Source organism: Pleurodeles waltl, chromosome 7 (genome assembly GCF_031143425.1).
Source record: "Pleurodeles waltl isolate 20211129_DDA chromosome 7, aPleWal1.hap1.20221129, whole genome shotgun sequence".
Classification (NCBI taxonomy): domain Eukaryota; kingdom Metazoa; phylum Chordata; class Amphibia; order Caudata; family Salamandridae; genus Pleurodeles; species Pleurodeles waltl.
The window spans coordinates 1488961513-1489249870 of NC_090446.1; the positions used below are offsets into that span (position 1 = coordinate 1488961513).

The 288358-nt window shown below is 46.2% G+C and overlaps 3 protein-coding genes across 5 annotated transcripts in view; 1 reads left to right on the forward strand and 2 right to left on the reverse strand.

The window, feature by feature from the left end:
- Nucleotides 1-18715: 18715 nt before the first annotated feature.
- LOC138246555 (sialic acid-binding Ig-like lectin 13) lies at nt 18716-188720 on the reverse strand. Of its 2 annotated transcripts, XM_069201228.1 has the most exons (9): nt 188634-188720; nt 117962-118069; nt 99256-99327; nt 97919-98308; nt 89489-89794; nt 67147-67194; nt 31947-32072; nt 24308-24351; nt 18716-19572 (listed from the first exon to the last, which is right to left on the reverse strand). In XM_069201228.1, exons 2-9 carry the CDS (start codon nt 118002-118004, stop codon nt 19483-19485), a joined length of 1119 nt encoding a protein of 372 aa, XP_069057329.1. In that variant the 5' UTR covers nt 118005-118069; nt 188634-188720; the 3' UTR covers nt 18716-19482. The 2 variants fall into 2 exon arrangements, with proteins under 2 accessions (XP_069057329.1, XP_069057330.1); XM_069201229.1 differs by lacking the exon at nt 99256-99327 and having other exon boundaries at nt 18718-19572.
- An 86010-nt stretch (nt 188721-274730) lies between these two features.
- On the reverse strand, nt 274731-277694 carry LOC138246557 (histone-lysine N-methyltransferase SMYD3-like). Its single transcript, XM_069201233.1, has one exon. It carries the CDS (start codon nt 277285-277287, stop codon nt 275998-276000), a length of 1290 nt encoding a protein of 429 aa, XP_069057334.1. The 5' UTR covers nt 277288-277694; the 3' UTR covers nt 274731-275997.
- A 110-nt stretch (nt 277695-277804) lies between these two features.
- The window catches only part of LOC138246556 (serine/threonine-protein phosphatase 2A 65 kDa regulatory subunit A alpha isoform), a 73805-nt gene continuing 63251 nt past the window's right edge, over nt 277805-288358 (forward strand). Inside the window, exons 1-3 of one of the 2 annotated variants that reach the window (XM_069201230.1) lie at nt 277805-277995; nt 285752-285842; nt 287655-287755. In XM_069201230.1, coding sequence (XP_069057331.1) covers nt 277918-277995; nt 285752-285842; nt 287655-287755 — 270 coding nt within the window. In that variant the 5' untranslated portion in view covers nt 277805-277917. The remainder of the gene's footprint in view (nt 277996-285751; nt 285843-287654; nt 287756-288358) is intronic. The other variant, XM_069201232.1, reaches the window with a different exon arrangement.

A 288358-nucleotide genomic window follows, 5' to 3' on the forward strand; every position in this document is an offset into this window, starting at 1 on the left:
CATGGCCAACATTATGAGGGAGGCAGTGTCACACCAGCGGGCCCCTGCCACTAGCCAGACTACTGAACAGCCCTCCACCTCCGCTGTGCTAGTGGACAGGAGGCCCTGCCACTGGGGCAACAGGCCACCAGCACCCCTCCCCCTGCAGAAGGAGAACCACCCCGCAAACGTTCCCTGCGATCCAGGCAGAAGCCAGAGACTATTGCCAAGACCCCGCCAGGAAATAAGACTCTCCTGATTGTCACCCTTGTGTCCCACTCTGTCACCCTGTCCACCTTGAACTGCCATTGCTCCCCTTCCTATGCCCCCATGGACAATGTGTTGCGTAGGCTCTCATTATCCTAATGAGACTACTGGATTTTGGGGCGGCAAGATCGTTCACAGTGTGGGAGACTAAGTCTTACCCACGGTGAAGGACCCTTGTCACCCCAAATCCGGGTTTTTCTCCGGCTAAGTAGCAGTGCCTCATCTCTCCCGAAGGGAAGAGACAATTGGGCAGTGGAGCGCATGACATCTTAGTACTTCCCAGGGAAGTCGTGGTCACTCAGGTCACAACCGGTTCTCTCATACACAGTGTGGTCTCATATAGAAATGACAGAGGCAGTTTAAGTTTTAAAGATTGGTTTAATAAAATGACTGCATTTTAGATAGCAAAGCGTGAGCTGCAATAACCAGAACTACACAACACAGTAGGATTAAAATTGTAACAATGAGAGTGAAGCACAAGAATAAGGCTATCATAGTGCAACTAGATTAGGTTCTCTCTAAGTTATATTTTGAGCACAGCATGTGAAGCTCTAAGCCTGCCTTTCAGGTTCCCCCGGGAGGACATCAACCCTCATACCTGAGCAAAGGCCTGTAATCTGCATCTGCATCAGCATCTGCAATGGGGCAGTCAGCATCTAGTTGTAGGTTCCTGGTCAGAATCTCCCTCTGACGTGTACTAGGACTAGAAAGTGTTTTTACAACTAACACTCAGATGTTCTAAGAAATGTCCCTACGTAAGGATGTGTACTTTCTACGAACACTAGAGACTAAACTTCTACCACATTTATCGGCGCAGAGCAAGCACAATGCTGAAGTAAGCTAAACAGTGTGATAGAATGAAATAAAAACAAGACCTTGAAACTGGTTATTGTAAAATAACAGTGCAAGATATAATAAAATGTATCTAGGGCAAAGTGCACAGAGGCCTAATACGTTAAGCTAACGCGCATAAAGCTACATTAAAAATGGCTACACTACAAATGCGCCTGTGCTACCATTAGACTGGACTCTACCCTGGACTTTCCTCCATCATCAACCCACCAAGCCCATTGCACTTCCCACTTTTCTTCAGAGCACTGCAATAAACACACTTTGAAAAAATACAAGTATGGAGTATGTCATATGATTTAAGTATGTATTCGTTTAAAAAGGTTTAAACCTTGCAATTCAAATGTACAGTAATGTATACATAGGAAAGACCTGTAGTTGGCTGCAGTGAACACACCAGGAGTGATAGTGGGGCACCAATATCTGCAAAAAGAGTTGTCAAAGGGTACAGTGAGTGGGCATAGAAGTGGGAATTCACAGCCTGCCAGTGACAATGTCAAACACAAAACTGTTAGTGAAATGTGGTTACACTGTCCCACCTGTGTGTTATTGGAAGTATTGTCTAACCACTGCAGTTCTGTTGTCCTCCTCCTCATCCTCTGCCTCCACATCTTCACTGTTCACAGAGTCCACAGCTGCCACACCACCATCTCCAGCCTCCTCCTCCTCCTTCAGAAAAGGCACCTGGCGTCTCAAGGCAAGGTTGTGCAACATGCAGCATGCCACGATTATCTGGCAGACCTTCTTGGGTGAGTACCACAAAGATCCATCTGTTAGATGGAGGCACCGAAAGTTTAAAGTCACCTGCAAATATCGAGGGACAACTGTTAGCCACACACTATGCTATATTGCCCACACCATACCCATACACCAAGATACACTGGGTGGGAACCAGGGCTCACCTATTAACCACACCCTGTGCCTCTGTAGTTGGGCCATCACATTTGGGATGCTTCTATTCCTCAGGATAAATGCAAAAACAACAGATGATGGGCGGAATGCAGAGCAAATCAAACATTCACCCCCAATCACAGATCTGGGCTTCATCCGTCAGTTTTTTCGCTTGCCATGCCATTTCAGTTTAGACCCAGCCATATGCAAATCAGTCTTGACCCTGTTCCTCATGGGAACAGTCCAGCCCGAACTGCCAGGTCTTCCCTTAACCAGAAACAAGCATCCTGGGACCACTTTCATCAGCCAGGCCAGGTCCTCCCTGAACCAGAAACAATCATCCTGGGACCCGTTTCAGGGCATCACCCTTCATCAGCCAGGCTACCTTGAATCTGGTGGCATAACAAGCACGGACCCACGTCTGGACATACCCTTCCCACTTGGGGTGACAAATGAAAAACAACAAATGAAGGACAGAATTCAGAGCAAATCAAACATTCACCCCCAGTCACAGATCTGGGCTTAATCCATCCGTTTTTTTGCTTGTCATGCCATTTCAGTTTTGACACAGCCATATGCAAATCAGTCTTGACGCTGTTCCCCATGGGAACAGTCCAGCCCGAACTGTCAGCCCAGGCCTTCCCTTAACCAGAAACATGCATTCTGGGACCGCTTTCAGGGTATCACCCTTCATCAGCCAGGCTGGCTTGAATCTGGTGGCAAAACAAGCACGGGACCCATGTCTGGGCATACCCTTCCCACTTGGGGCAACAACCTGCTTATTTCCGGTCCTAGGAGGACCTGGCTTGGCAGTTCGGGCTGGACTGTTCCCATGAGGAACAGGGTCAAGACTGATTTGCATATGGTTGGGTTCAAACTGGTGTGGCATGGTGAGCAAAAAAACAATGGATTAAACCCAGATGTTTGTGACTGGGGGTGAATGTTTGATTTGCTCTGCATTCCGTCCATCATCTGTTCTTTTTGCATTTGTCGCCCCAAGTGGGAAGGGTATGTCCAGACGTGGGTCCAATGCTTACTGCGCCACTGGAGACTTTCTGAAGACCGGTTCATTTTGCTAGCCTAGCAGATGAAGGATGATACTCTGAAACCGGTCCTGGGATGCTTGTTTCCGGTCCAGGAAGGACCTGGTTTGGCAGTTCGGGCTGGACTGTTCCCATGAGGAACAGGGTCAAGATTGATTTGCATATGGCTGGGTCCAAACTGGGGTGGCCTGGTGAGCAAAAAAATGATGGATGAAACCCAGATCTTTGTGACTGGGGGTGAATGTTTGATTTGCTCTGCATTCTGTCCATCATCTGTTCTTTTTGCATTTGTCGCCCCAATTGGGAAGGGTATGCCAAGACGTGGGTCCCATGCTCACTGCACCATTGGATTCAAGCTAGCCTAGCTGATGAAGGGTGATACCCTGAAACCGGTCCTAAGTTGCTTGTTTCCGGTCCAGGGAGGATGTGGCTTGGCAGTTTGGGATGGTCTGTTCCCATGAGGAAATGGGTGAAGACTGATTTGCATATGGCTGGGTCCAAACTGGGGTGGTGTGGTGAGCAAAAAAACCGATAGATTAAACCCAGATCTTTGTGACTGGGGGTGAATGTTCGATTTGCTCTGCATTCCGTCCATCATCTGTTCTTTTTGCATTCATCTCCCCAAGTGGGAAGGGTATGCCCAGACATGGGTCCCATGCTCACTGCACCATTGGATTCAAGCTAGCCTAGCTGATGAAGGGTAATACGCTGAAACCGGTCCTAGGATGCTTGTTTCCTGTCCAGGAAGGACCTGGCTTGGCAGTTCAGGCTGGACTGTTCCCATAAGGAACAGGGTCAAGACTGATTTGCATATGGCTGGGTCCAAACTGGGGTAGCCTGGTGAGCAAAAAAACAATGGATTAAACCCAGATCTTTGTGACTGGGGGTGAGTGTTTAATGTGCTCTGCATTCCGTCCATCATCCATTCTTTTTGCATTTGTCACCCCGAGTGGGAAGGGTATGCCCAGACGTGGGTCCCATGCTCCCTGCGCCACTGGATTCAAACTAGCCTAGCTGATGAAGGGTGATACCCTCAAACTGGTCCTAGGATGCTTTTTTCCAGTCCAGGGAGGATGTGGCTTGGCAGTTCGGGATGGACTGTTCCCATGAGGAACAGGGTCAAGACTGATTTGCATATAGCTGAGTCCAAACTGGGGTGGCATGGTGAGCAAAAAACGATAGATTAAACCCAGATTTTTGTGACTGGGGGTGAATGTTTGATTTGCTGTGCATTCCATGCATCATGCAACGAGCCTGGATACTTAGCATTGACACGGGAGATGTACTGGTCCGCCAAGTACACCATCTGGACATTCATTGACTGAAAACTTTTTCGATTTCTGGTCCGTCAAGTACACCATCTGGACATTCATTGAGTGAAAACTTTTTCGATTTCTGAAGACCTGTTCATTTTGCTGGGGGGGACGGGGACAAATGCAATATGTTTTCCATCAATCGCCCCAGTTATGTTGGGGATATGTCCCCTTGCATAGAGGTCAGGCCTTCACTGTGGCCAAATCCTCCACTTAGGGGAAAACAAAGTAGCTGCATATGTGTTTAATCATGGCAGACAACACTCTGGTCAGCACTATTGAGAACTTTGGCTGTGACATTCCTGCTGCCAAGCCCACTGTCACTTGGAAAGAACCAGTTGCCAAGAAATGAGCACTGATAGCACTTGCATAAGAGGGTGGATCCCAGTGGGGTGACAGACAGCAGATACCAGCTCAGGCTCCAATTGGGCACACAGCTCCGTGATTGTGGCCCTGTCGTGTCTGTAGGAGAAGAAAATGTGCCTGTCCTCCATTGCTGCCAAGTCCACCAGGGGTCTGTACACAGGCGATGTCTCCATCTCCTATTCATCTGCAGCGGTTGCAATCTAGGGGGCAAAAGAGTGATGAGACGGTCATAATCTGTACATTGTAGTCATTATAGTTCAATGCATGATGTGATTTTTTAATATATTAGTGGCATATGTCTTGAATGTACAATTGTTATCTGTGACGCAGTAATGATCCATGGGCTACCCCCCTGAAATGGCGTCCGCCTGTCCTGTATGGGGGGGGGGGCAGGTGGAAGTGAGGTAATTCCGCTGACATTGTGCACTGTTGCGGGAGGTGGTCAGGAACCACCGTGCAACTCCTCATTGGTTATTATTGGGCCCTATGGGGTACAGTGGCCAATGGTGATGTACCCCAGCGGTGACGGTATGCACCGCCGTGGACGTCATTGCCATTTTCTGTCTGTTCACTCACTTGCTACCTGACCTTCAACAGGAGAGGTCCTACACTGCAAGTGCTGCTGTGACCTGTGTCTGGAAGCTACCATGGCCCATGTGACTGGGGAAAGGGCCCCTGCCTTTACCTCAGCGGAGTTAGAGAGACAAGTGGATGGGGTCTTACCCCAGTACAGACTGCTGTATGGGCCTCCAGACCAACAGGTGAGTACACTGTGAGCACAATGTATGGGGTATGAATGCATGGAGTGGTGTGTGTGAAGGCCTCGTGTAGGGGGGATTGGCGGATGGGCCCTGGCCAGCGTGCAGCATGTATTTTGGGCCATGTCTGCATAAGGGGGTGGGAGGGCTACGGTGGGCCATGAGTGTAATAGGCAGGACGGTCTAAATAATACCTTTCCTTCTGTATATCTCCTCTGCAGGTCAGCGCCCATCAAAAGAAGGGATTATGGTGTGCCATCGCCAAGGACATGCGGACCCTGGGGATCTTCAGAAGGCAGAGCACCCACTGTCAGAAACAGTGGGAGGACATGAGACACTGGGCATGGAAGGCGTCGGAGGCCCAGCTGGGGATGGCCTCCCAAAAAGGAAGGGGTTCCCATCGAACCCTGACCCCCCTGATGCCCCGCATACTGGCAGTGGCCTATTCGGAGCTGGATGGGTGTTTGGGGTCATCACAGCAGCAACAAGGGGGTGAGTACAGTGCCCATCATTACTACTTATACCTGGTGGGGTGGTATCTGGGTGGGGGAAGTTAGTCTGTGGGTGCCCCTAGGCCAGGGCTGACATTGCAGTGTAGGCCCCATGTTGGGCAGGGTTCTGATATTTTTCCAACCTAGCTAGTAGGCATCCACTACTGGGTAGGGGTGTGTGGGTCCCAGATATGCTGCAGTGTGCGGTATGTGTCCCTCCCCACGCCCTGGTGATTAGCATTGTTACTGGTAGTGCATTGCATAGTGCGTAGGGCTGTTCCATGTGTGTGAGGGTGCAGTGTGCGCAAACGGTGGTGTTGGTGCTGCCATTGACCAAGTGTATCCTTTGTCTCTTCCCCGATGTTCTGTTTTGTCATCCTGTCCTTTGTGTGCATTAGCATCATCTGGTGGAGGAGCAGAGGCACTGGCCACGGAGGGAGCTGCATCCCACAGGACCCAGGAGGCAGAGTCCACCAACACTGAGGGTGCCAGTGTGATGGAGGATGAGGGGAGCACCACGGCAGAGACTGGAGGTGACAGTTCAGACATGGATACCTCCTCCGATAGAAGCTCCCTGGTGGTGGCGGACACGTCTGTGACCCCCCCAGCTATAGGTACAGCCACCACACCCGTACTAGCACCGACCTCCCAGCAGCCCCTTATTGAGTTGCCTGTGCCCGCTCATGCAGGAGGGTGGGCATCTCCTTCGTCCCAGGCACCTTGGGCCCTGCCCCAGTTAGTCCTGCTTCCCTGAGTGAGGAGGCTATTGACCTCCTGCGATCCATCTCTGTTGGGCAGTCAACCACTGTGAATGCCATCCAGGGACTGGCAGCCCAAATGCAACAGTTCGATGCATTTCTGGAGGGCATTCACACTGGCTTGGTGGCCCAACAAATATCAATCCAGGCTCTGGCCCCCTCTCTGATGGCAGCCATTGTCCCAGTTTCCACCCTCCCCCCTCCAACCTCCTGTACCCAATCCCATTCCCCTCAACCCCAACCTATCCCAAACACACAGGCAGACGAGCATGCACACAAGACAACATACAAGAGGCACTCACACAAACACCATCCAGATGCAGACATACCAACATCCACTGCCTCCACTGTTGCCCCCTCCTCCACCCACTCCCGTTGCATAGACACTCACACCTGGATGCACTAAATCCTCATCCACTACCTCCATCACCAGCACACCTATCGGAACACACACCTCATTGGCAGTCACCACCCCAACAGCCATGCCCATGTCCCCTGTGTCCTCTCCCACTGTGTCTGTGCCCCTCCTCCCAAAGTACACAAATGCAAGCGCTCAGACACCCAACAGCCATTCACCTCACAATAGCATCCAGCCCATGCACCTGCACCCAAACACAGCAGAGAGACACTTCCTACAACCACTTCCTCTTCCTACACTCCCAGACTTTCTCCCTCTTCCCGCCCCAATGTCCCTAGGCAGCTTTTCTTCTCCGCCATTGACCTCTTCCTTACCCCAACACCCCCCTGTCGTTCAAGTCTGGCCAGGGTGTGTAAGACCCAGGCAAGCACCTCAGCCACTCAGTCCACGGGTCCAGTAGTATCCCCAGCAACTCCTGGTGGGAAGGGATCCCATGCACCAGGCAGCCACACATAAAGAGTGCCTGCCCCAAGTGCTGCCAGGAAGGTCAAGGTGCCACCCCAGCTGCTACCATGAAGGTAAAAGTGCCACCCCCATCTGCTACCGTGAAGGTAAAGGTGCTACCCCCAGCTGCTGCCAAGAGGAGCTTCCCCCCACAACCACCACCAGCAGCACCACCACCAGCAGTGGGCAGCCATCCGAAGCTTCAGGGGATGAGCAGGAGCTCCCCCCCACAACCACCAGCAGCAGCAGCACCACCTCCACCAGCAGCAGTGGGCAACCATCCAAGGCTGCAGGGGATGGGCAGGAACTTCCCCCCACAACCACTACCAGCAGCAGCAGCACCACCACCAGCAGTGGGCAGCCGTCCAAGGCTGCAGGGGATGGGCAGGTGCTTCCTCCCACAACCACCAGCAGCAGTGGGCAGCCGTTCGAGGCTGCAGGGGATGGGCAGGAGCTTCCCCCCACCACCAACGGCAACATCACCATCACCACCATTGAGCAGCCATCACCATGAGCAGACAGTGTGTAGTCCTGCATCCATGGGCTGTTGTGCGTGCTGCCCCTGCAAATCCTGTGGGATTGACACTCAGCTGAGAGACTGTGATCTTGCACTCCCCAAGACCTGCATCACAGGGCATGATGCTACCTCCAGAACCAGTGGAGAAGCCACCCACTCACCCCATCCTCCCCAGGATGTAGATCACAGGGCACAATGCCCCCTCCAGAACCAGTGGAGATGCCACCCACTCATCCCATCCTCCCCAGGATGAAGATCACAGGGCGCGATGCCCCCTCCAGAACCAGTGGAGAAGCCATCCACTCACCCCATCCTCCCCAGGATGAAGATCACAGGGCACGATCCCCCATCCAGAACCAATGGAGAAGCCATCCACCGGAGAGACTGTGGACTTGCACTCCCCAGGACAGCACACAGGGCATGTTGCCCCCTGCAGAGCATGTGGGCAAGTCACCCACTTGAGAGACTGTGGCCTTGCACTCCCCAGGACCAAGCACAGGTCATGTTGCCCCCTCCAGGACCAGTGGTGTTGTTCCACCTGCCGGCTGAGGTACGGGGCGTTCCCCATCCCCCTATGGTGCCAGCCTATTTTCCAACTGATGTCTCTGCAGTGTTCCCACCTGGTTTATTGCAGGAGTCAAGTGTGGCCTTGGACTTTGTGATGTGGCCCTGTGGCCCATGAACATTGAGGACTGGGCAGTGTCCCTTGATTTGTAAATATGTATATAGTTTTAGATTGGATGCACGTATTACTACTTTATTTATCTTATTACACTCACTTTTATCTATTCGTGTTGTCCTTGCATTTTTCCTGAGGGATATGGTGTGTATATGTTTTATTACTGCATCTGCTTGTGTGTATGGTGTGTGTGTGGGGTGTGTGTTGTGCGTGTGTGTGTCACTCTCTTTTTCCTCCCCCTCTCCCTTGTGTGCTAGGCGGCTGTACTCACTGTGGTCATCTTCGCCGTCGTTGGTGTTCGTGGTAGAACAGCATTGGGAATATCTGCAGTTCATGCTCCATGGCGGCGTGGTTCTTCCCAGAGTCTCCACAGGTGAGTAGTTTCCCTTCTGTGCAGTGTTTCCGCCACCCCGGAAAAGGTGGCAGATTGATGTGTCTTAATATGGTGGGCAGAACATTGACTTCTGCCTGGCTGTAGGCAGCTACCGCAGTGATGCCTGTTGTTTCTGCCTGGGCTTTCAGTGTGGTAAAGTGGCTGTCTGTCTGAGCTCTTTCCACCATTGTCATAATTTGGCGGTATTTACCACCAGCCTGTTGGCGGTATTGCCGCCACTTTATCACCAACCGCCAGGGTTGTAATGAAGGCCTAAATCTTCTCCCAGAGGCACATTGACGCTGTGCTGCCCTGTCATCTCAATCTTTGTAAATAATACAGACAGTACAGTCCATTCTCCCTTCTGACTAAATGCCAGGGGCTCATTCATTTCAGCACTTCTAAGCATTGCCGCACTGGTCCTGATTGCATCAAAGCACAGTGCAGTTGCCTTTTAGATTCTGAATGGAAAAATGTCCCGCCCCAAATGCAAATCCGGAGGATGTCATCAAGTAAGACACAACAGGGGTTATTCCAACTTTGGAGGAGGTGTTAATCCGTCCCAAAAGTGACGGTAAAGTGACAGATATACCACCAGCCGTATTACGACTTCCATAGGATATAATGGACTCGTAATACGGCTGGTGGTAAATCCGTCACTTTTGGGACGGATAAACACCTCCTCCAAAGTTGGAATAACCCCCAACGTGTTTTTTATGTAAATACATACAGAAAACAATCTGTTTCCCTGTTTTTAAAAAGGAGAAATGCAGAATTAAATTTTCTTTTGTGTTACTGTGAATCATGACTAATAGCGGAGCATATTGTCAATGTAGAGATGTTTTTTAATAATAAAAAGCCTTGGTGATGCATCTTTTGTGAACGTGGCATTAATACAATGGTCTTTTTTACAGGTGATTATACTGTTTTATTTTATTATACATAGCACTAAAATCCTCTATCAGACAAAAATGTATGTGTAAAAACACAAATATGCTGAGAAAAGGTAGCTATGGATAAATTGACTGAAATGTTAAAAAAATGCTATTATCCATGTAACAGGGTTGATGTCATGCAAAGCGTTTGACTTCTGCCCAGCGAAATCAAGCTGCGCAGGAAATGAAAAGAAAAAGTAGTTCAGAAACCAGCTGAAAACATGGAGCCTTGTATGTTTTCAGTAGTTGGCCAGTGCGATCGAGGAGGGCTAAACCCCGGAAAAGGCATGACGTATGCATTTCTTTGACAAATGGAATAAAGCAAATTTTAAAAGGCAAGCCCAAAAACCAAATGAAAGTGATGGGCTTGACATGGGTGTCGTTAGAAGCCTACAGAGAGATTAAACCAGGGACAGAGTGCTTTGCGCGCTCAACTTTAAAAAGAAGGGAGAGGACACATGTTTACCCCTAAGCCTAATTATGCCCCAGTGCACCCATCCCCTGGCTCCAAATTGAAGGATATGAGAAGGGGGAATCGTTCATCCCTCTTCCCTGAGCCTAAAAAGGCCCCACAGACGCTACTCCCCAAGGGAAAAATAATACAATGAAGGGAAGGGGCACGCGGCCACCTTCCATGCAACTAATTGAACCACAGGTGCCCCATCCCTAGGGCCCAAATGTACATAAAAGGTGAGGGGGGAAGACTGCCCCCCTACCCCCCTCCCTGACCATTTAAAGGCCCCTTGGCCCACTTCCCCCAGGGCCAGCTCAGTGACTCTGTCCCCGGGGACACAGTAGTTTTCATACTCGCACCAGCACAGGCAGGGAAACATATATTTACTCCCACCGAGAGGTAGCGTTTTAAATTTTCTGCCAGAATGGAGCAAATATGGAAGTCTGCTCTGAGCCAGCGGATGATTTAAACATGCTCCCATCAGCAGGGAGCAGAAGTCCCACAGGCCCTGCACAGAGTGGGGTTGCCTCCTTGGCAGCCCTGAGAAATAGGGTTCTTTTTTCTTGCTCCATTAGGTCCTCCCCAGTATAAATGCTTTGGCTTTGGGGGATGGCGATGCCTGAGTCCTCTCCAGGCTCAGGGAGGGGTGCCCTGGATTGCTAATAACTTAAGGCTGTTTGACTAATCTTCACAAATCTTTACCAAACAAAAGTTCATCAAGTACAGCTTGTTTCTAGAAAGTTTTGTGGTGATCAGTGAAGTGAGGGCCAAAAAAAGGGCCCAAAACATTGATTCCTCATGTTAATTCCCATAAGAAAGTGATGTTGCAGCTGCAGAAAAGATGGGTGAATGGAATCACATCAAATTTAGCTATTTTCGAGACATTTGCATTTAAGGAGGTGGTCGGGAGGATTGGTCCTGCAGGATTTCCTCAGGACCATGATTTTCCAAAAATGGGACCTTCTGATTGGCCAAGGGAGTTTTCCTCCCTTGGGCCTTTTGGGTACAGCGGAACCGGTCCTGCTGTACTGAGTAATCTGATTGGCTGGCTGCATCTAGAAAAAAGAATGCGGTGGGCACCTTCACAGGACCCAGGGACTCGGCCCCCCAATCCTGAAAATTATTTTTCAAAAGTCTATAAGGGTGCATGGTGAGTGCACCTTTTTTTTAATAAACACAAAAAAGTTAGGTACCAAGGTACCAAACAGATGGTACCGCAGTACCCATTGCTTACTCCATGTGCTACTGCAGTACCACAAATCATGAATCTGATCATGAAGGGTGGGCTGGATGAGTATAGACATCACATGGAAATGAAATGACATGAGGTATTTATAAAGCACTGTCATTCTGAACAGAGTACTCTGGCGCAGTTTCAAATACCAGACCGCTGTACTAAACCTACTGGGAAAGGAAACAGTAGGATTCAAAGACCAGGATCAAAGCTAACAATTAAGTCATTTAGTCGTTTAGTAAGCCATTTACAGGCGACATCAGGTAAGGAAAAGCGCTGGGTTTTCAGACATTTATGAAATACTGATTCATTCCCTATGAATGGCAATGATCTTTCAATGTGGTTCCAGGCTTTAGACCACAATAAAGTAAAGATTTACCTCTTTTTGTATCAAGCCTGAAAGAAAGACTAGCTAACAAAGTTGAATTAGAAGATCTCAAGGTTCTTTAGGTCCTATGATACATTAATAAATGAGATAGGTACTCGCAACCTTTAAGATAAAACACTTTAAAAACCAAGGTGTTGGAAAGTGGGTTATTGGTATTGGTAAGTATGCACCTACTACTGGCAATAAAGCCACAAACACAATACAGGGTCAGTAAAGGTCTCAGTAAATTATCCCTGTGCTCAACCAAGCAGGCAGACCTACCTTAGGAGACAAGAGTGTAAAGCCTTCAAAAACACCAATACAGTAAATAGGTAAGACACAGCACACAATAAAGTTCCCACACCATTATAAAAATAGGTTTTATTTTAATGAGTAAATAGACACCAAAAAGACAAAAATCAAATGTATGGGACTGAAGATATGAATTTTTAAAGAATAAACACTTTCTAGTGCTTAGAAACACAAAGCGACAAGTCGGGACATCTGGACAGTTTGAGGCTGCCCTAGTCAGATACGCTAAGCGGAAGCCTAGGTCAAAATTTTACCTTCACGCTTAGAAACTTTTCTGGAGCTTTGTCTTCTGAGGGCCCTCAATGCTCTTCTCCAGGCCAGATTCAGTGAGGGTTCGCAGGTTTGATTTTCAGGGAGCTCCTGGCCAAATCCTGGAAGTCAGACCTCCGGAGCTTTTTAGCGGGACCAACTTGAAATCCAGGCCAGATTCTGTGAGGGTTCGCCGGCTCAGCTTCCCAGGTCGAGTCGGACACCTCTGGGAGCTTTTTCATAAAAGTTCTCCAAACTTCAGGAGGTGTTTCCTGAAGGCCTCCTTGCAGGATCAAAGGGCCCAAAACACAAATCCAAGGATCTGAAATCTCCTGGATGGCCCTTGGAAAGTTGAGACCACAATTCCCACAATGCACCTGGCCAAATCCTTGAAAGAACACTGAATCCCCTCCAGGCTGGAGACACTTGCTAGAGATGATGTAGGTCAAGCTCTATTAACTTCTAGCTGCAGGGAGTCTACTCCTGAGTCCTTCTTTAAGCAAGGCACAGTCCCCAGGGCTCTAGTACCAGATTGTGCAGCAAGCACAGTTCACTCAGAAGTGCAGGCCACGGGTGCAGATCCTGATTCCCCTAGGACAGTCCTTCTTCCTCTTGTAGTTTCAGGCAGATGATGTGAGAGGCTACCCACCTCTCACATATTTATTCACAGCTCCTGGGCATCAGGAAGGGGGGTGCCCCTCACCAATAGAATGCAGGGTAACGCACAGGTGCATGACCACTTTCTCCAAAGTGTGGCATATTCCTGTCCCAAAAAGCATAATTCTTCCAAAATCCATAATGGCTGAAATGTCAGCAGAGCAGTCAAAGCTAACAAACCAACTTCCAGTGTGACTCATTTTCATAACTCTCTTCCTCCTGACATCTGCAGGTTACTTCTTAAGCCTGGAATCTGGCTGAGGGGCATAGGATGTGGGGTTAGATGACCTGGCATTCCCTGCCTGTCCAGCTCTCCTTTGAGACTGGATGGTTTACTTCCCCTTCCACTGCTCTGGCATTACTGTGCAGCTGCAGAACTCCCTTCAGCAGATAGCCTCTCTCCTGGACAGCCATTTATCACCTAATCAAAGCAGCCTTGCTAATCTTGTTAACATTGACCTATCAGGGGAGACCTCTAGAAGGCTGGATATTGGCTTACAAAAAGAAAAGACACAGACTTCTTTTCGGTACCAGTTATGACAAATTCACCAATGGCAAATTACTGGATTTATCAAAACAAATCTTTTAAGCCCTGGAATGACATTTCTATGCCTTCCCTAACAATATTTACAATTGAATACAATATTACAATGTTAATCGATTTGGCCCAGTATCGACAATAAATGAAATGAGCAGCTTTCCCTCATCAGGGTTTATAAAACTTTGTTTATAAGGACCATTCTTATAATTACACGACCCCCACCCCTGGGGCACCTAGGGAAGACCTAGGGTTACCTAATATGTACAAATAATGTAGATTAACACTTTTAATGTTCCCATACTACCAAAGTCGAATTGGGACAACATTTCCATTTAAATGCAGTGTGCATAGCCGTTAAAAAATGACAGAAAACCTCCAGCAATGCCCACATGCAAAGGACATCCAATCTGCTGGGCCTCTAACTTCCATGCCCTATTACCTACTATGGTTTTATAGGTAGTTGGCCCCCTTGCCCTATTATCTACTAGGGGCTTATAAGAGTTGTCATGCAAATGATAAGAATGTGACTTTCAAAGACAGACATGCCTTTAAAAAGACAGAAAGCACACAGTAGTGCAAACATGCAAGTGCAGAAATTCTGCTGGGCTTTTCATCTCCATGCCCTATTATATACTAGGGACTTATAGGCAGATTGTACACCCCTGTTCTAACAGCTACAAGGGACTTTAAGGGTCTGTCAGGCCAATTGTAAGGGTACCCTAATACCTAGTGTACTCTACTACGAGTGTGTTTTAACATGGCACTGGCCTGGGCCTGGCTAGCAGGGCTCAGGGCACCGCCAGAGTCAGTTATCATCAGTACTACTCAGAAAAAAAACAAATGGAGGTGAACAGGGCAAAAAGATGACTTTGCAACATGTCATGGTTTTAATGAGAATTCTTTTGTGAACAGGAGCCCAGTGTCATTTGTTGAGTCCCTGAGAGACTGAACCATTCCGAGGAAGCTTAAGAACAAGCTGCAGCATTTTGGACCATTTGATGCTTATGCTACAAATATTTAGTAGTCCCAAGGTATAGGCTGTTGCGGTAGCCCAGCCTTGAAGTGATCAGAGCAACTGTTTTCCTTGCTGGCGGGGGAGATTTCAAATAATTTTTTGAATGTCTTAATTAGAGACAAACAGGTGCCCGACATAGATGAAACTTGGAAACAGAATGAAAGAGAACAGTCAAAATGAACTACTAGGTTCTGAGCTACCATCAGAAATGGAGAAGGGGGGGTTAGATTGTCAGGCCACCACATCTGCGGGGAGATTAGGTTTTCGTTACCAAATAGAGATATCTCCAACTTGTCTGTGTTGCACTTTAGGGTATTATTCGACGACATTGAAAGGCAGTTCTTAAAACTGAGTTCAGAGCCTAAAGAATTATTCTCAAGTGACAAGATCAATTGGGTATCATCTGCGTAAGAAGTGGTAGAAATACCATGAGAGCTAATCAGAGAAATAAAAGGAGATCTATAAATATTGAAAAATGTAGGGCCAAGTGATAAGCCCTGAGGAAACCCATGCTCTAAAAATGTTTCCCTATCGAGGAGAACTGAGCAGAGATACCACCTGCCTCCTGTTGGTAAGAAAGGACTGAGGTGTAGGTAGGAGGGCATGACAGCAAGTTGTCAATGGAGGGAGGGGGAGCCAGCACATGGATAAAGAAATGTAGGTGGGAGGGGCAGGTGCAGTAAGCTATCAACAGAGAAGAAGTGGAAGTGGCTTGGACAGCACCCTGACAACAGATGGTAGGCTGGACAGGCAGGGGCAGCACAAAGACAACAGAGGGTAGGAGGGAAGGGGCAGCAAGCTGACTGTCAACAATAGGGAGAATGGGCCTAAGCAGCGTGTGGACAATGGAGAGTAGATGAGAGGGGCAGGGGCAGCACCCGTACTACTGAGGGTAGGATGGGAGAGGCAGAGGCAACACATGGACAACAGATAGGAGGCAGGAGGGGGAGTGATGGGGCAGCACCCGTACTACTGAGGGTAGGATGGGAGAGGCAGAGGCAACACATGGACAACAGATAGGAGGCAGGAGGGGGAGTGGTAGGGGTAGCACGCTAACAACAGAGGGTAGGTGGGGGCAGGGGCAGCACACAGACAATGGAAGGGAGGCAGAAGGAGCAGGGATAGCAAGGGGCAAGTGCAGCACTCACTAACGGTGGTTAGGTGGGCAGGACATGGACAGCACATGGACAATGGAGGGTACGCAGGAGGGGCAGCAAGCTGACAATGGAGGGTAGGCAGAAGAGGCAAGGGCAGTGCACAAACAATGAAGGTTGGGAGGGGAGGGAGGGGAGGATCAGAACACAGACACAGGATGGTAGACGAGAGAGGCAGGGGCAGCACACAGACAATGGAGGATAGAAGGGAAGGGCAAGGAAAGCAAGCCAACAAGGGAGGGTAAGCAGGGGTATTGGGCAGCATACAGACAACAGAAGGTAGGTGGGAGGGGCAGGGGCAGAACATTCACCATAGATGGTAGGCAGGGGGGCAGGAACAGTAGCCTCAAAATGTAAGGTAGACAAGAGGGGTAGGGGCAGCACATAGACAATGAGGGTAAGCAGAAGCAGCAGGAACAGCAAGCTGACAATGAATGATAGGCAGGAGAGGCAGGAGCAGCATAACGACAATGGAGGGTAGGCAGGAGTAGAAGGAACAGCAGATAGACAGTGGAGGGCAGGCGGGAAGTCAGGAGCAGAAAGTTGACAATGAAGGCATAGGGGCAGTAATCTAACAGTGGAGGGTGGGTGGAAATGAGTTGGAGCAGAGAGAGTAGAGGGAGGGGTAGGTGAGCACACTGACAACGGAGGATAGGTGGGAGGGCAGAGGCAGCAAACAGACAACCAAGCATATGCAGGAGTGGCAGGGGCAGCAAGTTGCCAGTGGAGGGCAGAAGGGAACAGTAGAGGCAGAAGATGGACAATGGAGTGTTGGCGTCAAGTGCAGAGGCAGCACACAAACAATGGAAGATAGAAGAAGAAAAGGCAGAGAGTTGAGAACAAAGGGTAAGCAGGAAAGGTAGGAGGAGTGCACGGGTAATGGAGGGTAGGCAGGAGGTGCAGGGGCATCTAGTCAACAATCGAGGATAGGCAAGAGGGGCAGGCGTAGCACACAGAGAATGTAAAGAAGGCAGTACGGACAGGGCAGCACAGAGGCAATGATGCACAGGCTGGAGGGGCAGGAGGAGTAAACTTACAATTGAGGGTAGGAGGGAGAGGCAGGGACAGCACACAGAAAATTGAGGGTAGACAAGAGAAGCAGGAACAACACGCTGACAATGTTGGAGAGGTAGCAGGGGCAGAAGCAGGAGGTGGACAATGGGGGTAGGTGGGAGGGATAGTCACAGCAATCTAACAATGGAGGGTGTGTGGAAGAGGCTTGGGCAGCACAGGGGCACTGGAGAGTGGGCAGGAGGGGCATAGGTAACACACAGTCATTGGATGGTAGACAAGAGCAGCAGCAAGTAGACAAGGGGAGACTGGGCGTATGGGACTGTGGCTGCCAACCCTGTGGACAACTGTCACTGTGCAGGACATAGACCTTGCACAGTGGGATTGGCCTCCTTGCAGTGGGTTGGACACAGGGCCAACTCATGGCATTGAACTGCTGAAGACCATGCGCATCAGCGGTTGGGTGCAGGGCCTGTCTAGAGAGCTGTGCACAGAAGGGGGTTGCGCACCTGCGGGAGTGGGCCTATGACAACCACCATTTCTCAAGGCAGAAGGAAGTCCGCAGTGGGAGTGTTGGTTAAATACTATCAGAGAGCCCTAGAAATTCACTGTAAATAAGTTTTGTATAGCATTTAACTCACACTGGGTACATGTCGTACCACTTTAGTAGTGACTTACAGTAAATCACATGTGCCAAATGAGTGTAAGCCAATTTCATGGGCAGTTTGCTTTCTGACCCATCAGCACCTGATTCACCTGAAAGCTGGAGGCAGCCAACCCCATGCCACACACAGCCTTTGCACGTGCATGGCGTGGGGTTAGCCACAGGGTTTGTGTTGCAGCCAGGCCCTGTTTCCAACTTTCTGCAGGCAACCAATCCTTTGATGCACACAGCCTTTTGTCTGTGCGCAGTGGGGGGGCAATCACAGGGCTCGGGCTGCCGCCAAGCCCTGTGGCCAAACCCCCAATAGGCTGCCAACCCTAAACCACACACAGCCTTTGCCATGCGCAAAGTAGGGTTGGCCTTCAGGTCCCAAGGACCCCATCCCCTGCAGCCAAAACATGTTTATTTGGGGGAGGGGGCAGGCAGCGCCTTCCCCAACCCTTAATTAGGCCCAAGGACCCCATATCTGGGGCGAAATACAATTAAACAGGGGAGGGGTGTGTGGAACCACTCCCCAATTCTTATTAGGCCCTGGAGACCCAATTTCCAGGATCACAGATAATAAAAAAAGGAAAGTGGCGGTGAGGCCCCCCCCCCCCTCCCAGAGCCTTATTAGGTCCTGGGGATCCATTCCCCAGGGCCTTATGTATTTTAAAGGGGATTGGTACCTCATGACCCCCTCCCCAATACCTGGGGATCCTATTAACTAGGGTCTTTTTTCTTTTTTTTTTTTAAAGGAGGCCATGTGGCCCCAGGCCCTGAACCTTTTTCATCCGTAGGTGACCCCATCCACCAGGGGCTAAAGTATATTATAAGGGGAGGAGGACACACTGCCTCCCTTCCCGAGCTTTTAAAAGGCACTGGGGAACCTATAGCTCTTCTAACGCCACATTAGTGTAAACAAATGATACTAATGTGGTGTCAAAATGGCGCTAGGGGCTCTTAAATATTCCCCTCTATATTTTATGTGGCTAGCTGAGTGGATTAATAAAGCCAGCCTTTACAAGTGCTTTAAAACACATGAATGTATGTGAAAGGGGAGCGATGGAGAGTTGAGGGGTACATTTGCCGGGTGGCAGTGAGTGAAACCAAGGAGGAGGTCATGGGGTGGGGGCGCCGCAATAAACTGTCTCACAGGGCGCCACCATTCCTAAAGCCGGCCCTGGTGGTAATAAATAGGCGATTACTTCCGACATATGAACACATGGTTTATGCTACGTTGTTTTGTTCATTTGTATTAGTTATAAACAAAGGTATTTACGCAGAAACAGGTCTCATGGAGTTAAATTCTTGCAAAGATATAAAATGACTCTGAACAGCTCATGTGGTTGCTATCAGAGTTGATTTTTCTATCAGTCTTTGTAATATGCTTTCTATGAGACAGTAGGAACAGCTTTCTCGTGTCATTTCTTCAGCCTGGTTGTAAAAACATCTAATCTGATCATTATAATGTGGTAATAACATGGAATGTGACCTTTACAGACAAGGATGTCTCAAAGATGGTGCTGTGGTTGCTTATATGGGACAAGGTGTTACTATGCAAGAGGAAGCGTGGTATAGTTCAGCAGCAGCACCGACCAGGATTCTTGCTGTGCCAGGAAGCAGATGGAGAGGATGTGGGCATCTATGACTTGGCAGCAACACTGAGTCATTCGGAGATCTGATCAAGGAGCATTGTTCATCAGTCCATTCATGACAGTGTTATTCTTTCCATCATGCTGATGCCTGGTAAACTGATGGTGATCATGGTCCAGCATGTAATTTTCCTGGGATGCTCATTCTCTGGTCCATGTCCAAATTCAGGTAAATTTCGGATTGTGTCTTCCCAAGCTCCTTCAAGATAACAAAGCGTACAAAGTAAAGGATGGGTGAAGAATGCTCAAGTTAGATGCAGAATTTAAAAAGTTAAGAAAATATCAATCACTAAATGCTAATTTAATAGGGGGATAGTGCAACACTGTTCGCACATGCATGCATGAGTCATCTGATACAATTTACTTTAGTAATTGTAATGACAAATCTTAGCATTAACGCCTAAAAATACAACCACGAACTAACTGTTCAACATGTTCTTTCCTCATGCTAAAAGTTGTAAAAAAATGAAGGTATTTGGTATGTTTCAAAATAATAAACAGTGAAATTGAGATAGTCAGTTGCAAATAATACTGTTGTGTGGAATAAAGTCACTTATTCCCGCTTACGTTTTTAAATCAGGGACACAATCGTTTCTCCTTTCAAGAATTGATCTTGATCTAAAGTTTAATGGGGGAGCAAGCCAGTTAACTGCTGGGAAATGTGGATTTCTGTACAGTAAGCAATAACATACAGTTAGGTCCTCTTTTAGTGACAAACTCAACATCCTACCAGGTGAGTTCTAAATCCGAAGGTATCGACTTTCACCTTTGTGTAGATAGCACCATATCATGGGGGCACTCAAAATCAAGGCCAGACGGTGACGCCTCGGAGTATATTTGTCCTATATGGATGATGCATTTAGAAGAGTTTTATGGGCACATTGGAGGAACTATGACTACATTAGATGATATATTACTTGTCTATGCTATCTCATCTTCAAGTTAGCACCAACCCAGGGCTACAGGGGAAGCGTCAACGAAAGCAGTGATATAGCACATTAGTGGGAACCCGGGCTACAACATGATATCTTAAGTGGAAACCATCACCTAGACTTGTTTTATAGTGGCGCTAGTTTAGAGTTGGAGACTTTATTTTTTTATATATTGTTGGCAATCATGAAGAAAACAAGCGCAGAAGTCATGGTTGCACGTTCAGGTACTCGATGCCTGACATTCCTGAATCCACAGTATTAAATATCGTATCCATGACCCCTTTTCCCCCCCACAAAGGTGTACTTCCCCATTGAAACTGCACATTGCTTGGTGTTTCACGGTATTGTATTAGCCTGTCTACCACCCTCTACTTGATGTTCGGGTTGATCAAATACTGTCGCATTTCTTCGTGCAGCCCAGCCCCTGGTACACATTCTTTCTGTCAGCATACGCCTGCTGCAATTTCAGTGCCTCAGGTGTGGTCCATTGTCAGATAATACTTCGTCTTACTGCCATTAGCCCCAACTGGAAGAGTATCTCAGAATACCTGTTTAACTCAGTTTCTCCCCCCCAGATGTCTAAGATGTATAGTTTTGGGCCAGTTGGTACCTCAGGTGCAATAATGCCATTAGAACATGTTTCCTGTCCTCTCCAGAAGGGCATCAAGGTGGGAAAATTCCATAATGTATGGACATCGCTACCTTGTTGCCCACACCCTGTAAGGCAAACGTTTGTAAGGGAACTCCCTATCTTGGAAAGAAATGTTCTGGGTACATACTCCCTATGCAAAAGTTTCTGTTGGACTAGACGGAATCCTGCTTTGACTGCAACATCTCTTAGGAAGATAATCACCACCCCCCTTCTCCTGGAGGCATCCCACATCTTTTTCCCACTTCTTCATTGAAATTCGTCAGTGGGTCATTTCGCTCCTCAGCATCATTTATATCTGAGTTTGAATTTATTTGGGTGAATATTTAAAATCCTTACAATTATCGAAAAAAGATTAACCTGTTCCAACACGATTGAAGGTTGTGTAAAGGGAGAATCAAGAAACTTGGACACACAGTGTTTGGAATTTTTTAAGTGGTTCATCAAAAACTTGGAAACAGTAGAAGACGGGGACAGATCAGAATTAATTTTAGGCCGAATACAATACACTGTCTTGGACTTGGTATGATTACATCAATTCACATTTCTAGGGTTATATTTATTGGTGGCCTTGTGGTATGCTAGGAGCCTCTCTGATTTACAATGTTTTATAATTTGTCTTGCGAATCCTTGCCTATATTCTTTATCTTAAAATGTTGTGATCTTGTAGAAAGTGTCAAGCGCTGCATTTACACATGCTTTTTATCTTAGCTCGATCAATATTTAGTTTTAGGTTATTTATTTATGGCATTTTGCTATATTTTAGGAGCTTTCATGAGATATTTTTATATAATCATTTCTTTTTGCTAACTAGTCGTTCTAGAATGTATAGGTGGAATCATTTGTTTCAGTTTAGCATGACACATGTTTTTACGAAGTCAGACCTTAGATTCCACAGAGCCACAACATCACAAAGAAGATAGTTAAAGCAGCTGACTTCGGCCTTTGCTAAGTAAAAAATTATTAGACTAAAAAAATTGAATATGCAAATGTATGTGCTGGCGTCAGAGCCTGTCTGTGGTCTACTGTGCTAAAAGCAAATGCACAGATACGTTTTACGCCGTTTCCTTCCACTTTCAGCGAGAGGAGACATTCATGGGCTCTCCTCTGTTCAAAATGCTTTAGTATCTTGAGATTGAGGTGGTGAAAGCCTGTGTGACCTCTAGTAATGACCTAAGGTACTGCAGCCTCGAGTACAGCAAGCATTTGTCTCTGACTCAAGGGGGACATCATGTGACAGCTTGTGGTACTGCACCTTTGTGAAAAGTACTTGTTTCTGATTCAAAGGGTACCTCTAGTAACAGGTTGCAGTACTGCATCTTTGTGAGTATTAATTCATACGCTTGTACATGACTCAAAATGGCCATCGACTCACAGCTTGTGGCGCTACACTAATATGAAAGAATCTTTAAGGACTTGTGCTTGACCTAAAAGGGGCATCTGATCATGTCTTACATCGTATGGGAACACTTTAATGCAATAAAACATGCAAACAGAGGTATGCACAAATTCTGTTTGCATGTATAAACAATTAATTTGTTTGCACATGTGAGCTAGATCCGTTACCTTTTTCAGTACTTGTTAATAGCAACAGCAGAGGGCTGAGTTTATAGCCAATTTTTACCCTACCTTTCAGGATGCCTGTCTTAGAGCTGGAATGTAATGCCACGAACTGATCTGAAATCGATTCTGTCACTCAGCTAGCTGATCTTTTTCATGCTTGTAGATTACATGTGGTCCTGCACCCCTTTTCACCCCCACTCCATCTCTTCTTGCTATGTGTCTCTGCTGACCTTCATATAAACTATGAGCTCTTCTGCTATCCACGTGAGAAATGTACAAGTGGGTTCCATCAACAATCATCCTCAGCTTGGTGCAATGGTACTTCCCACCTACTTCTGTCTTCTCTGCCCTTGCATTGAATTCAAAGTTAATTCCAAAGGAACTGCTAGTGTGGTACTAGCTGGATAGTACACAGGTATAACTCAGTGTAGGCTGAGGATCAGGGACCTGGATTTAGATGTGAATGGATGGGAGGATCTTCAGCTATCCATCCTTATGAACAGACCTAACAAAACACACATCATTTTCTTGTAGGCATATATAATTTTCCTACTTCATCCTCCCTAAAGTGGCTAGACCCTCTCGCTACTCTCACTTGGCACACTATGGCAATAATATGGACAAACGCCACAATACTGCTTTTATCTCATAGCGCACCACTAGGGATTGTAGCTAGGATCACCCTTGGCCATTTGCTCCCAGGTGCCTCATGAATATATTGTTTGTCCAAATGGTTGTACCATCCCTGCACTCTTACTGAATGAGTACATCTTGAGAGGATGTGACCCTCAGACATAATTACCAGCATTAGCCTATCTCATAATGACCTTCATGTTCCGCAAGAAGTCTTACATTTGTGGGAAGTTATTCTTCTTTGTTTGCCATGGAAGTTTCACCAGTCTACCAGTTTAACATCAGTGTGATGTAGTAAGAAGTAGATAACACACATAAACATGGTTTCTATGGAAATGCTAACTATATGAATTCAGTTACAAAAAATTCTCCATCCCCTTACTATAGCTCTCATCAATACCGGATTCATAAGCAGTCCAAACTCATCGCCAACAATAATTAGTTTATGTGAAATGCAAAGATGTAAAAGCCATTGGCCAACAGTGACAATCATGAAGGAGAGCACATATGATGAAGCCGCTTCTGTTCATGAGCTTAGTTTATTGTAATGCGCTTCCGAAGAGCTCCACCATGAACCCGGGGTCCAAGCTCCATGTGGGGCACAGTATGAGAGGACAGTCCTCTCTTTTTATCTGCAAAGACTCCTCACTCTTAACAATACTACTCAGAAGTCCCTTTGTGAATAGCAAACAATTGTAAACTTACACAAAATTGTGTTTACCTTTGTGAATCAGAGCCTGCCTTCCCAGTTCAACATGACGCTTCACAATGACATGAAGCTGGCCACATTGTCCAGTAAAATCTGGAAACGTATTCCAGAATGCGGGAAACAGATCAGGTGCTAGATTAAGTAATGCAGAGCCATTATTGCAGAGCAATTTAAGACACTATCTGCACTACCAACCAGCGAGAACAAGTGTGGCAAACGCTGGTGCAAAATACTAGTGTACCTGTGAGAAAAGAGTGTTACTTAAGGGATGTGTCCTCTCTACAAAATGCAGTTCACCCAGGAATCTCAAGCACTCCCAGACACACTACTTACAAGGGTTTCACACCCAGACCCACTGACCCACACTTCTTAACATGACATCTTTAATGTGGACACCTGGGTCACTACAGAGGAAATGAATGAAAACTAAACTAAACGTAGGACTCACCTCGTATGTCTGTTCGGTGGCAGCACCCTTGATTTGTGCTTCAGCTGTAAGATGTAGTGAAAGAAAACAATGAAATTATTTTTGGTTCAAGAATACGAATGAAAATAGGTTCCCTTTGGGGTCCAGGGTCGAGAGAACTTTGGTCGCCATGCTTGTTCATCACATGTCCCTTTAAATGTTACTGCAGACGAGAGTTCGTGTCAGTGCATATGATGCACGAAGAATTAACGAGTAACGTAAATCTTTGAATCTCGAGCACAGCATGGTATTTGTAAATAAAGAGGTTGCTGGGGCAAAGATCCATGTATTTTCTAACACTATTTCAACAAGGTATCATAAACCCCTTTGACTTCACTTTTTTTGTTCTAAATATTTTATTATTTTCCTAAAGACAGTGCGAAAGAGAAAGCATGTAATATTTATACACGAGGCCTACTAGAACACCTTTATGTCAGGAATGATATGCATTGTTTCCGTCTGCAGCCTTGCACAAAAGAGACAGGGGATAAACACAGTCGAATTTGAACTTCTAAGCAGGCAGAAGGCGATGGGGTACAACGGTAAGGGCAACAATGAGTCTTGATAAATAAAGCATACAAAAACAACATATGGAGCCCTATCAAATATAGATGCTGGGGGTAGGTATAGCAGGCATACCCATTGTAACTCAAGAAGGAAAAGGCGAAAGAGAAGGGTATATAGAAAGAGTGGGAGAGGAGATGGCCATGTGGGTGACAGACATTAAGTGAGTATGACAGCTTATGCTCGAGGGAGGTTCAGAGTGGACCAAGAGGGCGCCAGTTGACAGCCACAAAGTTATCAGGCGCATGCCAAAGGAATTGAGCACCGATGTAGAGGCGGATATGTTTTTGTGTGCCCTTCTCTTTAAGTCTGAAAATAAAGTTTATTAAAGAAAATTGCAAACATGTTTACAAGTACTTTAAAAAATGTAAAACTTAGAACTTAATAACACACATTAGTGAATATATCATGTTGCTAGCAAACAAACAAAACAGGTTGCATATAAGAACATTTTGGTTTCAGTATAAGAAGGAAAGAGAAAGAGAAAAGAGAGTAGAAGAAACATATATTACTCATTAGAAGAAAAAGAGGAGAGTAAAAAAAAGGAGTACATTAGTATAGAGGCATTAATAATAAGTCAACAATAAGAGTTTGTGTGTCCTTCTATGACACATAACCGATGCCCACCATGTGTGATATGAAAGGTTATTGAACGTCTTCCATTCAGTAACATGACTTTAATTGCCACCGTTAGTAAAAGTACAGCTAAATCCTTGTCAGGTAGGTCTAATGAAGGGGGGAGGGGTTGAAGCATGCGGGCCTAACAGTATAAGAGGTGGGGTTAGCAGGAAGTCCACATTGAAAATAGCCTTAAGTCATTATGGCAGTGATTCCCAACCTTTTGTGGACCCCCACTTTATCATTACTGGAACCCGGGGACCACCACTGAATTATTATTGGAATCCAGTGACCCCCCTACCCCCATGGAGTCATTACTGAAAGCTGGGGACCTAATCTGTTAATATTATTTAATTTTATAAGCAGTCGCGGACCCCCTGAGGAGGCTCTGACCCCTGACCACAGGTTGCGAACCACTGATTTATGGATATCGGCCCAGTATGTCCAGTATCTCCACGCCCTTCTTTACAGGACCAGCAGGAGTCAGAGTCAATCAATTTCGGTTCCAATAGTCTGGATGGGCTCCAATATAAGAAGTGTGATGCAAAAAGTCTTTCTCTGGGCCAATGACAGAATCAATGTATTCTTAACGAGTTGGTGAAGAAGTCTGGCCTGGCAGATTCTGGTAAGGGGGTGCGCCTGGGTTTTTGAAGTGTTTGGACCAGCACTTCTGAACATGCAGAATAGAGGTGTTGTGCGAGTTGTGTATTGTTTTGTAAATGTTTGATGCCAAGTGGCCACCCCTACTGGCTTGTTGAATAAATTGGAACGGAGCTGGAGGATGGAGAGGGCCTAATTTGGAGAGTTTGGATTTGATTTTTAAAAATTTGTAAAAAAACATGTTGGACCAAAGCAAAGGTATTGGGCTTATTGTCAGCAGATAGGTAGGACACCAAGTGGATGCCTTTTGCTGCCTATAGGGGGCCTATCGTGGTCAAGTTACCGATGTTGTTTTAGTATTATTCCACAGTGATAGCGCCAAGTTTTTGTTAAGATTAGAGGATAGATTCTCATCTAGTAGTGGAAAAGCGCAGATTGTGTGAAGGAGGGTATGACTAGAGTAACGCAGCATTTTATTAGACATTGTTAGAGTCACATGTAGCAAATATTGTGAAATGAGATGGAGTTCGACCATTTGCCATGGGACTATTGTAAAGGGGTTGGTGTCAAACCAACGGGCGCCGTGCCAGCAAGAAAGTTTGTCTGATAATTACACCAGTTAGGGAGGCCACACCCCTTTCTACATATGGTAGCCTACGTTTTGTAAGGCCTAATTTTGGTTTCTTTTTCGGCCAGAGAAATTCAAAGGCCATTTTATCAAGCGAGGTTAATAAGGATTGAGAGAGAAATAATGGATTCATATTGGATAGAAAATTAACTGGTGGTGTCATCATCATTCTCAAGGTCTCCAATCCCCCCCCCCCACTATAGTTGGGGAACATTGAAGTCTTTGATTTTGTTCAATGATCTTTAATCGTTATGTAGGGTTGATTCTGATAAGTTGTTAAAAAAACAGATGCTCAAATATTTATTTATTTTCCGTTGTCACTGAAGACCCGGTTGCCTGATCCAGGCTGGATGGCAATGAACGTTAAGCGGAATTACCTCTGTCTTCTCCCTATTCAAGGCGTAGCCAGAATATCCAGAGAAGGTCTGAACTATAGAGATAATGGCTGAGATTGTTCCATCAGGATTTTCTGAGAAAATAAATATATCAAATGTTTAGGCAGCCATTTTGAAAATAAAGGAACCAAAACACCTTCAATATCTAGGCTATTGTTATTCATGTATGAGGTCTAGCGCTTAAAAGAAATAAAAGGGGAGTGAGGAGGTAACTCTGGAAAGAACCTTGGTGCAGAGGGAAGGGGGAAGAAAGTGTACCATTGATTCTGATTCTCCCTCTGGGTTCGGCTTAAAATGACATAACCATGGAGGAGAAAAGGTCACCTAGGTTGTATCTCCTCTGCGCTGCTTCAAAGCAGGGCCTGGGAGCAGACCACTTCAGCAATACAACCACTTCACATGGATAGGGCATGCTTGAGCCCGATCATAGTTTCTTATGAAAAATTATATCTCCCTTAAGATCGTTGCATCGGTCTGAGATTTTCTACAGCTCACGGGGTGGTTATGGCCCTTGACATTAATTGAAACCTCCTTTCTGGCAGGAACTGCTGAAGTGTCTGTGGGTATGGTGCATGAGTTGGTAAGCAGACGCCCAATCAGAACAGCAGTAGGGTTAGAATGTCTAGTGTCAGCTTAGTGGCCCACATGGTGAATAAAGGTGGGAAAAGAGTTGGAGGAAAACTGGAGAAAAGTAAAGTGAGGCAAAACCCTCACAGTCCTCTCTCTGAAGGGAGAGGAAGCATCCAGGGGGACAAAGTATGAAGACTAGAGACTGTGGGGACATCCATGCAGTGGGGTTGAGTGGGTATCCTGCTGTGCCAACAGGGTAATTAAAAGTATAAATGAGCTGCCACAAATACAATAGGATGAGCCTACTTGTAATCACGAATAATCAAGCAATAAGGAACCAGTCCAGTGGAAAGAGCAGTTTTATGGCAAGCTGTTACCAGGCCCAACGCAAATTAAGGAGAGTCCCAACTGTAATCAAAGTGCTGCATAATGAGGAAGAAAGGTGATTATTACTTACCTAGGAGCACCAACATTAAACAGTACAAACATATCCATCTTCAAAGTAACAACAATATTAGAAAAATAGTTTGTTGTGAGACTGTACATTGCCTTAGAATCGCCCCTGATACTAAGGGCCTCATTTAGAAGAAATTGGTGCATTAGGATCGATGCACCAGTTTTCTTGTTCCAGCCCTGGATCCCCTAATGATGCCATGGTAGTGCTGTATTTATGATACAGCGCTCCATGGAGTACGTTTCTACAGATGGTCAGAAATTCAGGCACATCTCTTTCGCTAAGCCGACACATTGCTAGATTATTGTAAAAAAAGGTGATGCTACTACAGCAATGCGAGGGGGGCTCCAATGTAAACAAGCATTTGCAATGCAATGGGTCTCGCATTTGCTCGAGTTAGAGCTATTAGCGTTGTAAACTCCTAACCGGACTTTTCTTGCCACACAAATTGAAAATGAAAAGTAAAACAGTTTCACATAAGTGAGCCTATGGCCACCATGAGTGTGGAGAAGACACAAAAGGAAAAAGAAGTTTGCTCGCTATCAAATGTATCGGCAAAAGTGCAATTAGCCACTGAACAGGGTCAATGTCAAAGGCGGTAACCAAACCGCCCAAGGAGGGACAAACGTAAAGCATTTATCAATGATGATGAAGGATTTTTGAACGGCAAGCTCATGAACGAGCCATAGTGATGGGCGTGGTTAAAAGCCCAAACAGATAACACATCGGAAAAGCAGCGCTTGCGCGCTGCTATGCTCAACCTAAAAATAGCTATGAAGGAGCCTTCTGCCTAAATGGACCTGGATTCTACACAAATACTAAAGATGATCCTACTGGACAATTCAAGAGTAGACAGCAAAGAAGAGTCTGTACACACAGATTTCTGCATGTTCGAAGAGCCACTGAACTTATGCTGCATTACAAGACCAAATCATGTGACAAAGTTGATTAAATTATGCAGCTAGAAAAGAAATTATGCGGCATAATGTGCCACATCCTTTAGCGATGTTTTAACACACTATAATACTGTTTGGGAAAATGTTTCCTTTATTAGTACCAATTCAGGGCCCAAAAAACAGTAATTTGTGAGCATTCAAAGTTTGCATAGTGCCTAGTATTACACAGAACCACGAACAACGCTTATTTTGTTTTTGACCCATCTGAGTTTAAAAAAAAAAACAAATCCGCAAATTATGGAGCATATGGATTGTTTCAGTGCAACATTTCCACAAGCGGATGGAAAATTAGGCAGAATTGCATAAATCTAATGGCTCTGCTTGTACCACATTAAATTCAGTTAGCAGTATTGTCTGACAACTGTAGTGAAGTTTTGCCACTGTTATCCACATAAATGCTGTCGCTCCTTTCTTCTGTAGTGCCCCATGCTCTGAGAATTCAGAGAAAGCTGATCACTGTGGCTGCCACTCAATGGGTAAACTTCTTTCTCACCACACTGCTGTTTGGCAGCAATGATGCCAACAGTAGAGCAGACACCGCCTCAACTGCGCTGTATTCCAGTCTTCTTTACTCAACGATGAGAAGGTGTAACATGACAATTGCAAGCTGTTTCAAATCCAATGGGCCACAACCTCGGGCTTTTCCACTGCTTTAGTTGCTGCAGCAACATGCAGTAAAACAACTGCAATAATTTCGACAGAAAAATCGCAATAGGCGTCTATAGTTTCTGATACCTGAAAGATTGATGTTCATTATTTTTAAAACTTTATTTTTTTTAATTAACCCATAAGGGGGACTGCATTAAGATAGCTTAAATGGAAAGAGACCTTGGGCCAGATGTACCAAACTTTTTGCACGTCGCAAACAGCGAATTTGCGACGCCCAATCCCTGTTTTGCGAGTCGGTAACCTGGCTACCGACTCGCAAAACGGGACTGCGAGTCGCAATTAGGAAGGGGCGTTCCGCGAAGGGGCGAACGCGGTCGCAAAGCAATCTCAGTTACCACCAGTGTCACACTGGTGGTAACCCATTCGCACAAGGGAAGGGGTCACCATGGGACCCTTTACCCCCCCATGGGACCCCTTCCCCTTTGTGAATGGCCTGGAAAACATTTTTTCAGAGCAGGCAGTGGTCCTCTGTACCACTGCCTGCTCTGAAAAAATGAAACGAAAAAGTTTCATTTTTTCCTTTTGTAATGCATCTCGTTTTCCTTTTAAGGAAAACGGGCTGCATTACAAAAAAAATGCTTTATTTAAAAGCAGTCACAGACATGGTGGTCTGCTGTCTCCAGCAGGCCACCATCCCTGTGAGTGCTGCGAGTCTCAAGGGGGTCGCAAATTGCAACCCACCTCATTAATATTAATGAGGTGGGCCTTTGCGACCCCCTTGCGAGTCGCAGATGGTGTCAGGGACACCATCCTGCATTCTGAATTGCGAGTCGCAATTCAGAAACTACGTACATATGGCCCCTTGTGTCTAAAAATGTTAACTCTGAGGCAGAAGTATTCATAGTGAATCTTACCACATTAATATCAAATTTATAGCACATCGATGCTATAGTCATAGAAGGAAAATTATTACAGCTACATTCGCAAAGCGTGAGACTAAAATCATCGGGCAACCTTAGGAGCATCTCCATGCTTTTAGTCCCGGAAATAAACAGCATCATGCCACACATCAAAATTCGCAGATACAGGTGGTATAGTTATACTCGCCTTCATCAACAATGTGAGAAATGCATCGGCGATACAAGCAACAGGTAGAGGAAATCTGAATGTAGAAGCAGGTCGGAGATGAGATATTCAAGTAAGAAACGCATAGTTACTGTTGTATAAAAAAGGATATAATCTAGCAGTACTTGAAACCCAGACCAGAAAACGAAAAATAATAAAACTGCTACAGCACGAACTCTCAGCAATATTAAAGCAGTCTCCCACACAGATCTACAAAAATAACTCACACATACGTGGCATAATCTCTCAGTTTACAAATATAAGAGCAGCAGCCCCTAGACACCTGGGTTTTGAAGGAGAGCAAAGTTGCAGCTCATGCTTAGATATACACAATGTAAAATCAATATAGCCAAGAAACTCTTGTGCTTAATAGGAACACCACAGAATTTAGTTTACCCTACAATACACGACAAAACAGGACGAGCCATAAGCCCAGCGCCGTAAGAGAAAACCTTTAAATTGCCACAAAACTCTGAAGAACTGAATTTGGACAGACCTGGCAGCCCTTAAAATGAACCGAGTCTAGGTTGTGAAAGTAGAACAAACATTGTAACAGCTAAACCCCTCTGATACATAATAGTACAAATATACCAAGAGCAGCAGGCACCCATGTCTAGAAACTATGCCAAAAAAGCAGCAACCGCAACCACGCCTGCCATATTCTTAAACTAGTGGTTTCATAGTAATAATCTAGAAAAAACTGTAAATGGGAGAAGACCACGGAAGAAAGTAAAGGTGCAGTGTCTAAACATTGTCCAGCCTTAGAGCAAAAGCTCCCATATTGAAAAATGATGTGGGCTCAGAATCTAGTTGGAAAATGAATAAATAGGAGTGCCTGTGCTGAGTGTGTGCCGCCACCTTGGAGTCTGCAGCACTACCAAGCTGGGGAACGAACAGCTGCGCGACAGAGTTAAAAAGACCAAAAAGGCTACAGGAGACTCACTTCGGGGCTTCAAGAGGGTATGGCGGTCAAACGGCAGAAAATATTGGCAGCACTGTTGATGTGGTTAGAGTAGCTACCCTCAGGCTTCAGTTTTTACCATCCATGTAGGAGAAATATGACCACCTTTATGAAACATGAACTCAATGGACTGACTCTTACCTGATTTGTACTTGTTCTTGATTCTTTTGACACAGTAGAAAGCCAGTATTCCAACCAGGGACAGTACCAGAAGATTCCCAATAGCCATTCCAATGATTAATGTACTTGACATGCTGCTGCAGCCTCCTAATGTAAGATGAATTACAACAGTAGAGAGGTGAATAAACATTTTGGAATGTGTTGCACAGAAAAGTCAACATTAGCAGTACGTCAATTATTCACTAGACTATATTACATAAAAAATTAGATCAGGTAAACCAACTACACAGCCAATGCAGGCAAGATGATCTACCATAGTACATGTGATGGGAAAAATTAGCAATTTGCTGAAAGGTTTGACTAAGAGAATAATACAATTGACTGTTTTTGTGTGAAAGCAGCCCTTTGATGGTATCTCATCATGGGATCTGCATGTGTGTTATTCTGTTAAATGGAATTTGTTTAAACTCAAAAAATGATTCCTTGCTCTGTGGCCCCTGCATTTCTAGGAAGTGACATTCTTAGCCTGACTCTCTAGCATTTATACAGTAACATGGCAGCTGGGGCCTGGGAGTGATGTCATTATCTTGCCGCTTTTGTGAGCATTCAAAAACATAAAGAAAGATCTCATACTTGAATTGACCTCAACTTCCATGGCAAGGAGAGAAAACGGAAATGTATTTGTAAACAAAATGCCATGACAAGCATATGTATCAAGTTCAAATAGGCTTGTAAGTGTAGACAGTTTTACACCTCTTAAATCTTCAAAGTAAAATGTAGCAAAAATAAATAAACGAGTTCATTGTGTAGAATGTAGAGGATTTGAAGCTGGAGCATTGCCACTGGAGAGAATGGCTCAGTAGGTATTTGAGTTCTTCTCCAAATGTATTGTAGGATGGATTTCTATGTATCATATGTGTGATGAAACAATACTACTGGACAATTTACTGAGAAAGCTTGCTTTAAAGTTTTTGATATTTTTTTAAAAGAGGGGTGTTAGACCTGGCATTCTTGGCGTGGGTTCCCCTGTCATTGTGCCTCTGCTTCCTGTACTTTTGACTATGTGCTGGCCTTCGGTTTTGCTGGTTTTTGATATTCTGGGCACTTTACCACTGCTGACCAGTGCTAAAGTGCAAGTGCTCCCTGCATTAATTGTGAGTATGATTGGTTATCCCTGATTGGCACATTTGATTTACTAGTAAGTCCCTAGTAAAGTGCACTATAGGTCCCCTGGGCCTCTAATTCAAATGCTACTAGTGGGCCTGCAACACTGATTGTGCCACCCACATGAGTAGCCCTGTGAACATGTCTCAGACCTGCCACTGCAGTGTCTATGTGTGCAGTCTTGCACTGCCAATTCGACCCGGCAAGTGTACCCACTTGCCAGGCCCAAACCTTCCCTTTTACTACATGTAAGACACCCCTAAGGTGTCTTGCATGTAGTAAGATACCCACATGGGCAGGGTGCAGTGTATTTAAAAGGTAGGACATGTACTGATGTGGTTTACATGTCCTCAAAGTGAAATACTGCAAAATTAGTTTTTCACTATTGCAAGGCCTATCTCTCCCATAGGTTAACAGACAGTGTGACTACTGTCAGGTGTCACATGGTGTCTGAAGAGCAGGTGGTCTCTAATGTGCTTCACCAAGTAGGAGCTGTAGACAACTCAGAGCACCTGTATAAGGTGGCGCAGGATGCCTTTGAATGGGGGGAAGTGGAGCTCGGGTTCCTTTAGGGTGGCTGTGAGTCCAACCATGTCTGGTGATTGTCTGCTAGATAACAACCTTGAGGATTCCCCTTGGAGTGTGGTGGAACGCCGGTCACACTTGGAGATGTCCGGTCCACTTGGGTGGGATTGCGTCAGGGTGATCAGGAGGCCCTGGAGCCTGAAAGAGTGGCCCAGGTGCCTACCAGGAAGAGGAAGGGCAAGGGGCAGGGCAAACCTGCCACAGAAGTTTCCACAGTATGGGAGGACGCTGATCCTGAGGGGGATGCCCCGGAGCCTACAGGGGAACAAGTGGCTGAACTGGGGTATGTGCCCGCGCTGACCTACTGGCAGCAGGAAGGTGGTCCCACCAGGGAGGAGTTCTGCGAGGAGTGGAAGTCACGGCCTTCTCTGGAGGGGCTGCGGTGGCATGCCGCAGACCAGGCATCTGGCAAGGAGTCTGGATCACACTGTATTTACTGGAAGGATGGCCTCCTGGACAGTGAGTCTAAGGTTCCTGAGCCTGGGGCAGCACGCTTCAGAACCTTCCTGCTGAGGCTGGCTCAAGATATGCCTTTGGCAGGACATTTGGGGCAGGACAAAACCTTTCAGATAATTGTCACCCACCTTTACTGGCCCCCAAATGCGAACACACTCTGACACCCATTGTAGGTCTTGCCAGACTTGCCAGGCAAGTGGCAAGAGTGGGGGAGATGCAAGACTCCCCTCCAACCATTCCCTTTTGGTAGTACCCCTTAAGCTTTAGAGCAGGTAGGAATTGACAATGTGAGGCCTCTGGACCCCAAGACAGCTATGGGCATCATTTTCATTCTGGTCTTGGTGGACCATGCCACCTGGTACCCGGAGGCCATCCCTCTGAATTCAGTGACAGCCCCTGTGGTGGGCTGTGCATTGATAGGGATTTTTACCAGCATGGGGTTCCCCAAGGCGGTGGTGTCTAACCAGTGAAGTCTCTGTGGAAGGAGTGTGGGGTAACCTACAAGTTCACCACTCCTTACCACCCCCAAAGAAATGGGTTGGTTACGTGGGATGCTCTTCTGCCATACCTTCTCTTTGCATACAGGGAGGTACCGCAGAAGGGACTTGGTGCTTTGCTGCTATATGGGAACCCTGTGAGAGGACCTTTGAGTCTGGTGAAGGGAGACTGGGAGAAATCTCCCAGTAGGGCCCCCAGGACGTATTTAGCTTCGTGCTGGCCTTTAGGAACCAGACTGCCTGCTTCAGGAAACTCAGTCAGGCAAACCTAAAAGTCAGCCAGGAGTACATGAACAGTGGTACGAACAGAATGCCACTGTGGTTGAGTTTCAGCCTGGCCAGAAAGTGTGGGTCATGGCCCTAGTGAAACCTCGTGCTCTCCAGGGCAAGTGGACTGGGCCTTTTGAGGTCGTAGAGCACAAGAGTGTCACCTATCTGGTGAACTTGTAGACTCCCAGGAACCCTTTGAGGGTCCTTCATGTAAACTGCCTCAAACTACATTTTGAGAGGTCTTAACTGATCATGCTCTTGGCTACAGATAATGGGTCGGAGCAGGAGAGTGAACCTCTTCCTGACCTTTTGTCTTCTAAAGACAAAGATGGGTCTGTGGAGGGTATGAACCTCTTCCTCACACTGACCCTGGATCAACAGAGGGACTATCACCAGTTGCTGGGACAATTTGCCCCTCTGTGTTCCTTGACCCCTGGGGTCACTCATTTGCGTACACATGATGTGAACACTGGGGATAGGCCACCTGTGAAGCATAAGAGCTACAGGGTGACTGACAAGGTTAGAGCCAGTATCAAGGATGAGGCTTCCAAGATGCTAGCATTAGGGGTAATATAGTTCCCCAGCAGTCCTTGGTCCAGCCCAGTGGTCTTGGTTCCAAAGGCTGCTGCCCCCGGTGCCACTCTTGAACTTAAGTTCTGCATGGGCTACCGTGGACTCAACACCATCACTAAAACTGACGTGCACCTCATCCCCCGAGCGGATGAGCTCATAGATAGGCTAGGATCTGCCAAGTTCCTCAGCACGTTTGACTTAACATCTAAGTACTGGCAGATTGCCTTGACTGATGGAGCCAAAGAGAGGCCAGCATTTTCTACAACCCTGGGGCACTACCAGTTCAGGGTCATGGGCTTTGGGTTGAAAAATACCCCTGCCACCTGTCAAGGGGTTGGTCAACCAGGTTTTAGCCGGCCTGGAGATTTTCAGCTTGGCCTATCTGGATGACATTGCAGTGTTCAGCTCCAACTGGGAGGATCAGCTGCATCACCTCTGCAAAGTATTGGAGGCCCTGCGGAAGGCAGACCTCTCTATTAAGGCTAGTAATTGCCAAATAGGGCAGGGATCTGTGATTTACCAGGAACACCAGGTTGGGAGTGGCCAGGTGGCCTCCCTACATCACAGACTCGATGCCATTTGGCTTGGGAACCCCCCCAAGACCCAGGCAGAGGTTAGAGCATGCTTAGGTGTCACTGGTTATTACAGGAGGTTTGTCAAGGGGTCTGGCACCCTTGTTGCCCTCTTGACAGAGCTGATATTCCAGGAAGCAGCACAAGAAAGTGATCTGGACTGAGGCTTGTCAGACCGCTTTTGATGCCTTGAAGGTAGCCATGTGCATGTCACCCGTGCTGAAGGCTCCTGACTTCTCCAAGGAATTTGTTGTGCAGAATGACGCTTCAGAGCATGGTGTAGGGGCAGTTCTAGCACAGCTAAATGAAGGGGGCCTTGACCAGCCTATTGCCTTCATTAGTAGGAAGATACTCCCCAGGGAACAGAAGTGGAGCGTAATTGAGAGAGAAGCTTTTGCTATGGTCTGGGCACTGAAGAAGCTAAGACCCTACTTGTTTGGGACTCACTTCCGGGATCAGACCAACCACATGCCCTTCAGATAGTTAATGCAGATGAGGGGTGAGAACCCAAAACAGTTGAGGTGGTCCATCTCCCTATAGGGAATGGACTTTACAGTGGAACACCGCCCTGCTACGGAACACGCCAATGCTGATGGTCTGTCCAGATTCTTCTGCCTTAGTGATGAGAACTCGCATGAGATTGGGTAGTTCTCCCCAATTTCAGCTGGGGGGAACATGTGTTAGACCTGGCATCTTTGGCATGGTTTTCCCCTGTCCTTTTGCCTCTGCTTCCTGTATTTGTGACTGTGTGCTGGTGTTTGGTACTCTGCTGACCAGTGCTAAAGTGCAAGTGTTGCCTGCATATATTGTGATTATGATTGGTTATCCCTGATTGGCATATTTGATTTACTAGTTAATCCAGAGGAAAGTGCACTAGAGGTGCCCAGGGCCTGTAAATCAAATGCTACTAGTGGGCCTGCAGCACTGATTGTGCCGCCCACATGAGTAGCCCTGTAAACATGTCTCAGACCTGCCACTGCAGTGTCTATGTGTGCAGTCTTGCAGTGCCAATTCGACCAGGCAAGTGTACCCACTTGCCAGGCCCAAACCTTCCATTTTACATCATGTATGTCACCCCTAAGGTTGGCCAAAGGTAGCCCCATGGGCAGGGTGCCGTGTATTTAAAAGGAAGGGCATGTACTGGTGTGTTTTACATGTCCTGATAGTGAAATACTACCAAATTCAGTTTTCACTATTTCAAGGCCTATCTCTCCCATTGGTTACCCGGGGACTGCCTTTAAATATATTTAAGTGCAGTTTCCCATTGGAGCAGATAGAGATGTGGAGTTTGGGGTCTCTGAACTCACAATTTAAAAATACATCTTTTGGTAGTTTTTTAGATTGTCAGTTTGAAAATGGCACTTTTAGAAAGTGGGCATTTTCTTGCTTAACCACTCTGTGTCTCTGCCTGCCTGTGGAATCCACATCTGGGTCAGATTGACAGTTGGGCTGTTTGTGAATTCACTCTAGATGGTGATATAAAGGGATCTGAGGTGTGTCCTGCAAATCCTGATGAGTTTTCCTTGGTTAGAGTAGGGAGAGAGAAGCTGGCACCTGCACTTGAAAGGGCTGTGCCTGTCATCATACAATGCAGTCTCCAACCCCCTGGTGTGTCTGGGGTCAGGCCTGGGCAAGGCAGGATCTTGTAAACAACAGAGACTTTCCTTTGAAGTTAGGCTATTTCAAAGGCAGGAATGAGTATTAGTAGTGGATCTAAAACCCCAGACATTTAGAACACTTCTGGATCAAGAGGAATCTCTGCCAAGGAGAAGAGCTGGAGAGGTACTGCCCCTTTCCTTTGTGTGCTTTGTCGGGTTTGCCTGCAGTTGCTGCTTCTGCCTTAAAGAGGAAAAAGACTGGACTTTGCTGTGTAAACTGCCTGTGAAGTTTCTCCAAGGGCTTGGACTGAGCTTGCCTCCTGTTAAGAAGTCTAAGGGACAGCAAAGACCGCCTACTAGCCTCTGGGTTCCTTTTCTGTGGGCCCTCACTCACCAGGTGGTGCCTATTCCAGTTTCTGGGTCCTTAGGAGTGAAAGCTGGCCTAAAAACAAGAAGAATCAGGTGTCCCAGCTACGGACGACTCCAGCACCGACACCACTGCCTGACTCCGTGACACCACCTGCACCAGAAACCGTGGTCCCTGCTGGAATGCGATGACCACGACTGACTCCAGAGGCCCAACGCCACCGCAGCCCTGCTGACGTCCCCCAACTTCATGAGTACTGAGTGCTGTGTCACCGACATTCGTGACACAGACTCCACCCTGGCACCTGCTGCCCTCTGGCATGACCGCGACCCTGAGAGGTCGCCCCACCATGTCTTGACTCTCCAGATTCATCGACTCTGCCGGAGCGCAAGGAACTGATGCCACACCGGAGCCAGGGACACCTCACCTCCCCGACTCCGTGCACCGGCTTGTTTCTTTGTTACCAAAGGTACTGTACCTGGGAGTCCGTGTGACTCCGTGACCCATACCAGTGGTGTCTGAATGTTGGGAACGACTCCGCCACGAAGCCCTGATTGCACCAAATTGAAGCTTTTGTGGTTCTTAGCGCTATATTAAAGTTTAATCTTTGAAAATGTATATCTTTGCTTGTGTATGTTGGATTTTTGTCGTTTTGGCTTTTTGGCTTTGTTTTACTCAGATAAATATTGGCTATTGTTCTAAACTGGTGTTGAGTGCTTTTGTGGTGTATTTACTATGTTGCTACGTGTATTTGTACAAATATTCTACACATTGCCTCTGATATAAGCCTGACTGCTTGTGCCAAGCTGCTAAGGGGGTTAGCAGGGGTTATCCTAGGTGTGTATCTCCCTTACCCTGACTAGAGTGAGGGTCCCTGCTTGAACAGAGTGAAAACAGACTGCCAACCAGAGACCCCATTTCTAACAAGGGGACTCCAGCTGGAAGATGTTGGTTCTTTTGAGAGTTGCAGCCCTCCCATGGGGGATAGTTTGATGATTTGGTACTTTTGCATTCCTGTATGGAAAGTTTATGCATTATGCAAGCTAATTTGAAGACAATTTAGCTTCAATTGAGAACCACTGGAAAGTGGTTCAGATTGTGGGACGAGTTTTGATCTCTTGGGCCCCAAAATTAATCAAGCTGCAGCATGTAGAACTGATTTTTGCAGAAGCTGGCAGAGCTTGGGGGTGCCCATCACTAATGCTTTTCCGTGATGAGTTCCTGATAGAAGAGACAATTGCGTTACAGTTTTAAAATCGTAAGGAAGAATAAGTGACTTTATTCCACACATTGGTATTAATTGCAGCTGAGCTCCTCCAGCTAGAATGTTAATAATGGCATGCAGGTTGAGGTTTTATCTACTGCGAATTCCAAGGATATTACACTTTTGATTGTGGATGGCTTATAGTAAAGCAGATTAGCTGCATCTAGATAATACTGTGTAAAGTAATGATGGGAAGTGATCAGAAAAATAAATATTTTCTTTTGATTTAAATTAAGGTGATGAACTTCCATCCATGCCTGCAGACTGTCAGAAGGTAAGGTGTTACAGTAACGGTACTTTCATGTACACTTGTGTCATCAGCTAAGAATTGATATGAGACATTTGATTGACTCATGAGATAACTGAAAGGTTCCATAAGAGGTGTCAGAGAGTGTACAGAGTCCTATGACACACCTTAAGGCAGATTGGTGGGCTGCAAAAAAAGTTGGACTAGCTAATTTTCTGGGAACGATCTTTGGATGTCATGAAAACTAGCTCAGAACTGTACTTCTGAAACCCATTTGTTCTTCCTAAATTCTTATAAGTAATGTGTATTTTACTAGGTCAAAAGCTGTTGACAGATCCAGAAGGATGAGGAGAAAACCTTCTAAAAAGAGACATCCATCATCTATAAGCATTGACCATCATTTATAATGTTCAAAATGCTACTTTCTTTGCTGCAGTCAGATCTAATGTCCAACTGAAAGTGTTGTGTCATAGATCTATTGTTGCAACTGTATCACTATACAAGATTGCAGAGGGATGGTGGACACAGGTCTGAAGCTGTTTCGCCAATCTGGGTCTGTATTTGCTTTTTAATGACAGTAAAGCCTGTCCTATTTTTTGTTGGCTTTTAATATGCCCAAGATTTTGAAACAGTGCTTTGCCACTCATCTGAATTCATGAAACATCCAATTGAATATTGAGTTCATGCTTTTAGTAAGAGCTGTCAATGAGATTGAAATCTTAGTGAGATTGTTAAGGTTAACTAATTTTTTGTTAGGTCAAGATTCCTGTTTTTTGTAATCTAAATAACTGTGATGAGATGGAAGAAATTCCAGTTAAACCGCTGTCGTGGGTTCATTTTAGTTCCTAGCTTGGGTACATTTATTTTAGCTTCAGGACTGCGGCTGTGCCCTTTTACCCACACCATTTCATTTATTCCTTTTATTATATTTTAACATGGCTTGCTTTTAGCTGGGATGTTTTATTCTCAGCTTATATTCAGCTGATTTTCTGCAAAAGCATTATTGTTAGTTCTTTGTGCAACATTTCATTCTGTGCCTCTGCTGAAGGCTGTACATGATAGTTTACTTAGTATTGCCAGCCAAAGAGTACAGAGCTAAGCTTCATATTATCATGTTAGGCCTTTTCTCAGAACACAACACGTTTTGTTATAAAAAAAACACAACTGTTATAAAAACCCCATACGCTCTGTGCCACTTCATTGCAGCTTTGCTAATCTTGGCCCTGTCTCTCCAGCCAACCGGGAAGACTGCCAGCAGACCAACAGGCAGACCTCTGTTTTCAGGTAAGAGGGTGGGGAACTCCTTCCATGGACTAGTATGGGCAGAAGGGGTATCACTTCTGTGCTCTTGTGTTAGATGCTAGAAGTTTAGATAGGAATTCCTAGATTAATGATTATTCCAGAATGCTGAGACTGTTGATACATTTCACTCTAATGGTCACAATGATTACAGTGTTCTGTTTTATCTTCCTAATAATTGCAGCTAATGCCTTTTATCATAGAATGCAGTTCTTTAAAACGTATCCTGCATTCCTTGTCAGTCTTCACATTTGTAAGACTTGTGCAAATGAGAGAAAGGGGTAAGATCTGCTCCACCACAACTTCCCTGAGAAATCAGAGTGTCAAATCAGATGTTGGGCTGATTCAGTCACCCACATGCGGTGGTGCTGCCACACAAAACAAAGCAGTCTTGCCCCCATGGTAAGAGTCCTGCGACACCACATTGTACTGGAATCAATCCATTCAGTGGATTCATAGTTTAATAGTGTATGAGAAGCTCTTTTAAGGTAAGGTTCTTTGTTGTTGTTGCTTGCTATGCACCTGCTACAGACCGGTATAGAAGAGGAGAAGCATGCAACAAGTTGGAACCTGAGGCTGTTTGCAAGTGCGGTCAGTGATTAATTGATATATTAAAGCGCAGAGGCTACAGGTCTCAGTTTCTGAAAAAGAGCATTCATGGTACTAGGAAATGCATCAAGATTTTGGTCACTAACAAGATGGCTCTTCTTATTATTCTTGGGAGAGGCACTTGTGGTAGTAGTGCTATATTAAAACATTGCGTAGGGTAAGTCGAGGGCATACAGGACAAGCCTCATAATGATATTGCTGTTTTATAATTTTAGTTAGTTTAAATGGAATAAGCCCTACATTACCTTCAATTTGACCACAGCTAAGAATTAGGCTTTTGAACTTGTGCAGATATTAAGGCCCATATTTATACTTTTTGACGCTAAACTGCGCTAACGCAGTTTAGCGTCAAAAAATTTAGCGCTGTCTAACGCCATTCTGAAGCGCCATGCGGGCGCCGTATTTATGGAATGGCGTTAGCCGGCGCAAGCAGACCGGCGCTGCCTGGTGTGCGTGGAAAAAAACCACGTAGACCAGGCAGCGCCGGCGTTGGGCAAAAATGACGTTAGGGCGTCTTAAAATGGGGCAAGTCAGGTTGAGGCAAAAAAATCGCCTCAACCCGATTTGCGCCATTTTTTTACGACGCCCAGACGCCATTTCATGACTCCTGTCTTAGTAAAGACAGGAGTCATGCCCCCTTGCCCAATGGCCATGCCCAGGGGACTTCTGTCCCCTGGGCATGGTCATTGGGCATAGTGGCATGTAGGGGGGCACAAATAAGGCCCCCCTATACCACAAAAAAACAAAAACAAAAAAAAAAATGATACTTACCTGAACTTACCTGTACTTCACTGGGATGGGTCCCTCCATCCTTGGGTGTCCTCCTGGGGTGGGCAGGGGTGGCAGGGGATGTCCCTGGGGGCAGGGGAGGGCACCTGTGGGCTCATTCTGAGCCCACAGGTCCCTTAACGCCTACCCTGACCCAGGCGTTAAATTCAGGCGCAAATGCGGGTTTTTTTGACCCGCCACCTCCCGGGCGTGATTTTTGCCCGGGAGTATAAATACGACGCATTTGCGTCGCCGTCATTTTTTTAGACGGGAACGCCTTCCTTGCATCTCATTAACGCAAGGAAGGCGTTCACGCAAAAAAATGACGCTCTTTCTTCATACTTTGGCGCTAGACGCGTCTAACGCCAAAGTATAAATATGGCGTTAGTTTTGCGCCGAATTTGCGTCGAAAAAAACGACGCAAATTCGGCGCAAACGGAGTATAAATACGGGCCTAAATGCTTTAGTGACAACTGCAAACTCAAGTACAAATATGGCCTACGCTCTGTCAGTCACATACATATTTTGTTTTTAAAACGTTATGCTGTGGATCTATGTTGACTAACTATCAATTCAGGAGTGCACATGGAGGTACTGGATGTTTGTACAAAACTACATGCCACAGTAAATGTGTAGGTTTTGCTACCATTTCACCTGTTAAGTTTTGTGTAATGGGATGTTTCTAAAAACAATATATAGCATTCCATTTTAGAATTTTCCCAAATAATTAGGTTTTTGATATTCCAGCACTCACATAATTCTCTCACACTGAAATAGGATAGATGCAGCCGTTTGTGAAGAAGGCTTCTTGCCCTAGACACACTGAAGATTCAAGATAAACTACTGTAAAGTTCCATCAAGCCACCCCTAGCACTCAGGTGTTCACTTCATTGTTATCCCAATTGCTCCTATTCCCATACTCAACCTTTACAGTTGTCATCTTTGTTACATTTTACATTGCATTGTTGCATTCCCCAGAATGTCTCCTTTAGCAAGACTCATTCTTTATACTAAGTAAAACTTTCAAGAGGAGTGCTAAAGATTTCTTATTATGTACCAAACCCTCTTTCACCTATCAGAAGCGTGGACTATTGTTGGAGAGCTATTTGTATCAACTGAGAAATGTAATTATCCATGTAGACTGCAACAGTGAGACAATAGTGATCATTAGGCGTATCAAACATTTTATCATTGAGTATCATAGGACCCCAAAAAAAGGACTCACACTGATAATCAACTAGTTTGAACCGAGTTTCTTCCTTCTATAGACACTCTTAACATTCAATAAGTCTGGTACACTTACTCTAAGAGGCCAGTTACTACACACTGTACAACTTTAAGAGTTAATTGTGATATCTTAGGACTTGACGTAGAACTTGGCGAATGGAATACGCTGTCACGAACATGACGAATATCATGCCAGAGATATTACAATCCCCATAGGATATAATGGGATAGTAATACAGCGGACGGGATATCTGTCATGTTAGTGACAGAGTATTCCCCTCCGCCAAGTTCTACATCAATATCCACAAGCTTTGTTTCTACGTGACCACTGGAATTAGAGACACTAGTCGTAACACAATAATGGTTAACCATCAAGTTTTAGCTCTAAAGAAGTGTCTTGACATTGTCAAATGACTGATAGGACCAGCAGTGGGGAACAACTTTAGGTAACCCCCAATCCCAAGTGCACTTGCAAGTTGGAGACAAAGGGGTGGGGGTATATGTTGGTGTTTGCCTGGATCTACCGCTGGAATCTCATTTACAGACTCAGGATGGCTATCGGACCTCTGCGGTAGTGGTGGTCCGATCCGCCACATTCTGACCGCGGCTGAACCACCCCGGTCAAAATGCCAACACCGCCAGGCTGCAGTCAGACTCCAGCCTGGCGGTCCCGGTGGTTGTAATCTGCCAGGGCAGCGCTGCATGCAGAGCTGCCCCCTGGATTATGTGTCCCATTCCACCTGCCTTTCCATGGCTATTTACAAAGCACTGGAAAAGCTGGCGGAATGGGGGTGCCTGGGGCCCCCAGGCACAGCCCCATCACGCATTTCACTGGCCAAATTATGGGCAGTGAAATGCGTGATAGGTGCTGCTGCACCGCCACATTGGCGCTGGCTCGATTCCAAGCCAGCATCAATGTTAAGGCCCTCTTCACTACAGGGCCGATGGGGGGAAACACTGTTTCCGCCCGCCGGCCCTGCGATGAACTTGGAATAGGGCCGACAGTGTCCTGGTGGCACCAACGGTCAGGTGGTGGGTTGAGTTTGGCAGGCGGCCTCCGCCACCCACCAAACTCAGAATGACCCCCTTATTTTCTTTGAAATGGACTTGGCGGAGGTTGATCTTGCTTGGTAGCAGGTGCACCATCAGGAGCATCCTGTAGCAGACACCCTTGGGTCAAAGGCTCACCAAAGGATCGCCAGGGCAGTGTATGAGCTGGATCTGCCACTGTGGATTTCAATGTTTGCATGGGCTTAGCAGGAAGAAATGTGTGGATTTATAGTCACTCTGGCAGCAACAGACACCTTAAAGAGCTGCACAACAGGAAACCTACTGGGTCTCTCGAGAAGGGGGATATCGCTAAGATTCTTTGAAAGGGGACAGACCTTCCTCAGAGGAAATTATCCTGGGAATGATAGTGTGGCATCTGCTATCGAACTACTGGCCTGTCTCCCTGCTACCTTACTCACCAAAAGCTGATAAACAAACACCTAGGGCCAGATGTAGCAAAATGCAAAATTGCGACTTGCAATTTGCGAGTCCATCCGACTCGCAAATTGCAAGTCGCAATTTTCTATGCAGTACGGTGTCTCAGACACCGACTGCGACTCGCAATGGGGTCGCAATGACCCACCTCATCAATATTCATGAGGTGGGTCGCAATTTGCGGCCCCATTGCGAGTATAGGCACTCGCTAACATGGAGGCCTGCTGACGTCAGCAGACCTCCATGTTCGTGACTGCTTTAAATAAAGCAGTTTTTTTTTTTTTTAAGTGTAGCCCGTTTTCCTTAAAGGAAAACGAGCTGCACTTAAAAAAAAAACGAAACCTTTAGTTTCGGTATTTTTTCAGGGCAGGGAGTGGTCCCTTGGACCACTCCCTGCCCTGAAAAAATATTTTTGGGTCCATTCACAAAGTGGAAGGGGTCCCATGGGGACCCCTTCCAATTTGCGAGTGGGTTACCATCCACTTCAAGTGGATGGTAACTGCGACTCCATTTGCGACCGCGTACGCGGTCGCAAATGGAATTGCATCCCACTGCGAGTCGCAAATAGGAAGGGAACACCCCTTCCTATTTGCCAGTCGGAAATGCATTTTGCGAGTCGGTCCCGACTCGCAAAATGCATTTCTGCATAGGAAACTCACATTTGTGACTCGCAAACGGCAGTTTTTGCCGTTTGGGAGCCGCAAATCGTTTCCTACATCTGGCCCTTAGTCACCCATCTAATCTATAACCATATTCAGAACTCAATCTGAATTCAGGCCTATCCACAGTACATAGACTCCCATTACCACTGCCAAAAGATGACATCTGGATAATCATGTACAAAGGTGACACGGCAGCCCTTATCCTATTGGATCTTTCCGAAGCCCTTGACACTGTCTCCCACTCTATCCTTATCCAATGACTGCACAAAGCTGGCCCCAAGGTCCCAGACTTTGCTGGATTAGCTCCTTCCAGACAAACCACACCCAGTTGGTCAGCCTGGCCCCTTCACCTTAGACACCATCAACCTCATCTGCAGAGTTCCACAAGAATCCTCACTAAGCCCAGCTCTGTACAACCCATACATAACCTGATTCACAAGCATCATCCACACCTACATAATCAACAACATAGTCTATGATGATGCTGTCCTGATCAAACTCTCCCTGTCTGACAAGATACCAGACATCTGGCCGCATTTCTTCACCTATATGACCAAAGTCACCAGATGGATGAAAACCCACCTCCTCAAGCTCAACACATGCAAGAGGAAAGTAATAATCCTTGGCAAAGACACTTCTTGGCCTGCCAAGCTCTAACCCACATAACGCCCACCAACCCATTTAGAGAACCTTGGAATAGTGATCAGCAACCAACTCCCCATGACCAGCCAAGTGAATGCAGTCTCATTCTCCACACACTCAAGATTCTCAAGAAGATCTTCCTCCACACACTCAAGATGCTCAAGAAGATCCTCAAATGGCTCCCTACCAACACTCACAGAAGCATCACCCAAGCCCTCATCACCAGCAATCTGGGCTTAACTGACCTGAAGGATCCAAATCATACAAAGCTCAGAAGCCAGGCTCCCCTTTAACCTCCCACGCCACACTCGCATCTCTCCGCACCTCAAAGAGCTCCATTGGCCCCACATACCTCAACAACCACATAACCTTGCACAAACTTACCAGACACTTCCACTCAGCCTGACTCTTACGCATACCCAACAGACACATACGCAGAACAAGTTCATGGCTTCTCTTAACTAGATCCTAAAGCCTGGAACGATCCGGACCTGCACACCAGAACCTCTTCCTCAGTTCTTGAATTCTGCACAAAAGAGGATACTTGGCTCTTCAGCTAGCCCTGATGTTGGCATGGCCCATACAGCTTCCGATTCAGTGCCAAGATACCATCTTGGGTGAGTTGTGCACTGCACAACTACACATAACATAACATATGGTACCATTTACAAAAGTTCCATTTTAGGCCGAGACCTGTAATAGAAATAAGGTGAATTGGGAGGCCAGGCACCTTGAGCTTCACACTCTGGGCCATTCTAAGAAAAAGCTGCGAGGTCTGCAAGACTTTTGGGATGTGCCCACTTCAGGCCAAGGAATGTCCGGTATCAGAAGTTACTGAGGTCATTTGGTTGTCTTGCTGTATTCCTGCACTCTATCAGTTAAGGCTGACTGTCTCGCTGAAGAAAAAACAGAGCCCATCCACCCCACAAGTTAAGTGGTGGACTTCTGGCCAAGCACCTGGAAGGGACATAGCAAGGCTCCGAAGCTGCTTCCTTGGCCGAGAATGTTGTCAAGGGCTCAGTGACTGGTGTTTAAAAGTAAAGATTAGATTTTAGCTTCTGGGTATTTTTTCTGGCTATTTTAGCAGTAATTCAAAAGGAGCAGCTGCTCTGTACGCTTTCAGATATAGACGTCTGTGTTGCTGAGCAGCATTTCTCTCACCAAAGACTTTACTCAGAACAGCTGCCGCTTCTATTTACTATGTGAATATGGTCTGCAGTGCAGTGAGGTGAGTAACTGTAATTTTTGAGTGTATTTGCAATGTGTGTGAAAATACGTACGTAGAAAGCAAAGTTAGTGAAGAGAGTGGAACATTGTTTTATCACCTGCTTTTGAATACAGAAAAGTTATGAATGATATGTATTTCTTCCACTGCTATGCTAAAAGATACCAAGTTTGTTGCTATAATATGAGAAAATAAATATTTGTGAGTGTAGCATGCAAATAGTTTGATTGCATTTTAGAGAATCTATGTGAGAAGTTATATGATAGTGTTTAGAATTTCATTCTTCTTTTATTGCAAAATAGTGTTCTGGTGGACATTGTCGTCCTGCCTTGCCCATGGAGTGAATGATGGGGTTTAGTGATGCAGTGTAACAGTAGTATTTACACTGTATGGTGAGTATTTTAGCAATGGCTACAGCTGAGCACTATGTGTCATTCCTGAATGTTACAAGAACTGCAGGTGTGCAGCAACTGCAAATCACAATATACCCTGTTGTGTTGGGTTCAGTGAGGCTTGAAGGAAACCTGCTGTGTTATGACCATGAAGACTTTTATGTAATTAGTCAATGTTAAATGACACCCATTGTGCACTACTAGAGTAAGGGCTGAAATACACTTCTATTATTGATGAGATGCACAGGTTATGGGTTAAATTTAGAGTTAAAAATAACTGTTGTGTATTGCCTTCATGTTATTCACAAAATGCTTTGTTATAGGATGAGTGAGGGTTGAAAGATAGCTGTTGGTTCCTGAGAGACCTATATAGGCAGAGTGAGGGTTGAAACACAACCATTTCTGTGTTTCACTTGAACGGTTGGCTTGTGCCTGGTTGAGTGATTGGTGGTGTGTTAAGCTCCTGGGTGGAATATGCTTGATACAGGTCTTGGAACAGGATTCTGCATCTCCCTGATAGTTCTTTGTGTAGGCTCTTGTCACATGTTTTCTGTGTTTCCAAAAAAGGGAGATGTTTTGTGTCTTGCTTTGCATGTGTTCTATGTGGGCATTCTCCACCATGACTATGGATGGATGGATGTTGCTACGTCACTCGAGAGTTGTGTGACAATTACATCATTTGCTGTGCAGGGAAGTCCCATGGTCCTGGAGGATATTCTGTAGATACATACGTGTAGCCAGTAACTAAACCTGGTAGTTCCTGTACCAATCCTGATGTGTAAATAAAGATGCTACCTGTTTGAACTCTGGGGTCCAGAATGGTTACAGAGCACAATGGACTTCACTACAGCATGCTAGTTTCCAGAGGTGATACGCAATCAAAGCAACCTGTGCCGATCCTGTGTGAGGACCTTTACTAATCACTTAGCTACTATCAAGTAAACATTGGCTAATAAATCTCTTTAAAGTATTTAGTGAACACTAAATTAATCTTTTCCAAACATATTTGCCCTTAGTTTGGGCCAATTGGGAAACTTTAAAGGGTAACGGAAGTCAATGTTTAGTGATGACCTTTGAGCCAATAAAATTGAAATTCGAAGACTTTCTCCTCACAGATGTTATTAAAATATGGTGCAATTCTTTGTTCAGGTACACACTTTCTGGCAAAAGAAATTGTTTCACACGGTGCATCTTCTGTTTCACTGAGATGAAAGCTCCCTCGATACTAACTCCACCCATCCTTAGATGTCCAAGTTCAACATATTTTAGTTCAAATCCGACCTCAAACTTGAAACCCAACGTCTTCTGACCTTATGTTCGGCCATTTCCAGTGTTCTGTCACGGACAAGCAACCTAAAAGGTAACAGGTATTACAACAGCTGTTCAAAGGCAAAGTAAGTTTGAAATGGTAGGAGTTATAGCCAGGGGCAATGATGCCTTTTTTTCAAGCAACTCAGCATAGTTTAACTATTCTTTAACTTATATTCTCAAACTAGTAGAAGGATTGTTGATTATAAAACTCAGATTGTGCCACTAAATCTTTCAGACTAGTTGAACAAGACACTGTGGGCCGTATTTATACTCCGTTTGCACCGAATTAGCGTCGTTTTTTTCGACGCAAATTCGGCGCAAAACTAACGCCATATTTATACTTTGGCGTTAGACGCGTCTAGCGCCAAAGTATGGGCAAATAGCGTCATTTTTTTGCGTGAACGCCTTCCTTGCGTTAATGAGATGCAAGGAAGGCGTTCCCGTCTAAAAAAATGACGGCGACGCAAATGCGTCGTATTTATACTCCCGGGCAAAAGTCACGCCCGGGAGGTGGCGGGTCAAAAAACCCCGCATTTGCGCCACTATTTAACGCCTGGGTCAGGGTAGGCGTTAAGGGGCCTGTGGGCTCAAAATGAGCCCACAGGTGCCCTCCCCTGCCCCCAGGGACCCCCCCTGCCACCCCTGCCCACCCCAGGAGGACACCCAAGGATGGAGGGACCCACCCCAGGGACATTCAGGTAAGTTCAGGTAAGTATAATTTTTTATATTTTTTAATTTTTTTTGGGTGGCATAGGGGGGTCTTATTTGTGCCCCCCTACATGCCACTATGCCCAATGACCATGCCCAGGGGACATAAGTCCCCTGGGCATGGCCATTGGGCAAGGGGGCATGACTCCTGTCTTTACTAAGACAGGAGTCATTTAAATGGCGTCTGGGCGTCGAAAATAATGGCGCAAATCGGGTTGAGGCGATTTTTTTGCCTCAACCTGACTTGCCCCATTTTAAGACGCCCTAACGCCATTTTCCCCCTACGCCGGCGCTGCCTGGTCTACGTGGTTTTTTTCCACGCACACCAGGCAGCGCCGGTCTGCTAGCGCCGGCTAACGCCATTCCATAAATACGGCGCCCGCATGGCGCTTCAGAATGGCGTTAGACGGCGCTAAATTTTTTGACGCTAAACTGCGTTAGCGCAGTTTAGCGTCAAAAAGTATAAATATGGGCCTGTGATTTAGGATTCATAGCACCGAGAAAAGCAAATATGGTGAGGTCAGAAGCACAACATTTGATGTCACCTGCATCAAACACAACTTGCCCAAAGCCACCCACACACAGCACAGCCCTTCACTCAAACTACTCTTCATAAGCACTCACACACAACAAAGTTTGCTTACACTTATGAGCACTACCACTCTCCCTTAGCCAGTTGAGAGGAACAAAACTTGCTGAAAACCTCCCTAGTAAAAGTGTCTCTCAATTTTACAACTGCCCTCACCCATAGCTACTTGTGCAACTAGATTCACCCTTACCCACTCTCTTGCAACACCTCTATTAGGTAAAGGCAACAAACACCATGACAATAAAAGGTAGAAACTTGTCAGAGTCCGAATCTATGTATCAGCTTCGTTAGAGAAGATCAATAGACAAAGATGCAAATATATTCAGAGATTACTATTTCCATATTACATCAGATCTTGATTTTCTAGAACCTGTTTCCAAACAAATGTAATACTAGGGCTAAATTGTCTTCTTGTCTCAACGAAACAACCTCAAACACAGCAGAAACCAATTAAAGCATATATGGTGATGTAATTATAATTAGAACACTATAATGTTGGAAGCGCCACTGAAGACAGTGGAGTGCTTCGGGCTTCTAATAGCCAGTAGAAGTTCGGAGCGCCAACATTCCAATATCTTCATTCATAGCTGTTGTTGTGAACAAAGGAGTCATGGAGCCTGAGGGGATTTCAATCCCTTCAGGCTACATGAGGCCTTTGTTTTATTTATTAGAACATTCTGCCCTCTTGTGGCAAAACTTTGTAATAGCCTTATAGCCCTCCATAGCTGGGCCATACCAACATTAAAGTCCCGCTCCTTTGTGAAAGGCCCTCGCTTTGGGCTTGAGCCTTTTTACACTGGAGCGGGCCTTTAATGGCCAGTATAGCCCACTATTGAGTGGTATAAGGCTATATATTTAAGTCAAATATGAATATAATAAACCCTCTTGATCTACAAAAAAACAATGTATACCAGTCGTCAAAACTAGAATTTCTCAAGAATTGTGCCCACAAAACACACACAAAATGGATTTTTTAATGTCCTCTTGGAACAGTCCTATTCCTTGCCATCTCTTGACTCTAAATATATTTCCCTTGAATTGTGTGATGTTTTAGGTTTCACTCCAAAATTAGAACTATTTGTGATCGTTTTGCCAAAGAATTCTAAATAGCAATGTACAGACACTGACATTATAATAAAGTTTTCTACTCTCCTTTTGTCAGATTTTTACCTTTTAGACTCAGAGACACTTCTTCAAGCACCTGATCACTGTAAATTTGGTTCTACTCTTCATCCGATACCAGCTCATTTCTTCTCTAAAATTAAATGTACCATTGTACATCTGGGTACAGCCCGAATATGGTTTCAGTGGCTCCTAGAACAGAGACAGCCCTTTCTCTTTTCAAGACAAGAAAGTAGGATTGGATCCCACCAAATGCTTTCACTTCCACTGAATTACTCTTTTACCAGCAGTTACCAAAGTTATTGAAATCCCATATGGCAAAACACCTTTGCCTATTACTGGAGTCAAACAATATTTTTCAGAATGCACAAGTTAGATTTTTCCCAAACAGGACTGAAACTTTTTATTCTTTGAGAGCTAGAAGGCCAGTTTATGGCTGTGGGTGTCAACTACCTGATATTGTTAGAATTATCTGCAGCACTGTACACTGGTGACCACAATTTATTGATTCACAAACTTCACAAAGTTGCATTTGGACAGTGGGTATACCGAAGGTACACATCTTTTCTTTTTGATAGAACAGAAAAGTGTCTCAAACCTTCTTCTTCCACATATCTAAGGGTCTCATTAAGAGTTTGGGAGTTCCACTGCAGGACTTTCAAACTTACGGGAAGGACACCACTGCCATGGAGATGGCATCCCCCCTGCCCTATTACAATGTTCCTGCCAGTCTCCCCAGCGGGAACATAACAATAGAGTGTTCCTGCCGGTCAGACTGGCAGAAACAGTGCTACGAAATATAACTTGCCTCCCTTAAAGGAGCAGAGTTCTATCTCGTAGCACAAAAGGTCTGACCAGCACCCTCATTATGCACACTGTTTACTGACAGTCTGCATTCAGATGGTGCTGGGCAGGAGGGTCCCTGCACTCCCCATGCCATTGGCCATAGGCCATAGGCCCCCAGCACACCCTCACTGCCAGCCTTTCCATGCCGGTCAGACCGCCATAGAAATGCTGGCAGTGAGGAGAGTTGTAATCAGCCATGCAGCACTGAGTTCAGCGCCGCTCTGGCTTAGTACAACTCTCACCGCCGCCATCCCTTGGGAACCATCTTCCTGGCAGGGACGGCGGTACTCTGGCTAGTCTGCCCGCCAGCGGTGTCATTGGGTGGTTGGACTGCTTGGAGTGCGGCGGTCCAACCGTCAATGCGAGTGTGGCGGTCCAACCGTCAATGCGAGTGTGGCGGTCCAACTGTCAATGCGAGTGTGGCGGTCCGACCGTCAATGCGAGTTTGGCGGTCCTCAGACCACAACGCTCATAATGAGGCCATAAACCGTTTCACTGTGGTATCCCACACTATTTGCCACCATCTTCATATTTATTTAATTCAGAAGTCAAATTCTTTTGCCCCTATCATATGATCTCATGGGCTCGGACGATACAGTTACACTGTTGACACCCAAATATGAGTTAGACTCAGTGACCCATGATAGAGGTTCAATATTTTTGTGATGTCTACTGGAAGGCAGAGAGTGGTTTCGACACCACTGTCGTAAGTTAAACAAAAACAAAACAGATGATCTTGTAATTGGGAAAGGTCCTTCACCTTGGCATTTCTCTTTATGGCCTTCCAGTCTTGGTCTATGCCCCCTGCCAGCAAATTTGATGTAAGACCTGAAAGTCCACATTTAGCCAACCTTAGAGATGGAGAACAGCAGGTTGAGACTGTGGTTTTCATTTGTTCCTTTATGACAATAAACTCTTATTTCTCTTTTTTGTACCTGAAAATTACCAGCATGTAGCAAGATCAGCCATGACAGGTTACAGATTATATTAATACAATGGTTTATTTTTAAGGATTAAGACTAAATTAATCCTGTTTTGAGCTGTGGAAAATCAAGTGTCTCGCTTAACTTCTTTGGCACCTCACTATTGCGATTTCACCCTTTCACCAATTTCACCTTTTCACTGGCTTCCCACCGAAGCTGTCTACATCTTTAAAGTGCTCTGAATTGTTCATCACATGCTCCAAATGTTATTTGCCAACACCACAGGCCGTACCATCCTGATGGAAATCATGATCTTTCTTCTGCAAACTATTAATCATCCTCAGAAGAAGAAAAATTCACCAAGGCGGTCCAAACATTTTCCATTCTAGCTGCAAAGTTGTGGAATTTTCTTTATTATCACCCCAGAACTATTATATCACACGTTCTCTAGAAGGAAGCCAATTCTTGAGCTAATTAGTATATCTTCTTTAGACTCTCTATTTGGTTATTAATAGTACCAAGACGAACTAGGTGATAGTATGCTCTACATATGCTTCAAACACAACTTCTTATCTGGTGGCTTTCATTACAGTCATCCATAGTCACTCTCATGCAACACCACTTGCCCGCAACAACTCATTTACATAATCCATCACCTACAGCATCTTACTCAAAGCAAACTTCACCTGTTCATCTACACTTCCTCACAGTTGCTCAGTCACACTTTACTACTCATCCTTGGCCATTTACTCACAATATACTAACATAAACAAGCATCCATAAGCACTTCCTTCAGACACCTAGTGCTAGCGCAAGTGTATTAAAAAATATATATTATTTAGTGTTCACGTATTCTGAATAATGGGTTTGTGTAGATAATATAATAACGTAGAAAAATAATGCATGCATTTCAAAATGTGATTACGATGAGTGGCAGCGAATGTTCACAAAGTGCACTTATTAATATTCCAATACTATGAAATGTTGTATGTATGTTTTGACTAATGTAATAATATGTCATATTACGGGTTATGCATTATGTTTTAGCTTTATTAATTGTAGACCTTAAGTTAGCGAAGGTCTTGGCCTACTTGCCAGGCCTCATGTCAAAGCTGTATTTCTTAACGTTTAATAAATGGCTGTCCTAGAGAGTTAAACTGTGATTTTCCATTTGCATTGTTTAAATGTGCGTGCTCATAACTGAAAGTTTCTCATGAGAACCGACTGCTAGAAGATGGTGTTCTTGCGAATGTAACATTTTGTGCGTAATGTATGCAAGACTGACTTTCTCAGGAGGAGAACAATGGAGATACTGACTGGAGTAGAAGCTGCAACAATATTGTTACCTGACAAGCCGGATGATGAGGACATTGCAGGACAACCAATCAACGACATGTGAATGGAGAGATAGTAGAATTCATAGATTTGGAGTTTTAGTATTATTGGCCAAAGTGTGAACATGCAATTAATTGACCAAAAAGGATTTGTTAAATAGTTTTACTGGTTTTGATTTAACAAGACTACTCTGAGAGAAGACAGCGTCATTGCCCATTTTGTTGCTGGCTAAAAGGTCAATATTTTCTTGTGTGTCTTGACAAGAGACGTGCTTAACTTTAATGCTTGAAGACTTTGCGTTTTCTGAACTTTGATGCTGAATCCTGATGCCTTGCTGATCGACTGATGTCCTCAGGATGAGGACTGACTCTGCTTGCTGATCCACACTTGAGGATAGATATTCTGAATTCGACTGTTGATTATTATGTCTATTTGCTTTTCCTTTCTAGGTACCTACTGCACTGTTTTGATAGAGCCATAGTTAGATGTTTTTCCAAATTTGTGTTACTAAATTGTTTTGCATGAAGCCCAGCATGCTGATGCTATTCTGATGTTAGTTAAGAATCCTTATTAATGAAATTGTGCTAATAGGTAAAAATGCTTGATGAATTTCTCTGCTGAATTAGAATGTATGGAATCACTTTGTTTCAGTTGACTTTGTTATTAATTTGCACCACAACCTTAGAATGTGTCATAGTTCAAGTTTTGATTAGATTACGTTTCTTCTGCCACTTTGGACAGCCAGTATTATTTCTGTATGTGTTTTATTTGATATTGAGATTAATCTACATGACCTTAGCATTGTTAATATAGGGAAATAAATATTCTAACTTTTACAAAAAGGTGTGGTTATTCATGACTGAAAGGTCATGGTGCGTGGCAATTACTGACTCTATTGATTATTACTGACATGGATTGTTGTTGATTATTGATGTTGTGCATTGGTTGTGCGTCCCCTTCGAAGTTTACTTATTAGGGTCAGACGTGCTAGCACTAGCACAGATTATCTCATGCTTAACAAGATTTGACCACCACATGCAGCACTGCTCACACACAAAGACTTGGACACAAAATCACACACACTGTAACTTGGCACACCACCACACACAATCACTTACAATGGAAGAAACTTAGGGCCAGATGTACGAAGCATTTTTCAAGTTGCAAACAGGCCAATTAGCTGAATCGACCCATTTGTGACTTGAAAAAATGCAGTTTGAGATGTACAAAGCCCAAACTGCGATTCGGTAACTTGTTACCGAATCGCAGTTTGGGTTTTGCGATTCGGTATTAGGAAGGGGCGTGACAACGGCGTCCCTTCCTAATACCGAATCTAGATGGTATGTATGATTGTCTTGTGACCGCTAATGCGGTTGCAAAACAATTGCAGTTAGCACCAGTTTCAAACTGGTGCTAATCCATTCGCAAACGGGAAGGGGTCCCCATGGGACCCCTTTCTCTTTGTGGATGGCAGCAAAAATTTATTCCAGAGCTGCCAGTGGTCGCACGGACCACTGCCTGCTCTAAAAAAAATGAAAAGAAAACTTTCATTTTGTTTTTGAAATGCATCTCGTTTTCCTTTAAGGAAAACGTGCTGCATTTCAAAAACAAAAAACTGCTTTATTTAAAAGCAGTCACAGACATGGTGGTCTGCTGTCTCCAGCAGGCCACCATCCATGTGAGGGCGGCCATTCCCAATGGGGTCGCAAATTGCAACCTACCTCATGAATATAAGGGCCAGATGTAGGTAGGTTTCCTTTTGCGAGGTGCAAATTGCGAGTCCCAGCGACTCGCAATTTGCACCTCGCAAAAGGAAATGCAGAAAGGTGTCTCAGACACCTTCTGCGAGTCGCTAAGGGGTCGCAAAGACCCACCTCATTATTATTAATGAGGTGGGTCGCAATTTGCGACCCCATAGCGATTCAGGGCATTCACGGGGATGGTGGCCTGCTGGGAAAAGCAGACCACCATGTCCATGACTGCTTTTAAATAAAGCAGTTTTTTTTTTTTCAAAGTGCAACCCGTTTTCCTTAAAGGAAAATGAGCTGCACTTTGAAAAAAAAAAACCAAACCTTTAGTTTCGGTATTTTTCAGGGCAGGTAGTGGTCCATTGGACCACTGCCTGCCTTGAAATTTTTTTTTTGGTGCCAGACACAAAGGGGAAGGGGTCCCATGGGGACCCCTTCCTGTTTGCGCCTGGGTTACCATCCACTTCAAGTGGATGGTAACTGCGCTTTCATTTGCGACCACAATCGCGGTCGCAAATGAAAATACATACCATTGCGACTCGCAAATAGGAAGGGAACGCCCCTTCCTATTTGCGACTCGGAAATGCATTTTGGGAGTCGGTTCCGACTCGCAAAATGCATTTCTACATATCAAAGTGGCTTTAGCGACTCGCAAACAGCGATTTTCGCAGTTTGCGACTCGCTAAAGCTTTGCTACATCTGGCCCTAAATGAGGTGGGTCATTTGCAACCCCATTCGGGAATCGCAAACAGTGTTAAGTACAGTGTTGTACATCCGGTTTTGCGAGTCGCAAACTCCGAGTCGCTAAGACTCCCAGTTTGCGAGTCACAAAACCGGATCTTTGTACATGTGCCCCTTAGAGTTTAAGTGCCGCATGTTATAAACAACCTCCTACACTGTTAACACTATTGGGGTGTGTTGTAAACTGGCAAAAATGCTATTAAATTGAGGTAATTAGACATTAGGTCTAGGAAAATCAGAGTTCATTAAATCAATATTATTTCTTGCATCAGTTATTATCTTGCAGCAAGGAAGATCTTGCATCTAAAAATCTTCTGTGGATGTTTCACTGTAGTTCCAAACAAATTTCCTAAATTCTTAAGTGGAGTCAGATTCCATCATAAAAAATGTCCAATCATATTTTGGGGACGAATCTGCTTCATCAGGTCCACATTATTTTAGTTGGCAGCTGTCTCCTTTTTCTGCAGCATGTCCCAGTTCCTCGATCATGTTAAAGAACGTAGATCTCTTGCTACCAACCACAAAGAATATTTATCATGAGAATGGCCCCAATGTTTGGTCAGTAAGGACAAATGTTCGAGGATTGGGATTTTCACATTGATAATCTATTATTCTAGGGAAATTAATATGTGTTTGGGTTGAAAAAGTAGATAGCTACCATGCACAAGCACCACCGTTAGCCCAGAGTGATTGATGTTCATTTCTGTTTGAATACAACTGCTCACATTCCCATAGCTACTCTCATCACCACTCATTCACAACCATTTTCTCAACAGCACTCACACAAAGCAACACATATGCTACACTGTTCATCCAATCAGTAACATGCAATGCCACTCACAACGCATCACTCACATGAAACACCCATATACACAGTCACAGGCAAAACCACATGTACTCATGTGCACCAGCACCTGCACTGGCCCACAGTTATTCATAAACCTACAGCCACTTGTAACATCACTCATTGAGAAAAACGTGCATAATACTCCTTACCAACATATCCATCACCACTTGACACAGATGTGCATGTAATGATACAGGCTATCATCTATTTGCATGTCCACAGTTGTTGCAAATACTACTGACTCAAAGGACCACTCACACAGATATATTTGTTTGGACAAAGCTCACAATTTGACTAATCAACATTCATCAACATCTTTTGCTCATAACATCACGTTGTACTCTCTGAACGCAACTCTGTGTGTATCCATGTGGATCTCTGTGTATTATCTATGCTTATATGTGACATCATATTTAACTGTTTGTTCATCCAAACATATCACAAACCTTACACCCATTAAAACAAATAATTCTGTCATATCCTTTGCTCTGAAAAGGAAAAAACTAACTAAAAGGCAGTGTTTTCTCTTTGCAGAGACAAGAAAATTCAGGAGAAGGGGCTTAGCCTGCACAATACCTGAATGCTGGCAAATAAAATAGGATAGGTTGGGGAAGTGATAAGGAAACTGGACATGACATGAACTGGGAAAGAATGCAAAAGAGGCAGGCACTTACTATCCACTGCACACTGAGCCAACAGGGATTAAATTAGTAGAAGTTCACAGGAGGAGTACAGTTGGAGGCAGTCAGCTGGATGCAAGGAATAAACCAGGTTTCTAGGAATCGGGGAGCCACCAATGGACCAAACATTTGAACTGAGACTGGGAAGGGGCAGACAGGAAAACCAGAAAGCACAGGAAGTTATACAGAAAAGACTGTAGAGATGTTCGTATCAAAGACAAGTGAGAGAAAAGCTCTGATTGTATTTATGAAATGGTCTCTAATAAATGTAGACAGGACATGATGCAGGCAGGGCTTTGCAACAGAAAGGACTACAAGGACCTTGATGCATCAGGATGGTGGTGCAAAAGCTTGAAGTGGATTGTGAAGTACAGCTAGGGTTGCAAGGTGTAAAAGAGTGTGCTGTCATGTACTGGTGTAACAGATGCACCCGATAGGGCCCACATAAGTACCTAGTGAGAGAATGGCACAATCCCAACAAATACTACACCTAAAATTAATCAAACCTATTGGCACGCCATCATATGTTTTCTATTTGGTTCAGTGTTGTTTCAAAACAACATTACCATTCTCTTTTCCATTCTGACATATGATTCCAAACAAGATAATAAAAGCCAAGTGGTTAACTAACAATAACTCTATTCATTGATGCCTTCTCCCAGGAAGCCAGCAGCTGCTGCTTTTATATATAAACTTGATTTTAGTTGAGAAGGTTTTTTTTTTTTAAATATTAGGAACAACTTTCTATTCATCCTCTCTCTTTTAGCGTAAAATGAGCTCACATCAGTCTTAAGAACAGCACATGCACTTAATAACTATCCTTCATTGACATGAATGGACCACAGACTCAATGCAATGAATTTAAAGAAAATGCTTGACATATTTGCACCAAACTGCAAGAGTGCTTGAGTTGCAGACAGGTTGTTTTGTCCAGGAAGGAAGAACCTCCTGCATAAAAACAATCCAAAGAGTATTTTTTTCAATATGCAATGCAGGTTGCCTCATGCATAGTGTTAGAAATGGGGTCTTTGGTTGACAGTCAGGTTACCCCCTGTTCAAGCAAGGACCCTCACTCTAGTTAGGATAAAAGAGAATCACCCTCAGCTAACCCCTGCTTACCCCCTTGGTAGCTTGGCAGAGCAGTAGGCTTAACCTCAGAGTGCTGGGCGTAAAGTATTTGTACCAACACACACAGTAACTTAATGAAAACACTACAAAATGACAAAACACCAGTTTAGAAAAATAGGAAATATTTATCTAGACAAAACAAGACCAAAACGACAAAAATCCAACATACACAAGTCAAGTTATGATTTTTTTAAGGTTTAAAATAAAAAGAGTCTTTAGGTAGTTGTAACACCACACTAGCGCTGCTAGCGTGAAAAATGTACCTGGTTTGCGTCAAAAATAACCCCGCACGGGCGGTGTGCGTCGAAAGTAACCCTGCACGGCTGTGTGCGTCGAAAACAACTCGGCACGGCGGTGCGCGTTGAAAAAGCCAGCCACACGACGATCCGAAAGTCCCGCGGCGCAGGGTGCGATCTCTCAGCCTCCGTCAGCGATGCTGCGCGTCGTTTCTCCTGCTCCGGGCGTCGGTTTTTCGGTCGCGTTTCCTGCGGCGTCGTTTCTCAGCTGCGGAACCGGCGTCGCGTCGTTTTCTCAGCCGCGATCGGATTCGCGTCGATCTTTTCTCCGCACGGTGCTCGGTGCGTGTATTTTTGTCCTTAGGCTGCCAGCCTCTCCTTTCAGGGTCCCAGGAACTGGAAGGGCACCACAGAGCAGAGTAGGGGTCTCTCCAGAGACTCCAGGTGCTGGCAGGAAGAAGTCTTTGCTATCCCTGAGACTTCAATAACAGGAGGCAAGCTCTACATCAAGCCCTTGGAGATTTCTTCTTCAAGATGGAAGGCACACAAAGTCCAGTCTTTGCCCTCTTACTCTGGCAGAAGCAGCACTGCAGGAAAGCTCCACAAAGCACAGTCACAGGCAGGGCAGCACTTGTTCCTCAGCGATCAGCTCTTCTCCAGGCAGAGGTTCCTCTTGGTTCCAGAAGTGTTTCTAAAGTTTGTAAGTTTGGGTGCCCTTCTTATACTCATTTTAGTCTTTGAAGTCACCTTTCTTCAAAGGGGACTCACACCCTCTTGTGAAATCCTGCCTTGCCCAGGCAAGGCCTCAGACACACACCAGGGGGCTGGAGACAGCATTGTCAGAGGCAGGCACAGTCCTTTCAGATGAGAGTGACCACTCCACCCCTCCCTCCTAGCAGAGATGGCTAATCAGGAAATGCAGATCACACCCCAGCTCCCTTTGTGTCACTGTCTGGTGTGAGGTGAAAAACAACCCAACTGTCAAACTGACCCAGACAGGGAATCCACAAACAAGGCAGAGTCACAGAATGGTTTAAGCAAGAAAAGGCTCACTTTCTAAAAGTGGCATTTTCAAACGCACAATCTCAAAATCATCTTTACTAAAAGATGTATTTTTAAATTGTGAGTTCAGGGATCCCAAACTCCACATGTCCATCTCTTCTCTAGGGGAATCTACACTTTAATCATATTTAAAGGTAGCCCCCATATTATCCTATGAGAGAGACAGACCTTGCAACAGTGAAAACGAAATTGGCAGTATTTCACTGTCAGGACATATAAACCACATTACTATATGTCCTACCTTATCCATACACTGCACCCTGCCCTTGGGGCTACCTAGGGCATACCTTAGGGGTGCCTTACATGTAAGGAAAGGGAAGGTTTAGGCCTGGCAAGTGGGTACACTTGCCAAGTCGAATTTACAGTGTAAGAATACACACACAGACACTGCAGTGGCAGGTCTGAGACATGATTACAGAGCTACTTATGTGGGTGGCACAAACAGTGCTGCAGGCCCACTAGTAGCATTTGATTTACAGGCCCTGGCACCTCTAGTGCACCTTACTAGGGACTTACTAGTAAATCAAATATGCCAATCATGGATAAACCACTTACATACAATTTAAACAGGAGAGCATATGCACTTTAGCACTGGTTAGCAGTGGTAAAGTGCTCAGAGTTGAAAAGCCAACAGCAACATGTCAGAAAAATATAGGAGGCAGGAGGCAAAAAAGTCTGGGGATGACCCTGCAAAAGCAAAAGTCCAACACGACCCCCTACCAGCCTAAAGCCAGGGGAGAACAATCAATACCTTGATGTACTTCCCTGATTGGGGCGATAGAACAGGGACCCAGGCCCACAACAGCAGGGGCATGCTCCAGTTCTACGCCTTCCTGACTCCAGTTGGATCCCTCTGTCCATACTCTCAGGGCCCACTAAGCTAACCCATGGGGAACCCTTCTCCACATCTACAGACACCATCTGTGCAACACCTAACTTTACTTTGCTCACAGATGTATTGCAATGGGCAGATAGTACCACCAGGGCCAACACAGTGGTGTTGCCCACTCCACCCCCGGGGTGTGACTCTCGTCCTCCCCCCCCCAGGGGCAACTCTGTCCACCAGGACAGCAAGCCACAGTGGCCCCAGACAACTGTCAGGGATGAGAGCCCGACCTCAGGCCTCTCTAACCACTGTGACTGTGGAGAGTGGGGGGCGGTAGCCCCAGGTGCCTGGCACCCTTTGACCACTCTCTCTTCCACCAGGTCAGGGATGACAACCTGACCCTGGTCCTCCCCTCTGGGGCTCTGTACCCTCCCTGCAGAAGCGGCACCCCCAGAGTCAAAAACTGTCAGGGTGCTTGTAGAAGCAGTCCTGCACAATTCTTCCATCAGTGCAGGGATGTTAACCTGCAACTGATCCTCCAACCTGGGGTCTGTACCTTCAGGTTGGACCAGGGCCAGGGGTGAGGCTTCCCTCCCCCTGCCCTCTCTTCTGGGGTCCTGAACCACCCAACTAGGAGCGGCCCCCCCAGAAGACAACATGGTAGGGGCACTGTTAGCAGTAGCCCCTTCCTCCAGGTCAGGGGGGACACCCTTAACCTGGCCTCCCAATCCAGGGCCTGTACCCACAGACTGGATCACTGCCTGGCAAACCAGGACTTCTTGGGGGGCATACCTACCCCCTACCAGGTCAGAGTTTACCCTCTGAACCTGGTCATCCAACCCAGGGTCACCACCCTGCGGTTGAACCACTGCCTGGCACACCAGGACTTCCTTGGGAGCACACTTACCCCCCATCAGGTCAGAGTTTACCCCCTGAACCTGATCATTCAGCCCAGGGTCACCACCCTGCGGTTGAACCATTGCCTGGCACACCAGGACTTCCAGGGGGGCACACTTACCCCCCTCAAGGGACACACTGTCCCGAAGGGCCACACAAGAGTCTGGCTGGCGCAGGTCTCCTGACCTCTGCCCATCTGACAGAGTCTGGATTCCCCCCAACCCAGAAATGGTCTCACCAAGGTCATTCATGGGGGGCTCTGCTCTCAGAGTTGACCCCTGACCCTCCAGGTTCTCCACTGGGGTCCGCAACCCCCTCTCAACCCTCTGTCTGGACTTCTGCACCCCCTCACTAGGAGTGGTACTGCCAGACACCAGAACTGGTGGGACGCTGGCTACAGCCGCCCCCCCAAGTTCTCCTGACACTGTGGGGTCTCCCTCAACAGATGGCCCTATGGTACAGGCTAGGCTCCCCTCCTGGTGTTCCCGCAGGGAACCCTCCAGGACCTGGGACCGGATCTCGGGCACCTTGGGCCTCAACCCATCCCCATTCCCTCTCCTCTGAGAGTGGACATGGGGTCCCTCACCCATCCCACTACACTGGGACCTACCTGGGACACTACAATCCTTCCCTACCTCACCTGGTTGGGAACTACCTAGACCACTCCTCTCAGGAGCACCCCCAAATGCCTCTTCAGACTCTCTGGTACTCACCCAGAAGTCTGCCTCCATTGTAAGCTCCCTGGGGTCAGAGAACTCACACTCCACCTGGTGTTGGCATAGCTCTGGAAAATAAGGACTAGACATATGCTCTCCAGCAATTACATCACTCAGCCCCTCACATGAATTAACCAAAGTACCCTTCACCCAACCATCCAGTGACTCTGCTTTGAAAAAGCACCCCACATCACCCTCCTGAGACTGGTGAGACAGTACCTGACTGTCCCTGACACTCAACCCACACTCTTCTGGGATGTCTTCACACTCCATAACCAGGACTTCTACCTGGGGGGAACCCCTCTCCCTGTCACTCTCAACTAGAGTCAGTAGAGTGTCCCTCCCACCAGTAGGAATATGACTCCCCATGCCAGTTCCCCAATCCACCTCAGGGACCCTGTGCATCACTGGAGCTACCTCATACCCCTGAACCTCCTGGCGTGTGTTAACTCCCTCCTTCAAGTAGGGCACCACCTCTCTGGGCATGTGTACTTCTGCAGCATCACTGGATATACAATTGTTGCTGCCACCATTCCAGCTGGACTCAGCCCTCATGACTTCCAGCTCTTTCAATTTAAGCTCGTAAGCATAAATCATTTTTTTAATCTCTAAGTCCCTCCTCCTTTCTGCCAGGACTAAGGCTCTCTTCTCCTCGGCCCTCTTAAGCTCTTCCAGACTCCGGATTCGAGCTAGGAGCCTATCATCTCTTTCTGTTCCCTCCTCAGGGCCACTGCCCTCCTCTTTGGAGTAGTCCTCCTCCTCAGAGTAGTTATCCTCCTCAGACTCATTTGGTGGTGTTGCCTGACAACGTTTCAATTCATCCTGAAACAGGGCTGACTCAAGATCCTCCCTTCTGGATTCCTTGTTCACAGCCAGTCCCCTTTCCATGCAGAATGCTTTAAGCTGCCACTTTTTATACATAGATAGGTGCCAGAAATTGACTTCCATTTCTGCAAAGGCTTCACAACCAAAAACCCAAGTCCAAAAATATTAGCAATACTTCCAGGAGGACATCAGAGAACAAAAAGCAGAATCACAAGACAAGTAGTATGTGGTCACGTAGTGGTCTGAGATCAAAAACAGTAGTGTACACTCAATTACTGTATGTCAAGTACAAATACAAGTCCAAATCCCGACCGCTGGTCACCAATGTTAGAAATGGGGTCTTTGGTTGACAGTCAGGTTACCCCCTGTTCAAGCAAGGACCCTCACTCTAGTTAGGATAAAAGAGAATCACCCTCAGCTAACCCCTGCTTACCCCCTTGGTAGCTTGGCAGAGCAGTAGGCTTAACCTCAGAGTGCTGGGCGTAAAGTATTTGTACCAACACACACAGTAACTTAATGAAAACACTACAAAATGACACAACACCAGTTTAGAAAAATAGGAAATATTTATCTAGACAAAACAAGACCAAAACGACAAAAATCCAACATACACAAGTCAAGTTATGATTTTTTTAAGGTTTAAAATAAAAAGAGTCTTTAGGTAGTTGTAACACCACACTAGCGCTGCTAGCGTGAAAAATGTACCTGGTTTGCGTCAAAAATAACCCCGCACGGGCGGTGTGCGTCGAAAGTAACCCTGCACGGCTGTGTGCGTCGAAAACAACTCGGCACGGCGGTGCGCGTTGAAAAAGCCAGCCACACGACGATCCGAAAGTCCCGCGGCGCAGGGTGCGATCTCTCAGCCTCCGTCAGCGATGCTGCGCGTCGTTTCTCCTGCTCCGGGCGTCGGTTTTTCGGTCGCGTTTCCTGCGGCGTCGTTTCTCAGCTGCGGAACCGGCGTCGCGTCGTTTTCTCAGCCGCGATCGGATTCGCGTCGATCTTTTCTCCGCACGGTGCTCGGTGCGTGTATTTTTGTCCTTAGGCTGCCAGCCTCTCCTTTCAGGGTCCCAGGAACTGGAAGGGCACCACAGAGCAGAGTAGGGGTCTCTCCAGAGACTCCAGGTGCTGGCAGGAAGAAGTCTTTGCTATCCCTGAGACTTCAATAACAGGAGGCAAGCTCTACATCAAGCCCTTGGAGATTTCTTCTTCAAGATGGAAGGCACACAAAGTCCAGTCTTTGCCCTCTTACTCTGGCAGAAGCAGCACTGCAGGAAAGCTCCACAAAGCACAGTCACAGGCAGGGCAGCACTTGTTCCTCAGCGATCAGCTCTTCTCCAGGCAGAGGTTCCTCTTGGTTCCAGAAGTGTTTCTAAAGTTTGTAAGTTTGGGTGCCCTTCTTATACTCATTTTAGTCTTTGAAGTCACCTTTCTTCAAAGGGGACTCACACCCTCTTGTGAAATCCTGCCTTGCCCAGGCAAGGCCTCAGACACACACCAGGGGGCTGGAGACAGCATTGTCAGAGGCAGGCACAGTCCTTTCAGATGAGAGTGACCACTCCACCCCTCCCTCCTAGCAGAGATGGCTAATCAGGAAATGCAGATCACACCCCAGCTCCCTTTGTGTCACTGTCTGGTGTGAGGTGAAAAACAACCCAACTGTCAAACTGACCCAGACAGGGAATCCACAAACAAGGCAGAGTCACAGAATGGTTTAAGCAAGAAAAGGCTCACTTTCTAAAAGTGGCATTTTCAAACGCACAATCTCAAAATCATCTTTACTAAAAGATGTATTTTTAAATTGTGAGTTCAGGGATCCCAAACTCCACATGTCCATCTCTTCTCTAGGGGAATCTACACTTTAATCATATTTAAAGGTAGCCCCCATATTATCCTATGAGAGAGACAGACCTTGCAACAGTGAAAACGAAATTGGCAGTATTTCACTGTCAGGACATATAAACCACATTACTATATGTCCTACCTTATCCATACACTGCACCCTGCCCTTGGGGCTACCTAGGGCATACCTTAGGGGTGCCTTACATGTAAGGAAAGGGAAGGTTTAGGCCTGGCAAGTGGGTACACTTGCCAAGTCGAATTTACAGTGTAAGAATACACACACAGACACTGCAGTGGCAGGTCTGAGACATGATTACAGAGCTACTTATGTGGGTGGCACAAACAGTGCTGCAGGCCCACTAGTAGCATTTGATTTACAGGCCCTGGCACCTCTAGTGCACCTTACTAGGGACTTACTAGTAAATCAAATATGCCAATCATGGATAAACCACTTACATACAATTTAAACAGGAGAGCATATGCACTTTAGCACTGGTTAGCAGTGGTAAAGTGCTCAGAGTTGAAAAGCCAACAGCAACATGTCAGAAAAATATAGGAGGCAGGAGGCAAAAAAGTCTGGGGATGACCCTGCAAAAGCAAAAGTCCAACACATAGTAAGAGGAAATTAGTAGTAAAAAAAAAGATTTCTTTCCTCGTTACACCACAACATGTAACTTACAAACCTTTGTAAATCTATAATTGTGTCAAATCTATGGGTGGGTGCACGGGAACCCATATGCTCCATCCATGCAATGCCTCCTTGCCTGAAATGTAAGGTACACAGTGCAAGGTAATTATGCAGCATGATGCAAGGACAACACAAGGGCTTAGTAAATATGGGCTTATGTCTAACAAAAGGACTTAATTTGTGAAGTATGTATACTAGAACACATTATAAAAGGGACCTATGCCTTAGTAAATATAACCCTTAATACTATACCTTGGGGTGATGGGGCCTCGGTATTATTTTCAGTACTTTTGGTGGAGTCTGCAAAAGAAAAAAAAGTTAGGCAAGTTAGGCAAATGACAAGAACAGAGACCTACATGATACCACTTAAGGTGTAGGTGAATTGAACACAGAAGCAGGTAAGGATATCACCATTATGTCAACAAATTTGTTTTAGTTTACAAAACTATCGCTGAATCTGCTCTACATACAAATAGAGGCCTTTGACACCCTCTCTTCAAGCCCTATTATATTCAGGGAAGTAGCAGAAAACAAATATAAATGTAAAGACTTCTCTGATCTAGTTGGTCTTTCAACATGGTGGTTACCAACAAGGATGCCTCTGAACAAAAGGGGCCTATTCACAATTTTGAAGGACGTTCATCAGTGTTACTAGAAAATATTTTTCACCTACCTACGGCGGAGGTTGCTGAGTCACCTATATTTTATGTACGGCGATCTCCCCCGGACTGCAGAGATCTCTGCACACTTACATATATGTTATAGTACTAAATGTGGCAAGGACAGGAGGGAGTGGCTGTAAAATGTGGATTATTTATTACCAATTTTAGGGATTGAGGGATGTCAGCAGGGGTTAAGGGATAGGTTTATGGAGCAACATGCAGCTACCCACAAAGGAGTAAGCATATTCCTATTTACAAACTGCACTTCTAAAGTTACCACAGTCAAAAAACACCCAAAACAGTGGCATATGTACTCCAGCTTAGACCTGGACAATACATGGTCAACCACAGTTACTGCAACATCATTCCATAGAAAATAAGAAAGGAACTTAAAATAGAACTACACAGCAAGCAATGTTAAAATAAATTAATGTATTTCAACTTTTTAAAAATGTATTGTTTAATTTAATGTAACTAAATAAATATTTAAAAAAATAAATGTTTTATTACAAAACATTTTAATAAACTTTTTTAATGTAAAACTCAATTTAACATCATTCTATACATAACTTTTAGTAATTTGTAATACATAAATAAAGATAAACATTTAAATTTAGGTGGGAATTTGTATTTGTAATACATCTTTAAAAACTTAACATAATTAATTAAATAGGTTCAATATTAATAGTGTTGCTGCATTTTTATTTAATGTATCCTTACTTAAATACGAAATACTACTAAAATAATTATATACAATTTATTTCAATAATATTAAACCGAAAATATATTTCAATTTGTTCTTGAAGTTTACTAAATGTTTAAAACATTCACTATACTTTACCATAAGAAGATCATGGGGCAGACACTCTGAATACATGCAAAAAAGTTACTAGTAGTAAATGTGACTCCAAACGCTGCCTTCAGGTGGGGAGACATGCATGTCTATACTTTGTAGTAAAATCACACTCAGAAATGTTGTCTAGCAGAAAGTAGTACATGTACTTTAAAGTGTAAGCTTAAATTCACACACGTCGGTTTACTCACGTATAAATGTAATTCTGTTAATAGGTCCCAAAGTTGAGAATGCATTCTTTTAATATCTAGCGTTTCAAACAATTTTTGACATTCTCAAAGACTGTCTAGATAAAAATAGCCTACCTCATGCATCTCAATTTTGAACAATGTGTTATATACAACCAATTCCCAACAGCCAGTGTTGCAATTGGGTTCTGCCCATTCAGTATGCCTTTTTTTTTGCTTTTTGGATCACCCGTTTTTTTACTTTTTACTGTGGGTCAGTCTCACTAAATGTGTCTCACCCACAGTAATCACATGGCAAATGGGTGGTGTGTGTTTACCACCAGTGTCAGCCTCTTATGATAGGGCTGCTGCAACGCTGGAAAGGTAAGGGGCACTTGGCTGGTTACACGAGTACACACATATGTGCACACATGTGAGGGTTATATATGAGATACTACTGTGTTTAACAGCCCTTAACTGGGCAAAGGTAGTGTAGCGCAGAGGGGACTCTGCAGGATTAGATTTTGACCTGGAGTAGGGCTTCTAACGTTAGTGTACATTAATAGGGAAAGTCAGTGTGAATTACTGTTTTGTCTGTAGTGACACTTTATTATACACATAGGGGGAAAATTGCCTAAGAGTGCAGTTTTGCTTCACTTTGGCCTACAGAGACCAGTAATGTATTGAAATGGGGTTTAACTTGTGCAGGAAAATGAATTCTGCAAGTTCCAAAAAGATATCTGTCCAATTTATGGGTCATGCAGAATTGTCTTATTTCTCTGGCTCAGCTCAGGATCAGGCCTCTTGTCACCCTGCTGCGCTAGGTTAACTGCATTTCTCCATAGCACCAGGAACAAAGACCTCCTACAATTAACAGTGCTTCACTCAGGAAAGGGGTGGGGCAGAAGGATCTGCATCAATTAATCAGCTGTCACACTGTGCCAGTGATGGGCCTGCCCAATCCCACTGAACAAAGGAGGGAGCCCTGACTTCTTGAGCCAAAAAAAGAGGCAGCTCACCTTTGAAAACTTGGTGAGAAAGGCCCTGGAAGTGATATCAGTGAGGGGCAGAGCTGCGGCCAGAGGAGATGTGGCTAGTGAGTTCTGGATGACATCATTTTGATCTGTCCCAGCATGCTGTGCAGGAGGATTGAACAGGGGTGCCTGGCTTCTGAAGACTTCCGCTACTCTTTAAACACTCTTGCACAGCTGGAGACTCTTGCTTGCCTTGTGTTTTTCTGCACTTCTCTGCTGGACCCTAGGACCTCCATGGACAACTGAAAGGAAGAACACCCTGATGCCCACAAAGGATTAAGGTCTCTGCCCAGTTGACCCCAGGACTGCAGGGTCTTCCTAAGGGTCAGTGAAGCTGGCTGCCTTACACCAACCGAGGACTAGTTGGGGGGAAACCCCGCACTTTTGTGCCCAAAGACAAGGAGGAAGGGTGGCGCAGGGAGCCAGGGAAACCATTTTTTTGCAGACTGCACCACTTTGAAGGTGGGAAGACTTGCTGCAACTGCCCCTGGTGGCTAGAGTTTGGACTTAAATGAGTCCAAGATCATCACAATCGGCCCAACAGGGCCTGGGTTATGGCATTTAAAATGTTTGGCAACTTTGAACTTTTTACTGATAGAGCAGGAGAGGCTCTGCTGCTGTTTCTTAACTTACCACCAGGGTAGACCAGGGCCCGGGGGTCAGAGCAAGGATCATTTCATTATTTTTATTCAGAGAAGGGGCATGTGTGGGGCTCCCATCTCCCTGGGGCTGAAGAAATGGAAGGGAGAGCATGTCCACATTTCCCCCAGTGAGCCCATCTCCCACTTCCTTTCCCCATGTCTGGGGAGGAGCAGGACAACAACCATGTTGATAAGTGGGCAGGGAAAAACTGCTGCCGGCAGCAGCACAGGAGACTGCTCACCAAGAGGGCAGATTGCTCGGACAGCCGGGGCATGGCTCCCTGAGTTGCCTCCAACAAATGAAAAAAAAAAGTCAAATGAAATCATGGCACGAGACCACTAAAAACAGCACAGCTCTCCTGAAACCAGCAGGAGTGACGATAATAAAATATTCATTGCTCCAGGATGGAGTACTCCATAATACCCTTTGTGGCTTCTCAGTCTGCATATTTTTCACCACTCGTCATAGCACCAGGATTGCAGGGGCTCCATCAAAATTGGAGAGAGAGTGCAGGGGGGCTGCAGGAGTGCAGCAGCTACCCCAAAAAAAGATTTTACAAAAGACAGACCCTATGTTTGTGGGGTCCTAAAAACCAGGATTCCTCTGGATCTTTGCAGAATATTTCAAAGCATTCCTATGGCTTAAGCTTTGGCTGTACAGCGGGGAGTGCAGTGCCTCTAGAGGTTTGTTCTATGGTTGCATTTATTGTGGTCTAAACATGTTAAAGAAAATATATGTGGTGCAGTTCCATCTAGGGGCTAAGTTTATAGTTGCATATTATGTGATCAAAATTACATGTTCTCTAGGGTCTGATTTCATGGTTGCAGTTTCATGGCTGAACATTTTCAGAAAGCAACAGACATGTTTTGCTAATTTTAAATGCTTTACTGATATAATAATGTTGACAACAATTATTGATCAAAGTGCAATATGCTTCATTAACTTTAATAAGTGTATTTACACCTGATGATTATTATTGATAATTATATTTCCGTACCAAATGATGTCTTTAAAGAGTGCTTTATTTCTCTTTATCATTTGTCCAAGCCAATGGACTTACCTTTTATGTTTCTATGACCCCTTTAATGGGGTCAAAGAAGATGATGCAATGTTATCTATGGTATTTTCCATCTACCAATGTATACATTTGTAAATTAGCTCGCACTATTTAGTAATGTGTGTACTTTTCCCGTTTTACTACAGAAAATGCTCAGATTGGACAATTATGTATTGAATGTTATTATTGCATGCCAGCGGACAGTGATTACTAGCCTACATCACCAGCTCTGAGTAAGTCTTGGACTGCTCTACTTTACTACCCTGAGAGAATCAAGAGCTACAATGGGGTGATTGGTTCTCAGTAAGGAGAATTGTGTCCCTATTACTTGTCCAAGCCATACATCTAACAACCCAATTTTCCACAGCCAGAAAATACTAGTATACTTATACTGAGCATATATTAAGTGAAGATGATTGACAATGCTAAAATACTGCAAGTACACATACAGCAGTCTTTCTCGGGCCTTCATGACAGTGCCATCTGCCACTCTGAAGTTTTCTATGTGGCCATGGTCCAACTCTTCAGATCATTGCTGACTCTATTTGGCACCCTTGCGGGTCCCACAGAGCCAAGAGGTTCTCCATCTGGGTTACCACCCTTGGCTGGACCCTCTGATCCTACTACTGGGCAGAATCCATTTCCCCTCTGGATTTCAAATCCAGCGCCATGGTCCCGGACATTAATGCAGATTCTAATGCCATCGACTCTGGAACATAAGGCCCCAACTGTCCTCTCTGACATCGAGTCACCCACGGTTCAACCTTGACCGAAGTCGCACTCTGACACTGTTAAGGCTCTATTGCTTCCATTTGATCTGCCTCCACAATGATGACAGCACACCCTGCACTCCCTGTTTGGCAAGGATTCAGATAATGATTCTGATGCGGGTGATGAGGTTGGTGAACCTTATCATGAGGAAAATTGGTTTGACAATTTGCAGGAGGCTAGTGGCATTGATACCTTCCTTGAGACTGGACTCCTATTGCCCCCAGGCCCTGCCACTGGGACAGTGCTTCCTACGCCATGGCTAGCAAAGTCTACTTCACATGGACTATGAATTACCACAGTGATCCATGATAGTCTCCAGGTTTTTGTGGAACAAGTAACAGAACTACTCACAGAACTCGGAGTATCACTTCACCAAAATGCAGATGATACTAAGGTGTGTCTATAGGTTAATTCCCCTTAAACCTTATAATTCAGAAATTGTGCATGGATAGTATAGTAGATGAGGTTAAAAAAAGATGCTTGACCTCAGTCCCTAAAGGTAGAACTTCTCTTATTCATTCTGTTCCAGTAACCACTTGAACCAACTCTAGATAGATTCCATGGAGAATGATTATATCACTCAGCGAACATCTCTTGCCCTTATACTTAACTGGAACCTACACTTATAGAGCACATTAAACCAATTGTCAAGTTAGCAAGATTGTACCTACAGAATATCAGAAATCTTAAATACATACATTGTGGTTTTAGTCTATAATTTAGCCAACTCCTTTTTTAAAAACGAATGAGCCCTCCTTATAGGACTCCCAGAAAGGCCTTACTCATCGGAGGGATACTTTTTTTTACAGCAGCTCCTTTCTTTAAAAAAAAATGATAAATGATAAAACTGATTACATTCATGGCACACTTATAGACCACTCTTACTTTAAATTGATGCTGAATGAGGCATATTTGCCCTTGAAAATGCATATCTTATCCTTGAAACCAGTACCTGTGTCATTTTATATACAATGACCAAACAGTATAAAAAGGGAATACAGGAGCCCTGTTGGAGACACATTTCTCAGTTTCCGTTTAAAGCCATGTTTCTTGCAACTTAACTATACTGAAGGTGAGATTCAATATCATGTGTTGGAAACCATAACAAATCATTTAGAAGGTGGGTAAATTACATTGATTCTCAGGAAGCAAGAATGCAAGTAAATTCTGCTCTGCGGCACATCAAACACAGTTTAATGATAACAAAAGAGCAGAACTTTTTTGTCAAAGGCTACACATCGGCTTGCTTAGAGTTCTGTACACTACATTCATTTGAGTATATCCATGACAGACTTATCATTAATGTCAGATGGCCCCTCTCAATTAGGGTCAGAAGAGCTTCATTTCTACTTATGGTTTACTCCAAATAGGTATATGTTTAATGAAGAAAAAAAAAGTTCCTTCACAAACTACTAGTTTTTCATTTATTTCAGCAACTTTTCATGTTAAATAATCTTGTATTTTACTACTGTCCCGGCTCTTCCAGTGAACCCTGACACTTTGACAGTCTTTCTTCTATGTCACTGAAAGTGTTAAGGACTGGACCTTGAGAAGGGCTGTTGAGTGCCCTTCTTGATTGCCCAACAAAAGGGTGACTGCTCCCAGTACCCATGATGTCATCCTATGCACAATAATAAATGTATAATGAGTGATGCTTAGCAGGTGTGTGGGCACGGCGTATGAAAGACCCTGATGAAAAGCATCTGAAGCTCTTCTTTGCCTTCTGAACCCTAGAAGTCTCCAGAATGCACCTGATGCTGCACAGTAAACAAATCCTGTTACAAAAGAAACAGAAAGTTATGATTACTACCAAAACTATTTTGTATGGTCTTGTGATCATTGTATCTATTATTGTAGTGTCTGAGAATCTCATTCTTACGCATGTAATTGTTTTATTAAACATAGGGCCTATCCATAAGCAGTCTGTTGACATACATCAATCATGGATATCCTACTGTTGTCAACATTTTGAAGTAGCTCTAGATTCCATTATGAAAGATTCCCACCTATCCATTACTTATCCTCTGGTGGACGATGATGGTACACTGCCCCTTACTAGTAACAACTCTTTTTTGTTTTACCATTATCCAGGACGACAGATACCCTCACTATTGGGTTCTCCTTCACAGTTTTCATAATTTTGTCACAGCATACTGCAGACTGACATATCTTCATGTGAATAGCCAAAGAGTTAAAATGTCTTCTCACTAATGAGAGTTAAATCCAATGAACCAGGGAGTGCCAAAGGATCCCCACTTTATTAAACTGCTATATGGCTCCCCATTTCCATCGGATTTGGTTTATTGTTTTTACCTTTCTCACCTATGCAAATCACACACATTGATCATGTACCCAGACGATCCTGAGGGCTGCATCAGAAACAGCTTTAAAAAATGCCAAACTGCATTTGCTTCAAGGGTGTGAGACAATGCTCTCAATGTAAGCATGGATAAAACAGATATTGTCTCCGTGGATGGGCCAAAGATAACTGCTCTAATAATTGCTAACCCACAAATTTAGGGTCTATCCCTACAGTAAAATATCCAGGAGTTATCAGAGATAATTCTCTCATCCCTACACCTCATGTTAGTAAGGTGTCTTCATCATGCTTCTTTTATATAATTTATGTAATTATAAGTATCACCTCTTTCTTTCCCCGCTATTGTTAGGAGGGGTAATACTAGGGCTTCTGAGATAAAATTATATCTTTGCTTTTTTCTGGGCACTTGTTTTACATTACATTAGTACATTCCTAATAGATTGCTTCACTCCTCTACAGGTACACAGCGTGTGATTTCTTGCTCCAAGAAGGAATGTTGTGGTGGACATTCTCTCTCCTTTGAAGCAGCCAACGAATGGAACAGGCTTCTTCTTGCTCTTAGATTGGAATCTGATCATCTGTTCTCAGGAAATCAAGTAAACCATGTAGTGAAGAGCATCTACACAATAACTGATTGTCTCCACCTGACCATTCCTGGTAACAGTTAAGCTGTAAAAATAAATAACATAGCATGACATGACTGCCTCCTAACTAGCTCCAATGGCATGTTTAATTGAATCTACCTGAAAAATACATGCCTGAATCTGACATTGACCATGCTGGCCTGCCCTGTCTATGTTGATTTGTTGTCTAACTAAAATGATGATTTAAATGAATGATAATTAAAATGTAAAGTCTTTTCAGCAATAGGCAGACCACAGTAAATGTTCAGAATAAGATCATATGACATTCAGTTGACTTTTAAATAAGCGTGGGAATGTTTTGTTACTGTAGGTAGCATGGAATTTCTATATTAAGTACAGCAGCTACTGGTACCCTAAATATCTGGTGGGGAAACCAACCAGCCACTGATTAAAGTCGGCTGCCAGATTTAGATTGCCGGATTGTGCTGCACTGCTAGCACAGTGCTGTGACTGAAATGCTAGAATCTGTCACTGGAAGTGCCATGCTGATGTGCAGGTGGATGAGCATCCTCTCTTAACGCATGTAATCTGGTCAAAAGCATTTCCTTCCTGGGCTGACACCAGATGCTGCTCGGGCCTCACAGCCTCTGGCTCCTCTCCAAGGCCAGAATATAATATATATCTGCAATAAACGTGGCAGCATACTCTCATTTCCCCCAAACTCCTGCTCAGCCCCACAGTCACAAGGGAGCCCATCTGAGTTCAAGGTATTAATGCAAAGTGGCCAGAAGAGCACTTCCAAGCTCTCTGCATCACAAAATAAGACCTACCAAGTTGACCTTTCAAACCTCTTAAACAGTAGGGCAGAGCTGCTCTCGTCACTGTGGGCCTCTTCTGTGGGTGGAGTGGTGTTGTCTGGACCCTCTGGTGTGGTAACGGTCCTTCGGGTTCCTGCAGGGGTATAAGAGCATGATTATTGCATGTGTGTGTGTAATGGTGTGCAATGTGTGGGTGTGCCTGTACCCCAGTGCAAGCATTCCTGTGTGGGAGCTTGTGTGATTGGGGGTTGTTATGGGTATGTGCAGTGAGCATGCTTTAGTGATGGGTGTCCATGCTTAGTTGAGTCATGCAGGGCTTGGTGTTGGGATGGGTGGTTAGTGTTATGGGTAGATTAGTGAGGATTTTGAGTGATAGGGGAGGGTGTGAGGGTGGGGTTGTGTGATAGCATGCAGGTAGGGTGGGGGATATGATAGTTGAGATTTGACTTACCAGTGTCCCATCCTCCACCGACTCCTCCGAGGCTCTCAGGATGCAAGATGGTCAAGACTTGCTCCTCCCATGTTGTTAGTTGTGGGGGAGGAGGTGGGGGTCCGCCGCCAGTCCGCTGCACCACGATGTTGTGCCTGGAGACCATGGAACGCACCTTCCCCCGTAGGTCATTCCACCTCTTCCTGATGTCCTCCCTATTTCTTGGGTGCTGTCCCACGGCGTTCACCCTGTCCACTATTCTGCGCCATAACTCCATCTTCCTGGCTATTGATGTGTGCTGTACCAGTGATCCGAATAGCTGTGGCTCTACCCGGACGATTTCCTCCACCATGACCATGAGCTCCTCCTCGGAGAAGCTGGGGTGTCTTTGGCGTGCCATGGGGTGGTGTGGGTGAGATGTGGGGTGGTGTATGTGGTGATGAGTGTGGTGAGTGTAGTGGTTTGTGGTGTTTTGTGCGTGGATGTTGTGTGGGTGATGGTGTTGTGTGCCTCTGTGTGATGGGGTTGTCAATTGCTGGGCTGTCTCTCTGGCCTTCTTTCAGAATTTCTGGTCGTAGGGGTTTGTGGGTGATGTGGGTGTGTATTTTATATTGTGTTGGGTGTGTGGGAGTGTTGTTTGTATGTGTATCAGGTGTGTGTATTTGTAATTGTCCAATGTGGCTGTGTTTTGTAGATGTGTGTGTATTTTGAGCGCAGCGATGTGTACCGCCAATGGAATACCGCGGTTGAAAGACCGCCGCGTGGATTTGTGGGTCGTAATAGCATGGGCGTGTTTCTGTTGGCGTGGAGGTGGAGGATTTGTTTCTGCCAGTTTATCACTGACCTTTGGTGTGGCGGTGTTGTGTGGGTGTCTGAATTTCGGCGGATTTCGAGATGTGTGTCATAATAGCTGTGGCGGTCTACCGCGGCCGCGGCGGTGTATTGGCGGTCTTCTGCACGGCGGTAAGCGCCTTTTACCGCCAATGTTGTCATGACCCCCTAGGACTCTATTGGCTCCATGTGTGTTTGGGCAGTCAGGTCCAATTGTGTCCCACCGAGCTTGGAGGCCAGTGCTAGTAGTAATATTATTGCCAAGATGAGTGTTTACAATCAACAAGATGAAAGGGATCGAGTGGTACATTTGAGGGCAGAATTTGCTATGGAGCAACTAACTGGTAGTAGGTGTGAATGTCCTCGGATAGACCCGTTTATTCAATCATCTGATAGCTCCACTTCTAAGGTTGATCTTTTCTTATTAAATCAGGTCTCGCAGATAAAGTCCACTAGCCATAGTGCTGATATTGAAGTGTTTGACTATCAGCAAAGAATCTCCATACAGGGTAGAGCCACTCAGGATGATGTTGTGGTAAAGGGCAAGCTTGTGGCTCCCACAGAACTGATTGAACCCAGATGACTTGAGGTTTTTGTGGCGGCATCAAAGTCTGTTAAAGTTCTGTCATGGAACATAGCCGGTCTAAGAAAATCTTGACTGGGTTGCATTTATAACCCAGCACAATATTAGCTTATTCCAAGAGACATGGCTGACTACAGAAATTGAGTTTCAAGGGTATGCTACCTATTCTAAAGTTGCAAAGAGTGGTGCTGGGGGAAAGGGAAGACCTTCTGGTGGCTGTTTAACATGGGTGGCTTCACACCTGGGCTGTCTGACCAAGCAGGTTAAGACAACAAGTGATGATGTTTTATGCCTCTTCCTTTTATTTCCAGATGTTAGTCAGCTGTATTTAGTCAATGTGTACTCTAGACCCATTAGCACTGTCCATGAGTCACCGGTGACAGGCTATTTACCTGACTTTCTTTCTACACTATGGGGGGGCTATAAATTGCTTGGTGGGGATTTAGAACCACTAAGTGCCTTCACTGATGGTTTTGTTCTTGAGGAAGATAGGCTATGGGGCATTCCAGCACTGATTGATCTGCTTAAGAAATGGATATCACTAGTGCTCCAAGTTAATGCCCTTGTATTCAACCACTCTATTCGGGCTTGTAATGGGAATACCAAATCGGAAAAGTATGGGTTCCATACATTCAGCCATATAGGGTGGTCCTCCACTATTGATTACATCTGCGTTGATGTCAGGTTATGGCCAGATGTCATCGATATAGTTATATTGAGGCATAATAGTGACCATAACACATTTTCCCTTGAATTGGGGACTTTGTGCTTTGGGGCTCAAGGGGGGGGATCAAACTGGACTGCACCAAAGGATAACTCTGAAACCAAATAGGCGTAGCTTTAAACAGGAGGAGTTTATTTGGTCACCTTAATCTGTGCAGCAGCTCTATAAAGTCGTAGGTCTGGCTCTAGAAAGTATGGGCTCTGGTGGCTCAATAATGTTTAGACCTGGCAGAGAAATTGAAGCAATTGCATGGGATGATGGCCACGCACTAAGAATTGGTGGAGGAATTAAAAAAATGGACTGCAAAAGGAGGCTGTTCAGGGAAGCTCAAGAAAATCCCTCTGAGGTGGTACATAAACAGTGCTGCAATGCCAAAATTGAACTTATAAAGGCCATTAGAGCCAAGAATGTAGAGTGGGTCCAATCTGCTAGTAGCACTTAAAAATGTGCCTAGATTCCGCTAAGAAAGAGTGGGAAACGCAAAAGTAGGATGCCACGAATGGGGCACTAAAGCACAAGCATTATAGGTTATTTTGGCAAGTTGTTGCCTCGGGGTGTCCAGAGTCCATAGGCGTGATAGAGAACAACATCTTGGCGAACAATGGATCACCCACTTTAGTTCTCTGTATGATTTACAGTCAGGTGACGGGGTCTCGGTGGGTCTTAGTCCTTGTGTGCCGCTTAGTCCTCATGTCATCGTAGAACACCCAGTGATCTTTATTGATAAGGTGGCTAGTGCCATCAAGCGGATAGCTCCCAGAAAGGTGCCAGGACTTATATTGTTCAGTGCCAGAAATCTGGATCCCGACCTTGCAGTCTTTTTTAATACTATTTTGGAAGGGATGCCCTTTCCCATGTCTTGGGCAGGTGCCGAAATAATTCCAATCTACAAGAAAGGTTCCCCCCACCTTCCTGCAAATTACAGACCAATTAGTCTGATCGACACAATGCAAAAAATGTTTGTACATGTGATTCTAGGGAGACTGCAGGGATGGGTGGAAGTCAGTAGTGTCCTCAGCACCTCTCAGGTGGGCTTCAGGTAGTGTACTTTTACTATAGATTAGGTAATTTGCCTGTAGTTTCTGTATTGGAAGACAGTCGTTCTGGAGGGCACTAGTCTCTATTTAATATTTGTTGATTTATGGGCAGCTTTTGATTTGGTCCATAGAGACACCTTCTGGCAGGTTTTGGAGGATATGGGGCAGTGCTTAATTTGTGCTTGTTGTTTCTGGTGCTGAGCACCGGCACTTATTTATGAGGGCTGGCACTTATTCTTCTACCTCAAGCATTTTCTGCAAGCAGAAGACACATTTGAGAAACACGGAGGAAGAGAAAAACAAAAAAGCGTCACAATGGAAGAAAGCAGAAAGCTGCAAAAGTGAGCTGAAGGGGCAGGGTGTGGCTTTAAATGGATTGAAGAGGCCCGAGAAGGCTTCAGGATTACCCTGCCTCAGTATTCCGTGTTTGCACATTTAATTGCAGCAGCCGAGGAGGGCTTTGGGCACCTGCACATTTTTATTTACAAATTAAGGACTGATATGGGGGGATCCCCGATATCTCTCTAATATCATCTTGAGATTGCATGAGGTGAACTTTGCACACGTTCGGTATGGCACATTAGTGGAACCCTAGGACCCTTTTTCTGTAAGAAAGGGTGTGAGACACGGCTGTGTCTTTGCCCCAAAATTATTTCTATTGTATATGAATGGCCTTATTGACTCACTTAATAATGTTAGTAGTGATGCCCCAAGAATAGCTTTGGGCAAGATTCCCGCTCTAATGTTCGCTGATGACACTCTTCTTCTGTCGAAGACAGCGATGGGTCTCCAAAGAGCTCTTGATTGTTTTAATGATTTTTGTAGATTTAGGGGACTGAAAATTAACATGATTAAAACTAAGTATATAGTTTTCAATCCAGTACCAACTACTCACCCAGGCCTAAAGTTGAATGGGTTTATTTAGGAGAGGGTGAAGGCATTTGAATTTCTAGGGGTTTTATTTGGGGAGCGTATGGATTGGTCCTTACGTATAGAAAGGAAAAACCTTAGATTGTCCCAGTTTACTGGTTTTTGGTAAAGGCTTAAAAAAGTTCATTTTTTAAACCATTCATCTCTGTGGTTGAAATTTACAGATCGCAAGCATTGGTGAAAGTTGGGATTGGGATACAAAAGCATGAGAATGCTTTTCTTAGGCAGTTATTAAACCTCTCATCAAGCACAGCCTGAATTCTGCTGACGTTTGCTATGGGAATAAAACCAATTACTGAAAATTTGGGGCTCCGACCTCTCCTATTTTGGAGGAGACTATGGGCCACTCCAGAATTAGAACCATATGGGAGAGGATTGGAAGAAATCATTGGCCTACCCGGGGCTGGAAAGTTGCCTTGGTTGCATTACATTAGGGATACAAAGATCAAGCTAGGTAAACCCCAGTTGTGGGATGAACATGCAGTGGCCTGTCAGTCATTGCCCAAGAGAGATCTTGTAGTTTTATACAAGCATTCTAGATTGTCGACGACCTTAGAGAGCAGCTCTTTAGGCACAACGACTCAAAGATTTTTAGAGTTCAAGGACCATTATAGCCTTAGAACCCGCCGTAGCGGGCTCTACCAGCTATTAAAGGCCCGCTCCTGCGTTAAAGGCCAGAGCTCAAGCCGAGGGCCTTTAACAAGGGAGAGGGTCTTTAATAGCCGCTAGATCCCGCCAGGGCGGGTTCTAAGGCTATTAGAAAATTCTGCCATTAGAGAGCAGAATGTTCTAAATAAAACAAAGGCTTCACGGAACCGGAGGGGATTAAAATCCCCTAAGGCTCCGCGAGGCTTTGTTCACAGCTGCTGCTGTGAACAAAGAAGATTGGAATGTTGGCGCTGTAGGCTTTTACCGGCCAGTAAAAGCCTGGAGCACTCCATTGTTTTCAATGGAGCTGCCAACAGTCCAATGTTCCAATACAGACTTGAACCCTTTTTAGATGAGATACAGCCATTGTTGGCACACAAACTATTTGCACAGTTTAGGCATAGTTCATTGCCCCTCAATGTGCTTAAAAGCAAGTGGAGGAGTGGCAATAACTCCCTGAATAAAACGTGTCCAGCTCGTGGGGCAGGTGAGAAGTCTGAGGCCCATGTTTGTTTCTTCTGCAAAATCTATGCCCTCCCAAAATGAAAGTGGCTGCTTCTGATATGCAGGCATTTGGGTATCAGGCTGCATGTGGAGAGACTCAGAATCCCAAAAAGTAATGCTTGGCAACCAACTGTCTTCTCGTTATTGAGATCTGTATTCATGTTAAGGTGGATTCGTAAAAGGTATGTATAATTGGTCACCCTAGACTAGTGCCTTGAGATTTGTACAGTGTTTTCTCTTTATTTAACAGAGATGTACTGTTTGTCATTAATTTTAAAATAAGTATATTTTTACATTTAGATATTATATTTTTATTTATTTCTCTTTTTTATGATGCACTTTTATGGCTTTTAGCTGCAATAAAGTAATTTTGATTGACTGACTGAAATAGATGTACAAACCAACACATCATAAGAATTATAATCAGAAATTTTAAACACCTTTGTGATAATATCCCAAACTTGTTTCCAAAACTTAGAAATGTTATTGCATTCGTATAACATGTGTCTCGGAGAGCCAGAATTCATAACGTAATGCCAACAATTTGGGGAATGTAAAAGCTTTGTAATAAACAACCTTAAAGGTGTTGACAAACAATTAAATAGTATAAATGAGCCAGTTTGGTATGATGTAACAGGAAGTTAGCCACAAATATTACAAGCCATATGTTCTTCCACACATCCTGAGACACAGTGATGTCTAGCTCACTATTTCAAAACATTAAAAGATAGATAATATTATCTCCTGCAAAATTGTTAATATTTTATATAATTTTGAAACAGCATGTGGGGATGCAGCAACTGTTGGAATATAAATTTGAGGTGGCACTTTCCAGTAGATTATTAGAAATGAATCAAGGATGAAACTATACAAAAGTTCATATTTGGACCATTCAGAAGGAGGTAAAAGGAAGTGTTGTTGCAAATCATCTATTCTTATGATACACATATTTTATGTAACAAATACAATCCTTCATCCAAGTTTGCCACTAGTTTGCTGTTAGAACAAGTTGTGTTAATGGGTTATACCACAAAGACATATTTGAGGTAAGTGAAATTGGGGACGGAAAAAGAGAATCTATGACCTGCACAATTAGCTTTGTAGACTTAAGGATGATTGATGATTTAAGGAAGATGTTAGAGTTGGACATAGTTAACAGTGCTGGTAAAGGGAAGGATGATACCAATCTTTTTTCAATAGGAATCTGTATGACTGAACCAGAAAGAACCTTAAATGATTTATGATATTTAAAAAAAATCCACCAAACCAACTCCACCATTAACCTTAGCAACTTATATTTCTTTATAACTGATACATGGAGTTTTGTTATTCCAAATACATTTAGATATGAGTTCATCTACAGTTTTATAGAACCTAAGAAGAAGTTGAGTAGGTAAAAGAGTTTAAAGCAATAACCATTTTTATAGAATCAATTTTCCCCCACCAATGTATCATATCTTTAATATGTTTAATAATGCGATCACAATTCAATGCAAATGATTGTTTAATAGTATGATAAAATAGAATACCAAGCTATTTACATTTTATTAGGAAGCACATCTGGGGTACATTGGACATTTAGTGGAAAATATTCAGTTTTATTTGTGTTTAAAGTGTAGCTTGAATCCTGAAAATAAGTTTGAATTAGGTTTAACAGAGGAGGTGTAGAATATTCAGGTTTACAAATATATAGCAACACACTATCAGCATATGCTGAAGTTTCAATATTTTGAACTTTAACACAAAGATGTTCAATTTCAGTGGCATTTCTGACAGCAGAGAGTAAGGGATCAATAGCCAGAAGACAAAGCAATGGGGATAAGTGACATCCTTGTCTGGTGGCTCAATAATGTTTAAAATTTCTAGACATTTGGCCATTGGTAAACGGCCTTGCAGAAGTACTGGAATATAATGCTGATACCATGTGAGTTAATGAACTGGAAACATTAAATACCAACAAGGTATGAAATAAATAAAGCCAAAGTACCTTATCAAAAGCTTTTTCAGCATCAAGTGCCAGGACCCCAGAGGATAGAGAAAAGGATGAACTAGCTTCGATCATATGGATTAATAACCAACTGTGGTTCACAGAATGTCTATGGGGCTGATTATTAGTTTGGCAGATGGAAACATCTGTCTGTCAAGCTCCCGAAAGGGAGGTCCCTGTGGTGCTGGTGACCTCCACGCCGGCCCCATTACGACTTTCCTACTGGGCTTATTGGCAGAAACCTCAGCCCAGTGGGAAAGGTGCAGGATTACTGGCGCTGGCTCATATTAGAACCGACGGCAATGCTGCTGCACACTGGGGGTACCAGCACCCTCGAAATGCACACTGTCTGCACAACTGAGTTCAGTGCCGCCCTGGCTGATTACAACCAGAACCACCGTCAGCCCGTCAGGAGCACTGATCCTGGTGCAGATGGCGTTAGGCTGGCAGGTCTGCCTCGTAATGTGGTTGGACCGCCACTGCGAGGCTGGGGGTCTTCAGACTACCAGCCACGTAATAAGGCCCTAAGTTTCATGAATCCAGATTGATGAACATGCATAACATTATGCAGAATAGAGGATAATCAGGTTGCTAAAGTTTTAGCATAAAGCTTACAGTCTTGATTAATTAAAGATATAGGACAATAGTTTGATACTTTAGTGGGATCTCTATTGGGTTTCGGAAGAACAATAATTAATACTTCAGTGAAAGATCCAGAGGTTGCTCCTGTAACACTAAAGTGAGTAAATATTTTAAATAGATGTGGGAGAAGGAGAGAAGACAATTCCTTATAAAATTGAGCCGGGATACTAACTTTGTAAACACATAATGCAGTGCCTTTTAAACAAACTGCCTTGTTGAGCACCCTACACAATACACCGTGCTTTTTATAGAAACTGTACCATGCATTTTATATAAACTGTGCTCAGAGCACCTTAGAAGCACATTATATATTTTGTTTTTTACAAACTGCTCCATAAAACATTTTACAAACTCATTATGCAGTGCCTCTTAAACAACCTGTACAATGGAGCACTTTAAAATACATTACACAGAGACTTGAATACAAACTGCACCACGGAGCAGGTCTTTAAAACAAATTGTGCAGTGTTTTTCAAACAAATTGCACCAAGGAGCACTTGAAATGATTATGCAGTGTTTTATACAAACTGCACAAAGGAGCAATATAAAACGATTATTCAGTCTCTTTAATTCATCATGGTGAACCAGCACGAGGTGACTTTTATCAGAAGTATATTACAAATGAACGTTGATAGGTCACTCATGTAGAGCCTTCCATGCAACTTGTCTAATAGAATTACATACATAGACACACACCTATGACTCACTCCATCCACCACTACTAGCTGGACCCCCGTCCCAGGAGCAATATTATTCTGCCAGCAAGGAGGAACCACCACCTGGTCCGTTGATAGAAGGCAGGAACTGGCCTTCACCGCAGTGACACTGTGAAGCCCACTGGCTAGAGTGCGAGATGTGAGAGGGGGAGACTGGAGAGGGTATCAGATCTGACCCATGAAGCCTTCAGAGAGGACTGCTGTCTCAAGCACCTTGGCTCCAATGGCACGCACAACTGTCAATAAGAAGGGCCCATGCCAGTGATGGGTATTAAATATTCTTTCTTTCAGGAGGCCTTGTGACTACACAAATATGTTTACTTTAATTTCTGTGTGTGCACCTTTGCCTCAGGAGCTTACGGACAGTTAGACAAACAAGGTGTACATCTACACAAAGTGTATCATGGCATGAGACCAACACCAAAGCTGTAATAAAATAAAAAATAAAGTACTTACTCACTCCACTGACTTGCCTCCTCCTTGTGCTTCAGTCCATCAGTGCAGGTGGTATCTGCAGCAGTTAAAGTCTCCACATGACAGATTGCATGCTTTCACGCACATTCCTTTACTTTACCCTGTAGTGCTTGGTGAATTGGCATATTTCCTATTTCTGCTCACTTGCACATGTGGTTTTATGCATTGAATACACAGTGCTTTTTAGCACACACATTATACACCATTAGGAGTACACACGGCACTGCTTTGGATTTGGTAGCTCATGACCACTAGATTCCCTATTTTATCGTTCACTGATTTGATTGTATTCCTTTCTTGTATGTCCACTCGAAAGCCTTGAGAAAGTCTTGTTGACGAAACACGTGTTGGCTGTTGTATCTTTGGATTCATGATACACTGGATGAATAAAACTTGTCTTTCATACACTTACGTGCAGTGTGAACTATGATTGCTACAACACAACACAACACAACAAGGAATGGACCTCTATGACCACTGTTAAGTGGCTTGGTATAACAGTATTTGACCTCTACATGTTTGATTGAGCCTTCAACCAACACAAATGCACCCAAGTTGTCTGGGTTTTTTCCAGTTTGGCACCAACGGCAGAACTATCTGCGACATATGGACATTGTTTTCTTTATGTACTATGCTCATACATAGGAGGTGCGAACCTTACGCATAGCCACCTGTTTTTGTTCTTCTCCACACCAATCCAGACACTGTTCTCATGTTGCTGATGACGTTAGGCAGCATAAGAGGTGCACCAGGATTGGGTGAAGAGGGCTGCCTTGATGCTCCTGCAGGCACAGCTGAGTGGAGTGGTTTAAAGTGCACATGACAGGCTGGCCGTCACAAAACAATCGGCCAAAATGACACGTGCACTCTAAACTGGTGGAGTGAGCAGCACTCCCATGCTGCCAGTCAGCAGCAGAGACCACACCTGCCGCTGATTAAGTAACAAAGTATTACTTATGTCTCTTAAGATGTGTCAGAGAACAGCAAGCCATTGACTAGCTAGGCTTTTATGAGTTATAAAAACCATCTAAAATCATACAAGAATACATACACACTTCAGTAATATGCTTTATGCTTGCAAGGAGATGGGCTCCTATCTACATTTCTGAACCGATCGATTGATTAACTTTTTCTCATGGAGTTTTACCTTACTTGTATACATTCCATGAGTGCTCTGAGACCACACTAGTGTGCATGCAGTCCTTTAGAAACATTACTACTAAATAAATCGTGTTCATTGATTATATAACAATGTATCCATCAATGCTTTACTACTCACTTACGACCTCTACAACCTCCACACACCAACAAACAGCACCCACAGACAGCACCCACAACCACCTGCTCACCACATTGCAGCAGCTCACTGACCAGGAAACCATAGCCACCCTGAATTCCATCCACTCTGGAGCTCCCACAGAGCTCTGCCCAACCACTTCTTCAACCTCTGGAGCAATGGAATCAGCAGCAAACTCACTGCCATTCCCAACGCATCCATCATCGTGGCCACCTTCCCCGACAGATAGAAGCAAACATAGGTCAGACCCCTCCTCAAGGAACCATCCGCTGAACCCAGCAAACTCAAACACTATAGCTCCGTCTCACTGCTCCCCTTCCCCACCAAATTCCATGAGAAGGACATCAATGGCCTACTCACTGAACACCTGGAGAGAAACAACCTGCTGGACACCTCCCTATCCGGATTTTGTACCAGCCACAGCTACAAAACTACCCTTATCACTGCCACCGATGACATCAGACCCCTTCTTGACTGGCAGGAGACAGGGGCGATGATCCTCCTCAACCTCTCAGCAGTATTGGACAACGCATCCCAACACACACTCATCAAGAGACTACATTGGAATCCAAGGAGACGCCCTCAAATGGATCGCAAATGGATCGCATTATTCCTCACAGGGCGAACCCAGAAAATATGCCTACCACCCTTCATCTCAGAACTCAAGAGCACCATCTGCAGCGTCCCTCAAGGGTCACTATTCAGCCCCACCCTATTCAACAGTGACACAGTGCCCTTAGCCAACATTGTCATAGCCCATGGCCTCAACATCATATCCTACACAGACAACACTCAGCTCATCCCCACGCCCTTCGAAGACCCCTTCACCACTAGGACCAACTTCCACAACTGCATGATGGGTGTCACCAACTGGATGAAGACTAACTGCCTGAAGCTCAACACAGACAAGACGGAAGTGCTGATCTCTGGGAACACCACCTCTCTGTGGGACGACACCTGGTAGCCCTCTGAATTTGGATTCACTCCCACATGTTCAGCTGGCTCCCGGTCAACTCCAGGAAAACCGTCACTCAAGCCCTAGTTACCAGCCTGCTGGACCAACAACACGCTCTACGCAGGAATCACTAATCGATTCAAGACCATTCAGAATGCAGCTGCTAGACTTATCTTCGACATCCCCAAACCGACCAACATCACTGCCCACCTCAGGAACCTCCACTGGCTTCCTAGCAAGAAAAGATGCCACTTCAAGATACTGACATGCCTACAAGGCCCTCCATGACCTAGGACCAGCATACATCAGCCACCGCCTGAACTTCCAACAACCCTCCAGACACCTGCACTCCACTTCCCTCACCTCGTACACACTCCCCACATCTGCCCAATCTATAGTGGAGGGCAATCCTACTCCTACCTTGCCACCAAGTCCTGGAACGACCACCACCTCCGAACAGAATACTCCTTACAGGAATTGAGAAAGGTGACTTAAGACATGACTTGCCACCTGGATACCCTCTCGGGTGATTAGCAACACTCTATAATTCCAAATTGATTGATTGACTCTATTTGCTTTCCCAAATCAGCTAGGGCCAGCCAAAGTTGTGCTTTCCTAAATATGCTGTTTTAAGTAAAAAACTGAAAAGGTTATAAATAGGCTAAGGGTAAAGATTTGAGTGAAATGTCACTATCTAAACATCTATGACAGTTAAAGGATACCATGTCAACAACTTTGCTATAGTAACAAAGGAGACAGAGGAGTAATCTTCTGCATGTGGCACAATAGCTCCTACTCAATTATAGCACAACCCACAACTTGAAATATTTTGAATTATAAGTTTGGATTAGTGAAATACGGGGCCTAGGGCACAACAATCGAAAAGACATATAGTTAAGCCCCCCCGTTAGAGGTTTTGTGCAGCCTGAGGTCTAAGTTCATCGTGTGAGACAACAAAATTGTAGAACACATATCCAAAGAATCATCTCATGTAACACCCATGCTCTTTTGAGAAGACATAGGGCCTGGTTTACAGTTTGGAGAATGGTATTTACCCTGTACTCCATTGCTCTGAGAAGCTTTCTGTCCTCCAGATTTAGAGTTGTCTGCTGGCCTACAGGACCACTCTAGTCATGGACAGGTGCCCTTGACATAGTGTTATATGTCAATAAGTTAAATGTTTGACAGACGGCTCCGTCAAACTTGGCTGTCACCAGTCAGGCTTTTCATTTGTTATTGTTTGTTCAAAAACAAAATCCCAAAGCAGGATTTTGTTTCAGAAAATACAAAAGCAGGCCCCATAGAATTTGAGTTTTCTTCCATGGTGTGGGGGGTTATTTAAATGCTTTTACTGTCCCTGGCCCTTACAGCCAGGTCTACATCATTGACATAATTCTTTGATGGAGTAAGGACCATCGAAGGAGGATGTTAGTGACAGAGAGAGAGTAGGCTTCATCACTCATACACTTATCATCCACCCCAATGTAAATCAGGCAGACAGACTTTCATTTTGATGAAGAAGGTAATGCGTCACTGTTGCAAATATAGAATCCTCTCTCCAAACTCAAAGTCAACCCCCTAGATTTGATGGTTGGATTTTCCAATTATACCTTAAATTCAGAGGCAGCTGAACGACAGATCCCACCTTCATATGGCACCACAAAGAGTAATATACTTAACACATCAAATCCACATCAGTCCATCTCCAATTTTCCTATAAGGTGGTCCTGGAGATGGGATTTACTATCACCTTATTCACTAGAAGACTTTGTTCTCCAAGGTGCTCAGCTACATTTTTCTCTATCTGTTGTCAAGATGAGAGAGGTGGGTTTAAAATGCAAAGGATTCGAGAACAGTAAGCACATCAGAGGATGGACTTTGCCCTCTAATCTCAAATTTCTATAGACAATTAAATTATCTGTACTTACACTGTATATTTAAGAGAACCACTTCCTGTGTCGAAACACCTGCCATGGGATAAAACACCTCACAAATCAGCCATGACTTGTTGTGTTTTCTAGAGGTCATGAAGGTAATTGTAGATGTGTGGACCTGAGTTCCATCTGCCTGTTTCTTTGACGTAGTGCTCTGAGAATGTTCAGTGTTCAAAGTCTCCTTCCAGGTAATGAGAGGTGGTAAACCGGAGCATCTCCCAGGTGCTGTACAGGTGATGTGGGCAGAGGTACCTTCAGCCAGGACCGTTGGGAGAACAATCTCTGGCTTCTCTGTAAGAGCTGCCCAGGAGAGAAGAGAAAGAAGTTATATACAATGGTTTGTCATATCGGTATTGAGAGCTAAAAAGTTGTCATTTTTATGAGCTTAAGTAGGCTTTTAAGGCACTACACATGCTACACATGAGATGGTGAGGAGGGTTATCGCCCAATGCAATATTGGAGATGAGTATGGTTAACATTCAGCAATGATTTTACACATTTTACAGTATTGAACTTAATATGTGCTTTTTCCACAATATGGCTTGTCCAGATATATCTTTCTAGATTCTGTAACAGGACAATTTATGCTATTAGTGCTAAAATAGACATAAAAATCATTGACACCCTTTTTGCAGTACAATTAGGAGTTCAGTGCCAATTCCACCCCTTTGCTGTTAATCTGGGCACTTTCTACTATGTTTTCCTTGCTAGTAGCTCAACTGGTAATAAACAACACTAAATAGGGAGAATTAGCATGTGCAAAGATTAGAGCCCACTGTTTAACATACCGGATGAAATCAATTGCTAATAACACTGTTACAGTGCTATATTAACACTAATACATATTTGCACTGGGGTAATTAGCACATCCCATTTACACATAGGTTTAAATGCCACAACAAATCCTGTTCTACTGAGGAATTACAAGTGCAGTGTTTTTCAATGAATTGTATTACGTTTTTTTTTTTTTATGGAATGTGAATATTGAGCTATTTTAGAGTTTTCAAATAGTAAACCTGTATCATCTCAGGACCTACAGTTCTTGTACCTTTCAAATACTATTAGCACTTTAATTAATTAAATATTAATAGTAATAAGAGCCCAGCAGGAATATTTACCTTTTAGGGTCACTTTTCTTTCCAAGCCAAAATATTGAAAGTTAGTTTCTTCTATTCATCCAAATCTTTTTTCTAGGCACAACTGCCTCAGAGTAATTTGGCCTTGGAAACACTGGTACATTTAACTCCTCCTAAGTAAATATCCCTACCATAGAGGTATGTACAGTTTTTATTATGCAAGTAGAGTTTTGAACTGCTCTTGCTTACTGGCCATCGCATTGTTTGAGAAGGTTCCCTCTTTTCTGTCGCTGAAGATGCCCGAGCATAGGCTTTTATGTACAAGTGCTTGTTGGTGCTGAAATTGGGTGCCTTTTCTCATGATTGGTTCAGGTGTCCTGGAGTGCACTGTAAAGAGGTACACAACATATCCGGGGCAGGTACAGCCCTGGCTACTAGTGAGAAATTTCACTGAGTGTGCCACCAACTAGGATAGCCTGTGAAGCATGTAACAGTGCAGGCCTGTGAAGGTGCAGTTGAGCTTGGGGTTAGGTTGCCACTACTAAAGTTGTAGCCAATTCTGAAGGGACCCCCCACTACCACATATCACCCCCTGAAGGACAGGGCAGGTGGTAGGTGATAGGCTGGGGAGTTACACATGGATGTCCCTTGCATAGTAAGGAAGAACCCCCATGTGGACTTCCCCTACTTAGGGAGTTCAGCTCCTCCCATAGGTTTTTGCTGATTCCCTACCTAGTGGCCTTAGGGCCCTAGGCCCTTTACCCCATCAATACAGTGTGAAAGTGGACGCACCTTCCTCCATATACCAGGAAGTGGTGCTGGCCAGTGTGTGCACATGTGCCCACTGGCGCACCAAACGTGCTGGGTCTGTCATTGCAGGTCTGGGTGTACACTTGCCACTATGGTGTGCTTGAATAACAGGAATGGGTGTGCCACCTAGCATCTATGGTGCTTTAAACCTGTATCCAGGATGTCGTAGCAGGTCTGTGCAGGCGCACTAGCACCTAGAGGGTCTTAAATAGGTATCCAGTTTGTCTTAGCTGGCCTAGGTGTGCACACTAGAACTCATGTGCTTTAAAAATGTAACTTGCCTGACTTAGAAGGCCTGTGTGTGCACTTGCACCTTTGTTGCTATTAAACGTGTCCAGTCTGACAATGCAGGCTTGCATGTGCGCAAGGGCATGTATGCCCAAGGAGTGAAGAATACCCATGTGTGTTTTCACTGCATAGATGAGCTGCTTTGCCTATAAGTTAACATGGGAGAAGTGTTACAATTACACCAAGCTGCAACAGTTGTTTACTATCATTGGCTTCCTCTTGACAAACCCTTTTCCATAGTAAAGGTGGCTTTGTCCATAATCATGGAGAAATGCCACTTCTAGAAAGTGTACGTTTCCCTTCCCTAAAACACTTTATGTGCCTGTTAAATCGACTCAAGTCCATACTGGGGGATGGAGGAGCACATCTGTGAATTCCCCAGCAACAGCTATAAAACTTGGACACACAAGTGGAACGAAGACCTCTGCCATTTGTGGGCCTAGCTGGATAGATTGGAGGGAAAGGTTCTGACACTTGGCCTCTTGGAGCCAGATCACTAAAGATTAACATGTGCATCCCAGAGAACCATGGCAGACAGGACTGAAATTTAGGGAAGACATCTGTGGTTCAAAGAGGAACCCTCTGAACCCCCCCCCCCAACACCAAAGGCACACTACAGTATAACTACTGGTGCCCCACTGGAGCAAAGTAGAGATACACTTGCAGGGACATGGTGCACACTGCCAGCAGAAGCTGTTGTGCACAAAGAGTAATTACTGCCCTTCCTACATTGTGACTGGCCTGGGCAAACTGTTTGCTGTTGTGTGGCACTCTGAGGAGTGCTCTCCAAGGGCTCGGTGGCTTTCCCCTTATTCTTTTGTTGTTGTCTCAGCAACATCAAAGACCTCCCATGAGGGATCAACACCTTCTATCTGTGTCATCTGGAGAGGATTGCCCTCATATGTGCCTACACTGTTTGCTGGACATCACCTGGTAGCAGTGCTGCGGGCGTGGAACTAAGTATTGCTCCTGGAGACCCAATTTGCCTGGTGCAGAGCCTTCAAAGTGCTGTCTGCATTTAAGGAGTGTGGCCCTTCTTTGTGGGGTCACAACATGCATAAACGTCTGGTTGGTAGTGAGTGAACCCTGTGTGGCCATCTTTATCGAGGTGCCGCATTTCTCTCGTGCAACATCGGACTGCATGCTAAGTGTGTGAGGTGTCCTATTCACTGGTTGCGACCCCTCGGAGGTGGGGGCATACTTTGAGCAGTGTTGCATTCTACCTTGTGCACCACCACTGAACTTGCATCTATGTGTGTGTACCGGATTTGTCTGGTGCAAATCAAGTCATCACACACCAGGGGCGAGATGTATCATTGTTAACAATAGCGATTACCTCATTGTGAATTGTGGCGGATCGCAATTAAGTAATCACTATTGGAATGTATGAAACTCCAGGAGTTTCATACTGCGATTCGCAAGGACTCGCATATGGACCTACCTCATTAATATGTGACCCATTGCGAATGGGTACAATCACAGGCATGGTGGCCTGCTTGGCTCAGCAGACCATCACGTCTGTGATTGCTTTTCAGTAAAGCAATCTTTTTTTTAAAAATGCAGCCCATTTTCCATAAAGGAAACGGGATGCGTTTAAAAATGAAAAATTGAAAGTTTTCTTTTCATTTTTTAAGAGCAGGCAGTGGTCCGTGGGACCACTGCCTGCTCTTAAAATTTTTTTTTGCATGCCTTCACAAAGGGGAAGGGGTCCCATAGGGACCCCTTCCCCGTTGCGAATGGGTTACCACCTACTTGAAGTAGGTGGTAACTGCGATCGTTTTGCGACCACATTCACGGTCACAAAACAATCATACATACCTCTGCGATTCGGTATTAGGAAGGGACGCCCTTGACACGCCCCTTCCTAATACCTAATCGATATGTAGTAAAAAACCAATTTGCGATTCGGTAACAAGCTACTGAATCGCAAATTGGACTTGTTACATACCAAAATGCATTTTTGCGATCGCAAACAGTCCGCTGGGCCATTTCCAATCGCAAAAATGTTTGATACATCTGGCCCCAGATGTTGTGCCTGTAGCCACCTGACCTCTGGAATATAATTCTTTGTCCTGGGTAGAAGAAAGAGCAGGTGTAGTCATTCAGGGCTCCTCTCAGGTCACAGACAGCAGATCTGTTCTGAGGAGGATGCCTTGTAGTTGGCACCAGGCAGGCAGTTAAGGGGACTCCTGGGAACTGCCTAACCAATCAGGTAAAAATTCCGAGGCACAACCCTACCCACCTTTTCAGTAGTTCTTGTTTGCCATTACTGCAAACAGGCCCAAATGCCATGTACCAGGGCATAATCAATGTGGCCAAAGTCTTTGGCCAATCTAAACTTAGCTTCTGAGAGCTGAGGGGGTAAGTGTCATAGGGACATCAACAGTGTGCTCCAACATGTAACACTAAAATCAAATCAGAAGCAGGTCCTGGACTCACAGCAAGCCAGGAGACAGACAACTTGCCAAACAAAGGGAGGAGCCTCAGCACCCGGAGAGAAGATACACAGCAGCCATTCTCTTGTACTGTTTGTTCCCTTTCAGAGAGCAAAAGTTTTACATGCACTTCAGGCAGACCAGTCGGGCAGGATTTCACACTTTTGTTCCAACAGGATGCCCACAGTCCCCAACAGACCTACTGTGTAGCTCCTGAGAGGCATTTTACACCTCGTTCATGTCAAGTACAGGCTGGGAGTTGGTGGACAGTAAATGCAAATTAGACTCCAGAGCTTCAGTTAGGATAAAGGTAACTTTGTAAAGGTCACTTTTCTTTATTTATGAAAAATCTGACTTTACCATTGTTTTGGATATTCCATAACTATTTTTTCTAGTTAGCTCCTTCCGAGATACAGCATTATTATTTATTATTATTTTAATCTGTCCTCTGGGTTTCTACATAAGACAGCTAGAACTGTCATGTTAATATAGCTTTTTGGGCCTTGTCACTGTTGTGACATGGTAGTAAAATTAAATTTCCTGCATGTCCCACTTATAAATGCCATGCACCCTGCCTTGTGGTCTACAATGGTTACACAGGGGTGACTCGTTAATATTTCAAAGATGTGTCTTTGCTCGTCAGAAACAGTTATTTTGGCAGATTGCACTACAATTTTTACACTGCAATAGTAAGGCTACGCTAGGGTATGCCTGAAGTGATGTTTGTACTGCCCGTATAGCGGATGGTGCAATAAATGCTGCAGTTCACATATGGCATTTAACTTCCAAGCCATATGTACATTTTCTACACCATATATTTAGCAACATAGAAGCAAGTTAAATGTGCCAATCAAGAATAACCCAATAAAACCATGCTTACATGGGGAACACAGACACTTTATTCCTGGTAAGCAGGGGTAAAGTGTGCAGAGTTTTAAAGGCAGCAAAAACAGGATCCAGAAACAGGTGAATAATTTGGAGTGACCACACAGAAAAAGGCAGCTATATTGGATTAGGTTCAATTCTTGCTCTTGTTTTCATGGCTCTTTAATGGATGCTGCATATACCTTGTTAGCTTAATCCAATTGTCCCTTTTTTGTCCCAGCAAACCGCAAATAGAAAGCTGCTGGGGACTCACAGTGGAGTAAAGATCAGAAACACTGAGTAAAGGAGTCTTCAGCAGTATCCTATTTCTTTTCTAGCGGGTCAGATGATGAACCATGCAACGAGAGGGTAGGAACTCAGGACCAGATGTGTGACCCAGAGTTTTGCGACTCGCAATTTGTGACTCATTTGCGAGTCGTAAATTGCGAGTCGCAAAACCATGTGTACAACAGTGCACTTCACCCTGTTTGTGATTCCCATTGGGGTCACAAATGACCTACCTCTTTAATATTAATGAGGTAGGTCGCAATTTGTAATCCCATTAGGAATGGCTGCACTCACAGGCAGTTGTTTTTTTAAAATGCAGCCCGTTTTCCTTAAAGGAAAATGAGATGCATTTCAAAAACAAAAATGAAAAGTTTTATTTTCATTTTTTCAGAGCAGGCAGAGATCCATGGGACCACTGCCTGCTCTGAAAAAATGTTTTCGCTACCATTCACAAAGGGGAAGGCATCCCATGGAATCGGGCCATTTGTGACAAGAAAAAAGCTATGTACAGGTGGCCCTTAGTCTTCCTCTGCATGCCACTAAGACACTGCAAAGGAACAACACAAAGGGGTCCTCTCTGGGCACCATGAGGGGACCAAATGTTGGAGGAGGCTTCCCCTACAGTTTTCATTGGGAACAAGTGCTTCACAAGTGACGGAGGAAGAGAAGACCTTCCTCTGCTTATTTACACGGTCGCTTTCCCAACAGTTGCCATGAGAAGGATGGTGTATTCAGGAGACCTGTATCATCCTCATTGCACCCTGCAAAGGTATGATAAACAGAAGAGCATAGGTGATAATGGAGTGAGTATTTATGCCCTGCTCTCCTCTGACCAATCCTAGTACCGTCTCTCAGACCGTGCAGGCAACAATATTGCTCAGCTCCGCCACACCCAGTCCCATTAAAGTTATTAAGGAACAAGGAGGTAAGTTAAACTAGTATCTCAGCAAAGTGCTGACATAATGATGCACAGAATATATAGGAACCATACAATTGCAAAATGGCTATCTATGCTTGTGCGTATGGGGCCCGATGCACTAAGCATATGGGGATATGACTGAGCAAAAATCTGTGTGTAGTTGGGTGGGCTTATGATGTGTTGCCTTGGCATGCATGGCTATATCTGTGCATAAGAGCTTGTTTAAGAGCTTGTATTGAGCAAATGAGACTAGACCTAAGCATATGAAGTTCAATCTATGCATTTGAGGCCCTACTGAGCATCTTGGTTTACACTTGCTCATACGATCGGCCTTTCCAACGTAGACTGAAGCTGGATTTGCCTCATTCAAGTAGTTAGCTGGTACAATTGGCAAACTGTGCCTATGACGTATGTTGGTTCAAATAACGTGTCATTGATATTATACTATGAATTCAATTAATCAGAAGACTCAGAGTAGAAAGACATACTGGACATGTGAAAAAAAGCATGTCATAACATGGAAATCTAGGAGGGAAAGATTGCTGCTGGGTGAGGTCAGGGTGTCCTCCACCTTGAATCTGGAGGTGTCCCAAGGCTCCTAACCCCCAATGTACCAGAATAAGAATGCTATGAAGTTTTCCTACACGCTGGACATAATGGGGGTGATTCTAACCCTGACGGGCGGCGGAGGCCGCCCGCCAGAGTTCCCCCCTCCAGAACACCGCTCCGCGGTCATAAGACCGCTGCGGTGATAAGACCGCTGCGGTGATTCAGGCTTTCCCACTGGGCTGGCGGGCGACCACCAAAAGGCCGCCCACCAGCCCAGTGGGAAACACCCTTCCCACGAGGAAGCCGGCTCCGAATGGAGCCGGCGGAGTGGGAAGGTGCAACGGGTGCAGTTGCACCCGTCGCGAATTTCACTGTCTGCAATGCAGACAGTGAAATTCAAAGTGGGGCCCGCTTACGGGGGCCCCTGCAGTGCCCATGCCATTGGCATGGGCACTGCAGGGGCCCCCAGGGGCCCCACGACACCCCATACCGCCATCCTGTTCCTGGCGGGCGAACCGCCAGGAACAGGATGGCGGTATGGGGTGTCTGAATCCCCATGGCGGCTCAGCGAGCTGCGCCGCCATGGAGGATTCAGAAGGGCAGCGGAAAACCGGCGGGAGACCGCCGGTTTTCCTCTTCTGACCGCGGCCAAACCGCCGCGGTCAGAATGCCCTGCGGGGCACCGCCAGCCTGTTGGCGGTGCTCCCGCCGACCCTGGCCCCGGCGGTCTAGTACCGCCGGGGTCAGAATCACCCCCAATGTGTAGCAGGACAGAGGTTGCCAATAAAAAGCAGCACTAAGAAAAACATTTTCAGAGCCCAACTTTATTGTCAATGATACCACACTAGGGAGGATCTGACAGCATCTACTGAGCTCTAGTACTTGTGGGAGTGTGGCATGATGCTGAAGTTGGGTCACGTCATTTACATGCTCCTGGGTCTTGTATCAGGCTCACAAGTCATACTCATCTGCCATGTCATGCAGTTCTGGCTAAACCTGGTTAAGAGAGATAAAGTTGGATATACTGATAATTTCTAATGGTGGGGATGCTTAAAAGTAGTTGTCCTGCAACTCCTGGATGTGACACTAAACCTGCAGTCAATCATAGCGAAGTGCCATCTGTGAACCCTTACAATACCTACATTATAGAAAGATTTTCTGCCTGGAAGGTACAACAAGACCATGCATCACTTACGCTCTACAGTTAGAAGAGTCATATTCTTTCTGTAGCTATATTTAAAGGTATCTTCAATCCGGAAGAAATAATTCCCTTGATCTTTCCTCTGGGCAGTGTGGATTCTCAGAGAGCAATCATTCTTCTGGATATTGCCCACGATCTGGAAGCGGTCTGCCGTTTCTTTCGAAACTGCCACACTTGAAGGGTCGTTGACTCCTGCAACCCTCAGAAATTGTTCCAAACCAAGGTCTGGAAGGTCTCTGCACCAGTAGCCTCGTGCCATGTCAGACAAGGTTTGTAAGGGCGGGTATGTGAAGGTGCATTTGATGAAGACACACAGGCCTTCCTGGACTTGTACTCTTCTTGGTGCATTCACTGTATACGAAGAAGGAGCCTGGGAAACACAACCTGCAGGAAACAAGAACATCATCAATCTATGTAATTCAACTTGTAATGGTTAATTTGTGCCAGTGGGTACCAGCAGTTATTCTTTGAGGTCAAAGGGACTCTTCCAGTCCCACCTGCGGGAAACTGGACCTTTAACCATTGGACACTGACTAAAGCATTGAGGCTTTGTCCTAACCACAAAGATTATAACAGCATCCCCCTTTTTATTATATAATGCAGCAAATTGAAAGGTACTCAATCTACCAACCTATGAGAGCACCAAAGTCTGGGATTCAATAGTATGACCTACAGTAGGACTTGCAGTAGGAGCTAGTTATCTAAATGTTTTCTTCCACACTTATGAGTGAGACACAGTATGCCAAACCACAGGATATGGAAGGACTCTTTTATCTAATACTAATTTCAAAGCTGGGGGCAGGCTGAGGGCTACGCATGTGTGTGAAATTTCATCACAGAACCCTCTTGAGCAAGTCCCAATCAATGGGCCTGTCACACACATAGCGGAAAGTCCTGCTTTTTATTTTTTTATTAAAAGTTATTGGAATCACAATACATTCAACCTCCTAATCATCATCTTCAGCTGCCTGCCCAACATGTAGGAAAATCTAGTTGCATTGATGTTCACTCTCAGAGACATATCGGTGCAAAATCAGGATTAATCACCAAAATGACATGACACAGTACATGTTATCTTCTGGTTCATCTTTGATGCATTAGGCAACTAAAGGTTCCAGTAATGTATGAAACTGTTCTTTAAACTCTTATTTAAGGGAATCACAATGTGCACTGAGCCCAAAAGCAGCTCTAACACATTCATCAAAACTGAGTAAGCTAATACATCCTCTAACTCAGACCCTCCCAAAAAACACACTCAAGATAAACACTGAAAAGTAATCAGACTAAACACTAGAAGTTATTATGTGAGAAAAATGAACTACATGCTTAACCTTGTATTTGAAGTGGTGGCATAAAGCACTTCTTCACTTCCTCCAGCTCTTGCCCTTTCCTCAAACAGGAACCTGAAAATATTGGAATATTTCATGACTTCTCATTTGAAATACCCTTTCAAAACATATGGTTTTTAGTTCTGGCCTACAGATAGCCTTGACTGTCTTGCTAGGCTCATGTTTTCCGAAAAGTACCATAAACAAATACATACATGTATAGGTGCCATCAATCAACACTCTAACAATTGGTCTGTTCAAACATCACTCAAATTATGCTCCTTCCTACCAAACCCCAATGTATAGATCAATAGACGCCATTTGATGTTTTCACATTGAGTGACTGCATTGTGACCTTCCACATGTATATGCATTTTTTATCTGGAATTCGTGTATGGTTCAGATACATAAAATCACCTTTCACAAAAAACATTTACTCTTAGCGGAAGGTACAAATGTGGCAACATGTATGCTTGCTATGCCTCTGACCTTTTACCTGTGAAGGAAAAAGGTCACAGTAATAAGGCATTCACTTCACCTCTCTTCGTCCATCTGCTCCTCTCCCCAATTTGTGGAGGGAACTGAAAAAGAAAAAGAAATGTTAAAAAAACATATTTGGGGTTCCCCAGTGGAGCTGAGGGCCCCTTGGAGTCTCAGGTGGTCTTATCAGTGTTGTCCTATGATCCACTGATTAGCACGTAGTCTCACACGAGGCTGTGGATCATCCTGCTGCAGGCTAGAGAGGATGTCTTCTTCACTGATGGTTTTTAAATAATAGAACAACATCCTTAAAACAGCACAGGAGACTCAAGCAGTCCTTGAGGTCTCCAAGTGTGTCTGTTGCTAGAAACAAACCATGAATTACTGAGTCTAGGGTGATGTACATTGTGGATGTCAGGGCCCCAAGCACCGTGCTTAGGGTGCTCAGCAGGTCCTGGTGTAAATGCATCCCCAGAAGAGGAGATGGGTCATCTTGTCTGCTGTGCATTCTCTCAGGCAGGACTTGGAACAGTTGAGCCCTCCTGCATGCATGAAGGGTGTCACTGGCGGACCTATTTGGATTGCCATCCAGGTGATTTCTTTCTGCTTGTTAGTCAGACATCTGGAGGAAAATGTTCTTCCACACGTGGTCCACTGTTGCAGTCTTACTTTGCACTGATCTGTATGATCTTCGAAGACCACTGGTCTGCGACTCCAGCCTCAAAATCAAACTCCTTGATGACTTTCTTCATTTCGGTGTGTCCCAGTTGTAGGGAGCGGTGCTTATCAACTCTGCCCATCCGAGGCACCTCCACATCAGTGGTAGAAAGTGAACCATCAGAAACCCACTTTGGCTCTCATCGTCATTCCTCTGAGTGCTTCTCATGTAGTGGCACATGAAGATCCCACTCAGGATTGTGCTAATGTTTAGCACTCCTTTGTCTCCCTTGTTGTGAGCCTTGAACATCACCTCTCTTTACACTGCCCAATCTGGAGTTCTAGATGAAGGTGATCATTCTGATGGCTGCACTGGCTACACTTGGGCGATTTACTGGAGCACTAGCAGGGTCTTGTTCAAAGGATCAGTGTCTTCCCCTCAATTGTCAATATCCTACTGCCCCAGAGTCTCAGTTTCTGTTTCATCCTCACCAATTGCTCATCCCATGAGTTCTCTCGTTCCATCCCCTCTGAACCAGACTCTGAGGATCATAACAAAGACCTGTTTGGTGGGATATGGCAGTGGGCTTGACTGGGGGTCCAGTGTGTGAAGAGCAGGTTTCTGACTTGGCATTGTTGATCTTTTCTCCAAACGTTTTCACAAACTCAATGCATGTCTTCTCCAGATCCTTCACTTAGTGCCCATCCACACAGAAAATCGAGATGTCAACCATTTAGAGGACAACTTTAGCAACACAAAAGGATGATGGATGGAGTGCTGAACAATGCAAATACTCACCCCCAGTCACAGATCTGGGTTTAATCCATCATTCTTTTGCTCACCATGCCACCCCAGTTTGGACCCCAGCCATATGCAAATCAGTCTTGACCCCGTTCCTCATGGGAACAGTCCAGCCCGAACTGCCAAGCCAGGTCCTCACTGGACCGGAAACAAGCATCCTGGGACCGGTTTCAGGGTTTCACCCTTCATCAGCCAGGCTAGCTGAAATCTAGTGGCACAGTGAGCAAGGGACCCACGTCTGGGCATACCCTTCCCACTTAGGGCAACTTTAGCAACACAAAAGGATGATGGAAGGAGTGCTGTACAATGCAAACACTCACCCCCAGTCACAGATCTGGGTTTAATCCATTGTTCTTTTGCTCACCATGCCACCCCAGTTTGGACCCAGCCATATGCAAATCAGTCGGTCCCAGGATGCTTGTTTCCAGTCCAGGGAAGACCTGGCCTGGCAGTTCGGGCTGGACTGTTCCCATGAGGAACAGGGTCAAGACTGATTTACATATGGCTGGGTCCAAACTGGAATGGCATGGGCAGAAAAAAAACGAGGGATTTAGGCCCAGATCTCTGTACTGGGGGTGAATGTTTGACATTGTTCAGCATTCCGTTCATCACTTGTTCTTTTTGCAACCATATAGAGGGAGCACTTGACTTTACCTTTCCCATTGCTGCCTGGTACTGCCACACCTTTGATGTTCCTGTTCTGTTTGATGCATTCAGAAAAAAGCTCTTTTACACAAATAAACAGAAGTGCTGAAAGCCAAAGAGTCCTGTCTAACACTCAACAGGGCTGAGAAGGGGTCTGTTTTCCAACCATTAGCCAAAGCTGGGCCAGAGATGTCTCTGTAGAATGTGCTGACCACATCCCAAAACAAGTCGACCAGTCCCAGTGTCTTAAGTGTCCAGTCCATTAACTCATGCATGCCAACACCTTCTTCTGATCACAACTGACCAAGGCTGTCTGAAGCTTTCAGCTTCCGACATACTCAATTGTGTCCTAAACAAGAGCAAGACTACCTGTGATATGGTGACCCGGTCTCCCACAGGACTGGTCAGAGTGGACCATCCTTACAGTTATCTACTTCAGATCATTTCTGGGATTTTGTAGTCCACATGCAGTAGTGAGATTTGCCTCCAGGCCTTGACATATTCTTTCTCTCCTCTGTTTGTACAGAACTGTTATCATACCTTTTCATAGTGATTGCAGCATACTGCCTTTTTTCACCATTTACGCATAGAGCTTGAGCAAGTCGGGACGATCAGGGAAACCATCACTGCCCGGGGTCTTGCCTGTCTTGGGGGTCATGGTGGCCAAATATAGCTCTTCTAGGGTGAAGGGTGCGCTCAGGCTCTCTCTCTTTTCTGAACTCTGTGTTTTTGAGATGCCCTCTAGAAAACTTTACTCCTGGACTTTCTCTGATAGTTTTGGATGAGTAGAGCTCCCCATAAAATTTGGTTATGACTCTTATGACCCGGTCTTTCCCACTAAGGAAGTTTCTCTCGGAGTCTGGCACCTTCACCAGTGGGGAGTGCGAGTGAGTGAAGTTTCTTCTGGAGGTTCTCAGTTCTGGCTTAGAAGATAATTTTGTCAGATTCTTCCCGTAAGTGCTCGTAGAGGCCTTTTGGGGTTTTCTCCAAGTTGTCCCTCACCCCCTTCACTGAGCTTAAATTCATACAGCTGCTACAGTTTGTTCAGTAGCTTTCTGAACTCACTTTTCTTTTCCTGTGCAGCAGCTTTCTTGCATCCTGGAAGCAGCTCTGGAACCTCTTCTTCACCCATTCCCAGCTCTCTCCTGTTGAGAGAAAGAGGACCTTCATGTCCCACCTCTCTACATAAGTGACTGTGAGGTTTGCCACTAACTCCTATTTCTTAGCAGTTCAGCTTCCAGGAGCCTGGGCCAGCGAGGAACTTCCCTGTAAGTTCCGCCTCAAAACGCCTCCATGCTCCCTACAACATCCTGTGGGGATGCCTTGCCTACCATCTCCACCAGTTACCTAGATGCCACACCCATATTTGAAGATTCTGCCCCAGTGTGCCCATCTGCCTCGATGGGGCAGGTGAAATCACCTCCCACCAGGATGGTCCTGAAGGGAACGAGCTACAGTCTAAGTATCTGGAACATTTCAAGCTATTCACTTTTCTCCAGGTGTATACATGTTGATGAGCCTTACTGGCTCTCCACACAGTGAGCTGTCCTTGACCAGCACTCTGCCATTGACCTGCTTGTAACCTTTCTGGTTGTAAAGTGCTTTCCCCTGATCAGAATGGTGACCCCTGAGGACTTGCAGTCATTACCTCCAGAACAAAAAGATGGGCAGTGCATCCACTGGCCCTTCAAGTTGGCTGTACCACTGGGCATACGGAATCCAACAAACCTGCAGAAAGTATGTGGCTTTCAAGGTGAACAGTAATATAGCAGTTGTCTCAGCATTTGCTATTGGCGTCTAGGTTTGGAAACAACTACAAAGGATGGGGCCTGCGCTACACTAACTTCTGGTCCTGTGTCCAGTATCTTGATTAGCTGGAGTTCTTCATTTGGTTCTGCCATAAGTCCACCGTGATGTAAATGTCATCCACCTGTTCTGCTTGGGAGGTGTAGATCTTCTTCCTCGTGTAGAAGTTTTTCTTCCTTGGCACGGTGGCGTAACAAAACTGGAGGGGGTCCCCATGCATAGTACATGGAGGGTCCACCCGCTGGACACACGCAGGAACTTCAAGGCCAGAGTACTGTGCTTAGGGGCTCCCTGGAGCTCATGGCCCCCATACACATACACCGTTGGGGCTGTGGGGCCTTTGTTACGCCACTGCTTTGCCCACTTTCTGCTGTTCCTTGGGAGTTCTTGGTCTTCTTCCTGTAGTTTCATGCCCTTCTTTGATTTGGATTTTGCTGCCTTTGGAGGTGATAGTGGAGGTGTTCCTCCTTTCTTTACAGACCTGGTGCCACCCTTCTCTTGTTACTCCTTCCTCTCCTTCTCCTTCATGCACTTGGCAAGCAGTGCTTGGGACCAGATATGGCTCTCTTCCTCGGGCAACTACTCCGCTTTGGGTGTGCTCTCTTTTGGTTCCTCAGTCTTTTTTTTCCCTTGTTTCGTCCCTATTTTTCCTTTCTTCTTCTATCTTGACTTCAGTGTTGTCACTGGTATTTTATCTTCGTCAGCTTTGGCTTCTGGCTTTGGCTCAAGCTCTATCTGGATTTTGACAAGTAATGGGACCTCTTGAGATACTCCTTCTGCCTCAGAGGCTCTGTCTGGGCAAGGTTCTCCTGCTTCAGTTGTCATCTCAGGTGGGTCGCTGGTTCCACTTGAGTGTTCAATCATGCTCTAGGTTCCTTTGTGACTTCTGTTTTCCCCAGCCTGGTTTCTCATTTTCTTGTCTCCTTAGGGGCTGGTCTTGTGGTTTCCTATTGCCTGGCTTGGGCTTCCTCCTTGTATCTGGTCATGTAGCCTTCAGGAGGGCATGCAACCTTGCATTGGTTGCTAGGTCCAGCTAGAGTTTTGTAGTCCTCATCTCTGCTGCCACATAGGTCTTCTTTCTCGTTGGCTCATGGTTTCAGCAGTAAATGTGTCCTTCAGCTAAGCACAGGTTGCATATCTACTTGTCAGTGCACCCGCTTGCTTTACTTGTAGTCACTTAGCAGAACTTCTCTAGGCAATCCTTTACTTTGTGTCCCATGGTCTGGCACTTCCTGCAGCTAAGAGTTGTCTTCGGACCCTGATGTTTCCCTTATCTGCTTCCAGGTAGAAGCTTGCTGGTGGGTGCCTCCGGCCACCTTTCCCCGCTGGGTGTTACTCCAATTTAAGGACCAGGCCATATTCCATTTTCCTCTTCTGATCAGGTGCATTATCTGCTGAGGAGGGATGCAACGTCCCTAACCAGAATGTGAGGTTGGTCATTTCCACCATGATCCTCTTCTCTGTTGATGTTGGTTACCATTTAACAGACGAGTCAAAGATGTTTTTCATCCTTCTTGTCTCAGAAGGCCTCTTAGTATTTCTTGAAGAGTGCATGAGTGAAGAACAGTAGAAAGAAGAGGCCTGATGCATATATGTGACAGCTGAACACCAGGGCATACAGCATAGGGCAGTGGTTTTTAATATAAGCAAATTGGGTTTATCCTCATACATGTATACTGCTACTGAAAAGAATACGTTTAATTCAAGCATCCAACCTATCACTTTCTTGTTTACTTCAGTGCAATGTTCTAAGTGTGACGGATATGGACAGGTGTGGGTCCCGTGCTCACTGTGCCATTGGAACCAAGCTATCAAGCTTCACCCAACTGAAGAGCCCCCAACTACTGCAAAGCTGGCCTTTGGTAGCTTCTGTTCTGGGTTCACAGAGGGCCTGGCTTGGCAGTTCAGGCTAAACTGTTCCTATTCCTATTTTGCATATTGCTGGTTCTAATAGGCAGTGGTATGGTAAGGAAAAAAACATTAGACTTAGAGCACCAGAGCAGTAGCTAGTGGCCAAGATTAATTCTAACATCCCAACCATCAATTTTTATTTAACTATGAGGTGGAAGCCCCACTTAAGCAACAACCACTTCTTTGTCAGGGTGAACCATAAAAGTCACTAAATTAACCTGTGTTTAATCCTCAGGTAGTTTGCCACAAAAGCAGTCAAACTTAATTTAGAGGCAATTCGTAAATAGAGTTCCTAATCCTAATAGATGACTCTGGGTGAAAAAAGCTAAATGCAAACAACAAAGTGGACAGCTCTATCTTCATCCTTTTGCAACAGTGATGCACAAAAACCTTTCATAGAGTTCATAGGATAACTAGTTACAAAGATTTTGATTGTGTATGAATCCTCATTCAGGGAATCAGTATTCCCCTCCGAGTGTGATAATGAACAAACCTGCAGGCCTTTTTCGGTTTGACATACACAGTAAACTTTGCTGATGAACAACCTACAGAAGGACACAAGGCCAACAATGGCCGCAGAAGTAATAGTTCAATGAAATTAAATATTGGTATATTTCTGAAAAATGTAGTGAAATTCTGGTTGAATTGATTGTGGATACCTAAAGCATCATTCTAGTATTTAATCTTAAATAAATGTTTTCTACTTCCAAGTACAGCTTATTGACTATAGTTTCAACCAAAACAACTTCCCTCTTTTGGCGGTTTTTAACTTGGCAAACAACTTATTAATTCGATATCCTTTCTCCCAGGATGAAGTCCTTCCCTTGATCTCCCCTACCCTCAAGAACTCTTTCATTGTGAGGACAGTAGGTCTACTGGTTTATCAGCAGCTGCAAGATGCTAAGTGGGACACAAATATCTAGATAAGATGGCATTGACCAAACCAAGCATGGCACAGACTCTGCCCCTTCCCCTATCTTCATGCTGAGAATCACTGAATAGGCAAAGAGGCACATCCAGTGATTTGTAAAAGAATAAGTGCTAGGGCCTAAAGTTTTGCTCAGATGCATGTAGCAGGCGATTCTGAATGTCGGAGGTGCTGAATACTAAAGCTGTGTAGTTTTCTGTCTACTGCTCCTTTTATCCACCACCAGGTACTACTTGCCATTTTTTCTAACTCTTTCTCGTTCTTTTTCATCCCTCCTTTCTCCCTTTGTCACTTTTTTGTCTTTCTCCACCTCCTCCTTTGCCCTTTTTGTGTTTTTCTCCTGCTTGCTCTGGATCAAATTCTAATGAGTTAAATAAGTGATAGCCCCAAAAATAAGAGCGGGTGCCCCCCCCCCCAGCTCAACCACTGCCTCATATTAAACACTGAACACATCCCAAGGAGAATGCAATACTCATTGGACAAGTGCCATGGACTGGCCCACCTATATGCTCAAAGGACATCAGGACAGAACCTCCACCCATCAAGTCACAGAGTTCTTTCAACTGCTTCCTTCCTCAGGACTGTGCTCAAACTGAGCCGGCCCTTAATTTAATTTTTTTATGTGTTCATCCTCTTTCAACTTTCTAGATAGAAAGAATAACTTTTGGAAAAGTTGTGGTTACAAAGAAAAGAAAGGCCATTTTCATGTGTCCCGCCAGAAGTGGCAACATAGTGAGGTTGATCAAAATTGCTCACTCATTTCATCAATTTCCTGCTTGTCATGAGTATCAATTCTAAACCAATATGAATTGCCTTTAAGAATGAGGGATGGATGATCCAATTGTAATTTGAGCCAGGGACTGCCAAACCATGATCAGGATGGAAGAATCACTAATCAAGACTGAATTATTTCCTAAAATGATGTCTTGGCATTCTTCAGTCATCAAGTGTTTATTGGCCAAACTAGGCATAGTGCCCAGTGCTCTTTTCTTGATCATAGCTTTGCTTATTTTACAAATCCAATCCAATACTGGCATTCATGTTTCCGTCTGTTCCCTTGCCCAGGACCTTTGCATTCCTGGAAGTGACTTGGGGTAGTTATTTCTCCCCAACCTCACCCGAGGCAGCCCTTGACCAAGAATTGCTAGGCTGGTCTTTTTCAAAAGCTGCTAGAGTGCCACTGTGAGCAAGCCCACCCGTCTAGACCTGGTAGCTGAAGGGAAGAGCAAAGGTTCCTTAGCCACATCCACATTCCCATTAGTCACTGAAATGGGGCCTCTGGGTTCAAGATAATAATAGTTTTAATGCTGCTCTTGAGTGTGTGGATGACTGACTTACCACAGGTGCAGGAGCTCATCCAGATCTCTCTTCCAATGGAACAAGGGTGGCCTCCTATGAACCTAAGAGGCAGTAGTGTGATAGAGACAGATGAATTCATGGGCCCAATGATTGGTTCTTCCTCCCAGTCCATAAAAGGTGAATTCTTGTGTTTTGTGTTTTCACTTTAAGTGTCTGCAGACATAGCCATGCATGGAGTGTTGCTGCTGGAGTGATGCTGTAGAATGTCTGTTAGTGGTTGTTGTATGTAGATGCAACTGTTAATGTTATATGGATGATGAGGATTCTAGTTGTCAGAAGCCAGTTCAGAGGGCCTTGGGAAAGAAGAGGTCACTTGGCCCAATTGTGGGGGTTCAGTGAATGTCTCAGGTTTTTGTAAAGTAAAATATTATAACCAAACCTACCTATAATGTCACTTTAACCTTTGTTTTGTTCAGTTATTTCTAGTTTTTTTTAATGTAAAGTAATATTTTATTAACAACCCTAATTAGGTCTATCTTCTGTCAGACCATGCCCACCCAAGCCCCCTGCCCCCAGTCACCCTCGTCATGCACAACCCTTGTGGTAATGCCCCATGGACAGGCAAGACTGCGTTGCTGGTAACCACAGTTTCCTGTGCCCCAAGGGCTGCCCCTTTATTTCTGCACCACAACAGTACCACAAAATTACACAAGGGCTACACTGGATGCCTTAGTAGTACTGAGGTACCTCCTGTGCCACAGAAAAAAAAAAAATGTGATCCCTTACCTATTATTTGTATTTGTTTTGATGGCATGGGAACCAAGTCCCTGAGTCATAAAATACCAGCCGCACCTTTCACTTCAAGTTGCAGCCAGCCAATCAGATCACGTTTTGAGTTTGCAATACAGCAGCACTCAGCAGTAGTAGTGCATCGCTAGATATCTATAACATTTTAATTTAGATTTCTCAAAAATATTTGCACAGATTTACAGCAGATCACAAAAAGCACACTTTCTGGCTCAAGATCTAGCTTTCTGACTAATTTGGTGTAATGCTGTTCAGCCATTGTGGCTGTAGCTGTGCCTAAAGGTCTTAACAGAAAACTGCATGAGCTAAACATGTTTTGGGCCTCCCTGCCTCTTCTTCTATGCCCCCGCTTGACAGATCACCCAAACTTTTCCAGGAAGTAACTGAGGAGAATAAAACATTTTTTAGGAACGTTTTTGTGAAGATTTGTCCATTGGTGTCAAAGTTATTAGTACTCCCAAACAATCATTTAATGTGGAAAACTGGTGCTAACTATACAGAGAGCGACCATCACTATAAGATAGATAGATAGATAGATAGATAGATAGATAGATAGATAGATAGATAGATAGATAGATAGATAGATAGACAAATAGATAGATAGATAGATAGATAGATAGATAGATAGATAGATAGATAGATAGATAGATAGATAGATAGATAGATAGATAGATAGATAGATAGATAGATAGATAGATAGATAGATAGATAGATAGATAGACAGATGGATGGACAGACAGACAGACCGTTAGCTAGAGAGACGGGCCCTCATAATGAACATGGCGGCAATCACCGCCGACCGCCGTGGCGACGGTGAACAGAAGTCCGCCAGTGAACAGCACACCGCCATATAATGAGGCCAAAAACCAAAACCTCCAAAAATCCAGCAACCTTCAGCCACTGCCAGGGCCCATGATGGCGGAAAGGCTGAACAAGCCTCCCCGCCACCGCCATGCAAACAAATCCTCCGCCCACCAAATAATGATGCAAAAATCACCGCGACGGATAGTGCATGTCGAACGACCATTGGCCGTACGGACCTCCACAGCCAGCATTGGGACCCAACAACAAGAAATGCACACATTGGCATGTTTGAAACCCACACACCTGACACACATCCACAACACTATAAAAATCACAGATACGCACCCCAACAATCCTTTTCAACGCCAATTGCACAAATGAGACTGACAACATAACACGCATTCACTGAACACTGCATAACAAAATTCACAAGCACAAATACACAGCAGCACCCTCACCAATACACCCATAACACCACACCCATAACACACACCATGGCACCCCCTAAGCACCCACGCTTCACAGAAAGGGAGCTAAGGACTTCACAATAGCACTACTGCACCCACAATGCACCTCCACCCCCACGCAAAATGAAAGGATAATTCCACAAAAGGACCCTGCATGGCCCGACAGGGGAATAAAAGCACAAAATAGGGCAGAGCTGTGCATCCATTTCCGAATAAGTACATGTAACATACATGTCCATCCCCCCCCCAGACACCACCACCCATGCCACCCGGACGGAAAGGCCAAGGAGTGCCAGCGCCCCACATGGAGACAGAGGCCCCACTCAGGAGACTGGAGAGGGATGTATGGACAGTGAGGAATATCCTGGCAACGCCAGCCCACACAATCAGCTCAGGCAAAATGACCCCACACCAGTGTCTCCAGGCCACAGACTGAAAGACCACATGTACAGAGGCCACAGTCTTCACCCACCAACAGGCAGGACGATGATGGCCCCAGTACAAGTGGGACTGCCAGACCTGTGCAGTGGACACAGGCACAGGGGGCAAGGGCCAGTTGGAGGGCATCAGTGGGCCAGGAGGGAGGCCAAATGATGTATGCTGCAGCCCAGGAGGTGATCTCTGAGGTTCTGGGAGCATACCACCATACCCAGGACAGGATTGGGCCAGATCCTGGCCACCCTGGAGCAGAATCAAAGGCTGCAGATAGCATAACACCAAGAGGCTATGGAGCAATGGAAACAACTCAATGCCACCATGGCCACCATTGCAGGAGTGCTGCAGTACCACTACCCTAGCCAGCCTGAGACGCCCACCCACCTGCAAGACTCTACCACAAGCCAGGACACTGCCCTGCCATCTACATCTGCAGCAGCTACTGGACTGGTGGCACTGCCAGAGGACACACAGGAGACCAGCAACCCTAGCTCTGCAGCCCAGCACCAGTCACTCAAACATGCCCTCACACCAGATATGGCACTGGAACACCTGCCAAGACCAAGGCCCCCGCTAAGAAGTGACTCTGCTCTGAACTGTCTCCCAAGTGTTCCACTGTGCCACCATGTTGACCTGCCAATACACCATCTACCAAGGGACCAATGGACCAATACCCACTGCCACCAACAGCTGAGCCCATGCACCAGAGTATGGATATGCACCATGAGCCCACTCCATATCACTGTACAGCGAAATTACAAATTTGTGACACTTAAAAACACATCTACACCAAATTGTATGTCCTCTGTCATTATGAGTATACAATTGTGAGTGTGTATGCATTAGGCAGTCAATTTCATAATCATACCTTTATTGCAGGACGGAAATCCCACGCACTGTAGTGTCTGAAGTAAATTAGAATGTACACCATTTTGATTTCCCTGGCGCATGCCACTTCAATCTTCAGTGAACATTGTCAATGACTACAGACACCACATCACCAATTACATCAGTCAGACCTACACTATGCAGTGAAGACAACACCATCAGTGAACAGTACCTCATAGTCACTGGAAGTGTAGGCCGATCAGCTGGTTCCTGGAGTTTACATCTTCCCCCTCTTCATCCTCACCATTACTCTCATCCCCTCTCAGAGGTTGCATGTCTGGTTGTACAGCACCCTCCTCCTCTAGAAGGGGAATAGCCTTCCTCACAGCCAAGTTATACAGCATGCAGCAGGCCACCACATTCTACATACCTTCTTAGGACCATAGCACAGGGATCCCCCAGGGAGATGGAGGCAACAAAATCTAGCCTTCAGGAGACCTATAGTGTGCACAATCACTCTCCTAGTAGGTCCATGGGCCTCATTATAAATCCTATCTGCATCTGTCCTGGGATTTCTCACTGGTGTCAGGAGATGCAAGTTGGGGTAGCCAGAATCACCTGCAAAAGTGGGCGAAAGAGGACTTTAACAAATTGCCATTACTTGCATACAGCCTGCCTGTCAGCTATGTAATGATCCAGTGTCACACACACTCACCTATGAGCCAACCTCTGTCCCCTTGTAGTTGCTCCATCATGTGTGGCACACTGCTGTTCCTCAGGACAAAGGAATCATGTACTGATCCTGGAAACCTGGCATTTACATGTGATATATACTGCTCAGCAGTAAATACCAATTGTATGTTCATGAGTGAAAGTTTTTTCGATTCCTGTACATCTGTTCATTCTTTCTTGGGGGGGATGAGAGCTATGTGGGTTCCATCAATGGCACCTATCACAAGGGGGATGTTAGCAAAGGCCTACAATCCAGACTTGATAGCAGGTAGTTCAGCCCTTTGGTGAAAGTGGACATATGTCTGCAGGTGTTGGATGAATGCATCCAGGAATTTCAACAAGATGAGGCTGAACATTGGCTGTGAGAACCCTGCATCCATGCACACTGTCACCTGAAATAAACCTGTAGCCAAGAAATGGAGTACAGATAGCACCTGTACTTCAGTAGGGATGGCATGCTGATTCCGATTAGAAGGTCTAAGTACAGGATCCAGTAAGGCACATAGGTCATAGATTGTAGCACGATTGAGTCTGTAGGTGACAATTATGTGACGTTCATCTATGGTTTCCAAATCAACAAAATGTCTGTACACAGTTCGGGCCCTTCCTCACCACATGGGTCTGTACCTGTGGAGGAGGAAAGAACACATATGAGGGTCACACATACACGTCCCAAACAGGTCGTGATGTATTGATGGATGTGCAATATGTAGGTTACACAGACAGAGACTATGGATTATGTACAACGTTAGGCACATGTGTGCAGGTTCAAGTCTGTTGTAATGGCATCCCAGTGTGGACACATTTCATAAGATGGGTGCATGTGAGGATCAGTCACTCATGTGAGCAAGCAACTAGGGCTGAGATTTGGAGGCCCTGAATGGGGTCCCTGGTCAGGATATATGTATGTGGTGCTAGCAAAATGGCAGCCTCCTTTCAACCAGGTCTGAGGGAGTGGAAGTGACATCATTCCGCTGGTGAAAGGCAGTGTTTACCACTGTGCACCCACTCATTGGATTACATAGTTGTCAGTGGGGAACATGGGCCTATCATGATCACCGCCGTCGGTGACGGTGCACACCACAGCGGAACGTACGCAATGTCGTCACACCCATGACACTTGAATCCTGATTCCCATGTAAGCAAGTACTCTACTGCGTGTGCTTCTGTGTCCTGACTCTGGTTACTCCAATGGAGTGAGTCACAGGGGAATGGGCCCCGGCCTTCACCACAGAGGAGCTCGAGAAGGTGGTGGACGGGGTCCTACCCCTGTATGCCAAGTTATTTCGGTGACCAGAGGAGCAGGTGAGTTGGCGGATGTCTTGCTTGGATGTGTGTGATGGGGTAGATAACTGTATGCATGTGAGTTCGATTTGTAACTGCAAAGCCGTAGATTGTGTGGCATGTACTGTTTGTGAGTTGGTTACATGTCTTTTAGAAATGTCCGTTCCATAGGGGACAACATGCCATCTGTATAAGATGCCCACATCCTGATGTCTGTTTTTCTGCTCTGTGTGTCCCATACAGGTCGGCGCTGATCAGAAGAGAGTACCGTGGCAAGCCGTCGCCAAGGAGGTGCGGACCCTGGGGGTCTACAACCGGCGGAGCACCCACTGCAGGAAGTGGTGGGAGGACCTGAGGTGCTGGGCCAGGAAGACCTGCGAGGCCCAGCTGGGGAAGGCCTCCCAACGAGAAAAGGGTGCCTGTCAGACCCTGACCCCGCCTAACGGCCCACATTCTGACGGTGGCCTATCCTGATTTAGATGGGCGCTTGAAGGCAGAACAGCAACCACAAGGTGTGAGTACCAACACTGTTAAATACTACTTTGAGGGATGTGTTTGGGTGCTGTGGTATATTGCTGTCTATTGCCAGGCACTCTGACAGGTGTGTTTTGCAGTCCTGCCCCCCATAGACACTAAAATGGTGTGGGACAGGTGTCGACAGTCCAAATAGGCCCATGGGGGTTCACCTTCCTGTACTCTTGGATGCTTTATGGGCCCATGGACTAGTGGGTGCAATGTCTGGTCATGGTCCTCCATGTGTGTAGTCCACACAGTTTCTCAGGTCCGTGTTTCATGTGGGTAATGGGGTGTATTCTGGGGTAGTGGCCACTACTCAGGGGCACAGTCATGACTATTGTTGTAGGTGCTGCATGTAGGTGTGTGAGCTGGATGTAGTGTGTAGGAACCAGAAATGTACATTCATTCGGTATTTACAAATTTCTCCCATGTTTTGTCTCCTCACCCCTGTGCTCTTGTGTCCTTTGTGTACATCAGCATCATCTGGCAAGGGAGCAGTGGCACGGGCGAGTGGGGATGCAGTGGCTCCCGGTTCCAATGAGGCAGAGGCAGCGGAGACAAAGGGGACCAGTTGGTTGGAGGGCAAGGGGAGTACCATGGGGGAGGCAACTACCACTAGCGGTAGTGACTCTGATACCTCCTCCAATGGCAGCTCCCTGGTGGTGGCGGACCCTAGTGGGCCAACCCACTCTTTGTCATCTTCCACCACCCCCCATGCCATCTCCACCCTCCCAGTTGCTCCCCACCCAGTTGCCCGTACCAACTCACCCAGGAGGGTGGGTGTCTCCTTCGCCCCAGACGCCTCATCCCCTGCCCCAGTCAGCCCTGCTGCCCTCACGGAGGAGGCTATTGACCTCCTGAGGACAATCTCTGTAGGGCAGACAACAATTGTGAATGCCGTCCAGGGGCTAGCATCCCAGATGTAGAAATGCAATGCATACCTGGAAGGCATTCACGGTGCCATGTCTGGCCTACAGAGATCTTTTCAGGCTCTGGCCTCCTCTTTGACGTCAGCCAGTCGTCCCCCCTCTAACCACCTCTACCCCTTCCAGCACCCCACTCCCTTCACCCATCTGAAGCACACGTCCAGACTGCCATGCACACACATCAACATACAAGAAGCACACAAACACAAGCACCACACTTTCCACCACAGGCATACACACACCCAACATACAAAGGCACACGCAACAACATCCACTTCTGCCAGTGTGTCCACCTCTCCCGCCTCCCTGTCTGTCTCCTCACCATGCACACCCCCACACACTGCACCCTCAGTCACTGCTGCTGCCCCCATTCTTGCAGTAATCACAACATCTGACATCCAATCATCCACCCCAGACACCACACCTGCACTCACCACAACTACATTGACTAACACATGCAGCACACTCACCAGACCTGCAGGCACCCAGACAACAAGCATGTACACTGGCAGCCTGTCTTGTCCCACTGTGTCCACCCCCCCCTCCCAAAACACTCAAACGTTCACAGACACCCACACAACACACATCCACCACACATAAGCATTCTGTTCAGGCACCTGTATCCACGTCCGGCACACCTACACCTGGTACAAGCACTCCCTCTACCTCCACTCCCACACTTTCCTCCAAATCCACCCCAACTGCCCCTAAGAAACTCTTCCTCTCCTGCGTTGACCTGTTTGAACCTGCTGGCCCACCCAGTCTCGTCCCAAAACGTGCCCATCTCCTTGCCCAGCCCACTCCTTCCACGCCCATGTATGCCCCAGTCCACCATTCCCATTCCCGTGCCCCTTCTCCAGGGAGGAAGAAGCCCCGTGTTGCCCCAGGTCCCTCTGCCACCGCCCGGCCCAAGCCACTCCCCCACCTTCCAGGAGCAAGGCCAAACCCCCTCCACCTCCCAAACATAAGCCCAAGCTCCCCCCACCTTCCAGACGTAAGTCCCCACCCCGCCACCCCCTGCTCCATTCCCTGAGGTGCCTGGCAGCCCCATTGATGTCCCTTTACAGTGGAGTACCCTGTGCACATGTGGGAGTCAAGTCCGGCCTGTTTGGGCCCTTCAGGGTATTCGTTTTGGACTGGTCAATGGCCTTATTCGGACATTACATTGTTCTACTTCTATTAAAGTTCAAGTGCCCAGTGGTGCTGTTGGCACAATATGGTGACGTTGTTCATCGTTTCATTATGGGGGTGTGGTGTGCACATGTGTGTACTTTGGTGTGGTCTTTGTTGCCTTGTGTCAGGTAAGTACATTTTGTTCTGCTGTGTATGGTGTGAGATGGTGAGAGGGCTTGGGAGTGCATTGCGGAGTGGGTGGAGAGGGTGTGTAACTGTGCCCTTTCTTTCCATCCATACTAGGTTGCGTTACTTACTGTCGTCATCTTCGTCAGTGGTCACGGTCGTGGAGGTACATGGCAAGGAGCAGCACTGGCATTATTTGCAGCTCTCTCTCCATGTCTACTTCGGCGTGTTGTGTGTACCTCCGGTAAGTGTTTCCTTTTATTTTGTTCATTTCTGCCACGCTTTGTGTGGCGGTGGTTCCCGCCCCAGAACTGACGGCGGGCTTGTGCTTCATTATTTGGTGGGCGGGTAGGACCTTTCTGCCGGCGTGTGGGCGCCCTCCTCCGTCCTCGTCTCCACTCTAATGCTGGCAGTGTGTGACTTGACCGCTACTTGGTACTCATGTGCTTCATTATTTGGCAGACCTCCAGGCGGTGTGGTGATTCCGGCCATGTTCATAATGACCACCACAGTGTTGGAAAAGATATGTCTTGCATGATGATTGCTTATAACCAAGGAAGATTTCCTTACAACATGTATGAATCTAAAATCATGCTACAGAAGAGGATAATTTGCAGAAGGGGATGGAGTAAGTGTATTCAAACTATATTCTTAGTGGAATTACTAAATGTTATTGTGTCCCCTGTTATAGGCTTAAAAAAAGCAGAGGGATGGTTCTACTGACTAATGGATCTCCTTTGCACATTACCCTCACATTTACATTGTGAAAAATGTGCAAAGCTGAAAAATCCCTCAAAAAACACCCTCAAAAGCTCTCAAGCAACTCAAATGGAAAGTAGCTTACACAAAGATCGATATGATCAGTGCTTGGAGGGACTTGAGGATGAAGCATGTCACCGATTGGGTGGTTGAAGGTCTCTGTCCTGAACCAGTAAGGTATGTTTACAAGAAGTATCTTCACAATCTCTACTCCTTCCCACAAACAAGAGACAGACAGCCAGACCTTTTGTGATTATATGATTAACCTAGGAGGAAGTACTGATTGTTCCCACAAAACCTCCTGACACTGAAGCATGAGAAGGCAGGTTCTATTGCAGTCTGATGTACTGATCAACACAATTGGGGTCACTATTTAAAGTTCACAATCACGCTTCCACATCATCTGAACACTTCACAGATGGATCTAATCAGCACCTTCTAGGCATGTCAGCAAATACAAAGATGAAACAGGTGCAGACTATTTAAAGGACACTTCTACACATAAAGGGATATCAGATTTAAGCAGACTGATGTGTCTCAAGTCTCACTTATTGCCTCATCAATCACTCACACACACCAACCTGAATCTTACATTAAGTGAACTGGGCAATACGCTCACAGTACTGTCTTCAGAGCAGTTCTTGACATCCAAAGAGGCTGCAGTCTTAATACCATCCCACTGTAGGTGGAACCATCTTGCAGCCTGTGAGGCTTTATATGTCCCATATTTAATCTCGCTTATATTATCACAGCAGTGCAAGTGGAAGCCATGAATTTACTTTTGTTTCCATTGCATATATGTTGTATTAATTTAGAGCACAAGTTGACATCTCAATGAAGTCACTTCCTGAGATGTCATCCCATACACGAATGAGAATTTACTAGTGAAAACTTTGAACATATAAGGCTTCTGGCATGGCAGGGGTAGTTTTATTGCTGTGAAGTGTTTCGCTGTTCAGCATGCCATCTCCAGCTCTAAACTTACAAATAAGTACTTATGCCCATATTTATACTTTTTTAGAACCGAGTTTGCGTCATTTTTTGACGCAAAAGCGGCGCAAACTTGCAAAATTCAATTGTATTTTGTTAGTTCGCGCCGCTTTTGCGTCAAAAAGAAGCATAAATGCGGAGCAATAAAAGTATAAATACGGGCCTTAGAGTCAATTCAGTTTTAAGATAGCTATCAAAATACTGTCAGCGTCCCGTGGTCACAGAAAATTGTTGGTGTTTAATAGGTGAAAGTAATTTTGATGCCCATAGACGCACACAAAAGGACCTCTGCACACTCCATTCAGCAACACAGCCCAGGTGATCTCTCACTTACCTCTCCAGACCAACAGTAAAAGGATCACTCCAGTAGCCACCATGTCCCAGAAGAACAGTTATAATTACTCTTGTGAATTTTATGACTGGAGAAGTGGAATTGGCAGACCTAGGGAATTAAACAACATAAACTGAGTAATTGATACATTATTTGTAGTGTCAGAGTGCACTGTACTAACTATATAGCAACAAAACCTTTGTGTTATGATACGATGAGCTATTTCACGAAAATGCTAGTTGGGGAGGGGAGGTAGTCTAGAAAGCTGTAGGTTAAGGCAGAACAAATAAACACCTGATATAATCCTGTGTTCTACTGGTCTCCCTACGCTGGCAAGAGGGCTCAGTGATATAACCCACACCCTTGGCATCCGATCTGTTGACAAGTCTGAACACTGGCGAGACAACTGTTTGCCACAGCGCTTAAAATGACAAGTAAAGCTGTATGGTGCTTATAGTGTCAAGAAGCCTCTGGTAAACGTGAGCTCTCAAAAGTACAGCTTGCTAGTCATGCAAAGCATTTCTCCCTTCAAGACCCAACTCATGTGACCATTTGACACAGTGATGTGCCTTCACTGTGGCAACACTGGGATGGACTGGCTGGAAAGAGGAAACACAACTCGTTGCACACATTGAGAGATGTGGCTGGTGTTCAATGTGTACAGAATGGGAGTTTATCCTAAGTATTGCTAAAGGAGAAAAATAGAAGTTTAAGCACAAAGCCACAGAACACATTACAAGACCTAGCAAACGCAACTGCTGAGGGAAAGAAGACTTTACCAGAAGTCAGAACAGAACATAGATGACTATAGAAGATGCCAATCATGCAAAAGGTGATGGGAGGAATGCTTGCAAACAGCCTAACTGCTGACAACTGCTCAGGGTTGGAATGCTACCACAAGTGATTAGCAGTGGTTAGACTATTTGCAAGTGCTCCTCTCATCACTTCATGTGTGTTTGATGTAAAGCTCTGAGTGGCCCAGGGGATGCCCGGACATGGGTCCCGTGTTCACTGTGGCACTGGAACCAAGCTGCACTTGACCGAAGAGGCAATTCGTCTGAAACTAATCTTGTGTTCCAGTTCAGAGAGGACCTGGCTTGGCCGTTTGGTTTTGACCATTCTTATTGGATAAGGAGCAAGACTGATTTGCATATGGTTAGACCCAATCCTCGGTGGCAGAGGGGGCAGAAAACGATGGGTTGGAAGGCTGCCATGAGCAATTGCCAGTTGTTAGACTATTTTCAAGCATTCCTCTTATCACTTTTGTTTGTGTTTTACATAGCAGAGGTGCCTTTGTACCTGCAAGAGAATGGTGAAGCCTCCAACCAGCAAGTCAGATAAGCACAAAGGGACTTTTGTCAGCCTTCCTTGGAATTAATGATCCATGATAACAACGAGAACGGGAAAGAAATGTATTATACATTAACATTGACACTCTTTCCGTCCAATTACCAGTACAGGAGCCTCATACAGAAATGCAAGCATTCAAAGAATGCTTGAAAATAATCCTGACTGTGAACTCTCACAAACAGCTCCCATTTTAGCAGCTTGAGATTCTAGCAGGTTGGCAGGCACTACTCACAGAGAAAAAGCATGTCTGGGCACAAAATATTTGCTTCAAATGACTATCGTCCTCCCTCAGTTGTATTCCATGTTGCAGTCATGTTGGCAATCCTTGCTTCTGCTTATCAGATAGCAACTACAACTTAGTTCACCGTATCTCCTCCGATCATAACACAGAAAGTATCAGCACTTCCATAAAAATTAAAGGATAAGTTGTTTTTTCAGTATACGAGGACAACAAATATTGTGAAGGTAAGTTTCTATATGTAAGTAAAGTTTTAGTGTATATAACTCCATATATGTCTAACTTGATGATATATGTCTCTTCAAGGCAAATAGATGTGGAATAGTAAACCTATATTTACCTATTTGCATGTACCTTCTTGATATTTTGGTCCTCGATATTTTTGACACAATATTATGTCCACACAATATTCGTGTTTTTAATTTTCTGTCAGTGATCCATGTTTTTCTCCAAGAGACTAACTTGTACAACATTGATTTAGCCAAACTTAAAATAGAGTTATGTAGGAGAAGCCACTTGGTCTACATCTACAAATAGGGAAAGAAACTGAGTGGTAAACTCCTCTGTACAAGTCATTAGATATATTTGTCATTGACTATATTGTCATTTATTGAAAAGTAATGACCAAGGAAGGTACAGCGCTAAAAGAACACAATAATCAGAAACTCACGGCCATTGTCAAATAGGCACCATCAATGAACAATGACTTCTAGAAAAAGTCTGAGGAAATGTTCACTGAATCCTGCACATAGAACATCATCCAGGCAGGTGCCTAGACTTGTTTCCTGGATTTTAAACTGGATAGGTAAGCTGGTATGTGCTTTATTTCCTAGAAAGGGCATCAGACACCGTTAAGGACATTTTTAAACCATAACTTAATCGACCTAACTAGGAGAGCAAGCTTGTAACTCTGAGCATCAACTTTCTTCTGATTATCTTCAAATATTTTTCCAATGTTTTTCATCAAAAACTGTTTCCTGAATATAATCTTGGGCTCTATAAAATTACCTGTGAGTGGTGTATCTTGATAATTTAGACTTCTCAAAAACAGACTGGAAGATGGTGTTTTGCAATGAGTCTCTTCAAAGATTGGCATTAAAGAAACACACAGCAGCAATTACAAAATCATTTCTTACTCTGCACAGAATATGCGATTTCTATGGAAACACTTTGGTATGGCTATAAGGCAATTCTTAGTGGGCAAAATATTAATTATATATATAACAGCACATAAACACAACAGGGAAAGCATAAAAATTCTATCCCGATGAGATCAGGAAGCCCAAACAACAAACTGTCATGTTCCAACTCAGAAAATGCCTTAAAGGAAATATTTAAATTAACCTTCACCACTACTACTAATGCTCTATCTGAGCATATTAAAGTGCCAGGAAAGATGAAATACAGAATACTGTGAGAAATTAGATTGATCGGAAAACATCAACAGTTAAATATACAGGTTCTGCAGATATATCACTAACAAACAGATTGGATTAAGACTCTGACCCAAAATGATTTGAACATAGCATTCTGTTCTATCCTGCAACAATCTATTGTGTGTCACTCAAATGTACTTTTTGCTTCTAACATGCAAAAAGTTGTTACCTGTCCTTGTGCACGAGCACACAGGGTTTGTCAAAGAAAGACTATCATTCTCATTCACGATACTGCTCACCAACATTATTTCTGTAGTGAAAAGTAAGATGGTGGCTGGTGCAAAGTGGACTTTTCTTTCCAGTTTTCAACAAGACATACTCTATGAAAACTTCTCATAGACTTTTAAACCATCTCCTGATAACTTTAAACTAAGCAGAGGCATTCATAAAAGCTCCCCTCTACCTCATTCTCTTTCTAATAACCCAGAGTCTGAAAAGAGTCGAAACAGAACTTGAAGAGAAGGGGCCCCCTGAAACGAACTTGGTTGGGTAGTGCATTGGTATCATACCTGCTCTCTAGGATTCCATTACCACTTACACAGAAATTCTATTCTTAATACTGTTTTTTGAAGCTCTTTATCTTGTGATTTTAGGACTGAGGACAACAGTGCTGCTGACCACATGTTGCTCTTCCTTCATACATCTTTTTATTGGACAGAGGGTCTGTGCTTACACTGAAAACTAGTGCATGTATTGCATTTTTTGTAGTTTGAATGCTTACGCAATGCATAATAGGCCATAGTTGTTATGGTGATAAGTAATGATAAAGGCAATAGACCTGATTGGCTCACTGAGAAAGGTTGTGTTCAGTCCAATAAATCTGATCGGTTTATCATTAAATGTTAGGTCAAACGCAGTAGGCCTGACTCAATAATATGTATCTATGTATTTATATACATATATATATTATTTCTATAGTGTGGACCTTCCCAAAAGGCAGCAGAGCACTGTAAATGGTCAAAAACAAATATGAAGTCAACAAGTAACAGGAGAAGAAGCTGGGTAGTGGACAGGTGATGCATTGTGAAGCAGTGCTCTTTAAAGAGGTGAGACTTCAACTCCTTCCTAAAGTGAAGAAGTGTTGTGGTAGTTCTGATGGATACAGGGAATCTGTTCCAAATCCTACGTGCTTAGATGGAAAAGCCCTGCTGTCTTGTATCTTCTTTTTTACACTTTTAGTCTGCAGTCTGATGGTTTCCTGGCTGCGTGTGTCGCAAGAACCACCAGTGATGGTGAGCTTGTCTGCAAGATAAGTGGGTGTGCTGGGAATGGTGGCTTTGTGAATAAAGCAGCTGGTTTTGCAGATGATGCGGCCAGCATGGGGAGACAATGAAGTTTTATCACGTTGGGGGTGATGTGATCATATTTCTTAAGGCCCATGATGAGATGTGATGTGGCATGTAGGATGTCCCTGCGGGGTGCAGTGCTAGGGTGGAGTCTGGAAGGCATGGTAAAGCTGATAGCACTTTCAAAGTGGACTATTATTACACTGTATTAGAGCTTGTAGACAGGTATTTTGTTCCATCAAATCTCACAGATTACCCTACTAGGTAAGCGTTTTGGTGATGGTAATTCCCCCTGAAAAACTGAGTGTAGAAGATTTGCACTGTGATCATCCTTTTTAGGCCCTCCTGGGGGAGTCTGCATGATTAATGTAATTTGATACATATTTGTAATTTTATGACTGTATGCCTAAAGGATGTTGTGAGGGAAAGCTTATGCTCACTACAACAGGTCTGACTTGGTTATGGTGATAAATCAATTTCAAATGCAATAGGCTTCATTGGTTTGTGTACGCGAAGGCAGCGTTGAGCATAATAGTGATACTGCCTGGCACATTGTTTGGAGGGGAGGATTGCACCCCGTCCATTTTCAATTTAATTGTTCGCTCCTGTGCAGTACTATTGCCCGGCACATTATTATGAGCAGAGGATTGTACTCCGTGGTTCAGGTCTTTTTCGATGATATTGTTTGCGGATTTGCAGTTGGTAGGAAGTGAGTAACTTCCCCTTCATTCACTCGGGGTGCACTTACACGCATAGGTCTGTGTGGATTTATGACTGCTGCTTTGGATTTCTACAGCGTTTTTTGGTCTTACAGTTATATTTATTTGACAAATGAGGACCATGCTTGTGACCATCATTGATGATTTTGGATTGCACAAGGTGTGAATGGTGAACAGTTGTGTCCTGAAGAAACCTCATAAATCAAAAGAAGGTCGAAACGTCAACATATCTTTCCCATATGGTTTAGGAACTTTATGTTTTGTAAAAGGAGTCCCGATACTTGGGCCATCTCACGTTATGTTTATTTTACTAGACTCTGGGAAGTTATTCAGTGTATTGAATGTACTTGTTTTGATTTACATGTAATTATATGTTAGCACTGTGTCGTTTGCACCATTGATTCACTTTCTCACACTCTACTGTTATGATTTTCGTATGGATTAACATAAACAATCTTTTTTTTAATCAGCATATGTATCCAGCATGATTGCTCAAATGTAATGGTTCAATTGAATTGTATATGCAAATGTTCAAATTAGCTCGCAGAGTTGTAAGACCATTTGGCATTTAGCTCTGCTTAAATTAGTCCCAGGTGACATTTGTTATTCTTCTATGATAATTTCCCCTGTTCCATGGGCATATCGGGTAGCCCTTGTAGTTCACTTCCAGTGTCAGATATGTGGCCGGATTATTATGAAAAGTACACACTCTTCTCAAAACCATTCGAAGACGACTGTCCACACATATGTTTAATTTATTACTTATTTGTTATTGTCAACAAATGCATATTTAGGCTGCAGAATTTGTTTCTATTTTATCACTTCAATTTATATGTTTGAACCTATGTCTGAGTTGTAACTGTGGATGGGTGGGTGGGTGAATCAATGAATGAGTCAGTGGGTGAACGAATGGATGAATGAATGTAAGGCTGAAGGACAGGGTGCATGTATGACAAATTATTGAGTGACTAACCCTACCTGTCATTCAAGAGACACTCTCAGTTGTAAGCTAGACATACTGGAATTGTCAATGCTTGTTTTGAAATGTTTGTGACAATCTCTGCCTAAAAGTCTCACATATATAATAAAAATGAATAATGGTTTGAATGTCAAGTGTGAAGTCATTGGGGACAAAAGGTGATACAAAAACATCCACTCTCATCCACAAATTACCATCTGGTTGATTCGTGATATTTCCACTACAATAGAACACAGAATGCAATGTCCCATCAAATGAGAAATAAAAGTGAAAAACATGACTTAAATAATCCGAGAAGGGTTTTACCTTCCCAGCAAAACCCAGTAAACTTAGCTGGCAATGAGCATGGCCTTCAATTGTGCCTCATTGGCAAATTATTATGAGGAGCATGGATACCTTACTCATAAGGAATGAATGGTAATTTGCACATAGCAGTGGCGGCTTGTGGGTGGGAAAAGGGCTGGCGCGGAGCGTGGCAGGGGACCGGGGAGAAATAAAATAATAATTTTAAAAAAAAACTAAATTCCATGCCGCGCTGCTCTGCCCCTCCCTCCTCGAGTCGACTGCAGGCAAAGGCTCCATCCTGCCCTGCGGCCAATCCTGATGCTGCTCAGAGCCTGGGAGCCTGTGCATGCTCTCTCCAGCCCAGCAACACCGTGCCGAGCTGGAGAGAGCACACTGCACATGTGTGTTTGGCTGGGCCAAGACGGCCGGCCAAACACACATGCGCTCTGAGGAGAGTGCACAGTGCACTCCCCTCAGTGCTCGTCACAGTCCCTGGCCCCGCCCCTTTTAATGCAAAACAATAATAAACATAGTAGCTGCTGCTGCTGCTGCTGGCGGGGTGCGACGCCCCTCCTCCCTTGTGGAGGAGCCACCCCTGACATATAGAAATACAATTAAGTCTATGTACAATTTCAGGGCACAGGATATTTATTAATAAGAGAGCTTTCAAAAATAGATTTGAAAACAAAGTCAAAATATATGGAAAATCAAATGGCTTTCAGCACATCTAATGAAAAGAAGGAGCCATGCAGATTAATTCCTCTCTAGATTTCTTCACGTGGGAGGAATCCAAGGTTGTCCTGATGCTTGGTTCAAGAAATGAAAGGCTAATGCAAGTCGCAAATTCCAAGCTGTGCATGGAAGGAGGAAAGATACAAGTGTTGACATCAGCTTTAGAAAGTTCTGTAAGGATTAAAGTGGTGTTGCATTAGTTAGAGAGGCAGATAGCTTTCTCTCATTGACTAGCCTGGACCCTTGAGAGTTTAGGGCTTAATTTAGATGTTGATGGTAATGGTCCCACTATCGACTTTTCAACTGGACACCCGTCCGCCATCGTGGTGGTCTGCCCACCATATTTAGATGTTGGTGGTCCATTGATGAAAGCCCACATTCGAACAGCAGGCTCAATCAAGAAAAAACACCAACATTGACAGCAGGAGAGGGAAAAGTGGCTGCCGGTGGGACTCCAGCCACCCTTCCCACCGTGCAGATTCAGATGTACCTTACCGCCAAAAAAAAAGTGGCGGTCCGACCTCCATGTCTGAGTTGGCGGATTGGGGAGGAAGGCGATGAAAACTCACCTTTTTTCCCCATTCCACCCCCCTCTTTGACTGGACATGGCTGGACAACACTTGCCGTCACTGCTGCCATCAACTCATGAAGAAAACACGACCCCCGTCACCAGACTCTAGGGTAAGGACGCCACATTGCCAAGGTACGTGAGTGGGCACTGCACAGGAAGTTGGGACCACAGCAGACATATACATTTCACATTAAAGTTACTGACATGCATATATGGACGACACAAGTGGGTCAGACATGGATGGGGACACATTGGTACACAACACATATCGCACAAATACACAACTGTCATTGTGGTGCCAGTTTTCATTGGCAAATGAATGCTCACACCACAGTGATGGTACATTCACACCCGTCAACTGTGTCCATGTGTACACATTGCCAGGGGACCTGTAACTGTCATGCTGTGCTGTGAGTTGTGTGTGTGAGTCAGTATGTGTAAGTGTGTATGTAATGTGATTTGCTGGGTGAGGGGGAGGGAGCTCGAGTGGGTGCTGTGGTTGTGTCAGAATGTGTGCCACCTGCATATGGCTTTGATGTTGTTGTTTATGTTGTGTTGTGTGTTGTGTTACTGCATGCACCATTCACGTGAGTGGTGTTGTGTGGTTGTTGTTGAAGTGAGGTGTGTAGCTGCGCTTGTGTGTGAGTGTATAGTTGCGTTGGTTGTTGTGGTTGTGTTAGATGTGGGTGCAGTGTCAATGGTGATTGTATGCTGTGCTGTGGATGTCTGTTAATGTTTGTTTGGGGCATGTGCGTGCTGTGTGAATGGCAATGGATACGGTGCGTATGTGATGTGTTGTGTAGTGTGTTGTGCAGGCTAAGGTACTCTGTGTGTGTGTGTGTGTGTGTGAGACTTACCTTTATTCCATAGCAGCTGCCATTGTACAATGTCCATTGGGTCCCACGATGTCCTTCCTTCGTCATCCAACTGCCATCAGTCCACCGGCTGCAGAGCTGTAACATCTAAATACGGCAGGTGAAACACCATTGATATGACAGTCTTCTCGGTCCTCGAGGACGCGTGTCGGACGGGTAGGTGTAATCGCCTACATCCAGGAAACTGAAAATTTTAGTTCCTTGTTCTGACAAGCGATCCTTTTTGAGCTCTATCCTGACATTGGGGATGGGCGACCTTATTGATTTAACGAGTAGAACTAAGTAAGTGACTATTTTTTCACGCATTGTTGATTACTTGAGTTTAGTTTTTGGAGAAGGTTTTTTGTCCTGATGAAGCGTCACTGGATCCGGCTGGACCACTTAGACGCGAAACATGTAGACCTGTTATAGTGAGGTACCATAGTTGGTTTTATCCTCTCTTTTTTCAGTGAGAGTAGGTGAACATTACTAATCACCCGTTACTCCTCCTTTTGTTTTTAATCTTGGTCCCCATCACATTAATTACTGATTAAAATTATGATTTATATTTGTTGATGGTGAACCAATTTTAACGTTCTATTCTCTCCATTATTGCTCGGGTACTTAGAATCGGGCACCCGATTGAAAATGATTCATTTCTCATTTGCTACTATCTGAGCAATTTGTTTAAGAGCACCCCGTTTGGGGAGCCCGTCAGGCATTGCAGTACCAGCCTGACGAGGAGCTTTCCCAATGATGAAGCTAGTCATCCATTGTGATGCATGAGGGTTCTCGCTCCTGAAGAATTTGGTTCGCTCCCGTTATTCTTCCGTTTGTTTGGAACAGTGTACTATTTTGTCTTATAATAAGTCTTCTCAGCTCCTCCATCGACATGGCTTGGCAGTGTGAGCACCAATATCTAAATCAGGCCCTTAGAGAGGTACAGACCTCTTTTCCTTTGTTTAGGCTGAAGTGGCTTTATGCTATGCACATCTCTCTTCTGTAGAACTTCTATTGATGTTTCCATTATGCTGACACTTTTGGTTTATTTGTTTTCTTAAATTTGTAGAATTCTTAGGTTTCCCTTAGCTTTAATAGAATAGATACATTTAGTTAGATTCAATGGTAAGGCAGGAAAATCGAAACTTGGAGTCTGAAAATCAGGTTTTATTCCTGATCATTTGTATCACTGCACCTAAAATCTTGATATGCCTTATGCTTGTACGATTTAATTTGATTAGATGCTTTACTTTGCCTATGGTGATTGTGTATATGTTTAGTATGTTTTTGAGACTCAATTACATCAGTCTGGCTTTGAATTTGTAATAAACCTTTTGAACTTTAATTCCGCCTCCAAGGTTCAATGTGCGGCCAAATGGGTTACACTGTAAATTGATTGAAATGTATTAATGTGTCTCTCCTTACCGCTTGGAACTCTTAAAAAGATTATTCACTAGAAAGCTAGTGAATGGGCATCACACGTTATCAGGTGCAAGACACCTTTGCTTCTTTTCCTTTACTTCAGTTATGTCGTAAATAAACGCCTGACAGTTTCACATTTCTGAATGTGGGCTGCTCAGGATGGGCTCGCACTCCTGGCAACAAGGAAAAGCAGAGGTACAGTGGGCAGGCAGATGACTTGTTTCCACAATCTACCACTCAGGAGCAGCAGCAGCAGAGGAAGGATGTATGTTAGGAACAGGCTGGGAGGTAGTTTGGATACCCAAAAGAAACAATGCATCAGAAAATTAAGTTGCACAATTAGTAAGTAGTTACAGGACCTAAGTCCCCTCAGGATGGGGCGACCTGCAGGGCAACGCTGGGATGATGCTGGACATGGAGGACAAGCATGGTTTGAAGCCCCCAATCAGGTTTAGCACGGCCTGCAGACACCAGGCTGAAGAGAGGGAGAGATCTGGAACAACCATCCCCACGCCGAAGGAGGACAAAACAAACAGGAAACTAAGCCTGGTGTCAAAGATTGGGTAGTTTATGATAATAAAAACTCCCAATCCTCCCTGTGGGAGTAGGAATGAAGGAATTTGGAGTATGGATGATACTCAAATTGGACTATGAGGGGAAGAAGGATGAATTGGAAGAAGGTGAAATTCCTCATTGATAGGAACATGGCGGGGTGGAGGTTAGAAAAGGGAGAGGAACTAACCTATCCAGAGCATGAGATGTTGTTCAGATATCGAGTGGCAAGGTACCTATGATGTCCCAGATATCCTACAAGAAGGATGAGGGAGAAAAAGGAACATGGGGAAGAAGAAAGACTAACACACAACAGTGTTTAAATTCAGGTGGAACCAGTTAGTGAAGTTGCAGGGAGTTAATGGAAAAAGATAAAATCGTAACAATGGTGAATAAAGGTGTTGGCACAGTTGTGGTGGACAAAGGAGTGGGTACAGAGGGCAATATGGATTTTGCATTTTCTGGAGAACAGAAATCGGGAGACAAAGGCGGTAAAGAAACAGGTAAAATAGCGAGTGGTAAGAACTAGGCCTGGGCGGAGCTTGCAGAGTTTCACTCCGTGGAATTCCACGGAGTTGCAGAAAAACTCTGCCTAACTCATCGGAGTTCTGCAAGCGGTGGAGTCATTATAATTAATTGTGTATGGGCAGTCCAATTGTTCAACAATAGGGAGTGCAGTGCAGACGGGGCTGCAGGCTCTGCATCGAGAAGGGATGTCACTGGAGTTAACTTAATGGGTCTAATAAAAACTGTTCATATGCACCTTGGCATCCTCCTGTCCTGCTGCAGAGTGAGGAGAAATCACCTCCAGCACCATGTGATGTGACGAGGGGTCCCAACATGCCTCTCTCTGATGACAGGCAGCCTCAAGGGGGGGTTCAGCTTGTATTACTTACCGATACCACAGAACAAACATGTTACAGCAGAGCGTCATGGCTGATTTAGACTCGATATCAGTTATACTGCTAATTGGCTTAGCACAGTGTACCAAAGATGCAGCCTTGTGGCACTGGACGAATACCCATGGACATCATTTAGGGGTCCCTAGAGGTTGCAGCTGCAACCCCCGGCTTGCCCCATGTGGCATCTAATACTGCCTTTGCGACCCCTGGGCTCAGAGATGGCAAAGTCATTGCCTGTAATGCAGTGGCAGCCCATATTTAAAAAAAATGCTGTTATATGTATGTTGTGTGCGTGCTTGCAGGTGGGTGTGTGCTTATGTGTGTAGGTGTGAGTGAGTGTGTGTGTAAGCACATGCATAAGAGTGAAATTTAAGGACAAAGGGTGTGTGATGGGCATGCAATGTCACTTCGGCTCCTCCTGGCATTTTGGTGAATTGATGTTAACGCGAAAACCATTGGTACACATTGTGCAACTGCAGTGCAAACTTTAGAGTTGGTGTAAACTGCAAAAATGAGACGGACTGGAATGCCTGAATCAGTCTGACCCCATGAAAATTACAATGGGTACTTTCAATTGCATTGTTTTTAGGCTGCCTGTGCAATTACAGATAGGGCGCAAGCGACTGCTAGCAGTATGCCCACAATTACATATTTCACAGTTTATTCACGTCCCATGCGAGCATCATCTCATGCACCCGGAAACAATTCCACAACCATGCTCTTTCTGCAGTATCATCGGGACATAGACTCCGACACCCTTATTTAGTGTAAAAGGCCATTTATTAGGACAGGCTTGCTCAACAATCATAACATGTCAAATACAAACAGAACTTTGTAAGAACCTTAATTCTAACCTTGTAACTTCCTTTCATCCATTCGCATTTCAAACCTCCACTTATCCTTCGCATCTCACCAACTCCACTTCTATTTCCATGCATCTCCCTTTTCCCTTTTACCCCTCGCCTGACTCTGACCTCCCCAACGTCTGTCATCCTTCACCTGCTTCTTTCTCCCCCCCTGGAAGGGTGGACAAGCCCGCATCTGACTCTCCACCCTCCCCCATCCACTGCCACTCAGCAAAACTAACTTGGCGTTTTTGCTGCCCCACCAGCAAACCCACTGCAACTCATGCTTCACTATCCAGTTCCCCGCCAAAAACATTCTCCCCACAAATTTGTGAGCAAAAAACGCAGTTCCATCAGATAATGTGCATTCCCCATATTGGAGAAATGCACACCGTCACCCCTGAAAAGCACCTGCTCTTCCTCCTTCAATCCTTCATGCCTCAAAACCTTAATGTCATGGGCTCTGCAAAAAGCTCGCATGGCCCTGTTTAGTTTTCTCCTTGCTCTCTCAACTGCCCCATGTTTCTGTGCCCCAGGCCATATTCTTCGTGGCACAAACTCCGTCCACACTAAGCAAGTCCCATGCATGTTGCGCCTCATCAGGACCAGATCTCGCTGCATGTGTTGCAGTAGGGTAAGCCCTGAAAGACGTACCAAATCATTTTCCCCAAGGTTTATGACAGCACATCCGGAAATCCCCAAGTCGGCAAAAGTGAAGTGAGAAAAGGAAACAGATAGCCCCACCTCATGCCACTCTTTCCCCACCACAGCACTTCATGCGGGCTACTCAGCAGTCCCAAAGATTGTCCATAGATCTGTTTTTCTGCATAGTTGGCCTCCCAGTGCATGAAGGAGTGTCCAACCAGCCACGTGATTGACTTCATATGTTCTGGGCCCCTTACGCAACCTGAAACGAGAAACAAAATTAGCCCTGTTGCCACATAATCCCATGCCTCCCGTTCACTGCCCTGGCCTACAAAACACCTCACTCTTTCCCTCTACGAAACTAGGTTCGGACATATTGTTCGCAGCACTTTGAGCGACATCGACCTATGCGCCTGATCTTATCCCAGACCCATCCCAACCTGGCTGCCTCTATCGCTGCCCCATTCGAAAAGAGTGTGTACCAAAGTTACACGCCTGCCTTCCCAATCGCCTCAAAGCCATCCTCAAAACATACTACAACTGAAATGCTGTAACCTTGGTGCCATTCTTATGCTGAAAAACCCAATCACCCTGACTTTCACTGTATGCAGCAAACTTGTCCCATTCTCGCACCGGGCAGGCTTCCAACACTCCCCCAGTTTCCAACCAAATCCAATTACCCTTACCCAACTGATCCGTTTTGGAGCACCTCAGCCATATCCCCAATCTGCCCCCTTGGCGCTGCACCTCACCTCTCCTTACCCCACATGCTGTGCCCACCCCCAACAATTTGGACACTCGAAACGCCCCAAAAAACATCCATATCATGCACAGCCTGAATAGTGCCACCTCATTTGCATTAAAACAACACACCGGCAAAACATGCAGGATTTCTAACAAAAAATCTAAAGTAATGGCTTCCCGAACAGAAACTGAACTAGAGCGAGCTCTCCCCCAACCCTTCAGCATTTTTCCCAAAATATCTTTCTTTGCTGGATCCCAACCAAAAAACAACTTCCTGTAGAAAGACACTCCTGCCAACTTGCCCCCAATCGTAGTGGGCGATAAACCTTTGCGAATCAAAAACAGAGCAAAATGCATCACTCGCGCCTCCAATACTACCCGCTCCTGGCTCCAAAATTGCCCCTTGTAAGCTTCAAAATCCTGTAACTCAAACCATGCCAGGCGGTAGCTCCTAAGAGTGGATTCTACCAGCGACCTCTCCACCAGTCTTCTGACCTTCACGCCCCCCACTCCCAAATGTCTGCCGGGACTGCTGTCTTGAATTCGTCCACACCGGGTGCCAACTGTCGGAAACGCTGCCACTGCAAACGAGATAAGGAATCTGCGATGGAGTTGTTTACCCCAGGAATGTGTGCCGCCTTAAATATTACGTTCAGAGTCAAACAACGCAACATAAAGATTCTGAGAAATTTCAGTACTCTCACATCCCTTGCTTTCTGATTGTTGACCAACTCCACTACTGTCAAATTGTCCACATGAAAAATCACCGTCCTGTTTTCCAATTCGTTTCACCATACCGTCAGCGCCACCAACAGAGGGAAAACTTCCAAGAAAGCAATGCTCCTACCTCGACTGAGCCATTGCACAGGCCACGCCTCTGCACACCAGCGCCCATCCCAGAACAGACCAAAACCAGCTGCCCCAGCCGCATACGAAAAACTCTGTACATGCCACACCGTGTCCTCCTCTCGAAAAGCCATGGAGACCCCATTAAACTGCGTCAAGAAGATTTGACATATCCTTATGTCCTCCTACAATCCTACCGTCAACCTTATCCTGTGGTACAGGAGCGATGCCCCCGACATCGCTAGGCCCATGCGCCTACAAAAAGTCCTGCCACCTCAGACCACCTGACATGCAAAATTTAGGTAACCCAGCAGTTGTGCCACTCAAAGTTAATTTTTTTGCCTCACCCTGACCTCCCCTAAGAAAGACAGCATCTTCCCCACCTTCTCTGCCGGCAAGCGAGCAATGAAAACCCTTGTGTCCAATTCAATCCCCAAAAAGGTCAAAACACAACTGTGTCCCTCCGTTTTCTCTGGCGCCAGAGGCACACCGAAATCCTGTGCCATCTGTTCGAAAAGCCTAAGCGTCCTGCCACAGGAACCTGACTGCGCTGTTCCCACAAACAGAAAATCATCCAGGTAGTGTGACACCGTCCGCTGCCCACTCAGCTGCACATAATACACACTGCAAGAATGTACTGAAGGCTTCGAAAAGGGCACATGACATTGCGCACCACATAAGAAGGACTCCAACCACATATATCGCCCCCCCCAGCTGCATTCCTAGCAAAGAGAAATCTTCTGGATGGATCGGGAGCAGCCGAAAAGCTGCCTTGATGTCATATTTTGCCATCTCTGCATGCCTCCCGCACCCCCGGATGATCCGTATGGCATCATCCACTGTGGCGTATACCACCTTGGTGTCTTCTGGTGCGATTAAGTCATTCACCGACGCCCTCGCAGGCCAAGACAAATGGTGTATCAGCCTAAATTCCCCTCTGCTCTTTTTCGGCAGATTTTGCTGACTGCAGGTTCTCTACCCATCTCCTCTGCCGTGGACCCTGATAACCCACTCGAAAACCTTCTCTAAAACCCCACTCCAATTTGAGCAATGTGTCCGTGTCTGGGTACACGCGCAACCAGTGCAATAATGTCTTGAGTCTAATTGGAGTAGGTGCCCTTTGGTGCAGTAGCGCCATGACTACCTCTACCCTTGCCGCTCTCCACTGCTCTGCAAGACTTGCGAGTGCAAAACATTGCATGACTGGATGTTTGCCACCACATTTAGAACACTTGTGCTTAAACCTACAAGGGTGCCTAGAGCAGAATCCCTTGTTGAAATTCCAACAAGCTCCTGATGTAGCTCCCTGCGCTCTCTGAGGCACGCCCGCCCCTCCCTGAGCGGGACGCTGCTGAAAAGGCTTATACACCACTGGGAGACCATTAGCTGTATGTGTTGCTGCAGCAGAGTGCGACGAGGCCATCCACTGCATCCATAACTCAGAGTCCACATCTCCCCACGGCTTCTCCAGGTTGACTCCTCATCGTAGTTCAGCCAGGCAAAACCCCCGAAATGTAGCTGAGCTTTCCGAATGATGTCCATGTATTTGAACATGGCAATTGCCCGGTCAAGGTATCTCTCACAATATATACTGGCATAAATGAGGAAAGCCGAAGTCCAATTGTCCATGGTTATCGGAACTCTGGGCCTCCGTGCCAACTCCCATTCCTCTTTCTTTTAACCCTCTTTAGCCTGTATATCCTTATGCAGGAGTTTGAAAACATCGACATACTCGTGCTTCCAAATCCTTGCCTTCGTCTTTTCGGCCACATGGGACCCTAAAGGCATCGCAAGACCCATGTAAGGTAGTCTTTTTCTGTGCCCAGCCAACCCTTTATCTTCATCTTCTTTATTCCCATCTTCCTCTTTATCTTCACCCTCCTCTTTTGCTGCCGCTCCTTTATCCGTCCCCTTATCTGTTCCACTTGCAACACTAACTCCTGACTCCAAATGAAGGGGCATGGAATCCTTCCCTACCCCTACCGACTTATATTAGGCTGCGCACCCTGGACCTTTCTTGGCCTCCCATGGTGCCCACCATTCTCCTTTACCTTGTAGCCAATGAGCCGTCGCTCCAACGTCCGTCGCTAGCTTGCGCCTGCCACCCTCCTTGCGTGAAACCACATGTCCTTGCGCCAACGTAGGCACCTGTAAAACAGAAACAGAAGAGGGGGTTGCGCCGCTCTTGCGCCCTTGCCCCTTCCCTTATACCCCACTCACCTCTTTCTCCTGAATCCCACCTTCCTCCCAATGATCCAGCTCTTCATCGTAATCGAGCTCAAGCACAACTTCTCCATCCATTCCCATACCTTCATTTACGCCACTCGCTTCCTCCATACAGTATTCCACCTCCGCTCTGGGGCCCCCCTGGCGCAAACCAGTCATGCCCTTCTTGCGCTCCCAGGGTGTAGAGAAGGCATCCGAGGACCCCCCTAATGCTTCTGACCAAGTCCAGGGGTCGTAGTGCGCCCCCTTGGCTTCGCCACCTTTCTGCCTGCCTCAAATGCAGGCATCAACTCTTTCCGCAGTGGCTGGCCGTGGGCGCCAGGCGCTGCTGTCACGCAGCCAGACCCTTTGGCCACACCAGCCTCCTGCACTGTCCCCTGCTCTTCCTGCAGTATCCATACCCAACTACCTTTCTCTGGCCCGAAACTCTCGTCTGGGCAACCACACCCCTCCCCTTCCTTCCTCTTTGCCTTCTTGGACCTGCCTCCGCCTCGCCCCTGTCTATACACAACTGTTCCCACCTGCGTTCTGTCTCCTCCACCAGTTGCCTTTGTTCTTGAATTCGCGCCTCAATATCCACAGCCGCCCAGTCTGTAGACGATTGGTGGCCGGCCACCTTTCTGTGTTGTGAGTAACCAAACTTGACAGCACGGCCCTCATCACTCAAGTTGCCTGAACTACCTATAGCGCAAACTGCGCTCCCCTTAGCTGCCGCTACATTGCCTCCCACTTGCACCTGTCCTGCACTGTCCCCATTTTTGTCTGGCGTGCCCGAACTGGTCCCTCTCACTGTGGCCCCCACCAGGGTAAGGTCAAGGGGCTGCTCTGCCCCCACTGGCCCCACTATCGCCTGCACTGCTTGCACTGGTGCACCCTGTCCCACATTAGCCACCCCTGAAGGGCCTGCCATGGCCTCCTGCTGTCCCTCCCCATCTGAGCCCCCCCCTCCTGGCCTGAAACCAGCTGGGGCTCCCGTTTGGGGCCCTGATGCAGCAACAAAGGAGGGGGGTGGCTGTGCCGCGTCCCCGTCCTTTCCTGCCTTTCCTCTTGCTTCCCTTTGCCGGGGAAAAACAAGCGGCAGTCGGCGCGGTCATGCCCCGCGCCGCTGCGCGCGGCACACGCGTCATGCCAACCCAGGCTTCCTCTAAAACGCTGGGTCTCAGGAGGTCCCCGCGCCCCGCCTCACCGAGGATTCGCAAGGCGGCCTTTACCGCCTCAATATTGTAGCCCCCGGCCATGGCGCACGTAAGAAAACCTCCAGGCACACGTATACTTAAACGCGCGCCCGGCCCAAAATAAATTTAGCTGACTGAATCTATAATTAATGATGCCCGTCCTCAAACAGAAAGAACCCCCCCCGTGGTCGCGTAACCAACTTCGGGGCCCAAACACTTGCCTGCCACTCCAAATTTGCCCGCCATTAAAACCTGGTATTAAAACCCTCCCGATCAGCCAACTTCCGCGCAGCGTGACATTGCTGGCGCCGAAAGAGGCCGATCCCTCCAACCCACCCCTTTTGTACCTTCCCTAATGTCCCACCCCCACCCAGCAAGCCACCTATCCCCTCCCAGGCCGTCTACTTCCGGCCCGAGAGCTCCCGTGAATAGACTGGACTGCGTCCAGCTATTCACAGGGCCCTATTCTCGTATTATAACAGATTAAGGCTCCAGTTACTTTGGATTTAATCTAACCTTTATCCGTTCACATTTTCACATGCAACACACGAGGCCCAGAAGTCAACTGCCAGGGCATAATTTACACTGACACTTCCTTTCAGTGCTCTAATTATCTGGATTAAGAATAACACTTTAGAGTAATTATTTTCACATTGGATGAACATTAAGCTTTGCCAGCAGAAGGAAAGAGAAACTCCCGCACCAGCGACTCGCTCACGATTTTGCATGTAACATTTTCCAATTTAATAAAGATGTTTAAAAAAAATACAAATAAAACACTGTCATGAACTGTCCTCTGTGCATTGCCTTAATCTTTTCTCGTGTGTAGGGATTGATCCATATTCACCACAAATATAGGAACTATAAACTCCACTCTTTACATTCTCAAAACTAAAAGGATATTGTGGAAAATGGTAGTCCCACAGCTTTCCTGGGACCCCCAGCGCAGTTGTTGGTCTCATAGTGGCTTTCTCCTCAATCATTCCCTCGATCCCCTGAGGAACCGTCTTCCCTCCCTGCCCGCTTCAGATCATCATCAGCAATGTCTGTGAACCCCACACGTGTGCTGTCAGTGACAGCCCCCCCTGTCGGTCTGCCTTTGGGATGCATTGTTCTTGCTTCCCTTCTTAGCATTATTGTAGAGGTACCAGACTGACAATACCCCCCAATCCTCTGTCGAAACACCTACCAGTACCGCCAGCAAAGCAGCTTTAGAGAGTGAGAGAAACCTCACAGGCCAATCAAAAAAGGTAGAAAAATGTTTTTTAAATGTTACGTCACAGTGGCAGAGTCAGGCTGAAACAGCGCACATTTGAGTTTGGTGAGTACCGCACACACAATTGTGCATGCTACTGTTATACAGGTTGACCACATTACTCCCTGCATGTTTGAAAGCATGCGTGCACTGCACTTCCAAGAAAACATTAGGCAGCACCGGTCTAGTCATTTCACCTTATGTCCAGTCCATGAGGATGTGCGGACCCATTTCTCACATTTGTAAGCACACGTGCTGTTGGGTGGCATTAGTAGAGTTGTTGAATTAGGGGAAGGTGGTAAACTCTGCCACACCACTGTGGCTGGTGTTTTTGCCAAACTTGGGCAAAACTCCTCAGACTCCACCAGAGGAGCGGAGTTTACCCCCCACCATTAGTAAGAATACCATTGACGTGAGGTTCAAGCAAAAGAGGGTGAAGGTAAGAATAAATCAGATGGTTGTAAACGTTTGCCATATATGGATTCAGTCATCCCTTTGGGGGCTCACTTTTCCTCACATACGAAAGAAAAAATATGGAAAGGGGAATTTGTAGACATGTGTATATGCTTTTGCATAGAGAGGTTCAAGCTAAAGAAGGGTCTAAAGAGAAAGATTGGGAATTATCAAAAAGACCTATACTACCGATCAATATTGATACTTGGACATCTGTGGTTTTAATATATGTTTTTAATACATCTACGAAATTCCCAGACAGGTTAGTGTCAGTTTTTAAATACAGGGATACCATACGGAAAGCTCAGATAGATTTTGGGGCCTTTGCTTGGTTGCATTATGATGAAGTGTTCAGAGCCAGGATAAGCTTGAAGACAGGTAAACAGTGGGGAGAGGTAGATAACGAACTTCGGCTACAGTGGATATACCCAGCACATCCACCTCCAGCACCTCATACAGTGAGTAGTTCGGCAGTGAAGCATCGCCCCCTTCTTGGTCGGCCCATCCTGGGTGGGTGAGCACCTGAGGCAGATTTCAGGCACCGAATTCCTGTGCATGTTGAAGCTTCTTAAGGAGATATTGCCCCTGAAACCTGTGTAAGTACAAACATGAATGCATAAAATGTTGAGGTAAACAAGCTGTGCTTCAGTTTTTCTGGGAACAAGCCAACTAAAGTTTCAGGGGGCAGGGCAGAGGGCTACCTCAACCCGATCAGAAGGGCTTTTACACTTGTTAAGATGAAAGCCTTGTGTTTTTGTTTAGCCTTTTACCAAGGAGAGAAGAGGCTTTACGTTTGGAGTGAGGTTTTAGAGAAGGATTTAGATGAGCTTACCAAGGTCTGTGTCAGCAAAGATTTGCAGACAATTTTAAATCTGCCAGGAACATGCCACAAGTAGTGCAAAAGAAAATAAATAAGAGGTGGCAAAAGGACGACTTGCTGGTCGATTTGATTATTGGCCTCTTCCTGATCTAATGGTTTCTCCTTTGAGGGTGATGCCTAAGAAAACATCATGAGAATTTCGGCTAATTCATCATTTGTCTTGGCTCAAAGGCTCCACAGTGAATGATTTTATTGCAAAAGAATATACATCGGTACAACTGGTGTCTGCGGATGTAGCTATGAATCTGGTGAGGCGATGTGTTCCAGGGGCGGAGTTGGCCAAATGTGATATTAAATCAGCCTTCCGGCTTTTACCAGTACATCCCCTTGATTTCTCTTTCTGAGGCCAACAGTTTGTGACGATCGCTATGAAGACAACGTGTTGGCGATGGGATGTAAGCTGCTTGAAACATTCAGAACGTTTCTCGAATGGTATTTTAAGATTCAGTAAGGTCATGAGTTGGTCACACACTACCTAGATGACTTTCTGTTTGTTGGAAGTGAAGGTACAAGAGCTTGTGGTTCAGTCTTAGAGTTTTCAAAAGTTGGCTGTAGTCCTGGAGGTCCCCTTCGCCCCAGGAAAGACAGAGGGCCCAAGTACAGTCTTGGTCTTCTGGGAATCAAACTTGACACTGTCTAAATGGAAGCAGGATTACCTGAAAGCAGGATAAGAGAGTGAAAAACCTGGTATCCTTGGCATGTTTTCCCCTGTCTTTTTTGTCTCTGCTTTCTATATTTTTGACTGTGTGCTGGACTTCATTTCTGCTTGTTTTTGGTACTCTGGGCACTTTACCGCTGCTGACCAGTGCTAAAGTGCAAGTGTTCCCTGTATAAATTGTGATTATGATTGGCTATCTCTAATTGGCATATTTGATATACTAGTAAGTTCCTATTAAAGGGCACTAGAGGTGTATAGGCCCTGTAAATCAAATGCTACTAGTAGGCCTGCAGCACTGATTGTGCCACCCATGAGTAGCCCTGTAAACATGTTTCAGACTTGGCACTTCAGTATCTGTGTGTGCAGTCTTGCCCTGCCAATTCGACCTTGCAAGTGTACCCACTTGCCAGGCCCAAACATTCTCTTTTAATACATGTAAATCACCCATAGGTAGGCCTCAGGCAGCCCTATGGGCAGGGTGCAGTGTATTCAAAAGGTAAGCCATGTACTCATGTGTTTTACATGTCCTCATAGTGAAATACTGCAAAGTTCGTTTTTCAGTATTGCAAGGTCTATCTCTCCCATAGGTTAGCATGGGGACTGCCTCTAAATATCTTTTAAGTGCAGTTTCCCATTGGGAGCAGATAGAGATCTGGAGTTTGGGGTCTCTGAATTCACAATTCAAAAATACATATTTTGGTACAGTTGTTTTTTAGATTGTCTGTTTGAAAATGCCACTTTTAGAAAGTGAGCATTTTCTTGCTTAACCATTCTGTGCCTCTGCCTGCCTGTGGAATCCACGTCTGGGTCAGACTGACAGTTGGGCTGTTTGTGAATTCACTCTAGACAGAGACACAAAGGAAGCTGAGGTGTATGCTGATGTGCTAAAGTGGGGAGGGAGGAGCTGACACCTGCACCTGAAAGGAATGTGCCTGTCTTCACACAAGGCAGTCTACAACCCCCTGGTGTGTGTCTAGAGCCAGGCTTGAGCAAGGCAGGATCTTGTGAACAACAGAGACTTTCCTTTGAGGTTTGCCTACTTCAAAGGCAGAAATGAGTATAACTATTGGATCCAAAACCCCAGATTTTTAGAAAACTTCTGGGTCAAGATGAACCCTGCCATGGAGAAGAGCTGAAGAGTTGGAGGAGGACTACTGCCCCTTTCATGTGCATGCTTTGCTGGGTTGGCCTGCAGTTGCTGCATCTGCCTTGAAGAGGACAAAGACTGGACTTTGCACAGCATGAATTCATCACTACCGTGCATCCAGATTTTCCACGCATCAGTCCTGGGAGTCAAAATCTTCACCATCACCACCAGGGCCTGAGGCTGCTGGTCCGGAAACCGACTCATCACTTACCCAGCGGAGAAAGAATTGATGCACTGCCTCACTTGCGAGTAAAGAATCAACGCATCTCTTGCTTTTCCGACACACACTTGCCCGTGCGGCATTATTTTTCATGCATACCAGGTGCAAAAACAATGCATCCATTGATTTTTATGGATTAAGACTCTTCTTACTTTAAAAATTCATATCTTTGCTTGTGTATGTTGGATTTTTGTCGTTTTGGTCTTGTTTGTTAGATGGAGTCCTTTTGTGGTGTTTTCACTGTGTTAGTGTGTGTGTTTGTACAAATACTTTATACATTGCCTCTGAGATAAGCAGCTGGGGCAATGCAACGGTTCAGAGATGCGGCAAGGCTGTGGTGTGAGCTCGTGCTGTGTAAACTTCGAGGATTCCCCTAATGGGCCTTGTTATAGAAAACTGGATGTTGGGGATGCGATAGGCACTCGAAGCGAAGCATCGATTTCAAAGAACGGTGAAGCTGCGATGCAGAGGTTTGTCGTCATGGCTGCTGTCTACGAGAGGTATGAGGATCTGCACGGACAAAGTGTCATGCAGGGGCGGTTTCGAAGATGATGCATTTGACCCAAGATGAGGGATGCGGTTGCGACCCTTTTCGGACAGCTGCAATCCATGCAGCAGCTGTGATGCAGCGGTTCTGCTTAGTGATACACCGCTCAGCCGACCATATGCATCAGTCCTGCTCAGGGCTGCATCGCTCGGCAAAGAAGATGCATTGTTTCTGCTGGCAAGCACCTTAGGCCCACTTCCCAGGGTCCAGGACTGGGGTGGCACTACTTGGGATGGTAAACTCACAGAAGGCAGATATCAGGTGCAGAAGCAGGGTGGTTGGACGTCTGTTATGTACCTGAGACTTCAGATCAGGAGGCCAGCTAATTAGCCCATGGAGTCACTCTGGTTTCAAGAGATTCAGGTCCAATCCTTCTCACCCAGACAAGAAGGCAACAGGTCAGCACAGCAAAGCATGAGTCAAACAGATTGCAGTCCAGCAGAGTGGCAGTCCATTAGCAGCACAATTGTACATTTTTTTTAACTTCCTGAATCCTATTGAGCAATATATTGGATTTTAACAGTACAGAGTTGTCTTATTCATTAATTGAAGACTGGATAATATGTACACATACTATATCTAAATAATTCCTCTAGGAGCATTTTTAAGTGAGATATTGTCGGTACCCAGGTCCTAGGGGAATACTGGGTTGCCCCTAAGTGTGTTCAACTTTATATATCCGGCATTTTCAGAATTGCATTTTAAAATCTGACTTCACCATAAATTAGGATTTTAAATTGGGATTCCAGAGACACCAAACTTCAAGGAATTATCTGATCCCAATTATAAATCACACTTATAGAATGTAATAAGGCAATTCCAATGTTATTCTAAACAAACTTAAGAGTTTTTCACTACCAGGACATGTACAATTTAAAAGTACATGGCCTGTCCTACTTTTTAAATACATTGCACTTTGCTCTCTGGACTGCCCACCTAGGGGTGACATATGTATTAAAAAGGAAGGTTTGAGCCTGGCAAGAGGGTTAACTGACCAGGTCGAAAGGGGCACTTTAAAACTGCACACAAAGGCTCTGGATTGTCAGGCCTGGGACTTAAAGAGCCAATTAAGTGAGTGGCACAGTCAGTACTGCAGGCTCACTAGGAGTGTTTAATTTACAGGTCCTGGGCACATGTAGTGCACTCTACTAGAGACTTATAAGTAAATTAAATATGCCAAATGGAGATAAACCAATGCTACCATGTTCACTGGCTAGAGGAGACAGCACAAGCATTGGTTAGCAGTGGTAAAGTGCCCAAAGTCCAAATACCAGCAAAAACTGTGTGAGAAAAATGGTGGCGGCAGGAAAGGCATAATGTTGGGGAGAAGACCACCCAAGGCTGACAGGTCTAACATTGGGGTGGGGGGAAGAAGTGGGGACAATTACGGCCAAGACCTTCTAGCTTAGTGAACACAAGATTGTGACTGGACATTCCTTTAATTCATCTGGGGGAAAATGATTAGGTTCAATTAACTGCCTTAGGGCTACTGAAAGAAAGAAATGAAGAAGGATTAGGAGACAATTGGTTGCAATTGGTCAGGGACTTGTGTTTGTGGCATGAGACTGGTGGACAGGAGAGTTTAGCGTGGGGCGAGTAAATATAGTGAGGTGAAAAGAACCAGAAGGAAAGTTAACAGAGAGATGCACAAATTTTGTCAAGGGAAGGGCATGGGAGTAGTAGAGCAAAGAAGATATGTTTTATAGGCAGAATGGGTGCACCTATCTTTCATGGGGAACAAGTTATAGTTTCTGGAAATCAGAGATTACTTGGCAAAGACATTGTCGATATCACAGTGGCACTAGTGATTTTTTCAGGCAGTTGGGGGAGACAGCCATCTCGATAGACAAGGAAGAAGCTGTTGGGACAACAGCCATTGCCCCGAACTACTTATTTGAAGTTGAGGGGGCTGGAAAACGCCTGTTTGGGGGCTTCCTGGGTGGCTGAAAAGTGTAGGGATCAAGAAATAGGACACAAGGTTTGGGACATGGCAGGGTAGACTTTGGCAGAGGGTGTAGAGGGAAGTGATGGTGTGAGTACATCTGAATGGATGGTGGACAGAATTGTAGGTGGATGGTGAGAAAGGTTTGGATGGGTTGTTAATAGTTGTGTTCATGTGTGGGGGAAGGACTTCGGCATGGGGGTAAGTTTGAACATTGCACTCGTGAGGTGGGGCAAAGTTAACTTATATTGTATTGTATATAACTTTCAGCTACATACCTGTCTTAATAAGGTGTCCTTTTACTTTTAAGCTGGTCTGGTTATTCTGCTCCTTCTCGCCTAATGTGGGCTTCTACGGGTGGTGTGCATATGGACATCTACCCTAGGCTGCCTCGGGTGAGTCACTTAGTCCAAGCCATTCTGGCACCAGACTGGCCATTAGGTGTCAGGGAGTGGTGCTTAGGTGGCAGATGGGCTTTCAGAAGACAGTGGGGATTAGCGGTGATGTACGCTGTGGTCCTCTCAGGCAGGCTGTAGTAAGGTCAAAATTTTGCCTCCTCCTGTCCTTCCTTTTTCAAAATCTTTTGACTTTGATTTTAGTTGATTGGTTTGCTTTATTGGTTGGGGGTATGTAGCTGAGGCTCAAATGTGTCGCTTAGGACAGGTGGCTGAAAAGATTAGAGAGCAGGAAATAGGATGCAAGGGTTGCGGCAGGCAGGGAAGACCTTAGCACAGGGTGTACAGAGGAGTGATAGTTGGGGAATGTGTGAATGCATGGTGAATGAAATTGTAGTGGGATGCTGAGAAAGATTTGGATGGTTTGTTGGTGGTTTTGTTCATGTTTGGTTACAGGTGGCGGGTTTGTTTGAACATTGTATTAGTGAGGTGGGGCGAAGTTAACATATATACATTTCAGATACACACATGTCCTAGTAAAGCAGCCTTTTATTCTCAAGTTGGTGTCTGTATTCTGGGCCACCTGGCCCAATGTTAGTGCTCAGTCAAGCAAACAGTGCTGCTCTTCCCCAGGGGCTCCTTGGATAGGTCAGGGGGGCCCAAGTGACCCCCGGGCATACTTTAAGTATCCCTGATATATATCAAGCCATCATTTTCTGTGACAGCCTCTCCCATTTACAAACCTCCCATCATCTAGTCGACTTTCAGCTCCATCCTCACGAACGCAATGGCCCCTTATGTTTTGAAAGCATCTAAATTCATATTGTTGGGTGATATTAACCATCACCTAGATGAGGTACTTAACTGTTGGTCCTTTACCCTAATTCAGGATATGGCCTCTTTGGGCCTATCTCTGGTCACTCTACAACCCTCCCACATTGCAGGACACTTACTAGATCCTTTATTCTCCAACAACGCCAACGCTATGTCCACCACACTTTTCCTCCTGGCCTGAAAGGACAATTATATGGTGCTGTGCTGTTCAGACTTCAGAAAATTACCGAGACCCCCCCACCCCGCCCCTAAAACCTAAAATTACCCCAACCCCGTACCCCGGCCCCTAAAATTACCACAACGCCCCACCCCGCCCCTAAAATCTAAAACCACCCCAACTGCGCCCCTAAAACGTAAAATACCCCAACCCCCTCCCACCCCCGCTACTAAAACTACCGCGACCCCCCACCCCACCCCTAAAACCTAAACTACCCCAACCCCGCACCCTGCCCCTAAAACTACCCTGACTCCCCATCCCCGCCCCTAAAACTACCCTGACTCCCCATCCCCGCCCCTAAAACTACCCAACACTACCCCAGCCCCACTTACCTGACTGCGTACTTTCCCAAGCGGAGTCTGTTTTCCTCTGCCTTAACCACGCATGTTCGTTGTTGCGGACATGCATGGTTAAGGCAGAGGAAAACAGGGTCGTTGTTCACGAAAGCGTTGTTCCGCTTTCGTGGATAACGACCTTCCTTGTAAAGGAGTCACGGTTTAGGCTGCTTACCGATTGCAACTACCTTAGCTTTCAATTCCCCCACTGAAATTCCTCATGGCCAGGCAGACCTCCTTATAAGCAGTGCCACTGGAATTATGCGGCTGGACAGGGCCACATTATGCAGCAGGGTTGAGTAAATTATGCGGCAAGCAAACAGAAAATATGCAGAATAATGCTGAAAATTTTGTAATAATAATGCTTCATTATTATGTCATTTTTAAACTTGTTAACACTCTCTGAGTTTTGGGTGCACCTCATTAGTACCAGTTAAGCACTCAAATATAGAAATAAACTGCAGTAAAGTGACCAGTCCAGCTTTGCAAAGGGTCTTTCATTCCGCGGCAACACGTGTCGCTGCATTTGTAATAACCTTTGTACAGTTAGAGTTAGAAACATTTTTTTGTGTGAAATCTGTAGATTATACGGCAGACGGTGGATTATGTGGCAAATGCGGCAAATCTATAATAATGGAGAAATCTCCGCGGCTGCGCAATCGCATAATTCCAGTGGCGCTGGTCTTGAGCCATGGCTCACCCAGGTACCGGGTGCGGTAAAGGGGAAGGATGTGGTGCTACGTCCAGAACTGCCCACTTCAGAACCCAGTTCGAGTCTCGGCGCGTCTTTCCAACATCTTGCGATTCTGCGAAAATTACTTAAACTGCTTCTGCATTAAAAATGAACGTGAGTTTGTGTGACGTAACAGGTTAGGTCGAGTTCGCGCTATATCAAAGCTAAAAAGAAGAACCGCAGCCCGAGCAGACGTGGCGCCTCTCCTCATCCGGTGACAAAGCACGGTACAGATTTGCCATTCGAAACTGTCACAAACTAATCCGTCAAGGGCGCCATATTTGTTATGTAATAACATCTCCAGTGTTGCAAGTTCAGCTAGGGAAATGTTTCGAATTGCAAAACGTTTATCACATCCCGCTGCAAGGGCATAAACAGTTCCTCATTCTCAGGAAATTTGGACAAACGTTCTGCATACTCTGCGGGCCAAATAAATACAATTTACACTAAGTTTGACCTTGAGCACTATGACGTGCTGTGAGGAGTCTTTTCATGATGGGAACGCCTCATCTCTTTGTAGCTTTTAGGTGCCATCAGTAACGGAAAATGAGGCCATTCTGAATCCAGTAAAAAAATCAACCCCTGTTGACTTCTTACCCAGACAATTAATCTTCTCGCACACATCTAACTGCACGTTTATACTTCGGTGTAGCTTCTATTAGTGCAGCAGGTACAGTGGCACCGGGACCCAGAGGCCCGAGCGGCCCGCCGTTCCATGATTATTGCTTTATTTATAATTCAAACAGTAGTCAGGGGACACATTTCCTTGCACTAGGGCCCCTGACGCAATACCTACCCTACTGCTTTGGTAACGTCTCTTTCAAACCAGTAGTCAGCCAAGACCGCTGGAAAAATGTGCACGTAATTCCCTTATTAAAAACACCTTCGGCAGGTCCACAGCTATAGCTAATGATTATCCAGTCTCTCTTACTCCACTCTCTGTTAGAGTCGGGTAGAGAAACAGTAGTAAGCAACTGACTGCCACAAATATAATTGTCTTCTTGACGCTTCTGTCTGGTTTCCAAAGCTAAACATAGTACAGAAACCGCTGTCGTTGCTGCCACGTACAAATTTAGGATGAGCATGGATCAAGGGACTACGGGCATGGGTCCTCCTGGATTTATTGGCAGCATCAGACACCTTTTCAACTAGGCCACATTGTTCCTCCTGGATTTATCTGTGCCATTTGATGTCATTTAGAGCAGGTTGCATTTGTCTTCCTGAAGTGATGTCACAGTGTGAAGGGGGGGGGGGTGGGACTTCATGCCAAGAGCTCCCTGGAGGCTCTCTGCCCCCCACCAACCCCACAACACAACCCCCTCCCCAACAAAACAAAAAAACTACACCAAACCCACCGCTGCCTCCCTTCCCCAAAACATACAAAGGGTTTCTGGGGTTGTCACCGATGTCCTGGGGTGTTTCCACAACCCTTAATGAGCATCGGCTGCTTACAGCCTACGAAAACGAGCAGGAAAGCCACTCTGTGCAGTGGTTTCCAGCTCGTTCTCCCAGCTTCTGTGTGATTTCGGCTCCTCACTAGGTGAGGGTGTGAAGGGAGATGAAATTGAGTGACACACGGTGGCACAATGAGAGTTGGCAGGTCTGAGGCTGCCCTGGTCCTCCTTTATCCGTGGCATTTGATACCGTTCCGACTAGTCTGCGGCATTTGATACCATTTCAATCTACTTCTAGATGTATCTGCGGCAACTTATACTGTGATGACTAGGCCGCATTAGTCCTGGTAGATTTATCGGCGGCATTTCATGCCATTTTGACTAGGCCACATTTGCCTCCTAGAGTTTTCTGCTGCATTTGAGACCGTTTTCGCCCTCCATCCTCTTAGAATGCTGCAGCTGGCAGATTTAGGGCCAGATGTACTAAAGGATTTTACCCATTCTGTCTATGGGAAAAAGTTTTTGTACATACGGCCCTTTAGTGCCTTCCTTCAGCTCTGACATTCTCACATATGCTGACGACACACAATTGTTAATCTCTATTTAAAAATGACTACTTTATTGCCAGGTCCAACTTACAGGACTCTATGTGTGCAGTGTCCATTTGGATGTACTCAACTGTCTTTAACTTAACTCAGATAAGACTATAAGACTGAGGTGCTCCTCTTAGGCAACCGCAACCATTGATGGCCTAATGTTTGGTTGCGGATGCGTAGCCCGATCTCCTGCGAAGCATTTTGCCATCATCTTAGACAATGATTTGTCTATGGCATGGCAAGTAAGGCAAAGTTCTTCAACCGCTTCCCTCTACTCAGGACAATCTATAGAGTCCTACCATTACATGTGGGAAAAACCATCACTCATATGTTTGTCTTCCTAGTACTGCACTGGGGCAGTTCAGTGTATCTTAGCATCTCATTAGATAATTTATTGCAATTGAAAAAGGTACAGAATTCATCTGTCAGACTAATTCCGAATCTACCCCATTGTGACCCGATGCCTCCATTTTTAAATTTCTCTCTCTCTCTCTCTCGCATTGATCTCTGATTGGAAGTGGTTCTATGTATCGTCTAGGCAAAATTCAAATTTACTGCCTTAAAAGGCTGCTACATTCCTCCTCTGCAGGAATCCTGTCTATTCCACACTTATCAGGGTAGGTGCGGAGGATGAGCTTTCTCTCATGTCGCCCCATGGAAACGGAATGAGCTGCCCCACCTTCCTCCACCTTGAACCCAATTTCCCGCAGTTCAAGAAAAAATGAAAGGGTTGATTATTTGCATAACCATAATTCAACATCTGCCTTCTCTGACCTCTGTAGTCCAGTGGTAGGATACTATTTTCTAGGAAGCTGTGGACCCCATTTTCAACGAAGTAGTGCATTTACACGTTTATATAATATAACATAACATTTATAATCTATTAAACTAACTAAAACATGCACATTGGGGTAAGGTGTTAGAATGGTAGACATCTATGACACATTATTAGCGATGTAAATGTCATTTCTAAAATGCCCCCTACAACACAACAACAATCAATACAATTACATTTTTAAAGCGCGGCACTCACCCATAGGGTCTCAAAGTGCTGCGCGGTAGGTCTTCAAGATTCAGTCGAAGAGCCAGGTCTGAAGGTCCTTCCTGAATTGAGGTAGCGATGGCAACTGCCTGAGGTGGAGAGGCAAGGTGTTCCAGGATTTTGCCACAAGGGAGGTGAAAGATCTCCCTCAAGCCGAGGACTTCCTTATGCAGGGTACGGTGGTGAGCGACTGCTGGGAGGAGGGGAGAGGTCTGGCAGGGGAGTAAAAAGTGATGTAGTAGTTGGGGTAGCTGGGTCCAAGGTTGTGCAGGGCCTTGTGAGCTTGTACGAGGAGCTTGAAGTTGATCCTCTTCTCGAATGGGAGCCAGTGGAGATCTCTCAGGTGTCCTATGATGTGTTCTCGGCGGGGGATGTTCAGGATGAGTCTGGCAGAGGTGTTCTGGATTTGTTGTAGCTTGCTCAGGTTCTTTTTGTTGGTTCCGACATAGAGGGCGTTACTGTACTCAAGCATACTTGTCATCAGGGCGTGTGTGATGGTCTTGCAGCAGTCGCTTGGGATCCACCTGAAGATTTTCTGGAGGAGTTGAAGGGTGTGTAAACATGTGGAGGCGACGGAGTTGACCCGTCTTGTCATGGTGAGCGCTGAGTCGAGGATAACGCCAAGGTTGCATGCGTTGTCTGTAGGGGTGCAGGAGCTGCCAAGTGTGGAGGGCCACCAGGAGTCGTCCCAGGCTGAGGAGGAGAGTCCCAGAATGAGGATCTCTGTCTTGTCGGAGTTTAGATTCAGGCAGCTCTCCTTCATCCCGGTGGCAACTACTTCCATCACGTCTTGAAAGTTCTTCTTGGCCATTGTGGGGTTTTCAATCAGGGAGATGATCAGCTGGGTGTCATCGGCATAGGAGATGATGTTCAGTCCATAGTTTCTGACGATTGTGGCGAGAGGGGCATGTAGACGTTGAACAGTGTGGGACTCAACGACGATCCCTGGGGTACGCCACAGCTGATCTCTGTAGGTACTGACAGGTGTGGTGGGAGTCTGACTCTCTGCGTTATGCCTGTCAGTGTATTCACTGAAGGGCCTTGCCACATGCGCCTGCTGTGTGGACTCTGGCACATAGGGTGCGGCGGGACACTGTGTCGAAGGCGGCCGATAGGTCCAGTAGGATGAGGGCTGCTGTTTGGCAGCGGTCGAGGAGAGAGCAGATGTCATCTGTGCCAGGGAGCATGGCGGTCTTGGTGCAGTGGTTAGTTCGGAATCCTGATTGGGAGATGTCCAGGATGTTGTTATCATCAATGTGTTGGACGGAGCTGAGCGTTGATTGCTTTTTCGGTGACCTTGGCTGGTGAAGGCAGCAGCAAGGTAGGGCTGTAATTCGTGAGATCTGTGGGGATGGCCGTGGGTTTCTTCAGGAGCCGGCAGATCTCAGCGTGCTTCCAGTCCTTGGGGAAGGTGGCCAACTCCAGGTGGCAGATGATGGTCTTGCGGAGCTCGGGTGCGATCGAGGAACTGACTTTGTTGAAGATGTAATGGGGGCAAGGGTCGGTGGGGGCTCCAGAGTGCATGCTGCTCATAAGGGAGTGAGTGTCGTCTATCATGAGGGGGGGTCCAGGCATGCAGGAACTGTGGGGGGTTCAGTGAATCCAAGCTGGGGCGTTGTTAGGAGTTCGGAGAGTCTTAGGGTCTCAAGTTGTCATAGATGTCATTGATTTTCAGATGGAGGAAGGCGGCTAGTCTTTCGCAGAGGTCCTGGGATGGAAGGATGTTAGTGGCCTCAGCCTGTGATTTGGCGAATTCCTTTATGACAGCGAAACGTTCTTTTGTGTTGTGAGTGGTGGCGTTGATACGGTCCTGCAAGATGTTTTTTCTGGTGGCTCTGATGAGGTCATGGTGGGATCTTGTGGTGGATCTGATGGCTGCAAGGTCCTCTGGGGATTTGCTGTTCCTCCATCTTTTCTCCAATCTCCTGCAGGTGCGCTTCGATTCCTGGAGTGCGAGGGTGAACCAGCTGGCTTTCTTGGTGGTATGTTTCCCTGTGGTCATTCGGAGTGGAGCTAGGGTGTTGGCGTAATCGGCGATCCATTGGCGGAGGTTGCATGCTGAGGTGTTGGCATCTGTTGTGTGGGGGTGGAGAGTTGCTGAGGGTGTTGATGAGTTGCTCCTCTGTGGTCTGGTTCCATTTCCTGTGGGGGGGATGGGCGGTGTTGACAAGAGCTGTAGGTGTGGTGATGGAGAAATGGATGCAGTGATTGTTGGTCCAGTGTAGCAGTGTTGAGTTATCAATGGAGATGTTGCTAGTGGCGGAAAAGGTGGGGTTGAGTGTGTGTCCGGCGATGTGCGATGGTGAGGTGACCAATTGCTTGAGACCGATTGTGTCAAGGTTCTCGAGTAGTGTGGAGGTGTTGTGGTCGTCAATGTGGAAGTTGAGGTCTCTGAGGAGTATGTAGTTGGTGGAGGCGAGTACGTGGTGGGCTATGAAGTCGATGATGGAGTTGCTAAAGGCTGGGCAGGGGTCAGGTGGTCTGTAGATGAGGGTGCCGTGTATGGTGGCCTTCGGGGTGACGGGGACATAGAAGTGGAGGTGCTCCAAAAGGGGGTAGTGTGCCTGTGTGTTGACTGATAGGCGAAGGGTGGTCTTGTGGGCGATGGCTAGTCCGCCGCCTGGTCTGGAAGGTTGGTCTTTGCGGAGCAGTTTGTAGTAGCTGGGGAAGGCAATGGTGATATCTGGTTCTGATGCTTTGTTTGTCCATGTCTCGGTTAGGAAGGCGCTGTCCGAGAGGGTGGAGTCCATCAGATGCCAAAGTTCCACGGCACGCTTGTGAAGGGAGCAGATGTTGAGGAGGATGCACTTGAGGTGATCTAGATGGGTGTTCAACGGTTTTGTAGCTGGGGGTCCTGGCGTTTGGAGTTCAGAGAAGGGGAAGCGAGGTCACTGGCGGTCAAATGTCCTGGGTTCAGTGCTAGGAGGTTTTCAGCTTCTTATTGGTGGATGGTGCGAGAACCAGCGTCTGTGGTGCTGGGCACTAGACGCGTGCCAGGCACAGACAGGCTTGCCTTAGGCACGCCAGCAGCCGCACAGCGGCCACCCTTAAGGAGGAGAGGGAATGGTCGGCTGGGAGGCTGGATGGCGGGAAAATGCTTCGAGGGCGAGTCGCGGGGGCAGCAGCAGCATGGAAGGAAGCGCAGAAGCGGCACGGGGCAGAGCACCAAAAACAGGAACGAGTGAAAAAGTGCAAAAAGAGAGAGAAACAATAAAAAGGAGGAAAAACTGGAAAAACTGGAAAAAGAGGAACAACAGAAAAACAGACAGTCACAGGATGCCACTAGGCCTACAGGGATGAGGAGCAGGCGGGTGCCTGTGGGTGGAGGCGGTCCTCAAACACAGAGCCGGCAGGCTCTGTCAGGCACACACATGCGGCAGCAGCAGCAGTGGCCATGCAGGAGCAACGGACGCTGGCCAGAAAGGTCAATAGAGTCGCCACCCACTGCGCAGCGACCATCCTTCAGAAGGAGAGGGAGGGGGAAGAGATTGGTCAGCTAGGAGGCAGGAGGGCCAGAAAGCGCTTCAGTAATGGGGGCGGGGCTACGGGGCAGCAGCGGCAGGGAGGGAAGCGCAGGAACAGCAAAGGGGCAGAGCGCCAAAAGCTGGGACAAGTGAAAAAGTGCAAAAAGAGAGAGAAACAGTGAAAAGGAGTAGAAACAGGCGAAACAGGAAAAAGAGGAAAGACAGAAAAACAGACAGACACAGATGACTACTAGGCCACCAGGGATGAGGTGCAGGCAGGTGCCTGCGGTTGGAGGCGGGCCTTGAACACAGAGCCGACAGGCTATGTCAGGCACACACAAGCAGCAGCAGCAGCAGTGCCCACGCAGAAGGGAGCGAAGGATGCTGGCCAGAAACTATTGTAAGCCAAAAGCATACATATCAATAAAATTCAGACACACATACATATACAAATATATACAAGAATAGTAACACACTATAATTCTTACAACTAAATCCTTTCGTTGGTGTGAAGGTTAGTGCACTATGGAATTCTAAAGTCCACACGACCATGGCTGACCAATATTTATGGACTCCATTAAAACATTAAGGGGTCCAGAGTACAGTTAGACCTGCAGTAGAGTTCATATTAGCCTTATGGTGGTCTTCCCCAAAACGTATGTCTGTATCCTCCCATTTTAGCAGATTTGTGAACCTGTGCACTTTACCACTGCTGGCCAATGCTTCTGCTCTCTCCTTTAAACAAATTAAAATGGCTTGCACCCAATTGACACCTTTAATTTAGTGGGCCTGAAGCACCCATTGTACCACTCACTTATGTATCACTCTAAACATGTCTCAGGTCTACATTTGAGGTCGGTGTGTGCAGTTTTAAACTGCCATCTCAACCTGACAAAATAAACCTTTTGCTAGGCCTAAACCTTCCTTTTTAATGCATATAAGTCACCCTTAGGGTAGGCCCTAAATGGTGCATAGGATAGGGTGCAGTGTATACAAAAAGTGTGACATGTACTTTTTACTTTTGTGTGTCCTGGTAGTACAAAACTCTTACATTCGTTTTTCACTACGTCAAGCCTTCCTCTCCCGTGGGATAACATTGGTTTACCTTATTACAGTGGTTCCCAACCTTTTGACTTCTGTGGACCCCCATTTTATCAATACTGGAGCCCGGGGACCCCCAATGACTCATTATTGGAATCCGGGGACCCCCACTGAGTCATTACTGATAGTTGAAACCTAATATTATAAAATTTTCTAAGCAGTCGCGGACCCCCTGAGGAGGCTTCGCGGACCCCCAGGGGTCCCCGGCCCACAGGTTGGGAACCACTGCCTTATTACATTTAATAAGTGATAACTTTCATTTGGGAGCGGGTAGGAATGTCAAGTTTGGTGTCTAAATAATTGTAATTTAAACCCCTCTTTAATGGTAAGGTTTCATTTTAAGTTAACATTTTGAAAATGTCACTTTCAGAAAGTTGGCAATTTCTTGTCCCAGCCATGTGATGTCTGCAGCCTGTCATTTAATTAAACATTGCAGCTGGGAGAGCACTTACAGAACCACGGTCTGAGGCCTGTCTCTCGTAGTACATTGACTTGATGTAGGTTTTAAACATTTCTCTGGGTGAAATAAAGTCATAAAAACACACAAAAAATGTGAATAGTTGCCAAGGGGTTGTAAATACAATTGCAGATAGGGAAGGCCGTTGAGCCTTGACCTGGCATGAACAGAATGTGGGCCAGGGAGTACATGTTCAGATGTCCAGCTTGAGGGGCGTGATCACTGTGTGTGCTGTGTCCTGACTGGCTAAGTGTACCTGGCTACAGATGAGATCTAACTTTATGGTGTTTTGGGAAAACAATAGGAATAGTTGGCAGTTGGACTTTCTGTATTACTTACTGAAAGTGAGACAAAAGGGGAATAGGTGTTGGCAGGATGGGCCATCTCTGGCTTGATAGCGAGGCAGAGCTGTCACCTACCACACTGGCAAATCACAGAGTCCCTGCCCCAGGACACTCACAAAGAGTTTCACACTAGTTTGTTGTGCACCCAGACAAGCTGGAGCCAGGGCAGGGAGGCAGGTAATTCTGTAAACCTATGTAGGGGGAAGACTCTAGAAGATTCTCACACTTCACAGTGGGCACCAAGTGTAAGTAGTGTACCCCCAGACCAACTCTTCAGTACACCTTTAGACAAGTGGAATAAAGCAAAACAGAGCTAGTAAATTAAGTAAGTGGACTTTAATCCATAAGTTTACATGTAGATAAATCACCCCAGTCCACTCCTAGTTCCCGCACAACTGTCTTCTTCAACTGCCCCTTTACTACATTATAAAGAATGCCTGGGTTGATGCTTTCTAACATAGAACCTCACATAAAATGACATAATAAGTATACAAAGAGTAGAAAGACTACTGGTGTAAACACACTGGCTCAAGCACATAACATATTTCACAATATAAGAATACTACATTGAGTGTTCTCGTTTTTGCTATATACTTACTCACATATCTATGGAAGGCAAATAAATACATGTTAAAGCAAACCCACCTTAAATTCAAATGTATCAGAAAACAATATATCAATATCTCAAAGGTATTTTGTGAGACCTGACATTCCTTCTTGCAGGTGTTTTAAAAGTCACAGAATCAGAATATACATCTATTTGCCCATCATTGGGCTCATTGATCATTTTGAATACTGGTGCATATACCTTTTGTCTCATGGGTACTTGTTGATCATCAAAATGCACATATTTAGCTCTTGTTGTGATCCTGGCCTCCTTGCCTACATTCCACAAGTTTTGTCCATTCATCCATATGGCATTCTCACAACTTCATCGACTTTTACTGGGTCAGAATACTTTGGATCACCTTTCCTGACAAAACTGGGTGTTTTGATGCATACCCAGTCACCTACTGCTATAGGAAAACTTTTCACATTTCTTTTTTCATCATAGTATTTTTTTGTCTGTTTTGAGCTTTCTTAACATTAGATCGAATAATGATGTCACGAGCTTGGTTAGATGCTTGGTTTTTCAAAATTGTGGACACTCAAGCAGGTCTAAATAGTGTGGCTGTTTTTCTTCCTTTAAGAGTTTCAAAAGGAGATACCCTTGTGCTCGAATGGGGTGTGGTTCTGTAGAATAGCATGCTCTGCACTGCAGAATCGACAACACACCCCTTAGCTAGAGACCATTTTACACATTCTCCTAAAACTTGATTGAAGCATTTTACTAAACCATTAGTTTGTGCTTGGTATAGCGAACTCTTCAAAGGCTTTATTGCACTTTTCAAAACTTTTCAACTTCAGAGGATAGGAATTGCACCCCATTATCAGAGACCATCTCCATCTCTTCAGGAGAACCTTCACACAGGAAAATATCTTTAAGAAATGTCACAACAGATTTGGAATTGGGTTCACTTATAAACTTTACATGCTGGCATTTGGAATAGTAATCCACAAGAACACATGCATATCTTGACTTTTGTGGAAGAGAATTGAATGGTCCCACCAGATCAGTTCCTACTTTTTTCTATGGATGAGTGGGACACTCTATTGGCCTCAACGGAGGAGTAAATGTTTTCATTGACTTGTCACAAGTGGCACAAACTAGGCAATCTCTGAATAATGAATCAATGTCTTCGTCCATTTGTGCCCACCAATAAGACTCCCGTACCCTCCTTTTGGTTAGAGTGGCACTCAAGTGTCCTTTGTGTGCACTTTAGGCTGTCATATCATATCTAATGTGGGGTACCAGTTTATCAGCCCTCATGAGTAAACCATCTTCAATTGTTAATTCATCTGAGATCTTAAAAAATGGTTGTATATTTAGATCTAAAGTCTTCTTGTGAAGCCAACCTTCCTTAACATGTGTCATGACCGTACACAGCACTACATAATTTCTTGACGCATCCTTCCATTCAGTTTCTGATAAAGAACTAGCATGTTCTATTTCAACTTCACTTTCTTTATTGGGATATCTAAAAAGGTAGTTAGCCCTCACATTTTCCCCGCCCGATATATGAACCACTGCAAAATCAAACTGCAGCAATCTAGCAGCAACTCTTGTAATCCTTGGAGTGCTACTCCTGACATGACAGTACAGACGAGGATAGAGACCAGCGGTTTATGGTCTGTTTGAAGAATTAAATGCTTGCCCCAGAGATAGCATCTGAATTTTCTGATGGCCCACCAGCATCCCAGCAGATCTTTTTCTATTATAGAATAGTGTATTTCATTTTCTCTGAGCATCTTTGAAGCAACGTCAATGGTGTACCACTTATTTGTGTTAATGCTGCTCCCACCCCAAACTTACTAGCATCAGCAGTCATGCAGCACTTAAGATTGTGATCATATGATTGCAGTACATTTACATTGGTTAGTTGTTGTTTGATTTTGTTGAATGCATTAACACAATCAGAATTCCATTGAAATTCATTTTAATTTTTCAACAAATTTGAAATCGGTCTAACAATAGTAGCAAAATTTGAAATGAACCATGAGTATAACCCAAGAAACATTTGACACAACCTTTTTATCCTGAGGAGGTGGTGCCCCCTGTATTGCCTCCACTAAGTCTGGTTTAGGTTACACACCCTGTGTTGAAATTATGTGACCAATATAATCAAAAAACGCCTTTCAAAAATTGTAATTTTTCCCTTTTCAGCACTACCCCAGTGATGTAAAAAAAATTCAGTACTTGACGTAATATCACATCATGTTCACGACAGTCAAGTGCATGAATTAATACATCATCCTGAAAGACTGATACCTTTTAAATACCTCTGAGTAACTTAGACATGATTCTCTGAAATAGTGACAGTGCGGACACAAGTCCAAATGACATTCAACAGTACTGATACATTCCCCAGGGAGACACAAATGCTGTGAGATGTCGGGACTCTGATGCTAATTCTACCTGGTGATAAACTGATGTTAAATCCAGTTTTGTGAAAAACCTTGCTCATGATATTCTTGACAGCATTTCACTAATCTATGGAGGAGGATGTTAGTTTACCCAAATCTCCCTATTGAGAGCACTCAAATCGACACACACCCTTAGCTCTCTGTTTTTCTTTTTGGCAACCACCAAAGGCAAAAGCCATAACGAGGATTCTATTTGTTCAATAATGCCTTTGGTATGCAAACCCTCTAATTCTTTCCCCAACTCCTCCTTGACACTAAAAGGTACCCCTCTCAAATTGTGTTTGAACGGAATAACATTTTTTTTGTTTTTATTTTGTGTTTGAAGGCATTTATTTTACCCAATTCTCCACTGCATACTTTTGGGAATTCATTTAGCAAGTTCTCAATGTCAGTGGAATCCCTTATCACTGTTACCTGTTCACTTGTACAAGAATGTAGAACCATTCCAAACAGACCTTGATAGAAGCAACCCAATATGTTTAGTCCTTTGACTGCCACATATATCTTCCGATAGATATGTCTCCCTTTAAATACTAGGATGTCTTCAAAAAAACCTTGGAGGTCAATCTTCCTTCCCTCATAGGAGACAGGTGACCTGTCTGGTGAAATCACTTTACCTGCACCCCAATTTTGTTGATACATCTCCTGAGTTATTATGGTGATTCTAGCTCCAGAATCCACCAATAACTTTATTTGTTTGTGACCAATCTGTATGTATACATATGGATCAATGCAAAAAAACAACAAGTGATGGACGGAATGCTGAACAATGTCAAATATTCACCCCAGTACAGAGATCTGGGCCTAAATCCATCGTTTTTTGCTACACATGGCATTCCAGATTGGAACCAGCTATATGCAAATCAGCCTTGGCCCTGTTCCCCATGGGAACGCTCCAGCCCGAACTGCCAATCCAGGTCCTCCCTGGACTGGAAACAAGCATCCTAGGACCAGTTTCAGGGTACCACACTTCATCAGCCAGGCTACCTTGATTCCAGTGGCATGGGGAGCACGGGACCCACGTCTGGGCATCCCCTTCCCACTTGGGGCGACAAATGCAAAAAGAACAAGTGATGACGGAATGCTGAACAATGTCAAACATTTACCCTCAGTACAGAGATCTGGGCCTAAATCCATCGTTTTTTTGCTACCCATGCCATTCCAGATTGGACCCAGCTATATGCAAATCAGTTTTGACCCTGTTCCACATGGGAACAGTCCAGCCTGAACTGCCAAGCCAGGCCCTCCCTGGCCTGGAAACAAGCATCCTAGGACCAGTTTCAGGGTATCACCCTTCATCAGCCAGGCTAGCTTGATTCCAGTGGCATGGGGATCAACACACTGTTCAGGATCCCCACTTTAATAGCATTGTCCTCTACAACCATAAACATATCTTGCACCTCACACATTAGTTCTTTAACACTGTCTTCATGCTCATCACACACTGCTGTTACAGTGGTGTTTTTGCATTTGACACTTTGGCACACTTTACCAAAGTGGCCACTGGAGGTTGCAGTGCCACCAAACTTGGCACACTGGTAGGCTTTGTCCTCAAGGTCTGACGGATGAAGTTTGGTCCAGCTGCGGTGCCCGGTTACTTGGTCAGCAGCGGACCAAACTTCACCCCAGTGAAGTGGCCATCGCTGGGTCTTTGGTCCCTCAGAGTTGTAGAGTGATGCTTTCACTCTTGAGGGAGATGTTTGGTGATTTTTGAAAAGTGGAGGTCCTTTGGGGGTTTGTAGAGTCCGTCGGACATCCAAGCAACCCCTCAGCGTTGATTGTTGAGTCCTGGGTGCAGAAGGAAGGGTTTGGCGTCTTTTCTTGGTGCAGCAGGACTTCAGGTCTCGAGACTTGGGTCTTCTTTGTTGCTGGTCTTCTTTTGTCTGTGGAATCTGATTTCTTGGTCTAGGGATGCCCACTAAATACTGTATTTATTGGGCGTGTTAGGGGGGAACTTAGTAGTGACCAATGGGTCATCTACCTTGGGGTGGCTACACCCACTAAGTGACCACTTCCTTTGTGCAAAGGTCACTTCCCTACACCTGATTGGCTATTTTCCTTCCATGCAAGATGGAGGAAAATTAAATGGATGGGTAACCTCGCATGCAACACTTTAGGGGTGGTGCAAGCCAGGACTGGCCACTCCTCATGTCCTTTGTCTGGTTTCCCGCCGTTGCTTCTGCCAAAATGGGGGTTTGCAGCCGGGGTAGGCATCTGCTGCTAGCAACAGGCCTGGGGGTCGAGTTTTAAGGGTGGTAAGCCCTTTGAAGCTTGCTAGCAGGGTAGTGCACATTCCCAAGGGAGGGGGTGTTAGCACCTCAACCCATGAAGGGCTTTGTTCTGAATCCCAGAGAGCAGGATCTCTCACCCTAGGGATTCAGGCTCTTGTCTGGTGGTGGCAGGCTGGTTGTGACTGGCCAGCAACCATGCCAGGGTAGTTAGCTTTTGCAGGGGACACCTTTAAGTTGACCCTTGGGTACATTTGGCAATAAATCCAATGCTGGGGTTCCGAGTGGCCATTATGTAGCTGTGAACCTCGTCTTGACCAGTGTCCAGCACATGCACTTAAAATGACTAGTCTGTTCACTCACTATGTCCCAGGTTTGGCAAGGACAAAGTGGGGGCATATTGCTCATGCAGCTATGCCCTCACATACAGTGTAGTGCACCCTGTCTTAGGGCTAGAAGGCCTCTCTCTCAAAGGAGTGTCTTACCTATACTGCATGCAGTGGGTAGTAGACAGGGCACACAGGCAGTGTATCATGTCAAGTTTGTCTTTTGGGATTGCATCAGGACAGTCAGCATGCAATGGTAATGCTGGGTGCATCTAATGCATGGTCCTAGAAGGTGGCACAATCAGTGCTGCTGCCCTCAGGGGCCTACCCTTAGTGCCCCATGCCTTTGGGACCTAAGTACCATTTACTAGGGACTTATAGTGGAGGCTAAAGGTGTCTTGAATTGTGCCAATTCATCACAACAGTTTTGGGGAAAGAGGTCTGGCCCTGGGAACGTGGTTAGCAGGGGCCTTGGGCACTAACAACTTTGAGGCTACATCGTTTACCAGGCAAAATGTGGGGGGCTAACCATGTCATAAGAGGCCTTTTTGCACACCATTCTGGACTGAAGACAGACCAGGAGGAAGCCCCAGTCGAGAGACTTCAGGAACCACCCGGACCTCCCACCACATTGCCCCTCCTGACCTGCAAGCAACATTCAAAGTGACCTACCTCCTGCTTCCAAGGGCACATTTGTGCACAGCTCATCGATTCGCTCTGCACACAGCCACCCTGTACCAAAGATGCAGCTGTGCCCTAAGGATCCCACACCCCTTCCGACCTTGACACCCTAAGGGGACCACTGGACTTACATTTAAGTCCGCCTGTGCAGTGCTTTTCCAAGTAGTCCCCTGTAGTGGCCTGGCACCAGCTCCATCGGCTTCTACAGCTGATCCTCCCAGAACTGGGAGTCACCCGAACTTCTCCAGCTGGTCCGGGGTACCCATTAATGACCTCAACATACCTGCAAAAGGAAACATTGGTAAACGCATTGCCTGATTTACTGTGAATTTTCAAAGTATTTCTCCATTGATTCCTATGGTGCGTAATTACACACAAAAAGACTGATTTTATTAAAAAATGTAAAATTCATAAATTTAAATGTACTTACCCAATTTTGATGATCTTGGTCTTAAAAAAAGTATAAAATTCTGAAGCATTTTTGTAAACTGGTCTTGAGTTATTCTTTTGAATGTGTGTCTTGATTTATTGATATTGTGAGTACAACAAATGCTTTGCACTTCTCCAAGATTAGCCTAACTGCTCGACCAAGCTACCATTAAAATGAGAGCATTAGGTGGTCTAGTTTTTACCTCTGTAAACCAACGTGTGGTTGCCTGGACCCCCCTGCACAGTGTGCCTAGCTTTGCACACTACATAGAGGGCCAGCCTCCTACAAGGCCCTTGCAGCTCCTCAGTGTAGTAAGCTGGGTTCTGGTTGCAGTACCCCCCACTTTGTTTTGACTGGTGTCAGTATGTTTTGGATTGTAGTGCACTGACATCCTGCTAACCAGGACCCCAGTGCCAGTGTTCTCTCCTAAATATGATTGCTGGTAAACTTTTACACCCCACAATTGGCATACTGGTGTATCCATGAAAGTTCCTAGTATATGGTACTTTGGTACACCAGGGGGCTGCAGCACGTATTTTGCCACCCATAATAGCTTCTCCGAACCTAGGCTTGTTTGGTGTCAAACATGTTGGTATCATGCAACTGCACTGATTCCAGTGCTAGTTGCATGAACCCTTGTAGTCTGGGGGTTCCTTAGAGGATAACCCAGTTCTGCCTGTGCAGTCTTACAGGGTCTGGCGCCAGCCCAAGCTGCTGCCGACCCCAGGCACTGGTCTGCCTTCATGCTGGTGAGCCTGGCTCAGGCAGAGAAAGGCCGAACAAAGGATTTCCTGCAAGGGAGAGGGGTGACAACCTCCCCCTGTGTATTAGGTGTCTAAGGGCTGGGGTGGGGTGGCCTCTGAGCGCCACCAGACTGCTTTCAAGGTCACATTTGGTACCTTACTTACATAATCCAGTTTGCACAAGTTCAGGAATCCCCGGTTTCTGCTCTGGCACGAAGCTGCACAAAGGACAGGTGAGTGACCACCCCTCTGTCCAGCACCTCCCCTAGGGAGGTGCACAGAGCACTGCCAGGTGGCCACTTGATTCTGCCATCTTGAAAATATGATGTGCATAGGCCCCTGGGAGCATCTGACTGGTTAGGCCAGGTAGATGATGTCCCTGGCCCCCCCAATAGGTGGGTCACTTCAGAGAGTGACCAACCCCCTTTTAGGGTTACTTAAGGGCTCCCCCAACAGTGGGTCCTCAGATTCATCAAGCAAGACTTTATAAGGAACTCTCTGCAAGACCTCTTCTGCTCCTGGCCTCTGGAACTGCTGCTTGTCTGCGTTGGAACCACAACAAGTCTGCTTCTGGTGGAAAGGCTCCCATTGCAACATTATTTCTCTGGATCCTGCAAGAAGTCTGTGACATCCAAGGCTGTGCATCTTCCAGGGTCACAAGGACTCTGTTTGCACCTGTAAGCACGAAGGAATCTCCCTTGGAGTGAAGGATTCACTCCCCTGCATCCGCAGCCACCTCAAAACAATGTCAACCGGCCGGTGGGGTCTGCTGTCCCACAGACAATGAAAGGCTCTGCATCACAGGTGGTGAGTCTGTGGCCTCCTCTGGGTCCTGCTTGTCTTCTGACCAACTTGGGCGACTGTGGGCCCCTGCTCCTGCCAGTGGACCGGAACCTCAGTAGACTTGCCAAGGCTTGTTGAATCTTCCTCTAAGAGATCTTCATGTGCCAAGAAGCTCCAGCCTCCAGCACTCTGCAACTCAAAGATCAGATCCTGTCCTGCAATTCCTGCGATGTGGGACTTCTATTTTGTTGTGCTGTTGAGGCCTCCTTGTGATCCCTGTATCCAACGCCGGTGGGTCACTTGTGGGGGCTCTAATGACTTCTGCTGGCCTTGCCATGAGCTGAGGGCCACTCCTGACTCCCCCTCAAGGGTAGAGTCCTCTGGACCTTGCAGGTCCCCAAAACTTTCAGCTCCTGCTTGCATCTGCCAGTGCTTGTTGTTGCTGCCCTCGCTGTTCACTGACCCTTCTGCAATCCGGCCACCATCGAGGGACAGCTTGTAGGCAACTCCTGTGATCTTTTGCAGCTCCTGGACACCACAGCTGGACTTTTACCTCCACCGACTTGCAGGAACATCACCTCTAGGAGGGTGGACATTTTCACCTGCACCACCTGGGCACCTCCAAGAGTGCTAGACACGGTCTCCTTCATTTTCAGGTCCTCCACGTCCGGAATCCAACCCTGGGTTCCACAGGCCTGGTCCACGGGTTGGGGCAGCAGCTGGAAAATCCGAGGCTTCCATTGACTTCAGAGAGAGCCTCCTCTCCCCTCTGCATCCGGGTCCCCTGGTGTAGGTACTCCCTTCTTCTGGGTATGCTCAGGTGGGGCCACTCTCTAAATGTCCTCTTGTGTGTTGGTTTACTCGGGGCCCACTGGGAAGGGTCCTGAAACATACAAACTCCAACCACTACTTCCCTGTGTTAGTCTAAGACGATACAGTAGCTAACCACTCTGCACCTGGTCGCTGGGGGCACTTGCCATGATTAACTCTGGTATTTCCATCTACCCCAGCCCCTAGCTAACTACCACACTTACCTTGGTTGGGTTCAATATATTGCTTTCCACTTACTTATTATATGGTTTGGCCCCCCTATAGGGCCCTGTATATTTTATGCTGTTTCTGCTTGTTATTTTGTGTATATATTGTGTGTAGATATCTCCAATGGAAGATATACCAATCCTAGTCTAGTAGTTAGCGATGTAATAAAGAATCCTCTATTTTTGCAACACTGTGTGGTTCTTGTGAGTGAGTTACATCCTGACTACTATGGTATTGCACGTGTTTTACATTCCTCCTCGATAAGCTTCAGCTGCTGGCCTCAGCTGCCTCTCGAGAGCTTTTGCTATCTGGACACCTATTCACTATCACTAAGGGTGGCCTGGACTTTGTATAGGGTGCCACACCATAGGCATACACCATAAACTGAGCCAGCCTCCTACACTTGGAACAGACATCGGACTATGCAAAGCCTCACAAAGCAACGTCACACAGACCGTGCACCAGAAACATAAGATAGAATCCTCAGTGGGTCTACCTCGTCCCTTTATTTGACTTGTGCTCCATCTGGATTGCCCTAAATGTATGACCTTGTCCCGGTCCGACACGACCAGAAAACCACAGTTGGGAGCTTTGTGCTTGTAAGCACTATTTTAACCAAAAACGTGAAAAATTGCAAATCTCTGGTTCTACCAATTGCATTTTTGCCTTTTTGGTCCCATATAATTTATTAAAATTAACTCTATTTTTCTAAATTGGTGTGGGATTTTTCTTGTGTTGTGTCATCACTTTGTCACTGATTGTGTGCCTCATAAAAACTTTAAACATTGTCTCTAAGTTAACACTGACTGTTTTTGTGCAAAGCTACCAGAGAGTTAAGCACAGGCTAATTTAGTGACTTTAGTGGCTCACCCTGATGGGAATTGTGGCTGTTGCTAGAGCAGGATCTCAATTAACAGTTCCCAGTATCACACCAAACTGGGAACTGATTGAACTGGTCAGATGAACATCTGTATGAACAACCTGATGGAATACTAGTGTATGAGGGATGTTGTTATGTCTCACTCAGAGACTGCCCCACAGGAAGGAGAGGAGCCCCAAGTTGGAACCTCCACAACAAAGGGTGATAAAGGATCAGTCTTAGAAGCTCTCAGCAGGTTCAGTGCAAATCTCAGCACTACATGGGTTCTGAGCATTCTGCAGGTGACCAGAGGCTGGAGTCAGGGAGCCCTCCAGAGTTGCAGTATAGCTAAGCCACTCAAGGTTCTGTTAGAGATAAGTTCTGTAAAACATAGCTGGAGCATCCATCACTTAAGGGAGTATGCATGGTTGTTAGAGACACCAGCGATTAAGTATGGGAGGTCCATGGAAATATGGACTGTATAACAGTGAAAACATAGATCCAAATACTGGGGATTGCAGGAGTCTGATAGTACCACAGGAATTACTTTTAGAGTTGACCCCAAAGATACACCTGGCAGGGCACCTCCGGGCCCGGAAAACAAGGCAAAGGCTTTATCCCCTGGTTAATGGCCTAGCATGGGACAGCAGATAAAGCCAGGCTTGCCTTTCTAGGCAGATGAGTGGAAATTCAGAAGGAAAGCAAAGGCTCCCTAAGAAGCGCAGCCCTTTTAGAAGTTGTCCTTCAACACTACTGGTTCTCTGCACTTACCTATGATCTTAGAGACCAAATATAAACTTTTTTTGCCACAGGGTACCTCTAGGCTATACTTTCAGGGAACACTACTGCCCATGCACTATCAATGCTCTTATTGGTATTTTCTCCAAGTCTAGTAACTCAGGATGGAGATCCTGAAAAGAGTTATACATTCTCGTCCACCTATATGAAGGCCATGCTGGATTAACTGGCTCTACATTATCACTTCTCCATCCCATTCATCCATGCCAGATGAATAGGTTTGTGTACAATTTCAACAGAATTCTCAAAAACATGATGGATGCCTTGGAGGAACTCTACAAAAACAATTGGGATATCCCACTACCATGCTTACTGCACCCACCATGGACACAGTTCAACAACCACTGATTGGCCTAAGACTGAGGAATGACACCTAACAAAAAACATGTAGGAGATATGAAACTTTTTGGAACAAAGCCTGGGAGGAGGGTGAGTCTGTGATTTTAGAATCTGCCAGGTAAATTGTATGAGGGTAGGATACTTGGGAGGTACAAATGAGCTCTGTCAATGTGTTTAGGAAGTAGGAGTGTGAGCTAGAGAACACTAGATGAGATGGAATGCACGCACCTTTTTAGTTGGCATAGTAAGTGTTGGAGTATATCCTCGAGATAATAACAACCAAAATGTTGTAAAATTTTGTGCATTTGCAAATACAAAAAAATACACAATATTATAGTGTCCTAGCTTTGCTATGGCTATATTGGGTTAGTGCATTAAAGCAGATTGGCCATATAAGAAGGCACCAGACAAGGAGGTATTTTATGCATGTTCTTAAAGTGGTTGAAATGACAGATAGGATAATGTTGCTATTCATGTATGCCCCTTATCAGTACAGTGCATTTCCCTGTTTATGTCTGGATATGCATGCATAGGCGGTTGGGCTGCTAGATATGCCGAATGGCTGTGTATTGTGCTTGATTGTGTGAATGCTTATGCAGGGGCACAGATCACTAAAAAGCATGGCACACAGTTCACTACAATGAATATGTTCACAGTTCTGTCAATGCAAAATGGGCATTGTAAGAAATTGGGTTATTAGTTGTGCAGGATATGAGTCCTTACGTAAGCAATAAGTCTGCAAATGGCTTTTTACTTGGAACCAAGTATCTAATTGTAACACAAGACTCTCTTAGGGCATCAAAGCAGCTCAATCCAAAGCCTACTCAAGGAAAATGGTGTGGGGCTAGTAACCTCAGCTCACTGGTACGCAAAACAAATACTGTTAGAAACGAGGTCTCTAGTTGGCAGAAGTATACACCCTTGTCCAAGTAGGGACCACAATCCGAGTCATGGTAAGGCACACACAATCCAAATTATCATGTGCCCACCCTCTGGTAGCTTAGCACTGAGCAGTCAGGGTTAACTTAGAATGGAATGTGTAAAGTATTTGTGCAATACATCATGCAGTAACACAGTGAAAACACCACAAAAATACACCACGCAGGTTTAGAAAAATAGATAATATTTATCTGAATAAAATAAGGTAAAAACGACAAAGATCCAATAAGCACAAGTTGAAATATCACTTTTAAAATGTTCAAAAGAGTCTTAATCCTTGGAAATAAACAGTTGTCTCTTTGTTACACACAGTACCTGGCATGCATCAAAAATAATAACGCACGGAGAACGCAGAGGAGGAGATGCATGGAAAATTAGGGTGGTGCGTCGATTTCTCTCACGCTGCACAGACGATGAGTTGTTTCTTTCCACGCTGTAAGGGGTTTGCGTCATTTTTCGGCACACAGTCTTGGCTCCGCACTGCGATGCGGGGTATTTTGACACCCAGGGAGGATGCAGGGAAAGATCCTTCACGTGCTAGAAGAAGGCACGGGTGATGTGTCGATCTGGTAGGCAATGCGTGTAACTTTCAGTTGCAATACAGGCGCTGCATCGAATTTCCACTCTGAATGACGGGCTGCGTCGTTCCGGGTGGCTGTGTAGCGATTTCTCTGTCGCAATGCGGGCTTTGTGTCCATTCCGGCAGGCGGTGCGTCGATTTTCAGCCCACAAGGAGTTTCCTGAAGAGATTAAGGCCCTCATCACAACATTGGCGGAAAATCCTGCTTACCGCCGCGCAGAAGACCGCCAACACACCGCTGCGGCGGCGGAATTCCGCTACAGCTATTACGACCCACAGCTCAGAACCCACCAAAATCCAGACACCCACACAAGTCCGCCACACCAAAGGTCAGTGATAAACTGGCGATAACAAAACCTCCACCGTCACGCCAACAGGAACACGCCCACATTATCACGACCCACGAATCCACGCAGCAGTCTTTCAACCGCGGTATTCCGTTGGCGGTACACACTGCCGCGCTAAAAATACACACATATTTACAAAACACAACCACATTGGACAATTCAAAATACACACACCTGATACACATACACACACCACTCCCACACACCCAATAAAATATAAAACACACACCCACATCACCCACAAACCCTTACTACCAGAATTGCGAAAGAAGGCCAGAGAGAGACACTACCATCAACAACACTAGCATCCACAGGCACACAACACCATCACTCACACACCATCCACGCACCTCAGACAACACACACAAACACATCCCCTCACACATCACAACCGACACCACCTCACATATCACCCACACCACATCATGGCACCTCAACGACACCCCAGGTTCTCTGAGGAGGAGCTCAGGGTCATGGTGGAGGAAATCGTCTGGGTAGAGCAACAGCTATTCGGATCACAGGTGCAGCACACCTCCACTGCAAGGAAGATGGAGCTATGGCGCAGAATCGTCGACAGGGTCAACGCAGTGGGACAGCATCCAAGAACATGGGATGACATCAGGAAGAGGTGGAATGACCTACGGGGGAAGGTGCGTTCCGTGGTCTCAAGACACCAGATTGCAGTACAGAGGACTGGCGGCAGGTCCCCACCTCCTCCCCCACAACTAACAACATGGGAGGAGCAAGTCTTGGCTATACTGCATCCTGAGGGCCTTGCAGGAGTAGCAGTAGGAATGGACTCTGGCAAGTCAACTCTCAACTATTATATCCCCCACCCTACCTGCATGCTATCACATACCCACACCCTCACCCTCACCCCCATCACTCCAACACCTCACAAATGTCCCACTATTACAACCCACACATCCCAACACCAAGCCCTGCATGCAACACCAAAGCATGGACACCAAAGCATGTCCACAACAGATACCCACACTGACCCCAAACCAATTATCACACAAGGTCATAGACAAGAATGCAAGCACTGGAGTACAGGGTCACTCACCCATTGAACACAATGGCACACACAGAGGCAATAATCATGCCTTTACACCCCTGCAGGACCCCTACCCAACGTCACCGGACAGGAGGTTCCAGACATGTCCACTCCCCCACAGAAAAGGCCCACAGTGATGACAGCAGTCTGCACAACTGGATCAAGATGACCAGTCCGGCCCATCTGGGACCTCAGGATAGTCGGTATCCCTGACACTGGCACAAGCCACCTCAGAGCCTCCCCCCTCAGGAAACACCAGTACAGCATCCCACCCAGCGGGCACATCCCTCTGTCCCCAGGACACATCAAGCAGCAGTGTGTCCACCACTACAGGGAACCCAGGCAAACACACTACCCCAAGAAAATCAGGGACCTGGGGGCAGTGGCAGTGGGCACACGGTTCAGGGGACAGAGGCACATGAAAACAGGGGAACTGGAAGGACTGCTGTGCGACAGGGGGAGGACAGGCTCAGGGAACCCACTCTCCACGAGACCCTCTCCAACATCATGGGAGCATACCATCATTCCCAGGAGACGATGGCAACAGTACTGGCCAACTTTCAGGAGACCCAGCGGCTGCAGGAGGAACACTATCTGGGGATCAGAGAGGAACTCAAGTCCATCAACACCACCCTGGTCACCACTGTAGGGGTGCTGAAGGACCTTGTCAACACCAGGAGGGACACTGTGGCACAACAAGGGGCCCCTGACACTAGATGGATGATGAACAGCCCACCACCTCCACCGGCGCTAGTGGACAGGAGGCGCCACCACAGGACCACAACACCAGCACCCCACCCCCTGCAGATGAAGAACCACCCCGCAAACGGTCCCTGAGATCCAGGAACAAGACAGAGAACAATGCCAAGACCCCCGCCAGGAAATGAGACCCTCCTGAATGTCATCCTTCTGTCCCACTTTGTCACCCTGTCCATCCATCAACTGCCATAGCTCCACTTCCTATGCCCCTTTGGACAATGCACCTGTGAAACGAAGAGACTGGACTCTGCCATGTACATTCCTCCACCATCACCCCTGATCATTTTACAACCCCCTCCACTTATTTGCACAGAAATAAACACCCTTGAATCACAAAACAATCTGGAGTCAGTCTGTGCTTTCACAAATGTGTATTTACAATAACTATGGAATATAGCAATGTCAATTTTATTGTCGATATCCTCTTCTTCTGCCTCCTCTTCTTCACTGTCCACAGGCTCCACAGCTGCCACAAGACCTCCAGCTGGACCATCCTCCTGCAGAAAAGGCACCTGTCGTCTCAAAGCCAGGTTGTGCAGCATACAGCAGGCCACGATGATCTGGCACACCTTCTTTGGTGAGTAGTAGAGAGAGCCACCTGTCATATGGAGGCACCAGAACCTGGCCTTCAGGAGGCTGAAGGCTCTTTCTATAATCCTCCTAGTTCGCCCATGTGCCTCCTTGTAGCGTTCCTCTGCCCTTGTCCTGGGATTCTTCACTGGGGTCAGTAGCCATGACAGCCTGGGGTACCCAGAGTCACCTGCAAATGTCGAGGGACAACTGTTAGACACACACTTACCAGTAGGGACAACCCCAGACGCAGACAACTATTCACAGGGTATAGGGTCCTTGTCCTCACCTATGAGCCACACACGGTGCCTCTGGAGTTGTCCCATCACATAAGGGATGCTGCTATTCCTCAGAATGTAAGCGTCATGCACTGAGCCAGGAAACTTGGCATTCACATGAAAGATGTACTGGTCGGCCAAACACACAATCTGCACATTCATAGAATGGTAGCTCTTCTGGTTTCTATACACCTGTTCACTCCTGCGGGGGGTACCAAGGCCACATGTGTCCCATCAATGGCACCTATGATGTTGGGGATATGTTCCAGGGCATAGAAATCACATTTCACTGTAGGCAAATCCTCCACCTGAGGGAAAACGATGTAGCTGCGCATGTGTTTCAACAGGGCAGACAACACTCTGGACGACACGTTAGAGAACATTGGCTGGGACATCCCTGATGCAATGGCCACTGTAGTTTGAAAAGACCCACTTGCCAGGAAATGGAGTACTGACAGGACCTGCACTAGAGGGGGTATTCCTGTGGGATGGCAGATAGCTGACATCAGGTCTGGCTCCAACTGGGCACACAGTTCATGGATTGTTGCACGATCAAGTCTGTAGGTGACTATTACGTGTCTCTCTTCCATTGTCGACAGGTCCACCAGCGGTCTGTACACTGGAGGATGCCGCCATCTTATCACCTGCCCCAGCGGACGTGCCCTATGGAGGAGAACAGCGAGCAGAGAGTCAGCCAACACTGAGGTATTACAAAATGTAATTTGCACAAATTTCTAAATCGGCAATGTGCCTGTTACTGTGTGTATGCAAGGCCTAGATAGGTGTGGCGCAATTATTATTAATGCCATGTGGCCCCCTGAAATGGCGGCTGCCTGACCTGTAGGGTGGGACAAGGGGATATGAGGTATCTGCGCTGGCATTGTACACCGTCGCAGTAGGGGTCGAAGACCGCAGCGCAATCCTGCATTGGTTAACATTGGACCCTATGGGTCCCAGGAGCCAATGATGATGTACGCCGGCGGAGATTGTACGCACCGGCGCGGACGTGACCGCCATTTTCTATCTGTACACTCACTTGATACCTGACCTTCAACAGGAGAGGACTTACACTGCAAGTGCTGCTGTGACCTCAGTCTGGAAGCGACGATAGCTCATGTTTCTGGGGAAAGGGCACCTGCCTTCACTTCGGAGGAGTTGGAGAAGTTAGTGGATGGGGTCCTCCCCCAGTACACGCTACTCTACGGTCCTCCAGACAAACAGGTCAGTACACTGTGAGCATGCTGCATGGGCAATGCCTGTTTGGAGTGGTGTGGATGTAAGATACATGGGGGGAGGGGACTGAGCCCTGCATGAGCGGACCGTGAGTGTATGTGCGTCAGGGCAAGGGTGGGAACATGGGCCAATGACTGTGATGGTCCGGATGGTTAAAGTTTTTCCTTGTCCCCTGTACTATTCCTGTAGGTCAGCGCCCACCAGAAGAAGGATATTTGGCGTGCCATCACCAAGGACGTCCGGACCCTGGGGGTCCACCACAGATGGAGCACCCACTGTCGGAAAAGATGGGAGGAAATTCGCCACTGGAGCAAGAAGACGACGGAGGCCCAGCTGGGGATGGCCTCCTAACGTGGGAGGGGTACCCATCACACCATGACCCCCCTGATGTTCCGGATCCTGGAGGCGGCGTATCCGGAGTTGGATGGGCACTTGAGGGCATCACAGCAGCCACAAGGGGGTGAGTACGGTCACATCCATCTGACTCTGCGCGCATTACGAGGTGTCTAGGTGGGGGAGGTGGGCAGTGGGTTCCCCTAGGCCAGGACGAGCTTTGTAGGCAAGGTCGCTTTATGAGGCAGGCTATGTGGCACCCCAACCCCACCAGTGGTAAGAGCCATCTACACCTAGTCAGGCTCCTGTGACTTCCATGTGTGCAGTAATCGGGCATAGGCCTTGTACGCCATGGCCCTGTGAATAATCTAGGAACTATAAGTGCATGGCGTAGTGCAGAGGGCTGCTGTGTCTGTAGTGTCCACCAACTGTAGTGGTGTTGCATGCACTGAACATGTCTTTCTTCTGTCTTCCCCCCCCCCCCCCCTTTTTGTGGTCTCCCTGTTCTTGTGTGCAATAGCATCATCAAGCGGAGGAGCAGTGGCACCGGAGCAGGAGGGAGCTGCATCCCACTTGGCCCTGGAGGGCGAGACAACGGAGTCTGAAGCCACCGGTGGGACGGAGGGTGAGGGGAGCTCCACGGCGGGGACAGGAGGTGACAACAGCGACAGCGACTCCTCTGATGGGAGCTCCCTTGCGGGGGCGGGCCCCTATGTGCCCCCTGCATCAACAGGTAAAGCCGCCACCACCCCTACCAGCACCGCCCTCCCAGCAGCCCCTCAGCGTGTGTCCCGTGGCCGCTCACCCAGGAGGGTGGGCATCTCCTTCACCCCAGGCACCTCAGGCCCTGCCCCAGTCAGCCCTGCTGCCCTCAGTGAGGAGGCTATTGACCTCCTGAGATCCCTCACTGTTGGGCAATCTACCATTGTGAATGCCATCCAGGGTGTCGAGAGGCATTTGCAACAAACAAATGCATACCTGAAGGGCATTCATTCTGGCCAGGCAGCCCAACAGAGAGCATTTCAGGCTCTGGCCTCAGCACTGATGGCAGCCATTGTCCCTTTGTCCAGCCTCCCCCCTCCAACTTCCTCCACCCAGACCCAATCCCCTGTACCTCAGCCTATCCCAAGCACACCATCAGACCAGCATGCACACACCTCAACACAAAAGGGTGGCTCAGGCAAACATAAGCACCACACATCCCACAGGCACTCACACAAGCATCATACCAATGCACACATACCAACATCCACTGCCTCCATTGTGTCCCCCTCCTCCACGTCCTCCTCCTCCCTCCCTGTCTCGTCTCCACTCACACCTGCATGCACTACATCTTCAGCCACTACCTCCATCACCAGCACGCCCATCACCACACAACGCTCATGTGCACTCACCACCCCCACTACCATTCACACATCCCGTGTCCTCTACCAGTGTGTCTGTGAGCCCTCCTCCCAAAGTACACAAACGCAGGCACACACCCACCCAACAGTCATTCACCTCACAACAGCCTCCAGGCCATGCACCTTCACCCAAATTCAGCAAAGATACACCTCCTACAACCACTACCTCTTCCTCCACTCCCAAACTCTCTCCATCTACCCGTCCCAGTGTGTCTAAAAAATGTTTCCTGGCTAATATTGACCTCTTCCCTACACCTCCCCCCTTCCTTCCCCTAGGGCCAGGCTTTCCAGGTCCCAACCTAGCACCTCAGCCACCACATCACCAGGGACAGTGGTGCCAGCAACTGCGGGCTATTGGAGTGCGCCAACCAACAGGGCTGCCAGTGTGCCACGGAGCGAGGGCAAGGACATTCCGCCACCTGCAAAAGTTAAAAAGTTGCCCACATCCCAGAGGGAGAAGCAGAAAACACCTGCCACCAAGGGCTCAGGGAAAACGAAAGGGGATGGTGGCAAGACAGCTGCACCACCATCCAAGGTGGGAAAGGGCCAGAAAATAAAGGGCAGATCAGGAGAGGGCATGGTGGCACCAACAATTGGACCAGTGTCACACCTTCTGTCCATGCCGACGCCAAAGTGTACGGTGGAGAAGACTGCCACCTGCACCGCCACCAGCACCGCAGTCACAGAGCCCGCCGCCACAGAGCCCGCCACCAGCCCCGATGCCACAGTGGCTGCTGCAAGCACCGCCGCCACAGAGCCCACCACCAGCACCGATGCCACAGAGGCCGCCGCAAGCACCGCCGCCACAGAACCCGCCGCCAGCCCCATGCCACAGAGGTCACCGCCAGCACTGCTGACACAGAGGCCGCCGCAAGCACCACCGCCACAGAGCCCACGCCAGCACCGATGCCACAGAGGCCCCCGCAAGCACCGCCGCCACAGAGCCCGCCGCCAGCCCCGATGCCACAGAGGTCGCCGCCAGCACCGCTGCCACAGAGGCCGCCGCAAGTACCACCGCTACTGACCCCGCCAGCAGCCCCGCGACGTCCTGAGCCTGTGGCACCACTGCAGACATGGCTGCCATCTCCAGTGGTCAGTCGTCCGAGGCTGGTGGTCAGTTCCAGGAGCCTGGGCAGCTTCCATGATGCATGACTTTCAGTGGAGAAGGGCATCCACTACCTCGGTCCTTGGCAGGATGAAGCACTCTGGGCACCAAGCCCCCTCCAGAACCAGTGGAGAAAGGCATCCACTACCTCAGTCCTTGGCAGGATGAAGCACCCTGGGCACAAAGCCCCCTCCAGAACCAGTGGAGTATCACATCCACTACCTCTGTCCTTGGCAGGATGAAGCACTCTGGGCACCAAGCCCCCTCCAGAACCAGTGGAGTATCACATCCACTACCTCAGTCCTTGGCAGGATGAAGCACTCTGGGCACAAAGCCCCCTCCAGAACCAGTGGAGTATCACATCCACTGCCTGTGTCCTTGGCAGGATGAAGCACTCTGGGCACCAAGCCCCCTCCAGAACCAGTGGAGAAAGGCACCCACTACCTCAGTCCTTGGCAGGATGAAGCACTCTGGGCACAAAGCCCCCTCCAGAACCAGTGGAGTATCACATCCACTACCTCTGTCCTTGGCAGGATGAAGCACTCTGGGCACCAGCCCCCTCCAGAACCAGTGGAGTATCACATCCACTACCTCAGTCCTTGGCAGGATGAAGCACTCTGAGAACAAAGCCCCCTCCAGAACCAGTGGAGTATCACATCCACTACCTCTGTCCTTGGCAGGATGAAGCACTCTGGGCACCAAGCCCCCTCCAGAACCAGTGGAGAAAGGCATCCACTACCTCAGTTCTTGGCAGGATGAAGCACTATGGGCACAAAGCCCCCTCCAGAACCAGTGGAGTATCACATCCACTACCTCTCTCCTTGGCAGGATGAAGCACTCTGGGCACGGAGCCTCTTCCAGAACCAGTGAAGAAAGGCATCCACTACCTCAGTCCTTGGCAGGATCAAGCACTCTGGGCACAAAGCCCCCTCCAGAACCAGTGGAGTATCACATCCACTAACTCTGTCCTTGGCAGGATGAAGCACTCTGGGCACCAAGCCCCCTCCAGAACTAGTGGAGAAAGGCATCCACTACCTCAGTCCTTGACAGGATGAAGCACTCTGGGCACAAAGCCCCCTCCAGAACCAGTGGAGTATCACATCCAGTACCTCTGTCCTTGGCAGGATGAAGCACTCTGGGCACCAAGCCCCCTCCAGAACCAGTAGAGAAAGGCATCCACCACCTCAGTCCTTGGCAGGATGAAGCACTCTGGGCACCAAGCCCCCTCCAGAACCAGTGGAGTATCACATCCACTACCTCTGTCCTTGGCAGGATGAAGCACTCTGGGCACAAAGCCCCCTCCAGAACCAGTAGAGACTGTTATCCACTTGAGAGACTGTGGCTTTGCACTCCCCAGGATAAAGCAGTGGGCAAACCACCCACTGGAGAGACTTGAGAGACTGTGGCTTTGCACTCCCCAGGATACAGCAGTGGGCATGGAGCCCCCTCGTGGAGCGGTGGCGTCGTGCATTCATCAGGCTGAGGTGCCCCCCCTCCCCTCCCCCTGAGTTGCCTGTTTCATTTTGATCTGATGCCCCTGCAGTGTTCTCTCCGTTTGAAGTCTGGTGTCATGTGTGGGCCTCGCCTATGCATTTTGGGACTCTGATCCACGGGCGATGTTTGAGTAATATCCGGACTTGTGTAGTAGGTGTACATTTTTGTATATACTGATTTTTTAAATTGCACTATCTGATTTTTAATGATTACATTCGTTCAAATCAATTCCTTTTGTCCTTGCGTTATTGAAGGGGGGAGGTGGGATGTAGATGTAATGCTGCGCCATGTATTTGTGAGTCTGGTGTTGTGGGTGAGGGTGGGGGTGGGTGTGTTGCGTGTGTGTGTCACTCTCTTTTCCCTCCCCCCTCCCCTGTGTCGTAGGTGCATTACTCACCGTGGTCATCGCCGCCGTCTTTGGTGCTCCTGATAGAGGAGCAGGAAGACCATCGCAGGGAATATCTGGAGTTCTGGCTCCATGGCGTCCTGGTTCCTCGTGGGGTGTGGAGAGGTGAGTGTTTTCCCTTCCAAGTCCTGTTTCCGCCGTGTTTTTGTTTGCGTTGATTCCGCCCCGGAAAAGGTGGTGGATTGCCGGGCTGTGATAGGGTGGGCGGTACATTGTCTTCCGCCTCTATATTTGCGGTGACCGCCGCGCTGTTTGTTTCTACCGCCGTGGCGGTTGGAGTGTTAAAGTGGCTGTCTATGTTGGTGGTTTCCGCCATGGTCGTGATTCCATTTATTTTACCGTCGCTTTAACACCGACCACCAGGGTTGTAATGAGGGCCTAAGTCTTTTTTTGGCCCTGAGACTTCAGAAAACAGGAGGCAAGCTCAATCCAAGCCCTTGGAGAGCCCTTTTCGGGAAGGCAGAGTCTTTCTCAGCAAAGTCAGATCCCAGCAGGGCAGCAGGGCAACAGCAGGGCAGCAGTCCTTCTCAGTAAAGCAGTCCAGATGAGTCCTTTGGGCAGCCAGGCAGTTCCTCTTGACAGGTTGCAGGTGTAGGTCCAGAAGTGTCTGAGTTGTTGGGGTCAGAGACCCAGTTTATATACCCAAAAATGCCTTTGAAGTGGGGATATTTCAAAGAGTTGTTATGAAGTGCACAAGTTCCCCTTTCAGTGCAGTCTTGTCTGCCAGGGTCCCAGTAGAGGGTTTGGCATTCCATTTTGTGAGTGCAGACAACTAGCCTTTGAAATGTAAGTGTCAGGCCCTCGACCCTTCCAGCCCAGGAAGACCCATTCAATATGCAGATGAGTGCAGGTGTGACTGAGTGCAGGTGTGACTGAGTGTCCTGTTTTTTTGGTTGTCTGGGTGAAATGCACAAGGGAACTGTCAACCAGCCCAGCCCACATGTTGATTTGAGACAGACTGTAAGGCACAGTTGGTTTTTAAGTGCAGAGAAATGCTCACTTTCTAAAAGTGGAATTTCTAAAATAGTAATATAAAATCCAACCTCACCAATAAGCAGTATTTTCTATTACCATTCTGGCCATACTAAATATGACCTGGTTACCCCTTTCATATCAGAATCTACCACTCAAAAGGTATATGAGGGCAGTCCTAATGCTAGTCTATGAAAAGAGCAGGCCTCACAGTAGTGGAAAACAAATTTAGGAGTTTTTCACTACTGGGACATACAAAACACATATGTGCATGCCCTGCTTTTTACCTACACTGCACCATGCCCTATGGGTTACCTAGGGCCTACCTTAGTGGTGACTCATATGTAGGAAAAAGGGAGTTTAAGGCTTGGCAAATACTTTTAAATGTCAAGTCAAAGTGGCAGTGAAACTGCACACACAGGCCTTGCAATGGTAGGCATGAGACATGGTTAAGGGGCTACTTATGTGGGTGGCACAATCAGTGCTGCAGGCCCACTAGTACAATTTAATTGGCAGGCCCTCGGCACATGTAGTGCACTTTACTAGGGACTTATAAGTAAATCAAATATGCCAACTGGGGATGAACCAATGTTACCATGTTTAAGGGAGAGAGCATATACACTCTAGCACTTGTTAGCAGTGGTAAAGTATGCAGAGTCCTAAACCAGCAACAATTAGGTCCGAAAAAGAAAAGGAAGAAGGCAAAAAGTTTGGGGTGACCCTTCAGAGAGGCCATTTCCAACAAATGCTCAAAAAATTATTGTTCTGTCAGTGTTTTTTTTTTTATAAAAAAGAAAAGTAATTTTATTGCACACACTACTAAATAGTATGCACTCATTTACAAATATGTATACTGAGATAGTCGGAAATATCTTTGGTGATACCCTCATAATGTGGTCCTGACCCATATAACCACAATATCCCCACCTATACTAGATGAAATATCACAATATAAAGAGGTGTCATCATCAATAAAACAGGCCACCTGGCTTTGTCATGATGTCACAACATCTGTGCATGCACTATTGCAGTATACAAAGGGAACAGCTTCAATATGCAATATATGCTATACCCCACCAATGGAAACAATGTGGGTAATATTAGCATTCAGTACTACTCACTAGACTGTAGAAGCTTGCATTGTTTACCAACAACAAGACCAATAAACCACTATATTGAACAAGATGTGCCACAAGGTCTTGCTTTTAATTGCTATTGTAGCATCAGGACCAACCCACAAATGTCCCTACACCCCATAACCCAAAAATAAAACCTCCAGCTCCCCGAAAACTTGTAATATCAGGAAAACCTAATCCAGGATCAGAAATTCAATCTCATGGGAGACTTACTGTGAGTTTTAAGGAACATCTTCTGGGGGGGACTGCTGCACATCCTGCTGCCCTCTCCTCACAACACTAAAACAATGAAGGTGGTGCCCCTGCCCTTCTTGTGTTACCACAGAAACACATATGCAAATTAGACATCCACAGGGCTTATGGGGACATCCTCTGAGCCTGTGGCATCCATACTTTAGGAAAAGTGTTTCTGTGTTTTCTTTTTTTATCCTTTTTAAGGTGCTCGTGTGGGGCACGGGGACCCAATACCCCTATGGTTCCTGCCAGCTCTGCACCTTCACTAAATCGGCATGGGAGCTGTCAACATGCTCATCCTCGGCTTGCACCCAGACGTGAAAGGAGCTGTATCCTCTCCAGGAGGCAGGATACTGGTGCCCCCTACTCCCAAACAAGGGTTTGGGGGAGGGCAATGGGCCCAGCACAATTTGTACCTCGTCTTTCTGTCCTAGAGGCATGTGGTACCTTAGGACAATCTTTAATGCGTTGAGCACCAGGAGATTGAAACCCTAGGGCCAAGAGAGGATCCGGGGAAGGGGACCCATGCACGACCCTCCACGTTTAATTAAAAAAAACAGGTTTGCGTCAACTCCACAGGGGCTTAGCCCTGCCTAGGTTTTTTTCCTGCACAGCACCCCTCTTTGGGTCCATGCTTTATCTCTTGTTTTCTTCAGCCTCGTAGGGCCGATTTGCATGTTCTTGAGCTTATTTTGCTCCTGATGGCCAGCCCTACTCACCAGGTTTATTTCTGCCAAATTTTCAGCTTCTAAAGAGAGCTTTGTGTGGGGTTCTTGATTTTTACTGCTCCCTACACCAGACCTGTCCTCTGCCTGTGCTGCTGGAGCCTGTTCTATTGGAGCCTGGAGCCTGTGCTGCTGGGGCTCTGTCCTGCTTGGGGGGCTGCAGCCCTCCCTAGGTCCCACAGCTTTCTGTCTTCTTGAATGGCACTTGTATGTCAGTGGAATCAAGGGCCAGCCCTCAGAAGTCCCAGGGGAACAATTCAGGGTCCTCCAGAAGGTCTATTCCCCCAACAGTTCCTCAGAAGGTGTAAGGGGGCCAGCACCACTTGTGCTGGAGATATTCATCTGAGTCCTGTGGGTCAGCTGGAATTAAAGTCCCGAAGTCCATTTATGACCATCAGCAGCAAGTGGCTTCTCCTTCCAGCTGGGCATTATTTGTCTGTTGTCACTCCTTCTCTTCAGTCTCTCCCTTGTGCAGAGGCTTGAAGGTTCTAGGCACCAGACACCCCTTTCCGACACGGGCCCTCTGCCCCATCCAAGTCTCCTGAACAGATTTATAAGGCATTCTAACATGCAGGTGCAGTGTGACAAGCATATGCTGATTTCTACTCTACCATGTATTATCCAGTAACTGGGAGAAGCACTATTCATCATTCTATTGTGTGGGGAGGCATTTGATCTTCCGGCTGGACAGTAGATTAATTAATTTGGCCCAGAAAGGGGGAGAGGAAATTATTAGTTGACCCAGGAAAACATGACAATTTTCAAAGTACTATATAAACAAAACTCAAGTAGTGAGACTCACTTACAGTAAAAGTCCAAGGAGCATGTAGACAAAAAATCCAGGAGGGGTTAAATGGATGGAACTCATTTGCTACAGGCATAAATTGTTTAAAGTGAACAGCTGCATATTTCAATGTGGCATAGCACATTACATAGATCACTGCTATCACAAAGGTGTGTACAACACCCAGAGACACAGGTTCCACTATGGACAAGGGCACAGACCAGTCAATAAAAATGGGGCAACATTCAGTCAATGTGAAATGGGTACGAATCACTTTAATATCACACATTTGACCACCACAGACAGGGACAGAGCTTACTCAATCTGAAGGAGACAGAAATCACATACATTTTTAGCACTCTATTCAACTGAACCCCCCTCCCCAGTCACTGAAGACAGCATGTTTTAGCCAGTTGACTACTGTATCTCTGGGAGTGTTTGAGGACCAGCTGAATTGATGTCTAAGGACCAAATTTGCAGTATCTGATGTCTGGATGATGCTCTCTGAAGGGCAACTGGGGATATCTGGATGTGTGCTTTGTGGTCTGCCTGAGTCTCTGAGGGTGAAGCAAGATTATTTTAAGACTGCTAGAGATGTCTGAGGGCACACTGAGGGTCTGTAAGGGCTGACTGGGGGGTGGTGGTGTTAGGACCAGCCGGGGGACTGAGGAAAGACTCCTGGGTATGCTGGGTCTATCCATTGGCACAACAATGGTGTCTGGAGACTAACTGGGAGTGTTTAATGACCAGCTAGAAGTGGAGGGACTCTGAGAGCACACTTATGAATAATGCAAGTGCCAAACGGGACAACAAGGTTTTCTACGACTACTCCTGGCTTGTTTACATACCAGGTGGTGGTGTCAGAAGGTAGGCTGAGGTAAAGCTGTGTGCATTTAAGGGCCAATCTGAGGTGTTTTGGGGTAAGGCTGAAACCTCAATTGAGGTATCTGAGTGCTTTTTTGATGTTTCTGAGAGTTATCTGTAGGTGTCCTAAAGAAGACTGAGTATGTCAAGTGGATGGCTGAGGGTATCCAAAGAACTATGAGAATGGAATGAAAGAACTTAGGCTGAGGGTCAACGGGGGACATCTGTTGTGATCTAATGTCCAGCCTGGGGTATATGAAGGTAGGCAAAGGTCTAACTGAGACTATTAATGACCAAATAAGACTGCCCAAGTGCTATTTTAGCCTTAGGTGTCTGTGTGTATTGTTAGGATCACTGATGGCAAGTTTAGGGAATTTGAGGATGGGCAGCTGTAGGTCCTTGAGGCTGGGCTGCAGGTGTTTGAGAGTGGTCGGTGTGTCTCAAAGCAAGCTGAACATTTCTACAGCTTGATTGAGGTTCTCTGAGGGTCCTCTGGCAGTCTTTGAAAGTTCATTGAGATTTTCTGTGCCTCTGGTGGTGCCGACTGGCTACCCAGGGGTGTTAGAAGGTGGATTGAGATATCCCTCAATCCACCTTCCTCCCAGAAGGTACACCTGGGGCAAGTATTGACCAACTGAGTTAATGGAAATCTAGTTGAGGGTCTCTGGGGGAGGGGGCTCCTGGCAGTATTTGGGGGTGTGATTAGAGTGTCTGGTCATCTATCAACTAGCTGGAGTGTTTACATATGGATTGATTTATTGCTAAAGTATCCAATGTCTAAATGGGGTTGTTTGAATTCTGGCTGGGCCTTAAAGTCTCTGAGGCTGAAGTGAAGAGGACTAAGAGAGTCTCAGAGTGGCTCTGATGTGTTTGAGAGTTGGCAAGGGTTGTTGAAAGGCTAGCAAATGGTTTCTAGGGCATGGATGAGGGATCTCCAAAGACTTCTGGGAGTGTCAGAGTACATGCCTCTAAAACTAAGTACAGACCTCTAAGACTAAGCACCATGGATCTGAAAGGACCATTTGGGCCTGCCTTAAAGACATTAAGGTGTCTCTAAGGTTGAGATGGTGGTCTCTGTGGGCTTTCTGGCTTGATTGAGAATCAGTGGTATGTCTCTGAGCTTCTCAGACAGGAGATTGGTAGTGCCCAAGAACCATCTGGGCATGTCTGAGGAATGTGCTTAAAAGGGCATAGAGCAGGATCATTTTTCATTAGGCACAGGTCCTCTGATGGTCCTGGGTCTGTAACCAATATTTAGATTCAGAAGGGCAGAAAGAGATTTATAAAAAGATAAAACTTTCCTTTCTTCAGACCTGGGCTGTGCTGACAGTGGATCTGGCATGCAAGAACAATTGTTCCTTAAAATAGATCTTTAGTCAAGGTTCTGCTGCAGCCCAAAGTGTGATGCTGGAGCCCTCAGTGCTGTGTGGAAGACCTGGTTACTGGAAGTTCCACGACTACTCCGCCCAAGTATGTCTGTGGTTCTCCATCATCAACACAATTGATTACACAGCATTTTATTTGTTATAAGAGTATTATTATTCAGTGAGGCAACACAATGCGCATGTAAATTAGTGGAATTCTACAATTGAATTTGTGTGCAGTAAAACATGCCTTCAAGACACTGCTTTTCACTTGATTTTCTTATTCTGATTGTACATCGTTTTACATGGCTTTACTCATAAATGCAAACACTCCAGTTTTGGGTGGGAGACTCCCCGTTCTTAAAGCTATCTGTTAATCTCAGGGCAAGTTAACATGGAATGAATTTCTTCTGCCTTCCATGTTATCCTCTCAGTGTTATTCTTACATAGTTGCAACAGTGCTTAATTTGAGCCAGTGGTTTCCGGTGCTCAGAATAGGCACTTAATTGTCAACACCGACACTTGTGAAATTTGGAGACGAGCACAACAACGGTTGTTTATTTGTTCAATAGTCATTAAAAAGGACTAATACATGCCGCCCAAGCTGATCTTGTATATATGGCCTGTGATAGTCACACCTTTAGCAGTATGATGGTTAATAACTGTGCTGTTACTGGCACTGGCACTTATGCTTTGGCGAATTAGGCACTGACTTGCAAATGACACTCTATGAATGAAAGCCTTTCTGCTGTGAAGATCTGACCTGCAATGACTCAGATACAGGATCTGGTGCTCTACAAAAAGCACATACTCATAATTCATATTTATGAGGCAGCATCCTTCCTGCAGAGTGCCCACATTGCACGCGTGGCACAATCTGCAAGTCCTCCCTTGTTTATCTTTTTACCCAAAAGCACTGTGCATGCTGGGGATGGTTTAAGTCAGCAGTTCTTAACCTTGGGTCGAAACACCCCTGGGTTTCTGCGATAGATCCCTGGGTTTCTGCGATGCTTATTTCAGGAGGTTCGCAATTCTTTAGAAAATTTAAAAATAACCAATATTAGCAGCGCAGATTAATAAAGTATATATAGATTAAAAAACAGAACTGAAAATTGAAAATGTACAATGTTCCGTAGCTGTGAAGGGACTTGGAGCTGGAGGCCAAGTATGCATCATGCATTAGTGGCAAAACATGCAATGTTATATGCAAAGGTCTAGCCTATTGCTTAGCCTTTTAGAAATAAACTAACATTTTTAACAGTTCCAGCCATCGCATTAAAACTAAAATTACGATGTTTCTACATAGTGTAGTTTGGTAATTAAATATTTCACAATTGCTTGAAAACTAGACACTTATACCATTATCTAATAAGATAGGTCTACATACAAGTCAGGAACATCCATAAGTGTTACCAAGGCTATGGGACCCATTAAATTACACCAAATTACAAGAAAATAGCTGAAAAAACAAGTTGCTTTCGTAATCGCCGGGGAGTGCTCCAGCAGCGAAATATTATTTTGCCTGCAGTACCAAACAGCCTTGAAACCGATGTGTACATTACAGTATGATTTCTCTCATTGTCAGTACGCTTACATAGATATTGTCATACAGAAGGCTATTTCACATCAGTTTGATCTTTGCCAATGATACCCGTCAATGTACTGAAAGATAATGATTCCCTTAGTATGATGACAGACTCCAAAAGTTCTCCCTCTAGCCTGAAGCATCCAAGGTGTTGGCAGGAGGGGAAAGTAGTGGCAGAGGCAGTGCTTAATTTGTGCTTGTTTTCCCGGTGGGCGCACCGCCACTTGTATTTGAGAGCCGCCACTTATTTTTCTGCCTCAAGCAGTTACTCAGAGCAAAAGACACATATGAGAAAGACGGAGGAAGAGAAACACGAAAAAGCGTCACAAAGGGAGAAAGCTGAAAGCTGCAAGAGTGAGCTGAAGGGGCAGAGAGTGTCTGTAAATGGATTGTAGAGGCCCGAGGTGGCTTTAGGATTTTTCCTCCCCCAGCGCCTTGAGACCCTCACCGGTGAATAGCCCGCTCTACAAGTCCCTGATTAATTGAGGATTACGCCGCCTCAGTATTCCGAGCTCGCACATTTAATTGCAGCGGCCCTGAGTTTCAGAGGAGGGCTTTGGACACCAGCACGTTTTTATTTACAAATTAAGCACTGGGGAAGCATGCAGAGATGGGGGTGATGGGTACAAGTCAAAGCTTTAATTCTTTTATTTTTAGGATACCATTTTAACGCAAATTAGTATGTAACTGCATTTCTTTGACTACATTAAGGGGGTCATTCTGACCTTCGCGGACGGCGGAGGCCGTCCGCCAAGGTACCGCCGTCAGAACACCGCACCGCGGTCGAAAGACCGCGGCGGTGATTCTGACATTTGCCCTGGGCTGGCGGGCGGCCGCCAAAAGACCGCCCGCCAGCCCAGGGCAAATCAACCTTCCCACTAGAATGCCGGCTCAGAATTGAGCCGGCGGAGTGGGAAGGTGCGACGGGTGCAGTTGCACCCGTCGCGTATTTCAGTGTCTGCTGGGCAGACACTGAAATACTTTTTGGGGCCCTCTTACGGGGGCCCCTGCCGTGCCCATGCCATTGGCATGGGCACGGCAGGGGCACCCAGGGGCCCCGCGGCACCCCCTACCGCCATCCTGTTCATGGCGGGAGAGCCGCCATGAACAGGATGGCGGTAGGGGGTGTCAGAATCCCCATGGCGGCGGAGCGCGCTCCGCCGCCATGGAGGATTCAGACGGGCAGCGGAAAGTCGGCGGTACACCGCTGACTTTCCGTTTCTGGCTGCGGCTGAACCGCCGCGGTCAGAATGCCCAGCGGTGCACCGCCAGCCTGTTGGCGGTGCTACCGCCGACCTCCGCCATGGCGGTAATTACCGCCATGGTCAGAATGACCCCCTAAATGTTTTTATTTTTGTCTCTGCTGCTTCTAGTAGGCAGCAGTTTGGCATTTTAATACTACAATCTTCGTCTCTGGCCTTTGTGCAGGCCGGATCCGTGTGCCTATCAGAGGATTAGCAGCACACGTGCCCATCAACAGATTAACACACCTGCTGCAAAGAAAGCTGAAGAGAAGGGGGGCCAAAATATACATTTTTAATTTTAAACCAAAGATAGTTTGGTTGGGAAACGTGTTGTGAGCACGGACGCTATTCAGTGGTTGTCAGGAGTCGCAGCGATGAACCCTGGCTTGCCCTTCTGACCTAGCACTGCCTTTGCAACCCCTGGAGTCGAGAGATGGCAAAATCAGTGCCGAAACCATGAGGACCTCTTGTCCTTCTGTTCATTTTTTATGTCACTAATAGTGAATATTAACCTGTTTAATTCAAATGGAACACGATGTCCAGGAATGGAACCTTCACTGGCAGGTGAGAGTGTGTTTGTGTGAGAGAGTGTGTGTCTATGCTTCAACGTTTTGCATCCATATGAGTGAGCACGTGAGCGAGTGAGAATGAGTGAGACTCAGAATCAGCGAGTTAAGAGCCCCAGTGAGAAAAGGAATTACTGCAAGTGGGTGAGTATGAATAAGTGTGAGAGAGTGTGAGTGAGTATGACCGTGAGACAGTGGAATAATGAAACTTGAGGCCCCCCCACCCGTGCAAGGAGCTAACAGGGCAGGGTACTGTGCTGAGGCCACTCATCCCCCCTCCCCGCACCAAGGTGGCTGTGGGGGCCTATGTTATGCCACTGTTGCAAGAGGAACAGTAAGTGAGCATAACTCTGAGAGAGAATGAGTAAGTCAGAGTGAGTGAGAATAAAAGAGCATGACTGATCATAAGAGTGAGGGCAAGAGACAGTGAATACGCATGAATGAAAGAGGGCAGAAGTGAAAAAGTGAATGAATAAGTGAATGAGAATATGTGAAAATAAGTGAATGCAAGTGAATGTGAGTTAAAAGTATGAGTGAGTGAGAATAGGACTGAGAATGAGCATGAGTATGATTGAGTGAATGAGAATGAAAGTGAGTGCAAGCGAGTGAGAATGAATGAGTGCAAGTGAGTGAGAATGAATGAGTGTGAGTGCAAATGAGTGTGAGTGAATGTAAGTGAGCGTGAGGGAGAATGTGGTGTTATTCTCGCAGACTGATGTTGACCCTGGCATACTACAGGTAATTCTTGGGTTATAGAGGCACAGGTGGCAAAAAGTTAGTCTTAGCATACAGGAGGCTTCTTTACATGACAGGGACCTCTGACAAAATACTGGAACTGGCATACGAGAGGTAATACCACACGGTGATATCCATGGCAAAATGCTGCAGTTGGCATTCTGGAGAAACTTCTTGACATGGGGGCACTTGTGGGAAAATGCCTGGGACATTGGAAGTAATTCTTTGCATAAGAGAGGACAACTGTGGTGTATGGAGAGCAACCATGAGAAAATACTGCCCTGACATACTGGACCACTTACTGTATATGGGCATAATTGTAATATGCATAGGCATATGTAATGGCATAATTCTAACACTGACATATTGTCATTTTTGGCTTAGGCAGACGCCCATGGTCTATTAAGAGCATTCACTCCCATGACAAAATTATGTATCTGGCACAATGGAGGTATTTTGTTACATACAGAAGCAACCATAGCACATTTTGAAATAAAATGGTGTAAACTTACTGGGAGTGCCAGATTTTGAATATTTAGTCAGTGCCCTTTCAGTGTCTATGACTTTTTAGAAGTTTTATGTGAAAATTGTGCTTAAAATGCACTACTTGGCCCTCATTTTGTCAACGTTTTCTCTGATTTTCCCTAGAAAAGTTTGCACTCACTTGCTTCTCGCTCCTATTCATTGCAAGTATTATGCACAATCAGTTTCAGAGATTACCAGCCACCACTGCAAACACAGAAGGTAAACAGTATCACCATGAACACTAGTCACTTTCAAGCGGTTTTAAAAAGGAGTCTTGGGGAGTGAAGTTTTGCCCTGAAGAAGCGGATATTCCATGAAACACGTGTTGGCCACTTCAGTGTTAGGATCGCGGACTATTTTGGTGCTAGGATGGCGACTGCACCTGAAAGCTGATGGAATTCTAGTTGTACAGATATTTGCTCAATCTAGAATTTGAATGGATGTTATTCATGTATGAATTGGAACACTGTGTTAATCATGATGGAAACAGGGTTCTAGACTTTGAAACATTTCTTATGATCTGATGCACTATAAATTGTCCCAGTTATGTAAATTTGTATCAACAGAATAATGCAGAAACATTTAGCTAGATATTCTCTCTTCTGGTGGATTCTGTTCTACATATTTTATTTATTTATTGAGCTTTACTCCCCATGACTCCTTTTTGAAACAGATTACATTTTTGTTGGTAGGATAAGCTGACTTCTGTGGGTGAGAGTGCAGGGCCATTTCTCAGTTTATCCATATTTTGTGTATTATTCACTTTCAATCAGCTTCTACTGGGAACGAGACATTAAACTACAGATGTGACACTATAAAGAATGTTGGCCATTCAATGTGCAATCTTCTCGGTAAATAAAAACAAATACATGTTAAACACTTTGTTGTAAATTTTCATATTGTTAATACATGAATTTTGACGCTAGGCTCTTCTAACATTGGTAAAGAGGGATTTGCATCAGCCCTTCCTCAAGACAGGAGTAACAGTGGAGAAATGTTTTATTTTCTTCAAACCTTTCCACTATATAACACATCTAGACTATGGGGAAAGTGTTACACATTGTCAAAGCATAGTACTTTGTACTGGAAGGGCATCCTCTCGGTTGAGGACCTATGCCTCATATCATGTACACCCTCTTACGCTATTGTCCCAGGCAGGGTGACGTGCGCCAGCGCTATGGGAGGGAACAGCATTGACATTTCTTAGTAGATATGGCACTGTTGTGCTCCCTCCCTTTCGCTCAATGTAGCGCAGGCACTTTGGTTACTGCACTGCACTCGTCACATAAAGTGCCCACCAGTATGGATGCCACGTGACTCCCACACCTGGCCCTCATTGCCTCATTCAATTTATACATGTGGACATTTGTACTGCTTATTGTCTCTGCATAATATGTGTGTCACATAAAGTGCTCTGACTTCTTACATTTGGATCGGTAATACTATATGCTATAACAGAAATTATGGGGGTCATTATGATCGCCGGCGGTTCAGACCGCCATGCCGGGTGAAAAACCCGCCACTGGCATGGCGGTCTGAACCGCCATATAAAGAACACATGGAGGGCCACCATAGGCTGCCCTCCTCCACCACCAGGCTGCCTCCGACAGGCCGCCTGACGGTGGAGGGAATCATTATCCGACAGGGCAGCGCTGCTGCCCCTCGGATAATGATCCCTACGGCAACCAGCCTTTCCATCAGGGTTCCCTCGCCAGGGTAAGGCTGGCGGAAGGGGTGTTCCGGGGCCCCTCTGGAGGGCCCCTGCACTGCCCAGGCACTTGGCATGGGCAGTGCAGGGGCCCCTGTGCAGAGCCCCATCAGGCAGTGATCTGCGCGACGAGTGCAGCTGCACCCACCGCACAGAGGCATTGACATGGAGCCGCCGGCAATGTCCCGGCCATGCATTCTGCCGGCCCAGCAGAACGTTCTTTATGCGGCCGGCCAGGTTCCAGGAGGGCTGGCGGTCAGTTAAATGACCGCCAGCATGATCACGATAACGAGGGCCTAAATAACTGTGGAAGACCCTAAGGAGAGATGAGAAGCAGTGTTGTAGGGTGAGAGTGAGAGAATGGGGGAAGGCGCCTAGAAAGTTTGTCACACCAAGTGCCACAACACTAAAGCCGGCTCTGGCTACACACCTGCACTCACTGTACACAACAGGGCAACAGATCACCAAAATGCACGGAAGCACACTTTACTTAAACAAACAGGGAGACATTTCACTCACTGTAAACAGATAATTCAGTTCAAGAGTGCAGTTCACTGAATGCACAATGTTTGGATCATGAGGCGGGCACCGGTGATTAAAATACAAAGGGGCACAGTTCACAGTGAAAGTAATGAACACATCAGTGATAGAATACTCACCGATTAATGCGTCCACTAGGACAGGCTCGAAACTTCATATCAGCTCAGCTCCCAGTCGTGTCACAGTTTGACCTGCTAGTCTCTCTCGTCCAGGAAATCAAGTGGAGACCTTGAGGTTGCGGATGTTGCCACACGGATTGCATCACTGCAGACATTCCGAAAAGTGCTCAATTCCTCAAATTTTAGCAAATAATTTGACCAGTCTCAGGGTAGAAAATGTCCTTCCAGAGGCAGGCTGTCAGTATTCTAGAAGTGATTTTCTGTCTCGGTTGGTGGCACCGAGGGGTTTTTGGCTGGTTTTACAGTGGTTTGTTTTTATGGGTGAACTTTCGGGTGTTTTGACTTTGATTAATTAGCTGCTGAAAGGACTGCTGATACCGTTCAAGACTATCTTCCACACAACCCACCCCTACCCCATGCCCCAATGAAGCCCATCTGGATGAAAACTGTCTTGTGGAGTACTTCCTGTCTCATGCATATAGATTAGTCAAATGATTTACACCTCCTTATTTCCTTTCATGCCACATTTTCTAAGCATGTCACTTCTTAAAACTACCAGAAGCCTCAAAAACATTGTGCCTACAGTTTTCAAGAATAGTAGTGGTAGTAAAAGACTCTTATCCTGGCCTATTTATCGGAGAATGCAATTACAAATCTTACTCACATTCAGGACACCATAGACCCTCCTTTCACTAAAGTGAAAAGATCATGAAAAAACCTCTGTAAGAAATTGGTTTCTTAGCTGAAAGGAGTGAGAGCCTCTTCTGCTTTACTGCTGACTGATCTGAAATACACACACACACACACACACACACACACACTGAAAAGAATCTCTGGAAAGCACCTCTTAGTCTAAAGAAGACATTTATTAAATCACTCCTCAAGGCTTGTAAAGGAAGGTCGGTACAACCAAAAGTGCACGTTTAAAATGTGCGCAACAATAAAATGAAAACATGTACAAATAATCTTCAGTTTATAAACAGAAAATCTATATCCATACGCAAAGCAAATAATTAGTAAAAATTCATCACCATGGGGCACAGTTGCTCCTTCATCTTTCTCTCAGTGGCTTCAAGCCGTAGACTCTAAGATCGGCTGTTAGGAGAAAAAGAGAGATCTACCCTCAAGGGGTGTCAGGCATTTGACATCTCAGTCCTGACCGAAGTCTCTGAATCTCCCCACCGTCAATCCTGGGTCTTTTATATACCTTAAACAAGCCAGAGAGGAGATTTCTAGACCCCCCCAATCCCCCTCGCTCCCTGTTATTCAGAGCTACTCCAGGTCAGCTTTGAAAGGAACACGTTGGAACTGGCCAGGTTCCAAAGGTGTCCCTCCCAAAACTAAACCGTTCCCTGCCGTACCATAAACATCATCCTAGTACATTCTTATCAGACTAACTCCCCCATGTTATGCCTTAGCTCTGGATGAGAAAGAACAAGCAGACATGTAGAATAAAAACATGAGCGAAAACATATTGTGCACGGAAAAACCCTTGCAGTTTTAACATGGCAAACAGTGTAAAGTACACTGTTGTACATAAAGCAAACGAGTCGCAAATTGCGAGTCGCAAAACTCGGGGTCGTACATCTGGCCCTAAATTACTCCTCTGGTAGCTTGACGCAAAAGCAGTCAGTCTTAACTTAGAGGCAATGTGTAAAGTATTTATGCAGCAACAGCAATAAAGTGAAAAAACAGTACAAGAAAAATCCCAAACCAATTTCGTAGAGTAAAACTTAATAAATAACATATGGCCAAAATAACAAAACTTCAATCAGTAGAATCAGAGTTATGTCAGATCAAAATAGCCCAAAGAAGCACAAAGCGCCACTTGCAGTTATCTGATCGCTGTGGACTGTGTCAGTCACAAGTTCAGGCCAACAACAATGGAGAGCAGGTCTGATGACAAGGTTCATTCCAATGAAGGTTTTACCTTCTCTCAGTCCGCGCAAGTAGCCTAAGCTGGAGATTCACATTGGTGGGGGGACACAAAGAAATCATAAGCTTGAGGTTCAGGTCCAAGATGGATTCTGGGGATGGCAGGAGATGCAGGCGGTCGCTGTTTGGCACATATAACAGTTTGCTGTTTGAAATTTAGGTTGGTGGAAGCTGCATGATTGTTGCTGAAATGAGGAGTTTGCACGTGTCCCAAACTTCTGGATTCTCACCTGTAGCTCTTTTTTGAAGCAGGAGGTGTACACTCTGGTGCAAGCCAATGGTCCAGGACCTGCAGGGTACCTCTTGGGGATAAATATTCACTCCAGGAGAGCCCAGCAGTAGGGCTCAGGCATGTCCAGTTGGTGCTGGCCAGCTGGGCATTTGCAGGTCCAGTATTTTTTCTACAGACTGCAGGGCAGACCTCCTGAATCTTCCACAGATCCAGTAGTGTTTTCATGAGAGATTCTGAAGGTGCCACTCATGTACCCCTTTAGTTAACCCTCTACCTTTCCTGGGTCTGGCTTCAATCAATCTAGAAAGACAGAGACAGGCAGGCCTAGGTTTAAGCTGCATTGTCAATGGCAAGGCAGGCAGCCTTAGAAGTTAGGAAGGGGTTGGGCACAGCCTCAGGCTACACTTTCAATCAATCAATAAGATATTTATATACACGACTTATCACCCAGGGGGGTCTCAAAGCGCTGATTGGGGAATGCGGGTCAGTCGAAGAGCCAGGTCCTGAGGTACTTCCTGAACAAGCCAGTGAGGGGGACTGCCTGAGTTGAAGCAGCAGAGTGCTCCAGGTCTGCGCAGCGAGGTAGTAAAAGGATCTTCCTCCAGTCGTGTTCTTCCAGAAACTAGGGATGGTGGCGAGGGCCAGTTGAGCAAAGCGGAGTTGCCTGGGAGATGTGTAGAAGGAGAGGCGGTCATTGAGGTAGGCAGGTCTGATGTTGGGAGGGGCCTTGTAAGCGTGTCTGGAGTTTGAAAGTGATGCGTTTGTTGATGGGGAGCCGGTGTAGGTCTCTCAGCAGGGTTTATATGACAATATCGCGAAGGCACCCTGTTTTCCGAACTTTTTGATGTCCTTATATGAACTTCCCCACGTCCCTTCATCCAATTTAGTATTTGTAAAAGTTGCAAAGAGCACTAAGATACCAAATAGGCCAGGACAAACTTCTACAAGACATAGGAATCGGCTCCTTATGCTACTGGTTGCCCGTCACTGTCCCGAACAGGCATATTAGCTGATGGAGTCTTCTAGCAGCAAAAGACAATGTGGTCTTTTGACAGTTCAGAACCTGATGAGATCTTTTAAATATTGTATTAAATTGTGAATATGGTTTTAATGCAATGGTTTTAAGTAACTATGCAAATAAAGTATCTATATCAGGTGGGCGGAGATGTAGCTTTGGTGGGGGATGTCCAGGATGAGTCTTGCCGCGGAGTTCTGTATTCTCTGGAGTCTTGTTTGGTCTTTCTTGTTAATGCCCATACAGAGTGCGTTGCCGTACTCGAGTTTACTGCTGACCAGTGCATGGGTGATTGTTCTTCTCCCATCAATGGGGATCCACTTGAAAATCTTCCGGAGCAGGCGAAGTGTGAGGAAGCATGAGGATGAGACAGAGTTGTCTTGGCGGGCAATCGAGGATGATGACGCGGTTGCGTGCGTGGTCGGCGGGAGATGGGGCAGTTCCCAGAGCAGTGGGCCACCCGGAGTCATCCCAGGCAGTGGGGGTGGGGCCCAGGATGAGGATCTCCATCTTATCCAAGTTGAGGTTGAGGCAGCTGTTTTTCATCCAATCGGCGACTGCCTTCATTCCGCTGTGAAAGTTGGTTTTGGCTGCTTGAGACAATGTTGAGTCCGCGGTGTCTGACGATCTTGGTGAGTGGGGTCATGTAGACATTAAATAGGGTGGCACTCAGAGAGGAGCCCTGGGGTAATCTGCAGGTGCTTTTAGTTGGTTTAGAGGTGAATGGTGGGAGCCTGACTCTCTTGGTTCGGCCGGTGAGGAAGGAGCGGATCCACGCCAGGGCTTTGCCTCATATGCCGCTTTCATGTAGTTTGGTGCACAAGGTGATGTGGGAGACGGTGTCGAATATGGAGGAGAGTTGAGGAGGATGAGGGCAGCTGTTTTGCCAAGGTCCAGTAGGGTGCAGATATCTTCCGTGGCCACTAAAAGTGCAGTTTCAGTGCTGTAGTTGCTCCTGATTTTGGATTGGGAGGGATCTAGGATGTGGTTTGTCTCGATGAACTTGGTGAGCTGTGTGTTGATCGCTTTTTCAATTACCTTGGCTGGAAAAGGAGCAGTAAGATCGGTCTGTAGTTTTTCAGCTCCATCAGGTCTGTGGAGGGCTTCTTCAGTAGGAGGTTTATCTCTGTGTGTTTCTAGTCATTCTGGATGGCGGTGGTGTCGATGGAGCGGTTGATGGTATGGCATAGTTTGAGTGTGATGGTGGTGCCGGCTTGGATGTGGTGGGGGCAGGGGTCTGAGGGTGCCCCAGCGTGGATGGTACTCATGAGCATCAGTGTGTCTTCCGGGGTGAGGAGGGTCCAGTGGTTCAGAGTCAGCAGGGGTTAAACTCCATGGTGGTGCTGGTGGGCGGGGGTGTGTCTTGTCTTGCGAATCCTTCATAGATGTCCTGGATTTTTCAGTGAAATAAGGTGGCGAGGTTGTCACAGAGGTCTAGGGAGGGGGGGATGTCTTGTATCCATGCCGGGTTTCACGAATTCTTTGACTATGGTGAGGAGTTCCTTGCTGTTGTGTGCTTTGGTGTTGATGCGCTCCTGAATGGCTGTCCTTCTACTTGATCTGATGAGCCGGTGGTACGATGTGACGGTGTCTTTGAAGGCTTTGTGGTCTGTTGAGCTCCTGCTGCTTCTCCACTTTCTCTTGAGTCGTCTGAAGGCGCTCTTGCATTATGGTAGGTTGGGGGCAAACCAGCTGGGTCTCCTGTGGTGTTGATTGCCAGTGGGTTTCCTTAGTGTGGCTAGGGTGAAGTACAACCCCCAGATGATCTTATTCAGAAGAGGAATACTCTTCCCCACACCCAAGGCACTTTTGTCCCCTTGTCTGGAAGGATGACACATCACACCACAGGAGAAGTGACCCTGGACACTGGCAGAAAGGCCCAATTGGTTAGCCAGGAAAATGTAAACTCTCTAAAAGTGGCATTTTCAGAATAGTAATGTGAAGTTTGACATTACCATTAAAAAGGATTTCAAATTACAATTCAAACGGGTGGAAGATATATTTCTCTATCTGCTCCCAAACTGAAGTTATCACATATTAAGTGTAATAAGGTAACCCATTTTTAGTTTATGGGAGAGGTAGCATTGCTACAGTGAAAAACGACTTTAGGAGTTTTCCACTGTCGGACAAGTAAAACCTAAGTACGTATGTACTAATTTTTAAATACCATGCACCCTGTCCTATTGTCCTATGGGCCTTTCTTAGAGGTGACTAATAAGTATTAAAACAGACTGTTTAGGCCTAGCAAAATGGTTTAAAACTGCACTGGAGGATGCAGTGGCAGGCCTAAGACAAATTTTAAGGTGTTACTTTGGTGGGTGACACAATGAGCTCTGCAGCCCACTTGTAACATGTAGGGGGTAAAACCATGGCGGTCTTCCCAACAGAAGACAGCCAAACTACAGCCAGTTCGGTCATTTTTCCACTGAATGTGGTCGCCACCTTCACGTCGGGGGACACCATGTTCCAGCCGGACATATTACGAGGCTGCACACTGCCAAAGTTTCTGCCGCGGTTGCACCACCACGAAAACCCTGGCGGAAACCAACTCTATAAAAGGAAACACTCACCTTATGGAACACATACCTGTCTTAAGCCACCATGGAGCCCAAACTGGAAGTCCTCCTACTCCTGTTTGCACAACAACTCCGAAATCAGAGACGAAAACAACAACCGTGAGTACACACACCTACCTGACACTGTAGGAAAAAACAAAGTACATACACACACACCATACACATCCAGGACGGCTTGTGACGGCGACACACACACGTAACCACACACCCATACTCACACACACACCTACATTCACACACGCACACCCATACAACTCACCACGGCCAACACACATGTGCAATACACACACCAACCCGCAGAAACACAGAACCGCCATAGTCTAACACAACAGTACACAACAGCACCGATTCACACAAAGACACAACAACCACAACTACACAAACGCTTTGTCAAGAAATTTCATTACACACCTCCACATGACAATACATACATACCACACGTAACAACACCTGACAACCAATATACACAATCACACTGCCATACAATGAAAAATTCATCATACCATGCTAACACAACACACCACGCATCTGACATATCCATGACCACACACACGACACACACACAACAACCACACAAGGGCACACAGCACCACCATTACACATGTCAACACAAACAATACACAATATATCTACATACATGCATGTACCAAACACAAACATCCTACACACAATACACAGCCATCACAGTGGTACAAATGGCAGGGCCACACACACACATACAGCCCAGACACTACAGTTAGCATGACCAACACACACACACACACCAAAGTCACCAAACACAAAATAGCCAGTGGAAAGAAAGGCAGGACAAGTGTTACCATCGAATCCAACAACAGGTTGGCCCAGGTGTATTAAAATCTTAAATATGTGAAAATATAAATCAGTATTTACAATGAGAAGGCCATTGGCCAGTCCAAAGTGCCAAAAGCACAAATGGCACCTCTGTGTGCCCCTACCTGACTCCTGACTGCTATATGACCACCACAGGGTAGAGGCATCAAAGGGGCAGGCAGGTACCTCAGGGGTTGGGGGGCATAACGGGTGGTTTGGGCTTTGGTATGGGAGGGGAGTCTTTGGGCTTGGGCTTGGGAGGGGGGTCTTTGGGCTTGGCCTTGGGAGGGGTCGACTTCTTGGCAGGCGGAGGGGCATTAGTACTAGCAGGGGAGGACTTGGAGGTAGAAGGGCTGTACTTGGGGAGGGACTCAGACCATTTGGGGGTATCATGAGTGGGAGAGGAGTAGGTAACAGGGAAAACTCTGAAGGAGAAGTGCTTCTTAGACACACAGGCGGTCATGGCAAAAAGGTTTGGGAGTGGAGGTAGAGGAAGTGGTTGTAGAAGGTGTTGGTGTGGATGTCTTGGGTGTAGTGCGTGCGATGAATGCTTGTGGGTGCTGGGTGTCTGTTGGGTGGGTGAGTGCGGGGGTCTATGTGTCTTGGGAGGGGTGGGAGGTGCTGGGAGATGCCATGCTGGATGGGTGACTGTCTGTTGGGGTGGTGTCTGCAGGTATGATAGATGTGCCGGATGTGGGTGTGTCAGTGGTTGTGCTGGCTGCGGATGTGGTGACTGGGGTGGATGTCTGAGGGTCTGCTATTGTGCTGACTGTAGGTAAGATAGGAGTTGTGGCTGGATCAGTGAATGTTGGTGTGGTGTCTGCAGGTGTGTCTGGTGTAGTGTCTGTGAAGGAAGGGTTGGTGGGGGAGTCTGCATGTTGGTGCTGTTTGTGTGCATGCTGGTGGTGGGTCTTGTGGTGCTTGTGTTTGTCAGTGGTACCCTTGGCTGTTGAGGTGGATGCATGCTTGTATGTCTGTGGGCTGGGTTTGGGAAGAGGGGTTTGGGATTGGGAAGAGATAGGTGGAGGGGAGACGGTAGACAAAGGGTGACTGGCTGCCATCAGTGTGGAGGCCAGAGCCTGAAAGGATCTCTGTAGGCCAGCCAGTGCACCATGAAAGACCTCCATGAGGCTCTGCTGGACTTGAGCTGCCATTCCCTGGATGGCATTCACAATGGTCGACTGACCCACAGAGATCGACCTCAGGAGGTCAATAGACTCCTCATGAGGGCAGCAGCAATGACTGGGGCAGGGGCAGATGTGCCTGTGGCAAAGGAGACGCCCACTCTCCTGGGTGAGCAGGCACAGGCAACTGGGTGGGGAGCTACAGGGTGGGTGGTGGTAGTAAGGGGGATGGCGGACAATGATGGTGATGGGGTGGTCACAGAAGGGTTCACCACCGCCAGGGAGTATTCACTGGAGGGGGATTCAGAAGATGACATGGATGATCCAGTCACCCCCGGGCACTCCCCTCGCCCTCCATTCTACTGGGTCTCTCGCTGTCAGTGGTAGCAGCACTCTGAGTCCTGTGGCCTGCAGCATCCCCACTTGCCTGTGCCCTTTCTTCTTCACTTGCCGATGCTGATGCACACAAATAGAGAGAGAGAAGGAGGGAGGGAAAGAGAGAGATAGGGAGAGAGAGGGTTAACATTATTATTATTAGATATTTGTAGAGTGCATAGCTACCTGGAGGCCTCCCAGCGCTAATGCAGGACCATTGAACAGATAAAGCTGACAGGCTATAAAGGAAAAAGAAAGGTCTTGAGCTTTTTACGAAACCGAAGTTCTGAGTTTTCTGATCGAAGCTCCAGTGGTAAAGAATTCCATAGGTGACCCGCCTTGAAGGCAAACGACCTGCCTCCCCATCTTACTTTATTAAACCGAAGTGTATTGATCAAAGAAGTGGAGGAAGATCTGAGTGATCTCTGGGGGTTGTAAGGAGCTATAATATGCCTGAGAAAGGCCGGACCACTATTGTGGAGTGCACAATGCACGTAGCAGGCGGCTTTAAAGTTAATGCGCTGTTCAATGGGGAGGCAGTGAAGGGAACACAGAGCAGATTTAGCCGAGTGGTGTCTCGGGGTACCTGTTAGAAGGCGGGCAGTAGCATTCTGCACCACCTGTCTCTTTAGCACATAGGAAGGAGAACTGAAGAACAAAACATTCCCATAGTCTAGGCGAGACAGTATCAGGGCCTGGACAATGAGCCTTTTGGCTACAAGGGGAAGAAATATGAAAATCTTTCTACAGGTCCTGAGTAAGTAAAAGCAAGTAGCCGCCAATTTCTTTGAGTGGCATTCAATTGTGAGGCGAGAGTCCAGCCAAAAACCTAGACTCTTTATATTATCTTTGGGCAAGGGAAGGTAATTTATTCGAGCTGAGACTAAGGCAGGGTGCTTCAAACATGAAAAATGTCCTAGCAACATAACCTCCGTTTTTCCCTCATTTAACTTATGTTTGTTGTTCGCCATCCATTTAGCGACATCAGATAGACATGAAGAGAGAGTGGCAAAATCTGAGCCGGTCCCAGTAGAAAAAGTAAAACATATACCTCACATTCACACTTGTTAACATGAACATCTGTTACAATACATATCCTGGATAGGCTATCTCAGGTGCCAGTACACATTTCCTACATAATGTCACAACGTGTCACCACTCCCCACCCCTGTATGCCAACCCTCACATCCAAGTAAGTGTGCACAACTGGAGTCATCCACATGATCACCACCATAGCCATGTCTGCATGGACAACATGTCCTGGATGAAGTACAAATGTCTCCCTGAATTCACATCATACCTCTCCATACTCCTCTCAGCCATTAGAAGTGCAGCTGACTGAACCAAACACATCTGGCCTGTACAGTTACAACAGCTGATCAGTCCATGTTGTTTGTTAAATATCTATGACAGTGAATACTACTCCACTCACACAGCATCTGCCTGTCACATTACATGGATGACATAACACTCTGTACAGTAATGCCAATTTAGATGTAAGAACTGATTAAGCCACTACAAGTTACACACCCATACAGGTGACATCTGATGTGTACAATACAAGTTATGGGTACAGGCTTGTGATTAGTCTGCCACAATCACAGAGGAAGATCTGCAGATACCAAATACATATGTATAACACCTAATCATACATCTAAGTGAATCTACAATGGCCCATATTGCACATATTACACATCCATACTCAATCACTGAGTGCAGTGTCACAACTGATAAACATCAGGAACACACATATGACATCATGGTCCACATACAATACCACAACACATGCAGTTTCATCAGTAGGACTTCACAACACGATAACACCACCCTCACTCACACCATTCCAGATTTGTGAATACCTGTACCTAAGTCTAGACAAGACACATCTCTGACGGTCAATACATGTATACAATATGCATACATGGTCCAGCACCACTGCTTTTGCACTGACAACACATCATACTACTATATAAGGCAGCCCTTGAAGAGAAAATACAACATTAATTTCACATATACATCTCATAAGTCACACAATACCCAGTCCTGTCCTTATCACCCACTTCAGCGAGGCCATGGGTAGCAGTCATTTTCCCACTCCATCAGATGTGCCCCCAAGTAACCATTGAGACATGATGTAGGCAGCTAATAAACTATGTTGCACTGTAATTACTAGAGCATTGGCATACATGGCATTAACATTACATATTGTCAATGACGAGGTCTGTCTAGGCACTTACCATCTCTATCACCATCCCACTGTGTTCAAGGTTTCATCCACACAGGTCTAGAACTTAGAAATGCAAAAACAACAAGTGATGGACGGAATGCTGAACATTGTCAAACATTCACCCCCAGTCACAGATCTGGGTTTAATCCATCGTTTTTTTGCTGCCCATGCCATTCCAGTTTGGACCCAGCCATATGCAAATCAGTCTTGACCCTGTTCCCCATGGGAACAGTCCAGCCCGAACTGCTAGGCCAGGTCTTCCCTGGACTGGAAACAAGCATCCTGGGACCGGTTTCGGGGTTTCACCCCTCATCAGCCAGGCTAGCTTGAATCCAGTGGCATGGGAAGCACGGGACCCACGTCTGGGCATACCCTTCCCACTTAGGGCGACAAATGCAAAAACAACAAGTGATGGACGGAACTTAGAAATGCCTGATGATTGCAATCAGACCAAATCAAAGGTACATTTCAAATGAGCCTATTTGAGCAACCTTGACATACCAAATATATAGCAGATTACTCAAATATGGGAATACAACTGTCAAGCCATAAGCCCAGTCCTATACAAGCCATATCTCTGATGGAAAAGTAATGGCTGCCTCACATGGAGTCAACACTATAACCAGTACCTGATGTATGTAGTCTCAGTGATAAAAGCTGAGTCACACAGTTGCATATACAGGTGTTCTATACAGATGGGAGTGGACTGACGCCTAAAAGCCACAAATGCCCAAATGCAGATGGATGGAGCAGATCATACTCAATGGGTAGGGTGATACACAAACTCACATCCATAGTACAGGCAGGATGGAGTCACACATGTGCCAATGTGATTAGACCATCTCCCCAATGCAGATATGGACAATTCTGGATATGGGAGAAGTACATCCACTGACAGCACACCATCAAAACACATCTGCAACTAATACTCAGGCCAGGTGGTTACTACCCGTTCCCCCAAGTCTACATACTTGTTGCATTGACTACATTTTCACATAGGCTACAGTGAGGCAGCTAATCCCATACAACCCGAATCAAGTCCCATGATACAGTCAGTACTCATCCCCTTGTGGCTGCTGTGCTGCCTCAACGCCCATCTACCTCAGGGTAGGCCATTGCCAAAATGAGGATCATTAGGGGGGTCAGGGTCTGACGGGCACCCCTCCCTCGTTGGGAGGACATTCCCAGCTGGGCCTCTGCGGTCTTCCGGGCCCAGCGTTTCAGGTCCTCCCATCACTTGTGACAACAGGTGCTCCGCTGGCTGTGGACCCCTTAGGTCCACACTTCCTTGGTGATGGCACACCAGATCCATTTCTTCTGATGGGCGTTCACCTGCATGGATGAGAGAAACAAAAGGAGAAAGTCATGCACACTGGCACCATACTAACAGGAGTGGCCTAGACACATCTGACTCATCAAGTGCCCACACATACTCATCCTCTCTGCCCACATGCCTTCACTTGATGCCCTCTGCATGTATCCATACTCCCTCACCGGTACACTTACGCCATTCACTGTCACATGCACCCCTATTACACATGGCATTGGGTTCACCTGCTCCTCTGGTGCCCCATATAGCTATCCATACAGGGATAGGACCCCTTCCACAAGCTTCTCCAGCTCTTCTGTGGTGAAATCTGGGGCCCTATCACCTGCAGGACGTGGCATGATGACTTCCAGAGACAGTACACAGCAGCTAAGGTTGTGGAGGTGTTGCTAGCAACAGTGTGAGGAGTCAAGTGAGCAAGGCTGCAGAAAATGGTGGTCATGGCCACCACGTACAGGACCGTCACTGCCGGCGGTTGTCGCCATTGGCCCCAATTCCCCATAGGCAGCAATGTTAACCAATGACAAGTGCACGGTGGTTGCGACCGCCTACCGCCATGACGACATACGCCGGTAGACTTAGGTCACTTCCATCTATCAAGTGTTGCAAGACAGGCGGCTGCCATTTTGTGCACATCTCCTGCATTGACGTGCCAATATAAGTGTTCCATACACATATTAGGCCAAATTGTAGAGTAACCCTATATTGTGCCATCATGGTAGTGCTAACACATGTGACATGCATGACACAGTGATGTGATGTGCCAGTATATCTGTTGATGGGCTTACTTAGATACTCGGTGGCACATAGGTGGTGGCACAAAATTGATATATCACATTACTTTTGTAATGATCAGTGCAGGACAGCCCAGTCTGCCACATATGGTACAACACAAGTGATATGTGTCCTATACAACGTACAGGTTCAGCATTGTGCTGCAAGGCTGGTGTCCAAAGCGCTTTTGCATGCCCATTCTAGTATATGTCAGCGGCGCTATGCATGCCTTACAGTGTTCGGTGTGTGCTATTTCAACATGTTCTGCTTAGATGTATAAAGTGCATTTCTCAATGTACATTCTCTCCTCTCTACCTAGATATCCTGCCATGAGGAGATTGAGACAACCACCAGTGTACGGTCCACTAGTTGACCTTGCAACCATGGAGAACAGGCATATCATCCAGACCTATTGTCTGAATTGTCAGAGCATCATGGATCTATGTACACAGTTGGTGCCTGATCTCTTACCAGCCATACGCAATCCCTATGCCATCCTTCCCACAGTACAAGTCCTGTCAGTGCTACACTTTCTTGCCACAGACTCCTTTCAGAACACAGTGGGCTTGGCAGCTGGAATGTCACACCCCATGTTAAGTATAAAAATAATGGGTGCGCTGTTCCAGAAGGTGGAGGGTATTCAAACCTCTCTACACAGGCACACACTCATTCGGAAGCAATAGCCCTCATGCATCATCATCGGACTCTGCTCCTCGTCAGACTGGCACTGCAATGTCTGACGGGGTCCTACACGGGACCATCTAGCCATATAAAAGTTATTTATATCTCAGTACCAAAACATCTTAGGTTACTAAGAAACAGCTGGAGAGATGCAAAATGAAAAATAAAATTGGCTCGGGTACCTCCTCAATATAAGAGAATGTTTAATAAAACGAGCAAGGACCCGGTCAAGATTAAAAACACTGGAAAAGTGAAGGGGAATTAATGATCCCACACTTTACATGCTCAAAGGGTAAAGCACAGTGACTTCGACCAATACAAAAAGTCAACATGTTTCGCGCCTAAAAAATTGTCCAAAAATGATCCACTGGTGCTTCATCAGGACTAGAACAATATTCTTTCTCCAGAACATCAAGAATATGAATGCAATATGTTCACTCAAAAAAGAGTAAAAAGGATTTTTACTCACTCCCGGTCTGTGTCTACTAGCACAAAACTACTGGTAACCTGTAGAAACGAAAAACATGTATGCCAAAATAAATGTAAATCACCTCGGAAACAAAATATTAAAGGAAATAAAAAGATGACTGGAACATAACTGGAAGTGCAATACTACAACAACACTCAGCTCTAAATAAATGGCTCAATATAATAAATGCTTACCGGCCATGGTCAGAGGAGGAACTACTTCCAAAGAAGACATATGTCAAAAATAATTCAGGATATCTATAATGGTGCTGTCCAGCTTTCTGAGAAGGATCCAATTATACTTTTTCTTTAAAGACAATCCCAATGAGTTGCAACAAGCAGACACAGGACTGAGAAATCCTTCCTCCTTTACACCTCCTCTAACATCGATGCCGAGTGAAGTACTTGCCTTTGAGAAAGCAATTATGACGGATATTAAACAACTACGTCTCAAACACGTTTTTACCAACATCACTACACGAGAATGAACAGCCTTACAGATGAATGTCTCCGCCTTCTGAGCGATTCCACGTATTATCAACCAATCGCACGTGATCCTACAAACAGGTTACAAGTGCAGATTCGTTCACTGATCCATGAAGCGGTATCTAATACTTGGATATCTCAAAAGGGGGCAGAATTTTTGGATACTACTAATCCACGCATCCCTTATTTTTACTGCTTACCTAAAATTCACAAAGGCACTACACCTCCACCAGTACGCCCCATAGTCTCAGGTATAGGATCAGTATTGGAACCCCTCTCCACTTTTTGTGATAACTTCTTGCAGCCGATAGTCAGGGAGTCCTCCACCTTTTTGAAAGACACTAAAGATGTCCTCAACTTCGTTCAGTTGATCAACGATACGGATGTAGTGCAAGCTTTGATCACCCTTTATGTTGAATCACTCTATACAAATATTCCACAGGAAGCAACACTTAGGGTAATTGAGACAGCTCTACTTAATAAACCACTGAGCACAGCCACTCCTGTTCACTTTATTATGCAATGCGCTTCATTGGCTTTAACCAATTTTTTTTTTTCAATTTCAAGATCAGCTATACCACCGGATTTGAGGGACTTCAATGGGGACTACTTTTGCTCCAAGTCTGGCTTGTCTGTACATGTATCATTTTGAACAATGTTTTATTCTTAACATGACCAACCCTTTTTTTGAGAACATCAGATTTTGGCGATGATATATTGATGACATTCTTGGCATCTGGCAGGGAGAGGTCCAATTAGTTGATTCTTTCACTAGCTGGATTAATACTCTTGATCCCTTTTTGAAGTATACCTCGACAGTTTCCACAAGAGTCACTTTTTTGGACCTTACTATCACTATTGACAAAGGTAAACTCCATACATGTACACATCATAAAATGACCGATTGCAATAGTCTCTTACTCTATGAGAGTTATCATCCAAAAGCCCTTCGAGATAATTTGCCATACGGTCAGTTTCTGCGATTACACCGGAACTGTAGCAATGTTTCTTCCTTTGAAATCCAAGCCAATGACTTAGTCAACAAACTCCATGATAGACACTACCCTTCAAGGATCATTAACTCAGCTCGCAAACGGGCTCGGAATAACAATTGGGAATCTTTATTGACTTCCGTATCCAAAGAAACTTCACCTCGATTGACTTGTGTATCCAACACCCTTAAGAAACCTGTTAATAAACGATGGTCTATCCTTACGACTGGAGGTGTAGCTATTCCTAAACCTTTATTTGCCTTCAAAAGATCTTCTAACATCAAAGATGTGATTGTCAACACCAGACCTTTGAAGTCCACCAATGTATCTGACCAGAATACACTATTGGGACTCGCCCCTGTGAAGGGACATTTTTCGTGTGGCAATTGTACTGTATGCCCCCTTACTAGACGCATGAGTACTATTGCTCTTGAACCAATTGGTCTTTGGCACTTATCGAGCCACACTAACTGTAACTCTCATAACTGTATCTATATGATTCGTTGTCCGTGTGGCTTACGGTATATAGGTATGACATCCAGACCAGTCAAGATCAGAATTAACGAATATCGGAGCAACATAAGATGTGGACGGATGACAACGAAATTGAGTATTCATTATCGAGAGGTACAACATACCCCAGATGACATGTGGTGGATTGTACTACAGACTCTGAAATCTCCAAGCATGTCTCTATTCGAATTTGAACAACGTTGAGTTTTCCATATGGGCACCCATATCCAGGGATTGAACAATGATATACCCTGGATGAATATTTCATCTCATTTGAGATGATTTCCATTGTACCTTTCCTTATGGAGGGTGGTCAGGCATCTACCCTTTGAAACATTGATGAGACTTTACATTGAGTTACTCCATCACAATTAAAAATTTGCATTATTAGAAGGATATCTGAGTGAACGTTTTCCTATTTTTCAGTAGATCCAATTCTGTTTCACTATATTTTTTTGCTCCATTTTTCCCTTTTTTGATAAACAATTTTTCGATTTTTACAAATTATTTTGTGCTGTGGACTAGAGGTGAGTTCAACCATAGTCCTAAAAATCTCTATTATCATTTTTATTTCTTTTTTTTATTTTTCACTTTTGATTTGTTTACTTCTTTTGGTCCATTTGATTGAGAATGTACTTGGTGCACATAATCCAATAGTAGTCTGTATTTTTATTTCTTTACTACTTGGATCATTTAGAAAATGAGTTCAGTTTTTAATAGTCTGCAATTTTTCTGTCTCTGGGTTTTACTAGTGCCCTTTATTTTTTATCCCCATTACTCATATTAGCATTTATTTTCAGTAAAAGCATACTTGAATTATTGAGTTTCATACTTTTTTTCTCCCTTTCTCTTGTGATATTGAGGTTGTCCCTTCTTTATTTTCACCAATGAGGGACACCTCCCTACAATGCTCTGCTTCACCACCGGACAACATTGTAGTCACGTTCCCAGTTGGGAAAACGAACACGTATTACCGTGTCCGTCTTCTCTTTTCTTTCTTTTTTCAATGCAACATCAAAGGGCGTAACCAGGAAGTCCTGGCTGTCCTTTCCGATTGGCTGATTGTTCACACAGCCTTCCCTTTTTATACTGCGTCCGGTCCGCGTTTATTTGTCGAAGTACGAAAACATGGCCACAAAATGCATCGCGCTGTTGACTTTTACGGCGCTCCAGTGAGTTCTGTTTTATTCATTCACTTTTTTTTGATTATTAGTTGGGTTGGGTACATTCTTTCTGTTTTTTTCCCCCACAGTGGCGACGAGGTTTCTGCCTACTTGAGGCTGTTCATTTATCTTGGCTTGTCTTGGGGGTTCGTTTAAATGTGTTACTAGTTTTTTATATAACATAACATTTATGCAGACTGAAAATTTAAACAGTTCTACATGTGAATTAGATGTAGTGCAGTGTCACTATTTGTTTCTCTTTTTTTAATGTAATTGCACTATTTTGGTTAGCACATCTATATGAATCTTGCTACAAGATAACAAGAGCATTAACACCTCCATAAGTACATTACTCTGATACACCTTCACATAGTGTTTTGTTTCATGTATAATGTATTTGGATAAGTTCTTCTTTTGATACACCATTATATATATCCTGAATGATTTTTGACATATGTCTTCTTTGGAAGTAGTTCCTCCTCTGACCATGGCCAGTAAGCATTTATTTTATTGAGCCATTAATATCGAGCTGAGTGTTGTTGTAGTATTGCACTTCCAGTTATGTTCATGTCGTCTTTTATTTCCTTTAATATTTTGTTTCCGAGGTGATTTACATTTATTTTGGCATCCATGTTTTTCGTTTCTACAGGTTACCAGTAGTTTTGTGCTAGTAGACACAGGCCTGGAGTGAGTAAAATCATTTTTACTCTTTTTTTGAATGAACATATTGTATTCATATTCTTGATGTTCTGGAGAAAGATTATTATTCTGGTCCTGATTTTTTAGGTGCGAAACATGTTGACTTTTGCAGTGGTCGAAGTCACTGTGCTTTACCCTTTGATCATGTAAAGTGTGGGATCATTAATTCCCCTTCACTTTTCCAGTGTTTTTAATCTTGACCTGGTCCTTGCTCGTTTTATTAAACATTCTCTTATATTGAGGAGGTACCCGAGCCAATTTATTTTTCATTTTGCATCTCTCCAGCTGTTTCTTAGTAACCTAAGATGTTTTGGTACTGATGATTGTGAGTTAGCAAGTGTTGTATATCCACATGATTTGCTGACAATAGTCCTCCTGAGTTGACTCATCAGTGGGGGTCTAATGTGGTTCTATCCCTATGTGTGTGTTGGGGGAGCAGACTGAATGTAAGGCACACAGTAAAAGTGTCTCAAATCTAACAAGTGTACCCACTGAAGTTTCCTAGATTCACATCTCCAATGTACAGACCAGTAATGAGCAATGTTTGCTGCATTTTCCTGTTCTCATGTCATTCCACCCACTGAGTGTGGCAGTGAAATATGTGCCTCTGCTACCTATGGCTTGAGGCATTCACAGTCACTAGCCATTGCAGAATGTTTTGAGAATTGAGGGTTGTAAATGACAGCTACAGTGATTTATGATGAGTAGTATGTGACAGGTGTTGTATGGGTAATCTCTGGGGAGCCCTAGTTAGATGGTATTCTACACTGGGAACAACCTGTATGTGCTCCATATGTGTTTTTTGTGGCTCCATGCCTTCCATTCCGGATGGTACTCTCTGTCAATGTCTTTTTGCAGGTTTGAATACTGACTATATTCCTGTGTGGGCCAGGATTTCGGACTGTCTGACATGTGTCCTGGGACATATCTGTTGTACTGTGTCTCCTGATGAGGGGGACTCCCTCTGCTGTCTATTACACTGCCTGTTGGATGTAGGGGTGCATAGCCATATCACATTTAGCAATCATGACTTTTGTAGATGTTGTAATAAACATATAAATACAGTGGCTGTGTTCCATTGGTGTTTATTCTGCATAAATTGAATTTGTAACAAAACATATATGGTGCATACATTGTCCAAGAAGTGATCAGTGAGGTCATGGTAGATGCAATAATCAGAGTGGGTGGTACAGCTGTTGGTTGCACAGGTCCAGTGTCCAACTGCCAATGGGGAGATGGAGTTATGCCATTGAACAGTCAACAGGGTGTCTCAGTGGCACACAAGGGAGACAATTCAGGTGAGGGTCATTTCCTGGCAGTGGGTGTGGTCTCGGCATCTGCTCCAGCCAGATGTCTGGATGGATGTCCACGTTTGCAGGGGAGTTCTTCTGCTACAGAGGGAGGGGTGTCTGAGGGCTGTGGTACCTCTGGCAGGGCCTCCATTCCACTAGCTACGACTGATATGGATGGGTCTGATGTTATGTTGCTAGCAGAAGGGGCCTGCTGGTGGGTGAAGGAAGCACGCAGCGTAGTGATGTCATCCCTCTGGTGGTATTCCTTCTGCAGCCTTTGGTTTTACCCCGCCATGGTTATGATCTGGCCCATCCTTTCCTGGGATTTTTGGTATACTCCCAGGACTTGGGACATGGTTTCCTGGTCAGTACAGTCCCATGGAGGCCCCATCCTCTGGCCCACAGCTTACCTTCCACACCCCATAGCCCTATGTGCCTGTGCCCCTGGCATGGTGTGCCCACTTACAGTGTTAGCAGGACCTTCATTGTCTGGGGTGTGAGGGATTGACTCAGGTCCCAGAACTGTGGGGCACACAATAGTTTGATCTGTCCTTGGGACACAGATTTGGGGATGAAGGGTTAGCTGTGATGTTGAAGCCACAGGGTTGGGGGGGATTGATGTGGGCAGCAGGGTGAGGCAGGGAGTCGTAGACTGACCAGGTGTCCCAGATAAGCCAGGTAGGTTGTCAGTGTCCAGACATCAAGGCATGTAGTCCCTGCTGGGGCCTTCATCCTGAGGTGGGCTGGCAGTCTCTGGTATCCTCTCCATGGTGGCACTGGCAGGGGTACCTGTGGAGAGAGTGAGAGAGGGAGTTACATATTGAAGGTGTGTTTGGTTCTCTCTTTATCATATGCATACAGTGGCTTGACATGATTCCCAGCAAAGACAATGACAAATGCTGCACAGCATACCATTGTTGGTAGATAGCGGTCTGTGACATGTGTGCCATACTCCATTTAGGTTAGCGTCATTCAGGTTTAGTGCCTCTGGCTGTGTGGTTTGGTACTGGTACTGACTGATAGTTCACATGACTGTTCTGCACTGTTAGCTAGGGACTATTCAGGCTTGGTAGTTGTGAGTGGAAGATGGCTGCACATAGCAGCATGGTGTCCCAGTAGGAGCAGGGTATGGGAGCATTCAAGGTTAATTTTCCTGTCTGTGCATGGAGTCTGCCATCTTACATTCCATACCTTGCTGGGTCACTGTCTGAGTTGTGGATCCTGATTAGTGACCAATTGGATTAGTCACAGTGCTGTAGCTGTGTTTAGCCTTGTTTGGCATTGTGTTATGCCACTGCATTCCTGTCATTGCCATGCAGTAGTCCTCAGTTGTACATTTAGTTGGTATAGCTAGTCCAATAGTCGTACATGTAAGGGATGTGATGTGTACATTCTAGGTATTCACATAGATGGGCTTGTGCATTGTGGGAGTCGTAGTCTTAGTATTAGCCAATGCTAACCATGCCTTTGCCAAGGGCTGTGTGGGCAGTTGGGCTGGGTGGAGGTGTAGCATGCAGGAGAAGGGCATTAGGTGGATAGGTGGGATGAGTAGTGAGACATGCAATACATTGGGGAGTATTTGGGTGGTGAGGAAGCATGCAGAATGCGACAAATGTGTGACATGGAAGTTGTGTGCACTTACCAGAGTCCAGTCTGCCAGGTATTCCAGTCAGGCCCTCGGCATGCAGTATGTCCATGACCTTCTCCTCTCAAGATGTGAACTGTGGGGGAGGAGGTGGGGCCTCACCGCCAGTCTTGTGCATGGCAATCTGGTGTCGTGATGCCATGGAATGCACCTTCCCCCTGAGGCCGTTCCACCTTTTCCTAGTGTCCTCCCTTGTACGTGTATGGCTGCCTACTAAGTTGACCCTGTCGATTACTGTAGGAAAGTACCATCTTGCCTGGCATGTTACCCCCATTTTTAATGTATGTATGTTTGTTTTTGCCTGTGTCACTGGGATCCTGCTAGCCAGGACCCCAGTGCTCATAAAGTATGCCCTGTATGTGTTCCCTGTGTGGTGCCTAACTGTACCTCTGAGTCTCTGCTAACCAGAACCTCAGTGTTTATGCTCTCTCTGCTTTAAAAATTGTCACTGCAGGCTAGTGACTAATTTTACCAATTCTGATTGGCACATTGGAACACCCTTATAATTCCCTAGTATATGGTACCAAGGTACCCAGGGTATTGGGGTTCCAGGAGATCCCTATGGGCTGCAGCATTTCTTTTGCCACCCATAGGGAGCTCAGACAATTCTTACACAGGACTAACACTGCAGCCTGAGTGAAATAACGTCCACGTTATTTCACAGCCATTTTACACTGCACTTAAGTAACTTATAAGTCACCTATATGTCTAACCTTCACTTAGTGAAGGTTAGGTGCAAAGTTACTTAGTGAGAGGGCACCCTGGCACTAGTCAAGGTGCCCCCACATTGTTCAGGGCAATTTCCCCGGACTTTGTGAGTGCGGGGACACCATTACACGCGTGCACTACATATAGGTCAATACCTATATGTAGCGTCACCATGGTAACTCCGAACATGGCCATGTAACATGTCTAGGATCATGGAATTGTCACCCCAATACCATTCTGGTATTGTGGGGACAATTGCATGCATCCCCGGGGCTCCAGCATAGAGCCCGGGTACTGCCAAACTAACTTTCCAGGGTTTTCTCTGCAGCTACAGCTGCTGCCAACCCTTAGACGGGTTTCTGCCCCCCTGGGGCCTGGGCAGCCCAGTCCCAGGAAGGCAGAACAAAGGATTTCCTCTGAGAGAGGGTGTTACACCCTCTCCCTTTGGAAATAGGTGTGAAGGGCCTGAGATGAGTAGCCTCTCCTGGCCTCTGGAAATGCTTTGAAGGGCACAGATGGTGCCCTCCTTGCATAAGCCAGTCTACACCGGTTCAGGGATCCCCCCAGCCCTGCTCTGGCATGAAACTGGACAAAGGAAAGGGGAGTGACCACTCCCCTGACCAGCACCTCCCAGGGGAGGTGCCCAGAGCTCCTCCAGTGTGTCCCAGACCTCTGCCATCTTAGATGCAGAGGTGTGAGGGCACAATGGACACCTCTGAGTGGCCAGTGCTAGCAGGGGACGTCAGAGACCCCTCCCGATAGGTGCTTACCTTTTTTCTGTAGCCAATCCTCCTCTGAGGGCTATTTAGGGTCTCTCCTGTGGGTGTCTCACCAGATAACGAATGCAAGAACTCACCAGAGTTCCTCTGCACTTCTCTCTTCGACTTCTGCCAAGGATCGACCGCTGGCTGTTCCAGGACGCCTGCAAAACCGCAACAAAGTAGCAAGAAGACTACCAGCAACATTGTAGCGCCTCATCCTGCCAGCTTTCTCGACTGTTTCCTGGTGGTGCATGTTCTGAGGGCTGTCTGCCTTCACCCTGCACTGGAGGCCAAGAAGAAATCTCCCATGGGTCGACGGAATCTTCCCCCTGCCAACGCAGGCACCGAACTTCAGCATCACCGGTCCTCTGGGTCCCCTCTCATCTTGACGAGCGTGGTCCCTGGAACACAGAAGCTGGATCCAATTGTGTCCCCGGCAGTCCAGTGGCCCTTCTGTCCAAATTTGGTGGAGGTAAGTCCTTGCCTCCCCACGCCAGACAGTAATCCTGTGTACTGCGTGAACTGCAGCTGCTAGGGCTTGTGTGCACTTTTGCAAGACTTCCTTCATGTACAGCCTAGCCCAGGTGCCCAGCACTCCGTCCTGCATTGCCCAACTCGCTGAGTTGGACTCCGACTCCATGGGACCCTCTTTTGTTGTGCTGAGTCGACCATCGTGCTCAGATCTTCTGAATGCCTGATCAGGTGCTTTTGCGGGTGCTGCCTGCTTCTGCATGGGCTCTCTGTGTTGCTGAGTGCCCCCTCTGTCTCCTCCTCCAAGGGGTGACCTCCTGGTCCTTCCTGGGCCCTGGCAGCACCCAAAACCTTCAACCGCGACTCTTGCAGCTAGCAAGGCTTGTTTGCTGTCTTTCTGCGTCAAAACAACTCTGTATCCTCCAGCACGCCATGGGACATATTCTGACCAAAGGAGAAGTTCCTGGTACCTTCCGTTGTTGCAGAATCTTAGGCTTCTTCCACCCGGAGGCAGCCCTTTTGCACCTTTATCCGGGGTTTAGTGGGCTCCTGCCCCCCATGGACACTTGGTGACTCGTGGACTTGGTCCCCTTCCTTTGCAGGTCTTCAGGTCCAGGAATCCGTCTTCAGTGCTTTGCAGTCAGTTGTTGTCTTTGCAGAATCTCCTATCTCGACTTTACTGTCTTTCTGGGGTAGTAGGGTAACTTTACTCCTATTTTTCAGGGTCTTGGGGTGGGGTATCTTGGACACCCTTAGTGTTTTATTACACTCCCAGCGACCCTCTACACACTACACTAGGCCTGGGGTCCATTCGTGGTTCGCATTCCACTTTTGGAGCATATGGTTTACTTTTCTAACTGTTTACTTACCTGATTTTAGTTTGTGTGTATATTTTGTGTATTTTTCTTACCTCCTATGGGAGTATATCCTCTGAGATACTTTTGGCATATTATCACTAAAATAAAGTACCTTTATTTTTAGTAAATCTGAGTATTGTGTTTTCTTAGGATATAGTGCTAAGTGATATAGTAGGAGCTTTGCATGTCTCCTAGTTCAGCCTAAGCTGCTCTGCTATAGCTACCTCTCTCAGCCTAAGCTGCTAGAACACTTCTAATCTACTAATAAGGGATAACTGGACCTCGCACAAGGTGTAAGTACCACTAGGTACCCACTATAAGCCAGGCCAGCCTCCTACAATTATTCTCTGCCACAACTCCATTTTCCCGGCAATTTATGTTTGTTGTACCTGTGCTCAAAACAGTTGTGGCTCTACCCTGACAATTTAATTCACCATGATCCTCAACTCGTCGTCTGTGAACCATGGGTGCTTTTGTAGGGACATGGTAGTGGTTGTGTTGTGGGTGGGGGGAGGTGTTGTGTGTACAAGGGTGCACTGTAGGGTGATTGATGGGATGTGGGAGGTGCGTAGGGTGTGATGGATGCTTGTGTGGTGTGTGTGTGTGGTCGTTATATGTATTTTGTGTTGTAGTGCAGTTGTGTTGTGTGTGCTGGGTGAGATGTGTATCTGTGCCTTTGGTGTAATGGTGCTATATGAGAATATTTGCCTGCTCTCTGTGTATGTGTAATTAAATTTTCTAGCAAAGGATCGTGGGTTGTATGGGGGGGTGTTATATAGTGCAGGGAGTAGGTGTGTCTGGTGTGTATGTGTGTCAGGTGTGGGATATTCAAACTGTCCAATGTGGTGGTGTGTTGTGACGGTGGTGGGTTCTGAGCGCGCGGTTTGCACCTCCAATGGTTTTCCGCCGTTAAAGAGCCGCTGTGGTGATTAGTGGCTCGTAATCTGGTGGGTTGGATTGTGTTGGCGTGGCGGTGCTGGAACCGCCTCTTTCCCGCCCTCTTGTTTCCTGGCGGTGACGGATTTGTGGCTGTTTTTTGGCGGTCTTCACGGTGTGAGTCATATTACAGTGGCCGGATTACCGCCAATCTGGCTGTCTTTTGGAGGCCACCACCACTGCGCTCTTCCATAAAGACCACCAAGGTCCTAATGAGGTTCTTAGTTTACAGGACCGGGGTACATGCAGTACCTCTTACGAGGGACTTATAAGTAAATTAAATTGACCAATCAGGAGTATAACAATTTTACCATGTTTAGAAAAGAGAGCACAAGCACTTTACCACTGGTAGTAAGAGTAAAGTGTGCATAGTCGTAAAAGACAACAAAAACAGGTTCAGCAAAGGAAAGTAAAAATCTGGGCTCATCCTGCAGAAAGGGTCAGGTCCAATATCCTATAACTAGTATTTTCACCAAGCAAAGGAAAACACTGGGAGCAGTGAAATGGGTATAGTGGAGCACCCGCTTGAAACCATCCTCATACAAACCACAAGATGCATGTACAAATAACTGCTGTAAGCAAACTATGGGCTAGACATTACCACTCACAACTCACAACAGTAGCAGACTTCCTGGGTCGAAATTTTCAAACATGGAGCGTAGAAAACAATCCAGATTCTTAGAAAATGAGCTGTGATGATGGATGAGATAGTTAAGCTTGAGCTGCAGTTATTTGGAGCACAGTTCCAGACCACATTCAAGAGCCAGTAAAGGAAATGAGGGCTGGAATCAATGAGAAGGTGAACAATCACCGGAGGTGGTGGAATGATCTTCGGGGAGGTCAGTTCCCTTATTTGGAGGGCACAAAAAGAGGTCCTGGCCACTGGTGATGGGTTTACAAGGCACCTTGACTTCATGCCAAACACTCAACACTGAAGGCATTGTGGGAGCTCTAGGCAGAGGGAAGACTGGTAAGTATAAGCACTACCTCTTTCCCACCAACAAATCCACACTCTCCACACTCTGGCATGCAAACCTCTGCCACCCTATTCACACAAGTATGCTACCTGATGTCTTCCATGACTCATTATATTCTTAATGTAGTTACAATCTACCACCCCTTGCTTTGCCACATCATTCTCTTTAACACAACCAATAATGTAACATCACATTTAGACCACAACTCACACTGCTCTATGTAACAACAATACTAATTAAGCTTCTCGTCCCATTGTAACGTGCACCCACTCTTATCACTCTCAGAAAGCAAACAGTAACTATCAGATGCCACTACGATGGCATATCAAAAATAGCCAGTAGAAGTGGGGTGACCAGAAGAAACCATGTCACTGGGATAAAACTGTTCCAATTCAAGGTTTTCTTTTACCCTATCAATGCATTTTTTCAATTTTATTAGCCTACTGAACGAATACACAATTCTAATGATATACTAAATTAAAGTCAAGAAATAGGAAAGTGGTGTCACGGTGACCTGGATCCATCTTGTCAACTAAGTAACAGACACAGATGATTCTCATTGATGACAGTGAGCAGGTCAGGGCTTGACAAGTGAGTGGCACACTGTATTTATGGTAATCACAGATTGTGAATGAAAGGGACACCATCAATATTTGATGCCCAAAGATTGCTTTACAGACTTTAGCAAAAATGCAGTCACAGATACTGTGGATGAACGCAGGGTCATTTCTGCACCTGCACTATGTATCTCGACTATTAGCCCCCAAAACTACAAATGTGTGTGGGGTGAATCACAAAGAATCAGCAGTTCTAGGTCTCTTTGCCTCACACCTGCATATTTCCTATCTAATTGAGTTTCTAATTTGTGTGTACTAGTGTCCCATATTCATAAAGCATTTGTTGTCACAGAAATGGAAGCACTGGGATACATATTTTAATGCACTTTGGGCTGTATGTAGGGATCTGAGTCTACTGTATGCCCACACTAACCTCCTTGAGAAACCTATGATTGCTAACTATTGCAACCACTGACAGTCCAATGCGAGCCAAAAACCCTAGGCTCCATGGCTGAGGCCCAGTAGCTCAGGCCTGCCCAATAGACCCCCAAATGGGATTTGACAATGGGTAACACAATAAGCTGTGGTATATTTGCTAACAATTAACACACACAAACTTCCCAAAAAAAGAATCATGAAATGATGTATTTAAAAAGTCCAAGCAACTCAAAGCACTACATCAACAATGCAAATAAAATAGGACAAAATACTGAAAAGTGGATTTCTTTAAAAAAATGTGTCTAAGAAATTAGTTCAAAAATTAATATGCGGAAGGTACTTGAGTAATTGCTAGCTGCTCATGCAGCTGCAGGAAATGCACATCAAGGCCAGAAAATGTACGAAACACATCAGATCCTGAGCTGAGCCAGAGAAATATGACAATTCAGGGTGACCCATAAGTTTTGCAGATGTCTTTTCAGAAATTAAAGATTAGATTTTCTCTTACAGGTTACACCCCATTTTGATATGTCACTGGACTCTGTAGGCCAAAGGAAAACAAAACTGCACTCTAAAAAAATTTTTTTGATAATAAAGTGTCACTATACACAAAACAGTAAATCACACTGTCTTGCCATATTAGTGTATACTAACACTATAAGACATACCCCAGGTCAGTAGCTAATCCTTCAGTGTCCCCTCTGTGCTAGCCTATTTGTGCGCAGTTACTGGGCTGCTCACAACAGTAGTCTCACACATACATCCTGTACACATGTGCACTCATGTGTGCATACATGTTCACTTTAACCAGCTGAGTGCCCCTTTCCCACTGCTGCGTCGCAGCAGCCTTATCTTATAAGACGGACACTGGTGGTAAACACAAGCAGTCCATTTGCCATGTGATTACCGTGAGTGGGACACATGTAGTGAGACTCATCTACAGTAAAAAGTCCAAAACCAGGGGATCCAAAAGCAAAAAATCCTGGTGTACTAAATGAGCGGAACTCACCTGCAGGACGCAGTAAAGAAGAAAGACACATCAACAATATGACAATGTATATAAACACTTGTCTAAATACAAACCTTGCAAAGAAGACAAAACATTAGGAAGTACAGATCTGAATATACAAATTGTAAGAGGTATTAGATATTGGCTTGTTTGTTGATTGGGGTGTTAAGCTTAGTAAGGCAGCAACCACAGTCCTAGTCTGGGTAAGTGTCAGGCAAACCCTAAATTAACCTTTGCTCACCCTCTGGTAGCTTGGCACAGAGCATTTGGGATTAATTTAGAGGCAGTGTGTTAAGTATTTGTGCAACATTTAATAACTAAATAAAGCAAGACCAAGAAAAACAAAAATCCAATAAGTAAAACTTAAGATATGTTTTTTTAAAGAAAAAACTTGAAAATAGTGCTCATAAGCAAGAAGCACCGGACTGGGACAAAGTCAAAAGTTCAGGCCGACCACGAAGGAGAGTGGGCCAGCTACAGGGATTCCAATGGCCTCGCTGAACCAAAATGCCTTAAAATCCTAGTGCAGGAGTGTTGCTTTGGTTTCGAACCATGCAGTCGAGGAGATGCATTGATTTTCTCCATGCAGTTAAAGAAATGTGTAAAAGTTCCTCATGCAGCAGTGGCAATGTGTTGGTTCCGAAATGCAATGGAATTTGAGTGAGGGTGCTAACTGCGTCGACATCAAGGTGATGCAGTAATTCTGATGAGCACAGTGGCTGTGATACGGAGTTCAGCATGGTCGATGGGGTTGCAGGGACTTTGCACCGAAGAAAATGCTGCAGTGCTGGTTCCGAAGGCGATGAGCCGGTTCTGCCCATGCATTGACAGCCATGCGCTGGTTCTATCCACACAATGGCAGAGAAGTAGTGGTTCGGTTGGAGCAAGCACATTAAGGGGGTCATTACAACATCGGCGGTAAAAGCCGCTTACCGCCGTGCAGAAGACCACCAATCCACCGCCGCGGCCGCGGAATTCCGCCACAGCTATTATGACACACATCACGGAATCCGCCGAAATTGAGACACCCACACAAGTCCGCCACACCAAAGGTCAGTGATAAACTGGCAAAAACAAATCCTCCACCGTCACGGCAACAGAAACACGCCCATGCTATTACGACTCACAAATCCACGCGGCGGTCTTTCAACCGCGATATTCCATTGGCGGTACACACCGCCGCGCTCAAAATACACACGCATCTCCAAAACTCCGCCACATTGGACAATTCAAAATACACACACCTGATACACATACAAACACCACTCCCACACACCCAACACAATATAAAACACACACCCACATCACCCACAAACCCCTACGACCACAATTACTGAGAGAAGGCCAGAGAGAGACACCACCATCAACAATACTAGCATCCACAGACACACAACACCATCACCCACACAACATCCACGCACAAAACACCCCACACCACTACACATCACCACACTCATCACCACATACACCACCCCACACATCACCTACACCAACCAATGGCACGCCAAAGACACCCCAGGTTTTCGGAAGAGGAGCTCAGGGTCATGGTGGAGGAAATCGTACGGGTAGAGCCACAGCTATTTGGATCACAGGTGCAGCACACCTCTACAGCTAGGAAGATGGAGCTATGGCGAAGAATCGTGGACAGGGTCAACGCAGTGGGACAGCACCCAAGAAATCGGGAGGACCTCAGGAAGAGGTGGAACGACCTATGGGTCAAGGTGCGTTCCGTGGTCTCAAGACACCACCTGGCGGTTCAGAGGACTGGCGGCGGACCCCCACCTCCTCCCCCACAACTAACAACAGGGAAGGAGCAGGTCTTGACCATTATGCATCCTGAGGGCCTCGGAGGAGTCGGTGGAGGAATGGACACTGGTAAGTCAAATCTTAACTATCATATCCCCCACCCTACCTGCATGCTATCACACACCCCCACCCTCACCCCCTCCCCTATCACTCCAACTCCTCACTAATGTACTAATAACACAAACCACACATCCCAACACCAAGCCCTGCATGACACAACAAAGCATGGACACCCATCACTAAAGCATGCCCACTGCACATACCCATAACAACCCCTAACCATCATCACACAAGCCCCCACACAGGAATGCTAGCACTGGGGTACACGCTCAGCCACCCATTGCACATCATGACACACACACATGCAATAATCATGCTTTTATACCTCTGCAGGACCACTACCTAACGTCACCAGACAGGAGGGTCCAGACATCTCTACCCCACCCACAGAAGAGGCCCACAGTGATGATAGCAGCTCTGGCCAACTGGATCCAGATGACCAGCCCGGTCCATCGTGGGCCTCGGGACAGTCGGTTCCCCTCGCACAGGCACAGGCCAACACTGACCTTCCACCCTCTGGAAACACCAGTACAGCACCCACCCAGCGGGCCCATACCTCCGTCCCCAGGACACGTCAATCAGCTGTGTGTCCACCACTACAGGGAACCCAGGATAACCCACCACCCCAAAACCAACAGGGACCTGGGGGCAGTGGCAGTGGGCACACGGTCCAGGGGTCGGAGGCACAGGAACACAGGGGAACTGGGAGGGCTGCTGTGCGACAGGGGGCGGACAGGCCAAGGGAACCCACTCTCCACGAGGCCCTCTCCTCCATCATGGGAGCATACCACCACTCCCAGGAGACGATGGCTACGGTCCTGGCCAAGTATCAGGAGACCCAGCGCATGCAGGAAGAACAGTATTTGGGCTTCAGGGAGGAACTCAGAACCATCAGCTCCACCCCGGGCACCATCGTAGGGGTGCTGAAGGACATACAGAACACCATGAGGGACACCATGGCACTACAAAGGGGCCCCTGACACTAGCATGGACGATTAACTGCCCACCACCTCCTCCGGCGCTAGTGGACAGGACGCCCCGCCACAGGACCACCACACCAGCACCCCATCCCCTGCAGACGGAGAACCACCCCGCAAGCGGTCCCTGAGATCCAGGAACAGGACAGAGCACGATGGCAAGACCCCCGCCAAAAAATGAGACCACCCTGATTGTCATCCCACTGTCCCACTTTGTAACCCTGTCCATATTGGAACTGCCCCACCTCCACTTCCTATGTCCACATGGGCAGTGCACCTGTGAGACTAATAGACTGGACTCTGCCATGGACATTCCTCCACCATCACCCATCACCATTTTACCACCACCTCCAATAATTAGCACTTCAATAAACACCCTTGAAGCACAAAACAATCTGGAGTCAGTCTGTGATTTTGAAAAAGTGTATTAGCTATGACAATGACAAAATCCGTTCTCAATAGTAATGTCAACATACCAATGTCACACATCACAAGTCCATGAAGGATGCAAGCAGATGACACACGTTGGTAACCACACCTGTGAAACCGTAATGGAAATGTACAACTCAGTTACCAAATACTGCTTGAAATTGACAGACAGGATAGAGGTAGAAGTGTGAAAGTAAATGTATTAGTAAAGAAAGTGTTCTCACCTGTGTGTCACTGGAATTATTGCTGTATGACTGAGTCCCTGTTGTCAATGTCTTCTTCCTCTGCTTCCTCTTCATCACTGTCCACAGGCTCCAGAGCTGACACAACACCGTCATCTGGACCATCCTCCTGCAGAAAAGGCACCTGGCGTCGCAAAGCAAGATTGTGAAGCATAGACCAGGCGATGATGATCTGGCACACCTTCCTTGGTGAGTAGAATAGGGAACCACCTGTCATATGGAGACACCTGAACCTGGCCTTCAGGAGGCCAAAGGTGCGTTCGATCACCCTCCTAGTCCGCCCATGGGCCTCACTGTAGCGTTCCTCTGCCCTGGTCCTGGGATTCCTCACTGTGGTCAATAGCCATGACAGGTTGGGGTAACCAGAGTCCCCTAATAGCCACACCCGATGCCTCTGGAGTTGACCCATCACATAAGGGAAGCTGCTATTCCGCAGGATGTAGGCGTCATGCACTGAGCCAGGGAACATAGCATTTACCTGTGAGATGTACTGGTCTGCCAAACATACCATCTGTACATTCATCGAATGATAACTCTTCCGGTTCCTGTACACCTGTTCACTTCTGTGGGGGGGGACCAGAGCTACATGGGTCCCATCAATGGCACCTATGATGTTAGGGATATGTCCCAGGGCATAGAAGTCACCTTTAACTGTAGCCAAATCCTCCACCTGAGGGAAAACGATGTAGCTCCTCATGTGTTTCAGCAGGGCAGACAACACTCTGGACAACACGTTGGAAAACATAGGCTGGGACATCCCTGATGCCATGGCCACTGTTGTTTGAAATGACCCACTTGCTAGGAAATGGAGCACTGATAGCACCTGCACTTGAGGGGGGATCCCTGTGGGATTGCTGACATCAGGTCAGGCTCCAACTGGGCACACAGTTCCTGGATTGTGGCACGGTCAAACCTGTAGGTGATGATTAAATGTCGCTCCTCCATTGTCAACAGGTCCACCAGCGGTCGGTACACCGGAGTATTCCGCCATCTCCTCACATGTCCCAGCTGACGGTGCCTAGGAAGGACAACAGCGACCACAGAGTCAAGCAATTCAGAGGTATGTACCCACATCTACACAGAACACGAAACAAACTCCAAAAAGTTGTCTGTATGTGTGTTGCGTCCAGGCCTAGGTATGTGTGACACTGTTGAAAATGAAGCCATGTGGGCCCCTGAAATGGCGGCTGCCTGACCTGTAAAGTGGGACAATGGGATGTGAGGTAACTGCGCTGGCGTTGTACACCGTCGCGGTAGGCGGTCGTAGACCGCTGCGCAATGCTGCATTGGTTAACATTGGACCCTATGGGTCCCAGGAGCCAATGATGCAGTGCGCCGGCGGTGATGATACGCAGTGACCGCAATTTTCTATCTGTTCAATCACTCGATACCTGATCTTCGACAGGAGAGGACCTACACTGCAAGTGCTGCTGTGACCTCGGTCTGGAAGAGACAATGGCTCGTGCGTCTGGGGAAAGGGCCCCTGCCTTCACTGCACAGGAGTTGGAGAAGCTTGTGGACGGGGTCCTCCCCCAGTACACGCTACTCTACGGTCCTCCAGACCAAAAGGTGAGTACATAGGGTGCAAGTTGTATGGGCTATACCTGTGTGGAGAGGGCTGGATGTAAGAAGGAAGGGGGCTGAGTACTGCGAGCATTAAGGAGTGTGAATGCATGTGCCACATGGCAAGGGCAGGGATGTGGGCCACTCACTTCAACGGTGCAGTTGTTAATGACTTCTCTTCTTCCCCTGTCCATGTCATGTAGGTCAGCGCCCACCAGAAGAAGGATATTTGGCGTGCCATCGCCAAGGACGTCCGGACCCTGGGGGTCCACCAGAGACGGAGCACCCACTGCCATAAAAGATGGGAGGACATTCGCCGCTGGAGCAAGAAGACGGCGGAGGCTCAGCTGGGGATGGCCTCCCAATGTGGGAGGGGTGCCCGTCGCACCATGACCCCCCTGATGTTCCAGATCCTGGCGGTGGCCTACCCGGAGTTGGATGGGTGCATGAGGGCATCACAGCAGACACAAGGGGGTGAGTACACACTCATTCTGCTGACTTTGCACGCAGTGGAGGGGTCTGGGTGGGGGAGGAGGGCTGTTGGTTTCCCTAGGCCAGGGCGAGTTCCATAGGCTAGGCCCCTCCGTAATGCAGACCATGTGCCACTCCACCCCACCTCTGTAGAGTGCCAAGTACAGGTATACATGCCCCTGTGTCATCTATGTGTGCAGATGTCCACCATAGCCATGTAGGCCATATCCCAGGAACTGCATCTGTGGAGCCCAAGAGCGCGGCGTAGTGCAGGGGGCTGCTGTGTCTGTATTTTCCGCCAACGGTAGCAGTAAGCCATGCGCTCAACCTGTCTTTCTTCTGTTTCCCAACCCCTTTTTGTGCTCTCCCCGTTCTTTTGTGCATCAGCATCATCAGGCGGAGGTACAGTGGCACTGGAGCACCCGGGGGCTGCATCCCACATGGCCATGGAGGGCCACACCACTGACTCCGAATATACCAGTGGGACGGAGGGTGAGGGGAGCTTCACGGCGGTCACCGGATCAGCAACCAGCGACACGGACTCGTCCTCCGATGGGAGCTCCCTTGTGGTGGCGGCACCATCTGTGCCCCCCACTTCTACAGGTACAGCCGCCACCCCCCCTTACCAGCACCGCCCTCCCAGCAGCCCCTCAGCCTTCGCCCGTGCCCACTCACCCAGGAGGGTGGGCATCACCTTCGCCCCAGGCACTTCAGCCCCTGCCCCTGTCACCCCTGCTGCCCTCAGTTAGGAGACCATTGACCTCCTCAGGTCACTCACTGTTGGGCAGTCTACCATTGTGAATGCCATCCAGGGTGTAGAAAGGGAGTTGCAACACACTAAGGCATTCCTGGAGGGCATTCATTCTGCTCAGGCTGCCCATCATCGAACCCTGCAATCTCTGGCCTCAGCACTGATGGCAGCCATTGTCCCTGTGTCTAGCCTCCCCCCTCCAACTTCCTCCACCCAGACCCAATCCCCTGTACCTCAGCCTATCCCAAGCACACCTACAGACCAGCCTGCACACACCTCAACACACAAGGGCAGCTCAGGCAAACATAGGCACCACACATCCCACAGGCACTCACACAAGCATCACCCACATACAGACACAGCAACATCCACTGCCTCCACTGTGTCCCCCTCCTCGTCGTCTCCCTCCTCCCTCCCAGTGTCGTCTACACTCTCACCTGCATGCACTACCACTACAGCCACTAGGACTCGCACCAGAACACCCAGCACCACACCACGCTCACCTGCACTCACCACCTCCACTACCATTTACACGTCCCCTGTGTCCTCTCCCAGTGTGTCTGTGACGCCCCCTCCCAAAGTACACAAACGCAGGCACACACACACCCAACATCCATCCACCTCACGATAGCCTCCAGAACATGCACCTGCACCCAAATCATCAAAAGTTACACCTCCTACAACCACCTCCTCTTCCTCCACTCCCAGACCCCATCCAGCTACCCGTCCCAGTGTTCGTCAGAAACTTTTCCTGAGCAACGTTGACCTCTTTCCCACCACCCTCCCCCCTCCAATTCATAGGTCCCGTAGTAGCACCTCAGCCAAAAAATGTCCGGTACCAGTGGTGCCTGTTAGAGGTATGTGGAGTGCACCGGGCACCAGGGCAGCCAGTGTGACACGGAGCCAAAGCACAGCCAGTCCCCCCCCTGTGAAGCACCAGAAGTTGGACAGTGCCCGACGGGAGAGGGTGAAGACTCCTGCAGGCAAAGCCGCTCACAAGGGTCCCGGGGGGAGTGTAGAGTCAGCTGTGACTCCTCCCAAGGTGGGGAAGGGGCAGAAGAAAGCGCCAAAGTCTGGGAAGAGCAGCACACGGTGGAGAAGGCCGCCATCATCCCCGCTGCCCAGGACGCCACCGCCAGCCCCATCGTCACTGGTCAGGAGACCACCGCCAGAGTCAGTGCCCAGGAGGGCAGCACAATCGTCACTGGTCAGGAGACCACCGCCAGAGTCAGTGCCCAGGAGGGCAGCACAATCGTCACTGGTCAGGAGACCACCGCCAGAGTCAGTGCCCAGGAGGGCCCCGGCAGCCACAGCCCCGCTGGGCAATGAGGGACCGCCATGACACACACCGCTGCCCAGGTCAGAGACAGCAAAGTCAAGCACCGCTGAACAGGGCAAGCACTGCTGAACAGGTCAGAGAAAGCAAAGTCAAGCACCGCTGAACAGGGCAGAGACAGCAAAGTCAAGCACCGCTGAACAGGGCAAAGACCGCCATGGCAAGCACCGCTGAACAGGGCAAGCACCGCTGAACAGGTCAGAGACAGCAAAGTCAAGCACCGCTGAACAGGGCAAGCACCGCTGAACAGTGCAGAGACAGCAAAGTCAAGCACCGCTGAACAGGGCAGAGACAGCAAAGTCAAGCACCGCTGAACAGGGCAAAGACCGCCATGGCAAGCACCGCTGAACAGGGCAAGCACAGCTGAACAGGTCAGAGACAGCAAAGTCAAGCACCGCTGAACAGGGCAGAGACAGCAAAGTCAAGCACTGCTGAACAGGGCAGAGACAGCAAAGTCAAGCAACGCTGAACAGGGCAAAGACCGCCATGGCAAGCACCGCTGAACAGGGCAAGCACCGCTGAACAGGTCAGAGACAGCAAAGTCAAGTACCGCTGAACAGGGCAGAGACAGCAAAGTCAAGCACCACTGAACAGGGCAAAGACCGCCATGGCAAGCACCGCTGAACAGGTCAGAGACAGCAAAGTCAAGCACCGCTGAACAGGGCAAAGACCGCCATGGCAAGCACCGCTGAACAGGGCAAAGACCGCCATGGCAAGCACCGCTGAACAGGGCAAGCACCGCCAACACAAGCATCGCTAGCCCATGTGCGGCAGGGGTAGTGACGGAACTGGGACCGTCACGGGGAGAGTGATGCACTCTGGGCACCAGTCCCCCTCCAGAACCAGTGGAGAATAGCATCCACTACCGGAGTCCTTAACAGGATGAAGCACTCTGGGCACCAGTCCCCCTCCAGAACCAGTGGAGAACAACATCCACTCCATCTGTCCTGCACAGGGTGAAGCACTCTGGGCACCAGTCCCCCTCCAGAACCAGTGGAGACTGTTATCCACTTGAGAGACTGTGGCTTTGCACTCCCCAGGATGGTACAGTGGGCAAACCACCCACTGTAGAGACTTGAGAGACTGTGGCTTTGCACTCCCCAGGATGGTACAGTGGGCAAACCACCCACTGTAGAGACTTGAGAGACTGTGGCTTTGCACTCCCCAGGATACATCAATGGGCATGGAGCCCCGTCGTGGATCTGGCGTGGTGCTGTCATCCGGATGAGGTGCCCCCCCTTCCCTTCACCCTGAGGTGCCTGTTGTATTCCTATCTGATGCCCCTGCAGTGTTCTCTCCGTTTCTGGACAGGTATCTTGTGTGGGCCTCGCCCATGCATTTTGGGCCCAGTGGTCCACGGACATTGAATGTTGCATACCTGCACTACTAATCGTGATGTATATTTTTGGAATGTGTATATATTTCTGTATATATTAGCTTACTGTATTTTTATACATTACAATGGTTGCACTCATTTCCTTTTGTCTTTGCATTCTTCCGGGGGGTTGGGGGTTGTTACTGTAATGTTTGGAAATGCATTGGTGTGTGTGTTGTAGTGTGCGAGGGTCGGGGTGGGGGTGTTGCGTGTGTGTGTCCGTGACTTTTGCCTCCCCCTCCCCTATGTCGTAGGTGCAGTACTCACCGTTGAAATGGCTGTTCCCGCCGTGTTTTTATCCACGGTGAATCCGTCCCGGAAAAGGTGGCAGATTGGCCTGTTGTAATACTGTGGGCGGTACTTTGTCTTCCTGTCAGGATACTTCAATTTGATTTCCTCAGAAGCAGAAGATAACTCCTCAGTCCCGACCCGAGCTACTCACAACGAATATTAATCCTTCGTGCTGAGTACCCCGGAGGGGGAAAGGGGAATGGGATGGTAGAGAGACTGCCACAGAGATGATGAACGCCAGTACTCAGTCTGCCTTTTCACATCTAAGATTGGGTACAGCACCTGCAAGAGTCACAGTCGCAATTACTAGGGACATACAACATCAGTTTTTCACTTTCTACTCTCAACACTTAATTCTCTTTAATTCTATTATTTCTTCACTCACCCTGAGTTCTCTGTAGCCTTGCTTCTCTCTATAAATGATAGCTCTTCTTAAAAAAATGCTTATTACTGATTCTGGAAGAACTTCTCAACCTTTGTTAGAGATTGGTTTTATGTTGCTAATTATATATATATATAGTTGGTGATAATGCGTTCTTCAAATCAGCTGATGTTATTTAATTTCTCCTGTCTTATTGTGACTTCTGTCAATACTTATATTTGTAAATGCTTGTTTAATAAAGTTCGTTTCTCCTTTCTTACTTCGACATTTGTTGATAACATGTATTTGTAAATGCTTGTTTATTACAGTTAGTTTCTCCTTCCTTACTTCGACATCTGTCGATAACTTGTAGTTGTAAATGCTTGTTTATTTAAGTTCGTTTCTCTTTTAAACTCTATTTTGATTTATTACCATTGAATTTGTAAATGCTTATTTGTTAACAGTTCGTTTCTCCTTTAAACTTGGCCTTTGTTTATAACCTTGACATTTGTAGATACTTGCTCTTTTAAAGTTCGTTTTTTCTTTGACTTTAATATCTTAAACAAGAACCTTGTAAACATAAGGTTAATTCATACATTAACTCTGTAGCCTTGCCGACTTCCACGGGAACGGTCTACTATCAAACTCTTCGAATAAACCTTGACAATATTTATCCGTTTTCTGTAATATAATCTTCAAATGTAATTTTACCTCACAGGAGTTTCTGTTCTGAAGCGCGCTCTCTCTCCACACAGCTGATTCCTGTCAGACCTCAGTTGAGGTGCAAGGCTTCCAGCTGGAGAGCTCGTAACCTAGCAACCAACCGATTGCAAGACTAGAACTGTAACTAACCTTCAGTACTCACAGCGGCCATCTTGGATCTTCTCTTCTTGATTCTTCCTTTGAAATAAGCGCAAGATTACTCTGCAAACCTTCTTCCAGTTTGGGCTTTGCTGTCTCCACTGAGGATATCTCTTAGCTTTTCTCATGCACTTCTTTGATTTGACTTGGCAAGATTGTGTGGTCATGACACTTCCGCCTGTCTGTTGGCGGAGACCGCCGCGCTGCTTGTCTGTACCGCCGTGGCGGTCAGAGTGTTAAAGTGGCTGTCTATGTTGGCGGTTTCCGCCACGGTCATAGTTCCCTTTTTTTTCCTGCCGGCCTGCTTGCGGTATTACCGCCGCTTTAACAACGTCCGCCAGGGTTGTAATGACCCCCTAAGTCTCACTTCTAAGAGTCCAGAACTGGGGTGGCACCACTTGGCAGGGTAGACTCACAGATGGCAGAGTCAAGGTGCAGCAGTAGCTTGGTTGGAAGTCTTTTATGTCCCTGAGAATTCAGATCAGGAGATCAGTAGGCTGGTCCTTGGAGTCACTCTGGGTTCAAGTGATGCAGGTCCAGTCCTTCTCTCTCAGTAGGCAGCAAAGCAGGATCCAGCAAATCAGCAGTTCAACACAGTGGCAGTCGATCAGCAGCACAGCAGTCTTTTTTCTTAGCAGAGTAGTCATGGGTCCAGAAGTGTACTGAGTTGGTGGTGTCAGAGGTCGGGTACTTATACCCAGTTTTTCCTTTAAACTGGGAGAGACTTCAAAGACAGGCTTTTGAAGAGCACAACAGTATTGCCCTTCGTGCCCTGGCTCTAGACTCACTAGAGAGAGTTATGCAGCCCTTTGTGAGGGAACAGGACACAGCCTATTCGGGTGCATGTGTGAGGCTGTGGCCAGCAATCCCATGATTATGCCAGGGCTACTACTATAGTAGGGCATGAAAACTTGCAATTTCAAACCCTACTATAGCAATTTCCTTATTTTGCCACCATTCCGCAGATCTACATACTGGGGCTGGAGGAAGCAGTAAGCAATAGTTCCAGGGCAGCAATGCCTTTGAGTCTGCAAATCTACTAACTTGCATGTTTTAAGGATTTTCATCTAATCTTTTGCCATAATGAGAAAGGTTGGAAATTTACTCTGGACAATGTATGGAAAAGGCAGGACTTGTACTTTTAAGTTTTTCATATATCCTTATAGTAAAACACTCAGAGTCGCTTTTCACCACTGCTAGGCTTCTCTCTCCCTTAGAATTACTTTATTACATCTTACGAGCAGCTAGCTATTACTCAGGTACATTCCTGATAATAATTTTGGAGCTAATTTCTTAGATACATTTGTTTAAGAAATCTACTTTTCAGTGTTTTGTCCTGTGGTATTACATTGTTGATGTATAAGGGAACCTCAACATTTGTACTACAGAACTTGTCATCATGCGTGGTTATAAAGCTTAATTTTTAAAAAAAAATATTGTGTAACATCAAACATTATTCACAACAATAGTACATTTAAAGTACAAAACAAATAACATTCTGAAAGTAATTTTCCCTGATTAGTAGGTACCACTGTCAAAAAGGATATGTCAATATCTCTGAATACATTTCTTACTGTCAACTACAATCAGGCAAATATCAGTGAGATCGAGCCTGAGGTCAGTATCTTCATCCTCATTATTGTCACCTTGCTGATGCAGGTTATCAACATAACCTTGGAAAGGTTCTGGTAACACAGTAATTATTGATATGTACCTCCGCAAGGCAATGTTGCAAAGCATACAACAGAGCACCACAATCTTGCAGACCTTGTCAGATGAATAGAAGAGTGGCCTTTCAGTCTATTCTAGGCACTGTCCCTTCAGAAGCCAAAAGCCCATTCTCAGGACATGTCATTTACAATTGGGCCTCAATGATGTGGGCTTTCAGTGGTTTTGTTGTGTTCCTCAGACAAGTCAATAGCCAGGTACAACTCTGTCACATTGAGCCCTCTGAAAAACAATCACAAAAACAAACATAAGTGTACTAATGTCTGGCTGGCCAGAGTATAAAAATTAAATAACATAATTGCTAAGGCTTACCAAGAGGACAGGCCTCCTCGTTGTGAAACCTGCCATCTGCTGTGGTATACAGCTACTGCACAGTATTGGCAATTCACAGGTCCAATTTCCTAATCTTGCACAGACACTAGTGATTTAGAGCTCTGCACATAGATGGAGTAGAAATGTTTCCTACTGGGGTAGACTTGCTTCCAGTTATGAGGTTGCACCAATGCAACATGGGTTCCATCTATGGCATTAACCACATGTGACATGACTCCTAATCCATAGAATTTGTCCTTGATACTGTTCAGTGTAGCGAATTTGTAAGCTATCATACATTTGTCCGAGCATCAGAGTATATAGGTGAGTATAGCTGAAAACGTTGGCTGAGACCAACATGCACTGTATTCTGGAACAAACCACTGGAATTCTAGAAATGTAGTACTACCATAACCTTCATAATAGGTGGGGTGGCAGTCTGAATTAGTGTTGGTCAAATGTTCAGATTGTAATTGCTCTTCAAATGCTTCTATGGTGTTGTGGTTAAGACTACATCTTAACAATGTGTTTTTCCTGCATGGTCTGTAGATCTGAACATGGTCTGTACATATGGTCATTTGGCTGATGTATCCTTCTACATCTTGCCTGGAGTAGAGGATGAACAGCTCTGTATAATAAAACACAGAAGAAATAGCGGAGCACACAAATTCTTTTAGTCATATACAAATATTTGAAAGCCAAATAAGGCTTGAAAGGAACAAAAGTTAGATTATTTAAGAGGTGATTTTCTTAATATTAATGGCAAAGGTGTAGGTTCTCTTATTGACATATATATATCAATTCTTCTATACATATAAAATTTTATTGAAAACATATAACAGAGGACAAATCATTACATGACAAACTAATACAGTAAAAATACATTATATTGTAACTAACACAAAAAACATAATCTAATCCTATTGAAATTACTCCATTCCGAAGTGTTGTGGGCCCCAAGATCACACATTAAGCCCACATGTAGCGTCAGCCGACACGTTTCGTCCAAAACTGGACTTCTTCAAGGCTGATAAGTTATAATACAAAAACATTATATTACTACTTAAAAATATTTAATATAAAAAATATAATTATACACTGTAAATAGATGAAAGGTAGATGAAAAAACACACCCATTCTCCAAAAGAGTGTGGTGATGATAAAAAAATTTGAACAAAGAGAACCAACACCAGATATCAAAGATCCTAAGTATTTCGAAATTATCCATTAATTAGCCAGAAGTATAGTAGAGTTCCCAAGCAGAGAAAGTGCAAATGTTTCATGTGCAAGAATTATAAATTGAACGGAAATATAGTAGTTCCAAAAGTAAAATAAACTCTATATGACAGGCCTTTACCAGAGTGGTAATATTCACTGACCCCCAAAAAACGGAAGAAACAGTACTTCAATCCTCCGTATGTTAATGAGATCCAAGACGTTATCTAAAGCTATAAATATAAATAGGGACCAGGTCACAAACTAAGGTTTACTACTTTGCAATTCAAATATTCTAAAATACTCTGATCTTAAACTGACCTTCATATCAGTAACCTCTCTGCCCATATTATCCTGGTATTTCCAAACAATTTTTGCCTTGTTGGAGAGTTCTATTTAATCTCGTAGATCTCCACTAAAACATAAGGATAATAATCTTATCCACCTCATATATAGGGAACAGACAATCTCTAAAAATTATTCTGCTACACACATTACTACCGTGTGTCAGTTATGAACTGCACCCTGTTATTTTTAAATGTTCACTAAAATGCAATTAGAAAATATTGAACGACAAGATGGAGTTCATGCAAATGTAAGCATGATCAATAACTGCTATGAACTTCACTTTTATTTAAATGATAGTCCATATCTATATATAGCCATAAATATAAAGAAATGGTGTACAAAAACTGGCTTAACGGTAAATTTTATAGAAGAGTCTTCATATAGCAAGCATTCTATTTTTATATGTAACTGCGGGCGTTCTCAAAAAATCGCTAAAAATATCATGGTAACACACGTCTAAACGAACTGACAACAACAAAGTACAAATCGATATCCATAGATACCTGTATATTATGATACCGGGCCTCGTTAGTACGCCTACTGCTCGCCTCCGTCTATAACAGTATGTAAATCCACGCAATAGGGACACCGTCTTATATAATCCTTAAACCAAACGGCATGTATCCAATGCCGATACAGGATGTAGACACGTCTGCAAAGGGACGGAAACGAAGTGTTATAGAAAACAACAAAGTCCTTGAAAATCAAAAAGGAAACGTGACGCCCATCTTGAAATTTAATGTGTTTTACAGCAGTATGAGAAATGAGTCGTGACCTCCCATTAGTACGACTCCTACTTGTCTCCGTCCCAAACACCATCTAGCCAACACAATAAAATCACCGTCTTTTATCATCCTAACACAAAACCAGCATGTATCAAATGCTGATATAGGATGTTAGAACATCCTTAAAGGGAAGAGACAGGAGTATTGTAGAAAGCGACAAAGTCCTTGAAAGTCACGAAAAAAAAGGACTTTCCGTAGCGGCCATTTTGAAGTTTGTTAAATTTAGCTATATATTAACCCCTTCGCTGCCAGGCCTTTTCCCCCTCCTGTGCCGAGCCTTTTTTTGGCTATTTGGAGCAGTTCACGCTTAGGCCCTCATAACTTTTTGTTCACATAAGCTACCCACGCCAAATTTGCGTCCTTTTTTTCCAACATCCTAGGGATTCCAGAGGTACCCAGACTTTGTGGGTTCCCCAGAAGGAGGCCAAGAAATTAGCCAAAAAACAGTAAAAATTTCGTTTTTTTTTAAAAAAAGGGAAAAATGGGCTGCAGAAGAAGGCTTGTGGTTTTTCCCCTGAAAAGTGCATCAACAAAGGGTTTGCGGTGCTAAAATCACCAGCTTCCCAGCTTTCAGGAACATGCAGACTTGAATCAGAAAACCCAATTTTTCAACACAATTTTGGCATTTTACTGGGACATACCCCATTTTTACGATTTTTTGTGCTTTCAGCCTCCTTCCAGTCAGTGACAGAAATGGGCATGAAACCAACGCTGGATCCCAGAATCCGCAACATTTTTGAAAAGTAGACAAAATTCTGAATTCAGCAAGGGGTAATTTGTGTAGATCCTACAAGGGTTTCCTACAGAAAATAACAACTGAAAAAGAAAAATATTGAAATTGAGGTGAAAAAAACATCACTTTTTCTCTACGTTTTACTCTGTAACTTTTACCTGCAATGTCAGATATTTGAAAGCAATATACCGTTACGTCTGCTGGACTCTTCTGGTTGCGGGGACATATAGGGCTTGTAGGTTCATCAAGAACTCTAGGTACCCAGAGCCAATAAATGACCTGTACCCTGCAGTGGGTTTTCATTCTATGCCGGGTATACAGCAATTCATTTGCTGAAATATAAAGAGTAAAAAATAGCTATCAAGAAAACCTTTGTATTTCCAAAATGGGCACAAGATAAGGTGTTGAGAAGCAGTGGCTATTTGCACATCTCTGAATTCCGGGGTGCCCATACTAGCATGTGAATTACAGGGCATTTCTCAAATAGACGTCTTTTTTACACACTGTCTTACATTTGGAAGGGAAAAATGTAAAGAAAGACAAGGGGCAATAACACTTGTTTTGCTATTCTATGTTCCCCCAAGTCTCCCGATAAAAATGATACCTCACTTGTGTGGGTAGGCCTAGCGCCCGCGACAGGATATGCCCCAAAACACAACGTGGACACATCACAGAAAACAGAGCTGTTTTTAGCAAAGTGACTACCTGTAGATTTTGGCCTCTAGCTCAGCCGCCACCTAGGGAAACCTACCAAACCTGTGCATTTCTGAAAACTAGAGACCTAGGGGAATCCAAGATGGGGTGAATTGTGTGGCTCGGACGAGGTTCTGTTACCCAGAATCCTTTGCAAACCTCAAAATTTGGCTAAAAATACACATGTTCCTCACATTTCTGTGGCAGAAAGTTCTGGAATCTGAGAGGAGCCACAAATTTCCTTCCACCCAGCGTTCGCCCACGTCTCCCGATGAAAATGATACCTCACTTGTGTGGGTAGGCCTAGCGCCCGCGACAGGAAACGCCCCAAAGCGCAACGTGGACACAGCCAAATTTTTGAAGGAAAACAGAGGTGTTTTCTGCAAAGTGCCTACCTGTAGATTTTGGCCTGTAGCTCAGCCGCCACCTAGGGAAACCTACCAAACCTGTGCATTTCTGAAAACTAGAGACCTAGGGGAATCCAAGATGGGGTGACTTGTGTGGCTCGGACCAGGTTCTGTTACCCAGAATCCTTTGCAAACCTCAAAATTTGGCTAAAAAACCACATGTTCCTCACATTTCTGTGGCAGAAAGTTCTGGAATCTGAGAGGAGCCACAAATTTCCTTCCACCAAGCGTTCCCCCACGTCTCCCGATGAAAATGATACCTCACTTGTGTGGGTAGGCCTAGCGCCCGCGACAGGAAACACCCCAAAGCGCAACGTGGACACAGCCAAATTTTTGAAGGAAAACAGAGGTGTTTTCTGCAAAGTGCCTACCTGTAGATTTTGGCCTGTAGCTCAGCCGCCACCTAGGGAAACCTACCAAACCTGTCCATTTCTGAAAACTAGAGACCTAGGGGAATCCAAGATGGGGTGACTTGTGTGGCTCGGACCAGGTTCTGTTACCCAGAATCCTTTGCAAACCTCAAAATCTGGCTAAAAAAACACATGTTCCTCACATTTCTGTGGCAGAAAGTTCTGGAATCTGAGGGGAGCCACAAATTTCCTTCCACCCAGCGTTCCCCCACGTCTCCTGATAAAAATGATACCTCACTTGTGTGGGTAGGCCTAGCGCCCGCGACAGGAAACGCCCCAAAGCGCAACGTGGACACAGCCAAATTTTTGAAGGAAAACAGAGGTGTTTTTTGCAAAGTGCCTACCTGTAGATTTTGGCCTGTAGCTCAGCCGCCACCTAGGGAAACCTACCAAACCTGTGCATTTCTGAAAACTAGAGACCTAGGGGAATCCAAGATGGGGTGACTTGTGTGGCTCGGACCAGGTTCTGTTACCCAGAATCCTTTGCACACCTCAAAATTTGGCTAAAAAAACACATGTTCCTCACATTTCTGTGGCAGAAAGTTCTGGAATCTGAGAGGAGCAACAAATTTCCTTCCACCCAGCGTTCCCCCACATCTCCCGATAAAAAAGATACCTCACTTGTGTGGGTAGGCCTAGCGCCCGCGACAGGAAACGCCCCAAAGCGCAACGTGGACACAGCCACATTTTTGAAGGAAAACAGAGGTGTTTTTTGCAAAGTGCCTACCTGTAGATTTTGGCCTGTAGCTCAGCCGCCACCTAGGGAAACCTACCAAACCTGTGCATTTCTGAAAACTAGAGACCTAGGGGAATCCAAGATGGGGTGACTTGTGTGGCTCGGACCAGGTTCTGTTACCCAGAATCCTTTGCAAACCTCAAAATGTGGCTAAAAAAAACACATGTTCCTCACATTTCTGTGGCAGAAAGTTCTGGAATCTGAGAGGAGCCACGAATTTCCTTCCACCCAGCATTCCCCCACGTCTCCCGATAAAAATGATACCTCACTTGTCTGGGTAGGCCTAGCGCCCGCGACAGGAAACGCCCCAAAGCGCAACGTGGACACAGCCAAATTGGTGAAGGAAAACAGAGGTGTTTTTTGCAAAGTGCCTACCTGTAGATTTTGGCCTGTAGCTCAGCCGCCACCTAGAGAAACCTACCAAACCTGTGCATTTCTGAAAACTAGAGACCTAGGGGAATCCAAGATGGGGTGACTTGTGTGGCTCGGACCAGGTTCTGTTACCCAGAATCCTTTGCAAACCTCAAAATTTGGCTAAAAATACACATGTTCCTCACATTTCTGTGGCAGAAAGTTCTGGAATCTGAGAGGAGCCACGAATTTCCTTCCACCCAGCGTTCCCCCACGTCTCCCGATAAAAATGATACCTCACTTGTGTGGGTAGGCCTAGCGCCCGCGACAGGAAACGCCCCAAACCGCAATGTGGACACAGCCAAATTGGTGAAGGAAAACAGAGGTGTTTCTTGCAAAGTGCCTACCTGTAGATTTTGGCCTGTAGCTCAGCCGCCACCTAGAGAAACCTACCAAACCTGTGCATTTCTGAAAACTAGAGACCTAGGGGAATCCAAGATGGGGTGACTTGTGTGGCTCGGACCAGGTTCTGTTACCCAGAATCCTTTGCAAACCTCAAAATTTGGCTAAAAATACACATGTTCCTCACATTTCTGTGGCAGAAAGTTCTGGAATCTGAGAGGAGCCACGAATTTCCTTCCACCCAGCGTTCCCCCACGTCTCCCGATAAAAATGATACCTCACTTGTGTGGGTAGGCCTAGCGCCCGCGACAGGAAACGCCCCAAAGCGCAACGTGGACACAGCCAAATTGGTGAAGGAAAACAGAGGTGTTTTTTGCAAAGTGCCTACCTGTAGATTTTGGCCTGTAGCTCAGCCGCCACCTAGGGAAACCTACCAAACCTGTGCATTTCTGAAAACTAGAGACCTAGGGGAATCCAAGATGGGGTTACTTGTGTGGCTCGGACCAGGTTCTGTTACCCAGAATCCTTTGCAAACCTCAAAATTTGGCTAAAAAAACACATGTTCCTCACATTTCTGTGGCAGAAAGTTCTTGATTCTGAGAGGAGCCACGAATTTCCTTCCACCCAGCGTTCCCCCACGTCTCCCGATAAAAATGATACCTCACTTGTGTGGGTAGGCCTAGCGCCCGCGACAGGAAACGCCCCAAAGCGCAACGTGGACAAAGCCAAATTGGTGAAGGAAAACAGAGGTGTTTTTTGCAAAGTGCCTACCTGTAGATTTTGGCCTGTAGCTCAGCCGCCACCTAGGGAAACCTACCAAACCTGTGCATTTCTGAAAACTAGAGACCTAGGGGAATCCAAGATGGGGAGACTTGTGTGGCTCGGACCAGGTTCTGTTACCCAGAATCCTTTGCAAACCTCCAAATGTGGCTAAAAAAACACATGTTCCTCACATTTCTATGGCAGAAAGTTCTGGAATCTGAGAGGAGCCACGAATTTCCTTCCACCCAGCGTTCCCCCACGTCTCCCGATAAAAATGATACCTCACTTGTGTGGGTAGGCCTAGCGCCCGCGACAGGAAACGCCCCAAAGCGCAACGTGGACACAGCCAAATTGGTGAAGGAAAACAGAGGTGTTTCTTGCAAAGTGCCTACCTGTAGATTTTGGCCAGTAGCTCAGCCGCCACCTAGGGAAACCTACCAAACCTGTGCATTTCTGAAAACTAGAGACCTAGGGGAATCCAAGATGGGGTGACTTGTGTGGCTCGGACCAGGTTCTGTTACCCAGAATCCTTTGCAAACCTCAAAATTTGGCTAAAAATACACATGTTCCTCACATTTCTGTGGCAGAAAGTTCTGGAATCTGAGAGGAGCCACGAATTTCCTTCCACCCAGCGTTCCCCCACGTCTCCCGATAAAAATGATACCTCACTTGTGTGGGTAGGCCTAGCGCCCGCGACAGGAAACGCCCCAAAGCGCAACGTGGACACAGCCAAATTTTTGAAGGAAAACAGAGGTGTTTTTTGCAAAGTGCCTACCTGTAGATTTTGGCCTGTAGCTCAGCCGCCACCTAGGGAAACCTACCAAACCTGTGCATTTCTGAAAACTAGAGACCTAGGGGAATCCAAGATGGGGAGACTTGTGTGGCTCGGACCAGGTTCTGTTACCCAGAATCCTTTGCAAACCTCCAAATGTGGCTAAAAAAACACATGTTCCTCACATTTCTATGGCAGAAAGTTCTGGAATCTGAGAGGAGCCACGAATTTCCTTCCACCCAGCGTTCCCCCACGTCTCCCGATAAAAATGATACCTCACTTGTGTGGGTAGGCCTAGCGCCCGCGACAGGAAACGCCCCAAAGCGCAACGTGGACACAGCCAAATTGGTGAAGGAAAACAGAGGTGTTTTTTGCAAAGTGCCTACCTGTAGATTTTGGCCTGTAGCTCAGCCGCCACCTAGGGAAACCTACCAAACCTGTGCATTTCTGAAAACTAGAGACCTAGGGGAATCCAAGATGGGGTGACTTGTGTGGCTTGGACCAGGTTCTGTTACCCAGAATCCTTTGCAAACCTCAAAATTTGGCTAAAAAAACACATGTTCCTCACATTTCTGTGGCAGAAAGTTCTGGAATCTGAGAGGAGCCACGAATTTCCTTCCACCCAGCGTTCCCCCACGTCTCCCGATAAAAATGATACCTCACTTGTGTGGGTAGGCCTAGCGCCCGCGACAGGAAACGCCCCAAAGCGCAACGTGGACACAGCCAAATTGGTGAAGGAAAACAGAGGTGTTTTTTGCAAAGTGCCTACCTGTAGATTTTGGCCTGTAGCTCAGCCGCCACCTAGGGAAACCTACCAAACCTGTGCATTTCTGAAAACTAGAGACCTACGGGAATCCAAGATGGGGAGACTTGTGTGGCTCGGACCAGGTTCTGTTACCCAGAATCCTTTGCAAACCTCCAAATGTGGCTAAAAAAACACATGTTCCTCACATTTCTATGGCAGAAAGTTCTGGAATCTGAGAGGAGCCACGAATTTCCTTCCACCCAGCGTTCCCCCACGTCTCCCGATAAAAATGATACCTCACTTGTGTGGGTAGGCCTAGCGCCCGCGACAGGAAACGCCCCAAAGCGCAACGTGGACACAGCCAAATTGGTGAAGGAAAACAGAGGTGTTTCTTGCAAAGTCCCTACCTGTAGATTTTGGCCAGTAGCTCAGCCGCCACCTAGGGAAACCTACCAAACCTGTGCATTTCTGAAAACTAGAGACCTAGGGGAATCCAAGATGGGGTGACTTGTGTGGCTCGGACCAGGTTCTGTTACCCAGAATCCTTTGCAAACCTCAAAATCTGGCTAAAAAAACACATGTTCCTCACATTTCTGTGGCAGAAAGTTCTGGAATCTGAGGGGAGCCACAAATTTCCTTCCACCCAGCGTTCCCCCACGTCTCCTGATAAAAATGATACCTCACTTGTGTGGGTAGGCCTAGCGCCCGCGACAGGAAACGCCCCAAAGCGCAACGTGGACACAGCCACATTTTTGAAGGAAAACAGAGGTGTTTTCTGCAAAGTGCCTACCTGTAGATTTTGGCCTGTAGCTCAGCCGCCACCTAGGGAAACCTACCAAACCTGTGCATTTCGGAAAACTAGAGACCTAGGGGAATCCAAGATGGGGTGACTTGTGTGGCTCGGACCAGGTTCTGTTACCCAGAATCCTTTGCAAACCTCAAAATTTGGCTAAAAAAACACATGCTCCTCACATTTCTGTGGCAGAAAGTTCTGGAATCTGAGAGGAGCAACAAATTTCCTTCCACCAGCGTTCCCCCACATCTCCCGATATAAGTGATACCTCACTTGTGTGGGTAGGCCTAGCGCCCGCGACAGGAAACGCCCCAAAGCGCAACGTGGACACAGCCACATTTTTGAAGGAAAACAGAGGTGTTTTTTGCAAAGTGCCTACCTGTAGATTTTGGCCTGTAGCTCAGCCGCCACCTAGAGAAACCTACCAAACCTGTGCATTTCTGAAAACTAGAGACCTAGGGGAATCCAAGATGGGGTGACTTGTGTGGCTCGGACCAGGTTCTGTTACCCAGAATCCTTTGCAAACCTCAAAATTTGGCTAAAAAAAACACATGTTCCTCACATTTCTGTGGCAGAAAGTTCTGGAATCTGAGAGGAGCCACAAATTTCCTTCCACCCAGCGTTCCCCCACGTCTCCCGATAAAAATGATACCTCACTTGTGTGGGTAGGCCTAGCGCCCGCGACAGGAAACGCCCCAAAGCGCAACGTGGACACAGCCAAATTTTTGAAGGAAAACAGAGGTGTTTTTTGCAAAGTGCCTACCTGTAGATTTTGGCCTGTAGCTCAGCCGCCACCTAGGGAAACCTACAAAACCTGTGCATTTCTGAAAACTAGAGACCTAGGGGAATCCAAGATGGGGTGACTTGTGTGGCTCGGACCAGGTTCTGTTACCCAGAATCCTTTGCAAACCTCAAAATTTGGCTAAAAAACCACATGTTCCTCACATTTCTGTGGGAGAAAGTTCTGGAATCTGAGAGGAGCCACAAATTTCCTTCCACCCAGCGTTCCCCCACGTCTCCCGATAAAAATGATACCTCACTTGTGTGGGTAGGCCTAGCGCCCGCAACAGGAAAGGCCCCAAAGCGCAACGTGGACACAGCCAAATTTTTGAAGGAAAACAGAGGTGTTTTTTGCAAAGTGCCTACCTGTAGATTTTGGCCTGTAGCTCAGCCGCCACCTAGGGAAACCTACCAAACCTGTGCATTTTGGAAAACTAGAGACCTAGGGGAATCCAAGATGGGGTGACTTGTGTGGCTCGGACCAGGTTCTGTTACCCAGAATCCTTTGCAAACCTCAAAATTTGGCTAAAAAAACACATGTTCCTCACATTTCTGTGGCAGAAAGTTCTGGAATCTGAGAGGAGCCACAAAATTCCTTCCACCCAGCGTTCCCCCATGTCTCCCGATAAAAATGATACCTCACTTGTGTGGGTAGGCCTAGCGCCCGCGACAGGAAACGCCCCAAAGCGCAACGTGGACACAGCCACATTTTTGAAGGAAAACAGAGGTGTTTTTTGCAAAGTGCCTACCTGTAGATTTTGGCCTGTAGCTCAGCCGCCACCTAGGGAAACCTACCAAACCTGTGCATTTCTGAAAACTAGAGACCTAGGGGAATCCAAGATGGGGTGACTTGTGTGGCTCGGACCAGGTTCTGTTACCCAGAATCCTTTGCAAACCTCAAAATTTGGCTAAAAAAACACATGTTCCTCACATTTCTGTGGCAGAAAGTTCTGGAATCTGAGAGGAGCCACGAATTTCCTTCCACCCAGCGTTCCCCCACGTCTCCCGATAAAAATGATACCTCACTTGTGTGGGTAGGCCTAGCGCCCGCGACAGGAAACGCCCCAAAGCGCAACGTGGACACAGCCAAATTGGTGAAGGAAAACAGAGGTGTTTTTTGCAAAGTGCCTACCTGTAGATTTTGGCCTGTAGCTCAGCCGCCACCTAAGGAAACATACCAAACCTGTGCATTTCTGAAAACTAGAGACCTAGGGGAATCCAAGATGGGGAGACTTGTGTGGCTCGGACCAGGTTCTGTTACCCAGAATCCTTTGCAAACCTCAAAATTTGGCTAAAAAAACACATGTTCCTCACATTTCTGTGGCAGAAAGTTCTGGAATCTGAGAGGAGCCACGAATTTCCTTCCACCCAGCGTTCCCCCACGTCTCCCGATAAAAATGATACCTCACTTGTGTGGGTAGGCCTAGCGCCCGCGACAGGAAAGGCCCCAAAGCGCAACGTGGACACAGCCAAATTTTTGAAGGAAAACAGAGGTGTTTTTTGCAAAGTGCCTACCTGTAGATTTTGGCCTGTAGCTCAGCCGCCACCTAGGGAAACCTACCAAACCTGTGCATTTCTGAAAACTAGAGACCTAGGGGAATCCAAGATGGGGTGACTTGTGTGGCTCGGACCAGGTTCTGTTACCCAGAATCCTTTGCAAACCTCAAAATGTGGCTAAAAAAAACACATGTTCCTCACATTTCTGTGGCAGAAAGTTCTGGAATCTGAGAGGAGCCACAAATTTCCTTCCACCCAGCGTTCCTCCATGTCTCCCGATAAAAATGATACCTCACTTGTGTGGGTAGGCCTAGCGCTCGCGAGAGGAAACGGCCCAAAACACAACATGGACACATCAAATTTTTTCATAGAAAACAGTGCTTACCTGTGGATTTTGGCCTCTAGCTCAGCCGGCACCTGGGAAAACCTAGCAAACCAGCGCATTTTTTTAAAACTAGAGACCTAGGGGAATCCAAGATGGGGTGATTTGCGGGGCTCTGACCAGGTTCTGTTACCCAGAATCCTTTGCAAACATCAAAATTTGGCCCAAAAACACTTTTTCCTCTCATTTCGGTGACAGAAAGTTCTGGAATCTGAGAGGAGCCACAAATTTCCTTCCACCCAGCGTTCCCCTAAGTCTCTCCATAAAAATGGTACCTCACTTGTGTGGGTAGGCCTAGCGCCCACGAAAGGAAATGGCCCAAAACACAACGTGGACACAACATATTTTTTCACAGAAAACAGAGGTGTTTTTTGCAAAGTGCCTAACTGTGGATTTTGACCTCTAGCTCAGCCGGCCCGGGGGGGGGGGGGGGGGGGGGGGAATCCCCTAAAATAAATTTGACCCCCCACCCTCCCCAAACCCCCCCTGCCCAGGAGCGACCCTTGCCTACGGGGTCGCTCCCCCTGTGTGACATTGGCGCCAAACAACAAATCCCCGGTGCCTAGTGGTTTCTGCCCCCTTGGGGGCAGATTGCCCTAAAATTGACCAATCTGCCCCCAAGGGGGGCAGAAATGGTCTAAACACAGTTTGCCCCCCAGGGGAGCGACCCTTGTCTGATGGGTCGCTCCCCATCTCTAAAAAAAACACACAAAAAAAATTTGCCCTGGCGCCTACAGGTTTCTGCCCCCCCTGGGGGCAGATCGGCCTAATAGGCCGATCTTCCCCCAGGGGGGGCAGAAATGGCCTAAAATAAATTTGCCCCTCCAACTCCCACTCCCCCCCTCAGAGCGACCCTTGCCTACGGGGTCGCTCCCCCTGCGTGACATTGGCGCCAAAAAACAAATCCCCGGTGCCTAGTGGTTTCTGCCCCCTTAGGGGCAGATTGACCTAAAATCGACCACTTCTGCCCCCAAGGGGGGCAGAAATGCTCTAAATACAGTTTTCCCCCCAGGGGAGCGACCCTTGTCTGATGGGTCGCTCCCCATCTCTAAAAAAACAAACAAACACAAAAAAAACCACAAAAAAAAAATTTGCCCTGGCACCAAGAGGTTTCTGCCCCCCCTGGGGGCAGATCGGCCTAATAATAGGCAGATCTGCCCCCAGGGGGGGCAGAAATGGCCTAAAATAAATTTGCCCCCCCAACCCCGACCCCCCCACCAGGAGCGACCCTTGCCTACGGGGTCGCTCCCCCTGCGTGACATTGGTGCCAAAAAACAAATCCCCGGTGCCTAGTGGTTTCTGCCCCCTTGGGGGCAGATTGACCTAAAATCGACCACTTCTGCCCCCAAGGGGGGCAGAAATGCTCTAAATACAGTTTGCCCCCCAGGAGAGCGACCCTTGTCTGATGGGTCGCTCCCCATCTCTAAAAAAACAAACAAACAAAAAAAAAATTTGCCCTGGCGCCTACAGGTTTCTGCCCCCAGGGGGGGCAAAAATGGCCTAATATAAATTTTCCCCCCAAGCCCCCACCTCCCCCCCGGGAGCGACCATTGCCTACGGGGTCACTCCCCCTGCGTGACATTGGCGACAAAAAACAAATCCCTGGTGCCTAGTGGTTTCTGCCCCCTTGGGGCAGATTGACCTAAAATCGACCAATCTGCCCCCAAGGGGGGCAGAAATGGTCTAAATACAATTTGCCCCCCAGGGGAGCGACCCTTGCCTGATGGGTCGCTTCCCATCTCTAAAAATAAAAAAAATAAAAACAAAAAAAAATAATTTGCCCTGGCGCCTAGAGGTTTCTGGCCCCCCGGGGGTAGATCCGCCTAATACCAATAGGCCGATCTGCCCCCAGGGGGGGCAGAAATGGCCTAAAATAAATTTGCCCCCCCAACCCCCACCCCCCCACCAGGAGCGACCCTTGCCTACGGGGTCGCTCCCCCTGCGTGACATTGGCGCCAAAAAACAAATCCCCGGTGCCTAGTGGTTTCTGCCCCCTTGGGGGCAGATTGACCTAAAATCGACCACTCAGAAATGCTCTAAATACAGTTTGCCCCCCAGGGGAGCGACCCTTGTCTGATGGGTCGCTCCCCATCTCTAAAAAAACAAACAAACAAAAAAAAAAAACACAAAAAAATGTTTTGCCCTGGCAACAAGAGGTTTCTGCCCCCCCCTGGGGGCAGATCGGCCTAATAATAGGCCGATCTGCCCCTAGGGGGGGCAGAAATGGCCTAAAATAAATTTGCCCCCCAACCCCCACCACCCTCGGAGCGACCCTTGCCTACGGGGTCGCTCCCCCTGCGTGACATTGGCACAAAAAAAAAAATCCCCGGTGCCTAGTGGTTTCTGCCCCCTTGGGGGCAGATTGACATAAAATCGACCAATCTGCCCCCAAGGGGGGCAGAAATGGTCTAAACACAGTTTGCCCCCCAGGGGAGCGACCCTTGTCTGATGGGTCGCTCCCCATCTCTAAAAAAACAAACAAACAAAAAAAAAAACACACATTTTTTTTTTGCCCTGGCGCCTACAGGTTTCTGCCCCCGGGGGGGCAGAAATGGCCTAAAATAAATTTGCCCCCCAAACCCTCCACCCCCCCCCCCCACCCCCGGGAGTGACCCTTGCCTACGGGGTCGCTCTCCCTGCGTGACATTGGCGACAAAAAACAAATCCCTGGTGCCTAGTGGTTTCTGCCCCCTTGGGGCAGATTGACCTAAAATCGACCAATCTGCCCCCAAGGGGGGCAGAAATGGTCTAAATACAATTTGCCCCCCAGGGGAGCGACCCTTGCCTGATGAGTCGCTCCCCATCTCTAAAAAAAAAAAAAAAAAAAAGACACACAAAAAAAATTTGCCCTGGCGCCTAGAGGTTTCTGCCCCCCCTGGGGGTAGATCGGCCTAATACCAATAGAGATGGCCTAAAATAATTTTAGGCCAATCTGCCCTCCGAGGGGGCAGAAAAGGCCTTCCTGAAAAAATGCCCCCCCTGGGAGCGACCCTTGCCCAAGGGGTCGCTCCCTTTTGCCAATTTCGTTGAAAAAAAAAAAATCCCTGGTGTCTAGTGGGGTTTCAAAAGCCGGATTGCAAGCAATCCGGCTTTTGAAACCTGTGAGAGACTTCAAAGGGAAGGAAATACATTTCCTTCCCTTTGAAGCCTCTCAGGGCCTCCCCCATGGGATTGAAAGAGAAATGCAAAAGCGCGATGGGGGAGACCCTGTGACTAATCAGCGCGCGCTGATGTCACAGGGGGGGTTGGGGGGGTGGGAGGGGAAGGGCTTCCCCTTCCATCCCTGACTTGGGGGGGTGCGGGGGAATCCCACAGAGGGAGCGCTAGCGCTCCCTCTGGGATCTGTGCACAGGACGTAATGGTTACGTCCTGGGCACAGCAGCACTGTGCCTCAGGACGTAACCATTACGTCCTGGGCACAGAAGGGGTTAAGGCCGTATGAAAAATTAATCGTGCCCTGCCTGATTGAACGATCAATTTGATGAATCATTAAGATATATACCTAATGGTCCATATAAACTTCAACAATAATCTGTCTCTAACACGATTATACCACTGCGGTGATAGACCATCCATAGATAGATTGCCATAGGTGCAATAAGAACCAATGGCAAAACAATCCCCATAGTAAACAGGCAAAACACCCATATGTTAAAAGTGCCAAAGAACCATACCCATAACAAAGGAGCAAAAGAGAAAAACTTTTTGATAGTATCTCAGAATAGGACAGTCCCCACAATGCAAAGTTATAAATTATCCGACATTAAGTCACATTATTCAATAAATCTTATTCAAGAAGTATAATTTACATATAGATCATAATTCTGACTATGTACAGAAACAATATAATTTATAACATTGATAAATGACCTTCTTTTAAATGCACATCTATACATATACAATTATAAAAAGTGATACAGTTCATCATCCAGGTTCATCCACAGTTCTATGGTTCTTAGCCTAATGATCCATTTTGCCTCATTCCTCCTTAGGTCCAAAGTTCTATTTCCACCCCTGGGATTCACTGGAGTGTGGTTACTACCCATATACTTTAATGTTGGAACTTCTGTGTCTGGATGTCTTTTATTCATATGACGTACCACTGGTGATGCCATGTCATTATTTCTAATTGCACAAATGTGCTCCTGAATACGTTCTTTTAAGGGCCTGATGGTGCTACCCACATAGATTTAGCCACATTCACATTTCAAGATATATACAGTAAATTTAGTTTTGCAAATAATGAAAGTTGTGATTTTATATGTATTACTTCCATTAAAGCTAAATTCTAAAGTCCTATGCAATGCTAAATTACATACATTACAGTGACCACATCTGTAAAAACCATCGATTTTTTCAGGAAGCCATGTGGATTTATTTTCCTTTAAAGGAAGTAAAAAACTTTTACATACATGATTTTGTATGGTTATTCCTCTTTTATGAATCATTTTTGGCCTTCTAGGTAGTATTTCTGCAAGCGTGCAATCTGTTTGTAATATATTCCAATGCTTGCATAAAATGCGATATATGGTCTGAGTGTTTTGGCTATATGCCGTACAAAAATTAACATTTGCAGGTGGCGAACTGTGTTGCGATTTGGTCTGTTTGCTCAATAGGGTAGTTCTACATGTTTGATTGATCTTCTTCCTTGCTGCCCCTATAATACGTTTGGAATAACCTCATTGTAAAAATCTTTCTTCCAAACCATTTAATTCCACATCACATGTGTTAGATTCACTACAATTTCTTCTGAACCTAGTCATTTCCCCGAAGGGAATGGCTGAAATTTGATTCCTAGGATGAGCACATTCCGCATGTAATATTGCATTGCATGCTGTCGGTTTGCAATAGATTTTAGTATGGATCATATTATTTTTGATGAATATATTCAGATCCAGAAAACAAATACTGTTTTTACTATATTCGTAGGTCATCTTTATATTGTACGTGTTCAAATTGATGTAGTCGTAGAAGTCCACCAATAGTTGTTCACATCCTATCCAAATCATAATCACATCATAGTCAATAGCCAGGTACAACTCTGTCACATTGAGCCCTCTGAAAAACAATCACAAAAACAAACATAAGTGTACTAATGTCTGGCTGGCCAGAGTATAAAAATTAAATAACATAATTGCTAAGGCTTACCAAGAGGACAGGCCTCCTCGTTGTAAAACCTGCCATCTGCTGTGGTATACAGCTACTGCACAGTATCGGCAATTCACAGGTCCAATTTCCTAATCTTGCTTAGACACTAGTGATTTAGAGCTCTGCACATAGATGGAGTAGAAATGTTTCCTACTGCGGTAGACTTGCTTCCAGTTATGAGGTTGCACCAATGCAACATGGGTTCCATCTATGGCATTAACCACATGTGACATGACTCCTAATCCATAGAATTTGTCCTTGATACTGTTCAGTGTAGCATTACTTGTAGGAATTTGTAAGCTATCATACATTTGTTGAGCATCAGAGTATCTAGGTGAGTATAGCTGAAAACGTCTGAGACCAACATGCACTGTATTCTGGAACAAACCACTGGAATTCTAGAAATGTAATACTACCATAACCTTCATAATAGGTGGGGTGGCAGTCTGAATTAGGGTTGGCCAAATGTTCATATGGTAATTGCTCTTCAAATGCTTCTATGGTGTTGTGGTTAAGACTACATCTTAACAATGTGTTTTTTCCTGCATGGTCTGTAGATCTGAACATGGTCTGTACACATGGTCATTTGGCTGATGTATACTTCTCCATCTTGCCTGGAGTAGAGGATTGACAGCTCTGTATAATATGCGTGCAATGTATAAATGATGTAAGTACATTAGTTTGATTAACACATTGTTCAATTACATATTTAACTAAATGTATTAATACAGACACACAAAATGTGGATACGATGTAAGTACTGTGGGTCACGTTACACGCACAACATATAATATACAACAGATAATTACATATATTTTCTAATAAGTACCTATCAGCTAACTTATAGACAAACTCAGACACCTTTTTATTTTATTTTTAAATAACATGTCATATTTTTCATGGAATATGGGAGGGTGGCATAATTGATTTAGGACATGCACTATCAGAGTCAAGAGTGGTCCTGGCGGTGGGAGTAAGCTTTGCAACATCCAAGCCAGCAGGGGTGCTGCCTTAGGAAAGATCACAGTCCAACTTTAAATTGAGCATGCATATTGTCATTTGGGTGGACTGGATAATCCTTCACATTTGTGATGGGGTACCTTCTCCATAAAACACAAAGAGTCTAGTTTTGAGTTTGAAAGTGGACTACTCTGCCACCAATGCATGCCATGTCTGCAATATTAAAAGTACATTATATCAAAACACACTTGTAATGTGGAATAAATAATATCTGGCCTCCCACTCCACATAGATTCCTTTTAATGCAGCTCTCCTTCCTCATGGAGTGGATGGCACACCAGGCATTGATTGTTTTGGACAAAGTGAGGTTTTAATGATTTTTGTGGGAGGGATAGGGCCTGGTCGTTCTGACAAGCAAAGTCTTGGGGCATAATGGGTTTTTTGGTAAGTATTTTTGCTTTTAGTGAACATTGTGCTGCCACTGTAGTTGTCTTTCTTGTGGTTAAAATTCATATTGTGTGCACTATACTAGCATTCTAGTGTTCTTCAATCTGTAATTTGTTTAAGAAATTGGGTCTGGGGTTCCAGTAACTATCCCTGTAGTGTCTCAGGCACTTGGTCATTACCTGAAACATATCTTCCTAAAATATTGCTGAGTGGGTTTTGGAACAGTTGCAGTACAACTGGTTTTCAGATTCAGGTTGGGACACTAAGGCCCTCATTCTGACCTTGGCGGTCTTTTCGCAAGACCGCCGAGTTACCGCCGCGGTAAAGACCGCCGACCGCGGCGGTATGCCGCTGCGCGTATTCCGACCGCTGGGAGCGTTCCGCCGGAATACCGCCAGCAGCCACACTGGCGGTCGGCGGGAAAGTGGGGACTGGTCAACCTCCACCGCCACGCCAGCAGAACACCGCCCCCAGAATTACGACCCACATTTCTGTGTGGCGGTCTTCTGTTGGCGGTCTTCTGTTGGCGGTCACGTCCCTATGGCTCCCGTCGCCTCCCGGAGGACCAACGCACAAGGTAAGTTGATCGTCCGTGAGGGGAGGGGGTGGGGGGGTGTTGTGTGATGTGTGCGTGCATGGGGGTGTGTGAGTGCGTGCATGCGGGCGGGGGGTGCTGCTGTGCCTTTGGGCAATGTGTGTAGTTCGGTGGGTGCGCATGTCGGCATGTATGTGTGCGGGTATGTGCCCCCGTTGTGTATGTGTGTGTGTAGGGGGTGTGCATATGTGCATGTTGGGGGTGCGTGCATGTCGGGGTGCGTGTATGTGCATGTCGGGGTGGGGGGGGCAGGGGGTTCGTACCACCTCTGGGGGGTGGCAGGGGGGTGGAGGGTGTGGGGGGAGGACTCGTGGGGGGCAGTGGGGTGTGGGGGAGACCCCTATCAGTGCCAGGGAAGGAATTCCCTGGCCCCGATAGTGCCTACCGCCATGGTTCGCATGGCGGTTCCCGACCGCCAAAAACCGCAGCGGTAAGCAGGGTCATGATACGGTTGGCGGTCTTGGGTCGACCGCCGGGCCGGAGTGTGCGAATTCCAGCCCGTCGGTCATGACCGCCGTGGCGGTCGGAGTGGGGAAGTGGCGGTCGATCGCGGCGGTGACCGCCGCGGTCAGAATGGCATTTTTTGGACCGCCGGTCTGTTCGCGGTCCGACCGCCGCCTCTCCGCCGACCGCCAAGGTAAGAATCAGGCCCTAAGTCCTTGGTGCCAGGAGGTCTAGAAAACTAGTCTGTGTTTAGAGAAAAATATACCATTTAGCGCCCCACTGCAGGGCATGAATTTCCTAGGTCTTTGAGCAATTTTGGATGGCCTACTTAAGAAGCCACCTTTTACAGTTAGCAGTGTTGCCTGTTGTAATACTGAGTACCTATGTCAGCTGTTAGGTACTTCCTGTTTACTGTAGGTTTGTCGGACGCTTGATGTATAAAAGGTTACTCCTCATTTTAATTTATGTTTCTCTTTAATCTCTCATGTTTGTTGAAAATGGTTGTAGGAAGTTGGCTCTGTATGCACTATTTCAAAGTAAGGAATAGTATGCACAGAGTCCAAGGGTTCCCCTTAGAGGTAAGATAGTGGCAAAAAGAGATAATACTAATGCTCTATTTTGTGGTAGTGTGGTCGAGCAGTAGGCTTATCCAAGGAGTAGTGTTAAGCATTTGTTGTACATACACATAGACAATAAATGAGGTACACACACTCAAAGACAAATCCAGCCAATAGGTTTTTATATAGAAAAATATATTTTCTTAGTTTATTTTAAGAACCACAGGTTCAAATTCTACATGTAATATCTCATTCGAAAGGTATTGCAGGTAAGTACTTTAGGAACTTCAAATCATCAAAATTGCATGTATACTTTTCAAGTTATTCACAAATAGCTGTTTTAAAAGTGGACACTTAGTGCAATTTTCACAGTTCCTAGGGGAGGTAAGTATTTGTTAGGTTAACCAGGTAAGTAAGACACTTACAGGGCTTAGTTCTTGGTCCAAGGTAGCCCACCGTTGGGGGTTCAGAGCAACCCCAAAGTCACCACACCAGCAGCTCAGGGCCGGTCAGGTGCAGAGTTCAAAGTGGTGCCCAAAACACATAGGCTAGAATGGAGAGAAGGGGGTGCCCCGGTTCCGGTCTGCTTGCAGGTAAGTACCCGCGTCTTCGGAGGGCAGACCAGGGGGGTTTTGTAGGGCACCGGGGGGGACACAAGCCCACACAGAAATTTCACCCTCAGCGGCGCGGGGGCGGCCGGGTGCAGTGTAGAAACAAGCGTCGGGTTCGCAATGTTAGTCTATGAGAGATCTCGGGATCTCTTCAGCGCTGCAGGCAGGCAAGGGGGGGATTCCTCGGGGAAACCTCCACTTGGGCAAGGGAGAGGGACTCCTGGGGGTCCCTTCTCCAGTGAAAGTCCGGTCCTTCAGGTCCTGGGGGCTGCGGGTGCAGGGTCTCTCCCAGGCGTCGGGACTTTAGGTTCAAAGAGTCGCGGTCAGGGGAAGCCTCGGGATTCCCTCTGCAGGCGGCGCTGTGGGGGCTCAGGGGGGACAGGTTTTGGTACTCACAGTATCAGAGTAGTCCTGGGGTCCCTCCTGAGGTGTCGGGTCTCCACCAGCCGAGTCGGGGTCGCCGGGTGCAGTGTTGCAAGTCTCACGCTTCTTGCGGGGAGCTTGCAGGGTTCTTTAAAGCTGCTGGAAACAAAGTTGCAGCCTTTCTTGGAGCAGGTCCGCTGTCCTCGGGAGTTTCTTGTCTTTTCGAAGCAGGGGCAGTCCTCAGAGGATGTCGAGGTCGCTGGTCCCTTCGGAAGGCGTCGCTGGAGCAGGATCTTTGGAAGGCAGGAGACAGGCCGGTGAGTTTCTGGAGCCAAGGCAGTTGTCGTCTTCTGGTCTTCCGCTGCAGGGGTTTTCAGCTGGGCAGTCCTTCTTCTTGTAGTTGCAGGAATCTAATTTTCTAGGGTTCAGGGTAGCCCTTAAATACTAAATTTAAGGGCGTGTTTAGGTCTGGGGGGTTAGTAGCCAATGGCTACTAGCCCTGAGGGTGGGTACACCCTCTTTGTGCCTCCTCCCAAGGGGAGGGGGTCACAATCCTAACCCTATTGGGGGAATCCTCCATCTGCAAGATGGAGGATTTCTAAAAGTCAGAGTCACCTCAGCTCAGGACACCTTAGGGGCTGTCCTGACTGGCCAGTGACTCCTCCTTGTTGCTTTCTTTGTTCCCTCCAGCCTTGCCGCCAAAAGTGGGGGCCGTGGCCGGAGGGGGCGGGCAACTCCACTAAGTTGAAGTGCCCTGCTGGGCTGTGACAAAGGGGTGAGCCTTTGAGGCTCACCGCCAGGTGTTACAGCTCCTGCCTGGGGGAGGTGTTAGCATCTCCACCCAGTGCAGGCTTTGTTACTGGCCTCAGAGTGACAAAGGCACTCTCCCCATGGGGCCAGCAACATGTCTCTGGTGTGGCAGGCTGCTGGAACTAGTCAGCCTACACAGACAGTCGGTTAAGTTTCAGGGGGCACCTCTAAGGTGCCCTCTGTGGTGTATTTTACAATAAAATGTACACTGGCATCAGTGTGCATTTATTGTGCTGAGAAGTTTGATACCAAACTTCCCAGTTTTCAGTGTAGCCATTATGGTGCTGTGGAGTTCGTGTTTGACAGACTCCCAGACCATATACTCTTATGGCTACCCTGCACTTACAATGTCTAAGGTTTTGTTTAGACACTGTAGGGGTACCATGCTCATGCACTGGTACCCTCACCTATGGTATAGTGCACCCTGCCTTAGGGCTGTAAGGCCTGCTAGAGGGGTGGCTTACCTATACTGCATAGGCAGTGAGAGGCTGGCATGGCACCCTGAGGGGAGTGCCATGTCGACTTACTCGTTTTGTCCTCACTAGCACACACAAGCTGGCAAGCAGTGTGTCTGTGCTGAGTGAGAGGTCTCCAGGGTGGCATAAGACATGCTGCAGCCCTTAGAGACCTTCCTTGGCATCAGGGCCCTTGGTACTAGAAGTACCAGTTACAAGGGACTTATCTGGATGCCAGGGTCTGCCAATTGTGGATACAAAAGTACAGGTTAGGGAAAGAACACTGGTGCTGGGGCCTGGTTAGCAGGCCTCAGCACACTTTCAATTGTAAACATAGCATCAGCAAAGGCAAAAAGTCAGGGGGCAACCATGCCAAGGAGGCATTTCCTTACACAACCCCCCCCAAACGAAAGAGGATGAGACTAACCTTTCCCAAGAGAGTCTTCATTTTCTAAGTGGAAGAACCTGGAAAGGCCATCTGCATTGGCATGGGCAGTCCCAGGTCTGTGTTCCACTATAAAGTCCATTCCCTGTAGGGAGATGGACCACCTCAACAGTTTAGGATTTTCACCTTTCATTTGCATCAGCCATTTGAGAGGTCTGTGGTCAGTTTGAACTAGGAAGTGAGTCCCAAAGAGGTATGGTCTCAGCTTCTTCAGGGACCAAACCACAGCAAAGGCCTCCCTCTCAATGGCACTCCAACGCTGCTCCCTGGGGAGTAACCTCCTGCTAATGAAAGCAACAGGCTGGTCAAGGCCATCATCATTTGTTTGGGACAAAATTGCCCCTATCCCATGTTCAGAGGCATCAGTCTGCACAATGAACTGCTTAGAATAATCTGGAGCTTTTAGAACTGGTGCTGAGCACATTGCCTGTTTCAGGGTGTCAAAGGCCTGTTGGCATTCTACAGTCCAGTTCACTTTCTTGGGCATTTTCTTGGAGGTGAGTTCAGTGAGGGCTGTCACAATGGATCCATATCCCTTCACAAACCTCCTGTAATACCCAGTCAAGCCAAGGAATGCCCTGACTTGAGTCTGGGTTTTTGGAGCTACCCAGTCCAGAATAGTCTGGATCTTGGGTTGGAGTGGCTGAACTTGGCCTCCACCTACAAGGTGTCCCAAGTAAACCACAGTTCCCTGCCCTATCTGGCATTTGGATGCCTTGATAGAGAGGCCTGCAGATTGCAGAGCCTTCAAAACCTTCTTCAGGTGGACCAGGTGATCCTGCCAGGTGGAGCTAAAGACAGCAATATCATCAAGATAAGCTGTGCTAAAGGACTCCAAGCCAGCAAGGACTTGATTCACCAACCTTTGGAAGGTGGCAGGGGCATTCTTTAAACCAAAGGGCATAACAGTAAACTGATAATGCCCATCAGGTGTGGAGAATGCTGTTTTCTCTTTTGCTCCAGGTGCCATTTTTATTTGCCAGTACCCTGCTGTCAAGTCAAAGGTACTTAAGAATTTGGCAGCACCTAATTTGTCTATGAGCTCATCAGCTCTTGGAATTGGATGAGCATCTGTCTTGGTGACAGAATTGAGCCCTCTGTAGTCCACACAAAACCTCATCTCTTTCTTTCCATCTTTGGTGTGAGGTTTGGGGACTAAGACCACTGGGCTAGCCCAGGGGCTGTCAGAGCGCTCAATTACTCCCAATTCCAGCATCTTGTGGACTTCCACCTTGATGCTTTCCTTAACATGGTCAGACTGTCTGAAGATTTTGTTCTTGACAGGCATGCTGTCTCCTGTGTCCACATCATGGGTACATAGGTGTGTCTGACCAGGGGTTAAGGAGAAGAGGTCAGGAAACTGTTGTAGGACTCTCCTACAATCAGCTTGCTGTTGGCCAGAGAGGGTGTCTGAGTAGATCACCCCATCTACTGTGCCATCTTTTGGGTCTGATGACAGAAGATCAGGGAGAGGTTCACTCTCTGCCTCCTGATCCTCATCTGTTACCATCAACAGATTCACATCAGCCCTGTCATGGAAGAGTTTAAGGCGGTTTACATGGATCACCCTCTTGGGGCTCCTGCTTGTGCCCAGGTCCACCAGGTAGGTGACCTGACTCTTCCTTTCTAGCACTGGGTAAGGGCCACTCCATTTGTCCTGGAGTGCCCTGGGAGCCACAGGCTCCAGAACCCAGACTTTCTGCCCTGGTTGGAACTCAACCAGTGCAGCCTTTTGGTCATACCAAAACTTCTGGAGCTGTTGGCTGGCCTCAAGGTTTTTGGTTGCCTTTTCCATGTACTCTGCCATTCTAGAGCGAAGGCCAAGTACATAGTCCACTATGTCCTGTTTAGGCTCATGGAGAGGTCTCTCCCAGCCTTCTTTAACAAGGGCAAGTGGTCCCCTTACAGGATGACCAAACAGAAGTTCAAAGGGTGAGAATCCTACTCCCTTCTGTGGCACCTCTCTGTAAGCGAAAAGCAGACATGGCAAGAGGACATCCCATCTCCTCTTGAGCTTTTCTGGGAGCCCCATGATCATGCCTTTTAATGTCTTGTTGAATCTCTCAACCAAGCCATTAGTTTGTGGATGGTATGGGGTAGTGAATTTATAAGTCACTCCACACTCATTCCACATGTGCTTTAGGTATGCTGACATGAAGTTGGTACCTCTGTCAGACACCACCTCCTTAGGGAAACCCACTCTGGTAAAAATACCAATGAGGGCCTTGGCTACTGCAGGGGCAGTAGTCGACCTAAGGGGAATAGCTTCAGGATACCTGGTAGCATGATCCACTACTACCAGGATATACAGATTTCCTGAGGCTGTGGGAGGTTCTAGTGGACCAACTATGTCCACACCCACTCTTTCAAAGGGAACCCCCACCACTGGAAGTGGAATGAGGGGGGCCTTTGGATGCCCACCTGTCTTACCACTGGCTTGACAGGTGGGGCAGGAGAGGCAAAACTCCTTAACCATGTTGGACATATTGGGCCAGTAGAAGTGGTTGACTAACCTCTCCCACGTCTTGGTTTGTCCCAAATGTCCAGCAAGGGGAATGTCATGGGCCAATGTTAGGATGAACTCTCTGAACAGCTGAGGCACTACCACTCTCCTAGTGGCACCAGGTTTGGGGTCTGTGGCCTCAGTGTACAGGAGTCCATCTTCCCAATAGACCCTATGCGTTCCATTTTTCTTGCCTTTGGACTCTTCAGCAGCTTGCTGCCTAAGGCCTTCAAGAGAGGGACAGGTTTCTTGTCCCTTACACAGCTCCTCCCTTGAGGGTCCCCCTGGGCCTAAGAGCTCAACCTGATAAGGTTCAAGCTCCAAAGGCTCAGTTCCCTCAGAGGGCAGAACTTCTTCCTGAGAAGAGAGGTTCCCTTTCTTTTGCTGTGTTGCAGTTGGTTTCCCAACTGACTTTCCTGTTCTCTTGGTAGGCTGGGCCATTTTTCCAGACTCCAGCTCTACTTTTTCACCCTGTGCCTTGTATTGTGCTCTTGTTTTCACACATACCAGTTCAGGGATACCCAGCATTGCTGCATGGGTTTTTAGTTCTACCTCAGCCCATGCTGAGGACTCCAGGTCATTTCCAAGCAGACAGTCCACTGGGATATTTGAGGAGACCACCACCTGTTTCAGGCCATTGACCCCTCCCCATTCTAAAGTAACCATTGCCATGGGATGTACTTTTCTCTGATTGTCAGCGTTGGTGACTGTGTAAGTTTTTCCAGTCAGGTATTGGCCAGGGGAAACCAGTTTCTCTGTCACCATGGTGACACTGGCACCTGTATCCCTCAGGCCCTCTATTCTAGTCCCATTAATTAAGAGTTGCTGTCTGTATTTTTGCATGTTAGGCGGCCAGACAGCTAGTGTGGCTAAATCCACCCCACCCTCAGAAACTAGAATAGCTTCAGTGTGGACCCTGATTTGCTCTGGGCACACTGTTGATCCCACTTGGAGACTAGCCATACCAGTGTTACCTGGATGGGAGTTTGGAGTGGAACCTTTCTTGGGACAGGCCTTGTCTCCAGTTTGGTGTCCATGCTGTTTACAGCTATGACACCAGGCCTTTTTGGGATCAAAGTTTTTACCCTTGTACCCATTGTTTTGTGAAGAGGCTCTGGGCCCACCCTCCTGTGCAGGTTTTTGGGGGCCTGTAGAAGACTCTTTACTATTTTTAGTTTTGGTTGTCTCATCACCCTTCCCCTGGGGAGTCTTTGTGACCCCTTTCTTTTGGTCACCCCCTGTTGAAGTCTTGGACACCCTTGTCTTGACCCAATGGTCCGCCTTCTTTCCCAATTCTTGGGGAGAAATTGGTCCTAGGTCTACCAGATGTTGATGCAGTTTATCATTGGAACAATTACTTAACAGGTGTTCTTTCACAAATAAATTGTACAGCCCATCATAATTACTTACACCACTGCCTTGAATCCAACCATCTAGTGTTTTCACTGAGTAGTCAACAAAGTCAACCCAGGTCTGGCTCGAGGATTTTTGAGCCCCCCTGAACCTAATCCTGTACTCCTCAGTGGAGAATCCAAAGCCCTCAATCAGGGTACCCTTCATGAGGTCATAAGATTCTGCATCTTTTCCAGAGAGTGTCAGGAGTCTATCCCTACACTTTCCAGTGAACATTTCCCAAAGGAGAGCACCCCAGTGAGATCTGTTCACTTTTCTGGTTACACAAGCCCTCTCAAAAGCTGTGAACCACTTGGTGATGTCATCACCATCTTCAAATTTTGTCACAATCCCTTTGGGGATTTTTAACATGTCAGGAGAATCTCTGACCCTATTTATATTGCTGCCACCATTGATGGGTCCTAGGCCCATCTCTTGTCTTTCCCTTTCTATGGCTAGGAGCTGTCTCTCTAAAGCCAATCTTTTGGCCATCCTGGCTAACAGGAGGTCATCTTCACTGAGAGCATCCTCAGTGATTTCAGAAATGTGGGACCCTCCTGTGAGGGACTCACTATTTCTGACTAACACAGTTGGAGACAGGACTTGAGGGGTCCTGTTCTCCCTATTTAGGACTGGAGGAGGGACATTGGCCTCCAAGTCACTAATTTCTTCCTCTGTGAGGTCATCATCAGAGGGGTTGGCTTTTTCAAACTCTGCCAACAGCTCCTGGAGCTGAATTTTGGTAGGTCTGGAGCCAATGGTTATTTTTTTAATATTACAGAGAGACCTTAGCTCCCTCATCTTAAGATGGAGGTAAGGTGTGGTGTCGAGTTCCACCACATTCATCTCTGTATCAGACATTATTCTGCTAAAAGTTGGAAGACTTTTTAAAGAATCTAAAACTGTTTCTAGAATCTAATTTCAAACTTTTAACAAACTTTTAAACTCTAAAAGACAATGCTAAACAGGGACTTAACACACAAGGCCCTAGCAGGACTTTTAAGAATTTAGAAAAATTTCAAATTGCAAAAATCAATTTCTAATGACAATTTTGGAATTTGTCGTGTGATCAGGTATTGGCTGAGTAGTCCAGCAAATGCAAAGTCTTGTACCCCACCGCTGATCCACCAATGTAGGAAGTTGGCTCTGTATGCACTATTTCAAAGTAAGGAATAGTATGCACAGAGTCCAAGGGTTCCCCTTAGAGGTAAGATAGTGGCAAAAAGAGATAATACTAATGCTCTATTTTGTGGTAGTGTGGTCGAGCAGTAGGCTTATCCAAGGAGTAGTGTTAAGCATTTGTTGTACATACACATAGACAATAAATGAGGTACACACACTCAAAGACAAATCCAGCCAATAGGTTTTTATATAGAAAAATATATTTTCTTAGTTTATTTTAAGAACCACAGGTTCAAATTCTACATGTAATATCTCATTCGAAAGGTATTGCAGGTAAGTACTTTAGGAACCTCAAATCATCAAAATTGCATGTATACTTTTCAAGTTATTCACAAATAGCTGTTTTAAAAGTGGACACAGTGCAATTTTCACAGTTCCTAGGGGAGGTAAGTATTTGTTAGGTTAACCAGGTAAGTAAGACACTTACAGGGCTTAGTTCTTGGTCCAAGGTAGCCCACCGTTGGGGGTTCAGAGCAACCCCAAAGTCACCACACCAGCAGCTCAGGGCCGGTCAGGTGCAGAGTTCAAAGTGGTGCCCAAAACACATAGGCTAGAATGGAGAGAAGGGGGTGCCCCGGTTCCGGTCTGCTTGCAGGTAAGTACCCGCGTCTTCGGAGGGCAGACCAGGGGGGTTTTGTAGGGCACCGGGGGGGACACAAGCCCACACAGAAATTTCACCCTCAGCGGCGCGGGGGCGGCCGGGTGCAGTGTAGAAACAAGCGTCGGGTTCGCAATGTTAGTCTATGAGAGATCTCGGGATCTCTTCAGCGCTGCAGGCAGGCAAGGGGGGGATTCCTCGGGGAAACCTCCACTTGGGCAAGGGAGAGGGACTCCTGGGGGTCACTTCTCCAGTGAAAGTCCGGTCCTTCAGGTCCTGGGGGCTGCGGGTGCAGGGTCTCTCCCAGGCGTCGGGACTTTAGGTTCAAAGAGTCGCGGTCAGGGGAAGCCTCGGGATTCCCTCTGCAGGCGGCGCTGTGGGGGCTCAGGGGGGACAGGTTTTGGTACTCACAGTATCAGAGTAGTCCTGGGGTCCCTCCTGAGGTGTCGGGTCTCCACCAGCCGAGTCGGGGTCGCCAGGTGCAGTGTTGCAAGTCTCACGCTTCTTGCGGGGAGCTTGCAGGGTTCTTTAAAGCTGCTGGAAACAAAGTTGCAGCCTTTCTTGGAGCAGGTCCGCTGTCCTCGGGAGTTTCTTGTCTTTTCGAAGCAGGGGCAGTCCTCAGAGGATGTCGAGGTCGCTGGTCCCTTCGGAAGGCGTCGCTGGAGCAGGATCTTTGGAAGGCAGGAGACAGGCCGGTGAGTTTCTGGAGCCAAGGCAGTTGTCGTCTTCTGGTCTTCCGCTGCAGGGGTTTTCAGCTGGGCAGTCCTTCTTCTTGTAGTTGCAGGAATCTAATTTTCTAGGGTTCAGGGTAGCCCTTAAATACTAAATTTAAGGGCGTGTTTAGGTCTGGGGGGTTAGTAGCCAATGGCTACTAGCCCTGAGGGTGGGTACACCCTCTTTGTGCCTCCTCCCAAGGGGAGGGGGTCACAATCCTAACCCTATTGGGGGAATCCTCCATCTGCAAGATGGAGGATTTCTAAAAGTCAGAGTCACCTCAGCTCAGGACACCTTAGGGGCTGTCCTGACTGGCCAGTGACTCCTCCTTGTTGCTTTCTTTGTTCCCTCCAGCCTTGCCGCCAAAAGTGGGGGCCGTGGCCGGAGGGGGCGGGCAACTCCACTAAGTTGAAGTGCCCTGCTGGGCTGTGACAAAGGGGTGAGCCTTTGAGGCTCACCGCCAGGTGTTACAGCTCCTGCCTGGGGGAGGTGTTAGCATCTCCACCCAGTGCAGGCTTTGTTACTGGCCTCAGAGTGACAAAGGCACTCTCCCCATGGGGCCAGCAACATGTCTCTGGTGTGGCAGGCTGCTGGAACTAGTCAGCCTACACAGACAGTCGGTTAAGTTTCAGGGGGCACCTCTAAGGTGCCCTCTGTGGTGTATTTTACAATAAAATGTACACTGGCATCAGTGTGCATTTATTGTGCTGAGAAGTTTGATACCAAACTTCCCAGTTTTCAGTGTAGCCATTATGGTGCTGTGGAGTTCGTGTTTGACAGACTCCCAGACCATATACTCTTATGGCTACCCTGCACTTACAATGTCTAAGGTTTTGTTTAGACACTGTAGGGGTACCATGCTCATGCACTGGTACCCTCACCTATGGTATAGTGCACCCTGCCTTAGGGCTGTAAGGCCTGCTAGAGGGGTGGCTTACCTATACTGCATAGGCAGTGAGAGGCTGGCATGGCACCCTGAGGGGAGTGCCATGTCGACTTACTCGTTTTGTCCTCACTAGCACACACAAGCTGGCAAGCAGTGTGTCTGTGCTGAGTGAGAGGTCTCCAGGGTGGCATAAGACATGCTGCAGCCCTTAGAGACCTTCCTTGGCATCAGGGCCCTTGGTACTAGAAGTACCAGTTACAAGGGACTTATCTGGATGCCAGGGTCTGCCAATTGTGGATACAAAAGTACAGGTTAGGGAAAGAACACTGGTGCTGGGGCCTGGTTAGCAGGCCTCAGCACACTTTCAATTGTAAACATAGCATCAGCAAAGGCAAAAAGTCAGGGGGCAACCATGCCAAGGAGGCATTTCCTTACAATGGTGCAAACTCTTATTTCTACAGGTCGAAGCAGCAGGGCAACAGTCACACAACATCTACTTGCTAAGGGTGTCCGTAACACGGGGGTGGTGAGGTAACACTTGGGCAAATGTGCATGCTGCATATCCTTTTGAAATATTTTACACTTTGGTGATGTTTGACCCTGTAAATGCCAATACTAAGCACTTTCATGCATACAGACAAGCTGCAAAACAGACAATTATTTTCCCTATCACAACTTCGAATTCCTGTCGGGATATTAAGAACATCAGGCATGATTTGTGGTCAAGTGCCACATGTACTGCACAACGTTAGACTGGGTCCCTTAAGTAATGATGGGGGCCGCCTGGCTCATATTGGCTGTATTTTTATAGGCTGGTTATAGGTATGTCCTACAAACAACTGTTACAGAAGTAACTGCTCCTGGACCCGAGCCACATGTGCATGCCACAAAACATGCAATCAGTCCTGAGTCTGACAATGTTGTCATGGTAAAGCAACCCATAGAGACGAAATTCAATGTGAGGTCCTCTGTAAGGCCAATGGGTTGGAAGTGGTCTATCCTCAACCCACACTCCAAGATAGGCATAGAATTCTGACTATGCCCCTTCCCCTTGGAATAATGCCACCTGTGGAGGACTGTAACACTTGGAGAATGGTATCTGCAAGTATTTACACCATTGTGCATGATACACCCTACTTGGTGGTGTTAGCAGCGTAGTACAGAATGAGCATTAAGAAGCACCTGCTTTGGATTTAGGGATGAAATGGATGAACAATTTCAAGGCAGTTTCCTTGATAGTCCCGAATAATATTAAAGAAGAAGCCATGGTTCAAGCAGTGCAACAGTGGCTAACAGCTGTTTCCCTTCAGGAAAGAGAAAGGAAACTTTTGAAAATAACTTCTGAGGTTTACAACTCCACTGGACATGATTCTGTAAGGTTTGCGGGCTCTTAATCTGTATCTTAGAGCTAAAAATGAGATTAAGGGCTCCAGCAACGAGAAAGACGCAATGGAGACTAACAAGAAGCAGCACAATAAAGTCTTGAACTCCTCCAACGCTGGAGTCTAGTTGGGATGGATATGATTTGTGGGAATGTGTTACAAATAAAAAAGCCAGATTGGCATCAATATTCTGATACCCATTTTTCCTGATATTTTGAAGACTCTGGGGTTGGTTAACAGGTAGAAAAAAGTGGACCAACTGATAGCCTGATTTAGATGATGACGGTAATGATCCCGCTGCTGACTTTTTGACGGAAAATCCGCCCGGAATGTCAGCTGCATGTCAGCTAGAGCATAGGCAAAAGACCGCCGATAGTCCGCTGTCACTGCCAAGCATCTTCACCCGCATCAACAGTGCCATAGGTGAAAGCGGCTGGCAGTGGGACGCTGTAGGAGGCTGGCCTGGTTTGTAGTGGGTACCCTGGGTACTTACACATTATACCAGGTCCAGTTATCCCTTATTAGTGAAATGTAGTAGTGTTCTAGCAGCTAAGGCTGATAGAGGTAGCTATAGCAGAGCAGCTTAGACTGAACTAGGAGACATGCAAAGCTCCTGCAATGCCTTTGGTCAGGAGCTCACTCCCCCATGCTCGCAGCACCACTTAGCTGTGCCCGTGTCCCTGACCCCTGCCCACGCTGCTGTTCGCGTGTTTGAGGCCCTCCTCCACCCGCAGGCACCCGCCTGCGCCTCATCCCTGGAGTCTAGTGGGCTTCTGGTAAGCATTCTAGACTTGTGCATTTGTGCCTTGCGTTTATTGTGCCTTGTTTCATAGTGCCTTGCTCTTTTGTGCTGTTTTTGCCATCGTTTTTGCATTTTGTGACTTTTTCTGTTTTGTGCCTTTTTTTGCCCCTTGTGCGCTCCCCTTGCCGGCTCTCCCTGAGCCGCTCTCAGCCTTCCCGCCGCTGCATCCCCGCCCCCCTCGCGCCCCCATTCGCTTTCCCCTCCTGCCTCCCAGCTGCTCCTCCCGCCCTCCTCCCTCCCTTCTTAATGGCGGTCGCTGCGTGGCGAGCGACCTCTGACCTGCCTTTGGTCAGGAGCTCGCTCCCTCACGCTCACAGCACCACCTAGCTGTGCCCGTGTCCCTGACCCCCGCCCACGCTGCTGTTCGCGTGTTCGAGGCCCTCCTCCACCCGCAGGCACCCACCTGCGCCTCATCCCTGGTGTCTAGTGGGCTTCTGGTAAGCGTTCTAGACTTGTGCATTTGTGCCTTGCGTTTATTGTGCCTTGTTTCATTGTGCCTTGCTCTTTTGTGCTGTTTTTGCCATCGTTTTTGCATTTTGTGCCTTTTTCTGTTTTGTGCCTTTTTTCGCCCCTTGTGCGCTCCCCTTGCCGGCTCTCCCTGAGCCGCTTTCAGTCTTCCCGCCGCTGCGTCCCTTGCGGCCCCGCGCCCATTCGCTTTCCCCTCCTGCCTCCCAGCTGCTCCTCCCTCCCTCCTCCCTTCTTAATGGCGGTCGCTGCGCGGCTGTGCCGCTGGCGCGCTGGAGGCATGCCAGAGGCAAGCCCGTCTGCGCCTGGACCGCACCCAGCGCCAGTCCCCCTGGCCCGCGACCCTCCCACACCACCGGACGCCGCTACACCACTGAGGATCTCCTCGCCCTCAACCCAGGACACTCCCCAACCTGCTTCCAGTCCACCCCCAAGACCACCAAAGGACACTTCACCTGCACCTCAAAACACCTCAACAGACCTGCCAACAACCACTTGAACTGCATTCTACTCAACACCTGCTCCATCCACCAACACGCCATCGAACTTTGGGACCTGCTGACCTCCACGTCACCGGACATCGCCTTCCTCACCGAAACCTGGACTAACTCGGCCTCTGAACCCGACATTGCCATTGCCATTGCCATCCCTGAAGGCTACAAGATCACCAGGAGAGACCGCACCAATAAACCAGGAGGAGGAATCGCCATAGTCCACAAAAGCACCATCAAAGTCTCGACCAGCACCCACGACACCCTCAACTCCGCCGAACACCTCCACTTCAACATCTATGTCAACGCCAACACCACCCTCAAAGGAACACTGATCTACAGACCCCCAGGCCCCCAAGGACAATTCTGCGACACCATCGCCGACGTCGTCAGCGCCCAGGCCCTCGCCTCAGCAGATTACATCCTCCTCGGCGACCTGAACTTCCACCTAGAAAACAACAACAACGTCAACACCAACCACCTGCTGGACAACCTCGCTAACCTCGGCTTCAAACAACTTGTCACGTCACCCACCCACATCGCAGGCCACACGCTCGACCCCATCTTCGCTGCAAACAGCCACGTTTCCTTCAGCCACACCTCCAAGCTCGACTGGACAGACCACCGCTGCATCCACTTCTCCTACCAGAAACCAACTACTCACCACCACCGCACACAACCCCCCCGACGCAACTGGAGCAAAGTCTCAACAGAAAAACTGATCTCCACCCTCGCCCAGACCCCACCGCCAGGAACCTCGGACCCCGACACAGCCGCCACTGACCTGCATCACTGGTTAGCAGACTGTGCCAACACCCTCGCGCCGCTCAAAAAATCCTCAAACACCCTGCAATGCGCCAATGCCAGCTGGTTTACCCCTGATCTTCAGAGCTCCAAACGAGAACGCTGCAAAAGAGAGAAGGCCTGGCGCATGATCCTACCGAACCCAACCACATTGCACTCAAGGAGTCCATCCGCAAGCATTACCTACTGATCCGCACCACCAAAAGAACCCACTTCAAGAACCGCATAGACAACATCACCCACATCAATAAAGAACTCTTCAGCATCGTCAGAGAACTCTCAAACCCCAAGACCTGCTCCAACGAACCCCCTCCGTCGCAAGAACTCTGCAACTCCCTCGCCACCCACTTCCGCTGCAAGATAGAAGAAATCCACGACAGCTTCAACCCCAAACAGACCGCAAACATCCACGAACCCGACGCCCCGAGCAAGACCAACCTCTTCCACAACTGGACCCTCGTCAACATAGAAGTCGTCCCTCACACCATGGCCTCCATCCACTCCGGAACCCCATCAGACCCCTGCCTTCACCACATCTTCAACAAAGCTAGCAACATCATCACTCCCCACCTCTGCGACACCATCAATAGCTCCTTCGAATCAGCCACCTTCCCGGCAATCTGGAAACACGCAGAAGTCAACGCACTACTGAAGAAGCCCAAGGCGGACCCAGATGACCCGAAGAACTACCGGCTGATCTCCCTCCTCCACTTCCCGGCCAAGGTCATCGGAAAAGTCATCAACACCCAGCTCTCCCGTTTCCTAGAAGACAGCAAGGCGCTCCACACCTCCAAATCCGGATTCCGGAAAAATCACAGCACCGAGACCGCACTCATCGCTGCCACAGACGACATAACGACCATGCTCGACAAAGGAGAAACCGCAGCACTCATCTTGCTGGACCTCTCTGCCGCATTCGACACCGTATGTCATCACACCCTCCGCACACGACTCCACAACGCCGGAATCTGCGACAAGGCTCTCAACTGGATCTCATCATTTCTCACCGGCAGAACCCAGAGAGTCCGCCTTCCGCCATTCTTATCAGAGGCCTCTAAGATCATCTGTGGCGTCCATCAAGGATCCTCCGTCAGCCCAACGCTCTTCAATGTCTACATGGCCCCCCTCGCCAACATCGCACGGACACACCACATCAACATAGTATCATACGCAGACGACACCCAGCTGATCCTCTCCCTTACAAAAGACCACACTACTGCCAAAAACAACCTACACAACGGACTTCACGCCATCTCCAACTGGATGGAATCTAGCCGCCTCAAACTAAACACCGAAAAAACAGAGATCGTCATCTTCGGCTCCAACCCCTCAGCAAGGAACGACTCCTGGTGGCCCAACTCCCTAGGCACCGCACCCTCACCCACCACCCACGCTCGCAACCTGGGCTTCATCCTGGACTCCACTCTCAGCATGACTCAACAGGTCAACGCAATCTCCTCCTGCTACAACACTCTCTGCATGCTCCGCAAGATCGTCAAAAGGATTCCCGTCGAGACCAGGAAAACCGTCACCCACGCCCTGGTCAGCAGCAGATTGGACTACGGCAAAGCCCTATATGCAGGAATAACGGCCAAGCTACAATCCAAGCTACAACGAATCCAGAACACATCCGCCCGCCTCATCCTTGACGTCCTGCGCCGCAACCACACCTTCCCCCTCCTCAGAGACCTGCACTGGCTACCCGTACCGAAAAGGATCACTTTCAAACTCCTTTCCCACGCTAACAAGGCTCTCTACAACACCGGCCCAGCCTACCTCAACGACAGACTTACCTTCCATGCTCCCACACGCCATCTTCGCTCCGCCAACCTTGCTCTCACTGCCGTCCCCTGCATCCGCCGCACCACCGCCGGAGGAAGATCCTTCTCACACCTCGCCGCCAAGACCTGGAACTCACTACCTCTCCAGCTACGCTAGACCCAGGACCCCCTAACGTTCAAGAAGCGCCTCAAAAAGTGGCTTTTCGACCAGTAGCATCCCCTCTCCCCAGCGCCTTGAGACCCTAACGGGTGAGTAGTGCGCTTTATAAATATACTGATTGATTGATTGAATGATTGATACCACTTATAGTTGCACAGTACTTATACACAAGTAAAAGACAATACTCAGTGTTACCAAAAATAAAGGTAGTTTATTTGGGTGACACAAGGCCAAAACTATCTTAGAGGCAATACTCCTTCTGGAAGTAAGTATTATACACAATATATACACTAGACACCAAAATAAGGTAAGTAATTAAGACATAGGATAGTGCAAACAATAGGAAATGCTATAGAACGCAATGGGAGAAAATAGGTCTAGGGGCAACACAAACCATATACTAAGAAAGTGGAATGCAAATCACAAATTCCCCCCTAGACAAGTGTAGTGTGTAGAGAATCGCTGGGAGAGTAAGAATACAGTAAAGGTAAGTAAATTACCCCACCCCAGAGCCCAGAAAAGCGGGAGTAAAGTACTGCACATTTCCTTAGGACACACTCCCAGTCATGATTAGAGTTATTCCAAGAACCAAGCAAGACTGCAAACAACAAATGGTGGATTCCTGGACCTGAAGACCTGCAAAGGAAGGAGACCACGTCCAGAAGTCAGGAAGGATAGGAGCCCCTGCCAACCCAGAAGAGGGTGCAGAAGAAGAGTCCCCGGTTGGACGAAGACTGCAGAAATGCACCCAGGGAAGATGGCAGCGGGTTCCTGCATGATGCACTAGATGCCCCATGAAGAGAAGTTGGATGCAGGCGAATTTTGGCGCTGGATTTCTCCAGCAAGCCTTGGTTCCGGCAAAGTCGCGTTTTGAGTCAAAATGGCGCTATCTGGACCCAGGAGGGACCTGGGGGCCTCAACTCTGTGTGAGGAGGAAGAGGGGGCTCTCAGCACTTTAGAGAGCCCTCAGAACACCAGATAGCACCCACATGAGTCCCAGGACACGGGGACAAAGGAGGTGCAAAATGCGGTTGGTGCAGCACTACACAGGAAGGCCCCATGCCGCCGGAAAACAACTCAGTGAGTTGAGCGTTGCAGTATAGAGTGCTGGGGACCTGGGCCAGGTAGTGCACAAAGGAATTTTGAAAATAGTGCACAGAGGCCCCAGGAGGTGAAGAAGACACGGTGCACAGGGGTTCTGTTGTTCTCCGGGAAGGCAAGGTCTTACCTCCTCAAAATTAGGACAGCAGGACCTCAGGACAGTCTGTGTCGATGGGGTCCACCGTCTGTGTTCCAAGGAGCACGCTAGTCGCCAGGAGAGGAGTCCAAGAGAACGGGTCGTCAACTTAGAAGGTGCCTGCTTTAGCAGGGAAGTGGCTAACTCCAAGGGAGATTTCTTCAGTTCTTCTGGTGCAGGGTGAAGACAGGGAGTTCCCAGAGCGTGCACACCGTGGAAACTGTTGCAGTTGCTGGCTGGAGCTGAAGTTGCAGAGGAAAAGTAGCCCTTCTGGATACTTTGTTGCTGTTACAGCAGTTCCTGGAGCAGTCTGTGGTCGATCCGAGGTCAGAGGGTGAAGTAGTAGTTGCAGAGGATTCCTGCTGGAAACTTGCAAGTAGAATCTGAAGAGGAACCGACAGGAGAGACCCTAAATAGCCCTGAGAGGGGGACTGGCTACCTTATCAGGTATGGACCTATCAGGAGGGGTCTCTGACGTCACCTGCTGGCACTGACCACTCAGAGATGGCTGAAGTCTGGTACACACTGGAGAAGCTCGGGGCACAACCCCAAGGGTGGTGATGGACAGGGGAGTGACAGCACAATAGCAGGAACTGGGGGTCCCTGAACCAGTGGAGACGGGCTTATGCAAGGAGGGCACCATCTGTGCCCTTCAAAGCATTTCTAGAGGCTGGGGGAGGCTACCCCTCCCCAGCCTGTAACACCTATTTCCAAAGGGAGAGGGTGTAACACCCTGCTCCCAAAGGAAATGCTTTGTTCTGCCTTCCTGGGACTGAGCTGCTCAGACTGCAGGAGGGCAGAACCCTGTCTGTGAGGTGGCAGCAACTGTAGCTGCATTGCAAGCCTCAGAGAGCTGGTTTGGCAGTACTGGGGGTCCAAGGTGGAGCCCCCAGGATGCATGGAATTGGCTCCCTAATACCAGATTTGGAAAGGGGGGACAATTCCATGATCTTAGACACCTTACATGGCCACATTCGGAGTTACCATTGTGAAGCTACATATAGGTATTGACCTATATGTAGTGTACACATGTAATGGCGTCCACGCACTCACAAAGTCCGGGGTATTAGCCCTGCACTATGTGGGGGCACCTATGCTAGTGCAAGTGTGCCCTCACACTTAGTAATTTTGCACCTAACCTTCAGCATGTGAAGGTCAGACATATAGGTGACTTATAAGTTACTTAAGTGCACTGAAAATGGCTGTGAAATAGTGTGAGCACTATTTCACGTGCAATGGCAGGCCTGTGGAAGGGTTTGTCTGAGCTCCTTATGGGTGGCAAAAGAAATGCTGCAGCCCATAAGGATCTCCTGGAACCCCAGTGCCCCGGGTACCATATACTAGGGACTTCTAAGGTGGGTCCAGTGTGCCAATTGAAATTGGTAAATGAAGTCACTAGCCTATGGTGACAAATTTAAAAGCAGAGCGAGCATAAGCACTGAGGTTCTGGTTAGCAGAGCCTCAGTGACACATTTAAGCACTATACACACACACACATTAGGCCATAAACTATGAGCAATGGGGTCCTGACCAGCAGGAGCCCAGTGAGACAGGCAAAAACATACTGACATACAGGTAAAAATGGGGGTAACGTGCCAAGAAAGATGGTACTTTCCTACAGACAACAGCCCCTTTTACCGCTGAGCCAATCACGATGTACAGTGGCGCCGGTACAACTATGGCGGCTAAACCTCCACCCCGGAGATGGCAGTTTGGGAGCTATATAAACATGAAGTTCTCCTTTTTATCGCTGTCGGTGTATCCTGCCGCCATGAACCTGCTGCTACCAGTCCTCCTGTTGCTGCTGGGCCAGGTAGAAGATGGAAATCAACCCTGTAATCGCCAGAGCAGAAGGTAAGTCGCAGTCATTCCTGCTACCTTCGGAGTTGTAGCTTCACAATAATAGTGGACCCGGGCATGGCTCATTAATTTGTGTAAACACCACCATAATGTTCCACAAAGCTCAAGTGTGTAATGTTGTAGTCAGAAAATTTATCAGAATAGACTTTGAGATATAAAGTAGTACCCACCAATCTCGTACAGACTGCCTTCATGGCAATGGATACTTACACAAAAAGTCTCAACAATCACAAATAGAAATAGGTCTGTAAAGGTGTGTGCAATAGGGTCTTCCTCTGGGGTGGGTCCTCAGATTTGGCTTGCAAGACTCCAGCAGGACTCCTCTGCAACCTCTGCTTTGACTTCTGGCCTCAGGAGTCGCGATTGGACCCTCCAGGAACCTACAAGCTGCAGATTCACGATGAAGACTCTTCTGCAACATAGTATCCTGGAACTCCTGCCAGCTTTGCAACATTCCCCTGGCTGTGTAGCCTAAGAAGACTGCAACTCTTCAGCCTGCACAAGAAGAAGGAATCTCCCTTGGGGTGAAGGCATCACTCCCCTGTAACTACAGGAACCTGGCTGCATCGATGACCGGCTGCATGGATCTCCCCTCATCCTGAGTAGCGTGGGTCCTGCATCATGGGTTGTGGTCCGGAGAGTCTCCCTTGGTCCTCTCTACCAGCTGTCGCACTTTGGTGGTGGTAAGTCCTTTCCACCCCACGCAAAATAGTACCCCTGTGCACCGCGACCTTTGCAGCTACCAAGGCTTGTTGTTTCACCTCCAAGGGGAACTTCAGGAGACATGTAGCTCCAGCCCCCAGCACTCCCTCCTGCAACTTCTGGACCTCTGCGTGGGCCTCCGGCGATGTGGGAGTGACTTCTGTGGTGCTGCGTGTGCTGCTTCTGGGACTTCTGTGTCCCTGCCCTGTGGGACACCTGTGGGTGCTGCCTCTGCTCCTGTGGGCCTTCGCGACACAGAGGGTCCCCTGTGACTCCCCCTCCTGGGTAGAGTCCTCCTGGACCTTGCTAGTCTGCAGCAGCATCTCTTTTCCTCCAACTGCGAGTTTGCCTTTGCCAAGGATTGTTGGTGGAAATCCTTCACCGACACCCATCTGAAATCTAGCTTCCAGCGTGGGACACCTTTTGCATGCATCAGGAACTCTTCTCCAGCTTTAATGCTGCAGTGCTGTCTTCCTTCTTCATCGACCAACTCTAAAAGGGACCTCTGTGTGGGTAGTATCTCCTACTCCCCCTGGACTCCACAGACCCTTCTGGACTTGGTCCTCTCTCTCCACAAGTCTCCATCTTTGGTTTTCCACTGCTGGTTCCTTACAAGCTGTTCTGGGTGTCTTCTTTTCATCCTTTGGGGTGGTTATGGGGAAATCCAGTGCTTTACTCCTTCATTCCTGGTTGCTGGGGGTACTGAATTACTTACCTGTGTGGTTTCTTAGTACCCCCAGCTCCCCTCTACACGATTTACTTACCTAGTTGGGGGTCCTGTGTTTGCACTCCACTTTCTTAATATATGGGTTGGGCTCCCCCTAGGGCTACTATTGCATATTGCTATTTTACACTGTTTTCTAACCTTTTTATGCCTCTTACTGTTTATTAGTGTATATACAGGGAGTGCAGAATTATTAGGCAAGATGTATTTTTGAGGATTAATTTTATTATTGAACAACAACCATGTTCTCAATGAACCCAAAAAACTCATAAATATCAAAGCTGAATATTTTTGGAAGTAGTTTTTAGTTTGTTTTTAGTTTTAGCTATTTTAGGGGGATATCTGTGTGTGCAGGTGACTATTACTGTGCATAATTATTAGGCAACTTAACAAAAAACAAATATATACCCATTTCAATTATTTATTATTACCAGTGAAACCAATATAACATCTCAACATTCACAAATATACATTTCTGACATTCAAAAACAAAACAAAAACAAATCAGTGACCAATATAGCCACCTTTCTTTGCAAGGACAATCAAAAGCCTGCCATCCATGGATTCTGTCAGTGTTTTGATCTGTTCACCATCAACATTGCATGCAGCAGCAACCACAGCCTCCCAGACACTGTTCAGAGAGGTGTACTGTTTTCCCTCCTTGTAAATCTCACATTTGATGATGGACCACAGGTTCTCAATAGGGTTCAGATCAGGTGAACAAGGAGGCCATGTCATTAGATTTCCTTCTTTTATACCCTTTCTTGCCAGCCACGCTGTGGAGTACTTGGACGCGTGTGATGGAGCATTGTCCTGCATGAAAATCATGTTTTTCTTGAAGGATGCAGACTTCTTCCTGTACCACTGCTTGAAGAAGGTGTCTTCCAGGAACTGGCAGTAGGACTGGGAGTTGAGCTTGACTCCATCCTCAACCCGAAAAGGCCCCACAAGCTCATCTTTGATGATACCAGCCCAAACCAGTACTCCACCTCCACCTTGCTGGCGTCTGAGTCGGACTGGAGCTCTCTGCCCTTTACCAATCCAGCCACGGGCCCATCCATCTGGCCCATCAAGACTCACTCTCATTTCATCAGTCCATAAAACCTTAGAAAAATCAGTCTTGAGATATTTCTTGGCCCAGTCTTGACGTTTCAGCTTGTGTGTCTTGTTCAGTGGTGGTCGTCTTTCAGCCTTTCTTACCTTGGCCATGTCTCGGAGTATTGCACACCTTGTGCTTTTGGGCACTCCAGTGATGTTGCAGCTCTGAAATATGGCCAAACTGGTGGCAAGTGGCATCGTGGCAGCTGCACGCTTGACTTTTCTCAGTTCATGGGCAGTTATTTTGCGCCTTGGTTTTTCCACACGCTTCTTGCGACCCTGTTGACTATTTTGAATGAAACGCTTTATTGTTCGATGATCACGCTTCAGAAGCTTTGCAATTTTAAGAGTGCTGCATCCCTCTGCAAGATATCTCTCTATTTTTGACTTTTCTGAGCCTGTCAAGTCCTTCTTTTGACCCATTTTGCCAAAGGAAAGGAAGTTGCCTAATAATTATGCACACCTGATATAGGGTGTTGATGTCATTAGACCACACCCCTTCTCATTACAGAGATGCACATCACCTAATATGCTTAATTGGTAGTAGGCTTTCGAGCCTATACAGCTTGGAGTAAGACAACATGCATGAAGAGGATGATGTGGTCAAAATACTCATTTGCCTAATAATTCTGCACTCCCTGTATATATATATATATATATATATATATATATATATATATATATATAGTGTAGTTACTTACTTCCTATTGGAGGGTTGCCTCTCTAGTATTTTCTCATACTGTGTTCCAAAAATAAAGTACCTTTATTTTTGTACAACCAAGTGTCTTCTTTCTTGTGTGTAAGTACTGTATGACTGTAGTAGCATTGCAAGAGCTTTGCATGTCTCCTAGATATGCCTTGGCTGCTCACCCACAGCTACCTCTAGAGAGCCTGGCTTCTAGACACTTCCTACACTTCACTGAGAGGGGATACCTGGACCTGGTATAAGTACCATAGGTACCCATCACACACCAGGCCAGCTTCCTACATGGGAGTAGAAAGAAGATTAGCATACAAGGACCTCAAATTGCGAATAGGAATATGTTCTTGTATACGAGCAGATACAATTGTAGGACTGCTCGACAAATAAACACACATGCATTCTCCACTCACAAAAACAGAAACACATGATTTTTGTGTAAGTGTCCACTAACAACATGAATGCTTGCACCAAAATTAACATGTCTATCACTGATATACAACACTAATGTATGCATTTAAAAAAACAACTAAAATATACAACCTGTGTTTGTCACAAATGAGAGTAATTGCATGACACTCACATTAGCAGAAAGAACATCAGCAGCAAACAATTAAAACAATCACAAATAAGGCCAGGACAAAGGTATTCTCAAAATAAAATTTCTTTATAAGGATTAGATAAGTCTCTGAATGAGAAATAAGAAAAGTCCATTTGGACAAATGGAAAAATGTATACCCACAGGAGTTAGCTCATGTGGGCCATAATGGCTGTCCGGCCCATCACTTGCCTCCTAAAGTCACTGCCAGAATGAATCTCCTCTGGAAGGGGCACCTATGGGCAGAAAGCAGACACCTCAATAATCATGGGGGGTGGTGACGGGGGTGCGTCCTGGGTTTGGGAGGGGAGGATTCAGGTTTCAAAGGGAGGGGTTTGGGAGGGATGGGTTTGTGTTTGGGAGGGATGGGTTTGGTAAGCGTGGTTTTGGATTTGGAAGGGGTGGATTTACGTTTGGTAGGGGTGGGTGGGATATGAACGGGTCAGGGAACAAAGTAGCATCTCCTCAGGAAAAGGGGTAAGGTGTTCAGGTGGGAGTTGGGTTTTTGAGGTAGAGGGAGTATAATTGTCTGTTTGTGCTTGTGTGTTGAAGGTGTGGGTGCTTGAGGGTCTAGTGTATGTACTGTAATTTTAGAGTTGTGTCTTTTACTGATTGTCTGTTGGGTGGGTGAGTGTGTTTGTATGTCGAGTATGTGTGTGTGTGTGTAGAGGATGTGGCATGTGTTGGTGTACTGTGCATACATGTGGTGGTGGGTGTGCTTACAGGAGGGCTTTGGTGTGTGTGGGTGTTGCTGTAGTGGAGGGTGATTTGTCTGTGGGTGTCGTGGTGGGTCTACTGACTGAGGGTGTGCTTGTGGTGCCTGCAAGGTGTCTGTGCTTGTGTTTTTTGCTGTGTTTGGTATTGGGATGTGCTGCTTGTGTTTGTTGTTGTTGGTGCATGTATATGTTTGTGTGTACTCTAGACAGGGCTAGGTGTCTGGGCACAAGGTTGGGGTGGGTAGGAGGCTGCGGCCAATGAGGAGGCCAGACCCTGGAATGACCGCTGTAAGCCACCCAGAGCACCGTGAATGCCATCTAGGTAAGCCAGCATCTGGGTGTTCGGGCCAGCCAGCCCCTGGAGGGCATTCAGTAGTGTGATCTGGCCTACAGTGATCTTAACAGATCAACAGCCTCCTCAGTGAGCGAAGCCTGGGACACTGGGGCAGGGGCAGAGGTGCCTGCAGCAAAGGTGACACCGCCCCTTTTAGGGGGTGGCTACGGCCAACTGGGGGGAGCAAGAGGGAGTATGGAGATTGGAATGTGGGCGGATGAAGATGCAGGTGTCACAGTCTCTCCGGGATCCACCCCCAGTAGGGACTGGTCTTCATTGGAGGCCTCCAAGGAAGATGTAGAATCACTGGTGGCCTCTGTGCCAGTGCCCTCACCCTCATGCCACTGGGTCAATCAGTGTCTTTGGTGCCACACCCAATCCCCAGTGGCCAGCACAACTGTGTGATCTAAATAGGCTTGGTGAGATCCTGACGTCAAGACTTTGAAGGAGTGCTAATCGTCAGTATTCGAGTTTGCCCCGTCAGCTGCAGGATGCAGGTGCGACGGGGTATACTCCGTTGTGGTGGTCTTTGGCTTAGCCGCAATACATCTAAACAGGTGGGCAGGAGACATCCGACGCGACAATACCACCAAGATCTAAATCGGGTCCTGAGTATTGCAGAAAGAACAAGTGCATCAAGCAAAAAAGTGAATCAGGATGCAAGGCTGAGGTTAGTGTCAAGAAAGAAGAGAAAGGTTTGGACTCAAACACTCACTTTAAAAAGATGAAACTTGCAGGTCCAGCAAAGATGCATGCCCTGCAAACTAAAGATACTTCTGTAGAATAGGACTTGAGTGGCAGCACTTCTGGACAGCATAGAACTGACAATAGTTTGCCAGTCTCTCAAGGAGTATTTGGTGGTGACTCAAACTAAAGATTATGTACAGGTTGAGAGGCTGGGTGGACATGTAAACCCTCCAGATAGGGTTTATAGTGTAGAAATATAGATTGATGTGGAAATACCACCCAAAATAAAAGCTATATTCTTGCTTAATTTGGTGAAGGCTTATGACGTCAGTGTTGCAGAGGGTGACTGGTCTCAGACTTTTATTCGGGGTGCAAATTACAGTGAGGGGGTTTTGATGCCAGCAGTTTCCTACTTGGTACCTAAAGAAACATAACCATGTCGGTGGGCTTTGAAACAGGCTCCTGCCTTATACAGAAATGGGAACGTGGGGTGGGAAAAGGGTCTGTTCCACATGTGATTCCATTAAGGAATGAACCTCAAGTGCTGGCTCAATTTCCTCTAAAGCAGGAAGCTGAACGGGATGTAAAAGCTATTTTAGGTCAGCTAGAATATCAAGGTATAAAAGTGCCTTGTAGTTCCACAATCAACCCTCCTCTCTTTCTGGTATTAAAACCAGATCATTCATACATAATACTTTTAGATTAAGAACTTTGAATGCAAATACACAAACACATGCAGTACTAAAGTGCTTAGAGTACTGGATTAATGATCAGTCTGGTGGAAAAAGAATATAAAATTAACGTGGACATCTCCAGTGTTTTTTCAGTCAGAACGTAGCACCTGAATCACAGTAGCTGACTGATTTTTCCTCAGGCGGTTTTCAATAAACCTATATGAGATTGCCCATACGGGATAAGAATATCCCTGGGCTTTTTTCAGCAAGAATTATTGACATCTCACAGGAAGATACTGAGGTGCTAGATGTATTATGCTGATGACTTGACTGAACATCTGGCTAGGGAAAACAGTATAGTGACTTTAGTAGCTTAATACTGGTATAAAATTTACTTCACAAACTCTAAAATCACATACTTAAATGTGATCTTTCTTGGATATGAATTATCCAGTGAGGGTAAAGGTTTGGCAGCTGACTTTCTACAGGTGTGTGCTAATCTACAACTGCCAAAAGAGAAAATTACAAGCCTCAAAGAGCTATCTCAGATTCAGCAGAGCTTACTTGCCACATTATGCTGAGTGAAAGAAGCCCTAGTACTGTGATTCCAACATTTTCTGAAAAACATTGGATGAAAACATGCATAGCTATACAATGTGGGCTAAAAACATGTTCAAGATTAAATATTTACAGTACTGAGATAATTAATCAAACCCAGTTATTGGGATTATTGTTAGTAAGTCAGACAGCACACAAGTAGTTTACAATAAGGATCAGACAATTCCCATAGCATACAGATCACATCTGTGTTTCTGTCCTGAAAAACACTTTGATCTTTTGGTGTCATTTCTACTTAAAAGACGTTTAATAAAATCATATGTCTGATTCCCCACATAGAATTTTTATCATTTTGTTTAATAAATGTTACTGTACTTTTCTAATTCAGTGTGGGATTTGTATTGTTTTGCATCTTGACTTTATCACTATTCTCAAGCCATTATTTCCCTTTATAGCCAGACGAGGCCAATTAGCATTGCCAATACGTATTCCTTTCAAGAAGAATCACTATGAGGTCACATTCCCTTGCAGCTGCAGTTAGAGTTTGTGCACCAGAGAAGTGGAGAGTTTCCCTCCTGTCTTGGTAGTGTGAACGATATCAAAAAGCACAGGGTTTCAAAACAGAAAACATGGTGATCGAGCACACGTTATCATTGCCATTCATACAGTTTGCTCTACCTTTAATAGGCCTTGAACCCATTAAAGATATGCTTTGCATGTAGCATATATTATCACATAAAACATGTCACACACAACACTTTGTTTAAAATCTAAAGTGAACTTTATTTCTTATGAATGGCAATTATTACTATTGTATAAAAACACAAAACATTACAACTTTGTAATTTTAGCCAACAAACTGTAGAACATAATCAGGCTCCTAAGTAACCCATAAATATGCAGGATGGTATTACCTGCACTAAACGGTATTATTTTGTGTAACCATGAAAATCTGTTACTACTTGTGAGCAATTATAAAATTTCCCACATAAACAATTATGAAGTAGCAAGTGAGAACAGGCGCAACAGTCAACAAGAACAGGTAATTACCTAGAGTGTAATTGATGATTTAAACCAAACCAACACATAGTTAACACCTTATGTTCATGGATCAAAAATCTCTAATCAGGAGTTCAACCTGTGTTTCCAATGCTGCAGGCATGCACAATTCCTCAGTGATGAATACATCGGTAATGTCCTTGATAGATGGATTGCAAAGTAATATCATTGTTAAAATAAATATTTTCCTTGTTGTGAGGCAGTCAGGTGATAAACTAAATTAGCGAAATCCGTGTTAACACTGATATGAGTGTTGAGATTCTTAAGTCTCAATTTGATTTGAATTAATGTGATTACACAAGGTCAAGGCTTTAAACCTGTAACCATCACCAAGACACACGTATATCTTTTATAACATCTTCCAATATAACAATCAACTCTTCATAATCTCTCTTTCTGAAATCAAAAGGTAAGTCTTACCTAATCATACGGGAAGAAAAAACAAATTGGATATATTAGTTCCAGCACCATCCTGAACTGCCACATTCTCATCAAAAGACTATCTACTCTTAGATCTTATTCACCTCTGTTCTGAAAAACTTTGGAGTTGTGCTGTGATCCACAGAAGAGAATTTAACCACTGGTTCCCGTTACATTTACAGCACAGATTTTGTTTTGTCCATTTCAAACAACTTCAGTCTCTATCACATTGCTATTTTCGGGCTTGAGTCTAATGTACACACAGTCCTATATCATCTGGTTCAATGCTTTACATTCCACCTGTTTTCTAGTCTGCTTCTAGCACTGTAGAACATATTCTCATGTTAGCTTGCTTACTTTCTTTGTTTCGGTTCACTCTCTAAGAGTTTATTCTAATTCTGTTTTTAGTATTATGCTGTCAGTATACCTTTTTGGAATCATTGTCATGTACTATTCTAAGTTGGAAGTATTTATCACTGTTTCTGCTTATTATTATGTACAAGACAAAAATATAACATTGGGTAAAACTAGTAATTGTTTAAAAAGAAATCAGATTTGGTTACTTCACTGTACATTTTGCCGCTTCACAGTCTTTCAGCATGTACATCAACTCTAACGTAAGCTTGTGATTTTGTCCATGAGTTACCTTCAGAATATTAAGAGCCTCTTTCATTGTTTGGAGAGCTTCTGGCAGTTTATCATGAAGGTACTGCAACTTACCCACTTTCATCAACTGAATAGCTTTACTAGGACACATGTCTGGATAATGCAGTCTGTATGCTTCCAGGGTTCTTTTGCCATACATGCAGGCCTCCTCATACAAACAACCAGAAATGCAGGCATCCATGGCACAGTCAAGCACTCCAACCTGATACACATTTCCATCTGGTAGGCGGCCATCATTAGAATTGAGGATGGATCGGCAAATGGCCAAACTTTGTTCCCATTTTCCATCAAGCTGCAGCTGCAGTGCTTTCGATTTTGCTTTTTTAGTTTCCATGACAGCTTGCTTGTCACCAGCAACCATTAATTCATCAGCAGCTTGTGTTTGACACTTACGACATTTACATTCGAAGGAGTACTGGCGTTTCAGCTCACTCTGTCTTTCTTTGCTAGGCATCATCAAATTCACATAGCTGGTGGTGAGCTCTTCTTCTACCTGGATCTCTTTGGCCGCACGAAGGATAAGGTGTTTTCCCTCAAAAACAATGATGCAGTTTGGGTTACAGTCATGATTCAATAGTGACATGCTCGGATAGATGCCTGCACCAACATCTTGCATTTCAGCGTTACAGATGGAGAAAGTGTTGCAGGCCACTTTAGCAAATAATTCGAAAATGTTCAAGCCTGCAGGTAGATGTGAAGGAGCAGGGATTTCCTTCTGCAGGTAGAACTGCAACATTATGGCAAGTTGGCTGAAGCCTTCTCTCATTTCATCGCTGAGCTCCGATATGTTAGATTGCAGCTCGGACAAGGAGTAGAGCTCTTCTGAAGGGCAAGGTAGATCCTTGAGTAGTTTGAAAATGACCCTGCCAACGAGTCGGACAGTTTCAGCAGGCTCTTTGGGCTGAATGCTTTTCAGACACTTGCATTCTTTTCGATGGTCTGGCCATGCTTCCTTCTGACACCGCGCGCCACAGTATTTGACAAGTTTACAGCTGGAGCATCGCAAGAGGCGGTCTGGTATTCCTAAACAAAAGTCACAGGCCAAGCGCCCACCACTCTTGCAAGTCGTGTAGGCGAAGGGCTTAGCTGTATACAGCAAATCTCCAGGAAGTAGGGGTGCTGTTGCTCGCAAGCCATTACCTTTACCAGGGCTCCTAAACTTCTCAAACTTCCTCTCTGCCATGGACAAGCAGGTATTATAACAGGCCAAAAGGCTGAAAGTAGTTTCCCCTGATTCACTTGTATTTCAGAAACTATGGTTAAATATATTCCTTCGTTACCGCAGAAATGCGGCGCACACTGAAAGTTATACGAAACCCGTATCGACAATCACTTGAGAAAGCTCTCCTCCAAAATGGAGGTACCCTTTATATAGCAATGAGTGAGGTCAAAGGGCGTGGCTTTGTGGGGCTTTAGATATCCGTATTGGCTAATGGTGTCAACGTCGCCCACCTCCGCATGGCTCTGGAATTTTTCTAGTCTGTCCTTTATTTCAATGTGATGGGAAATATTGGTCGTAATAAAAGAAAACGAACATCAAATCTTGGTCTCTGTTTATGTCTACTAGAAGGCTTTTGATTGGGTTACACGGCTTGTAGGGTTTCCATTGGCTACGTCCACAGAGTTGGCCGTCGTTGTCTGACAGCCGACAGGGATTGGCTGACTGTCACAGTCTGCCGTATGATTGGCTACTCTGTTGCGTCCAGCACCATGACGCATCGGCGCGCGACACCCTCCTCGATTCCTTGGCGTACCTCCCGGTGTACCGTCCTGTACTAGTCCGTTCATCTGCGCGGCCCGGACGATCCGTAAGATGGCGGCAGCCGACGGCGACGACTCCCTCTACCCCATCGCCGTGCTCATCGACGAGTTGCGTAACGAGGATGTGCAGGTGAGGCGCGGAAGGGCTTCCACATGACGGTGGTGACAGGAGAGGGGACTGGGACCCTGGGTTTGCTGCACTTCTGTGAAAGTGGTACCGGGGGACGCTGAGGGGTTCTTGTTTACAAGGAGCCGGGGGTGCGTGAGAGTGGTCTGTGACTACAAGGTGGAAGTGGGGGGGGAGTGGCCTGGAGTGTTTTCCAAAACGAAGGCGTTATGCAGTGTTCGTAGTGATGCTGTCCCTTCCATTTTTTGAAGCGAATAAAAGTATGACCGCTTCCTCAAAGTCACTGGTAGTATTTTGTATTTGCACCGTGAAACTCTTGCCAGCCCTGCTCCTTATACTGACGTGTCAGTTGTCTAAGACGTGCTCTGCCTAAACGACTGATCTCTATGTAACACGAATCTGATACTGCAGTTAAAATGCGAAGCCCGAGGTTCCGTCTGGTATTTTTTGTGTTTTGTTTCTTGGTCGTTGGAATGGTAGCAGCGAATTTTAAATGGCATAGCTCTTTGGATTTAGTTTTCATGGTGACTAGTATAACGACGAGGAGACGTCATAACGTTTGTGGCAAATGTCTGTTGCATAATAAACAAACCGGGGTGGGCAGATTTACAAAAGCGGATTATCACATGGACACTGCATTCGTCTCTGCTCTTAGTTCCTTAAGCATGGTAAGAAGCATTACGTTTTGTCTAATTTAGTAACTTTAAGTATTTACAGAGGACGTTAAAATGACTAGCACAGGGACCCATTAGGGAAAGCACATATTACTTCATGTAGGCATCAAAGCCACCTTTGTAATTTTGTGCTGAGTAAGTTTGAGTATACATTATTCAGTTGTTACTATTATATATGTATTTATCTTCGAAAGTGTAGAAGTTGTTACCAAGCAAAGAATCAGTGTACACGATTCCGAAATTGCAGTAGGTCAGTTGAGTTTATTCACGTTTGTGTATGATGGAAAATTGCTTATTGACCGCCAACTTTAAAGTATTCCTTTGTCACAGTAAAAATGTGTGCCATGAGTTAACATCCAGAAATCTCTTTCCAAAAGGGTGCAAAGTTCAGTTGCAAAAGGGTGTTGGGAGTCTGCATCAAAAGAAAATGCATGTACAACTGGTTGATGCCGGGAAGACAAGTACAGTTTATAAAAAAGAGTAGAGGAAGGCCAGACATTGTAAACTCTGTTGAATGGTTATTTTGTCTGCCTGAAAATAAGAGTGTTTTGATTTGTTTTGGAGTAAAGCAGTTTTGTTGCGGAACCCCATGTACCTAACTGTCACGCTTCCCAGTTGCAAGTTAAAAGTTTGGTCTCTTCCATAAGGTTGGTCATCCAGCAGGAAATTTACGGCCAACTCTGTGCTAGATCAATGGAAGTTGCCCAAATCAGAGGGAGGCTTGATAGGTTCCTTAGGTACTGGTGGCATGCAATCATTTTTTAATGGTTTATTTCAATTTTACGAAGTCCACCTCTAAATTTTGAGTAGACAACATTTAGCAAGTTGGAAAGGGGCCATTGTAGAACCAGTATGTCGTTGTTGCTTTGTTTAATTTATTGTTTTGTATTAACTTAAAATACCAGCTATTTGACATTGTAACATTGTAGCTTCCAGGAATTTGAGTGCTTGGTTAGGTGGTTATTTATGGTCTCATTCACATTTAATAATAAGATCTGCACCACAGCAGAAGGGCTTGATTGTGAAAAAACATGGAGACATTTTAGCAAGTTAGAAAGGGGCCAAGTGTAGAACCAGTATGTTCTTTCTTCTGTGTGCTTTATTTAATGTATTGTGTTTTATTAACTTGAAATACCAGCTATTTAACATTGTAACTGCCAGCAATTTGAGTACTTGGCTAGGTGGTTATTTGTTTATTGTCATTCATATTTAATAATAAAATCTGTGCTACAGCGGAAAGGTTTGCTGTTGAAAAAAACATGAATGAATATAAAACAGTAGATGTATTTATTTATTTTGCAAACGTAGGGTGCGCACGTTTTGTGATTGCGTTTTTTTTTCTTCTTTTTGTGAAGTATGCTTGCGATATGAAACAAAAATAGCTAGCTGTTCTGCTCTACTTCAGACTGAGGATACCAAAGGAATGCCAAGAATGCTGCACTCTTAGTCTGAGTAATTAATTTATTAAAGCACTTCCCAAGATTCATGCAACAAAAGAATAACTTGGGCTTTTATTTGAAAGGTAGTAACAGAAGTGCAATTCTGAAAAAAATCACAGCAGTGAAATAATGATCACAGAACTCAACAATGGTTATTATGTATACATATATATAGCTACGTATTCACGCATACACAACACAAAGCTAAAAATAAGAATAAAAAATGCATCACGATGGGGCTTGACATCGACCTCATCCCTTTGCCAGCTTCATGCCGTGGAACCCTGGCGACCAGAAAGCGAGAACCTACCCGTAAAGGGATTAGTTTCTGAGCAAAGCGTCCCTCCTCAGATGAGCTCCGTATATCCAGGCGTCAAGCTCCCACTACCTGACAAGTAATCACACATCAGAAATAATGAACATAATTACATTTATGGAAAGCAAATGCAAGGTTATGTCCCTGAGTGTGTTGTTCTACAGCCTCTCACTCAAGTATTCTATACCAACTTAAGTAACTCTAAGAACTACAGGCACCCTTGTCCTGCCCCATATCTGGTGTCAGATTTGGGAATTGGGCACAGGTGCAGATTATTGCTTTTACTTCCTGTAGCTTAGAATGCAATCAATCAGTTGTTCTTATCTCTGTTTACTTTGAGCAGAAAGTCTAAAGTCTCTATCCTTGCCACCCTTGCCGTGATACAGATATAAAGCAGGCGTCAAAAATAAAAATGTTACTAGACCTGCAGGTCGAAACTTGAATAATCTACTCAACCTAAGTGTAATGTGCTTGACCCGTAAAAGGGCCTCAGATTGTATTATGTTGGGCAAATATTGTAGTTTACGGAGTCATTATTTTCTTTTCACATGAGTGCACCTTCAAATATGCGATCTCAGCATTTATTCTGTACAATAAATCCTCTTTTGTTTGATTAAATAGACTAAACGTTTGTTCCATGTTTATAAGAATCTTGCCCACATATAGGGGACATATGATCAATGATTTGCTTCTTAGTTTAATAATAGCATTGTCATCAGGGCAGGAGTGTTTTCCAGTTTGTTTAAACACTCTCAGTTTTGAAAAATATATTACTAAAGCATGATGTGATAGCACAGTAAATTTCCAAGAAACGTCCAAAAACCTTCCCACTTACTTGCAGCTTTTAATGACAAAATAATATAGTGTATTAACAATAGTCTGTAAAAATCGAGTTTGTGAAAAAATGTTTTCATCGTCAACTTGCCAGAAGAGGTGAGTAGGTCTAAAAATAGCTCGATCTGAGAACATAACACTCCCCATAGCAAGTGGGTGAGTAGATTTTTTGAGGCCTATGTCTCATCTCTTTAAGGATTCTCAAAACCCAGTAAAGTGCTTCGATTGCTTTATGTGCTGCACCCAGGACAGGTACAGTAGTCCTCTGTTCACTATGAGGGTATGCTTATTGCACCACACTAGGTCATGGAGCAGGTTCTGGACCTTGCATTGTCAGGAAAGTTGTAAGTCTTTGCGCTTGCACACTAGATTATTATGACTCCCGGTTCACAATAAAAGGAAAGCTACCAGGTAAGGTAAATCTATATTTCGGTTAATAAAATACAAATTCACACGCAGTTGTGCACTATGGGACAGGGGATATACTTGTGTTCCGGGGGCAGGGGGGTGAGATAATCCAGTCTCCACATCTAGTAACGCAATTTAAAAAATGAAAAGATAACTTTAACTTTATTGCTCCGTTATTGAATCCTTGTGATACATAGGAAAGCACTACATTTCATTATGTGGGTAAAGGCAATGCGATATATGTGCCATTCATGGAGGGAGCTGGATATTAAGTGTTTGAGCAAGTTATGCATGGCATGTTCAGTTAATAAAATTACTTTAAAGGCATACATTTTTTTTTCTCACACTTATCAGAATGGTTGAACGGTAATTTTTAGGATGCCTCCTGCATTGTTTCATTTGCCTGGTAATTAATAAAACACCTGTCATTTTTATTCTTCTTGCATTCTAGTAATGGTTTGTTTTGGCTTTGCCGTGACTGTTCTTTCCAGTTGCCTTTTGTCACTTATCCTCAGGCTGGCTGCCCCCAAATCTTTCATTTGGTTTAACTGGGCATTGAAAGTGCCATATTCTGACTATTCAGATTTAATATTTTCGGAATATGATACAGGCGTAAGCATTTGCTTTTGTCTTGAATAGTCTTGGGTAGCTGCAAGTCCGAGGTTATAGAACGTTATGTATCAATACATCAGATGTGGTGTGAAGAAAAAAACAGCTTTGGCTACAGAACCAGCTCGTTGGAGTCGTCCTGGGCCTGTTCTTTATTTGAGTTCCTATGTAGAAATGACTGATATTGCAAGTTTGACTGGTTGAATCAGGTGTATGGTTAGCGGAGTTGGATATTTAGAGCCCATGTTCACTTTCCTTTGAACAAGCATCAACATGGGGAATGTAAATGCAAAGTCAGGATAGAACTGATGAAAACATCATATAAGAAGCTATTAGATAGATAGATACTATAGCCACATAATAAGCAAGCCTTGAGTGAAATAAGATACTCCTGACAGTTATCTGGGCATGGGTTATTTAATACATTGAAATGTAATTTGAGGTTCAGTTAATACCTGCATTTTGCTTGTCTTTAAGCATTCCTTTTGACACAAAAAAGCTGAGGCACTAGTAGGTTGTAAGTTGACTCAACTTGTGTTCTGCTGTTTCCACAGTGAACAGTTTAGCCCCTAGGTCAGATTACAAACTCCTTGATCTGAATGTGAGTGTACCAAACAGTTTGTAGTAGTTTCCCTTTTTATGAAGAAGGTGTTTGAATTATGTAGTGACTTGAGATATGAGCTGTCTGATAGTAAGAATATTTGTACTATATATGATCAAAGCATGTTGCTTTCTTTTGTGTTGCCTTTTAGAATAGTTGAATAAGGGTAATGCTTTGTGATAAGAGGTACTGCCTTTAGTATTTCACTTAACTGTTTAGATCCTCTTAAGCATAGTAGATGGTTTCTCTTTTGTGTCCATTTTGCTCATTAGACTTTGTCACGTGTGGGCATATGGTTATCTGTAACAAAAGTATGCACAGCTTTCCTGCATCATGAGTCCTGGGTATCCTGTTTTGAGTTTTACTGCCAAAGTGTTTTTTTTTAAAGTTTTGAATCTCTTTTGGCTAATTTGTGAGAGACCTTCTTAGTTACAGGAGTAGAGTAGAGGTGTGGGACATCTTGTTTGGGGTCAAGGGCAACAAGTTTTTATGTTTACTTTGTCCTTGGGACAAGTAGGCGCAACCCCCTGCAGCACAAACCCTTTGGCTGCCTGTTTACAGAGAGTTGAACTCTCTGCAGTTGAGGTAATGTGTTTCCTAAAGATAATGCTGTTCGAACTTGTATTTATGGTTCATTATTTGAAAGCCTTCATTATTAGGGTGCGTGCTGTAAATAAATGTTTTAAGGTCACACTTCACTACTGATGTTGGTTCCAGTACAAAAAAAAAAAACGTGTACACACATGTTTGAAAAGTTTAGGCTAAGAGGCTAAGTATAATGCTCCCAGAATGCTCTCTGATTATATGCAAATGAAGTGTCATTTAGTAAAATGTGTTGATGCATGCTAGTATTTCCCAAAAATATTTCTAATGGAAAATCAGTGTAACCATTTTCAACACGATTATGGGAAGCATGAAAATAAACAAACAATGACAAAGCCAACTGATCTGACATATTTTTATAAGTCTTTTAGTTTCATCAATGCGTGTCTTGTTTTGACATGGCTTTTGTAACACTTTATTGTTGTGGGAGCTACCAGGCCCTCAACATTGTAACAAACATTGGCAAAACCCCCTCAAAAAGTTTTTGAACTCTTAAAGCACACGTTGCCACCAGCGGCATAACAAAGGCCCCGCAGCCGCCCTCCAGGGGGCCCCGTCAGCACAGCACCTGCCCTGAGTGAGTCTGGGGAGGGGGCTCCTCCATGTTCTTTTCAAAGGGGCACCCTCCAGTTTCGTTATGTCACTGATTGCCACTGTAGTTCCTGACACTGAACAAAACTACTTTGTGTGGCAATATGCTCCTTGTGGAAGAGCAGAATGCGATCACTCACAGTAAAGCCAGCCGAAAGAGAGAGAAATAGAAGTTTAATAAAAACAAAATGTCTTTGTTAACACCAGACCTAATTAGGGACCAAGACCCACATGTAGGTAGCTTTTTGCATGTCGCAAATAGCGACTTTCACTGTTTGCGACGTGCAAAAAGCAAATTGCGATGCACAAACCCAGTTTTGCGATTCAGTAACCTGGTTACCGAATCACAAAACGGGTTTGCGACTCGCAATTAGTAAGGGGTGTTCCCTTCCTAATTGCAACTCGCAGTGCAATGTAGGATTGTTTTGTGACCGCGGGCGCAAACCAATCGCAGTCTGCACCCATTTCAAATGGGTGCTAACACTTTCGCAAAAGGGAAGGGATCCCCATGGGACCCCTTTCCCATTGTGAATGTCACTGTAAACATTTTTTCAGAGCAAGCAGTGGTCCTGTGGACCACTGCCTGCTCTGAAAAAATGAAACGAAAACGTTTCATTTTTCGTTTTTGTTATGCATCTCGTTTTCCTTTAAGGAAAACGGGCTGCATTACAAAAAAATAAAGCAGTCACAGACATGGTGGTCTGCTGTCTCCAGCAGGCCACCATTCGTGAGGGGGTCGCAAATTGCGACCCACCTCATGATTATTCATGATGTGGGCATTTGCGAAGCCCTTGCGAATCACAGATGGTGTCAAGGACACCATCCTACATTCGGATTTGCGACTCGCAATTTGCAGGTCACAAATCTGAACCTACCTACTTGTGGCCCCAAATTCTTAAAGAAAGTCACAAAAGTGCACCCGTGGTATATGTCGTACCCCTATAAAATATTTGTGAACTGTATTTTAGCGTGGGTAAATACGATGTGTAGATTTGCTCATGTGAAAATCTATTGAGCATTTGCAAGTTCATTTTCCCTCCAGCCACTTTCTTCCCAACCCTGGAAGAAGTTCTAATTCTGCCATTGTCAGGAGTAAATGTCCAACCTTTCTTATTATGGGAAAATATTAGAGAGAAGCTGGTAAAAATCTTTAAAACATGCAGGTTAGTAGGTTTGCAGACTCAAAGGCATTCCAGCCCTGGAACTATTGCTTACTGCTTCCTCCAGCCCCAGTATGCAGATCTGCAGAAAGGTGGCAAAATAAGGAAATTGCTACAGTAGGGATTGAAACTCCAAGTATTCAAGCCCTACTATGGTAGTAGCCCTGGCATAATCAGAGAGGCTATTAATTGCTGCCATAATTTGTCGCCACACTACATGGCACCAAAGGGACAAGTAGATCTTTTTACAGGACAAGTAGATTTGAGAAGCAACCTGTCCCCTGGACAAGTAGATATTTTAATAAATTCCACACCCCTGGACGTATCTTGGAGCTCTCTCCATTTGGTTGAAACTCTAGTGGACTCCTTGAGGAATTGAAAGCAGTTGGCTATGTTGTAGTCCCCTGTATGTTTGGCATGGCTAGATTGAGGCAATATTGAAAATGGCCCTTTACAAAAAAATGCTTTTGATCTCTCTCTTGTAATCTTTTTTTCATTTGAGTATTTATTTTATTTCCAAATAGCTTCGGCTGAACAGCATCAAGAAACTATCCACAATTGCATTAGCTTTGGGAGTGGAACGAACACGCAGTGAACTTCTACCATTCCTTACGGGTAGGTAGTGACCATATAGGTTATTTTCTTTATTGCGAACTCTAGTCAACCGCGTTTCAGGAATAGGAATTCCACATCCTTTTATAAATGCTTCAGTGCAGAAAGTTGTCAGCAAGATCTTGCCAAGTACATGTGGTGTCAACAAATGTCTGATTACAACTTGGTGCAGGGATTGGAGTCCTTGCCTTGTAAATATTTTCCTTGGCCCAGAATTCAAATCTGAGGTAATTATTTTTTTTACGATAGTTCAATTCCTGAATATACTTTATGTTAGAACATATTTTCTTGAACCAGCCCTTTTTTAAATTTGCCCTTGGGACTGCCTGGCTCAGTGACTTAATTAGTATCCGTCGGCCAGATAAACGGTCCCAGTACACAATGGGACCATTTCGTGTGTAGTATTTAGTTATATGTGCAAGAAAGACCTTTACTTATTTTTAAAGTAAAGGCACTAGCTGAACTTTGCTTCGTTTCATTTTGGTGTATGTTGAGTTTCTAGCTTGTTGCACCTAATTGAATCAGCTTTGCATTGGTGTGCCTCATTGTTTGAGAGCCAAATGCTCAGACTGCAAGAGAAAAAGGCCTTCATTTGTACAATTGGGACTCAGTAACGTTTGATTACCCTGTGACACTGCCGAACCAGTTTACTGACAAGAGGTCGCTACAGGGAGTTTAAAGAAAGGGGTTTGCATGCTCACATGAAGATGTTTATCAAGATAATTTATTTTGAAGGTATTTGAAGGCTACGAAAAGGGGAAGTGGGAGGCACTTTGGATATATGCCGGCTGGAAGAACCATCTGTGGGAGTGTTGCCTGAGAATGATTTACATAATGTGCATTTTTTCTGGTAATGTAGTGCACAGATTGATCTTTTAGGTCATAGGTTTCTTGAAATTCCCGGCACGGATAGTGTTTGAGTGAGGTACCTGGGAGTGCTGGAGTTCAAGGGTTTTTAGGTATGGATGAAAGTTTTTTTTTTTTTTTTTTTTTTTCCTTTCCCCCTCGCTTTACAGTGATGATTTTGCAGAAATGGTTGAACACCTTGAACCATGTTGCAACTCATTATAATATACTTATTAATATGTACCCATAAAAATATGTTTTATTCATCTTTTTTTACACTTCCCTGTATGATAAATGATTACTGTTGTTTCATATTCAACTCGGCTAACATGTTTAGTATATATTCTACTATCATGAATATTCAAAACAAGTTGCCTGGGCTTTGCCAGTGGCTCAAAGAAAAATCATCAGCCAGCTACTAAGTCAACATTTTAAACATTCCATGGATTGTAAGAGTCCTACGCTCCATCATTACTTGGCATTTTTATAAAGAAATATTTTTGGGTGTTAATGAATTTTACTGTTAGCAAAGGTTTTTAGTTATATATCAGGGAAAGGGAGAGTAGTTGTTTGGCATGTGATCACTTGTTATTTTGAGGGAGACAGAAAGTTCATAACATACGATGGTGTTGGAGAAGATGGGGGCTCAGAGAGGATAGGGTCCCGAAAATATCTCTGGTGCAGGTAAACAGTCAGTGGTGGCACATGTTAAATGGCCTCTGAATATTGTTCCAGCCTTTATTGAACGGTTAGCTTGTAGTGTTGGAAGATTCTTTTTCCATTGTGTTTTTCCACTACAGTTTTTGTTTTAATCTATGTGCTGTATTTGTTTGGATTTTTTGTCATACGTATTATTATTCTGATTGCATAGAAATTGCCTGATGTGGGTACACTCTTTGCTGGCTATTTAATGGTTTTGGTTAAGCCCTCTTGAAGGATATAAATTGTGCTATGCCTTTTCTCTTTCAGACACAATTTATGATGAAGATGAAGTGCTTCTTGCTCTTGCTGAACAACTGGGAACTTTTACCACTCTAGTTGGCGGCCCAGAATATGTTCACTGCTTACTGGTAAGTTTCATTCTTGCACACCTCTGAGTGTGACATTTCCGAAGCACCATTATCTTGCATGGAAACTTCAGCTCCCATACAAGATGGGAACCTCCCAGTATGTAATAGCTTCCATTTTACATCTGTGCCAGTGCCTGCTTTAGCAGCTTTCTTTGTGTTGTGAATATTAAAAAAAAATATATATATAGGAAGGGTTTTTTGTTGATACGCCTTCAGCCAGTGCAGAGAGATGTGTTCTACACAAGGTCAATCTGTCGTTGCTTGCTTGAAGTGTCTTTCACATACTGAATCACCCAGCACACAGCATTGAATAATTGCCCAGCAGATACGATTGTCTCAACCATTGTTTTGTTTGAAATGTCAGTTACAATTTGGATCAACTCACTTACACTTCTAAACATATTTTCTCTTGAGCGTTTGCCAGTTTCTTCACAAGGCACATCTATAACACTGTATGTCCCATATGAGATCACAACCAGCATCCCACATATCGGATATGCAAATTTATTCAACATCTTGATTGGCTTTCAATCTCTTCATTTGGTTTAAATTATGAAGCATTTAAAATGAAATTATTTTTGATAAATGCATAACTTGTATCAT

What these genes read in the sequence shown, in the direction of transcription:
- LOC138246555 (XM_069201228.1), bottom strand. Translation starts at nt 118,004, where the DNA reads ATGGTGGCTACTGGAGTGATCCTTTTACTGTTGGTCTGGAGAG. An exon ending in TTTACTGTTGGTCTGGAGAG is followed by an intron (nt 99,328 to 117,961) that starts GTAAGTGAGAGA and finishes CAATATTTTCAG; the next exon opens with GTTCCTGTTTGAGGAAAGGG. An exon ending in GCCACCACTTCAAATACAAG is followed by an intron (nt 98,309 to 99,255) that starts GTTAAGCATGTA and finishes TGTTTCCTGCAG; the next exon opens with GTTGTGTTTCCCAGGCTCCT.
- LOC138246557 (XM_069201233.1), bottom strand. Translation starts at nt 277,287, where the DNA reads ATGGCAGAGAGGAAGTTTGAGAAGTTTAGGAGCCCTGGTAAAGGTAAT.